At 37.3% G+C, this 261,627-nt stretch overlaps 1 protein-coding gene and 2 long non-coding RNA genes across 4 annotated transcripts; 2 read left to right on the forward strand and 1 right to left on the reverse strand.

Annotated features, from left to right (window-relative positions):
• Window positions 1-7,289: 7,289 nt before the first annotated feature.
• LOC102147650 (uncharacterized) lies at window positions 7,290-20,041 on the forward strand. Of its 2 annotated transcripts, XR_001380778.3 has the most exons (3): window positions 7,300-9,437; window positions 16,098-16,142; window positions 17,351-20,041. It is a non-coding gene; the product is annotated as an uncharacterized lncRNA (long non-coding RNA). The 2 variants fall into 2 exon arrangements; XR_002807889.2 differs by lacking the exon at window positions 16,098-16,142 and having other exon boundaries at window positions 7,290-9,437.
• A 75-nt stretch (window positions 20,042-20,116) lies between these two features.
• On the reverse strand, window positions 20,117-43,699 carry LOC111773457 (uncharacterized). The gene is made up of 3 exons (XR_002807893.2): window positions 43,596-43,699; window positions 23,039-23,113; window positions 20,117-20,469 (listed from the first exon to the last, which is right to left on the reverse strand). It is a non-coding gene; the product is annotated as an uncharacterized lncRNA (long non-coding RNA).
• XPR1 (xenotropic and polytropic retrovirus receptor 1) lies at window positions 42,880-241,479 on the forward strand. The gene is made up of 15 exons (XM_023640652.2): window positions 42,880-43,163; window positions 69,502-69,553; window positions 163,748-163,849; window positions 173,649-173,872; window positions 176,784-176,933; window positions 177,200-177,283; window positions 182,052-182,133; window positions 188,818-189,008; window positions 189,219-189,398; window positions 196,294-196,465; window positions 197,877-198,071; window positions 223,165-223,331; window positions 226,748-226,887; window positions 232,396-232,617; window positions 235,513-241,479. Exons 1-15 carry the CDS (start codon window positions 43,095-43,097, stop codon window positions 235,571-235,573), a joined length of 2,091 nt encoding a protein of 696 aa, XP_023496420.2. The 5' UTR covers window positions 42,880-43,094; the 3' UTR covers window positions 235,574-241,479.
• The last annotated feature ends 20,148 nt before the right edge of the window (window positions 241,480-261,627 follow it).

Raw genomic sequence — 261,627 nt, forward strand, 5'->3', positions numbered from 1 at the left:
AAGACATTACTTTTACCTGTTTCATTGTTTCTTGCCCTCATGAAAAAGGGAACAACTGGTGTGTCTGAGTGCAAATGGCTGCCCTTTGCAGCTGGCAGATCTGGACGGTAAAGAAACTGTAGAGAGGAAAGGGCTCCATGCCCAGTAGTGAATCCTAGGGGATGTAGACAGGAATTTTAATAAAGGATAAGTCTTGAGAGAATGGGGAAAGTGATGTTTTGCTGGTTTTAATTTACGTGCTTGGGCATCAGCCATGCATCATGGAGCCCTCCGCCCCACTTCTCACACTGTTGTCAGTCTAAGCTGAAAAGGCAGAGAAAAGCTCAAAGTTGCCCACCACCCAGCTCTGCACAAATAAATCTGAGGATCCACTAGAAAAAGAGGGATTTCTCCTTCCCCAGGGCGGTCCTCCCGGCTCCTCTTAGTCCTCTCAGCAAAAAGTGCTCCTGGGAGTTGGAGCTGTCAGGAGAGAGGAGATCTATCTTCTGTCATATTTTGAACCTGACCCTCTCAAACTGAGGAAACTAGCCTAGGATCATTTGACCTGCTTGTAGCAAAGCCAGAATTAGAGTCGGCTCTCCTGTCTCTCAAATCAACCAAGCCAGAAACCTGAGCTCTCCTTGATTCTCCTGTCTTCCCCACAAGTCACATCCACTTCATCACTATTAGTTATACTATTCTGACTTAAAAAGAATTCTGAGACTTATCCGCTTCCCCCAATTATCGTTGTTACTTCTTTTGCTCAGATTCTACCTAATCTCTTGGGCAGTTGCAGTAGCTTCATAACTGGTCTCTCTGCCTTGTTTTCTCCCATTGCCACCCATTCTGCACACATCAGCCAGAGTCATGGTTTTCAAGAGCAAAACTGACAACTCATTCCCCTGCCTAAACATTTCCATACCTGCCATTCCTTTTCATGGTAAGGCCCAAACTCCTTAGCTACACACACAAATGTCATCCTTAGCCTGACAGCAGCTACAACAAATTTGACATCAAGCACAATTAATAGTGGCTTTCCCCATAGGATACTTACTATTTTCTTAGCTGAATGTCCTAAGATAGCCAGTCTTACAATTGGTTTGGTGACTCTGTGATGTTTGAAGCCCCCACTGCTTTCTGTCCTTTCTCGTTCATGCTTGGTATGTGGCTTTCATCCTCAGGTTTCTCATTATGGTCACAAGATGGCTATTGCAACTCTAGACATCATGTCCTCATATGAGAACATTCAAATCACAAAGGAAGGGAAGGAGGAAAAAGGGAACACCTCCTGGTACAGAATTCTCTCTCTCTCTCTCTTTTTTTTTTTAATCAGAGATGATACTCTTTCCTCAATGTCCTCCACCAGACTTCTTCTGTTTCTTTAGCCAGAACTAAGTGCCATATCCAGCCATCAACCAAGCATTATTCTCAAAGGTAAAGGGGATTGCTACGATTGGCTTAGGCTAATTGTGATTTGTGTTCTGGCCAAAGTTCTGTTGGCAAGAAGGAGAAATGGCTCATGGGATGGCAACGTACAGTGTATGCCCCAAGCTATAAGGCCCTTGTGAGCTAGCCTCTGCTGACCCCTTTAGCTTCATCTTCTGCCACTCTTCTATATAACAGCCTTTCTCTCCAGCTGTATGGAACCACTCACACTTCCCAGAACAGTCCTCCATGACTTTGCACAATGCTGTTCCCCCTGCCTAGGTTATTCTTCTCCCCTTGATAGTCATGAATTCTCATTCTTCTTGGGAATCTCAAATGAAGTGTTACCAGCTTTTTAAAACCTTTCCTGATCCTCCAAAGCAGGATCAGTCTCCCTTGACCTTACTTGGTCCAGACAGTGCCTCGTACACTGTAGTTGCTCAATAAATATGTGCTGAGAATCTTTGCATCATTCAAGTGTGCTTCTATTTTGAGCTGTCAGATTATTACCACTGCTCACACTTCAACTAAAATCATTACTTTTATCATAGAGCCATGGGATGGTTAACTTGATGTGTAAACTTGATCTGGACATGGGGGTGCCCAGATATTTGGCTAAGCATTATTTCTGTGTGTCTGTGAGGGTGTTTCCAGATGAGCCTAGCATTTGAATCAGTAGGGTGAGTAAAGCAGATTTCCCTCCCCAATGGGGTGGGCCCCATCCAATCCGTTGAGCACCTGAATAGAACAAAAGTTCAGAGGCAGGAAGAATTCGCTGTTGGCCTGACTACTTGAGCTGGGGCATTGGCCTTCTCCCGCACTTGGATTGAGACTTACATCATCAACTCCCCCGGCTCTCGCCTTCAAGTTTGGACTGGAACTACATGCCAGATTTCCTGGGTCTCCAGCTTGCAGACGGCAGATTGTGGGACTTCTCAGCCTCCATAACTGAATGAGCCAATTCCTTATAATAAATCTCTTTCTCTCTCTCTCTCTCTCTCTATTGGTAGATAGATAGATAGATAGATAGATAGATAGATAGATAGATGTCTATGTAGCCACAAAACAAGACTACTCACATCAACAGAATGAGACTTTGGGGGGGTGTGGTATATACACTCAAAAAGAAGATTACTAGGGCCATAAGTTAAAGAACAAAAGAAAAGGGACTGGCTCTGTGGCTGAGTGGTTAAAGTTCTACACACTCCATTTAGGCAACCAGGGTTCATGGGTTCGGATCCCAGGCAGGGACCTACTCCACTCATCAGCCGTGCTGGGGAGGCAGCCCACATATCCCACATACAAACTATAAGAAGACTGGCACAACTGTGAGCTCAGGGCTAAACTTCCTCGAGCGAAAAAAAAAAGAGGAGGATTGGCAACCGATGTTAGTTCAGGGTGAATCTTCCTCACCAAAAAAGAAAAAGAATGAAAGAGAAAAGGAAAGATGGAATGAAGGATGGATGGAAGGAAGGAAGGAAGAAATGGAAGCCTCGAGTTTTAAATAGGACTTCGGAAGTTGTTCAGACTCTTGCTTCCAGGAATCTCTGCCTAATTTCTTTGAAATAAATACGAAGTCTCCTCTTTTCTGCCTAGGCAGAAAACAGATTATAGGCAAAAAACCTATATATTATTGGTTCTGTTTCTCTGGAGAACCCTGACTAATACAAGTCAGCTAACAGATTCCTTAGTATCTAAAAATGTTTCTAAATAGTGGGATCGAGTTGCTGATACAGAATGTGATTTTGAGGGAGCTGAAATACCCTAATTTGATGTTTAGTTTCATAATATTCTATCCAATGGTATCTATGATAAGTAATTTTCTTTTACTTCTGTGTATCTTGCATACCTTTTCTTGCTATCAGACAAATTATTTTATGCATGTTATGTAGAGATAGGGACACTTAGCAATGCTAATTTGTGTTGGGCCTGATACTAGCTGGGGTGTGTATACAGAAAAATTGTTCAAATGCACCAGTGAGATAAAGGGGGAAAGGAGGAGTGAATATGAAGTAGAAAATGATAAAATGTGGCAGTGCAATTTATCCCAGAGCATGGGAATTCAAAATAATTTCAGGTGGTACAGGTACTTGCCTTAAATGACACTAATGTACAATAAGCTTATTCCCTTTTTTTAATAATTCTCTCAATTGTTGTAAATGGTCTATATCCACAAGTTACCAGGCTCAAGAAGTGGCATTCCACCTTCTCTGGAGTTCTGTGCTCTGATCAAGCTGACAGGGGCTTACAGCCATTCCAGCAAAACAGGTGTTGCCAATCTTTGGCATTCTGCTGCCTGACGGGTATTGTCTAGTGAATAAAGAGTAGCACAGAACGGGACTTTGAGAAGGAAACTACTCATATCAACAGAATGAAACTTTGGGAGGCTGTAAATATGCTTGAAAAGAAGAAATCTAGAGCTCTAAGTTAAAGAACGAAAGAAAAGAGGAAAGGAAGGAAAGATGGAACGAAGAAAAGATGAAAGGAACAAAGAAATGGAAGTCTCAAGGGTTAAATAGGACATCTAAAGTTGTTTAGACAGTTGCTTCCAGGAATCTCTGCCTAATTTCTTTGAAATGACTCAAGTTCTTACCTAGGGGCATGTCTGTCCTTGTTCTGACAGAACTTTAAAATATTTACTCTGTACTCAGTCCAGGCGCTTCTTCATTCTTCGTATCCAGCCATCTCCTTTGCAGGCAAGAATCACAGAGGACCAAGGTACCTACCTCACACACACCTGACAGGACCAAAGTTGCGATTCTCTTGTCGCTGTAGCCTGCTACACCACCTTGGCCTGCTTCCACTGTCTTTTGGCTGCCACCATCCTCATGGTCCTTAGTTCTCTTGGAACGTCTGCAGCTGAGGGCTAGGATCCGGGGACTGCCTGGGCAGAAGAGGAAGATTGGGTTACATGCTGTGCTTGCTGTTTAACAAAGGTTTGTCTGGCCATTTTAGCCAAATATCCTTCTTTAAGTTCAGAAAAAGCTTGTGCCTTCTAAAATCTCAGGTTGGAGCTTCTTGAGAGTACCTAGCCATGAAAGCACAGGAATATGGTTGGACTTCCCCTCCTGAGGTCTCCTCTGGGTGTGGCCATGTTCTGCTTGCTCCCTCAGGGCACCCAGTGGCCTCCATTATCTCCATGGACCACTATCAAAACCTGGCCTCAGGAAGGGAGTTAACAAACTCATTCACACAGCTGCTATGGCTAAAAGAGGAACTTCTCTTTGAAGGTCTTAAAACAGAGAGATTAATGACTATTTTTGACGTCTAGGGCTCTCAGCACCAAGGAAAGAGAAGTGTTTTAGAAGATAGGAAAACCTTTTTGGTGTCTCTGATATCATACCCCGGGGGATTCAGCCTCTCAATATGACTCGCTCTTTATCATGCCTGGCAAAACTTGTTTAATATTCAAAATAAGTATGAAGTCTCCTCTTTTCTGAACTAAACTTCATAAGAAGCACAATCAAGCTAACTTTATTGAGCATTTGTTATGTAGCAGGTATCTGCACACTTCAATACATTATTTTCCTCTCAAATTTAGGTAGAATATCATTTAGAGTTGGTTTATCTGAACCAAACAGATATAAATGCAAAGGGCATTTATTGGCTCATGAGACTGGGGAGTCCAGGTATAGAGCTGGCTTCAGACCTGACTGGATTCAAACAATGTTATAAGAACCTCATCTCCCTCCATCTCCTGGATTGGCTCCACCTTCCTCTGTGTGTTGGCTTTGTTCTCAGCTTTCACTCGGGGGCAGGTGGCTGGAGCTGCTCCAGCCAGTCTTCCAATGCCTCTATTCTCAGTAGGAAATAGAATGCTTCCTCCTGAGTGCTCAGATGCACTCTAATGAGATGGGGTCACATGCTCATCTCTGAACTGGTCTTATGGCCAGAGCCTCAGAATCTGTCTGGCCATGTTCTGCATTCTTAGAGTGAGGTAGGTAAGCACCCAATCAGACTAGAGGGCTAGAGAGTAGGGAAGGAGGACTCCCAAGTGGAAATGGGGGAACAGATACTCAGCAGGCACCTAGAAATTTTCAAAACCTCCATGAGTGTTAGTATTCCAGTTTAATAGATGAGGAAACTGAGGCTTGGAAGTTTAAGTAACTTACCCAAGGTCACTGCTACTAATTGACAGAGCAGACACTTGAAGCCCGTTATATTTAACAAGCCATATTTGGTGCTCCATTTATTCAGAGGAAATGTGTCTGCTCTTTAAATAAATAAAAACAAGAATGCATATCTAGAGTAAATGTATTAATATCAAATTTTCCATAATGAAAATCATCCCTCGCTTGTCCTGCAAATTTATCCCAGGGGATAAAACTAGAAGCCCTCTAAGGAGGCATAACTCTCTGTCCAATATGCCATTGGCCAAGTTCTGCTGCCAAGAGGAAGAAAGGGAAGGTGGCTACTTTTAAAAGATATGCGACATGCTTTTGACTTCATCATTAGAATAATTTGAACCAAAAACTCCACTGGCTTCAAGGAAATCAACATGCTAAGTGAATTCTTGGTATAATTTTTACTTTCTTAGACACTTCAGACGGGCCCAGCTGCCTCCTGGGAGGATTCAGAAACAGTCTTCTAGGAGGCATGGTCATTGCTGATTTTGTTCTGAACTCTCAACCACAAGTGGCTATAAAGTCTATTAGTCATGGCCTTATCAGATTGACACAGGGCCACTTACTAACCAAGATAGAGAAAGCCCTGCTATGCACTACGGGATGGAACACTTAGTTTAGAGTTAGCAGAGTCTTGGACCTGGCACCAATTAAGTCTGGAACCTCAGATAAATCACCTAACCTTTCTGGTTCTCACTTTCTTCATTTATAAAATCTTTAAAATGATGATCACATTTTCTTTATATGTTTTTGTGAAATTCAGGTGGTATAATTGTATTTTAAAATTCTCCAGAATATCTGCAAGTCTTTAAACATTTCATAAATATAAAATATTATAATCCTTCCAATCTAAGAATCTGAGAACTCCATGGCTGCCTATTCATATTAACAGCAAAGAGTACCCAGAGGCAGGCAGGTCTAATTCAAATTAGAAACGAAGCCTGCAACTTCAGCAGCTGCTTCTGGACTAGGTGACAACGACCTGCTTAATAAGGAAATAACGGCTTGCTGCAAAACAAAACAAAAGAAAGCAAAACAAAAAACACAAATTTGTTTCACTAGATTGAAATGCAAAAAGAGTGTGATAGAAGTGTGGCATCAAGTTCTGAAGCAAAGTTAGCAGTTACCCAAACTCTGTATGAGCCAACTTTCTCAGCACATGGGACTTCTAGATCTTTTACTGTCATCCAAAAGGTTTCATATGTAGTTCAGGTAAAAGTGCTCACTGTTTGGGCAGGACAGTGGCCAGACCTGCGGCTGAACTCCATCAACATTGGGGACCATCTTCCTTCCAGAGCCTTCCCTGGAACTCTCTGCCTCACTTCAGCAAGGTGCAAAGAACTTAACTCCTTTGCTCATCCTCAGAAGACCATGCTTCACAGACCACGCTTTTGGGCATCTCCTGACCTTCCTTACTTACTAGACACTGACATCATTTGTGTGTTGGGTGGTTTGTTTATAGGATTGGAAGCAGAGTGCCTACTGTTATCTGATCACAGGCAGTAGAGATACCAACTGGAAAGCGCAGTTTCTGCCCTAAAGGAACTTTCCAACTGAGGTTTTCTTGGGCTGCAGAGGTGGTACCTGAGCCAGCTCTTCAGACAAGAGGTGAGAGTGAGGGATATTCTAGGCCAAAAGAACAAGGTGAGCCGAAGAGAGACATGGGAGACCATGATGCATTTGGAACATTTGTGTCCATATCGGTGGACTACAGGATGTGTGTGGCTGAGGAGGTTGGGAGAGGAGACTAGAGAGGTAGGCAGGGGCTGGATCATGAAGAGCTTTGTAAACCATGTTTTAAAATGAACCTTTGGGGCTGGCCCAGGGCGCAGGGGTTAAGTGCGCACATTCCACTTTGGCGGCCCACGGTTCGCAGGTTTGGATCCTGGGTGCGGACATGGCCCCGCTTGGCAAGCCACACTGTGGTAGGCATCCCACATATAAAGTAGAGGAAGATGGGCACGGATCTTAGGTCAGAGCCAATCTTCCTCAGCAAAAAGGGGATTGGTAGCAGATGGTAGCTCAGGGCTAATCTTCCCAAAAATAAAAAAATAAAAAATAAAAAGTAAAAAAATAAAAATAAATAAATAAAATGAACCTTATCATAAGGGCAATGCAGAGGCATTGAAGCATTTTAAGCACAGAACTGATATGATTAGATGTACATTTAAATAATAACAAGCAATATGTATTCCAAGTAAAATACGGAAAATCAGAAAAGCACAAAAAGTATATAATAGATTTATTGAATGTATTGGACATACTATAGCACTAAGAAGAAGTGCCTTTTTTATTCTTTCTCCTGCTGCTCTAGAAAACCCATTCTAGAGTGAAATCCTTAGTTTTCCTGATCCTATTCAGTCACAAGAATGCTCTCTTTGAGTACTGTAAAAGTCCTGTCAAGCCTGGCATTACTCCTTCAATCTTTTATTCATTTTAAAACTTCTCTCACCACTCCAGCTAGCCTTGCTTCAGTCCTGGAAACTTGAAGTGGAGGAGCGCATGGTCAGCTTTTTCTCATCCTTTTCTACCCTCTAGCTGCCGGTTCCTCAGGCCCTTTAGGAAAGATTAGGGGCACGTGGCCTAGACTTGTGTGACTGGTACAGTTGTCATCTGGTGTGGCATTCGCACGTTGAAGATCCTTCTACTAGAAACCCCTGACTATAGTACCCTTCTGCCGGGTCTCTTTACCCTCCTGCTGGTTTCTTGGGTGGCATCCCTCACACCATTCACGGGTGGCTTATGTGTGAGTCTCCTCCATTCCATGGCCCTCCCATCAGGGAAAATGCAGCTCCCTGCCAATGCGTCCTCTCTCTTCATTCTGCTGCAAGGCAGGCCCCTCCAGCCAGCATTTCACATTTAGGCTTTTTTTGGTGAAAGTCAGTCACCAGTCCCACCCCCTTCAAACTCCAGGAGGCACAGGTCAAGATCTCCAAACGGTTTTTGTGAAGCCCCCTCACTTGGTTTAAGGTGAGGGGTGTTTCCGTGGCAGAGCGGGGATGGGGTGGGTTGTGGAACGCATCACCAGGACCACTCTCTATCGAGAAGCCCTTGCTCTGGCTGTTTAAACCTCCCAAAGTATGTTTCCAGCCTGTCTCCCACAGCCCGAAGCTGGGTAATGGGCTGATACTGGCAGAGCCATTTCACAATGTCTTTGCATGCCCTGCATAGCTAGGTGGCCTAGCACTTCCTTCTAGAATGTGCCAACTTGGGGCCAACCATGCTATCTTTGCAGGCTTGAGATAATAAAGGAAGCGATTTTCTGTACAAAATAAAAATCACCTGTAATCCCACAATTCCCCCCTCTTCTGGAAGTGCAGAGAATAAAGATTGGAAGTCTCCTTTCCTCCTCTCATCTTTAACAGTTTGGTGTGTATCTTTTAAAATTGTCTTTTATGCTTATACAAATCCAGAAGATAGAAAGATAGACAGGTGATTTTAAAACATAGTGACAAAATTTTTGACGTTGTTCCCATCTAGAGGTAGAGTTTATGTTCCCTTCCCTTGAGTTGAGCCAGGCTGTGACTGCTTTGACCAATGGAGTACAGTGGAAGTAAAGCTGTGTGACTTCTGAGGCTAGGTCATAAAGGGCCATGAAGCTTCCACCTCAGTCCCTGGAGACACTAGCACTTGAAGCACTGAGCCACCATGGAAGAAGTCTGACTACCTTGAGGCCTAATGTTGAGGAGGCCACACATAGGTCCTCTGGTCAACAGTCCCAGCTGAATCTGTCCTTCGGCATTGCCCCCCAGGCGCCAGACATGCAAGTAAAGAAGCGCCTTAGGAGTGTATCTTCCAACTCCAGCTGTTCCAGTCCCAGCCATTCAAGTCATCCCAGCTCTAAATATCACAGGACAGAGAAAACCCAACCCTGCTATCCTCTGTCTGAATTCCTGACCCACAGAATTTGTGAGTATAATAAAATGGTGGTGGTTTTATGCCACTAAGTTTTGGGGTGCCTTGTTACGCAGTGTTAGGTAACAGGAACAGACAAAGATATTCATGTTTAAAAGTGCATTAAACTGCAAATGGTAAGGATGGAGTAGAAGGGGGCAAGATTAGGGGCAGGAAGAGAAGGTATAAGGCTTTTGCAGTAATCCACATGGGAGAGAAGGACTTAATTAAGGTAGCGGTTGTAGGAAGGAGAGGCAGGACCCAACTGAGAAATATTTAGGCATAATGCTTCTGCCCCCCTGGCCAGCGTCAAGAGGATGAAGCCTAAGAGACAGGAGAAGGCGGCAGAGGGCAGGCACCCTTGTACGTGCCGTGAGTGCACGTCTCCTTTGGTGCATCTTTGGTTTTTCCTCTGTGTGCAGAATGGGCTCTCTTCCCCTAGGCTGTGATTACATGGTTTAGTTCCACAAACGGGGGGCCCTGAATGTTAGGCTACAGATTACATTAATCAATCTATTTTGTTTTATTTTACGTGCTTACTTAAAAGTCTTTTATACTTAGGAAATATATGCAAAGTAATGTACAAATCAGCAGAGCCTTGTCATCTTATTAAGCTGAGCCCTTGTACCCTGTCAGTGAACAAAGAGGCCCCTGGGCGAGCAAGGTCGGTCTCCAGTCTCCGTGGGGTCTACCTTCCTGCGCCAGGGCAGTGAGGCGGGGCGGGAGGGACGGAGTGCACAGAACAGAGAGAGACAAATTGCTCACAGCTGCCTCACTAGCATGTTTCAAGATATACTAGGCACAGACTGTAGAACAATATGTGCAGTATAGTTTATATTCTAAAAAAGATACGCACATGTGAATATGTGCATAGACAAAAGACCAGACGCATACATGCCCAAAATGGTAAGCATATTATCTCTGGGGTATGGAATTACTTCTGTTTTTGTTGGTTGGCTAGTTTGTTGGATTCTTTGTGCTTTTTTTATGTGTCTCCAGCTTCCTGCACATATATTACTTCTGAAAACTCAAAAAAAAACCCAGCTATGTTAAAAATGGTTAAGCCGTCAGAATTTCACCCATCTTGCCCGTGCTTATCAGTGCTATTGTTTCCTGCAAGTTCGACCTTCCGCCAACCTACTAGTCCTCATTTTACTAGGCTAGGAGATCACAAATTCAATAAGAGACTGTCTTAAACACAACATTTGGGGGCGTTCTGATTCTCCCTTTCAGAATTCTTTTCTAAACCCTTCTTTAATACTCATCCCATTCTCCAAGGACTCAGGACAGCCTCTGGGTCCCCTCTGATCCTCTTTACAGTGCTAGTTCTGTGGTCTTTCGTAACCAGGGTCTGTGCTCCCAACTCTCTTCTCTCTCTGGCTTTTCCTGAATCCCCCCCACTCCCCACCCTCCATCCAAGTGCCTGCTTCCCAGGTAGATTTCCGTTATCTGTTAGAAACAGTCAATACATATTAAACTATTCTGAACATTTGAATAGCTAATCGCTTCCTACTCACTGGGTTTTAAAAGAGGTTTCCCAGTTAATGTTACTGTGTCTCTAATTGGTGATAGGAAAGCTTTAGTCAAATACAGATTTTCCTGCTCCCATTAAGTCCGTGCACAAGCAGGTCACAACCTCTTTTAGCCAAGCAGAGAAGGTTTCCTGTAGCCAGGCGCCATCGCCATTACTATCAGATGGAGCAGCGACTAATTCAGTCACATTGATGGATGCCGAGATGGTGCCTGGATTCATCTAGAGTCGGAGCTACAGAGCTAGAGTGCGAGAAACCAATTTCCAATTTCCTCCTGGCCTGAAGTGCTCCAGGTCACCCCTGCTTACAGAGAAAATGACATGAGTCACCACGTCTCCTGAGCCAGCTCATGCAGAGTGCCGTGCACGGCTAAGCTGCCCAACAACAATAGGTGTATGCAGAATGCACACTGTATCACCTCATTAGTTCCAAAGATCTAACTCTGACTTCCCAGAAAAAAGGTTAGGGAAACTGCAAAATGTGGCAGTCACAAAAACCACTTCAATGGGCCTCCCTGTGGCGAGTGGGTAAAGTTCTGTGCATTCTTCTTCCATGGCCCAGGTTCATGGGTTGGGATCCCAGGCGTGGACATACTCCACTCATTGGCCAAGCTGTGGAGGCATCCCACATACAAAGTGCAGAAAGACCGGCACTGATGTTACCTCAGGGCTAATCTTCCTCAAGCAAAACAAACCAAAAAAGGGGGTGGGGTGGGAAGATTGGCATGGATGTTAGCTCACGGCAAATCTTCCTCACCAAAAAAAAAAGCACTTCAAAGCAATACCCAAGAGGGGAAGAAATGCAGACAAGCTTCTGAACTCTAGCAGGTGAGCCAACTCAAAACAAGGCCGTTCCTGCTCATGACAATCCCTTCCCCCAGGGACCTTTAAATGGTTTGGAGGGTTTTCTGTGGCTTCTTTCTGTGGAGTAGAGCCGGGATTTTTGTTTTGTTTTGTTTTGTTTTTCTGCCAAAGTTTCATTCATTAAACAAATATCTTTAAGTACTTATTATGTGCCAAGGATTGTGCCAGGCACTGATGCTTCAAATATGAACATAGATCAGTTCATGCTCTGAAGGATGCTACCATCTATTGGAGGGTGGCAGTGGGGTTTGGCTCAAATGATGAAACAAACAGAAATAAAATAAATTAAGCCCAATAGAGAGTATAGGAGAACAGAGGTAAAGAAGTGCTTAAGTCCTCATGCCAGAAAGGAGGCAGACATGGGAATGGGGGTGGGTGGGTGGGAAGGAAACTGAGAGGCAGGGAGGAACAAAGCACCCTGGAGTGAAGGCTTCACTCCAAGGATAAGTAATTAAGCAAGTGGATAAGTGAGGTGCAAGTGAGGAGGGAGAGAGAAAAGAGATTAGACCATGTTTACCCCTGAAAGACAGTTCCAACTCTACATTTTTTTTGGTATCAGTTTATTTTTCTTTTGTTTCTTGTTTAACTCTAAAATTGAAACTAAGTGGAAACAGTTTGTAACCGTGAATATTGAAATGGTACTACCCTTAATTTCACACAGTTAAGCTCCTTCCAATCTTCATTTCTCTGCTGTGAGCCTTTTCCAGTTACACTTGTCTAGAAGACAGATCAGAGAAATGAAAAAAAAAGTGAAAGTCCATCCTTTTTAAGTAGTTGGTTTATGTTTTATAATCTATTTCTCTAAAGTTTCAGAGGAAGCAACTAATGTATTTGTTTAACTAAGCCTGTTAAAATGATTGGAAAAAGTTGGAAACAAAAACTACATTTCAACTTTATTTCCTCAATTAGCCTAATAATTGAGAGATAACTATAGAATATGCCACTTCCACTCCAAAGTATAACAGGAAAAATGCCAGAGATCTGGCTCTCTAGTCTTGCTCTCTGCATAAAGGGTTCCCAGCTGCTCTACATGCACCTAAAATGTATGATTTTATTTGACAAACTGATTCGACATGTATTCCTTTTAAACTAATTTTTAAAATTATAAGTAATACATGCCTATGGGTTAAAATAAAAGTACAGAAGGGAATGACAGTTACTCCCCAGAAGAAATCACAGTCAACAGCTTTGTGAATCTCCTTTCAACATACATAGGACAACAACAGGATTATGTTGTAGACCGTGGCATCTTCAGAATTTCTATATTGCAGAGCTTAGGAGGGGCAATCCCGCTAAATGGGAAGGCTAGGAGAGAAGCTGTATTTGCATAGCAAGCAGTTAGTATCAGTGTCGATTTAGCATTGTTTGTGGGGGTGGGAGCCCAGGAGATTACGGGAGAACCTAAAGGCTTCTCAGAGCCAGCTGCCAAGCACTGCCATATATATATTTCCATAACTTGCTTTTTTAAATGTAAAAACACATCTTGAACACTTCACCATATAATCAACACATATAGATCTATCACCTTCTTTTATAACAATTACAAAAGATTCCATTGTATTTAACTAGACTATTGATAAACATTTACATTATTTCCAGTTTTCACTAAGCATTTGTGTGTGTGTGTGTATAAAATTTTCTGCTTATAACATTAGAATTTCTATAGAATAGATTCATAGAATGGAAATTTCTAGGACGAAGGATACGTGCACTTAAAATTTTGAGAGAAAACTGTCATTGTTTAATGTGCAGTTAATATACAGTTCAATCTCCAGTTGTTACATGACCCTGCTTCCATTGTGATGGCACGACACTGTCTGATATGATTAATAGAGTGATCATATAATTTAGTGTCCAAGACAGAACAATTTTGAAAGAGGAAATAGATGCTATTAATTATTTTATGGGACCACAAGCATAAACCAGGACCATCCTGGGCAAACTGGGACATTTGGTCACCCTAATAGGTATTAAGATAAACATTATTAAGGAGAATAATATTGCTGAAAATTCAAGACAGCTCTGCAAACAGCTTAAGACATTTTAATTATCCTCCTTTTATCCTTCCCAAACCTGCTTTCATACTCCCACAGTGTTATAGTGAGAGAGTATATGAACCTTCCAGCAAGGAGGAAGAATTCGCTTCCAAATATTTTGCACTATTACACTTTTCATTTGAAAAAGGAAGATTCCCAAGCCAGGAATCATAGTTGGATGTCAAAATATCTCACCTAATAAAAAAATAATATGAAGAGAAGAAAAAGGTGTTTCGGAAAATAGTAATAGGACAATATCACAAAACGTTTGTTTCCTGTAAATGCAGCCTCAGCATTCCCTGATAAGCCCAAAAGCTAGTTAAAACATGAAAAAGAACAAAGCATTGTAGAGGAGAAAGACAAATCCTCTACTCACTCTAGGTCCTTCTGGCTGGCCTACGAAGTAAATTGATGTGAGACAGAATAACAGGAGAAAATCAAACAAAGCTTTATAACATGTGTACATGGGAGAAACCCAGGAAAGCTGAGTAATTCACCAGAATGGCTGAGCTGCCAGCTTAAATATTATCTTCAGCTAAAGGCAAAGGAAGGTGTTGCAGTGTAGTGGTTTGGGACTTCAAAGGAGAGAAAGGCAATTTACACGGAGATGGAAAAGCAAATGTATGGTAAACAGAACTTTGATGAGAATGGTCTTAGCAAGGATCCTCTCCGTCTACCAATACCCAGAGTTACCTATGGTGATGGTCTGTCCTGGGTTATCTTAAAGTTCTTTTAGGCAGTTGTGGCGGGGGTGGGGGGGGGGGGCGGGGGGAGGGGTGTCAAAGTTTCTTTCAGAGTCTTTTGTTCTTGAAAGTAATCAAGGCAAGGCAAAGAGACACATTCTGGGGTGGCTAATTCTATCTCTCACAGCATATTTGCTTTTCTGAGGCCTTTAACTTGAGTTCCAGCAGGCCAAATTTCAGGTAATTTGGATTTGATTTTTACAGCTCAGCCTGAGAATATAAATTCTCTTTGGTGTCCTGGAAAATGGTGGCACGGCTCAGCCTACTTCTTTGGTTCTTTAAGGACAGTCCAAGACCTGGGATATGAGACATATGGCCTTCTGTGAGTGTGGTCTATCACATGTGTCACTTCCCAGTTCCAAGAAGGCTGGGAAAAGACTTCTCTCCCTCCCAGGCAGGATCAATCTACAGTGAAAATCTGTGTAAATTCAGGAGAGGACTGGTTGTTCCAGATGGAGAAGGAGAGCCCGTCGCATGCCTTGTGTGTGTGTTCCTGCCCCTCCAGCAGCGCCCTTCGTTACTCATTAAGGATTCCATTCCTTATTCTGTCTGTTATCCCAGGCTCAAGAAGAAAGCCTTTGACGGGTTAATAAATTGCCCCGCACGCTGAGTCATCTGCCTTGTGTTTCTCACTAAATGAGAGACTTTAACAGATCAGGGCTGAGGTGTTGGGAAGCATGTTTCTAGCTAATGGCAAGCTGTTGAAAATGCCTCAGAGCCTTGCAATCCACCACCTGGAGGCAACTCCACGAGAGGGTATTTTCCAAAACATTCCTCACTTCACCTCTTGTCTATTGGCTGCTAATTCAAAAAGCGAAAGTAATGGCCTAATTTTTTTTTAAAGGCTGAGTTAGTTACAATTACGCAGTGTTTAGTAGGAGCAACTGTTAACCTACTTTTTTTTTTTCCCCAATATATAGCACTATCCCCACTTCCTCACCTAGACTTTGTTTTGACTAAGGCATGTGTTGGCGAAACATTTGAAATTCATTGTTGCTGTGAAATGGATATTTTCCTTTGTCAAAAGCTGAGAGCTGAGATCAATCTGTAGATACTGACAAAGAATGATAGCTAAGACATTGTTTGTCAAAAACAAACAATAATTGCCAAACAGGATGTATGGCAGATCCATTTGTGTAAAAATATGCATAAATATAATATGTGTTAATTTACGATTAGAGGAAATTTGAAAGACTATGTACCACATTATTAGTAGCTGTTACTTCTGGGGGTGGGATTGCCGAGGCTTTTTACTTCCTAAGACATCTGTATGATTTGCCTTTTATACAATAAGCATCTGTTCCTTTTCCGATCCAAAAGAGAAAGTGGGTGCAAAAATAAAGTTACTCAGGAAGACTGAAATGATTTCTTACTCCTACCATCAAACAGCCTGAGCAAACCGAAAGCAAATATAAGGAGCTTAGCAGTGGAGAATGAACAGTTCATGATGTAGAAGGCAGCACGGTTACGTATTAATAAATGTTATACATATTCTTCTCAGGGCAGAGGAAAAGGACAAATGCCAGAGCGACAGAATTTTCTACAGGTATTATTCATTAAAAATAAGCTTGTTTTAAAAATAAACTTGTTTTCTAAACTGTTTAGAGAACTTTTTCAAACTCACAGAGTTATTTTAGAAGAGTACTCATTTTGGTTACATAATCTGAACTCTCAGCTTAGGAGAATGTTCAGCTAGAATATGTCAGATGTTAGTTGGCTGTGCCTGATGGCAAATTACTGATACATAGTTCAGTTATGTCAGATCTAACATCCTGTTTGGTGAGTCACCTCAGTGTGGGGCGGTGGAAAGCACACAGGTTTTGGAGATTCAACTTGGACTCCAGTCTCCCCTCCCCCACTATACTTGCAGTTTGATCTCGAATATGTTACTTAACCCCCTTGAGCCTCAGTTTTCTGAATTAAATGTATGCTGTAACAATAACTACTGCAGAGGGTGGATGTAAAGCTTAAACAAAATCCCCTAAAAATAGACTTTATAACCTGTAAACTGCTCTGGCATACAGCAGGCACCGACTATTGAGTGAGTGAGTGAATGAATGAACGAGGGAATATTGTCCTAGGCTTTAACTGTCCATACCAAAATGAGAGAGAGAGAGAGACTGAGAAAAAGAGAGAGACAGACTCATTCTAGTTCCTTTAGATGTTAAGTTTCTTAAGAATGAAAGTGAGTCACGATTTAGGAAAGGAAAAAAGTAAACAATAGTTGAATGAAGGCTGTAGATTTAAATTGATGCTGCAAAATTCTGAAATTGCCACACACACCCAAATTACACACAGCACCTGTTATCGTTGAAGGCTGTCTCAAATGTCACAGCCTTTTCGAGGTCTTTCCCGATTTCCCAGGCAGAGGGAGGAACTCCCTCTGAGGGAGGGCCTGGCAGGAGAAGATTAGCTGTGCCAATGAGATTCTCTTTCAGAGGAATTAAAACTAACAAAATCAAAAGAATTTGCCACTTGGAGCGAAGAGCCCACTCACACTGTGAGTGCCCTTAATGATAGTGCCCCAAAGTGATGGTTCTATGACCCCGGTCTGCTCTGGCTCCCCTGGCCAGAAAAGCGGTAATGTCAGGCATACACTCAAGGATATTTTAACTTAGTTATCCTACACAAGTACTTTGGGAGGATGTAAGCACCTCAGAGAGATGTTTAAATCCTTGTTCTTTTAGAAATAACTTGATCTGACAGCTTGTTTTCAGCTCGCTACCTATCACTTTTCCTTCCCTTATCCTGCAGCCTTTCCGACTCTACTGTCTGCCACACAGCACTTCTGACCAGCCAAGTACATGCAAGCAACCCTTGAGAGACCTCAGAGCAAAGCGGTTCAGACGTGTGTCTGACGGCCAGGAGAAAGATGGCGGCCAGAGTTCTACATTTGGAAGTTAACAGCAGACCGGTTGATTTAAAATCTGTGAGAACAGAAGAAAATGCCCAATGATTGTGCGGGTAGGAGAACCTAAAACAAACGTGGTGGACAGAAACGCTAAAGCAGCCGGCAGGGTAGGAAGGGGAGTAGGGGGAACTCACAAAAGGGCACCCAAAGAAGGGCCCAGTGTAGAAACCATCAGTAACCTTTTCCCAAGAGGTTTTAGGGGAGAGTGGAGACAGAATTCAGACTGCAGTGAGTTTCAAAGAGAAGTTGGACTGAAGACACATAGAGCAGTGATCATTGATAATCCTTTTAAGGAGATTGGCGGGGAAGGAAAAGCGTCCAGACAGGCTTGGCAGCCTTAATTGCTCCCTCTCCACCCTTGGGCAAGGCTGCATGCCCCCTATAAATGGAGTGTGGACTCTAGGTATGCGGACCTTGAGAAATCTCTTTGCTCTGGCTCCCATCCAATTTCCTGAAACTTTCGGCTCTATCTTCCTATCCCTTCCTTAACCCCCGTCTGTTTTTTCCCTCTCTGCCCAGTATGTTTTGGATTGACACTGTGTTTGACTGTCTCTTTGGTTCTCACCCTTTTTCCTGAGACACTGCCCTCAGTTCCTTTTTTATTCTGTGTCCTGAGGCTCTAGTCCAGCCCCTCCCTATCTGGGCACCTAGACCCCAACTCCTGGCCTCCCTGAGCCTCCTAGTTTGGAGCAGAAGTGGTTCAGAAGCAGAGAGATAGATGCAAGATAGAGGAGGATAGAGTCAAGGAAGGAGGTGTCAGTTGGTTGTACTCTCACAGAGACTGGTCAAAGGGAAAGAACCAGCGGGGTGGGGTGGGGTCGGGGGGTGGGGGTAAATGCAGCAGTGGGGGGTAAATGTAGGAGAGGGGAGGAAAAGCTGCAGGGGCAAGTTTCCTGAGTGAGTGGGATGGGGTTAAGGAGATAAGTGGAGGTCTTGACCAGAGGAGGGAAACCTTCAGCCTCTGAGATAATAGAGAAGGAGAAGACAATGAGGGTGGGTGCAGTTACGCTTGTAGGAGGTAAGGGTTTCGCTGAGAGAGGTGTGGAGGTGGGCAACAGGTTTGAACTTGTGAAGATTTGCATGGTCGCTCAGGGAAAAGGAAGAGTAAACTAAGCAAGGAGCAGGATTTTGAGTTTCACTGTGAGACCAGTGGAAGCTGGAGACCCAGCACTTGTAGTGGTGCCTGTTGTACCGTGTGTCATTTTCTCCAAAAGAGTGTTAGCCCATGCAGACAATCTTTCATGAGCCAGGCTGACCATCAGTCCTGGGGATTAAGGTCAGTATTCCCTGGACCTGCCTTGGTTCCTGCCTAAGGGTCAGATGCACTGTCCTTAGGACTCTGGAGGAATCAATGGAAGAACCTTAATGTCCCTCCAACACATCTCTTGTCTTTATGAAAGGAAGACAATGCTCTGCAGGCAACACAGATGAATTTGACAGGAGAATAGTAAACCATGTGGTTTACTGCATGCTGGTCCTGCCCTAATTGAGCCCTAATGAGACCGAGCCTGCTTAGGGGGATCCCTGCTACAACTGGAAATTCTCATGGCTCTTGCAGCCCATTTTCCAATAGAGACTGAGCATGTGGCCTTCCTTGTCTTTGCCACTCAGAACGGGGAGTAACCTGGGTAAGAACTATGAGTGATTCTGAGGCAGGCTGTGCTCCATGGATGAAGTTTGATCCAGGTGGAGGGTACCACCTGGGCCATTCACAAGCTCCAGCAGGGTCACGATCTTGTCAACCACTTTGCAACTGGGCTCCAGATCCTGGCCCCTGAGCTGGCTGGACAGCGCTGCTCTGGGTATCATTTCCAACAGCCTGGCTGGGCCCTCCGCGATGAACTGTCTGAGGTTGCTCAGGGGCTAAAGGCATAGCTGCTGCTGTTCTCTGTAATGGAGAATCGCTCTGCACAAGAGAGCTCTGCCGGGGAACCCCTCCTCCACCACCAGGAAATGACGTGTTCCCTCAGCTGGGAGAGAAGCCAGCTAGGACTGAAGGGATCTCCCCTCCTTTCCTTGCCAGTCCTACCTTCCTGGGAACGTTCTGGCACCCCTATGGCTACAGGGAGCCAAAGCTCCCTTGTAGCCCAGGCCCTTAAAGTCACAAGGTTCCAAATGCAAACGACAAAAAAATATGAGCCAAACATCCACACATTCCCAAACAAAGTGCTAGACCACCTGTGCAGAGCCTGCTGACCTGGCCATCACCCTTCTCTACCCTGTAGAAGAGTGAAGAGGAAGAAGCTGGCGGAGGACTGACGCAGAGACAGTGCATGGTGTGACGTGCATCCTGCCTCATCCATGTTGGCTGCGGAGTGGGGGTTTCCTCCTCACCAAGAGGAAGGGGCTTCAAGGGAACTCCCAGCCAGTTTGACACCTCCTCATGGCTGGCTAACTAATTTGTGGGGCCCAGTGCAAAATGCAAATGTGGGGCCCCTTGTTCAAAAAGCAAGAAAAAAAAAATGGCATTAAAAGTACCAAATTATTAAAAAAAATAAATAAAAGTGGGCTGTACACTTGCTCCCAGAAACAAATCCTGTTGAAACAGATTTTTGGGCAAAAATCAAGGCCTGGATTCTTTAGGAATTAAGACACCAGGCACCACGGTAGGCGTTTACATGTTATCTTGTTGAACCTTCACGACAATCCTCTTGTTTTTACAGTTGTCCAGGGTCACGCAGGTAGTCAGTGGTAGAGACAGGATGTGGGCCCAGGTTTTACATGCTCCAAAGTCTGGATTCTTTCCATTGTACTTCAGCGTCTCCCGTGCAAGATGGAAAAGGGGAGAATGCTGGCACTTTCTGAGCATGTACTTGTGGCAGCTCTGTGCTTGATGGAGTTGGTCCAGCTCTTTGAAGATGAGCTTCTGCTTCTGAAGGACCCTCTTCCAGGCCCTTCGGATATGCACATGATCTCCACTGTTCACTGCAGCATCTGACCACCAGGCAGAGGAGCTGGAATGCTGGTGGAGAAAGGAACAGAAATGTGTCTCATTCTCTCATGCAGTATTTGTACGGTATTTAATTGAGCCCTCCTCCTTTGCACCCGTGAATTCCCAGGGCAATTGTGCCTGTCTCTCTCTTTCTTTTAACCTCCTCTTTGTCCCGGGCCAGCAAAATTTAATGAAAAGACAACTGAGAGGTTATGTACATGATGAAAGGAAAATAAATTATCTCAGAGCAGCATGCTTTCTGAAATGAGATTTCAATGTATTAAACAAAAAATATCTTGTCTGGCCAATTATGTTGTTTGTCCAAGAATTATTTTATTGCTCCATTCAGCTGTAGGTCTGTGTAATTAACTGCCATCAGATAAAACAAAAAGGGTCATAATTAAGCAGAAGCTGAGCAATGGGGTTCATGATCTTTTCCCAGTAAGGTTATGATCTTGGAATGTGTGTAGATTCACGACCGTATTTGATGCCTTGTTTAAAACATGGTCTGAAAGGCTGGAGCTGCAAGTAACCTTGGCAACAAAGCAAAAAGGGAGGATGGCCTATTGTGGAATCCAGAGATTTTAGAGCTGAAAGTTTCATGGTAGTCATCTAGTCCAGTCACTTTGTTTGACAAATGAAGAAACTGAGGCTCAGAAATGCTAGATGAACTTAGTCTGAAGACACCCAAGTCATTAAGGTGGAGCTGAGCCGGGAATCCAGGGCTGCAAAGCTGGGGCTTTCCTATTACAGCATATTATTTTGCCTATGGTTTATTTTTGGAGGTTATTTTTGTTTACTTGCTTAACTACATTTAAATGCTTTTATTTTCATTTTTTTGTTGTTTTTAAAATTATAAAAGTAATATATGCTTATTGTAAAGAAATTCAAAACAGATGTATATAGAGTAAACAGTGAGCCATCCTTTCACGTCTCTCTCCCAAATACGTTTTCTCTCCAGAGGAAACCTCTGTTAATGGACTAGTGTGTAATCTTCCTGACTTTTTCCCATGCATTTACAGACACCTCTATGATTTCTTTTTTCATCAGTGGAAACATACTATTGATATTGTTTTGAGGTTTGCCTTTTTCCTTTAACACTTTTTTGTATTACACAAAGATACCTACCTGATTCTTTTTAAAACTGAGATAAAATTCACAAAACATAAAATTCTATCATTTTAAAGTATACAATTTGATGGTTTTTAGTGTATTCACCATGTTGTGCAACCATCATCACTATCTAATTTCAGAACGTTCTCAACATCACCCAAAAAGAAGCCCTGTACCTATTAGCAGTTAGTCTCAATTCCCCTGTCCTTCAGCGCCCTGGCCCTCACTAGTCTATTTTCTGTCTCTCCAGATTTGCCTATTCTGAACATTTCATATAATTGGAGTCAGAGAATATGTGGCCTTTTGCGTCTGGCTTCTTTCACTTAGAGTAAGGTTTTCAAGGTTCGTTCATGTTGCAGCATGTGCTCATTCCTTGTTAAGGATGAATAATATTCCATTGCATGGATAGACTACATTTTGTCTGTCCATTCATCAGTTGATGGCCAATGGGGTTGTTTCCACTTTTTGGCTATCATGAATAATGCTACTATGAACATTTTACATGTTTTTGTGTGACTAAACATTTTCAATTCTCTCAGGTTCATTCTTTTGAATTACTGCATAATATTCTATAATTTGAGTTTACCATATAACCATTTCTCCTATTGATGAACATTTATGTTTTATTCACTTTTAATTACAAATAGTGGTGCAATTCTTATCTCTGTACATATTTCTTTGAGAGAGAGCATAGTGTCCACTGTGTCACGCAGAAGAGAGCACTTGGTGTCTGAATCCCTGCACTGCCACTTACTAGTTGCATTAACTTAAGCAAGTTGCTTAGTCTTTCTGCCCCTGTTTTCTTATCTGTAAGATGGGATAAAAGTGGAACTTACCTCCCAGGGTAAATAATTAACATAAATAAAGCAGCTAAGTCTTGACACATGGCATGTGTTCAATGAATGTTGTTAACATTATATGCAAATATTTCTGTAGGTTAGGTTCCTAGAAATAGAATTTTGGGGTCAAAATATTCATTTTTATAATTTTGAAAGATATTGCTAATTGCCCTCCAATTAGGTTATACCACAGGGATAAGAATGTCTATTTTCTCCACACCCTTGCCAATTCTGAAAATTATTAAGCTATTTGAGTTTTTAGTTTTAATTTTGTCTGTCTCACAGATAAGAATGGCATATTGTTGCTGTAATTTGTATTTCCCTAATTACAACTGAGGTTAATAAATATCTTTTGATGTGTTTATTGGCTACCTATATTTCTCCTACTGTGAATTGCCTGTTTATATCTGAGTCACACTTTTCTATTGGTTTGTAGACTCTATGTATGGTTACTAACCTTTTGTCATATATTTTGAAAACGTTTTCTCTTAGTTTGGTTCTTGCCTTCTAATTTTGTTAACGATATCTTTCGTCATATTGAAGTTCTTAATTTTTATGAAGTCTAGTTATCAATATTTCCCTCCGGAAGATCTCCCATAGACACTTAAAAGCTCAACCTGGAAATGATATGGATTACTTCTACTCACCACTCATTGGTCAGCACGGGTCACACGGCTCCAGCTAACCACAGAGGGACCAGGAAGTATAATCCGAGCCCAAGCCTGGAAGATGAAGAGCAGGAAATATTTGATGGGCAGCTTAAATACTGCCACAACGGTTCAAGTCAGAAAGAGACCGACAGAAACAGGGGAAGATCAATGGAGATGTAAGGGAAGTCTTAACTGCCTCCGGGTATTAGGCAAGAAGACTGTGATCAAGTAATACAGAATTAATTCAGCTGAGTTAGGAAGATAGGGCTTCAGGAAGTAAGCCTGGAACAGGATTCCAAGAGGGCCACATTTTCTGAAGAAGCTGATATCGTTCTTAGCCTTCAAAGAGTGAGCATAGGGATAATGTTTTTGCTCATCAGCCATCCGTTTAATCCTGATTTGAGGAGTTTGTATAGATCATCCAAATATTAAGTCACCAAGCCAGAGGGTATTTTGAACGCACTTGGGGAATGGCAGAGCTGTCTGTTCTTGAATAAATGCCTGCCCAACCCCCATCTTCTGTAAGCGCTCTTAGTACGTGCATGTGCACTTCCATGAGAGGAAAATCAATAGATGGAAATTGAGCTATGTCAAGGAATACATGCATTGTCTGATAGCATCTTTCTGCCAGGAATCTAATATATTGATCAAATTTCCCTCGCAGAGCATCTGTGCAATATACAATAGCAAGACAGGCTAATGGTGGGAATGTTGGCTATACATTATTCTGAAATGCTTCCTTTAACCAAAAAATCAAAGCTTGAGATCTCCATGCAGGGCACTGCCTCGCCTGATGAGTGTCCTAATCTTGCAATTTCTAGGAAGGGTCACAAACAACATGCTGTCCTATCTGTTTCTGTGTTTCACCTGCTCCTTACTGAGGGTGAGAAATGATTTTCTCAGTTGGAATACTCCTCTCAAAGACAGGGTTCTGCCTCCTCCTCTCCTTCGCCTCCACATCTTCCTCCCCCTTCTTTGAGGCAAACCAACATTCCCTTTTTTCCCCAGTAACAGCAGCAAAAGCGTGGGTAGCTATTTGGCGGTAGCTCTACACAGCCACAGAAGTTGTACCTTTGCACTGTGCACATGCTAGTTTGATTGTTGTTCATAATTTTTGTTATTGTTGTTGTTGCTGTTACAAGGTTAGGGTGATGATAAGGAGGAGGAGGAAGGGTTCTCTGCCCGGCTCTTTCAGACGTGCTCCTTCCCAGCTCAGAATGATGACACAGAGGCACAAGGGGTGTTGGCTGACACTCTGTTCATCATTGGTGAGCCTGTCTTCAGCTGCTAAAGAGGAAGGACACACAGAAGCAGAGAAGAGCATGTGCCTGTATTTTTAAATAAACTGCCTTGTGATGCAGAAGGCCTATGAAACATTTCAGATATTGAACCCTAGACACATGGAAAATTACTCACATGGTTTTATATTTTTTTTTCCTCTAATGACTCTAGTAATCCAAAGGGAAATTATTCCGGTTAAACGACTCATTTAAAACACGTTTTTTGACTGTCTCTTGGGCATGGAAGAATCTATTCAAAGATAACAATTTATTATTTAACATTTCGACAGGTGCATGGAAGTACAAGTTGATTGAGTCCAAATAAAGAAATGTGCTATTTTTAACAGCATCTAGATGTTCTTGGCAGAACCTAGGCTAGACTATGTTAGAGGAAAGAATAGGTTTATGATCTTTTTCATTCAGCTTTTCAATTAAGATTTGATAATCAACATAATATTTTAAAAGAAAAACCAAGAATTAGCCTTAGAAATTTTTATGAAGATATGATGAAAGGGTTAGCAAAGAAAAAAGAAAGGAAGAAGAAGAACGCAGAAACAAACCGCCCTGGAACTAGAAATAGATGCACCTGAAATAGAGAAATTGTAATAATTCTATTACTTCATTCCTATTATTGCATAGGTTGTTAGAGGAGATTTCATACATTACAATATGCTTTTATTTCCCTATAATAACAGTATTTCTTCCTTTGTAGATGAAAAATACCATTCTGTTGTAACTTTATCATTCAAATGTGCAATAAATCTAATACGGGATTTTTATATTTTCACAATGTTTTCAAGCATTTCAGACATGTTATTTTATTTAAGAAGCATGCATTCTCATCAAATAGGGAGAGCATGAATTATTATCTGTGTTTTTAACGATGAGACAATGACGACTAAGGTCATGTGGCAAAATAATAAGAAGGTTGGAACACACTTCCTCAACATCAAATCTATTACAACGTACTGCCTCTGTAGTCCAAAAACTTACCACATTTTTGGGCACACACTTACTTTCAGTTTCTTGCTTTTTCCTGGGACTGAGTTTGAGCCCATAGAAGTGCTTGAAAAGTTTTGTTTGATGGATAAAATTTTTATCTTTTCTTCTGAGGGAGTGACAAATGAGTGTTTTGTTCCCTTTGTAGTGAAAATAGACATTATGCTGCACTTGGAAGGCCCAAAGCAGGAGAATTGGCCCCAAGTTACCTTATACTACTTTCCAGTACCTTCACTTGGAGTGTCTTATACTGTGGTTAATTCCAGTAAAAATGGAGAAATTAACATAGGTATGTCATGATAATTGGATATAGACTGTCATAAATCCGAAATGAGAGTTTGAGTAATCACACCATTATGTAACAATCCGATTCCTCTCTCTCTTACTTTTCCTACATTACACAGCGTAGCTCTTTGCTATCATGTGTTTTGTGTTTAAGTCTAGTTTTACCAATCAGTAAATAAATTGAAGGTAGGAATTCTCATTTCTTTTGTAACCCAACAGCTAAAATTTTTAATCTTTAGAATCTTCCTGAAACTTTTTTCATTTAAAAATATTCCATGCTCTCTTTTTTGCTGAATACTATACACTTATTTCCTGCCTTCTGTGTTGAATTTATTATATTCCATAAATATCCATGCTTACTCATTCCTTCATTAATTCCTTTGTTTATACATTGTACATCTAGTACAGCTAACGTGCTTTGTACTCGCATAATCTTTACCACATTGTGTTGTAATTATCTGTTTCTCCTAGATTTGAACTATTTGAGAGCAAAGACTGTGTGTTTGTAATCTTTTCGTTTTAGGAAGTACCTGGTACATCATAGGTATACAACGAATGTATTTAGGTGAATGGCCTCTAGTAAAATGCCACATACTTGGCAGGTCATGACTAAATGCTATCTGGTGGTGAAGACAGCTCTGAGTTCTTTTACTTTGTTTTAATCATTCTTCTTATAAATGAAAAGTTTGAAATATTTGAAAGAACAAGACTACCTTTTGAGCAGAGTTTAAAATTGCCTTACCGTGCAAGATCCTGTTTAGATAAACAACCAACCTATTTTGGGGGTGGCTGGATATTGAATGCCCGTGAAGCTAGTAAATATTTTATTAAATGCGTAATTTTTTCAGTAAGTTCATATATGCATGTTATAATGGCAAAAACCTCAGGTGAGGATCAATATATACTAAATTTTAAATCCTGGTAGAATAAACAGAAAGTAATTTTTTAAAAATGGATATTTATTTCTTTGTTCGTTTGAAATTCTGCCTCTGGTTAAACCAAGCAGCCTTTTCAAAATCATTGGAACTGTAATAACATGCCACTAAATGCTTTTGCTTGTTCAATTTTTCATTTGCAAAGGTAATCCGTGCCTTAAAACCTGGAAACCTTTGAAATATGCATCAGGCAGGAGGCTGGCGTGGAGATTGCCTTGAGGTCAGGGCTTTCAGTTCCTCGGTTGCTGAGTCTGAGGTTTCTGCCAAAGGCCACGAAATATCCCTTCATTAACTGGTTCTTGGCGGCAAAGATAATTAAGAACTAGCCATAGACCAGAATGTTGTAAAAGGATAGATGTCTCCTGTGGTGTGAAAATGGGGCCAAAGACGCTGATCCTCTGACAAGAGTTCTGTACAATCACCACCTCGTAGTTGATGGGGATTTGATTTAACAAAACGGTTTGGAATAAAGCGGCTTTGTAATGCTGGTGGTTTCTGACAGATAGCGCCAGCTTTTACGGTGCTGGCATGCGCAGAGCACAGAGGCGTGACTCCACATGTTGGCAATTCCTCTGGTTTACCAAAGCCCTTCCCCAGGGACTCTCATGTCAGGCCAGTTAGGTGCATGTTTTTACAGGTAGTGGATCAGCTGTTTTCCCTGGAAGTCACCCCCTTCTCTTTCCAGTTTTCCCCTTGAGGGTCACTCAAGGGTGACAAGAAGTTTACTGCTCCTTGAAGGCTGAGCCTGCTATTGCTGCGGCTACCAAAACACAGCCTCAAAGAGACAATGATTTGAACCTGACCTGCTGACTGCTGCCTCTAGACTCCCTGGCACCACTCAGTTTGGGGAGGAAAAAAAATATACCTGGTAGCATTCAAGTCTAGAATTGTAATGAAGTTAGCGTGTCCAGATGTATCCTTTTAAAGGGATTAACCCAGCGTTCCAGGAAGCCTTTGGAGGATAATAAATTATTTACTTTTTCCAAAGGAGATAGGAATAGGAAATCTTCAATTGTGCTCATAGAGATTAGAATTTTAGATAGACCTTTTGCAAGTAGGCAAGAGGTAGCTGTTTGTCTTACACAGAACGCATGCACAGCAAATCTTTGTTTTCACCTGGGTCATTCATTAGTGCATGCGTCTGATCAGGCCAGGGTACCCTGAGCACGCCAATTACACTTTGCTGAAGTCTGCTATAAAAAAATTAGATGATGTGGTTAAAGGAAAAATCCAAAACCATCTTGGGCTGGGAAGGAGGGATTTTGAAATGCTAATATTTGCCTTGGAAGATTACATACTGCTGCTAATCCCTTCCATCATGCAAGGCTCTCCTCCTTTAGCTCATCAAACAGACTTGAACCACTTGCCAAAACCTCTCTTCACACCCTTGACACCAGTCAAACCAGACTCCTTGCCATTTCCCGAACACAGTATCAAATAAATATTTATCAAGTGCATGCTATATGCCAGGCACTGTGTTATGTGTTCTATATACATAGAAGCTCTTTAAGGTGATTAGTAACTGAGCATTCCTTTATTTAGTCAAGAAATACTTAATGAGCACCTACTGTATGTCACGTGTTAGCTAAGCAGTGAGGGTATAATGTGAATAAAGCAGACTTGTTCCTTGTCCTCAGAGAACATATAGTCTAGCAGAGGAGACAGATGCTAAATAATAACAATAAGGGCAGGATAGGAAGACCTAAGGACATAGAGCAAGGAGGTCTGACCCTGACGAAGGGACGTTGACCCTGAGACGTGAAGGAGTTGTAGGCATCAGCCAAAGTAAGAGAGTGAGAGGGAATGCTGAGGCTGAGGGAAGGGTCTGAAGGATTGAGAACAAGGTCAGAGCATGGCACAGTAGTGTGGACTGCACAGCCGATGTTCCTGGTTCAAATCCTGGCTTGCCACTTACTTTCCTTGTAACTTTGGACAAGCCACTTAATTTCTGTGCCTCCATATCCTTATCTTTAAATGAGGATAGCAACAGCACCAAGCTTATATGTTTGTTGTCCTGACAAAGGAGTTGCCACACATATGCCCAGCACATAGTAAGCGATATATAAGCGTTAGCTATTTTAACAAGGACGTAAAGGTATTTTGAGTTACTCTCTAGCCTAGCGTTAGCGTGTAAGAAGTACAGAGTAAGAGGTGAGGTTAGGAAAAAGGATAGGCTTGTATTAAGAGTGGCTGGGGTAGGGAGAGGTTTTGTAAACATGTGAAGGACTTTCTTGAGCTGTAGAGCAGTAGGAAGTCATTGAAGGAATTTAGGCAGGGCAGTGACACAATCAACTTGTCTGAGCCAAGCTGGTGGCCATGGAGATAAGCCAAAGTGTGTGGATTGGCAAAATATCTAAAGAGGTAGAATTAACAACACTTGGTTATGGGTTGAAAGTGTGAATGAGGAAGAGGAAAGAACAAAGAAGAACAACCACCTGGACTAGAAAGAAGCCAGGGTACTTCTCATGCCCAAATGACAGGGAGAAATCTAGGACAGCTGTGGGTTCATGTGGGTTAATGGGTTCAGTGGTGAGAGTTGAGGAGAAACGAAGGGTGCTAGAGATTTGGGGAAGCATGGTTTGAAATACAGGTTGTAGAGAATGGGAGAGAGCATTTAATAGGGAAACCAAGGCAGGGTAGAGGACTCTGGTGAATTTGGTGACGTTTAATTTTTAGTGGCAGCCGACTGCTCAGCTGTGAGGTTTTTTCAGCAGTTCTCTGAGGCAGAAGAGACATGAGCAGCCGACAGCCTTAGGATCAGGATAATGAGATGATGAAAATAATGATCCTATCTAACATTTATGAAAGTTTACTAGGTGCCAGATGCTATTTTAAGAGCTTTAACTACATTCTCTCATTTAATTAGATACAGGCAGGTCTTAAAGTTGCATGAAGTGTACTAGACTGTGGCACATTGACTAAATTCAAGTCAGCAAATAAAACTTTAGCTGTTTGGCATGATTGTTTTATATCAACTGTATTTCTCTGGCCTCACAAATCTATGGGAAGAATTAGGGTCACGATAACAGCAATGAAACAATGTTTCTTTGGCTCTGTCCTACTCTGCAAAATTCCTCTCCTCAAATTCTGTATTCGTTTCCTAGGGCTGCTGTAACAAAGTACCACCAACGGAGGCACTTAAAACAACAGAAATTTATTGTCTCACAGTTCTGGATGCTAGAAGTCCAAAATCAAGGTGTCAGCAGGGCCATGTTCCCTCTGAAACCTGTAGAAGAGAATCCTTCCTTGCCTCTTTCTAGTTTCCGGGGTTGTGGTCAATCCTTGGCATTCCTTGGCTTGCAGCAGGAGCCTTCCACTCTCTACTTCTCTCATCACCTGGTGTTGTCTTGGTATGTCTCTGTCTTCGCTTGGAGTTTTCCTTTTCTTATAAGGACACCAGTCACATTGGATTAGAGCCCACCCTAAGGACCATATCTTAACTTGACTACATCTGTAATGACCCTATTTCCAAGAAGGTCACATTCTGAGGTACTGTGGGTTAGTACTCCAACATATCTTTTTGGGGGACACAATTCAACCCATAATAAATTCTTTCCAAGTAGCTCTCAAAGTGCCCAGGAGTGCCCCTCGGGGTCATGAACTATACTCTTTGTTTCCACACACTTTTCTCCTCTCCTGTTTTGGTTTGTTACAGTGATGGCTCTCATGCTGCCACCAAGGTCAATATACTACTGCAAATGCTTCCAAACCTGTAAAGAAACACCAGAGGGACAATGCTCACTGAAAGTGCCAGCGTCTCCTTGATGCCACTGCAGCCTCGTGTCTTCTGCACCTTCTATGATCCAGCTATGGGTTGGTCTACTGTGACCATTCCTAGTCCTCACACATTCCACATTGTGACCTGACCCTCCACCCGTACCCCCCCGATGGTTTGTAGACTGCTCTACCTTATGCTTTGCTTTTGTCCACTCTTCTGCAGGTCCTGCTCCCTAGGCTCAGCTGGGCTGGAGGACAACCACGATGACATACGCTGTTTGGGACTTAATCATCCCTCTCATTGACACTGACCTTGAACCAGAGTCCTTGAACCAAATTTGTGAGCCTTGCTGCTCTTCCCTTGGTCTGATGGTTGTTATGGTGCCCCTTGGTACAAATAAAACCTCTGCTATAGCCAGACATGCCCAAAAATGTCAACAGGAATCCTAGGGTGAATGCAGATTAGCTTCTCAAGCCAAGACTATGGCTTCCTATGGTATATATTTTAATTAATTTTATACAGAAATTTATCCACAGCATGATGCGTATCATCGATACCTGCTAGGTTAGGCTGTCTCCTGGATCTGCTGCTCAAGATTTGAAATATTGTCTTCTGTCCTACTAGAAAGGGCTTTCTCCACACACTTCGCATTTGGTCTACTCTCCTTCTCTTTCCAAGCCCTCTGAATCCAGCGAGATGGTTGATTTCAGTCCACAGCCCCTTGTAGCCAATCATAGCCTCTCATGCACGTAACACAACCATGCCCAGTAATGTTCAGCAATAGTATGTCTTGATTTCTTTTTCCTGTAAGAGGCCCTGTCATTAAAGTAATTATAAATGTTTGTACCTAATCCTCAGTATGACAGTTTTCACTTTCACCACAGTAAGAAAAGGGTTGACTGTAATTACACCTGGGTGTCTTTGATCCTAACCTACCCCTCCAGGTGTGATACCTTTCTTGTCAACCAAACTATCAATCTAAAGTTGGCTAATCAATTAACAAATATTTTCTGAGTGTTCCTTATGCGTCCTGCAGTAGCAGAAAACAGACAAAATGATCTTTTTGGCAGTTATTATTTTAAACTCTTCAAATTCAGATGATTTCAATCATCCATTCAAGAAGTACTGAGCACTAATATGTGTCAGGTACTGTGCCAGGCACTAGGGGATACAGTAGAAGCAAAACAGACATAATCTCTATCTTCTTAGAGTCTACCATCTGTTGGGGGGGGCCCAGACCTTCACAATCTTACAAATAAACATATGTTTACAAATTTTAATAAGAACTGTAAAGGAAGCATATAGGGTGCCAGGTATTATATTATAGAGAGAACCTAAGTTAGATTGGGCATGGATGGTCAATGATGTTTAAGCTGAAGTTTAAAGGATGAGTGAGAAGGGAGGAGAAGAATATCTCATGCAGAAGAATAGCACATGAGGGGTCAGCTCAGTGGTGTTGTCGTTAAGTTTGTGCACTATGCTTAGGTAGCCCAGGGTTCAGGGCATGCACGTACACACTACTTGTCAAGCCATGCTGTGGAGGCATCCCAAATACAAAATAGAGGAGGATTGCCACAGATGTTAGCTCAGTGACAATTTTCCACAGGCAAAAAGAGGAGTATTGGCAACAGATGTTAGCTCAGGGCCAATCTTCCTCACCAAAAATAAAAAAAAGAGAGAGAGAGAATAGCACATGGGAAGGCTCTGAGGTAGAAAAGAGCTTGGTGCCTCAAAGAAACTGAAGAAAGATATGGAGCAAGAGCACAGTGAATTAGGAGGAAGGTGAGAGTAGACGAAGGAGAGAGAGAGCAAGGACAGATGCTGCATGGCCATGGTAAGGATTCTGGATTCTACTATGTGAACCATGGGAAGCAATGAAAGATTTTAAGCAGGAGAAAGACGTGATGGGATTTATGGGGGACACCAGCTAGGAAGCTATTATTACAGTTAAGGTGTGAGAATATAGTGACTGGTGCTATGGACTCAGGAAGAAGTGAACAGATTCAAGAGAAATTTTGGAGATGGAGTCAACAAATTTTTTCTAGGGGAGTATGAAAAGAAAGCATTAGCCAACATAGATCACTGAATTATTTAGGTTTGACATGAAATAATCCAGAAGTTAACCTCCAGTTCAGCACTGAAGTCACCACTGAGAATCTGTCCCAATGTGTTTCAGGGGCTATATCATCGAGTAAGACCCAAACCTCCAGTTCACGTGCAGACAGAAAAATCAACGTACATTTTAGTGCACGCTTTGCCTGGGGCTGTGTGGTCCACTTCAGGATTTCAGGAAGTGAACAGATGAAAGTTGTTTGCTCTTTTATTTTTAAGACTGTCTTCATAGACCAGCTTTCAGAGATATACAGGGAGCAGGAGCAGGAAATGATGAATGTTTTTCTTTTTTCTTTTTTTAAGATTTAAAATTTTTTTTTTCTCCACAAAGCCCCCCAGTACATAGTTGTTTATTCTTCGTTGTGGGCCCTTCTAGTTGTGGCCTGTGGGACGCTGCCCCAGTGTGGTTTGATGAGCGGTGCCATGTCCGCGCCCAGGATTCGAACCAACGAAACACTGGGCCTCTGCAGCGGAGTGCGCGAACTTAACCACTCAGCCACGGGGCCAGCCCCTATGAATGTTTTTCTTAAGTAGGCAGTCTTCTGCTTGATGTCTCCTCCCCCATTCTTTGCTTTTTCCTGGACATTCACTAGCAGGAGATTTTAGGAATTATCTTCAAAATACACCTAGCAATGTACACCCAAATCTACACTCCTTATGTGCTCCCAGTCACGCTGACATACACCACTTTCTACAGACACACCCTTCTCCCTGTCTCCCCAGATGTGATTCTTTTCATGGCCCCCTTCCCCATCCCTTCTACGCAGATCAGGCTCTCGGAAGACAGCTGGAAAGAAGTGAAATGGGATGCACTGGTGGGAAGGACATGCTGGGCTTCCCTAACTGGTTTTTCTTAACATCAATCTGTCACTAAAAAAGAGGAACTCCTTCCCTCAGAATCAGCACAAAACATATCTTTGTTTTAATTGCCAAGTCAGAGGTTTTTGGCAGCTTGTGGAGGTGTCTTGTGAAGAGGGGGATCTTGCCTCAGAGACTGGTACCCTCATATCAGGAACACTAAAGACTTACAAGAGAGGAATACATTTCTGCTCCAACCTCTCACTTTCTCTAACCTCTCAACTATGTTAATTTAAAAAGACAAAACTAATATGCCCAAATGTTGATAGTAGTTTCTCCTGGGTGATGAGATGGGGGTCTATTTTTTCTACTTCTTTTACACTTTTTGGTGTTTTCTAAATTCTCTACAATTAGTGTGTATTAATTTGATGATTAACAAAAAAACCTAAAATTAAAATCAAACATCCTTGAGGTTGGGAATTTTTTGATTGGCTGTATTTGCAACCGAACAGAGTACCAAAAGGCTCTTACGTACCCCAGGAGGACTCTTGGTACATTTGATAACAAGACCCCCAATCTCTGAATCTTCCGACTTGTCACTTTTCTGGATAGTCTATATCACCCCTTGCTTACAAGTCTCTCACTCTAGCTCAAGTTTCCAGCCATCCCCAGTGTTGGGGAAAGAGCCTAGATTCTAACAACATGTTTTTATAACAAGGATGGATCTGCATTGATCCAAAAATTGTCATGCTTATCACTCCTGGGGTGGGGGGGAAGCATATACTTAAGAAGATATTTATATTACTATGTGGAGTCTACTGTGTTAAGTGCTGTTAAGAGTGAATAAAATAGGAATGGTTCCTGTCCCTAAGGAGCTAGCTGCAATTTGGGAAAGGTTATTTCTCCAACTTTATAGATGTAAGTGTTGGCAGAAAACAGCGACTCTTCTTCTTTGATCAAGACATCTGTGGGACTCATAAAAGACAAAGGCATGTCAAAGTGAGCTACATAATGGCCTGCAGCAATTTTTATAGCCTGAATAAAAGGCAAAAGCTCTTTTAAGTAACCAAAACAAATAATCTAAACGATGATTCCGTAATCATTTTGATTCAATAACAAAATAAACAAATCTTGTACTTTTTCATTCTTTGCAGTGTTGTCTGGTTTGTTTTGCTTTTTGGTCAGAGCTTAAGTACAGATAACACAAAGCCACCGTAGCAATTTTAAGCAGGAAGACCTGAATACAAGGAACTAGGTGCTTACAAATTCATTGGAAGGGCTGGAGGAGTGGGCTGCTGGCTGAGAAATCAGAAAAGCCCTAGATGAACTCCTGACTCCAAGGGGATGTTCATTCCTCTTCTAGTTTGGTCACAATACCACTTTTACATCCTATAACATAAAGTCTGACTTATAAAGTTCACCACCTCCAGCAGAGTACCATGAAATACTAGAGAAAAAGGAAAGGGTAAACAAAGGAAATTCCTGACTATATGCATGACAAAGCAAGGAAGAAAACGGGGCAGCTAGTAGAGACCTTATTTCTGCATCTGATCCCAGGGCCATAGTTGATATTTATAACTTTCTTCCACTCCCATCTCATTTTTTTTTTTTTTTTTTTTTTTACCTTCAACCAGCACCTCAGATAGTCCTGCTACTTTATCTGATGGGGAAACCCAAACTTCCATCCTAAGCGGTCTGAACCCTTGGTGATCCTGCCTGTGTTGGGGTGGTATGTCTTTAATTAATTTTTGCTACTGGGCAGAGCAGCACAAGAGGGTGCTCTGGAGGTTCCCCTTAGTTCTAGATCCCCTCCTACTCATCTAGTTCATTTTTAGTGGACACTCTGTTTCCCCTTGAAAATCAGGACCAATCACTCCAGCAATACAGGAACCCCCCTTGTACTTGTTGATTTAACAACATGAAGACCCATATTAGCTAAATGGCTCTCTCAACTTCCCCTTTAATGGAACCATTGTTGAGTCTTCAGGTGCAAGCAATCTTTCTCTGGGTTTTAAGCCTTCTAAATCACCAGAGGCAAGCATTATGAGAAACAGATACAAAAACTTTGTGATTGGCTCTTATATGTAATAAGAGATGGTACTACCCATCCACTCCTTGGTTTCTAGACTCATAACCTCTGGGAGAAGCAGTATCATATATTGGTTATTGGTTAGAGCATTATCTCATTCTATAGCATAGCACTCCAACTACTGAGAGTAGTGTCCCCTCACTGGTACCATAACTGAGTCTTCAATAGGTTATAACACCGTTCTGTAAGGTCATGTGCTTGTAGGTGATGGGATACACGGTGAGACCAGTGAAATCTATAGACATTTGCCCTTCCTCTGACTTCTTTGGTAGAAGAATTATTAAATGGGACACTGTGATGGTAAATAGAGACGTTCACTCACGGTATTTCTGGCAAAAACATCGTTGGCAGAAAAGGCAAATCTGTATCTAGAATAATTACCTACTCTAGTGAGGATAAGTTACTTCCTCTCCTCCCCACTCCTATGATGGAAAGAGATCAAGGTAATCAACCTGCTGCCAGGCATCTAACTGGTCTACCCCCACCCCAAATATGGTATTATGTTAGAGACTCAGTATTGGTCTCTGTTGGCAGGCTAAGCAATCAGCAGTTGTCAGATCAGCCTTGGAGAGGGGAAGGCAATATTTTTGAGCCCCTATGTATCCTTCATCCCTGCCACTATGAGCATTTGATCCACAAGCCCATTGACCAAGACCTAGGGTAGCTGGGGAGAAAGGCAGACTGACATTCATAAAAATCATTCCATGTATCTGATTATTGAGTACTTTCCTGCCAACAGCTATGGGTGAAGTTCTTAATCTCTATGACCCATTCAGGGTTCTTGCCCATAAACAGGGAAATCTGACTCTTGTTAACTTAAGCAGAAATAGATTTTATTGGATAGCTTTGGGTTGCTCACAGTATCAATATGCAGGCTGGTAAACAAATCTAAGAAAAAGGCAGAAGCCAAGGAAAGCTTACAGCCGAGGACAAAGCGAAAGGCAAAAGATCTTGGGTCAAACTTGATGCCTCTCTTTTGCTCACATCCCACATCTAATCCACCAGTAAATTCTGCTCACTCTATCTTCAAAATATACTCAATTTCTAACCACTTTTCATTGCTCCACTACTAGCCTGGTCCAAATCACCATCATTTCTTCCTTGGATTATTATAATACTGTCTTTACCAGTGTTCATATGTTGTGGGCTGACTTGTGTCCCTACCAAAAAGATACATCGAAATTCTAACCCCCAGTACCTGTGAATGTGATCTTATTTGGAAGTAGGTCTTAGCAGATGTAATTGAGTTATGATGAAGTCATACTCAATTATGGTGGGTCCTAATCCAATAAGACTATTGTCCTTATAAGAAGAGAAAACAGATGCAAGGAGGGAGAACAGCCCTGTGAAGATTCAGAGACACACAGGGAGAATGTCATTTGATGATGAGGGCAGAGACTGGAGTTATGCAGCTGCAAGCCAAGGAATGCCAAGAATTGCCAGCCACAATAGAAGCTAGGAGAAAGGCATGGAACAGATTATTTTGATAGAGCATTTGAGAGCACATAAGGCTGCTGAAACCTTGATTTCAGACTTCTGGCCTCCAGAACTGTGAGAGACTAAATTTCTGTTGTTTTCAGCCACTCAGTTTGTGGTAATTTGTTATGATAGCCCTAGGAAACTAATTTACCTTGGTTTTTCTTTTTCTCCTCTGAAGACTACTTTCCACACAGCAAAAATATATATGATTTATCCGATTGATGATGTCACTCAAAAACTACCATTTCCTCAAAAAGATAAACATAGAATTACCATATGATCCAGCAATTCCACTGCTAGATATATGCACCAAAGAATTTAAAGCAGAGACTCAAGCAGATACTTGTAAACCAATGTTCATAGCAGCATTATTTACAGTAGTCAAAAGGTGGAAACAACCCAAATGTCCATCAACAGATGAGTGGAAAAACAAAATGTGGTGTATTTGTTTAGCACTAGCAAATAATATAAATGGTTAGTGATTACCACTAACAAATGGTATGTCTACCACTAACAAGTGGCAACAATGCAATATTATTCAGACTTAAGAAGGAAATGCTGATACATGCTACAACAGGGATGAACCTTGCAAAGATTATATTAAAGGAAATAAACCAAATACAGAAGGACAAATATTGTATGATGCCACATATATAAGGTACCTAGAATAGGCAGAGAGACAATAATTCATAGAGACAGAAAATAGAATAGAGGTTACCAGAGGGTGGGGGGAGGAAGGAATGGAGAGTTATTGTTTAATGAGAATAGAATTTCTATTTGGGATTATGAAAAAGTTCTAGAAATAGATAGCAATGATGGTTGTACAACATTGTGAATGTACTTAATGCCAGTGAATTATACATTTAAATCATGGTTAAAATGGACAATTTTATGTTTTGTATATTTTACCACAAGTTTTATAAATGCACAGAAAAGAAGGATGGTTATTACCACATGTAAAGGAAAACAAAATCCCTAAAACAAAAATTTCCAAAGGCTTCAATTCACTCAGAGCCCAAGTTTTCACCTTGGCCTACAAGGCCCTGGGTGATTTGGCTCCCAACTACCTGGCTGACTTTATATCTCTCCCTGAAACACTTTTTAACCACACTGGCATCCTTGCTGTTCCTCCAACACACTCAGCACATTCTAGTCTTGGGGCCTTTGCACTTGCTGATTCCTCTGCTTTGAATCCTACTCCCCAACGAGACCCCCATTGTCAACCCATATCTACATAGTTCTCTCCCTCCCTTCCTTCACATCTCTGGTTGAAAGTCACCTTATCAGTAAGGCCTTTCCTGACTACCCTATATAAAATCATACAGCAATCTTCTTATCTCTCACTCTGCTCTGTCTTTCTCCATACACTTATCCCCATCTATGTGATTGCATACTAGTTGATTTATTTATTGTCTGCATCCTCCCATTTGACTGAAATCTCCATGAGGTCAAGGACTTTGTTTTGTTCACTGTTCTATCTAGCACAGTGCCTAGAACAGTGCTTGGTAAGTAGTAGCTGCTCAATAAGGATTTGTTGAATGAATGAATGAATGAATGAATATTTAAATACTCTTCTGTAACTTGCAAAATACCCTCCTTGCTCCTTAGAAAACTCAAGGTGTACTTAATCAAAACTGTGTCAAAATAAAGATATTTCTAGAAATTACTGAATTGAACTGTTTGAAACTTCATTTGTAAATGCTCTATGGTAGCTTTTTTTGTTGTTGAGGGGGGTACTTAGTGCCCTGGTGCTGTTGTTCTAAATATTTTTGGGGTATGGAAACTTTTGAGAAATAATGTGGACCCTTTCTCGAGAAAAATATTCAAATGCACAAGGTTTTGCATGTAATTTTACGGAGGTCGTGGACTGTCTGAAGCTCCTCTGTTGAACGCTATTAGGTCTATAAGCCTATCATCTTTCAAAGCTGGCCTGGGCCCCATATAATTCCGAGCCTGGGCTGCACTGGGAACGTGATCTTTTTACTCCTTTGATGCCCTAGCTTATTCAGCTTCAGTGGGAGGTGTAGCTTAAGATTTGATCCCTCTGCAGGTCAGTTCCTCACCCTTCAGCATGATCACCAGTCTCATTTGCTCAAGCAACACTTTGACTTTATATTTATCACACATAATTCTAAGCTTTAGAACAGTTACTTTGTGGTAAGTATAACTGTTCCCCAACTTAGAATTATGTGTGATAAATATAAAGTATTCAGACTCAGCACTTATGAATTTCTAGATAAATTGCTGAGTATGCTATTAAATCCTCACTTGTGGTCATCCTGCAACACGTACACAGAATAAACACAATTTAGGATGCACAAAAGCAAAATGCTGTTCACTGCTAAGCTTTCTGCAGCCCTCCATACTATCGAAGCCACTTTCACTGAGGTTACTAATGACTCTTTAATACTAAGGCCAATGGCCTAGGAGTCACTCTACTCAATTTCTCTGTAACATCTGACATTGTTGGTCACTGCCTCCCTTATGAAACTTTCATCTTTTTATGGCTTCTTTGACACTGTTTTCTCCGAATTATCATGCTGCCCACTCTGGCCACACCCTAGCCTCCTTCCTTGTCCGATCTTCTTTATCAGACTCAAACCAGGATGTTCCCTTGAACTTCTTTCCATTTTGGTGTATGCTCTTTCCCTGGGCAGACTTACCAGGACTTAATTATCACCTAAATGTGAATGGCTCCCCAGTCTTCAGGCTTGCTCTCTCTTTCCAGCGCTCTAGATCTGTATTTCCAATTGAAGTATTGCATTTCTCATAGATTCCTAACTATCGAACACATCCAATAATGCCCCAAACTTGCCTTCCACTTCCATTCCTTATAGCAGCATCATCAACCCAGTCACTAGAGTTAGAGTCACATGTCACACCTCTTTCTGTCCATCACTACGACTGGCCTGGGACATTCCATCAACAGGCAGCATAATGTAGTGGTTAAGAGCAAGGACTCTGGAGCTGGATTGCCAGGGTTCAAACCCAGCCCCACCACTTACTAGGTAGGTGAACTTGAACCAGATTTTTAACAGCTCTGTCTCAGTTTACTCATCTCTAAAATGAGGATAATGCTAATAGCTACCTCCTGTGGTCCTTGTGATGATTAAATAAGTTTGTATTTGTAAAGCACTTGGAACAGTGTCTGGCATGGAGTAAATGTTACATGGGTGATTGCTAATAAACTGGTCTCTAGTTTGCCCCCACTCTATCCATTCTTCACACTGCTAACAGAAGTTTTTGAGGGGCTGCCAATTATTGAGTGGTCAACCAGAGGCCAGTCATTGTGGGAAGTACTTTATATACAGGATCTCATTTAATCCTCACAACAACCTGTTAGGGAGGTGTTATTCCCATTTGAGAGATGAAAAAACCGAGGTGTTAAGCGCTAACGTACTTTGCCCAAGGTCACACAGATTATAAATGCCAGGGCTGGGATTTTATTTCAGGTCTGTCTATTCCCTGCGCTAGTGTTCAAAACCAGGAAGCTATATTATATTGCTTTCCCAAGCCTGAGTTAGTCACTTATTCCTTCAAAGATCCCGCACTGCCTATACTGTCATGATCTATTCCTTCACAATCTTGTTCCCACTTAACTTGACTTCCTGAAACTTCCCTCTATGTAGACTGCCTTTTCCTCCTTCTTCCCTCTCTCTCTCCCTTCTTTCTTTCCCTTATTCCTTCAACATTTATTGAATGTTTGAATGCCAGGCACCATGCTAAATTGGGGAAAACAGGAGAAATGAGCAATTTGTCTTCACAGAGCTCATAGTCTGACACAAATTATTACTGACAATACGTTGAGGGGAGTTCACCAAGGGGATATGGGACCCAGATTGAGGAAAAGAGGGGATAAGGAGAGTTCCCCTGAGGAGGGAACATTTAGCCACCTTAAAGGATACTCAGGTCAGACAACTTCTTGCCATTCTCTAACAATACTGACTTCTTGCCTTTTGCCTCTGAGATTTTTGGGGTGTCTTTCTCCCTGTCAGATCATTGTTTAAGACTGTATTTCAAAACCACTTTCTCTGGGATGCTATCCTTTCCTTCCCAGTCAGTTGGATGTTGGTTTCCTTGTACATGCCTCAGTTACAGCACACATCGCATTGTAGTCTAGCTACTGGTCTATTTGCCTGCCTTTCTGACTGGATTGTGATGTCCTCCAAGGAAAAGACAGAGTCTTATTCATTTTTGAACTGTCCTTCATTTCCCAAGTGGCACGACTGGCATATCATAGTGTTCAATACAGTTTTGTTAAATGAAGAGTTATTTGCCTATTTACAAAAGAAAGTGTAAGGCAAGGGGGCCTTCTGATTCAGAGTAAAACTATTCAGTCCACCATCGTCATTCGCACTACCTAGCACAGAAAGTAGGTGCTCTGCAGAAAGTAGGTGTTCAATAAATACTAAGTATGTGATGGTTCTGTGAGTGAAATATCTGATGCAATGCTAGGAATGAGGAAACATTATTAAATATGCTTTTGGAGATAAATTAAGATTTTCATGTCCAACTGAGTGTCAGGGCTCTGGATCGGCCATGAGAAAAATTAAGAATTGTTGGTTATAGAGTATTGAGGATTTCCTTTCTTCCCTGGGTTGGACCATGGTTCCAGAATCTTGTGTACAGTTAAGGCACCAAGATATGCTTCTGTTGGGAGAAGGATGCCATGGTCTATAGCAGTTGCTGCCCAGAGTCTACCATTCTAGTCCGTATCCGGCTAAAGGCTCAGCTATCACTTTTGCAGCTGTTCCTGGTTCCGTCTTCCTAGGCACACCATGCAGTCATTTCCTCTCTGTGGTTGTTCCTCCTTCCTGGGAGTGTAGCCCTCTCTTTTGCCTCTCTCTTTCTCTTGGCAACATTGACCTCCAGTAGAGGCAGCACAGCGAAATTGTTGTGGTGGCCAGAGGGCTATGGTGCTGAGGTGTGGAGAGTCCTTACTCCTTCTCTTTTTCTTCTTCTTTTTTGACCCTGATTACCCTTTCACTAGAAGTTGAGGCTTTTGTACAACAAAAGTCAGAAAGACTCATAGCCTATGCCTATTTTCCATCATGCCTCATGCCTCTTTTGAGGAAATGATTGCAGAACCCCTACTAGCATGAATTAAGAGGGAGGGAAAGGGGGAAAATACATGGAGGTAAAAAGCCAACAGTAGATACTGATAGCTCAGAATACTGTCCTCATCACAGTAGTCCGCTAATCTCTTTGAGTCTCATCAAAATTGTGAGAATTAAAGGACGAAGTACGTGGAAGGGGTTTAGAATAGTGTTTGGTACATGGACAGTGAGTGCTTACTAAACATGAGCTATTATTATCCAGGGCTCCTCCACTCAGGAAAAGACCCGGGTTTCTGTCCCAACTCAGGTCCTCCAGGACAATCTCTCCTACACTCATAGTGCCAAGCTGTGTGAGTGATCTATTCCCCGTGCTCCTTGAAGACAGTTCTGCCTGGATGCCAGACCCAGTTCTGGTCTCCCTAGGGGTGGGGTTACTATCGTACCTCTAGGGGATTCTCTTTCCTCTTAACATTGATTTCCCTCTCAACCGCACTCCTAATCTCTAGGAAGCTCAGCCACAAGTCAAGGTGGTACCCTCCCGTCCTGGTTTGGGCCCAGGTGTTGTTACTGGTCTTTCTGGTAGCCCATGGGACTAGATAATTACACTAACATTCAGAAGCAGCATGCCAATTTTGGCACTGATGTCTTTAATTAAATTCAACAAGTATTTATTGAGCACCTAGAGCGTGTAAACTACGGTTCCTTTAAATATATTTGGCCCTTAACTATTTAGTCTGTTTCAGTTACTCAACTTGGACTAATCCTGATCCATCCTTAACGGTTTTATGAAGAATAAATATTAAAACGGAAAAATATTGCTACAGTTCTTTGCAAAAATAAATGTCTCGTGTGGATTATTGTTGCTACAGTATTAATATTAATTGCAATAACAACACTGCTGCTTCCCAAGCAGGCGGTAGAGAGCAGCTGTAACGCCAACAGGAGGCAGACGGAAGAGGTCAGGGGAGGTGCCTCCAGCACGTCCGGCCCAGAAGGGGCGGGGCCTTCAGGAATGTACCCCAACCCCACCCCTTACTCCGCCCCTTTCGTCGTGCGGCGTAGGCGGTTACCATGGCGATGACGTCTAGAGGGCGGGGCGGGGCGGGGCTATGGAGAGGAGGAGGAAGATGGCGGGAGGGCGGCTCTGAGGAGACCTCGGCGGCGGCGGAGGAGGAGAGAAGCGCAGCGCCGCGCCGCGCCGGGGCCCATGTGGGGAGGAGTCGGAGTCGCTGTTGCCGCCGCCGCCGCCGCCGCCGCCTGTAACTGCTGGACCCGAGTGGGAGTGAGGGGGAAACGGCAGGATGAAGTTCGCCGAGCACCTCTCCGCGCACATCACTCCCGAGTGGAGGAAGCAATACATCCAGTATGAGGTACCGGCGGCGGCCCGGGTGTGGGAGGACTCGGAGGGGCCGCCGTCTCTCCAGTCCCGACCTCCACCGCCGCCTTCCGCTCCCGCTCCCGCCCCGCGCCCGGGCGGACTTTGCCCCGGTGCCGCGGGGAGCCACTGCGGCATCCCCGCCGCGGCCGGCCCCCTCCGGGCCCCGCTGACCTTCCCCTCCCCCGCAGCCCCGCCGCCGCCGGGGTAACGGATATGCAGGCGGCGGGCCGGGCGGGAGGGCACAGCCCGGCCGGGGCTGGGGAACGGTGCTGGAGGGCGAGCCGCAGGTGGGGGCGTCGGGGTGAGGGCGGCCCGGGGTCGCGGGGGGTCCGCGCCGATGCCCCCTGCCTGAGCGCCCTGACCTCGCGTCCCCACCCTGGGCGAGCGCCCCCTCGCCAAGGTTAGGTCTTGCTTCTCTGCTCACCTCTCGCCGAGGAATCCTCCTCTTCCGAGAGGAGCCCCTCCGGTGATTTCCTTCATTCCACAGAGCCCTTCGGCTTTCCCCCGCTTGCCCAGTGTTGACAAAGGCTTTGTAGCAGGGTTGAAACTTGATTTAAACGTCTATCACATAGGCAGTGGTTACAGGATGCAAACGGATTGGAATCAACTATTCTGTTTTGATAACAAGACGGGGACTTGTCTTTTTACTGATTGCATGAAGTGTACAAAGTAATCCCGTCTTTGGTTTGGGCTGTTCTGTTGTTTTGGAATAGAGTGAAGGGGGAAGAGGAAGGTGGAAAGAAGAGAATTATTAAAATTTTCAGCTTCTCTTTCCTAAAATTTTTGTTAGCTAGGGAGCAAAGTACTATATTGTAAACAACGTACTTTTAAAACATACTTGTGTATTATAGAAGTCATGCCCCCCCCCCCCCCAATTTCTGTGATAACAGCTCCTGGGGGGTATTTAAAAGATAGTGATGAGGAACCTAATATTGATATGGGGGAAAAGTAAAGATAATGAACCCATTTATATATTCAGAAGGCAGGATACCTGAGGGGCTTTAAGCATTGCAGTAGGTTATTCTCAGTAGCTGGCAATTCAGCTCCTGGATAGAGAAAGAAAGACTTATCTATAACCTCCAGGAATTCACATCTGTGTTATGTGCAGGAACAAAGAGTATAAAATCAATATGAACACGAATATGCTGGTTAGATTTTATGAACTAAAATCTTTTAGTTCTCCATTTAATTTCTATTTAAGTTCAGTGATAGGATGTTTAGGCAATAACATGAGTTTATTTATTTATGTAGCATTTGTAATGATTGAAGAAAACAGGGAAAGGGTAGATGGGCTAAACAGAACCTAGCAGATTGTAAAATAAACTCACGTTGTAATATACAGAATTTGATTATTGCCAGAAATGAAAGGCCTAGAATTATTAATGCTTTCTTGTCAATTAATTTTCTTACAGTGTTTTGTGGCTGCATTTTGTGAGAATGAAATAAGAGACTAGCTTTTCAGCCTGTAGAGTTTTTGATTTATTGTTTCTAATAATATTCGGTCAGTTTTAAAACCTTGGCTAGAGTCCAGACGATGGTTTTTATTGAAAGGAAGGTATTGGTCTTTCATCTTTTTAGTAGTAATTTTCAGCACCACTGCCAGTTCTTCATAGAGGCACAGAATACAGCATGCTGAAGCAACATCTTATAGTTGTTATGTGGTATGGAATGCTTGGTTTGGGCAGAAGTAATAGTGGCTGGTTGTATGCTATGATTCATTTTAAGTATTACAGCACTTAATTGTTTCATAGAATTGTATTAATTTGGAATATCTGGGGCTGGAAGGGGAAGCATAAGATTTAGTTTGAAAATGCAATTACCTTTTGATTTGTAACGTCAGCTTTGTGACCATAGTAATCACAGTAATTCTGGGACTCCTCATTCATAGACTCCATTTGGATATTGGTCCTGAATGGTTACTCTAGGTGGTCACAGAGGGACAAAATTCCTGGGCATATGTGTGAGTGCATTATCTTTCCTGGGCCAATTATAAATTATTTTTTGAAGAATTCATTTATTGTGGATAATTGAAATTTTATTCTGCAGGGAGTCCCTACTGTGTGACTCCTGTTTTGGATAAGCTCATTGTTTGGTAGGCAAAATTAAATAAGGGCCACTTTTCTTTGTGAATTGGAGCCCTTGAAGACATTTTTTATAGGGTTGGGATATGTATTGTATATTGTTTCTCAAGAGCTGGTGCTGTTCTTTTAAAAATACTTAAAGAGGCCAGGAATTTTGGCAGCTTAAAAACTTTGGGGAAAAGGGACATCATAAAAGATCTTAGCCTTTGCTAGAGAAAAGAAACTTCTCATAATGCAGTAACACGCAGTTTCTCATGTATGAAGATGATGCTCTTGAAACACTTAGTAGAACACACTTGAATTTGTTTGTCAAGCACTAGTGGTGAAATTTTTGTGTATTGCTCCTGATTTCCAGCCTAGGGTGCTTTCTAGTGCAGTGAACCACTATAACTGTTCAGCTTCTTTCATCTCTGTGTCATTTTGCTATATTAAATTTTATTTGAAATAAGCAGAGCATTAGATAGAAGCTGAAAATTTTGTTTTACATCTGTAATTATATGTATAATGTATACACGGTCACACAGTAAGTGCTAGTTCCTGTATTTGTTAGCCATGAGACCTTGGGGACAATCTTTTTGCCTTTCCAGGGCTCTTTCCTCTTCCATAAAGTAAGAATACAGGGCCAGAGCTTTTCAAGGTCCATTGTAGTTCATACATTTTTGATTTAACTTTTAATGGTTTTTATTCCTTGGATTGCTAAAATTATTAATGTTAGTGACCCATCAGTATCCTAAAAATTATTAGAGTTTCTAATTTAAAAATGAACTGTGGAGTTCATAGACTGAGTCTTCATAGGCAGAATAAAAGAATAAATAAATAAATAAGTAAATGAATAAATAAATAAATAAAGCATAAAAGAATAGAGCAACATGGAGAAACCATATAAAGAAAATCTATTTGATCCACTTGTGAATAGTTTTTACAAAGAACAAACACAAATGAGCAGAGACTATCCAGATGTTGGTCGAGTAATCTATTTGAGTATAAATCTTGGTATATAAAATAGAACATTAATAAATCTTTATAAAAACACTTTTTTAAAATTTAGAATGAGTGATTGTATATTTTAGAGTTCTGTAATTGATTAATCAAAATTAACTTAGACCCGTTGCAACCAAATAGACTAGAATGACCATGTTAATATTTTACAGAATATTAGCAAAAGAAGCAAATATATTTGGTGCCTTAGGCTGCTGACTTGTGTTTTCTTCCCTAGGGTCCTGTGCTGCTTTGGTTTCTCAGGAACCAGGAATGGTTTTTTTCATTGTATATTGTAGTTTCATAAGATACTAAAATAATGAGGTATCCGAATTTCAGGATTTTAAAGTTTAAAGGGAATTTAGAGATTATCTACCTCCTTGTTTTTTCAGGCAGGGAAACTAAGGTTCCAAGGAGGTCAAGTGGCTTGTCCAGAATCATGTGTAGATAGCTAGTCTCTTGAGCAGAGATGTATAAGCATTGGGAGTCACATCACCCTAGCTGTGTGACCCTGAGGAAATCACTTCCTCTTTCTGTGCTTTAGGTTCTTCATCTGTAAAGTGAGACAACTGGACTTAAAGGTTCCTAAGCTCACAGCCCTATATTTTCTATGGACCCATCCAGCTCTAAATTTCCATACTGTTTTTTTTTGGAAGATTATCCCTGAGCTAATATCTGCTGCCAATCCTCCTCTTTTTGCTGAGGAAGACTGGCCCTGAGCTAATGTCTGTGCCCTTCTTCCTCTACTTTATACATGGGACGCCTACCACAGCATGGCTTGTCAAGCGGTGCCATGTCTGCACCCGGGATCTGAACTGGCGAACCCTGGGCCACCAAAGCAGAACGTGTGCACTTAACCGCTGTGCCACTGGGCCGGCCCCGCCATACATTTTTATGGTTTAATTATGTTTGATATATGAAAAGGACAGAACTTAAAGGACTTATTAATAGCGTCCTTTTAAATTAATAGTGTTCTTTTAAAACTTTTGAAGAGAATTAAATCCGTGAATGGAAAGCTGATCCAATGAAGCTGTTTTATTTAACTTAAATGAATAGGAAGTGATAGTCATGGATTGATTTTTTGTTGCAGGATTTGGGAAAGGATAGATTCTGCATAAACTGTGCATCCCTTATTTTCAAGTCTAAGGAAACATTGCTGTAACATTATTGTGATTTTCGTTTATAGAACTCTCCTGTGAGAACACTTGTGTTGCAGGCATCAATTTCCCAAAGGTATTATGTTGATTAGTTAGGGTTAACTTGCCTTGCTGGAACTTGTTTGAAATTTCCAGTTTGGCCACCCGATGGGGCACAAGCCACATTTTTTCTTTCAAGCACTTCTGCAATTGAAAGTACTGTATAGCACATTTAAGATAACACTTGTAAATGATTGTGTCAGTAAGATGCCTGGCATTTACAAATCTTTCTTAAATGAGTGAATGAATGTGGTGTAAGACAGGAAGCTATTACTGTTCTTTATTATCTTTATATAATAAGATGTGTTAGGGTGAGTATCCTGGAAAGATTATGCTTGTCCATGCATCCCTGAAGGTTGGTTTTGGATCAGCTTTTGGTTGAAGGCCCAGATCATAAGAACCTAAGAATCTTATTTGACCTGGGGTCACCGTGGAAAATTAGTCCTGGCTTCAAATCCAGTACTGATTTGGAAAGCGTTTGAGAGACTGACTGAGTTGTGCTGCCTAGGGGTTTCTAGCTCCCAGAGGAGAGTACCCAAAACTCCTATGGAGTAAGAGAAGACAGTATTAGAACTCTTAGTTATGTTCATTTTTATTCATAAGGCAAAGAAGAAATAGAATTTTACTAATATTTGATAAACGGATTGATGCGGTGACCTTGTTTAGGAAGTATTCTGAGGGAAGGAACGAGAAGGATTGTTAATAGTTTCCTCTTGTTTGTTCACTTTCAGCAAATAGCAGTTAATCCAGTTTATGGTTAAATGAATTTATGGATATTATATAATTTTGACTAAACTAATCCTTATAAAATAGATGTGACTTAAAAAAGACTCCTATAAAGAAGCCTCAAAGATTATACCAGTAATGAAGGCACACGTGAACAACAAGAAAATGGCAGGGCTGCTAATTCTACTTCTAGTACTAGCTTTTTGTCAGCCAAACTACAGATACAAACAATGACGCTTTAATAGACTTGACAGGAAGTTTGCCAAAAGATTTCAAAATAATTAAGATAATTCTTTGAAATAAAGTTTTACATCCACTGTCATCCACAGTGAACTTCACCTTAAGTATATATTATGTATTAAGAGTATTCTGCCTTTGTGAGGTCTGTTTTTCAGCTTTTAGCCGTTATAATCTAGTTTCAAAGTTAACTGAATCCTGAAATTTGAAGTACACCTTTGAAATACTGTATTACAAAATGTTAAACTAAGTTTTGTTTTCTGTGTGGTTTGTTTTTTTGTTTTTTGTTTTTTTTGCTGAGAAAGATTCCCCCTGAGCTAATATTTGTGCCAGTCTTCCTCTATTTTGTATGTGGGTCGCTGCCACAGCATGACTGATGAGTGGTGTAGGTCCGCTCCTGGGATCTGAACCTGTGAACCCAGGGCACTAAAGTGGAGTGCGTGAACTTAACTACACCACGGGGCCGGCCCCATAAACTGAGATTTTAAAATGAAGCTTTTCAGTTATATTGTTCTCTAAAAGTATTGTTATTGATGATAATGTCTTAGATTGAAAATATTTTGTACTATTCATAAATGAAAGGTAAAAATTATTTTACCATTGTCTCATCTTTTAAATAAAACTTCTATTTAAAAAAATTTTGTTTTATAGTGTACACAGTTGTAGAAGGATATAATTTATAAATAAGCATACATATATTGGATGTGCATAGTGAACCTTTTTTGTTTTGTTTCTTTTGATAGAGGTGTGACATAAAAGAGTTGGGAAGACTTTGCTCAAGTTGTACAGCTTAACCAAAGCTGGTTTGTGGGAACTGGCTCTTGGGATTGAGAGAGTGTCAGAATTCACTGGGGTTCTTGCCCAGTTCTCTTTGCCTTTGCAGGTCTTCTCCTTACCTCATTAATGCTAAAGAAGCCAAGTAAGCAAAGCTCATCAACAGATGCCTTAAAAGATTGTTCATTCATTCAACAAACATTTATAGGGGTTCTACTATTTGCTGTAGGCTGATAAACTTTTAATTAAATTCTAGCTCTTCATTGTTTTAAAAATAGAAAAAAATAATATTTTTCAGAACATGATTATAAGTTTGGATCACCTGTGTAAATGATATGAAATATTTTTTCCTTAGCTTTTCAAACTTTTGTATTATACATCTTTAAATCTAATTTGTTTATAGGAGGAAATTTAGTTACCTATTTTTTTCCCATCACCAAGCAGGTGTAGTATCTATAGAGGTTGATCAGAAAATCCTTAAAAGGTGTTTATTTATTAGAGGCCAGAGAAAAATATAAATAACTTGCTGTAAGCATAACTTGTGATTTTCACATTCTCTGTAAGAAGAGGGACAATATGTTAAGAAAACATAGTCATCTCTTATTTATTGAGGATGACTCTGCCGTGTTTAGAAAGACCCTAGACCAGGAATAAAGAGATATAAGTCCTTAGACCTGGTTCTGTCACTGGTTATTCGTAAATAATTAGTGAATAAGTGATCTTTTTGAAGATTGAAGGGCTGAAATGTAAGCATACAGGAAAGTGGGAAGTTTTTAGATTACTGTGTGAATTGCTTGTTTAGGCTAAATTGGTAAAGTTGTAATTCACAGAGTAATCCATGTGTTTTGTTTTCTGTATCTTAGAGCACTGGTTCTTATACTTTTTGGTCTCAGGACCACTTGAAACTCTTAGAATCTTTATTGAGGATTTCAGCGTCTCCTGATATATGCTATATGAGAAATTAAAACTGAGACATATTTAAAACACGAGCATATACAAGCACACTTCTACTAGCCGTGAGACATGACATCACATTTCATGTAGCCTCTGGAAAACTCCACTGTGTACTGGTAAAAGAATGAGAGTGAAAAAAGCAAAAGAAGTTACAGTATTATTATGACAGTAGTTTTGACATTTTGGCTTCACTGAAAGGGTTTCTGAGTGTTGCTGTCTTAGAGCATGGGACTCCTTTCAGAAAGGTTGGAGATCGCCTGAGAATAAACTCTAGTCTTAGGAAGTGCATCAGAGGATAAGGGAATCCAATAGGTGAGGATTCTCTAGCGTCTCTCCCACTACAAAGGACGATAGAGAAAAGGAAGTTGGCTTCCCTGAGATTGCCAAGTCTATTCGCTTTTCTTTGAATTGAATTAGTGGAAATGTGGTCAGCTTGTCATTAAGGCAAAAGGAATTAACATTTATTGAGCAGTTAGGAACCAAGTGTCAGCTGCTTTACATATGTTGTCATTTAATCTTCACAACAGTTTTGCAGGATAGGTGATTTATTATCTCCATTTTACTGATGAGGAAACCCAAGTTTAGAGAGATTAAACAGTTTGTTCCTGGCTACACACCTAGTAAGTAGTACAGCCAGAATTTGAAATCAAATCTGTCATACTTTGGAGCTCCTGCTTTTCTATGGGAATTGTAAACAACAATGGTGGTGGTAGCAGTGGCTGTAATGACAGCTGTTATTTTTTGAGTGCTTACTGTATGTCAGGCACTATTGCAAGTACTTTAAAAACGTTTTCTCTTTATAGCAAGCTATTTAGGTAGATTGTTAGCTCTCTTTATAGATTGGGGAGACTGAGTCTTAGAGCTGTTAAGTAACTGGTTATGTTGATACTGCTAATTGTGGATAGCAGAGATGAGATTGTAAGAGCCCCTGCTCTTAATTCCTACATCATACTGCTTTGTGTAAAATAAAAAATAAATTTGTCCATTTATACATGCATACATTTAAGCATGGTCTGACCTGTTCTTGAGCACCTGCTGAAGTAATGGCTGGTCTAGGATTTTTAGTCCTAGGTCTTAGTCTACATGATTTGGAGGTAGTAGAGTGTCGTCTGGAGGTCAGAGTTCACTTCTTTAATTTATATTTTCCTCAAGATTATCAGTGTAACTGTTATTAGGTAGGCAGCTGGTAAATAGAGGACCTTATGAAGATGAGCTATAAGAAAAAGATAATGAGATGTAGTGATAAGGGTAAAAAGAGGAAGCTAAAGAAAAGTAGACATAGCTGTCACTATGCCAGAGTTGTGGGTTTTGGCTTTTCGATCTTAGATCATGGAATGTTAGACCTGTAAGGAATTTCAGAGATTATTTAGCCCAATTCCCTTTTTTTTTGGCTTAAATGGGAAATGAAATCCAGAGAGGTTAAATGATTCAAGATCACATGGCTTGGTTAGTGGCTGAGTTAATACAATCACCCTGATTCATTTTATTGCTTATTATTTTACGTCGTATTCTAGTATGTTAGTAATGTATACAGAGAACAAACTGAATCCAGACTGCCTAGGTTCATATTCCAGCTCCACAGTTTACTAGCTGAGTGACCTCAGGCAAGTCACTTAACCTCTCTGTGCTTCAGTTTCCTCATCTGTAAAATGGGGATAATAATAGTAGTCATAAGACTTTTGTGAGGATTAAATATGAAAAGTGCCTAGAACAATGCCTGGCACATAGTAAGAGCTATATATTTGCTATTAAAATTATTTCTGCTACAGAGCTCAGCAGTATTAGATAATGTTAGGTTAACAGAATCTCTGTAAGGAAAACCGAGCCTCAAACTTTGTCCCTCTGGGCTTGTACGGGTTCACGTTTTCTTGGAAAATGGCTTCATTGGTTTTAGCTGTTACTCCTGTTATCTGTGGTATTTATACTAGTAAATTGTCCTTACCCTTTTAATACAGAGTAAGGAAACTAGATGGGAACAATTATGTAGTTTTAAAATAAATTAATTCTCCCTGGTCACTTGTAACTTGTATTCATTTCAGTTACATATAAACCGTGTCCGTGTATTCTTTTTTTTTTAAATTGGGGGAAAGGCACATGTGTATTCTTAAGTATGTCTAAATAGCTTAAGTGAGTTGCTTGCGTTTTTAGTGGATATCTAATTTTAGTTCTTTTCAATTATCTAATTAAAATTTAATTTTTAATATTAGAATTGGTTTTAGAGTTGAAAAAGAACTTCTCAACCCCTCTCTTTTACAGATAAATAAATTCAGGGCAGAGAGGCCAAGATATGTGGTCAGAGTCTCACAACCAGCTGACTATAATAAGAATATTGGCCCTTGGCTCACTGCTATACCTTGCTAAGGCTTATCACTGCTGTATAAACATTTCTTTGCTTTTAAATTTTAAGAATGAATTTTCTTTGTGCGAGTCAATATGAATTTAAATGTTCTTGTTAATGATTACTTAAATACTCTGCATTGATGCTTTTATCTGAATCTCATCCATTAGATCACATTTAAAATAGTTCTTGTATTTGCCAATTAAAAGACTGAGTAAATTATGAGACTCAAACCTTAAAAATATTATTGTCTACTCAACTACAGAAAATTAGCCATTGTCTAGGTAGAAACCTACCTTAGGTGAGATGACAGGACTGAGGAATTGTGGTAAGGCTTAAGGGGTTAGGTAGAGATGAGAGCAAGACTGAGGAAAGTTGAACAATCATTTGGCCGTTCCTCTGTAACATATATGTCTGTGTTTGAATGGTAACACAGGTTACATGTGTGTTACTTGTACAGGTACAAAGGTGTACCTGTACACCTGTATACCCCCCACACTTATAACACATTACCAAGCCAAAGTCAGGGTATATATGACTAGAGAAAAACCAGAATATGTATTAAACCAATTCATTTAGTATTCGTGAGTATCCCTTCCATTTTTTTTAATAATAAAATAATAATGATGATAACAACAGCTAATGTTTATTGATTGTTTCTGGTGTGTCAGGTATTTTACGTTTAATCCTTACCCTTAAAGTTAGGTTTTGTTATCCCTGTTTTAAGAAGACACTGAGTCTTAGATTAAGTAGGTTGCCTGTGGTCACAAAGTGAGTGGTAAAAACCAGAATTCAAACACAGGTGTGTCTTTATTTCAGAGCCTGGTTTCTTAACATGGTGTTACACTGTCAGGATCATGCATGGAGAAGTAAAGATAAGTGAGTTCCCGCCCTAGAGGAGCTCACATCTTGGGTGGTCTCCTAATCATAGTATACTGTGATTAGGTTACAGAGGAATGGCCAGTTGATTTTGCTCTGGAGATCAAAGGTGTTTATCTTGGAAAGTTTCTCAGAGGTGGTATTTGAACTGGGTAGAGTAGTCCCCCCTTATTCACGGAGGATACATTCCAAGACTCCCAGTGGATGCCTGAAACTGTGGATGGTACCAAATCGTATATATACTACATTTTTTCCTATACATGTATACCTGTGATAAAGTTTAATTTATAAATTAGGCACAGTAAAAGATTAACAACAATAATAATAAAATAGAACAATTATAATAATATGCTGTAATAAAAGTTACCATAGATCTTAGCAACCTAGCATACAATTATTTTTCTTTCCTTATTGTCAAAAACTTTCTCCTTTCGACTTAAAGGAAGCACTTTACGGCTTCTCTTTGGCGTATCTGAATTGCCTGCATCACTACTTTTGTGCTTTGGGGCAATTTTTAAGTAAAATAAGGGTCACTTGAACAAAAGTGCTGCGGTACTGGGACACTCAATCTGATAATTGAGGTGGCTACTAAGTGACTAATGGGCAGGTAGCATATACAGTGTGGATACCCTGGACAAAGGGATGATTCATGTCTTGGGTGAGATGGCGCAAGATTTCTTCATGCTACTCAGAGCAGTGCACAATTTAAAACTTATGAATTCTTTATTTCTGGATTTTCCATTTAGTATTTTCGGACTTTGGTTGACCACAGGTAACTGAAACTATGGAAAGTGAACCCATGGATAACGGGGACTACTGTACTAGAGATTGAGTAGGGTTTGATTGATCACAAGGTGAAGAAGGGAGAGGGCACTGGGGGCCATCTAGGCAGATAGAGTAATATTGACCAAAGGCACAGATAGGTGGAAGCATGCAAGCATATTAATGAAATCTGGTTTAGTAGCTGTGTTGGAGAGCTGATAGGGTTGGAAATGTGGATTGGGAGGGATTAAGGGGTGAAGGGCCTCGAATACCATACTTAGGATTTTAAACGTTTCCTGGGTGTGAACCATCAAGGATTTTAAAGAAGAGATTATAGGGGAGGGATCAGTGCAAAGTGATTTGTATAATTTAGATCTTGGAGGATGCATTGGAGAGAACAAGACCAAAGACAGGAAAACCAAATAGTATAGCCAAAAATAATGAGAACTTGAATTAATACCTTATTTAATCAATTTTAATATGTACTTTTCCCAAATTTTAACATCTAAAATCAGGATATATCTTATAATTAATGGCTGTGTTATAGATAATTGGCAGGCTTTTTTTCTTTCTTAGAAGCACATAAAATAATGATATATATTACTATTACTGGTATCTTAGATTTGATGAAATATGGTAGTAATAATATATAACATTTACTGAATGCCTACTCTGTGTCAGGTGGAATAGTAGATACCTGTCAGTATCCAGCATCTGGCAGTGTCTGGCATATTTAGCAACTTTTTTTTTTTTTTTAAATAACAGAAAGTGACTGAATGGCCATGGGATCTGCCTGAGATGTCATTAAGGGATGAGAAAGAGATTCAGAAGAGCATGGTTGAAGGCAGTGAATGGAGAAAATAAGAAAAGTTCATGTTTGTCACCTATAAGAAAAGTCATGTTTGTCACCTACAGAGTGTGGCTAGAGCTCTGGGAATGAATTACTTTGGTATCAATTTTGAGAAATTTCTTATTCTTTTAGTTTTGTTGAATTTATGCATCTTTTTGATTACACCTTTCTTTTTGAGTAGAATAAGCATATTTGAAATATGAATATTTCAAATTATGCTGCCATTAGATATTTGCTAAAGAGGGCTGCAAAATGTTTTCTCTAGGATTTATTTTCTTAGTATCATGGATTTTCAAAAATTCAGTTCTTGATAGATTGAGAAATCAGGAAATACATTGATTTGGAGACCACCGAAATTGAAATTGTAATAACCCTGTGAGCTTGGGCAAGTCTTTTAGCCTTTCTGTGCCACAGTTTTCTCTTCCTTAAACTGAGGATAATCATAATGCATACTTTAGAGAATCATGTGAAATGATATGAATTAATATTTGGAAAGCACTTAGGACAGTAAGTATAATACTTACTATGTGTGGTAACTTACTACAGTGTCCTAGTTGATTCATTTACTTTTGAGACAAGGGGGGGAGGGGTCAGTGAAACTATAACTAGGAAAAAACAACTTAGATACTGTTCATTTCGATTTTGAACAAATGGAAGATGAAAGAATTTTACCTTTTTAAAAAAGTCTGGTATTTCATAGAACAGAAAGTTTATATTACTACTTGTTGATGGTTGTTGATGATAGTAAAAAAGATTAATTTATAAAGTTTTAAAGGTTTGTTTTTTGATAGAGATGAAAAACTGGGAAGAAAATTGATAACTTTTTCCTTTTTCATTTCACACTTTTGTTGTAGAGCCTTGTTAGAATTTCAGAATTGATTTGTAAGCATACAGTATTAGAGAAGAAAATGTTATAGGGAAAGAAATTATCATCAAATGCAGTATTTTGAAGTTCTCCGTTGACCTTTCTTACTTTCATTTTAGAGACAATATTATTTAAAATGTTTTAGGTAAGGAGCATTTATTAAATCATATTTAACCAACTATAATAACGATGATTTAAAATTTTTAACAATATGATATCAATAATTAATAGTAATTTAATGCATATTTTGTGAAGGTGCCTTGTTAAACACAGAATATCCTATTAAAGTACCATCTCCCTTCCAAATTGTGTAAGTTGCAAACGTACACAATATTTCAGTAGTTAGATGTTTTTATTCTCATTAGTATTTGAAATTAAATAAAAATATCATTGATAAAGATAAAGTAATACTATTAAACATTTTCTAGTGTATGACTTTCTGGTGGGCAGCACAGTGATTTATGTAGGTGCTTCAGTATTTGTGCGTTAAATAACAGAATTTGAATGAATAGCCAGATATAGGGAGTGAAGGAAGGAAGAATTCAATATAATGGTTTAAACTAAAGAAACTAGTACAAAATAGCTACTTTTGGGGTGGTAAACTTATGAAATTAGGTCTTAAATATCCTCATTTCAGGTGTGAAATGTTTATATGTAGAGCTATGTAGCTAAAACTTGAAAAATTGTTGAAAAGATAAGATTCATTAAAATCGAGGTAGTAGTTAAAGAATTAATTCACTAAGGGAAAGTATGTAAGGCAGGAAAATAGAGATGCAAATAGGGGAGATCTTGGAAAGACATTGTCACAGGAGTCAAGGGTCTTAAGGGTAAATGGATTATCAGCAGTGACATACTTTGTAGACAGGTCACTGAGGAGGAGGATTAAGGATAGGCCTTTGGACATGACAAAAGGAGGTCATTGGTGAACTCTGAAGGTAAATTGTCTTTTGCTAACTTTCCTCCAGGTTTTAAGACGTTAGAGTCTGAGAAAACACGTGTATTTTTCATTTGAGAAATTTGGCTGTTAACAAAATGAGGAAAATAAAATAGAACCTTTAGGAAAGAGCAGGATAAAGCAAAAGGTTTTTTGATGCTACGTGAGATCTATTCACATATGAAGGCAGTAGAGAAAGTAGCTTTAATTTTATCTAAATTTTTTGCTTTAATTGCATTTCCCTCGTTTATTGGCAGTGAGACCTTTAAAAAGTTATTTTATTTCTATGAATCTGGTTTTCTTTTGTGTAAAATGTAGATAATATTTGCCTTTCAAGATTGTTGTGAGAATTAGGCATAATAATATATGAAAGTGTCAGCAGGGACCTGACCCAGAGAAGATACTTTTCGATGAAGAATAGCTGTTAATTTCTATCATCATTAAAAATAAGCCATAGGGGGGCTGGCCCCGTGGCCGAGTGGTTAAGTTTGCGCGCTCTGCTGCAGGCGGCCCAGTGTTTCGTTGGTTTGAATCCTGGGCGCGGACATGGCACTGCTCATCAAACCACGCTGAGGCAGCGTCCCACATGCCACAACTAGAAGGACCCACAACGAAGAATATACAACTATGTACCGGGGGGCTTTGGGGAGAAAAAGGAAAAAAAATAAAATCTTTAAAAAAAAAAAATAAGCCATAGGAGTAACTTTTATTCATTTATTCAACAGACATTTATTTTAGGGTGTTGGACTCAATCTTTTAGTATAACAAGACCCTCTTTCAATGTCATGCATTTTCTTGGAAACTAAATGATGGCAGCTGGACTTTTAGAATCCATTGTTTGAGAAATTACATTCTGACAAAATGAATCCACTCTATTTCATAGATTCTAAGATTCACATTCCCCTGTTCCACATTCCAACATCTTTGAAATTGGGATTCATTGTACAGACGTCATAGTTTAATTGGTAGTCTTTTTCTTTCTTTTCTTTTCTTTTTTTTGAAGATTGGCACCTGAGCTAACAAGTGTTGCCAATCTTCTTTTTTTTTTTTCCTTCTTCCCAAAGCCCCGCAGTACATAGTTGTAGATTCTAGTGTGAGTGCCGCTGGTTGTGCTGTGTGGGATGCTGCCTCAGCGTGGCCTGATGAGTGGTGACATGTCTGTGCCTAGGATCCGAGCTGGTGAGACCCTGGGCCGCCACAGCAGAGCGCGTGAACTTAACCACTTGACCTCGGGGCTGGCTCTCTTTTGTTTTTTAATGGTACATAAAATAATGGTGTGTCTTAACAATTGATGGTCTCTTAGACTTGGTGAAATATGGTAGTATTTTATTAAGTACAAATATTTTCATATATTTTGACAAGTAGTAGTATGTTTGTGGGAAACATTATTTAACCTATAGAAAATACCTAATTTATTAAGATTTTGCAGTATTGAAATTGAAGCTGTGAAGTGATCTGAGACCCATGGATTAGAAGCCATTTTTTATAGGCATATAGGAAACAGCATTGCTGAAACTTTGGGTTGCTTTTTGTTTTTTTCAGATAAACTGGCAACTAAGAGCAGGAGTGAGAATTTTATGTTGCAATAACTATTATATATTTGGGCAAAATCTAACATGTTTTACCAAGCCATATAAACCTTATATTTTAAGAGGGGTGGAAGCCAAAAGCACTGAGAACTTTTTTGTGATTGGTAAGTGAAAGAGATTTGAATTTTGTATGGAAATAAAAGATAGTGAAAATTGGGAAAAATAAGAAAGGACTGTGCATTTTGATATTTCATGAAACTGCAAATGCTATAACTCAGTAAAAATAGCAATAACTAACACCTAAAAAAATTAACTAATGTGGTGATTTTGGACTTTTAGGTTTTCCATTACAAAGTCTGTGCAGTTTATGAACATATTGTGAACTTGTGCTAGATGCTGTGGCCTGTAAAAATTGAAGTGAGATTGTTCTCTAATCTCAAAGAATTTACAACTGTTACCACAATAAATGTAAGAATGAACCATACAGATTTAATTAGTTAGAAGAGTGCATTTGTTATAACTTTATTTTATCGTCAGAATAGGATCCTTAGACAAAGAAGATGCTGATTTATTCTTCTGGTCAGTTCTGCTTCAGCTCAGAAATGTGGCTATATGACTTCTCAAGGGCATTCAGTGTAAGTTAAATCACTATGTTGGTGGCTCTGACATAGGGAAATGCAATTTTGCGTGTTATTGGTAAATAAATCACTTATTTGAAGTTGTCGTAGTTTTCCTTTCCATAATTTTATATCTTTATAGGAATACAAATCTTAGCCACTTTGATCAAAACAAGCCAAAGATGTTGGTTATGATCTAATAACGTGCACATTCTATGATATAAAAATACTTTTCAAATTTGGATTCATGTGTTAATTATCTATTGCTGTATAACAAATTACCCCAAAACTTAATGGCTTAAAACAATAATGAACGCTTATTACCTTATACTCTGTGTGTCTGTCAAGAGTTTGGAATCAACTTAACTGGGTAGTTCTGGCTCAGACTGTTTTGTGAGGATGCAGTCAAGATGTCACCTGGGGCTGCAGTCATCTCAAAGTTTGATAGGGGCTGAAGAATCTAATTCTAGGATGGCTCACTCAAATGGTTTGCAAATTTGTGCTCGCTTTTTTCAGGAAGCCTCAGTTCCTCACCACTTGGAGCTCTCCATAGGGCTGCTTATACTTTTTCATGGCTGGTTTCCTCTAAAGTGGGTGATCAAGAGAGCAAGATGAAAACCCAGTGTCTTGTATGACCTAGCCTTGGAAGTAGTACTTTGTCACTTATGCAATATTCTATTGGTTATATAGGTCAGCCCTATTTAGTGTGGAAGGGGATTGCACAAGAGCATTACTACCAGGAGGCAAGAATCATTGGTGGTCATCGCAGAGGCTAGTTACCATCCTTGGTGTAAAAATCTAATGGTTTGGAAAAGTGTTGGAAATAAAAGGGAGAGTATCAGAAAATTGAGAGGCCAAAATTAGAGGTAAATCTTAGAAAATAAGATTTTACTCCAAATAGTGAGCCTATGTGTCTCTTTCTCAAAGAAGCATGGATTATAGAATAAACACTACTTGGGCAAGATACTTTAATAACCTCTCTGAGTCTCAGATCGTCAGTGGTAAAGTGAGAATTATATTTTAAAGAGTTGTGGGCCTCTGTTAACGTAGTGCATTTAAAATTTAAAATACTCAAAACAATATCTGATAGTAGGCATTCAATAAATAACTATTATCACTTTTATTGTTGATCAATATTTATGGGCATCATGTCCTCATGTGTGCTCAACGCAATCTAACCTAGCTTCTACCCTGTCACTGCTGAAACCATTTTTTGATGGTCACGAGTGAGCTCCTGATCCTCAGATCTAATTACCTCTTCTTAGTCTCTTCCTTCTTAATCTCTAAGCAACTTTTTATTTCTCTTTCCTTTAACTTAAGGTTATATTTTATTAATCTTACATGTTGATAGTTTAAGTTATATCCTGTAAAGTAGAAAGTCAGAGTCTAGGGATTCTAATGTTAGCTATTTTTCTTTCATTGTAATTCAGTTGTAGCATTCCGGTTAGATAGATAGACGTGTAGACAGATAGGTAGAATAGGCCATCCAGCTCAAGAAATAGAACAATTATTAGTATAATGAACCCTTCCCTGATTGTTGTTTTATTTAACTCAGATGTTCTCAGTTTTTTAAAAAAATTTAGTTCCAGCTTCATTGAGATGTAATTGATGTATACCATTATGTAAATTTAAAGTGTACAACGTGGTGATTTGATACATTTATACATTGCAAAACGATTGCCACCATAGCTTAGCTAACACCTCTATCTCGTCACAAGTTACTGTTTCTTTTTGTGGTGAGCACATGTAAGATCTATTCTCTTTGCAACTTTCAAGTATATAGTATAGTATTACCATAATCACCATGTTGTGCCTTTGATCCTCGGAATTTGGTAATCTTATAAATGGAAATTCGTACCCTTTGACCAGTATGTCTTCTTTTCTCCCACCCCCCCAAACCCTGGTAACCACCACTCTGTTTCTCTGAGTTTGGCTTTTTTAGATTACACATATAAGTGATATCATACAATATCTGTCTTTCTGTGATTTATTTCACTTAGCGTAATCCCCTCAAGGTTTGTGCAAGTTGTTGCAAATGGCAGGATTTCCTTCTTTCTCGTAGCTGAATAATATTCTATTGTGTGTGTATATATACCCCCCAACTCTCTCCCCCTCCCACTGTTTTCTTTATCCATTTATCTGTTGGTAGACACTTAGGTTGTTTTCATATCTCCGCTATTGTGGATAATGCTGCAGTGAACACGGGAGTGCAGATATCTCTTCCCTGAGCAGTTTTTGATAATTTTTAATCTCTCTTCCTTCTTAAAATGCTCCTTTAATTTTTGTGGCACTGTGTACATCTGAGTTTTTCCTTATTGTCTTCTCTGCTACTTTGTATTCCAAAAGATTCTGTACTTGGCCCACTTCTCACTTTCTGAGAAATTTCATTTACCTAGAGCATAGGCAGTTTCAAATCATCTTTATATAGATGATTTCCAGCTCTTAACTGCTAGCTCTTATCTGTCTTCCAAATTGTAGATCTCTGTTTTCATCTGTCTGCTGACCATCTCAGTTGTCCTGTGGATGACTAAAGTGGTTTGTCAATGCAAACTCCTGTCTTGTCTTTGCCCAAGCTTTTCCAGCTTGGTTAATAGTATCCCTAATCATCTTTCTTTTCACCTCAGCTCAGTATCTTGGAGATCTTTAATTCCCTTAGTTCATGTTTAGTTGTTTGCCTAATCTTTCTATTTTGCTTTTTGGTATCTCCTTTCTTTCCCATATTTCACCTCCTTTTTTTTTTTCCCATTGCCACTACCTTAGTTAGGCCTTCAATATGCTTCTTCTTCTTTTTTTTTTTTTTTTTAGTATTCAACATATTGTATTATAATTTATCTATTTATATGTCTGTCTTCTCCTTGTTTGATTCATCGTTATTTCTCTAGAGCCTGGCATAGAGCATGGAGTAGATATCCTCTAATGTTCATTGAATGAATAAAGCTCATTAACTTCCTTAATGATGATACTAAATAATCTAGAAATATTTATGGTGTGCTTCTTTTATACAAGTTGAAGCAAGGTGGCTAAAACCCTGACTTTACAGTCAAATGGGGAACAAGTGACACAGATAAATAATTAAAACATAAGGTGGAAATATTAAGTGCTATAAGTGGTTTCAAATAGAGTACTTCAAGATTTCAGAGGAGGGAGTGATGACTTCCTTCTGGAGGAATCAGGACAAAGCACAAAAGAGGTTAAATTTGATCTAGACCTTGAAGGATGGTTAAGATTTGGAAATTAGATTTAAAAGATGAGGGCAGGTGTAGAGGATTCTAGGTAGAGGCAATAGTGATAATCAAAGGCAAAGATGGAAGAAATATTGAAGACTCTAAAATGAGCAGGAAGTAATTCATTTTGGCTTGAGGGTCAGGTTGTGAAAATGAAATTGTTCTCTCCAGTTTGGAAGATAAGCCTAGAAAGATAGACTGGGCCATCCTTGGTGCCTTAGAGGCCAGCAGAGGAGTATGGGCTTTATTTTGTGGCCATTGGGAAATCCTTGTAAGTTTTTAAGCAGGAGAATCAGACTGGTGCTCTGGGAAGATTGATACGGCAGCAGTTTGTGAGTGTGTTAGAGATCTGAAAACCTATAGGTTGGTACACCAGTTGAGAGTCCGTTGAAATAGTTCAGCTGAAAGGATAGGAGAGAATGAATGTAAAAGAGGTTGTGGTAGTAGCATTGACTGAACCAGACCGCTGAACTCTGGAGTGGAAAGAGGAGAATGTAAGCATGTTAACAAGACTAGGACAGGGATTTTTATTTTCCTTGTGATGTATCCAGGTACCTAGAAAAGTACCTGGCGTGTAGCAGTTGCACAATAACTATTTGCTGAATGAGTGAGACACTGATAACTGAGATTTTGAATGTGTGTGATTTGGATACTGGCAATGACATTAACAGAAATAAAGAATGTGAGAAGAGCAGTCTTTGGGACGTAAATGAATTGAATTTTAGACATTCTGAGTTTGTATTAGCAGACATGTGGCTGAGGATATAGATTTGGGAGATATCCACAGAAATAGTAAAAGCCATTTCAGTGAATATCATTGTATGTTAGTGTAGAAATTTATAAATGTGAATGTAAGATGACATATTCCAAATTAGTTCTTCCTATTATAAATGTATATGTTTTAAATTTTAATAAATTCACTAATAATTTAATGTAACAACTTTTGCATATTAAATTGCCTTTTGCTGATGGGATACTTTTAAATTCCATGAAAATTTTGAGTCATGCAAATTATTTTAATATACTGTTGGCTTTGGATTGTTAAGTATGTACAGGAGCACATTAGTTTTAAATTTTAATATATTAGACTATAAGAATTTATGTGAGAGATTTATTGACTTTACAGATTATTTCTATGGCCCAAAATAGAGCTAGGTTAGTTTATTTCTGTGTGAGGATAGAATTGGAGATTAATTAGATGGTGATTCTTTGTACAGGACACATGAGAATACTAGATGCCCTCTTCTGAGGTTTATAATTTGATTTACAGAACTGTCCTTAGAATTTTAGTATCAGGAAAACATGACTGATTTCTAGATGATGAGACAGAGAAACCAGGTCAGATGTAGCTGACTTCCACATTATTCACAGACTATCCAGTATTTCTGTGTGAAAAAAATTAAGAAGGGAATGCAAAAAGAGGAAGTAGAAACTGAAAAAGAGATAATTGGAGAATGTTTCTGGGGTGCTGTAAATCAGCACATGATGTATGTATTTTTAAGAATATATCAAAATTTTATTGTTCGAGAGTTCCATTTGGAAAAGTTTTCAGATAAAAAAAGTCTGATGTAAATTTTACCCAATTGTTAAACACTAACAATATTCTTTGCCCTTCCTCTTCAAATGCCTGTGTTATTTTATTGTTTATTAATCCAGTAATTAGATCGCAGCATGCTGACTTTGAGTGGATCTTGAAGCAAACGAGAACATAGGTTCTACATTGTTATTATCACAACGTAGAAAGTGGGAATTTTTCTAGCTCCTGATCTCCTTGGTCTGTGAGATGGTCTGTGAAACCCATCTGTGCTTTGTAAAGGAGATCAGAGATCATCTACTATGGGTTATTAAAAATTAACAACGTAAGAAATTTGTATTGGCAATATTATTGAATATATATGTTAAGTTTGAACTATACCCTATTTTGTACAATAGAGATGTTTCAGAAAGTTTACGTAATATAATTAGGAGATGTTGTTTTAAGCATATGCAAACTGGGATCTGCATATATTTTCTTAGGAGTTTGTAGGTTTCCTATGAGAATTAAAAATATAATGTGTTCATGTCAGCAATCATCTGAAAATGTAAAAGGAGCATATTCTAGATCATCTAGATGACCATCTCATAAACTAGTGATGCCAGCCAAGAGATTACAATCCCTATGTTTATGCTTGTTTGGTAATGTTGGCTCCAGGTACTACTGTACTACTTTGTGAAGAGTTAGTAAGAGCTGAGGCATATCTAATGTGTAAGTGATGTATTCCTGTCCAGTAGACGGCCAAATGATGCCACAGCCCACTGTATGACGTAAGTTTTGTGACAGTTCACATTCTATTAGCTAACATTCTTTGAGCATCTTCTATGTTCTAGGCACTGTTCTAAATACTCTTCATGTATAATCATGAATCATAATTAATATAAGGATCTGTGTTTTAGGAGTTCTCAATTCTCATAACAGACCTGTGAGGTATGTGTGATCAGTATTTCTGTTTTACAGATGAGGGCACTGAAGTACACAAAAGTTAATTTTCCCAAGCTTACACAGCTGATAGTAGAGTTGGTTTTCATACACTTTGTCTGACTCCATAGCTCCTAGCCACTCTGCTATGCTCGTTCATAGTAGAGAGAGGTACTAGGAGAGTTACATCACATCTAACACAGTCTTACTGGCATTCCACACTCAGAAGAGGAGGTGTATTGGCAGTCAGCATTGTAGTCATGTTACCAATTGAGATTTTGTTTCAGCAAACATCTTTTTTCCTGTCATGTTAATGTTGTTGGTTGAACACTAGTGGTTTTTTGTTTGTGTTTGTATTTAATTTATAAGATTTTACTGTTATATGAGTTGTTATAAGCACTAAGAGTTTTGTTGTAGTTTATGTATGTTTCAATATCATTATTACAAAAATAATTTAACACTCAGATTACAGTGTAGAGCTGCTGATATAAAGGATTGCTTTGAATCCTTTGGAAATCAAAGAAATCTTTTGTAATGCATGTGAATACATGTTGATTTCATTTATTATACAAATTCAGAGTTATCTATGATGTATTGGATTTCTTTAAAGTGAGGCAGTATGAATCAAGGACACTCTGAGTTTGTTCTTTTTTGCATTTGGATGTAGTGCTCCCAACCCAGGCAAGTGCTCTGAGTGACTCATATTATAGACAAACAATCCATAGATACTAATATGGACAATTCGTTGTAGGCTCTTTCCCCCTGCTAGTTCCCAATTGGAGCCTATTCTCTTGTTACAGACATAGGATGGTATCCTATTTATGGAGTTCTCTAGAAGCTATTACTGTAAAAACATAGAGGGTCTCTTTTTCAGAGGAAGACTGAAGTAATAAGCAAAAAGAGTTGTCCCTGATTTCACTGAGAGTTGTCTTGATTTAAATCAAATTATGAGTCAGTTTTATAATCAAAATGAAGACTATTATCATTTTTCTCTTTATAAAATTTTAATCATCTTTTAAAAACTTAATTTGGTAGCCTTTCCTTTTGAAAATTTAGTTCATTTTCATTACATGTCAGAGATTCTGGTTAGTGTGCTTTCTCAGTGTGCTTTGTTAATCATCTTTAAAGTAATTTTCTCCAAGAAAGAAACCCTTCTAAATTCAGGAACTGTTTATTGAGCTTCTACTGTGTACAAGCTGCTCAGCTAGTCATTGATGGTTTATTGATAGCATCATTTAATTTGAGTACACATGCCTATTATATTCCAGAATTAGAAAAACTTCATTCAGATATTTGAGTCTCTGACATTACCTGCTCTCATGATTGATTTATTTCCATAAATATTCTCTGGCTGGATTTATTTGTTCCTTTCTTCTTCTACTTCTAGAGGTTTACTCTGCTCTGAGCAGTCTATTCATTTACCTTCTTAAAATACCCTATGGAAGAACTGTAACATAGCCACCACTCTACGCTTGTATAGGACTTGAATATAACATTCCAGTCTGTAAACTGAAATAACGACTTTCTGATGTTTGGTAAGATCTTCTACACTTAACTGGAACTGTAACATAGCCACCACTCTACGCTTGTATAGGACTTGAATATAAAATTCCAGTCTGTAAACTGAAATAACGACTTTCTGATGTTTGGTAAGATCTTCTACACTTAACTGGAACTGTAACATAGCCACCACTCTACGCTTGTATAGGACTTGAATATAACATTCCAGTCTGTAAACTGAAATAACGACTTTCTGATGTTTGATAAGATCTTCTACACTTAACTGGAACTGTAACATAGCCACCACTCTACGCTTGTATAGGACTTGAATATAAAATTCCAGTCTGTAAACTGAAATAAAGACTTTCTGATGTTTGGTAAGATCTTCTACACTTAACTGGAACTGTAACATAGCCACCACTCTACGCTTGTATAGGACTTGAATATAAAATTCCAGTCTGTAAACTGAAATAAAGACTTTCTGATGTTTGGTAAGATCTTCTACACTTAACTGGAACTGTAACATAGCCACCACTCTACGCTTGTATAGGACTTGAATATAAAATTCCAGTCTGTAAACTGAAATAACGACTTTCTGATGTTTGATAAGATCTTCTACACTTAACTGGAACTGTAACATAGCCACCACTCTACGCTTGTATAGGACTTGAATATAAAATTCCAGTCTGTAAACTGAAATAAAGACTTTCTGATGTTTGGTAAGATCTTCTACACTTAACTGGAACTGTAACATAACCACCACTCTACGCTTGTATAGGACTTGAATATAAAATTCCAGTCTGTAAACTGAAATAAAGACTTTCTGATGTTTGGTAAGATCTTCTACACTTAACTGGAACTGTAACATAACCACCACTCTACGCTTGTATAGGACTTGAATATAAAATTCCAGTCTGTAAACTGAAATAAAGACTTTCTGATGTTTGATAAGATCTTCTACACTTAACTGGAACTTCAACTGGAAGTTAGTGGTCTCTGAGACGTCTGAAATTGTAAAGAAAATAGTGAGCCTATATACATTTTTCTTAAAAGAAGTTCCATACCTTGGTCATATTCAGTTAGGGCTTTTGTATATAAATAAATTTAAGAATTAATGGTCAGTAAGCATGAGGCTGAGCTTCAAATGTAATCTTAGAAAAGCTGTGGCCCACTAATAAAGGTTTTCCAAAAAGATTTCTGTTTGCGTATTTTCTATCATGACTTCTGATCCCAAATGTATTTCTTTTTACTGACACCAACAACCCTTTCTCCAACATCAAATGGGTGTCTAACGATTCAGTTCAATTCTGACACTAACTCTCTGGAGTTAGTACAGACTCTGTGGGTTAAGGGCTTAGTCCCGCAAGACTGCCCCTGCTTAAGATGCCAGCTGCAAATGGGGTACCCAGGCTACCCACACTTCTGCCTGGCTGACTACAAATTTGGAGATTCCCACCCCCTCACCCTCAGTTTGATAATTTGCTAGAATGACTCACAGGACTCATGAAAGTGCCATGCTTACCCTTACAGATTTATTGTAAAGAATACAACTTAACAGTCGAATGGAAGAGATGCATAGGTAATGGCGTGGGGACAGGGGTGGTGCAGAGCTTCCATGCCTTCTCCCAGCATGTCAATGTGTTCATTAACCTGGAAGCTTTCTGAACCCTGACGTTTTTTGGAGCTTTTATGGAAGTTTCATTACATAGGCATGATTGATTACATCTTTGGCGCTTGGTGATTGAACTCACTTTTTAGCCACTCTCCTTTCCTCAGAGGTCTGGGAGTGGGGCTGAAAGTTTTAACCCTCTAATCACAGTAATCAGGTGGTTGGGTTTTCCTAGGTCCAACCACCATGCTGAAGCTATCTAGCCCTGCCTCCTGCCCCCCATGAGCCATCTCGTTAGTACTCAAAAGACAGTAAATCCCAAAGGTTTTTGGAGCGTTGTGCCAGGAACCTGAAACAAAGGGCACGTATTTTTTTATTATACCACAACTGTATTACTTTATTGCCTAAAATTCTATTATAGTGAATCTTATTGAATATTTTTGGATTTAAGCATGTGTGACATCAAAATTTTTATATATATACATAATTTTCCTACAAAAATTCTTTAGAAAATATAGGTTAAAATGAACAAAAATGCATTGATTTAAAATTTTTAATTTTCCTCGTTTCATTGGGAATCTTTTTTACTGTATATTGTCAGGCTTGGTTAGACAGGGAACTAACAGTTTGGTCACTAATCTAAAGTGAATGGTAAATTCACTAGGGAAGAATATAATTTACTAGATTGAATACAGAGTGGGTTACCCTGGAGGTTTATTTCTTCTTTTTTGTTTTTTATATGCTTTAATGACTCTCCGCTAGTGGTTCTGGGGAGGGCTAATTTTGTCCCCCAGGAGACATTTGGCAGTGTCTGGAGACGTTTTTGGTGGTCGCAACTTTGGAGAGGGGGGTTGCTGCTAGTATCTAGTGGGTGTCTAGATGCCAGGGATGTTATTAAAAATCCTATTATGCACGGAATAGCCCCTGACAACAAAGAATTATCTGGCCAAATGTCACTTGTACTGAGGTTGAGGAAGGCCGATTTAAGAGTGGCTAATGGTTAGATGGTATTTAAAGCTTTGAAGCTATGGGACTGGATAAAGTCACCTAAGCTTATGACCAGCTCTTCAGCTCTAGAGCCTTATCCACTTAATTGATTCTCCCATTTTGATAGGTGTGGAGAAATGCTTTTCATTCCTATCTCAAAACCGCTTATTGAGAGACCAAACTGCAACCATCCAAATTACCTAAATATGATTGTTAGTTAATTTACTAGTTTGGAAAAAAGCCCCCGAACCTGTACTATCTTTATCGTCCTGAACTCTTGTGGAGGACTTTGCAGACCTCCACTGAGAAGTATTTGTATTCAAGGTGAAAAGAATTCTGGAGATACTCTACTCAGCAGTATGAATGTACTTAACACTACTGAACTGAAATCGTTAAGATGGTGATTTTTATGTTACGTATGTTATCACAATTAAAAAAATGTTTTTCCCAGCATTTCGTATTTTCTTATGGAGTGTTCCATTTTCTTCTTCTAGGACCATTATTCTCAGCTCTATCACTGTTTTCTTTTAGTCAAGAGAGTTTAGGATCTTTCAGGTGATTTTTTATTCTTTTCAAATGGCTTTTAATTTTTAAAGCATACAGATTAGCTTTTGTCCTAAAGATTGGACAGTACTGGATTGACATGAAAGTATAGTATTTGGGTTTTAGCTTTTTAAAAGTTACTTGAAGTATTTCACTAAGTTCTTAATTTAGGTAACCATATGTGGTCATTGTTTGGTTATTGAAAAAGAAGTAATTCAAAAGAAAAGCTTCAAATGCTTTTAGTTTAAAGATTACTCAGGATTTCATGTATTTCTTTTCTTTCTTTTAATAGGCTTTCAAGGATATGCTGTATTCAGCTCAGGACCAGGCACCTTCTGTGGAAGGTAAGATGCATTAACCCCTACATTTAGTTGCATAAAACTTCTTTCTAAGGAAAGATAATTTAAACTGCACAGTATAAAACTAATATAACCAGCCCTATTATATAGATCTTTTTTTTGCTTTTTATAATATATATTATGATTACTTTGTATTTCAATTAAAATTTTTTTTGTTTAGCTCACATTTAGTCTCTGAAGGATCTCTTAATATCCTTAAATCACCTTAGTATTGTGAATCACAGATATTGGTTTAGAGTCAAAGTTCTTATCTGTGTTGTGCCCCGCCCCCCGCCCTGATGTAGTTTAATAACTTTCTCTCCATCCATCCATCCATCCATCCTTCCATCCATCCTTGCTTCCTTCCATCATTCAGTGAATCATTAGTCCATAATTAGTCTGGACATCACAGCTTTTCATTTCTATTTATGCCATGTCTTTAGACTGGGACTAGTAAAACAATGGAGCATATTTACTCTGTGTGTCTGTGTGTTTTATAATCGTGTATGTGTATGCTTGTGCACAGTTTGACAGTCATAAAATGACTGACCTACAGACAGTGGTTCTCTCTCCAATTATCTTTATTGATCCTTTCTTTTCTGTTACCTCAGCTTCTGCTCACCAGCTCATTCTTTATGGGTTTAACCTTTGATAGGTTTGGAGACTTGTAAATTAAAGTTTTAGGAGTTCTTATATCAGTAAATAATTAGGAGCTAATTCAACAACTATTTCTTGAGGAAGCGTAACTTCTGAGGCTTGGTATTCTTTTAAAATTTTGCATCACATTTTTTCAGGAGAGAGGAATGTGAAAAAGTGTATGCCAAAAATATTCTAATGTGTACAGATTAATATCTTTATGATATACCAAACTGGAATTCTATGAAGTCATTCTAGAAACAGTCTTTTGGAGGCTTATTTTTATGGCATATAACAGGTGCTGAAGTTGTTTAATAAAACTACGGATCTATAATGAAAAATCTCATTGTCTTTAATAACATAGAAATGTACATCTTTCATCTCTAACTATTCTGAATTCAAAATGTGCTCTCTTCAAAATCTCAAAATCTTTACCAGGGTATTGGCACTTAGATATTAGTGTTATAATATGTCACTGAATTTGGGTTACAGTATATTTTAATTTTCTAATATATAAATGAAGACACTTAAAGATTTATCAGAATGTTTAGTTCTTTATTGGGTTGTTATCTCTTATTTATTTTTTTTTTTTTAAGATTTTATTTTTTCCTTTTTCTCCCCAAAGCCCCCCGGTACATAGTTGTATATTCTTCGTTGTGGGTCCTTCTAGTTGTGGCATGTGGGACACTGCCTCAGCGTGGTTTGATGAGCAGTGTCATGTCCGCGCCCAGGATTCGAACCAACGAAACACTGGGCCGCTTGCAGCGGAGTGCGCGAACTTAATCACTCGGCCACGGGGCCAGCCCGTTATCTCTTATTTTATGTGTTCTAAAGTGTACCTCCTCAAAATGTTTTAAGAATGTAAGAAAAATGAAATTACATGGAAGTTAAACTGATTCTCTCACCTTGTGTAACTTGCTTTAATGTATTTTTTTTTAGTTTTATTGTCAGATTGACCTACTTTAATTTTTTTTAAGTTTTGCCATCTGATTTGTAACAAACATACTCTGAGATATGTTGTAAGTTATGATGATCTTTATTCCTCCCTCCATGCTAGATCATGTTGCTAGTAATTTTCATATACTTTTAGCAGTTACTAGAGAAAAATTGAATTCTGTGAAAGTATGCTAAAATGACAAATATTTATAGTTAAGAACTTTTCCTTTATCTTATTGCGTAGAAACATTAACTTCTTTGGACCGCGTTAGAAATAGGGAGTATTGTAGGCTGATCTTACAGAGTATGTGCTGCTTTCATACGGGAAATATTCTGCACTTGTTTGTTCTTTCTACTCTCAGATAATCAGACTAGAGCTGTGTAGTTTTTATCTTCTTAAAATGAAATTTTCTCTTTTCAGACACTGGAGAATTGAAGGTCTTGGAAAGTGGTTTAAAGAAACATTGTATGTAGTATTGAGGTTAGAAAAAGTTATTAAAAGGACTATAATTTTGTCTCTCATTTGCTTTGTGATACTACATTAACTTACTATCTTTTATACGGTGTTAAGTTTAAATGATTATTTCTGTCATTCTTTTGTTCTTGCTGTTGAGTTTGTATCTCTAGGCTTTTATTTAGCTGTTAGCTATAAAGTAATGCAACATGAGCAGATATATCAACAAAGTCCAAAATAAGACTTTAAACTTTTAACATTTTTAAAGGGAAGAAAAGTTCAATAGACCTCCATTATTTTTTTGAATATTGTCTTTCTCTCTTTTCTTCACTCTCCTTTCTTCTACATCTGAGGTTTTAGTAGACTTAAAACCTTTGGTGCCAGTGAGAAAGTTTTCTTTTAATCTTAAAACTGTAGCATACCATAAATTGGTGGTTCTCAAATCTGCTGCACATTTAACTCAATTTACCTGTGTTTTGTTTGTTTCTTTTACAAATATTGATACTTGGTCCCCATCTCAGGCTAATTAAAATTGGATCGAGGGGTGGAACCCGGGTATTGGTAGTTTGAGTCTCCCCAGGTGATTCTACTATTAAAGCCAAAGTTGAGAACTCCTGCCATAAATCTTAAAATAATTTTAGGTCAGTATGGTTAATGCTAACTTCTTTTACACAGTAATTAACCAGTGGGTTTATAGGCTTCTTAAGTTCATTGATAGTTTGATTACTCTGTTAGCATATGGGGAGTATTTTTTGTTTGTTTATAGCATCTAGAGGACATTTATTTTTACAATGTTTATTGTATTGAACCGAATCTAAGTAATAGCTGTACTGATTATGTACATATGTTAAATGGTTATAATTTAACATCATTGTTAGAATGTAAGAACATTTTTGCTGGTTTGTTACTTAAGATGAGTTATATTAAAATAAGTAGCTTTCTCATATTTCACACTACTTTAGTTTAAGATGGAGAGTGAAGATTGGTTTATTTGATAAAAGTGTATTAGATAGAAGGCATAGTATATGAAAGTTTTTCTTGATAAGAAGTTTACCACAGACACTATTTTTTATACTGTGAATTATTTTTTTCTAATTTGGTAGGACATTTTGAGATACTGCCTTTACTCTTCATTGATAAAGTGGGCTTTTTTCCCATTTGAAAGTAAACCAATCAAACAAAATAATTTTAGTGTGTTAAGAAATCAAGCAGTGTTTACTTAAAGTTGCTTTTATTACTCAAACAAATAAACATTCAGATTCATGGTTATTTTGCTTCAGTCATCTTTTGAGAGTGAATTTCATGAACTATTTTTACATTGATTCATGAAAAATAGTTTCTATTTTTATTTAAAATAAATTTCTTACGATTGTAACTGGGAAATGCTCATATTCTGAAATAATATATAAGAATATATCAATGCTTATGTAAGATTAAGAATGCTTAAAGACTTATTCAGGCATTCTTTTTTATCACTTTATATCTAATCTCCTTTGATATATATATCATGACCTACTCTGTGTAATCTCTGTTATTTTTGGTAACCATTTACATTTGGGAGTATATGACTGAGAAGATGACTTAAAATTCTGTGTTAAAGCTTATACAATGTGTTGATTTTCAAATAATGGCATAAATAATCACACATTTTACTGTTTATTTTGTTAGCTTTTTCTGCATAAAGACTCGTAGAACAGCATGCATGACAGTAGAATAAGGGTATTAAAATGACTAGAATTGTGGATTTGTTTTTTCATGTGTTGGGGCAGACACACACTTAGAGTCCTTAGAGTCAGTCCTTCAGGGAGTAATGTTTTGAGGAATTTTTGGAAAATGATGCTAAAAACCTGGAATTATGGAATTAATCTACTTTGGTAAATATTCATATCTTTCTTTTGGGGGAACTTCCCCTTTCCCCAGGATACTACTGATACATATAATTTATGTACATATATATTTATGCACTATTCATATAATTTATACACTATATTAATTATTTTAGTTTTTACTCTGAATTAATTTCAAGTAAAGCTTCAAACTTTATTTTGCCATCCTCTTTTTAAAATGTAGTATCTTTTGTTTAGAAACATGAACATTTTCCATCTTATAATGGAAAAATACGAGAATCTGATAGTCAACTTAGGTCACAGAATTAAGAGATCATCGACACTTCTAATTGAAAGGGTCTTTAAAAGATTGTTTTGCCTAACCCTCGTTTTAGATTTGTGCTATCTGAGACCAAGCCAAGGTTGCGTGGCTCAGAAAAGACAATCAGGATTACTAATGCTGTATGTGACAACAAAAGGAGAATTCCAGAGACTAAACTCATATTGAAACATAAAGAGACTTTTTATATTGACTTTGCATTTTTATCCAAATGATATCTTTGGATAAAATTTTTAATTGGACATTTCCTTAGGTATCTGTATTTTATTTTATTTTATTTTTTAAAAGATTTTATTTTTTTTCCTTTTTCTCCCCAAAGCCCCCAGGTACATAGTTGTATATTTTTAGTTGTGGGTCCTTCTAGTTGTGGCATGTGGGACGCCGCCTCAGCGTAGCTCAAGATGAGCAGTGCTATGTCCACGCCCAGAACTCGAACTGATGAAACCCTGGGCGTCCTGCAGCGCAGCGTGCAAGCTTAACCACTCAGCCACGGGACCGGCCCCCTGGTCTTTGTATTTTAAAAAGATTTATGAAGCATGACTTACTTTGAATAATACAGAACTGTTTGACTTGCGTCAGTTAGCTTGTATCTTTCAAGAAATCTCTTTCTACTAATTTTTTTTTATTACTCTATGTAGTTCCCAGAAGTATTGGGGAAGGTTTATAGAATTAGATAAAATATATTAGATAACAGTAGTTACAGAGGTTAGAATAAGGGGAAAATAAAGATAGAACAGTGAGATAAAGCTCCAGTAAATTTAATTTATAGAATAGCTACCTTAAAGATCCTGGACCAGAAAAAGAACATCAGGTACAAATTAAAGAAATCTGAGTAAATCATGAACTTTCGTTAATAATGTATGATTATTGGTTTATTAATTGTGACAAATGTACCATACTCATGTAAGATGTTAATAGGGGAAACTGGGTGAGGGGTATATGGGAACTCTGGACTACCTTTGCAACTTCTCTGTAAATTTAAAACTGTTCTAAAATAAAAAGCTTATTAAAATAAATAGATGCCATAAGGTTATATGCAGTTGTCAGAATCTAATTGTAAATTCAACTGAATTTTCTGGAGTTCAGAAGATAGAGAAGAGCACGATTAATTTCAGAATTCACATAAGGCAAATTTATACCAGTTCCTCAGAAAAAGACCAGCTTTTACTAAACATGAGATTTGAAAGAAATTCTTCCTTTGGACCTTCATGAAGAGTGTTTTGTTTGGTATGGTGAGTAGTATCCCCAAAACAATTTTACAAATAGCGTAACAGTGAGTTTCATAAGGCTACTGCTTACAATCCAAGGGTGTAATGTAAAAATGTATTATAATGACCTACAAGGTCCTAAATATTTCTGGTCTTATGTCTATGACCTCACTTGCTGCCGTTTCCCCCTTGTTCACTCGGCTTCAGTCATATTGCCTTTCTTTCTGTATCTACATCAGGCCAAGCTTGCTTTTAAATAGGACGTTTGCTCTTGCCCTGTGTCAAGAATCATTAGATCGTTCCATGGCTGTGTCCTTCAAGAGGCCATATGAATATCCCATCTTATATAGCCACTCAGTTACTTTATATTACATCATCCTGTTTTATTTATTTCTTTGCTTAGCATTTGTCGCTTTCTGATATCTTGTGTTTTTTCATTGATTTATTAATTCTCTTGAACCAATATAAGTCCTTTTAGACCAGAGATTTTGTCTTTTTTTTTTTTTTTTTTTTTTTTTTTACTGTTTCATACCTGGTATCTAAAATATTTACTGAGCACAGCAGTGTGTAGGAATAAAAACGAATCCTTTCCCTCAGTCTTCCTTGAAGCCAGTGTACTATTTATGGGAAAAAAAAGAGTAAGTTAAGCTTAGCTTGCTTCTTTGTTTTTATTTTGGTCTTTTGATTTTTAATTTTAACTTCTCTTGATCTTTAGATGCAGAATTTTACCTCTGATTAGATTGCTAAGCATATCATTTATTGTTGTTTTATAATGCTGACACTGTAATTTTGTAAGGTATAGTCTGAGGTGACCCATGTAGCATTTCTTTAAAACCAGTGATGATATGAGATCCCTAGTTTAAAGATTTCGTGTTTTTGTGGCATTGTATTGTCTTGATGCCAAGCATAAAGTTTCTCCTGATTGCTGAGAAATTATATTTTATAAGGTATTTAGTGACCATATAGTTTTTGTAAGACATTAAATTACGACTTCCCATGATTTTACATGTTTGGTATGCCTCCTTTCAAAGATACATAAAATAGGCATAGAGTTGAAAAATTATATATGAATTGTTGATTTTTTTCATATATGTCTACTGAGTGGAATATAGAGATTATTTGAATTAAAATGTAAAGACCTATTGACGCTTTGATTGTTTTCCTCTCACATTTTGCCTCCCTTGTTATCTTATAAAGTATTCCTTTTGCTGGGGAGTATACATAGCTAATGTTAATACTGCTCTCTGATTCATTTAGCTTAATACGGCTATCTGACTTTCTGAAATGGAGTGAACAGATACAACTAAGGACATAAGTCACTGGTCACTGACCACAACTAGACTAACCTCTGCTTTCTGCCATTTCTTCTTTAGTTCTCCCACTCCCTTCCCAATCTTGTGAACAGATTTTGTTGGATAATTTTTGCTTCTGTTCCCTCTGCTTATTTAACTTGGTTAGCAGATGTGTTACAGTCTCCCTAAGCTCCTTAGAATTCAGCTCTTAGTGGCGTTGAAGATGAAAGTACGCTTGTAAATTATTCATTCTGATTATACGCTCGAAAGGACAGAGTCCACTTCAGGCATCTTCTTCTACTTCACCTCTGTCCCCAGGTCTTTGTTGTTTTAACAGATGTGAGCTTGCTTTTTAGTTCTAGAGGATAGAAGACTGAATTGCATTTCTAAAATTCATGAAGTAGTTTTTGCATATATAGGATTACTGTCAAATCTATGCATTCATAATACATTACTTTTCTCATGTTATTTATAATCTTCTGTCTCCCCTTCCCCCAGTTTTCCATTTCATTATCCTGTATCACCTCTTTAAAAAATTATTTACGTGACTTTTCTGACCTGGAAATCATGTGATATTTATAATAGGGAGAGCCATATCTAATTTGCTACATTTTCAGCTGGACAGTAGCAGGAGAGTATCTTTTCTCAGTTCCACTTTTCTGTTAGTGTTATTTTGTCTAGTCATGTATTGTGGATTTTTAAAAATCCTTCTGCTTCTGGTGGGTTAATGTTGCATGATAAGACTGTGTACTAGGGACTAGTAGAGAGTTTAACCCCTAAAATGAAATGCTAGATTCATTTGTAGCTGCTGCAACCTTGTTTTGAGAGCCATAAAAAAATGTAGATAGCTAAGAGTGGAAGTTGAGACAAGAGCCAAGGCAACAAGATAATTGTCATCTCTTCAGGAATGAAATATTTTCAGTCCTCCATTAACTTCTTTTAGAAAGGATGGAAAGACCTGATTGGTATTCAAAGCCATGAAATGGAGTTATTTCTGAAGGCTCTGCTTATTTCATGTTTACTCTGGAAAAGGATTGCATCTTCATTTGTATTGTGGGAGTGACAACTTCTAGATAACAAGTATTATTACCTTCAAAATAAACATGTATTCTTTAAAGATGCCACCAACCTCAAACTAGTTCACTAATAGGAAAGATGTGGTTCTGAATAGTAAATAGCATTACTATTCAAGTTGACAAAATATCTACTTCTGTTTCACAGAAAGAGAATTAAATGTAATTTAATGCTCATTGCTAGGATATCAGATGATATAAATAGGTAGTAAAATTATTGATAGAAATAATAACAGCTTTGAGTAGCATACAGGTAGGAACCTAGAAGAAATGAAGAAGAAATATTTTGAACACAATCTTGTAATCCTTTCTTTGTGACACCGAAGAGTATTTAAAATATTTTTGGTGTTTAAAATTTTCCTTCACTTGTAAAAATCAGTAACTTATAGAGGCACTGTAACAATTATTACACAGTGCTATTTATTTTTGTATTGTTAAGTTTGAGAGACGGTCATAAAGTAGAGAAGGGATAATTACAAAATATTAAATCATGAAACAAAAAAGGTCTAGGATTATTGGTATATATTCTACACGGTAGAGGAAAAGATATAATACCAAAAGAGTCAATCTGGTGATTTCAGATAAAATTTCCTAAACTAGCTGTTAGAAAACTGGAACAATTGTTGAAGCTTAAAACTGGCAGAGTTTAAAGTAAGGGAAGTTCCACTTTATGCTCTTTTTTGTTTTCTTTAGGCAGGGTCCCCTTAGGTGTTTAATGAAAGAATGCCAATGAGAAAGGTAGAAAGAACCATAAAAAGTTAGGATCAGAGAGTAGTTTTCCAGCACTGAGTGAGAGTATACATCATTGAATAAAAGAACCAAGAATTCCTGACCTCAAAATGGAGAAGGTACTCTAAAAATCATTTAAATTTACAATAACTTCTAATTATTGAGGCAATCTGAGGAAGGACTAGGTAGTCAATAATTGAAAGAGTAGATAATCCCTTTTATTAGTTTTCTGTGACTGCTGTAACAATTAGCCACAAACTTGGTGGCTTAAAATAAGAGAAATTTATTCTCTCACAGTTCTGGAAGCAAGAATCTGAAATCAAGGTGTTGGCAGGGCTGCATTCCTGGAATTTGGGGAGGAGAATTTGTCTCTTCCAGCTTCTGGTGATTGCTGGCTTCTTTGGCTTGTGGCCACTTCACTTCAATCTCTCCCTTCTCCTCCATTTCTCTATTCATTTTCTGTGTATCTAAGGACATTTTTCGTTGGGTTTAAGGCCACCTAGATAATTGAGAATGGCTTCATCTCAGGATCCAAAATTATATTGCACAGACCCTTTTCCCAAATAAGATAACATCACAGAATCGGAGGATTTGACGTGGATATCTTTGGAGGGGGTGTATTTTAAGCCTACCATATTCCTAAATGTAAATTGAAAAAATGCATTGTAATGTTCTTTGTTCAAATTGTGAACCAGAGCCAGAGGTCCAAATGAAGCATTTGCTTTCACATTCTAATCTACCTGCTTTGAAAGAAGCAGTCAAATGGTGTCGAAGAAAAATTCAGGTATGACACCCAGAAAATGAAAACCTAGCTAGTAGTCAGACTTGACTGTGTAAAATTTAGTAAAGGACAGTTTATCTGCCTCTAACTGGAGTTACCTACAAATTATTCCAAACCATCCCTCTTAAGAATTTCTTTTGTATTTCCAGTATCCTTTCTTAGGGAAACCAAAAAGCAAACCCCTTTCTAGCACACAAAGTAAATGTCCCCTCCTCCACCCCAAATTTTTGTTATGGAAATTTTCAAAAATGTACAAAAGTAGATTGTGTACAGAATCCATTTACCCCCTCACCCAGCTTCAATCATTATCAATACAGTACCTAATCTTGTTTCATCCTCCTTGATTATTTTGAAGCAAATTCCAGAAATTACATCATTTTATCTGTAAATGTTTCTCAAGGATAGTCTCTGCCTCCATTACCAAAATACAGTTATCACACATTAAATGTTAATAGTAATGTCTTCATATTAAATATCAGACAAGGTTTATATTTCTCTAATTACTTTATCCTTTTTAAAAAGATTTATTAGTTTGAAGAAAGTCTCAAATAAGATCCATCATATGGTATGTTGTGATTGATTAATAAGTCTCTTAATTCTCCATTGTTCTATAGTGGCACCACCCAGTATGGTAGCCACTAGCCCCAGGTAGCTATTTAAATTTAAATTAATTAAAATTAAAATGAAATATTCTGATCCTCCATCACACTACCTATATATCAAGTGCTCAGTAGTCACATGAGGTCAGGGGCTACCATATTGGATAGCACAGGATATTTCTCTCATCAAAGAAAGTTCTGTTGGTTAGAGCTGCTCTATATAGGTTTCCTCTCCAACTCTTTTATTTTTCTTGCGTTTTCTATTTTCCTTTTTAAAATCTTATTATCATTATTATTTGGTGGAACAAACTGGCTTGTTTGTTTTTTTTGGTCTCCCAGAGTCTAGATTTACTGATTGTACTTCTATGGTGTACCTTAACGTGGTTTCTGTTCTCTGTATTTCCTGTAAATTTGTAGTAAATCTAGAGGCTTGATCTAATTCAGACTAAATATTATGTATGTATATATTTTCCCAAGAACACTTTATAGGTGCTAGTGTGTACTTCTGTTAGGAGGGCTATATATCATCAGATGTTTCTCTCTTTGTAATGTTACTAGCTATGGAAGATCATTGCCTAGCCCTAGATGCATGAATTCATTAAGGTTTACAAAGTGGTGATATTCTAATGCTGCTGTGTTTTATTAACCAGAATTCTATAAAAAGAAACTTCCTTCATCCATTGGTTAGCCTTAGCTACAGATTGTATAGAAAGGGTAGGGCAGTTGCCTAATTCTTTCCCTTTATTTTCTAATTTTCAAAATAATATTGGTTCTTGACATTTTTAGAGATGACCAGTGACTTTTTTTTTAAGTTTCATAATGAATTAATATATTTAAACACATTTGGTGTGTTTTGGTCCAGTGTAGTTTTGGGTTTTTTTTTGTTTTTTTTTTGGTGAGGAAGATAGGCCCTGAGCTAACATCTGTTGCCAGTCTTCTTTTTGCTTGAGTAAGATTGTTGCTGAGCTAACATCTGTGCCAGTCTTCCTCTATTTTGTATCTGGGACACTGCCACAGCATGGCTTGGTAAGCAGTGTGTAGGTCCACTCCTTGGATCCGAACCTGCAAACCCCGGGCTGTCAAAGCAGAGTGTGTGAACTTAAGCACTATGCTACCAGGCCGGCCCCTGGTCCACTGTAGTTTTTATCCTTATTAATGATTAAATTTTCAACTTTGGCCCAGTGAGAGCCTCTTCAGGTGATTTCCTTAGTCGTTTTAATATGACCCTTGTTGTAGTCGTTGATAGTTTCTTTTCTATCTGATATGATAAAATTTTCCAGACTCATCTTATATGTTTGCGGCCTGTGACCTGAGATCAACCATTTGCCAAGGAGTCTTGGTTCTTCTAGTGATAACCAATGAATCTTAATTCCTTTAGAAGCCACATAATGGGCACTTCTTTCAAAGTGTCATTGCTACTAAGTTATTCATTGTTTTAGGTTTTCTTTTTCAGCTGAAAGAAATACGTAATATAATGGGCACTTCTTTCAAAGTGTCATTGCTACTAAGTTATTCATTGTTTTAGGTTTTCTTTTTCAGCTGAAAGAAATACATAATATATACATAATATATACCCACACATGCATGCACATAGACACATTTATAAATATTATATATATTTTTAAAGATAAAATACCTCATTCTTTAAAGCTTAGATTCTTAGTATACTTAGAACTTGAAAGTGTCTGCTCTAGCTGAAAAGGTGAGCTGTGGTGATTTTTAGGATTGAATAATACTCTTAGGCATGGTAACCACAAGTATAGCTGTTTGAGATTAGAGTGTTGGGCATAGGGAGCCTACCTATACTGATTAAATTTCCATTTTCTTCAGTGAAGGTTGAAAGGTGAAACCTAATTTTCACCTACAAGACTGTGTGCCAATTTCTGTTTCCTGATGAGAAATTGATCACCTATGTGCTTCTTATAAGAGGTGCGCACCGGTGAGGTTGGAAAAGGAAATTGTATTTATATTGGTGTGTTATCACATGCACTTAATTTTGTCTGTATACCCAAGACACATGAATCTTATTTGAAGTTGAAATATCTATGCTTTGAATCAGGGCATTGCAAATCTAGTGTGATTAGAGATATTTAAAAGTTTCTTTTGTTGCACAATTGCTCTGCAATTCCAACATATGTTCTATTAGGCTATTCACAAAGGAATCTGTTGGTTGTTATAATGAGAAAATGAAATAGCTAAATTTGTGCATTCCTTTTACAAAGAATGGAATAAAATAAGGTAATTTATATTGTAAAATTTATTATTTTTATACTCTTATTTTTTTGGTACAGGATCTCTGTCATCTTAATAGAACCATGGGTTGTTAGCTTTTTAAAAGACTACAGCTAGTCTATTATGTAAAGAAATATATGATATGGTCCACTGGTGACGTGATAAATAAATTAGGGTATTTACAGCAGAGAGGGACTTTTAACAATACAAGAATAACACAGTGTATTAGGTAGATATTCTCTGGAGCAGTTTATCCACAGTGAAAGTAGTAGAAGAATGATTAACGGAGGAGTGGGGTTTGAATTGCTTCTTGAAGCATAGTTACAGCTGTAGGAGAGGGCCTTCTAGGCACCGAGGACCAACAGGACAAAACCAACGGGATGCAAGTACATAAGGCATTCAGGGGAGATTCAGTAGAGCACTTTAAGTGAAACAGAGGGTCGTTGCAGGAGAACAGTGAACTGAAAGAATGAGGCCGAATTTCCAAGGAGCTTAAATTTTTTTAAAAGTTGGACTTTATTTGGTAGACAGACCAGTATACCCCAACATTTAGGGCCATTAGTCTAATGTAAATGAGAATTTAGACATCATTATGAGTTCTTCGTTCTGGTTCAGCACTATCCAAAAGTAGGTAGTCTTGGTGCTGTTTTTAACTGATTTCACAATTAGAAGTCCAGAAGAATGCAGGCTTTAGGTGTGGTACCATCTAGTCTTCAGCTCTCTTACTGTTATGATTCTTCTAGTTGTGTCCTTTTCCATGTTGGGGGTCCTCCAATTGTCTGCCAGCAATAAATAGGGCCACATGCTCCCTTCTTCAAGAGTATTGGAAAAAGCAGATTCATAATTTTTAACTAGCTATATGAACCCAGAATATGCACAGAAGGATTCTTTTTTTTTTTTGAGGTGAAATTGACATATTTAAAAATTAACCATGTTAAAGTGTACTGAAATCCAGTAGCATTTAATACATTCACAGTGTTGTGCAACCATCACCTTTATCAAGACACAGAGCATTCTTAAATGGAATTTAGTTAAACTGAAAACAAGATTTATGATAATATTGACATATGTTTTTGCTAGCTAATTTTTCAGTCAGTCTATGTCACTTGTAGAAATATATTTCTTTTTTGATCCTTCCTTGCATTCATATTTAAGATATATAATTTTGGGGAATCAAAAAAATAACTGTCAGGATAGAATTTTTCTTGTTTTGATAGTAATTGGAAAAATAAGCAACAAGGTCAGAAAACCTAAATGGGTTTTTTTGTTCACTTTTGAATAGAATGAAATAGTTTATTTAATAGTGGAATTGTTTTTCAAATAAGAACTATCCATGGTGGCTTTTGGATTTGGGAGGTTCTGCCTTTTAAAAGTGCTTACACAACACTATCCGAAATAGGGCTGTGAAATATAGGAGGCCTCTTTCTCCCTATTCTTATCTGTAGGTTGTGTGTTAGGGAGCTAGAAGGGTGAAGTTTGTGTTCCTAATTTCAGTTTTCTTTTTTTTTTTTTTTTTTTTTTTACCCCAACTCTCCAAAGAATCTGCACTTTTATTTGGAACATCTCAGTAGAAGCAAAGTGTTGATTGTTGTAAACATAAATTCTGGGCATTTGTGTACAATATTTTAGAAAGATTTTAACTTCTATTTTTTACTAAGAAGAGATCTATGGAGTTCTGATTTTGCTTGTGGATATCTTCAATCTCTGTACTAATTTTTTGTCACGGTCTCTTGTTCTCTCTGTGGAGGTGGTGGTGTTGGTGCTGAAGCAGTAACATGAGGAGGATGGCAGTGGTATTTCCAATTAGTGTTTCTTATTTAGGTCTTTTAGAACCCCTAGTGAGAAATTAGAATAAAACAATTAGGTCAGATTAATTTAGAAAAGCTAAGTAGACTATTTAAGGCACTGTATTCAGTCAATATGATACTGTTTTTAGATTCATAAGTTAAAATGCAATTTAATTGGACATATATTACCAGTAGGAATTTTCAGAAGTGATGGATTTAATCACTAGCCAATAGTTTTTACCTGTTGTTCTTGTGGATAGTAGCATCTGACTTTCCCATCATCTGTGATTTACAAGACTGGTTCTAAAGAAGTATCTTTAATTTTCTGCTTTTGTTTTATTTAACAAACACTTAGTGACTCCTATGTGTGTTTGAGGTAATGAAAAAGTTTGGAAATAGTTGTGATGGTTGCACAACATTGTGAATGTACTTAACATCACAGAATTGTACATTTAAAAATGGTTAAAATGGTAAATTTTATGTCATGTTATTTTACCACAATTTAAAAAAAAGAAAGAAAAATCAGTAAATAGATATTTCTGGAATGATTTCTTTGTAATTATAAAATTTTTTAGGGGAGATTTTAATACAGAGTGATTTTTAATGCTATACTCCTTGCATAACTGACTCCTACTTTTAGCCCTAAATATTCAAAAGAAGAGGAAAATGGAATCTGGTTATGACTTTTCTTAAATGTTTTTTATGAATGTATTATTTAAAATATCATGCAATTAAAAATTACAAACTTTCATAAAGATAACAGTTAATTTTCTGTGTTGTAAAATTAAACATTTTGTTTTTATACAAAAAATTCCCCCAAATGAAATGAAGTCTAATTTGCATTTTTAAAAAGATAAGCTTCAAATACCTGTAGTCTTTCAAGCATGTAAAGTGACAAAAAAAGCAGTTTTTCTCTCTTTTTCCTGGTTAATATATATATTTAACACCTTTATTGAGGTATAATTGATATTTAAGAAACTGTATATTTGTACATTTAAAGTGTGCAATTTGATGTTATGGCATTTGTATACAGTGATGAAACCATTGCTATAAACAAGATAGTGAACATAGCCATCACTCCAGAAAGTTCTCTCACACCTTTTCATAATCGCTCTTTCCCACCCCTGCAACTCCTCTTCAGTCAACCACTGATCCACTTTCTTTCACTAACCATCAGTTTGCATTTTCTAGAGTTTATGTAAATGTTTTGTTTATATAGTATGTACTCTTGTTTGTCTGCCTTCTTTGATTCAGGCTAATTATTTTGAGATCCAAAGTGGTTGTTCCATTTTACGTTCCCACTTACAGTGTATGAATATTCTGTATTTTCCGTGTCCTCACCAGTACTTGGTATTGTCAGTCTTTTTGATGTTAGCTGTTTTAATAGGAACAAAGTGGTGTCTCGTGGTTTTAGTTTGCATTTCTCTAATAACTAATGATATTGAACATTTTCCTTGTGCTTATTTGCCATTTGTATATCTTCTTTGGTGAAATGTCTGTTTAAATCTTTTGCCCATTTTTAAAATTAGGTTGTCTGTTTTGTTATTCTTGAGTTTTGAGAGATGTGGGACCTTTATCAGATGTAGACTTTGCAAAGATTTTCTGCCAGTTTGTGGCTTGTCTTTTCATGTTCTTAAAAGTGTCTTCCCAGGAGTGGAAGTTTTAAAATTTTGATGTAGTCCAGTTTATCGATTTGTTCTTTTATGTGTCATGCTTTTGGCCAAATCTAAGAATTTTTTGTTTAATTCATGGTGCTATGGACTGAATGTATTCCCCCCAAATTCATATGTTGAAGCCTAATCCTTAATGTAATGGCATTTAGAGGTAGGGACTTTGGGAGGTATTAGGTCATGAGAGTAGAGCCCTCATGAATGGGGTTAGTGCACTTATAAGAAGAAAGAGAGAGAGCTTGCCTCCTTTCGCTCTGGTCTCTGCCACGTGAAGATACAACAAGAAGACAGCTGAATGCCACCAGAAAGAGGGTCTCATGAGAACCTGACCATGCCAGCACCCTGATCTTGGACTTCCTAGCCTCCAGAACTGTGAGAAATAGATTTCTGTTACTTAAGCCACGGTTTTGTGTTATAGTGGTCTGAACTAAGATGCACGGTCACAAAGATTTTCTTCTGTGTTTTCATCTAAAAGTTTTATAGTTTTAGGTTTTGCATTTAGGTCTACTGTCCATTTTGAATTAATTTTCTGTATATGGTGTGCCATATGAAACAAAATCAGTTTTTTTTTGCATATAGGTATCAATTGGAACATCATTTTTCGAAAAGACTATCCTTTTCTTCACTGCATTGTCTTTGCATATTTGTCAGAAATCAGTTGTCTGTATGTGTTTGGGTGTATTTCTGCATTACTATAGCTTTAATAAGTCTTGAAATCAGGTAGTGTTAGTCCTCCAGCTTTGTCCTTCTTTTCCATAGTATTTTGGGTATTCTAGGTCTTTTGCATTTCCATATTAATTTTACAATAAGGTGTCTGTTTCTACGAAAAAACCTGCTGAGATTTTGATTGAGATTCTGTTAAATCTTTAGATAAATTTGGGGAGAATTGACATCTTAACTACATGATGTCAATTCTTTTTAATCTTCTAACCTGTGAATAAGGTATATCTTTTCATTTACATATTCTTTAATTTTTGGCAACGTTTTGTAGTTTTCATTGTACAGGTTTTTTGTATCTTTAATCAGATTTATCTCTAAGTATTTAACATTTTTTGATGCTATTATAATGGTATTGTCTTTCCATTGTTAGTATAATAGAAGTACAGTGGATTTATTTGATGTATTTTTTTACCTTTATTAAGATTATCTTGTATTTACTATTTTTACCTAAAATGAAAAGAAATAAAATTACCTCATGATAGCTCAGGAGCCTCTGTGGATGTGCTGCCCTCCTACCGTCCTGCGTCCTGTCTGGAGGTGGGAGCCCAGGGAGCAGTGCTACTCTCACCAAGATCAGGAAGGAATATAATTGATTTTTGTATATTGATCTTGTATCCTGCAGCTTTCCTAAAGTTACTTCTTAGTTCTAGTAGCTTCTTTGTTGTTGTTGTTGAGGAAGCTCAGCCTTCATCTGCCAATCCTCCTCTTTTTGCTGAGGAAGACTAGCCCTAAGCTAACATCTGTGCCCATCTTCCTCTACTTTATATGTGGGATGCCTACCACAGTGTGGCCTGATGAGCGGTGCCATGTCCACACCCAGGATCCGAACTGGCGGACCCTGGGCCACCAAAGTAGAACGTACACACTTAACCGCTGCACCACTGGGCTGGCGCCAACTAGTAGCTTTTTTTGTAGATTCTATCAGATTTTCTATACAGACCATCATGTCATCTGCTAATAAAGACAGTTTTTCCTCTACCTTTCCAATCAGATGTCTTTTATTTCTTTTTCTTGCCTGATTACACTGGGCAGAATCTTTAATATAATGTTGGATAGAAGTGGTGAGAATGGACGTCCCCTCTACTCCTTGATTGCTGAGAGTTTTTATCAGGATTAAGTGGTGTTGGACTTTGTCAGAGGCTTTTCCTACATCTATTGAGGTGATCAAATAGTTTTTCTTTCCTTAGTTTGTTAATTTGGTGAGTTAGATTGATTGATTTTCAAATGTTAAATCAACCCTGCATTCCTGGGATAAACCCCATGTATTAGTCTGCTATACCAAAATACTATAAACTGAGTGGATTATAAACAACAAATGTTTATTTCTTATTGTTGTAGAGGCCGGGAAGTCCAAGGTCAATGAGCTGACAGATTTGGTGTCTGTTGAGAGCCCACTTCCTCATTAACAGCCATCTTCTCACTGTAAACCTCACATGGTGGAGGACTTGAAGGATCTCTGTGGAGTCTGTTTTTTTTTTGAAGATTTTATTTTTCCCTTTTTCTCCCCAAAGCTCGCCGGTACATAGTTGTATATTCTTCGTTGTGGGTCCTTCTAGTTGTGGCATGTGGGACACTGCCTCAGCATGGTTTGATGAGCAGTGCCATGTCTGCGCCCAGGATTTGAAGCAACGAAACACTGGGCCGCCTGCAGTGAAGCACACTAACTTAACCACTTGGCCACGGGGCCAGCCCCTGTGGAGTCTGTTTTTTAAGAGCACTAATCCCATTGCTGAGGGCGTAACCCTCAAGACCTAAGCACCTCCCAAAGGCCCCATCTCCTAATACCATCACATTGTACATTAGGATTCATATGAATTTTGAGGGGACACAAATACTCAGTTTGTAGCACTCCACTTTGACGTTGCATACCTTTTTTATATTTTGCTTAATTAGATTCACTAAAATTTCATTAAAATTTTTACATCTATATTCATACAGGATATTTGTCTATAGATGTCTTTTCTGGTAATGTCTTTGTCTTGCTTTGGCATCAAGGTAACGTTGCGCTCATAGAATGAGCTGGGAAAAATTCTTTCCTCTTCACTTTTCTGGAAGGGTTTATATTGAACTGGTATTGTTCCTGCTTAAATGTTTGATAGAATTCAGTAATGAAGTCATCTGGGCCTGAAGCTTTCTCTGTGGGGAGGTTTAAATAGGGGTATTTAGATTATCCATTTCTTCTTCAGTGAACTTTGGTAGTTGATGTCTTTCAAGGTGTTTGTACATTTAGTCTAAAGTGTTGAATTCATGGGCATAAAGTTGCTCAAAATATTCCCTTATTCTTTTACTAGCTTTAGAATCTGTAGCTATATTACCTTGTTCATTCCTGATATTGGCAGCTCGTCTCTTCTTTTTGTTAACTGATCAGTTTGGCTAGAGGTTTATCAATTTTATTGTTCTCCTCAAAGAACTAGCTTCTGCTTTCATTTCTTTTCACTCTCTTTTTTGTTTTCTATTTCATTGATTTCCTCTTTGATCTTCATTATTTCCTTTTTTCTGCTTACCTTGAGTTTATTTGCTTTTCTTTTTCTAGGTTTTAAAAAATTTTTATTTTATTGGGGTCATAATAGTTTATAACATTGTGAAATTTCCGTTGTACATTATTGTTTGTCAGTCACCATATAAATGTGCCCCTTTACTCCTTATGCTCACCTCCTAATCCTCTTCCCCTCTGGTAACCACTAATCTGTTCTCTTTGTCCATGTGTTTGTTTATCGTCTGCATATGAGTGAAATCATATGGTGTTTATCTTTCTCTGTCTGGCTTATTTTGCTTAACATAATACCCTCAAGGTCCATCCATGTTGTTGCAAATGGGACAATTTTGTCTTTTTTATGCCTGAGTACTATTCCATTGTGTGTGTGTGTGTGTGTGTGTGTGTGTGTGTGTATGTGTGTGTGTATACACACAACACATCTTCTTTATGTATTCATCAGTCGATGGGCACTTAGGTTGCTTCCGTGTCATGGCTATTGTGAATAATGCTGCAGTGAACATAGGAGTGCATAAGTCTCTTTGAATTTTGATTTCAAGTTCTTTGGATAAATACCCAGTAGTGGGAAGGCTGGGTTATATGGTATTTCGATTTTTAATATTTTGAGAGATCTCTATACTGTTTTCCATAGTGGCTGCATCAGTTTGCTTTCTTCTAGCAATGTATGAGGGTTCACTTTCCTCCACATCCTCTCCAACATTTGTTATTTTTTGTCTTGGTAATTATAGCTATTCCAGTGGGTGTAAGGTGATGTCTCATTGTAGTTTTGATTTGCATTTCCCTGATGATTAGTGATGTTGAACATCTTTATGTACCTGTTGGCCATCTGTATATCTTCTTTGGAAAAATGTCTGTTCATATCCTCTGACCACTTTGTGATAGGATTGTTTGTTTTTTTGTTGTTGAGTTGTGTGTGTTTTTTATATATTTTGGAGATTAACCCCTTGTTGGATATATGATTTGCAGATATTTTCTCCCAGTTGTTGGGTTGTGTTTTCGTTTTGTTCCTGGTTTCCTTTGCCTTGAAGAAGCTCTTTAGTCTATGTCTCATTTGTTTATTTTCTCTTTTGTTTTGCTTACCTGAGTAGACATGGTATTCGAAAAGATCCTTGTAAGACTGATATCAAAGAGTGTACTGCCTATATGTTCTTCTAGGAGTCTTATGGTTTCACGTCCCACCTTCAAGTCTGTAATCCGTTTTGAGTTGATTTTTGTGTATGGTGCAAGATAATGGTGTACTTTCATTCTTTTGCATGTGGCTGTCCAGTTTTCCCAACACCATTTATTGAAGAGACTTTCCTTTCTCTATTATATGTTCTTAGCTCCTTTGTCAAAGATTAGCTGTTGATGTGTGGTTTTATTTCTGTGATTTCAGTTCTGTCCCATTGATTTGTGTGTCTGTTTTTGTACGAGTACCATGTAGTGTTTTTTTTTGGTGAGGCAGATTAGCCATGAGCTAACATCTGCTGCCAATCCTCCTCTTTTTGCTGAGGAAGACTGGCCCTGAGCTAATGTCTGTGCCGTCTTCCTCTATTTTATATGTGGGATGTCTGCCACAGCATGGCTTGGTAAGGGGCATGTAGGTCAGTGCCTGGGATCGGAACCTGCAAATGCTGGACCACTGAAGCAGAGCACACGACCTTAACCACTATGCCACTGGGCTGGCCCCCCATGCGGTTTTGATGACTATAGCTTTGTAGTATATTTTGAAGTCAGGGATTGTGATGTCTCTAGCTTTGTTCTTTTTTCTCAGGATTGCTTTAGCTGTTTGGGTTCTTTTCTTGCCTCATAGGAATTTTGGGATTCTTTGTTTTATTTCCATGAAGAATGTCATTGGGATTCTGATTAGGTTTCATTGAATCTGTAGATTGCTTTAGGTAGTATGGACAGTTTAACTATCTTTATTCTTCCAGTCCATGTGCATGGAATATCTTTCCATTTCTTTTTGTCATCCTCAATTTCTTTCAATAATGTCTTATAGTTTTCATTGTATAGGTCTTTCGCCTCCTTGATTAAATTTATTCCTAGATATTTTATTTTTTGTTGCGATTGCAAATGGGATTTATTCTTGAGATCTCCTTCTGTTAGTTCATTATTAGAGTATAGAAGTGCAACTGAGTTTTGTAAGTTGATTTTGTACCCTGCCACATTGCTGTAGTTGTTGATTATTTCAAATAGTTTTCTGATGGATTCTTCAGGGTTTTCTATATGTAAAATCATGTCAGCTCAAATACTGAGAGTTTCATTTCTTCATTGCCAATTTGGATATGTTGTATTTCTTTTTTTTGGCCTAATTTCTCTGGCCAAAACCTCCAGTACTATTTTGAATAACAGTGGCAAGAGTGGGCACCCTTGTCTTATTCCTGTTCTCAGAGGGATGGCTTTCAGTTTTCACCTGTTGAGTTTGATGTTGGCTTATGTCATATATGACCTTTATTATATTGAGGTACTTTCTTTCTGTACCCATTTATTGAGAGTTTTTATCATAAAGGGATGTTGGATCTTTTCAGATGCTTTCTTTGCATCTATTGAGATGACCATGTGGTTTTTATTCTTCATTTTGTTAATGTGGTATATCACATTGACTGGTTTGTGGATGTTGAACCAGCCCTGCCTCCCAGGTATAAATCCAGCTTGATCATGGTGTATGATCCCTTTTATGTCTTGCTGTATTTGGTTTGCCAATGTTTTGTTGAGGGTTTTTGCATCTATGTTCATCAGCAATAGTGGCCTATAATTTTCCTTCTTTGTGTTGTCCTTGTCTGGCTTTGGGATCAGGGTGATGTTGGCCTCGTAGAATATGTTAGGAAGTGTTCCATCTTCTTTAACCTTTTGGAATAATTTGAGAAGGATAGGTATTAAATTTTCTTTGAATGTTTGTTAGAATTCTCCAGGGAAGCCATCTGGTCCGGGGCTTTTATTTTTGGGGGAGATTTTGATTACTGTTTCAATCTTTTCACTTGTGATTGGTCTGTTGAAATTCTCTATTTCTTGATTCAGTTTTGGGATGTTGTATGAGTCAAAGTATTTGTCCATTTCTTCTAGATTGTCTAGTTTGTTGGTATATAGTTTTTCATAGTATTCTTTTATAATCCTTTGTATTTCTGTGGTATCCGTTGTAATTTTTCCTCTTTCATTTCTAATTTTATTTATTTGAGCCTTCTCTCTTTTTATCTTAGTGAGTCTGGCTAAAGGTTTGTCAATTTTGTTTATCTTCTCCAAGAACTAGCTCTTAGTTTCATTGATCCTTTCTACTGTTCCTTTTGGTTTCTATTTCTTTTATTTCTACTCTCATTTTTATTATTTCCCTCCTTTTACTGACTTTGGGCTCTTCTTTTTCTGGTTCTATTAGGTGTAGTTTAAGATTACTTATTTGAGATTTTTCTTGTTTGTTTAAGAGGGCCTTTATTGCTATGAATTTTTCTCTTACGACCTCTTTTGCTGCATTCTGTATGAGTTGGTATGGTGTATTTTCATTTTCATTTGTCTCCAGATATATTTTGATTTCTCCTTTAATTTCTTCAGTGATCTATTGGTTCTTCAGTAGCCTGTTGTTTAGTCTTCACATGTTTGTCTCTTTTCCCAGCTTTTTTCTTGTAGTTGATTTCTAGTTTCAAAGCATTATGGTTGGAAAAGAGGCTGGATATGATTTCAGTCTCCTTAGATTTGTTGAGGCTTGCCTTGTTTCCCAACATATGGTCTATCTTTGTGAATGTGCCATGTGCACTTGAGAAGACTGTGTATTCTGCTGTTTTTGGATGGAGTGTTCTATATGTAGCTATTAAGTCCATCTGGTCAAGTTTTTCATTTAATTCCACTGTTTCCTTGTTGACTTCCTTTCTGGATGATCTATCCATTGATGTAATTGAGGTGTTAATGTCCCCTACTACCACTATTTGGTTGCTGTTAATATCTCCTTTTAGGTCTGTTGATAGTTGCTTTATGTACTTTGGTGCTCCTATTTTACATGCATATGTATTTATAATTTATGTCCTTTTGGTGGAGTGTCCTTTTATCATCATATACTGCCCCTCTGTCTCTTGTTGCCTTTTTTATCTTGAAGTCTGCTTTGTCCGATGTAAGTATGGCAACACCTACTTTCTTTTGTTTGCCATTAGCTTGGAGTATCATCTTCCATCCCTTCACTCTGAGCCTGTTTGTCTTTAGTGCTGAGATGTGTTTCCTGGAGACAGCATATTGTTGGGTCTTGTTTTTTAATCCATCAAGCCGCTCTGTGTCTTTTGGTTGGATAATTCAATCTATTTACATTTAGAGTGATTATTAATATATGAGGGCTTAATACTGACTTTTTATCACTTGTTTTCAGTTCTGTATTTCTCTTGTTTCTCGTCCCATGTATTTCCAACTACCAGTTCAGTTTGGTGGTTCTCTATGATGGTTTTCTCAGTTTTCTCTTTATTTATCATTTGTGTCTCTGTTCTGATTTTTTGTGTAGTGGTTACTGTGAAGTTTATATAAAAGATCTAGTAGATGAGATCGTCCCTGTTCTGATAGCCTCTTATTTCCTTAGTCTATGCAGGTTCCATCCCTTTCCTCATCCCCATCTAAGTTATTGTTGTTACAACTTGTTCCATTTTGTGTTGTGAGTTTGTGGTTAAAATGAAGTGATTATAGTTATTTTTGATGTTTTCCTTCCCTTTAATGTTATAATTAAGTGTTATCTAACCTGTTCTGATAGAGAGTTGCAATTTTTTTATTTTGTCTGTGTTTACCTCCTTGCTCAAGGCTTTGTAAACCCTTTCTTTTTTTTTTTCAGGTATGAGGGCCTTGTTGATCATTTCTTGTAGAGGGGGTCTTGTGGTGATGAACTCCCACAGCTTTTGTTTATCGGGGAAAGTTTTTATTTCTCCATCAAATCTGAAGGATATTTTTGCTGGATAGAGTATTCTGAAAGTTTTTGTCCTTCAGAATTTTGAATATATTATTCCACTCTCTCCTAGCCTGTGAGGTTTCTGCTGAGAAATCCACCCAAAGCCTCATAGGGATTCCCTTGTTGGTTATTTTCTTCTGCCGTGCTGCCCTTAATATTTTTTCTTTGTTGTTGATTTTTGCCAGTCTTGCTAATATATACCTTGGAGAAGATCTTTTTGCATTGATGTATTTAGGAATTTTATTAGCTTCTTGTGCTTATAATTCCAGCTCCTTCCCCAGGTTTAAGTTATCTGCTATTATTTCTTTGAACAAGCTCTCTGCTCCATTCTCCATCTTTTCTCCCTCTGGAATACCTGTAATCCTTATGTTGCATTTCCTAATTGAGTTGGATTTTTTTCAGAGAATTTCTTTTTAGTCTTAGTTCTTTCTCCTCCTCTATCTGAAGCATTTCTGTATTTCTATCCTCTAAATTGCCAATTATGTCCTCCATAATATCAGTTCTGTTAGTTAAGGCCTCTAGGTTTTTCTTTATCTCATTCATTGTGTTTTTCATCTCCAACACTTCTGATTTTTCTTTTTATGGTTTCAGTTTCTTTTGTGAAGAATTCCCTCTGTTTGTTAATTTAATTGCTGATTTCATTGAACTGTTAAAAAGCTTGTTGAGTTTTTTTATGATAGCTATTTTGAATTCTCTATCATTTAGATTGTAAATTTCTGTGCCTTCAGGATTGATTTCTGTATGCGTGTTATTTTCTTCTGGTCTGGAGTGTTAATATAGCTCTTCCTACTGTTTGATGGGTAGATTTGTGCCTTCGCATAGTTGTAGTATCTGATTGTGGATTCTACCTGCTGCCACTGGGTGGGCAGGAGCTGTGCATTCTCAGCCTGCTGTGTTCCCTAGCAGCTGTGCCTGTCCTTTGGAAGCTATGCTGACAGGGCCTGTCTGTGTTTGCATGCTCACCACTGCTGCTTTACAAATGTATGCACAGACGCTCTGCTGGGGTTTCCTTGCTCTGGCTGACCCGGCCAAGTTGGGGCGCCAGGCGTGGGGAGGGGCACTCTGTTTTGAGTGCATGATCCCAGAGGCGCTGCCACTCTGCACTCGCTCTCTGCCTTTTGGGGTGCTTGGCTTGGTGAAGACGCCCCTGTGATTGCTTAGCCTCCTTGGTGTGGAACTTTCTCACAGGCTGGGAGGTACCTATGAGAGTGCAGGTGTTCTTGCAGATGGCAGCCCCCTCCTCTCTCTCCTCTCAGAGCCACATATAGTCCCATGCTGTAGGTTGCTGCCTTTGGGGGAGTGAGAGGAGATCCCTTTACCTCTTTCCACTGCCTCCCTGGGGGTTCCAGCACCTCTACCTTCAGATATATGAATATGTGGATCTCTCAGACGTCTGTTGTGTTGTGTGAATGTCATCTGTTGGTTTATGAGTGTCTTTTTCATTGTATCTTGCGGGGAGAGCCTAAGGGAAGAGCTCACTCTGCCATGATGCTAACGTCACTCCTCTTTTTCTAGTTTTTAAGGTGGTAACTTTATTTCCAGTGTTACCCTTTTCTGTTGATTACCCATTCTAATTAGCCTATGTCTTTGTTGAGAATGCTGATAGTAGTATGCTATTCAGAATCAACTTCTTCATGAGTTGGAGAGAATAACTAATATTCTGTAGTATCAGTTCGAATCCAGAAGGCTAAGATGGTGGCCTAAGTATATTAAGATGTAGGCTGATTAAGGAAAATCTCAAGTTGTATATTCAGTACCAGAAAATCAGTTTGGAAAGTATGAGATAAGTGAGACCAACATTAGCACAGTATTGGTAAGAGTGGTCAGTAGAATCCATAGTGCCTGGATACCATGTATGGTTATTTGAATGTAATGTGGCCTCAGAAAATCTAATTTGATCAAAATTTTTATTAATATAAATATAATGTTTAGAAAAAGGAAGGTAATAATCCCACTCTTTAGTGAACATTTTCTAGAATCTCATATTTAATTCTGAGCACCACACTAAAGGGTTTAGACATACTAGAACTCTTGGCCAGAGTAAGCAGATTTGTAACTGGACAAACCATTCCATGATGAGTCTTTGAATCGGATGTTAGAGTGTTTACGGATCTTAGAGACTGCCTTACGTTTCAGTTTAGGAAGCCAAAGCCAGGAACTTTGATTTACTCAGTGTTACCCCCAAAATCAGTGGCAAGTGTTGAAGATTTAGTTTTCTGTTTCTGGAGATCATTTCAGCATTTTTTCCACTGAACCATCTTGTCATCAAAATATGGTCCAGAAGAGGCATTCGAAAGGTCTTGAAATCATCTGTATGAGAAAAGATTAATGATCAACACTAAAATGTTACAGTGAAATTGTTTTAGTCTTAATAGAAGATTGAGCTGTACATATGGTTCGAAGTTGTTGGAGGTAGGTAGTCAGTGAGAGACTGAACTGGACAATCCCTAGTGTGGAATGTTGTAGATGGATTCATATATCAGATAACCTTTGGGCTATATCAGCTGTAGAATTCTTTCTATCTGAGTCTTTTTCTTCTTTTGATAGCTGTCATAGTCACCATTGTGAGCATTCATGCTGCTGCAATTTCCCCCACAACTAAAGTAGTGCTGCCACCCGCTTGGAATTCCCAGGAGTGACTTGTGAAAGACAGGCACTCTTTCCACTTCTTAGGCAGAATTACTTCTTCCTTCCCACATTGGGGTCATTTTCTTCTCCTTTTATCTAGATATTAGGGAGGATCATTGGAAAGTTTTGTTACTTCTAGTTTATAAGAAGAAACAGAATTTTCTCTCTGTTTTGTTTAGAAGATGACTTCTTTTCTTCTAGAGCATTTGTGCTTCTACCCCACCTGTATTTCCCAAGTTGGTGCCTCAATTTCATTGCTCTTTATATATTTGAGTGCTAAAATGAGTCTTTTCTTTGTTTTTTCTTTTAAGATTTTATTTTTCCATTTTTTTTCCTCAAAGCCCCCCGGTACATAGTTGTGTATTTTTAGTTGTGGGTCCTTCTAGTTGTGGCATGTGGGATGCTGCCTCAGCATGGCCTGATGAGCAGTGCCATGTCTGCACCCAGAATTCGAACTGGCGAAACCCTGGGCCACCGAAGCAGAGCACTCGAACTTAAACACTCGGCCACGAGGCCGGCCCCTAAAATGAGTATTTTCTAAGGGTGACATGTCTAATGACATATATGACAAATATAAACTTATACTCGCAGATGTAAGTAATAAGAGATTTTAGAGATTATTTGTCTATGTTTCATAAAGAATGTTCTCTGGTATATTGAATAATTTATGGTTTATGAACAGAAAGTGCTCTGTGGCCAAATAAGTTCGGGAAACATTCAGTAAAACAAAAATAGGATTTTTTACTATTGTTTGTTATTATTATTATTATTAATTCTAGGGAATTTTAAGGCTTTTCCTCTTTACTATTTAGTATACACTGTGAATCTCAAACAGAGGGAGATATAGTATTTAATGTTTCCCAAATTTATTTGACCTTGAAACTTTTTATCTTTTTAAGGACTAAATTTCTGTGAAGCACTTTGGGAAAGCTGACATTGTCCGTTCCCCTTAATTTTGAAGATGAGGTAACTTAGAACTAGAGAGGTGAACCATATTTCCTAGAGTCACTAGTTAGTGATTGAGTAAGAAACCACAGTTCTTCTGATCAATTTCAGTGTTCTTGCAACTACAAGATGATGTACCTTCTTTTTATATTTGACATATTTCTCATTCAGTTACTCTTTTTCCTTACCTCTTACCCACTCTTTTTCCCTCTTTCCTACTTTTTTGCTCACTTGTCAGTCCTCTCTCATTCTGTTACATGATGAAGACATTTGAAATTGGGATTTTATATGGCTTCTAAAATCATTTTTTTCCTCTTAGAATTACGCTTTCATTTGTTGGTTGAAACCTAAATATAGTGTGTGTTTCAAAAGCAGTTTCCATTGTTCAATTTTTAAAATATATTCTCACAACTGTAGATATCTTCAAATGTATGTGAATGATTTTTAGTATTTTCTTTAATTTCTAACAATGCAAAGTAAGACACTAAGGTTACTTTCATTCTGATGTCTAATGTAGGAACTAAAGATGGAAGTTTTGGTTGGTTGCTAAGTTAAGTTGGAATATGAAGTAATTTGAGAGAGTGGGTTGCTTTGAGGAGTTAAGGTCAGAGTCGAAGGTGGACCTAACTGACATGAACGTAGTCTTATTTACAGTAGTTACCTTGGGAGGCTGTTTTTTCTCCTTGCGGTTTTCAGTGAGAAAGCTGAAATCAAATGTACTTTGTTTTACTAAGATAGTGTTACTGGTGTATGTAAAAATATTTTCAATATGAATTATTGAAAACATTTTTATTTTCTTGGTATTCTAAATTTCACTTGTTTAGTTTTAACTTTATAGTGAAATATAAGTAGCTACCTCTCTTTAAGAGACACTTCTAACTTTTTAACTGTGGAACACTGAGTAGGCTCAAATTGTGGTTGTGGTTACTTTTTAATTTAATTCTTTTACTGATTAATATTTGGAGTGCACTGGATGTTGCTCAGTAATAGTTGTTTCTTGGTATCGTTGACCTACAGGCACTGTATGACTTGTTGGTTTGTGTGGGAATTTAAGTAACAGTAAACATGAGTCAATTAATTCAGTGAATGATTTCAAATTCATAGGATATTGGTGAATAGTGAGCCAGTGCTTGGAAGAAAATGAGTAGAGATTGACTTAAATTCTGAGGCACTGTTGTTTTTTTTTTTTAAAGATTTTATTTTTCCTCCTTCTTCCCAAAACCCCCAGTACATAGTTGTGTATTTTCAGTTGTGGATCCTTCTAGTTGTGGCATGTAGGACGCAGCCCCAGCATGGCCTGACGGGGTGGTGCTAGCTTCGCCCCCAGGATCCGAACCAGCGAAACCCTGGGCAGCCGTAGCAGAGCTTGTGAACTTAACCACTCGGCCACGGGACCGGCCCCTGAGGCACTCTTGCTGGTGCTATTAACGGGTTAACAATTATTAATAAAACAGTTTCTTCCATAAGTATAAATAAAAGCTCTCTGTTGATAAATGTAATTACATGAATTTGCAACATTTTGCAGAACTTGTTAATGGATTTTGTTACCTTACAAATTAACTTTTTGTCAGTTGTGCTTTTATACTTTGTTTGTGTTTATATGAAAAGAACTGTACTTTTGGCATGGTTGCTTCAATCCTTGGCTTCTATCCTGATGTCATATAGACTCTGAATGTAGTCAAGACCACAGGGTTATAGAGTAGGAATCCAGATTATTTAATTGTGCAGATGTTTCATAGTGATTGTAAGATTTGGTAAATATTCTATGTAGCACAAATTTTCTGTTACAAGTGATTTCTTAATAGTGTTTTCAAATTAAACCTCGTTTTGTTCTATAGCATTGATTTTATGACAGTTTTTAGTTTCTAAGACTTTTTAATTTTACCTTCTCAGCGTTACAGCACTGCTTATGGTTGCTTTTGTTTGTTTGTTTTTCATAATTAACGGATAAACTTTATCGAATGGCCACTAAGATCAATAGCTTTTTATCATCAGTTCCTATGATTGTAGGTAGATATGACTGAATCTTGCTCCATGCTGCGAGTGATAGGATTCAGTACTTTGTTTTATAAGCAGCCATTCCCTTTCTTCTGCCCTTCTTACTTGCTAATTGAATTCCAGTTTTCTTCAGGTTATGAGCTGCTTTATTTATATAGTTCAGGGGAGGATGAGGCCTTCTCAGTCTCAGGGGATGAATTGCATTTGGTCTAAGCCAGACGTTCTTAAAATGTGGACCTCCTAGGGGGTCTTTGACACTTTTGAAGGGAGTATGTGACATATAAACTATTTTCATGATATGGAATAAGATGTTACTTATTTAAAAAAAAAATCTCATTCTTTCTTGAGTGCATAGTAGAGTTTTCCAGAGGCTACATGACGTGTGATGCCCAACAGATATGAGAAGCCAGACATTAGAGAGATTTACAGAAACGTAAAACTTTGCCATTTTTCCACTGTTCTTTTTCATTTTGGAAAACAGTTATGTTTCATCAATATGTTATTTGCTGTTTATTTTAAGTGGATTTATAAGTATAGTAAACATTGTCAAATTTTATTTCTATTATGGTAAATAGCGATAGGTATTATTCATATAAACTAAGCTTTTTTGGGGGTTTTTAATAATGTTTAAGAGTCTATAAGAGGTCATGAGACTAAAAAGTTTTAAAATTACTGGTCTAAGCCACTGTTTGGTTGAGGAATGAGCTTGTGACTCTTTTGCCAAATAAAACCTGAGGCAAGGGTTTCTGCAGTATAGATTTCTGTGTAGGTTCCTTGTTTTTATAAAAAGAAATACAAGAGAAGAAATAAATCCTTTCCTGCCTAGACATTTGTTGTGTGGTGATATTATGCCTGGAGCTGCTGCAGCCATCTTCTGACTAAACAGCTGGCATGCTGAAGGTGGCTGAGCAGAAAGTCTGAATCCTTGATGATGATGTTGACCTGAAATTAACCAACCCTGGAATTGCCCTACTTCCAGACTTCTTGTTATGTGAGATAATACATTTCTTTCTTGTTTAAGCCATTTTTATTTAGGTCTTATGTTATTTGCAGCTGAAAGCATTTTCTCTGAAACAGTTTCATTCTGACCTAACAAATTCACTAATATTTCTATATATAGTGATGTTTTTACCTGAGATATAGTTCTGTGTCAGAAACTTTTGTTTTCAGAGATAAGAATAGGGATGCTGATCTCTGGACAGACCAATTGCTTTTGCCTTTTTGATTTTCTGCATCCTGCTTCTGTGGTTTTGTTTTTTTGTTTGTTTTTTTTTAAAGATTGGCACCTGAGCTAACATCTGTTGCCAATCTTCTTTTTCTTCTTCTTCTTCTCCGCAAAGCCCCCCAGTACATGGTTGTATGTTCTAGTTGTAGGTCTTTCTGGTTGTGCTATGTGGGCTGCCGCCTCAGCATGGCTTGATGAGCGGTGCCATGTCCACACCCAGGATCTGAACTGGCAAAACCCTGGGCCACTGAAGTGGAGCACAGGAACTTAACCACTTGGCCACAGGGTCAGCCCCAGTTCTGTGGTTTTGGAATGCCCTTTCTCTTGAAATGTAACCAACAAATTCCTACTCCTAGCTAAGTGTTGTGTCCTTCTCTGATCTTTCTTCATTTGCTTCTCATGAAACTTTTTTGCATAATTTTCTTATAGTACTGATCATATCATCATAATTATTTTTTACTTGAAATTTTCTTCTAATAATTCAAGAATTCCTTAAAGGTAGGGCTTTATTTTATTCAACTTTATATTGCTTCGTAATATGGTTTCTGATATATAGCAGATGGACTTGTAGAAAATGTTTGAATGAAATTGCAGGGTACTTTTGGGAAGCTGACTTGGTCACATCTCACTGAACCAATTAGATTAATCTTTAAGTAAAGTGACAAAGCCTGGAGAACTGCAAACTGTTACCTGAATTTTGGATTAGATTATCTCAGAGGAAAATTCTGAGAGAGATACTCCTGTGTATGCCCGTAAACATGTAGAGGATGATAGGAGTGGTCAGCTAAAGGTAGACAGACATTATAGGGAAAGATGTAGGGAGATTTTGGCAGATGTGAGTACCCATAATTTATAAACATAATCAGCATTATGGGAAAAGATAAAGTAATAGTATGGAGAAAATTTGTCGACTAGCAGATGAGAGAGTAGTAGGAGGCATCAAGTGATATAAGTATAAGCAATTTTGTCTAAGAAATAGGAATGAAGAGAGTGAGCCAGTTTTGAGAAAAGTCGAATAATAAATTTGGCTTTGTCTAGCGTGTATATAATAATTGATTGGGTTGAACTTTTGATAGTTCTTTATTTGTTGTTTAAAGTTTAAAATAGTTTAAAGTTTAAAATCTTGTGTTTATTTAAATGTTTATTTGTCTCCCCAAATAGATTGTTAGCTTATTGAGTCTGGTGGCAGTGCAACTTAAACTTCATTATGTCTCCTTTGCTTTGCTTTGAGGATTTAATAAATGTCAACTGATTAATTTTGTTGATCAGCAAAGCACCTGATGTATTTAGAAGACCTTTCACTCATAGTCTAATAATTACCCTTGGCCTCCCAAACTTTTTGTTAAGAATGGAATCTGATTCATGTTAGGCTCAGAAGGTCAGAACATCTTTAAAAAGAGATGTGAGACACTAAGGAGCAAAAGAAGAAATTTATAAGCAGGCTTACCTGTCATCAAACCCTTATGATGAACTTGCTCCACAAATAAGATAATGATGTAGTTTGCAAAGTGAAACAGTACAGTTCTAATTTAGTGTTATAGTTATTACTGTTACTATTACTGTTGCTCCCATTTTCAGATCTCTTGTATACCTTCCAAATATCACTCTGAAGAAGTAATTCTTTTCTTTTCAATAAAGTCTTAGAAGTGAGTATGGAGACACTGGTGGAATGGGTAGTTGTAGGTGTTGATACTGTTTATCACACTTGAGAAAGTTGCCTTCTATTCCTGTTTTACTGAGAGATTTTATTGGCAGTAAATGTTAGCATTTTTCAAATGCTTTTTCTACATCTATTGAGATAATGATATATTTTTTCTTAATTTTGTTAATATGAAACAATCAGTTACATTGGTTTAATCAAATACATTGATTTATTTTTGAATGTTAAACCCAACTTTGTTTTCCTGGGATAAATCCCACTTGGTCATGACATCATTTTATTATATATTGCTGTATTAGATTTGCTAAAATTTGAAGGATTTTTGTGTCTGTTTTCATGAGGCATATTGGTCTATAGCTTTTTTTAGTAGTATTTTTGGTTTTGGGATCCGGTAATGTTGGCCTCATAAAATGAGTTGAGACCTGTTTCCCCATCTTTTATGTTGTAGAAGAGTTTGTATACGAGTGGTATTATGTTTTTCCTTAAATGTTTGGTAAAATTTACCAATGAAACTGTCTAGCCCTGTAGTTTTCTTTATGAAAAGATTTTTCTTTTTTTATTGCAAGTTCAATTTATTGAGTAGGTATTACAGATATATTTCTTCTTGAGTGAGCTTTGTGGATTTTGTCTTTCAAGGAATTTCACTATTGCCTCTAAGTTGTTGAATTTATTTACAAAAGGTGTTCATAATAGTCCCATGATATCTTTTTAATGTTTCCAGGATCTGTAGTTATAGCTCTTTCATTTTGGTATTGGAAATTTGTGTATTATCTTTTTTCCTGATCATCAATAAAGGTTTATCAATTTTATCGATCTCTTTAAAGCACTATGTTTTGGTTTCATTGATTTTCTTTATTGTTTGCTGATTTGTATTTTATTGATTTCTGCTTTTTTCTTCTTCCTTCCTTCTTCCTTCTTTGGGTTGAAATTTTATTCTCTTAATTTCTTAAAGTGTAAGCTTTTTGTCTCTACTAAAAACTTTGTAGTTTTGTTTTACTTCCAGCAGCAGTCCTCTGCACGTGCAAAGTCCAGGTTCTTGGCTTTATGCCAGAGCATCAAATAGCAATTGTGCAAGGCTCACTGGCTGCAGAGGGTCAACTTACCTCTCTAAGGTTCTTCCCTCTCTGGAATTAGGTCCCTTACCTCTAGTTTCTGCTCTTTCAGCAGCTATTTGCTACCTTAAAACAGATGACTTATGTATGTTATTCAGTTTTCTAGTTGTTTAACATGTGGGTGCTAATTGGCCTCCAGCTATTCCTTCCTGCTCAGAGGTGGACCTTCATTAAGTGCATTATTTTTGAGTGTTCAGTAATTTGCTCATCTTCTAGGAGTGTGTATTGGTTTACAAAACCAAGTTATGCCAAACTCACCTAATTTTCTTTTGAAGTTAGAACTTCTAATTGAATAGAATGCCAAAGGCGTAAAATTTCAGGAAAATAATTTTTTAAAATCTATCATGCTATGCTTGTGGACAGGATGGAAAAATGTGAGATGAATGATAATATGGTTCAGGAGATTTGTAGCTGATTGAACAGTGTATATCAAAGAATGTTGACAGCCAAAAAGGAAAGTTTTAGTGTAATATTTTTAATAATGGTTGTGGTTTTTGTTTTTTGTTTTTTGTTTTTTTGCTGAGGAAGATTAGCCCTGAGCTAGCATCTGTTGCCAATCTTCCTCTTTTTTTGCTTCAGGAAGATTAGCCCTGAGCTAACTTCTGTGCCAGTCTTCCTCTACTTTATATGTGGATCACTGCCACAGCATGGCTGACGAGTGGTGTAAGTCTATGCCCAGGCTCTGAACCCACGAACCCAGGCTGCTGAAGCAGAGTGTGTCAAACTTAACCACTATGCCACAGGGCTGGCCCCTGTAGTTATTTTAATGAACATAATTAAGTCATGGTTTAAAATTTGTGTTTCATGAAGCAATTAAAAAAATTTGTTTCTCTTGACAGAAGACACCTACAAAAAGATCTTGATGAGTTAAAACAATGATTTTTACCTGGGTGTGTCCCTCAGAACCACCAGGAAATTGTTAAAAATATACAAATACCTGGATTCCAGTCTGTATGTACTGCATCAGAATCTTTGGGGTGGGGTGGGTCGGGAAACGTATTTTCAGAACAGGATTCTAAAGATTGTGATGGAAACTTGGAGTTGAGAATGATGAGTTACATTTAGTGGCATGCTAGAGTCATTTCACATAAGCTTGTGATGATTGTCTGCATCTCTTCCCATCTCTGTCTTCAGTGTTGGTAGTTTGAAATTGGCTGTGATGGGAGTATTTACATTCCAGAAATTGGCAAATGCTACAAATCAGCCCACCACTTTGGAGAACATTTACCTGTACGCTACTAGTTATCTGTAATAGGATGGGATAGATGTGAAATTTAAAATACCTGTAGGATGGAAGAATTGTAGCATGATTACAGTTAATATAAAAAATACCTGGGGATTTACCTGTTTCTTTGGTATAAGCCAGAAGTAAGATACAGCTTTCAGAAAAAGTTAATGCTCTATAATAAATTGTAGAACAAAAATGGTGATAGTACTACTGTGTGAAGCACTAAGCAGACCATCTTTTTCTGAAGTATTGTAAATGGTGATGTGTTGTGTTTTTAGAAGGATATTGAATTTTTCTAGAAATGAACTGCTAGTATATGAGAATGAGTTTGAAAATTGTCGTAAGGGTAACGATTGAAGAAAAGTTTAGTATACTTAGAGGATACTTCATGGCTCTGATGATGAACAAGAATGAGAATTATTTTATGTGACTAAATAAGGTAAAATTTGGATCAGTGGGTATGGAATGGCAAATTTTGCTTGTTAGAACTTTCAAATAATTAACATTGCCCAAAAGTTAAATGGATTGAGATACAGCGAATTTTGGAATTGGTTGTCAAGTGGCTACTACACAGGGATATTGGAGGGAATTTTTGCATTTGGTAGGAAGCTGGACCAGATCAGTGATTCTTAACCATGGTTGCAGACTAGAGTCACTTGGGGAACATTAAAAAAACAAAAACACCTCAGTGTACAGCCTGCTTCCTAAATTGACTAAATCAGAATCTTGGGACTGGGGCATCTGTATATATTAAAACTCTTCAGCTCATTATAATGTGTGGCCAAGTGTGAGAATCACTGGATTAGATAAACTATAATTTATTTTCCAACTTAGTTTTGCAACGTAATTCTGGCCATTGGATGGTAACACTTTGTTTTTCTGCAACAGATTTTGAATCATCCTCATTTGTAGAAATACTTAGAAGACCTGGGATATATATAGGTACCAAGGAAATGCATAGACATAGATTTATTGAATCTAGGAAGAGAGGTTCTCATTCTGGAAACACTAGTTTGTATAATTGAAACATTTGTATCATAATTTCATAATGATTAGCCATAAAATAATTGATTTAAAGTCCAATCTGTTTAAATCAAAATACATTTAAAAATTATAAAACAGTAAAAAAAAGTGAATATATTTACAGCTTTATTTCCTATGGTTAAAATGTGACGCTGATATTGGCAAAATGTTAATAGTTGAAGCTGGGCATTGGGCATGTTGAGGCTCATATTCTCTCTACTCTATGCTTTATTAATTTGAAATTTCAGTAATAGCTTAAAAAAACCCAAACTAATGCTAGTCTTATTATACGTTGAAAGAGAATGTGTAGCTGGTGTGTCCTGAAAACATATGCAATAGAATTTAATATTTTCCTCTTTTAAAAAATAGGTTCCTATATAATTTTATGTGGTTATAGTCTTTCTAGGAAAAAGAAATTATTAGTACACTATATTGGATCCTTGAGGCCCCTTGGAAGCTCACAGAACTCTATGAAATTCTGTCAATGAGAATATTAATATCTGAAGTAAGAGAGTGTAAATTATATTTGCTAATAATATGCAGAGAGAGAGAGAGAGAGTTTCCCCTATAGCCATAAAAACCCCTGGCGTGCAGAGCTCAGTGTTATTAATAATGTTGTGCTAATTCCTGGCTCTTTCTCATGCGCTATTAGACTGTAGGGATCATGCCTGTAAGTAATGAATTCGTGAATACAACCCCTGCTGCCCTGGGTAGAGGTGCTGTGAGGGGAAGCTTCTTTTTCTTTCCCCTTCCACTGTCCCTGGGTTCCTTCCTTTCTTCCTGCCTGCTTTCATTTCTCCTTCTCTCCTTTGTGCCCACTGCCTCTCTGTCTCCCTTTCTTAGTCTTTTTTTCCCCTTTCACCTGCCGCTTCTCTGTCCTGGTATCTGTGCCTGTCCTTGCCTGTCTGTCTTGCTCCCCCTGACAGTTTTTCTGTGTCTCTCTGACTCACTCTTTCACTCTCCCTGTCTTTCTAATGCTATCTGATTCACCCCTGTCTGATCCTCTGTCGTGTGTCTCCCCTCATTTGTCTGTCTTTTTCTGTCTGTTGGTCTCTCTTTCCCCCCGTCAGTATCTTCCCCATCCTTGACTACTGGTCAGTCTGCTTCTCTCCCTCTTTGCCTTTTGGTCGTTCTCTCTCTCCCTGTCTGTCTGTCTCCCTGTTCATCATTTTGTCTCTCCCTATTTGTCTTTCTGTCTCTCTTTGTGCATCTGTCTCTCCCTGACCATCTGTCTCTGTCTCTTCTTGTCTTTGCCTTTTTTCTTTATTGTTCTCTCTGCTGTGTTCTGTTCTATAAGCTCTCTTTGTTGCTCACTGTTGCTCTCCCATACCTCCTGTCTGTCCCTGACTCCCTTTCTCTCCCTTGCTCATTATCTGTTACTTGTTCGGTCTCTGTTACTAACCTTTCACTCATTCTTTTACAGAATAGAGTCATTTTTGTTGTTTCATCTCCTCCTCCAGCGTTTTATTTCACTGAGTCTTCTGATTACTCTGTATTCTGTTATTCTGTATTCTGATAATTCTTATTATTTGCTTTCTTTTGGATCTCCTTGGCTTTGTTGGGCCTTTGAACTTAGGTCTGGAGGTTGGACAGTTTGAATTGGTGGGAATCCTGTGGTTGAAAGCAAAGGAGTTCCTATCCCCATGGATCTATAGTGGTAAAAGACAAGTAGGTTGTTGTCAGTCTCCTTCTGATGGATCTAGAGGAATCCTTTTGTTTGCTATTCTCTCTGTAGGGAGACTCAATCCATCTGTTTAGTTTTGGGTGGTTAGGGGAGGCGTGGACCACTAATGCTAGGCTGATGTCAATATTCTCTCAGGATTCCATAGTGTTCTGAATGCCAAGGGCCTCCCGAGTTGCCTAGTTTTTCTTCCTCTTCCTGAGCTCCAGTGCTTGTCTACAATTGCTTGTCCAGCCCATGGGGGAGAAGACCACACACCAATTGTCTCTGCAGGGATCTCAGTAGATATCAAGTCCTCAGTTACACTCAATTGCTGGTCAGTCACAGCAGTCATTTGTTTCAGGAAAGTCAAATAGCTTGGAGATAGGACTAGAGTATAAGGAAGGCTGCACTCAGGTTACCCTGTTCCCAGAATCAAATTGGCTAAAATTTTGATTGCTGAAATCATCACCATCCATTCAGCTTCCCCATTCCCCACCTCCCAAGAAGAAAATGGCTTAATAGTGACCATAATAAAAGTTTAGAAAGTTGAGGGGCTGGCTCTGTGGCTGAGTGGTTAAGTTCGCGCGCTCCGCTGCAGGCGGCCCAGTGTTTCGTCGGTTCGAATCCTGGGCGCGGACATGGCACTACTCATCAAACCACGCTGAGGCAGCGTCCCACATACCACAACTAGAAAGACCCACAACGAAGAATATACAACTGTACTGGGGGGCTTCGGGGAAAAAAAGGAAAAAATAAAATCTTTAAAAAAAAAAAAGTTTAGAAAGTTGAAAATATCTTTCTTGAAGATTATTTTTATATTTTCCAAAGATGTGGCCTTGGATCGTTCAACTTACAGATTTTTTTTGATGCTATTCCCTCTTACTTAATATATGTTGATAGTTACCAAATTTTCTCAGTGACAGGCCCCTGTATACATAGTTATGTGTATTTTTTTACTCACAAGAACAACTGAGAGGCAGACTTAGGTTATTTACATGTGAATATTTTGAAAGAGATTTTCTCAAAAATGAACAAAGTAAGTATCACTTCAAGAAAAACTGACAATATCCATTGCCAATAAAAAATTTTGAGTGTTTAACTGAAAATTAGAATTTTGAAAAACTTTTATCTGCCACTGTAAGCTTGATAGCTTCCCAATACTCAACACTTTTTTTTTAAAGATTTTTTAGTTTTAATTTTTCCTCCTTCTCCCCAAAGCCCTCCAGTTCATAGTTGTGTATTTTTTAGTTGTGAGTCCTTCTAGTTGTGGTGTGTAGGATACTGCCTCAGCATGGCCTGATGAATGGTGCCAGGTTCACGCCCAGGATCCCGACCAGTGAAACCCTGGGCTGCTGAAGCAGAGCATGTGAACTTAACCACTCGGCCACAGGGCTGGCCCCTTAACACTTTTCTTTTGAGACCAGCGGTAGTATTAACTGATGCCCTTTTTAAATGTTATATAAGGAAATGTCTCAGCTTCTGAATAATCTGTATAGCTTAGTGAACTAGTATTTTCCAAATGACCAGTGTCTGATATTATAAAATTATGAATGGATACAAGATTCATTCAAAGTATAGGATAGACAAATGAATTTTAATGTTAACAATGTGAAAAAAAAGATACACTTGCAACTAACCTTTAAGAAGCTACCACTTGTTGAGTTTTGGTGTTGTGTCAAAAAAAATATTCACAATGATCTGAAAAGGATATTAAAATAACTATTCTCTTGCTCAAAAACTTTTTGTTGTCTATCAGATAAAACTCATACTTGTTTACTTGGCTTTCAAATGGGTTTGCCCTAAGTTGACTTTTTAGCCATACCTCTCAGTATTCTCCGAAGTTAAACTAGATTACTTGCTGTTCCTTGAAAACTCAACATTTTTTAGTGAGTTGATTTATACTTATGCTGTATCTTCTTCCTAGAAAGAATGCAGCTGTCTTCCTATATCTTCCAATAGAAATTTTGTCTAATTTTATAAATTCATTTAAATGTCACCTTTTCCCTAAAATTTTTAAAAATTTTTTTTAAAGATTGGCACCTGAGCTAACAACTGTTGCCAATCGTTTTTTTCTTTTTCTCCTGCTTCTTCTCCCCAAATCCCCCCCATAGTTGTATATTTTAGCTGTGGGTCCTTCTAGTTGTGGCACGTGGGATGCCATCTCAATGTGGCCTAATGAACGGTGCCGTGTCCGAGCCCAGGATCCAAACCGGTGAAGCCCTGGGCCACCAAAGTGGAGCGTGTGAACTTAACCACTTGGCCACGGGGCTGGCCCCTCCCTAAAATATTCTATAATACCCTTAGTCAGAAGTAATATTTTCCTAATACTCCTAGCAGTTTCTTTTTCCATCATGGCACTCATCAAATTCTAATTTGTATTGTAGTTATCTGTGTATATATCTTATTTAATAGCTTATAAGATATTAAGGAAAGGATAGGTTTGTACATCTTCTTCCCAATATACTCTGCTTGTGTACAGTAGGTGCTCAACAAATACTGATTTTTATGGAGACTATTACTTTATGTTAGTTATGCTAGTATAAAAGGGTCTTTATGTTGCCTTTCTCAGTCTGGTAAATAATTTCAAGGCTTGTGTGGTGTTAGTTCTTTTCTTTTTCTGTTTTTAACCTAAGTCATGAGTTCAACATTATCTGTCTAGGTAAGTGGCTTTGAGTTTTGTCTGTCACATAGCTTACGTTTTAGAGCAATGTTTCCTAACATGATAGGATGTACAACAGATAGGATTATTTTGAGTAGTACACTTAGTAAACAGTTTCTATTTTAGTACTTATATGTTATTTTACTGTATAATAGAAAAAATTAGTACATCATGATTTCACAGAGAGTTACGTAGTTTTTTACAAATATGTTCCAGAAATTGTTAATAGTTTTAATCTGGCTTATCCTCTGTTGGTGTAATGAGACTAAAGAAATTATGGCAAGAAAATAAGTATTTTATGATTATCATATTTCCTTAGCTAAACACGTCAGATACTTTAAAAAGCCTAGTGCATTGATATGAAACAATGCAGACAAGGAAGAAATATTACCTTTGTTTTAAAATGCTTATCATCATCATCATCCTTTTTTTATAGAGCAGGGAAACTGAAGGGACATTATATGTAAGAATGGGAAAAATGGTGTCTTTCTCGCAGTTTTACTCTTTCTCATATTAAGTACTGTGCTCTGTAAAACTCATTGCAACTTTTACTACCTAAGAATCGAATAGGACAGACATGTTTTTTTCAGCTCAGTGACTACAACACTTTCTTCCTGGTGTGTAGTGCATTCAGTGACATACCAGAAATTGTTTCTTAGGTTTTTTTAATTCTTTTTTTTAAAGATGGGCACCTGAGCTAACATTTGTTGCCAGTCTTTTTTTCTTCTTCTTCTTCTTCTCCCCAAAGACCCCTAGTACATAGTTGTATGTTCTAGCTGTGAGTGCCTCTGGTTGTGCTATGTGGGACGCTGCCTCATCATGGCTTGATGAGCCGTGCCATGTCCGTGCCCAGGATCTGAACCAGCGAAACCATGGGCCACTGAAGTGAAGCGCACGAACTTAAACCACTCGGCCACACGGCTGGCCCCTTTTAATTCTTTATTAATGTGATTTAATTATCACATTTTTCTCCATGAGTTACACACAATATTTATACATGGACTACAGGGAAGAGCTTAAACCTATATCAGAAATGAATGTATTTAACTCTGTTTTGCAACTTGATGCACTCCCATGTTCATTCTCTGGCCTTAACAGCAGAACTGGGGTTTTACTCTCACCTCTTAAATGTCATAAAAAATTAAGTCTCCATCAGGTATTACACTTATTACTTTCTATATCAGAGATGCTGTTATTCTTATTTTATCCTGCAAAGGGTTTTTGGCTTAGTTAGATTTAGCTAGTTTGAAGACAATAAATCCAGAATTACAGTATGGTCAAAGGAATTCTTAGTTTAGTCTCAGCTTTGCCTTAAACTCACTATATGACTATCTGTGGGCCTCAGTTGCCTCATCTGTAAAATGACAGGAATGGATTATATGATTGATAAAGTCCATTCCAGCTTCAATATCTTATGTTTTACCTCTTCTACTAGAAGAACTGTGAGCGTTGTAAGTATGCACTTCTAGCCATAAGCCTTGAATCTCTCAATCCATAATAATTACAATGAGGACCCTTATTAAAACAGATAGCTATCTGCTAGCAGTGCAGTGGCAGATACACATGGGGGCATAACTGACTTGGTAACATCTTAGAAATGGCCCATATAAATTAGCCACAATTCAGAGAAAATTATAAGATAAATAGTAATTCTAGCTTGTATAAACTGTTTAGTTATCCCATCTCACTTGGAGTTAGATTCTATAAATATTCTCCTTTGATCAGATAAATACCAGGGTTTAAGAGACTGACAGGTCTGTAAGGGATTTGTTAAGGTTATTGTTTTGTTGTCCTCCCCCATATACCTACCTCTTTCTCCTAAATTTATTTTAGAAATAATTTTCTCTTATCCTTCAGATAATGACTCATCTGCCATAAATATCCCTAAATCAGTCATCCAAAACTAACTGAACAGCAATATCCCCAATAAGCTTTTGCACGAAGGCTACTTCTTAGGTTGCAGTAAGTGGATGGTAGGACTTAACAAGTTTCCTGAATACGTTTTGGATTTCTTCACTACCATTAATGTAATGGTTTTCATTAAAATTTTTAACTATTACTTTCACTATTAGTATTAACTAACTATTATGTGACATTATGGGAGAAAAATGTTTTGGGGAGGTGAAGCCCATTTTGAGACATGCTCTACTTATTTAATAGTGTTTTATAGTTTCCTTTCCTGGTCAGGGGTGATCCGTTAGTTTTTAATTTCTTTACCTTTAGAAAGGCACGTTTTTGCAAGGAACATTTTATTTTGGTGATACCAGTTATAAGGGTAGGAAGCCAATAAAACTGAGGGCTGTAACAAAAAAAGAAGAGTCAGAAAACTAGGAAATTTTTTTTTCTTTTAAATTAAAGAATAGACACACTGAGCAGAAAGTAACGCTGATAAAAATAATCTGGTCTTTACATAAGATCTTGTGTTAGGAAATCTTCCTGGTGTCCTTGCTGATATTTATAAATCTTAAATAATATTTTAATTTTTTTACTCCATGTGCTTTGTGCATTTAAAGTTATTTTCCCTTTGAGGGAAGTTTTTTTAACTGAGAAATTAAATAGTTCTGATGGTTTGAATCAGAATACACAATTAGAATTGTTCTTAGTTCGTTTTTTCTGTTGTGTATAGCAAATGGTTAGTATGTGTGTGTGTGTGCGCACGCGTGCAATATCAAGACAGTGGTAATCAGATGACTTAAAATGTTTTGGTTCTTTATTTTGGATCAGGATAGTATGATGGAATGCGATGACACAGGTAATGTGGCTTAAAAGTTAAGACTTGTTCCATACTAAATGGAATCAACCTATTCCGGTCGCAGCAGTAGTTGTTTTTCTCACTTTTATTATTGAAAAATTTATTTTGTCTGTGTAGGTCTTAGAAATAAAGAAGAGCCCTAGTGAGATATAGTATAGTTTCTAATATGAGTAAAATATAAGTGCTCTAGTAATAAATACTGCATAAGAAATCATTTTCAAATTTTAAGTGTCAGACTATATCTACTTCATTGTACTGTATATAATCTACTGTAATGGTGAGCATAGTAAAGGAGTGTTGATTGATGAGTGAAAAAGGCTGTTAATCCTCTCAGATTGTTCTTAGGACAATGTCCAGTTAAGTTAAATCTCTAGGAAATTGTAAAAAAGGATTTCTTTAATTTCCTGAATATTATTGACCATATTGGTATCAGTAGTGCTAGTTTTGTAACAGATCAACCCAAGATTCAGTGGCTTACCATAATAAAGATTTACTTCTCATCACACAAAGTCCAGTGTGGATGTGTCTGATGAGGACATTCTCCCAGACAAATTTCTTCCAAAAAGTGATTTAAGGATTCCATCTTCTTCCATCATGTATTTCCACCATTTGCAACCTGTGATCTCCAAGGTCACCACAGAAACAGAAAGACAATGTAGGATATTGTGTGGGAGATTTTAATTGCCCGGGCCTAGAAGTGGAGTATATCACTCCATCTGCATTCTGTTGGCCAGAACTCTGTCATGTGGCCCCACCTAATTGCAGAGGAACTCGAAAATATTGTTTATTTGTATGCCAGGCAGAAGAGGAGATACAATTATATTGGTAAGCAGTAACACTCTCTTCCACACTGATGCTTAGTAAACTTGTTTATTTGTCAAAGTTGCAGTATTCAGTAAGCATTTATTGCATGCCATCTTATATGGAATGTAGTTTTCTATAAATGAAGAAATCAAAGAATTTCACAATTTTTGGGGGACAAGAAAATATACACTGAATGACTGAAAAAAGCAGTTTTTTGAAAGGTACAAAACAATATAATATATGTTTGTAGATCAAAAATGATTGGAACGAATTGAGTACAGTTGGGGAAAAGTGAGTTAATACCTGGTTCAAACTAGTTTTAAAGGTGGTATTAAGTGAAAGAGGAGAGCATAGAGCTTTTCAGTTGAGAAGGATGAAATCTAGTGGAATGTTAGCAGGTAGACTTGCAAGAACAGGGATTATGTAAAAGAATCTGAAGGATAAGGTTGGAGGGTACGTTAGTATTCTGTCTGAGGATCAAAATGTTTGGTTTTTAATAAATATTGGTATGTTTTAGCATCTTTCTAACATTTTATTTCTTAGAGATCAATAGAGCCAAAGTGTGGTTTATGAGAAGGTAAGTGCTTCTGACAGAAGAAAGGAGAGGAGACAGTGCTAGGAGATAAGAGAGGAGCTGCTTTGTTATATGGTAATAAAGTTTATTAGATTGTCTTTTTTAAGAAATATTAAAAGGAAAGCAAGGTTAGTTATCTAAACCAAACTAAAGCATAGTGTCTTAGAAAATAAACCTGATTAATGAGGAATGGCAAATATAATTATATAGTGACATAGGATAGAATTTCTGAAGACTTTCAAGTTCCATTGTCTTAAAGCAGTAGGTGATGTGACAGCCCCTTAACCTTTTTGGAAGCTTTCCCTTTTTGGTAGAGGTATAACATAAAAGACTTGAGGAAATAGGCTACAGTAATTATCTATCATCCAATAAAAGAAATTTGAAAGCTGTTGGCATAAAGTAACATTTATAAATTGATGAATTAGAGCAATCTAAGGTATGATTTTGTGTGTGGGACATGAAAATGCATGTTGTAATTTAACATTATTAGATCAGTGATTTTCAAATTGTGGTCCCTGGACTAGTAGTATCAGTATTACCTAGGCATTTGTTAGAAATGTGAATTCTTGGACTTCACCTCAGGTCTGCTGAATCAGGGAGTGGGGCCTGGCCATCTGTGTTTTAAGAAGCTCTTCAGGGGATTCTGATGCATGCTAAAGTTTAAAAACCACAGAGTTAGAATGTTATTGTCCTTTCTTGTACTGGCTAGTAAGTAAAATCCTGTATATATTATTCTATTCAAGAGCTGTGCCCTTATAGAGTATCTTAATCCGTTATACTATCCATATCAGAATGTTTAAAAAGTAGAATTAATCAGGGAGTAAAATCAGACCACGTAGTGGTTAGATGTCATTAGAATTTAGAAGGAAATTCCTCCATTCTGTGCTGACACTGGAGAAATCCAGGTTGTAAGATTTCAGTGTTTTAGGTAAATTTATCTTCCTATTTTTTCTTTTTGGTACCATTTGTTTACATTTGCCAACAAGGCTGAAGGGTGTTGAGTTTAACAGACTGAGAGTAGACTTAGGTAGTTGTTAGTAATTGGTCTGGAATGGCACTTGGGATAGTATCAAAAGTAGGTCTTTGAAAGAGGTGAGGAAAGAACTTGTGCCTGTCTTGGATATGAGCAGGGACTGGAACCATCATTTTGCCATTGGTTATGCGGATCATAGTTTGAAAGACATTGTGCGAACATACATAAAAGACACAGTATTTCTTAGACACAGTATTAGGGCTTACATTTTTGTTATATACAATGAGCATTTAAATAGAAATGTTTAGAGGAGAGAGTTAAACCTTAAATTAGAAGCATTTAAAATGTTACTAATCTAACTTAGTTGGACAAAAATGTAATTTTATTTTGTTTTTAACTGATAATTTATGGTTATTAACCTGAGATGTGACTGTTCTTTTGAAAAATCCTGCCTAAGAAAGCTAAATGCTTGACCATCAGAAGACTGGTCCTAAAATAGAGTTCAGACTGTTTTTCAACTTGACACAGTTCTCTCTCTTGCTTTGCTTTCCTCCTGAAATGATGTTTCCATTTTTGGGATGCGAAGAGCTATGATTATTTATAGACTAGTGTATTTTGGACAGGTGGTGTGTTGACATAGATCAGTAGAATTATCAAATGTCCCCCAAGACTTTTAATGTGAATACATTTCATTTTATCATCCCTTTGTATTTAAAAGAACAAAATAGTTATGTTGGGTGAATGAAGAACATTCTCTTTAATTTTATATTTTAACACAGCAGTCATCCTCTATATATTACGAATTTCCTACAGTTTTGGAATGATAGAGTTGCTAGTAAACCTTATAGCTTTGTCATTGAAAAATTTTAAAGACTGCTTTTGTATCTTTTTAAAGAGCATACAAATTATAGACATCTTCCCCCTCTTTCCCAGTTTATTCATTCCATTTGACAGGACTTTTTCTTTTCAGGAAGATTCTCCTTGAGCTAACATCTGTTGCCAATCTTCCTCTTTTTTTTTTTTTTTTTTTGGCTTGAGGAAGATTAGCCCTGAGCTAACATCTGTGCCACTGTTCCTCTGTTTTGTATACAGGTCGCCACCACAGCATGGCTGACGCGTGGTGTAGGTCCACGCCTAGGATCTGAACCCATGAACCCGGGCCACTGAAGCGGAGCATGTTGAACTTAACCACTATGCTACAGGGTGGGCCCTTTGACAGTAGTTTTTTAGGGAGTCAGACCCTGTAGGAACCTAAAGCATTCATAAATTATCAAAGCTTCCCATATTATATAATTCCAAAATTGTAGTAAAGTTGTAACTGTTGGCAATACTGTGTAACAAAAACTTTACAACTTAAAAAAACTTCTGAAGTTGAGAATGTGCACATATTTTTCAGCTCTAAAACCATTATTATATTAATTATGTAAGTAACCCTAGAGTCAATACTCCAGTTATTATACTAGGGCCATTTTGCCACAAAAGGCACCAAATGGAATTCTTTCAGTTGACCTATATATGATAGCCGTCTTCTCTAGCAAGAGTCCACATAAAAAACCTCTTTTACCTCTTCCTTGCAGTAGCCAGGCACTGCTTTCATTTTGTTACTTCTTGAGAGCCCCTGCCTCTTGAGAACCTACTCCCATCTGCTTGTAGACTGGACAATAGAATATAGTCCCATTCAGAAAGATACTGATAGTGAATAGTCTCTTCCTTTTTCTCCCCTTACCCGTCTTTAGCTCCTTCTGGAGCCTCCTCTTTGTTCTGTATCCATTAAGCCCTCATCATCCAAAGCCATCCTCAGTTTTGTCTGTTCTTCATTATACTGAGTTAACAACTAACTTATTGTAGGATCATGCAGATCCTTCATCTGCTAGGAGAAGTAGTTAGCTTGCCTCTTGAAACATTTGGCTATTTCATGATCTTGCATCACGTGGTTAAAAACCTCTTTCTATCTGGATATTGTGTGACCATTAGTGCTCATCAGTCTTTTCTCTTCTTACAGTATTTCCTCTTTTACCCTTCCTTTTACGAAGTAAGATGGAGAGAAGAAGAGTGGATTCTCTCCTGAACATGTTCACACTTAGTGTAATAAAAAACCAGAATCACATGCCAAATCCTGGAGGTGAGTGAGGGCAGGTGGTCAAAAAAAAAAAGAATAGGCAATGGTTCTTATACAGGAGAAGATTCTTAAGTGTCTAATTCAATGAAGTAAATGTTGTAAGAGAAAAGAACCAAGTGCTGTGAGAGTCAAAAGGTGGCATTCTGCTCTGAGACAAATTTGGGAGGATATCAAAGAATATCTAGAGAAGGTGACATTTAAGCAGGGCCTCAAAGCAGGGCTAACTTATCTATTAGGCACTGTATGTACAGTGCCTAGGGCCTGCAGTTCTCTTAGGAGCCCACAAAAAATGTGTCAATTTTAATTTATTTTAAAATCAGAAGAAAAATGAGTGTAAGAAAAATGAATATATAACAATGAATCTGGCTTGGACTATATTCATTTTTATGCTGATGTAGTTGTAAATATAATTTTCATTATTTTTTAAAATGGAGATGGTGTGTTACCAAGGCAGAAGTGCCTGGGACTCGCAAAAGTCATAATATGACCTGCCTTGAAGGGTAAGTAAGGGTTTGTGGGTGCTAGGGGCTGAGAGGCAAAATCTTTAGTAGGAAATTAATAATTAAATCACAGATTCACTCTGAGAATCTTAAACAAACATGATTTCTCTTACACATGTTGCAACTAGTTGAAGCACAGTGATAACTAGAGAAATAAACAGTACTTGGCTAGAATAAACACTACTTGATATGCTAAACCCCCAAATAAAGATGCCATTATTAGTTAACGAAGTAGTCATTATGTTGAGGTAATATCTACCGTAGTATTTCCTGTGTTATCATCAATTTAATGTCAGCCTTTAAGAAAAAAATTAATAAGATGTACACATCATTGATAACAGAAATGTGGTTAAAATATAGTGGTGTGGAAAGCACATCTTTGATTCTAAGAAACAAACACTGTAGTTTTTTTGTTGTACAAACTCATTGCTATAAAACTCACATCTCAGCATAAAGTGAACCTCCATGGTGGAACAAGGATTGACCATTTCGGACCTTGATTTTTATTCACTAGTATAAACTATAACCTGTGGGTGTAGGATAGTGATAATTATTATTTCTATTTTACAGATAAGAGAGACAAAGAAAGATTGGAGTATCTTTTCCAGGCTCAGACATTTAATAAGAAAGAAGCACGGCCAGGATTTCGACCCAAGTTGTCTTGATTCTGGAGCCTTTGCTCCTAACCATTACAATTCCAAGTTGCTAAATTCAATTTTGGACATGTTGAGTTTAACGTGTTTGTGGGATAACCTATGGCAGATGTTCGGTATAGTGTATAAGTCTGGAAGTCAGTATGTAGTGATATGGGCCAGAGAGAAAGATTTGGGTGTCTTCCTCATATAGGTGGTAGACTTTAGGAGGAAGAACCAACTGTGAAGATTAGTATCTCAGAAACCAAGATGGAGTGAAAGAGTGTCAAGAACTATTAGTGGTCAGTATTGCGAAATGCAGCAGAGGAGTCTCAGAAAATAAGGACTGAAAAGGATCTGTTGCCTTAGCAGCGACAAGGATGTCTTTGGTGACTATGATAAAAGTTAAAGTTTTACTTAATCAGCACTGCCTCTCTGTAGTACAGGAGAAGTTGGAGCATAGGAAGATTAACCTCAGAATGAGACCTTATTTGGAACTAGGGGTTTCGCAGATGTAATTAGTTAAGGATCTTGAGATCTTTGTCTGTAGTGAGCCAGTAATTTAGTTCCCTTAACTACTCGTGAGGGAGATTTTATTGTGGCTTCGTTGAATAATGCCTGTTGAAGTGCAGAAACACACTTAAATTGAGAAATACATCTTGTCAGACAGAATGTGTCTGTTCTGTATTTAATAGTCCAAGTTTGTTTGAAAACTGTGTGATCAAAGAGTGTATTTTTAAATGGTTTTAAAACAGATTTGGTGTTATATTATGGCTCTTTCTAGACATTTAACTTGTTTAGACTTAAGAAAAATTGGTTTCCAATTAACACCAGATTTCATAAGAAAGAAAATATTAGCTAAATAATTAATTGCGTGAAATGACATGTATTCCAAACAGAAACAGGCAACATCTGTTAATTCAATTGAGAGGACAAGATTGAACTTGATTGTTCAGTTTTTTAAATTTTTTTTTGAGGAAGATCAGCCCTGAGCTAACAACTGCCAATCTTCCTCTTTTTGCTGAGGAAGACTGGTCCTGAGCTAACATCCATGCCCATTTTCCTTTATTTTATACGTGGGACACCTACCACAGCATGGCTTTTGCCAAGCAGTGCCATGTCCGTACCCGGGATCCGAACCGGTGAAGCGGAGAAGTGGAACATGTGAACTTAACCGCTGTGCCACTGGGCTGGCCCCTGATTATTTAATTTTTAAATTAAGTAGTGTTTAGAATTTTTATTTCAAGTATCTTTTAAGTTCATTTAGTGACTAATACTGTATCACACCAGAACTTGAAGTATTTGATTTGTGTATGGTCATTAAATATTTTATTGGTTGATAAAATGAAAGCTGGTCAGTTGACATTCTCTTAACTTGAACTCCCTGTTAAAAGCTTCCTTCATCTACAATATAATGATAATTAATTATCTTAACTCGTAATAACTCTGAGGCACTGCAGTTTTAAAAATTAACTTGTAAATAATATAGTAAAGAATAAATTCTGTTCAGAATAGTTTTATTATATGTTCCATTGAATTCTAGTTATTTGAAATTTTGTTTTCTTTTTTAAAGATTGGCACCTGAGGTAACATCTGTTGCCAATCTTCTTCTTTTTTCTTTTTCTTCTTCTCCCCAAAGGTCCCCAGTACATAGTTGTATATTCTAGTTGTGAGTGCCTCTGGCTGTGGTATGTGGGACGCCACCTCAGCATGGCCTGATGAGCGGTGCCATGTCTGCGCCCAGGATCTGAACTGATGAAACCCCGGGCCACCGAAGCAGAACATGCAAACTTAATCACTCGGCCATGGGGCCGGCCCCTGAAATTTTGTAAAGCACATTATAATAAGATATTTCAGAAGATTTTGAAGGTCCTCTAGTTTCAGCTCCCATCCTTTGCATGAATCTCTTTTACGTTATTATTGAGATGGTCACACAGCCTTCTTTTCACACCTCCAGGGATAGGGAGATCATTACTTTTCAAGGTATATGGCAACCACTTGTAGACGAGGAAGAAATTTTCCTCTACCTTTCTAGATTCTTCGGCTAGTCTAAGAATTAGATTGACATGAGACAGAATAACAGGAGAAAATAAAATTTAATAGGTGGAAAAACATATGGTTGGCAAACAAATGTTTGCCATGCCTTGCAAAGACAGTGGGACATGGAGAGGACTTTGATCAAATGGGCCTTGCTAGGTTCCTCCCAGTCTACCACACCTAGTTCACATTATACTATAGTTATCTATGCTGATAGCTCCTTCCTGAAACAGGCCTTCTATCTTAAATTCTTTTAGGCAGTTAGGGGGAAGGTCAAAGTTTATTCCTGAGTCTTTTGTTCTTCAAAATAAGCCAAACAGACACTTTAAAGGGTGGCAAGTTCTAGTCCCCTATACAGTAATATGTGTCTACCACATGCTAGACGCCAGGGATGTGATACAGTAATGAACAAAATAGTCACTTGCCCTGTCTTCATGGAGTCTATAATCCAGCAGCGATTTTGAATAAGTAATTAGAAGTTTGTAAGCACTGTGAAGAAGAAATAACAGATTATAAAAGAATATAAGGGAATTTAACATAATCTCGGAGGGTCAGAGAATATTGCTGTAAGGTATTAATGCTTTAGTGGATGATGCTTGGAGGATGAATTAGCTAGGAAAAAGGTGGGGAAGTTTTTCAAGTTGAGGAAACAGCATGTACCAAGATCTAGAGTTGAGAGCATGGCACATTCAAGGGAACCTGAAATAATTACATTGAGAGGGCTTTCTCCTCATCTCTGCAGGAACCTAGCATGTCTCTTATATATTGAGGAATATTTTGAGGACTGAAGGAACCGGTTCCTTTAAGGATTTGCCGCTTTGGAAGGTCAGCATCAGCAATGGTGAAACACTTCCCTTCAGTGACTTTATAAGAGTCAGACATCAACAAAATAGGGACAGGATGTGAAGAACCTGTGAGACATCGGTGACCTCCCATAAATAACTGGGTTTGGGGTTGGGGTGGGGATTGAAGACCAAAAGGAGATTTGAGGCATTATGCAAATAAGGGCAATAAGTGGTAAACATTGGAGTTATCAGTAATACACCTACAGGTTGATAAGGCTGGAGAAAATTCAGGTTATATATTACCTAATATAGCATTTTCTAAAACAAGTGATTTGACAAACTATCTTCTTCCTCTTTCATTTCCCTCTTTGCTGGGAAATGGTCTCTTGCAATAGTAATGATAGAAATTGATGTTATTTGATTGCTTGACATTTTTGTTTGTTTACACTTATGTTCCCTTTTTTATTGAGGTAACATTGATTTATAACACCATATAAATTTCAGATGTACATCATTATATTTTGATTTCTGTATAGACTATATCATGTTCACCACCCAAAGACTAATTACCGTCTGTCGCCATATACATGTGTCCTTTTACTCCTTTCATCCTCCCCTCTCCCTCTTCCCCTTTGGTAACCATCATTCTAACCTCTATATCTATGTGCTTGTTTCTTGTTGTTGTTTTTATCTTCCACATATGAGTGAAATCATGTGGTATTTGGCTTTCTCCATCTGACTTAGCATAATACCCTCAAAGTCTATCCATGTTGTCACAGGTGACAAGATTTCATCTTTTTAATGGCTGAGTAGTGTTCCAGTGTGTGTGTGTGTGTGTGTGTGTGTGTGTGTATACCACATCTTCTTTATCCATTCATCTGTTGATGGGCATTTAGGTTGTTCCAAGTCTTGGCTATTGTGAATAATGCTGCAATGAACATGGTGCAAATATCTTTTTGAATTAGTGTTTTCATGTTCTTTGGATAAATACCCAGAGGTGGAATAGCTGGATCATATGGTATTTCTATTCTTAGTTTTTTGAGGAATCTCCATACTGTTTTCCATAGTATCTGTACCAGTTTATATTCCCTCCAGCAGTGTATGAGGGATTCCTTTTCTCCACATCCTCTCCAACAGTTATTTCTTGTCTTTTTAATTATAGCCATTCTGATAGACATGAGGTGATATCTCACTGTAGTTTTGATTTGCATTTCTGTAGTAATTAGTGGTGCTGAATGTCTTTTCATGTGCCTTTTGGCCATCTGTATATCTTCTTTGGGAAAATGTCTGTTCATATCATTTGACCATTTTTTAATTGGGTTGTTTGAGGTTTTTTTGGTTGAGTTGTATGAGTTCTTTATTGACATTTTAAATGTTATTTTTTTTTAAGTTAACATGTAGTAAGGTTGACTTTTTTTGGGTGTACAGTTCTGTGAATTTTAACACGTGTAAATCCGTGTAACCATCACTACAATCAGGGTACAGAACAGTTCCATCACCCCAAAAAACTCCTTGCACTATCCCTTTGTAGTCACACTCTCCTCCTACTCGTAACCCCGTCAACCACTGATCTATTTTCCATCAATAGTTTTGTCTTTCTGAGAATGTTATATAAATAGAATAATACAGTATGTAACTCTTTGATACTCGCTCCTTTCAATAGCATAATTCCTTTGAGAGTCATGCAAGTTGTTGCTTGTATCAATAATTCATTCTTTTTCATTGCTGACTAGTATTCCATTATAATGGATATGCTACAGTTTGTTTCCATTCACCTGCTGAAGGAGATTTGAGTTGTTTCCGGTTTTGGGTGATTATGAAAAAAACTTCTTTAAACATTTATGTACAGGTTTTTGTGTGAATGTAAGTTTTTTATTTCTCTTGATACTCAGGAGTGGGATTGCTGTGTCATTTGGTAAGTCTTTGTTTAACTTTCTAAGAAACTGCCAAACTGTTTTCCAGAGTGGCTGTACCATTTTGCCTTCCCATTGGCAACATATGAGTTCTAGTTGTTCTGCATCCTCACTAACACTTGGTATTGCATTTTTCATTTTAGCCATTCTGATAAGTGTGTAAATGATATCTCATTGTAGTTTTATTTTTTAGTGTCTTTATTATAATTTGCACAATATAAAAATTACTCATTTAAAGTCTACAATTTAGTGGTCTCTTAGTATATTCACAGTTGTGCAACTATCACCACAATCTTAAGTTTAGAACATCTTCATCACTGTGGTTTTATTTATTTTTAACTTTTTATTGAGATTATGATAGTTTACAACCTTTTGAAATTTCAGTTGTACGTTATTGTTTGTCAGTCATGTTGTAGGTGCACCACTTCACCCTTCGTGCCCATCTTCCATTCCCCCTTTCCCCTGGTAGCCACTAATCTGTTCTCTTTGTCTACGTGTTTAACTTCCACATATGAGTGGAGTCATACAGAGATTGTTTTTCTCTATCTGGCTTATTTCACTTAACATAATACCCTCAAGATCCATCCATGTTGTTACGAATGAGATGATTTTATCCTTTTTTATGTCTGAGTAGTATTCCATTGTATGTATATATACCATATCTTCTTTATCCAGTCATCAGTTGATGGGCACTTAGGTTGCTTCCGCATCGTGGCTATTGTACATAATGCTGTAGTGAACAGGTGTCCATGGGACTTCTGGAATTGCTGATTTCAAGCTCTTTGGGTAGATACCCAGTAGTGGGATGGTTGGGTCATATGGTATTTCTATTTTTAATTTTTTGAGAAATCTCCATACTGTTTTCCATAGTGGCTGCACCAGTTTGCATTCACTGTGGTTTTATTTTGCATTGCTCTAATGGCTAATGGTGTTGAACATCTTTTCATGTGCTTATTTGCCATTCTTATTTCCTAGTCTTTTGCCCGTTTTTTATTTAGGTTGTCTGTATTCTTACTATTGAGTTTTGAGAGTTCCTCATATATTCTGAATATAAGTCCTTTGTTGGTTTTGTGACTTCCAGATACTTTCTCTCAGTCTATAGCTTGTCTTTCATTCTCTTAACAGTGTCCTTCGTACAACAAAAGTTTTTGATTTTGATGAAGTCCAGTTTATCAGTTTTTTCATTTTGGTGTCATGCCTAAGATCTCTTTGCCTAACCCCCAGTCACAAAGATATTCTCCTTTGTTTTCTTCTAAACGTTTTATAGTTTTTCATTTAGTTCTGTCATCCCTTTTGAGTTAATTTTTGTAAAACGTGTGAGGTTTAGGCCAGTTCATTTTTTTATATATGGATGTCAAATTGTTCTAATGGGATTTTTTGGAAAGACTCTCCTTTCTCTTTTGAATTGCTGTTGCACTTTTGCTTTTTATACTGTTAATATGGTGGATTGTATTGCTTGATTTTCAGATGTTGAACCAGTTTTGCATTCCTGTGATCTATCCCACTTGGTTGTGGTGTAGTATTCTTTCTCTATATTACTGGATTCAATTATCTGATATTTTGTTGAGAATTTTTTACATCTCTATCCATGAGGGATATTGATCTGTCGTTTTCTTTGCTTGTACTGTCTTTGTCTAATTTTGCTATCAGGAGAACACTAATCTCCTAAAAAGAGTTGGGAAGTGTTCCCTCCTCTTCTGTTTTCCACAAGAGATTGTATAGAATTGATGTTACTGCTTTATTAATTCTTTTGTAAAATCCACCATTGAAACCATCTGGGTCAAGAAATTCCTTTTTTGGAAAGTTTTTAGTGATGATTCAATTTCTTTAGTAGTTATAAGACTCTTTAGGTTATCTGTTTCATTTGGGTTGAATTTTAGTAGTTTGTGGTTTTCCAGGAATTGGCCCATTTCATCTGAGTTGTTGAATTTATGTGCATAGAGTTATTTGTACTATTCCTCTATTATCTTTTTAATGTCTGGGGCCTGTTGTTATATTCCTTATGTCATTTTTTTAAGTGTTGGTAATTTGTCTCTTCTCTTCTTTTTTCTCTGTTAGTCTTGTGCTGTTTTGTTTTGTTTTTTTAATCAATTTTATTACTCCTTACAAAGAGCCAGGTTTTAATTTTACTGTCTCTGTGCAGAGTTTTTTGTTTTCAATTTCAGTGATTTCTGTACTTATTTTTTTCTTTCTTCTGATTGCTTTGGGTTTATTTTGTTCATTTTTTAAAGTTTCTTAATGTAGAAGTTTAGATTATTGGTTTGAGACCTTTCTTCTTTTCTTATTAAACATTTCTATACCATAGATTTTCCTCTAAGTACTACTTTGCTGTATCCTTCAAATTTTGATATGTTGCGTTTTCATTTTCATTCACTTCAAAATATTTTCTGATTTCCCTTGATACTTCTTTTAGATCTATGGGTTATCTAGAAGTGTGTTTAATTTCCAAGTGGCTTTGGAGATTTTGCTGTTATTTTTTATTATTGATTTCTAATTCTTTGATGGTTTAGAAGATACTTTGTATAATTTCAGTTATTTTAAATTTACTAAGACTTATTTTGTGACCAGGATATGGTCTGTCTTGGTGAGTGTTCCAAGTGCATTTGGAAAAGAATAAATATGTAGACTTTGATGTTGTTGGGTGGAGTACTATTTAAATGTCAGATCCAATTGGTTGATGTTATTGTTCTGTTCTTCTATAATCTTGCTGATCGTATTTTACCGACTACTGAAAGAGATGTGTTGAAGTCTCCAGCTATAATTGTGGATTTGTCTCTTTATGTCTTCTACCAGATTTGGGAAGTTTTCAACTATTATGTCTTGAAATAATTTTTTTCTGTACTGCATTCTTTTTCCTTTCCTTTTGGGACTCAGGTGACATTGATGTTAGATCTTTTGGGATCCCTCAAGTCACTGAGCTCTTTTACCCTCCCTCTCATTTTATATTTCTCTGTGGTTCAGATTGGGTAATTTCTATCAATCTATCTTTAGGTGTACTGGCTCTTTCCTGTGGCATCTCCATTCTTTTGTTGGACCCCTTCAGTGAGTTTTTATTTTAGTTGTATTTTTCACATCTAAATGTTTCATTTGATTCTTCTTTTTATCTTCTGTTTCTTTGCTGGAGCTTTCTATCTTTACATTCCTTTCAAGAATATTTGCCCTTACTTGATGAAGCATTTTTGTAGTTTTTGTAACATAATTCCAACATGTGTGTCATCTTGGAGTTGGTGTCTGTTGTATTTCCCATGTGTGTTGAAATTTTCCTGGTTATTTGTATGCCAGGTAATTTTGGATTTTATCCTGCACATTTTGAATATTATATTATGAGACCCAGGGTCTTGCTTAAATCCTGTGTAGAACGTTCTTCTATACAGAAGACTGGCTTGTTCAGGTATAGGTACAAGTTCTAACCTCCTGTGGTTTGTGATTTTTATGTTAGCGCCTTTTGCAAAGCCTTTGTTGTGCTGTTCAGATATGTCCTATATGTATTGTCAGCCAATGGCCAATCCGATACCTGGACAATTCTCAGTGTCTGTGTATGTTGTTTAGGTGCAGATCTTCACATATCCAGCTTAGAGGTGATCCCAGGAGTTCATAAACAAGTTTATGGGCGCGCTTTCCCAAACTCTTCTCTCTGTGCATTCTCCTTGGTACTTTCCAGTTCTCTGGAGCACCCCTTTTTGGTCCTCTGGCCAGATAAACCAGGGCTGTATTTACTGCACTCTGCTGAAAAATTCCTGTGACTTTGACTGTGTCTGGGGCCAAGCAGTACAGTGAGAGAGAGAAAAATAGCAACAGGGGGCCTTCCCTCCCTTCGGTATTTTAGGCTCTGCAGGTCCCTTTTGTCCCCACTGTCACTGCCAATGCTACCACAGAATTTCTGGGGGGCTAGGGTGCAAGAGAGAGGTTGAAAGAAAAAGAAAAACAGAGATTTCCCCCACTGAGTGTGAGAGATCCCTTTGCTTCTTTTCAAGTTAGATTTTAGAGGATTTGGGGAGCTTAGTCTGTCTGAACTGTTGCCCACTTTTGGGTTTGGGCTGCGTTAAGTCCAGGCCAGCAGATATTGAAGACGAAAATATTGGTAAACTGACTGTTGGTTTGCTGTTACTCAAATTCTGGTCTTTCCCCCCAGATTGTCTGCTCCCATTTACTTTTCAGAGTCCTCAAATAACTGCTGCATGCATTGTTTAAGGTTTTATAGATGAATTCAATGGGAGAGACTGATGGTGTTTGCTTACTGCATCTTACTCAAAACCAAAACATTCATTGCTTGATTTTTTAATAGGACATTTAAAATACTATCCCCTTCTCCTCTAAGCAAACAAAAAACTGACCTTGCTAGAACTGAGCTATTCTTTAGTAGATTTCCTTAGGTAATCTTCATAAACCTCTGAAAGAGGATCTTTTTTTTTGGATACGGGACATGAGTACAGGAATTACTCAAACATTTGTTGTTTTGTATATAAAATGCCAATTAGAACTGGCTTTAAAATATATTTATTTTGTGCAGCATGATTGAAATCAGCTTTATGATATTTATGGTTCATATTTCAAATTGAAATCTAATAATTCTATTGTTCTTATGACAAATGGTCTTTTATTCTTAATCATTAGTAATTAATATCTACTTGTTTAATATTTGCAACAACTACTTCTTCAATCACAACCTATTTAGTAGATCTGGTCAAGGAGTCTAAGTTTTATATAATTTCATCGTGTGAATCCAAAACTTAGAAATTGATATACTTTTTTTTAAAGAATAGTAATCTTAACAGTTTAGCTTCATGGAGTTATTGTAGTTGCCAATAAACAGCTTTTATCTTAGTTTTTATCTTCACTGGCTATCAGGATATGTACTGGCTTTCAGAAGATATTAAGAGTATGGGGGAGAGGCTGACTTGGCAGCATAGTGGTTGAATTCACGCACTCTGCTTCGGAGGTCCAGGGTTCGCGGGTTCGGATCCTGGGTGTGTACCTACACACTCTTCATTAGGCCATGCTGTGGAAGCATCCCACGTATAAAATAGAGGAAGATTGGCACAGGGACGGTCTTTCTCACCAAAAAAAAAGAGTATAGGGAATAAAAAGGAAACTGATTTTAAGGCACTTATTGTTCAAAGCTCTCATCTACTCATTTGGTAATGTATTGTTTATTTGTACTTTTTAGTCCATACAAGTTCACAGATGAATCTGTTATATAGTTTATAATTTGCCTTGTGTTAGATTTTTAGTATTCTTAAGTAAGTATAGGGATTATTTGTTGCTTCTTTAATACTTTCTATTTTCCACTTGATAGAGATACTTAATAAGTTCTCTGGAATTTAGACAGTGAATTTTAAAAAATAAGTTAATAAGGAAAGCTTTATTACTAATTAAATATATGATACAGAAATATTATTCTGATTTTAATTGAACTTACAAGGCAGAAACATTGAGATAATGCAGATGTCTGTAGAGGGTAAATAGAGTACATGTACACAGACAAAGAGAGACCTTATAGCCATAAGAGACAAGAAGACTGACCAGCCTCTCAGTTGCCATGGCTTTCCAATTCCCGTGAGGCACACCTCTATCACGATTTCTGTGGATGGAGCCCTAGCTTTCCTACCAAAATCCTTGTGGCCGTACAGCACACCTTCTCTTATTTAAAGTGATTAGAATGTGTGTTCTTTGAAATAGAAAGAACATAACAAAAACAAATTTCCACTTAAAGATTTGTAAAGAAAAAGATCCTTGTATAAATTTTAATATTAAAGTTTGGTATAAATTATATCTTTGATAACCTGGTGTGATAGAGCACAGATTTAGAATCAGTCATACCCCAGCTTGAATCACAGTATTACTACCATTTACCAACTATGTGATCTTGAACAAATCGCTGCTGAGTTTTAGTTCCCTTGTCTGTGAAACATTTATATGGTATCCAGTATGGTATGAAACCATTTATATGGTGTCTTGTGAGCTGGCTTATACTAGCTCACAAGAGCCAATTGTTAAATTTATAGAAATCTTATGAGCTGATTGTTAAGCGCAGCCATCATTGAACATTAAATTACATAAACTTGTAATTAAATAAATTATGTTAAAAACAAATGCAATAAATGCTGAAAACTCATCACTTCCTAATTATTTTGCTACATTGTATGATTATATTTGTGTCTATTATATTTGTGTGGTGAAATACTATATAATGCTGTGCTGTTACTCTTCCCAACTCTGTGTTTGGTGCTGTCACATTGGTAGTTTGAAGTCTGTCATGATAGTGTTTATATCCTGGCAATTGGCAAGTACCAGTTGGCTAGAGCTAGATACATTGTTTTGTTGGTTGTCTAGATTTAAGAAAGTAATGGAGAAAATGCCAGTAAAGCAGATTTAAACTTAAAAATTTGTGGCCTGTTATTGTGAGCAGCCCAAGCAATTGAGGAAATATTCTAAACTGTTATCTAATCCAGCAAAGAAGTTGTTCATGTCATTGATGAACAAGTGAGGTTATGACATACATTTCTGTTGTTTCACCTTCTCTTATTTCTTAATGTAAATGAAAATATCAAACAATGTTAAGGTTAGAACTGCACTCATTCATCGGTTGGCTTCTCATGACTTTGGTAAAATCAACAAGAACATTCTGTGAGAATCAATTTGCTCTATGAAATTTACAGTAAAGAGCATTGTATATTTTATTGTAATTTTTTGTTTTTGAGGAAGATTGGCCGTGAGCTAACTACTGCTAATCCTCCTCTTTTTGCTGAGGACGACTGGCCCTGAGCTAACATCCATGTGCCTCTTCCTCTACTTTATACGTGGGACACCTACCACAGCATGGCTTTTTGCCAAGCGGTGCCATGTCCGCACCCGGGATCCAAACCCACGGACCCCGGGCCACCGAGAAGTGGAACACACGAACTTAACCGCTATGCCACCGGGCCAGCCCCACTCTACCTTCTTTATATGTGGGACACCTCCCACAACGTGGCTTGATAAGTGGTGCGTAGGTCCACACTTGGGATCCAAACCGAACTCTGGGCTGCCAAAGCAGAGCGTGTGAACTTAACTGCTACAGTGCTGGGCCGGCCCCATTATTATAATTTTTTAGTTGTGTCCTGTACATCTTTTATATCAGTAAAATTTATAGTAAACACATATACATTTCATACACACACACACTCACATATACACTGAGAGCTGATTGTTAAATGCTTATCAGCACACCACCATGTCTAGCATGGGGCAGGCATTCATTAAATACTGCTTTCTCCTTTTCTTTTCTCCCCTTTGGCCTTTTCAAACAGAATGAAAATATCTGCCGTACTTAGTGTAATCACAATTGGTGAAAGAAAATCTTAACACTGGCTTTAACTTCAAAGCTGTTATATCCTCTAGTATTATCACTGTCATCAGTATTAAGAATGTACCTTAGTTAAAAGGATAAATCAAGGGAGGAGGGAGTATGGTTTTCTTTTAAATTCCATATTCTGGGAGCTTTCAGATCTAAAAGTACAAATGCTTCATTATATTTCAAAAAGGTGCTTAAAGAATACAATGTGTTTTGAATATTGAAAAATAACTATGAATCATAGCACTTATCAACATTTTCTTGAAAATGTTTTCCTAAGAAATGGGAGTAATTTAAGTTTTGGTTTTAGTTTTGAAACTTTTCATTCTTTTTATCCTTTGTTCCCCTTCCAGTGTTAATAAGGAAATGATTTTATAAAAAGCATTTCAGCATTGGGTAAAGTCACAGACTGATTTTCTTTTTCAATCACTCCAAAGATTCGTTATGGATTCTTTGACAACTTTACATTTTCCGTCATTATGATGATTTTTCTTTCCATTTTTAATCTGGCATAAAACATTTTTTAAAGCCCCTATTTGACAGGTGCTTTTTTTCGTACACATTCAGAATATATCATGGGGATCATATTGTTAGTCTTCTCACTTCCCCTACCTTCATCTAGTTTAAATAAGAGAAAAGCAGCTGTATTTCTGTAGTGCATAGCTGATTGCTTTTCAGCTCCCAAAGGAAAGGAACTAATTGCTGAACATAGAGAAGATGAAACATTGAGATAGCTTTCTGTGTGGATTTAATATGTTACTAATCAGGAAAAAGTAAGCCTTTACACGTTTTAATCTTATTATTGCCAAAAGAAGAACGTGGAGTAATGGTGTTTCCTCCTCACGTGTGTTTGAAAATATATACAGGAAGGATTGAATTATGTTGGCATCTTTGTAGAAAACCAATTGACCATAGATTAGATACGTGGGTCTATTTCTGGGCTGTCTATTGTATTCCATAGGGTTTCACTGTCTTCATTACTATAGCTTCATAGTAAGTCTTGAAATCGAATAGTATAAATCTTTCATCATTTTTTTTTTAATTTTCAGAATTGTTTGGCTATTCTAGGTTTTCTGCATTTCCAAATAAATTTTAAAATCTACGTGTCAGGTTTTGAAAAAAAGCCAGCTGGGAGTTTTATTGGGATTGTATTGAGTCTGTAGATCATTTTGGTGAGAATTGACATATTAACAGTGTTGAATATTGTAATCCGTGAACATGATATGTTTCTCTGCTTATTTAGGTCTTCTTTACTTTGTCTTTGCAGCGTTTTTAGTTTTCCATATGGTTTTAGTTTTCTACATTTTTATGTACACATCTTGCACATATTGTGCTAAATTTATCCCTATGTGCTCTCCTAGATGGTCATGTTTTTAAATTTCATTTTATGATCATTGGTTGCTAATATGTAGAAATACAGTTGAATTTTGTGTATTGTCCTTATAATTTGAAACCTAGTTAAATTCATTTATTAGTTACAGCAGTGCTTTTATAGTTACATTATGCTTTTATAATGTACATATACATTATATTGTCTGTGAATTAAAACAGTTTTAATTTTTTTCATTTCTGATCCATATGCCCTATATTTTTTATAATTGTTAACCTATAAGCTACAAGGCATTTCTTATTCATTTATGTGTCTTTTGTTTGATCATTAGTAACCTCCTTAAATTGAGATTATAATGACCAAATTTTCTTGCTATTTGTAAATAGAGGAACTCTTTGGTATAGCTTTTCTTAATAAGGCCAATCATTCAAAACATGCCTTTCAAATTAGTACCTAATAAATAATACTTGGAATGAGTTCATTAGAAAAATGGAAGTTTCTAATATTTACTGCAAACTGAAGCTGTCTCTTTTAAGCTACTTTTACCTGGTACTGTTTAAAAATTTAAGATAGATATTTTATATTAGTAGATTTACTTTGTGAGCATTAACATTAGTTTTATAAGTAAATTGCAATAAAAGGGAAGCCAAACCTGCTTAGATCATTTTAAAATTTTCTGTGTGCTTTATAGTATTATAGTTGTCACGATACATTATTGTTTTATACGTTTCCTGGAAAATTTAATATGGGTAATTTTCAGAGGTAGAATAATTTCAATGAACCAATAGTTCAATTTGTGGTGGCAGACCCTCTTTCCTGTAAAATAGAAAGTGCAGATGGCAGTAATCATTGAAATAAATCTCACCAGCATGTCTACAATTTTAAGTGTGTAACGGATAGTGAGCTCATCCTTCACATAGACTATTGAAAATTGTTTCCCTCAAAGAGGAAGGAGAAAGGAAGAGTTAATGTCTAGGGGAATAAATGTGTCGCCCATAAGTCTGGGGATATGAGCTTGGACTCTTATAAATATAGAAAGCAATGCAATGATAACATCATTTATGACACTTAGTAATGGAAAAAGAGGAAGGAGATAGTATGAATAAGAGTGAAAATAAGATTGAAGTTTCAAGTGAAAGTTGAATGTTTATGGCATTAGTTAACGTTTACTTGCAGACTTGAATGCTAGCCATGGCTGGCAGAAGATGCAATGGGATGGAAAAGAAACTTTGGTTATAAATAAGAACAGAAGAAATATGACAAAATAAAACACAGTAGTTAGCTTAGATGACTAAATTTTAAAAAGGATTATTTATTCTTTTGTTTTTGTGGGATTATATGGCTAAATTTGTTCTCTTTGGCATAGTTTTATTGTAGATGCTAAAATTATTTGGATATAAAGTTTACCATAAAACATTAGACAATATTGGTATCTCCCTATTCTTTATCTTTTCTGAAAGCTTTAGCAATAGAACTTATTACCAAAAGTCATATAAGCTTGATTTTTGGCATATGAAACTGGCCTGATTTTCATCTTCTATACGTAACTATTCCTATCATGTTTCTTTAGAGATTTTTAGGAATTTCCCCATTGTTCAACCATACGCCTTGGTTAAACAACTTGATTGTGGTGAAAAGCCTTGATTGACTATAATTTTAACTGAAGATTAACTTATTTTGATTTAACAGAGGGAGAGTGCTCATCCATAGACTGTCTTTGAAGTGTCTTGATTGTCCAGTAAAATTGAACATTGTTATTTCTTTTTAGAAATATAACAATTCCCAAATTACAGATCTTCTAGCTTGTTACTAGATCATCATAGGCGGTATCAATGTACTTTTCAAGTGTACTCAAAAATATAGAGATAAGGTTATTGATAGTGATCTTAGATAGGCAAAGTGAATCGTAGAACTAAAAAATAATTCTTCAATTTGATATTAAAACATTAAGACTTAGAAGTTGATAGAAGTACCGTATAGTAAAGAAGTATCACGTATCTAAAAGTTGCTTTAAATGATTTTAGAAAACTAAAGCAGAAGATAGTTTAGTTGTACATTATGTAGAAAGAATATGATGTTAGCAGCGGAATCCGAATTTGAAACCTGGCTGCCACCCTGTTGACTTTTCCAAATCACTGTGAGCCTAACTTTGCTCTGTACAAAATGGTAATTGGAGTTCTGACAATTCAAGATTGTTGTGTGCAGTCCTTAGCACAGGGTCTAGCATATTGTAGACCCTCCACAAATCGTAGTTGAAGCTCTTCTGAAAAAAAGTGGAACAATTAGAAAGTACTTGTTAAGGTAGTCATCTTTAAAGAGGCAGTTTTGAAAATGTTAGAACTGCAACTTCAGTTGCATTACTAATAAATAAGCTGTAGAAGACTGGGGCAAAACGGGCTTCTCATTGTCTGAGCTATGGCATTTCTCATTGGCTGGGCTGTGGAGGGTGGGGAGAGAAATCTTCCTTTAGTAGTAAAGTAGTTTACTTCCTTTTGGAGATGCTAGCATACATCTCTTCCTGTTTGGAGTAACTGATGACGTATTATAGGGCATGAGCGCCCCCCCTACAGGCATTACCGACTCTACTTTAGTTAAGGTTTCTTTTCTTAATTTCCACAGTTATCACTTTAATATATATCTGTATAATCAACATATTGTATTTTGGTTGACAGAAGGAAATGTCTTCTACTTTTAGTATCGTCCTAGCACAGTGCTAAGCATGTATTCGTATATGTGGTTGACAAATGAGTATTAAATGTATTTTAAATATCACTTTTATTTCCTCAACTTTCACAACTGATGTTCCTCTTTCCCACCACTGAAAGCTGTCTTCAAACACATCAGGCTTTCTTTAGAGCCTTTGTATTTTCTGTCTTCTTTGTCCTCACATCTTTTGTTTTGTTTTGTTTTTCTTCTTCTCCCCAAAGCTCCCAAGTGCATAGTTGTGTATTCCAGTTGTAGGTCCCTGGCTCTCCTATGTGGGACACTGCCTCAGATGTCCCACATCATGGCTTGATGAGTGGTACTAGGTCCGCACCCAAGATCAGAACTGGAGAAACCCTGGGCCACCTAAGCGGAGCATGCAAACTTAACCACTGAGCCATGGGGCCAGACCCCTGTCCTCACATCTTTGCAAGGCTAACTACTTCTTGTCATTCAGGTCTCAGCTCAGATGCCACTTCTTCAGAGAGATGTTCTTGGACCACCATTCTAAAGGCATTCTCTCTCTACTTGTTGTACTTGAAATATTACCCAGTTTCATTTTTTCCTTAGCCATTATAGCAATCTGGAAGTATGTTAATTTATTTAATTGCCTGTTTATCCTTCCTGTAGAATATGAATTCCGTAAGAGCAGGGCCCTGATTTGTCTTACGCTGTATAGATGACCCCTTGTGGAAAAGTTAATATCATTTTTAAGTTTTTGTGGCCGTGATATTTGAAAAATACATCTCACAAAGAAGAATAGATCCAGATGGAAAAAGTCTGCAGTGCAAACTAATTCAAATTATTTATTTTTAAACCCCATCCACTAATTAATTCAAAGAATTTTCTTTAAAATTGCCAACTAAATTTCTTTGATATATCCACTAATTGCTATTACAAACCAGTAGAATCTGTTCCATCTTTAGTTTTTTCACATGAATTGAAAACCATTCACATTCTTCATTTGGGTGATTCTTTTTTAAATCTATAAAATTGTTTCCAAATTTTTATTGTGCAGACAGGATAATTTTTATTGTGTACTTTTCAGCAACAATTAAAAAATCCAATTTCCAAGTACCCTTTTCCAAAAAGTTGTTTCTGTTAATGCAGATCACATTTGAAAAGCATATACTTTGTTACTTATTATTAAAATGTCATCTTTACTTTGAAAGGACGGATGAAATGTTTTTTAATTTTTTTTTTTTAAAGATGGGCACCTGAGCTAACATCTCTTGCCAATCTTCTGGTTTTTTTTTTCTTCTCCCTCCAGTACATAGTTGTATATTCTAGTTGTAGGTCCTTCTGGCTCTGCTGTGTGGGACGCCACCTCAGCATATGGCTTGATGAACAGTGCTAGGTCCGTGCCCAGGATCCAAACTGGTGAAACCCTGGCCTGCTAAGTGGAACGTGTGAACTTAACCACTTGGCCGTGGGGCTGGCCTCTGTTTTTTAATTTTAATATCTGCTATGTAGCACACTACTGACAGCCACTTATTACAGAAAAGTTCAGTAGATATGGTACTTTTTTTTCTGGTTTTAGGCTTAACAGCTGTTTAAAAGTACTTTGACATGAGGTGACCAGCACATTTTTGTGTTCAATGAAAGATATTATTACAAACTACCATATGGATTTCATTACATTTTTTCCCCACTACTTTTTAAAGGTATTTCTTTATTAAAATAATTAGTGACCTTCAGGAGTTCGTGTAGTACTTTCGGCACTTCTGACCTCAATTTCTTTATTGCAGTAGCTTGCTTAATATTGATACAATGGAATATTTTCAGAAATTCTTTTCTTTCCCTTTTGCTCACCTTAATCCTATAATTCTTTTTATTTTAATTCCAAAGAAGCTGCTTCAGCTACATGTCAATGTTTTCTCATGAAACATTGCTTTTATTAAATAAGATTGCTATTAAGACTGTATCTTCTCTAATACATATTTCCTTAGTGTATTAACAAAAAACTTTCCTTATATATCACTATTAAAATAAAATATGGCAATTTCATAAGCTGAGACCTACGAGAAAATCTGGTTTTTATCTAACCAAGTAGTGAACATTCTTTAATTTATTCCTTCTATTTCTTCAAGGCTTCACGTGTTTCTCAAAACTACATGTTGAAAAATAAATGAGGGTTGTTTTTTTTCTAAAAAATTTTTTATTTTTCCTTTTTCTCCCCAAAGCCCCCTGGTACATAGTTGTATATTTTCAGTTGTGGGTCCTTCTAGTCGTGGCATGTGGGATACCGCCTCAGCATGGCCTGATGAGTAGTGCCATGTCTGCACCCAGGATCCGAACTGGCGAAACCCTGGGCTGCCGAAGCGGAGCGTGCAAATTTAACCACTCAGCCATGGGGCTGGCCCCTAAATGTGTTTGTATTTCCGTGTTCTCTGTGCTTTGTCTTAGCATTTTCTTTTCATGGCAGGAAGAACCAGTTTCTTCAGTGGTATGTGGTTCTTTGTAACTGAAGAAACTGCAAAAGCAGCTTCCATATATTTTTCATTATGCTTTCTAAAAGTTTGTCAAGGTACTTTGAGTATCGTATGACTTCAAGGCATTGTTCACAAATTTATAAAGGTTTATCTCCATGTTTTAGATACTTAGTTGTTAAATGCCCTGTTAATCTTAAGGGTGTCATACTTCAATTAGCTAGAAAGTGCACATTGTTGTTGATGATAATGTAAACTCATATTTCAAATAGCTTTCTGGATATTTTTGCTTTTCATTGGTCAACTTTGTCAGGTCTGGATTAGATCATTACTAATTTTGCTTCGTAATGTGACTGATTATGATCTTGTATTAGGAGTAGAAGTGTTGGCTCCACTCTTTTCATGGTGTTTGCTTGTGCTTACGTTAAGATATTCTATCCATGGTTTTGTTTTATTTTTCTGCAGTACTTTTTCTGGTAATTTAAATTAATTTTTTCAATAGGTAATATATGTAGATGGTACAAAATGCAAAATATACAAAAGTGTGTACAATTTAAGGTAAGTTTTCCTCGTATCCGTTTGCCTAGCTACCCAGTTCTCCACAGAGTAGTCACTGTTACAAGTTTCTTATGTGTTTTTGAGATATTCTCTATACAATTTTTTCTTCTGTTTTACACAATATTTTGGACCTTATTTTTTTCTGCTTACTGTGTTTTGGAGATTATTCTATAAGTACACAAACAGCTCCCTTTAAAAAAATTCAGTATAGTATTCCATTGTAAAAATTTCCTATTTGTTTGGTCTTACTATAATGGACATTTAGGCTGTTTTCAGTCTTTTGATATTATGAACAATGCTATAATGACTCTTTTACATAGTTTTACACCTCTGCAGCTATATCTGTAGTGATAATTTGCTAGAAATGAAAATTGCTAAATTGCCATCCATACAAGTTGTTTATGCTTTTATCAGGAATGCATGCGTGCTTTTTTCCCTTACACCTTTATTAACACATTATACTATCAGACTTTATCTTTGCTCAATAGGTATATAAAAAGTAGATCATTGTGTTTTAATTTGCGTTTTATTTTTGTGAATGAAACTGAGTAATCTTCATATGTTTAATAGCCATGTACGTTTCCTTTTCTCTGAATTGCCTTTTTATATTCACTACCCAGTTTTTTTCTGTTGGATTGTTGATTTTTTAAAATTGATTTCCAGAGAATCTCTTCATATGTTAAGGAAATCAGGTCTTCATTTTATGAGTTGCATATACTTTTTGCCTAGTTTGTGGTTTAGTTTTTGACTTGTGATGATTTTTTTTTTTTTGCCATTCAGAAAATGATTTTTAGGTAGTTCAATTTATAAAACTTTTAAACTTATAAACTTTTGTCTTGATTTCTTTGAGACAATTAGAACCTCGTTATTTTCTTCTGGAACTTCTGTAGTTTCACTTTCTGTGGTTACTCTTTGATCCATTTAGAATTTATTTTGGTGTAAAGTATGAGGAAAAGATTCAACTTAGTTTTCCTTTCCCAGATGGTAACTCACTTTATTTGATTGAAATGCCAAGCAGGAATATTTTTAATCTACTTACCCATTTTGTGAGGGTTAGTTTGACATTTAATAATATAGTCCACAAATCCACTTATTAGGGCACCTATTAACCTCAGCATGGACTTGAATGAATTAGCCAGGGTGTTTTTGTCAAAAGGTCTGTGTTGTAGAATTCCCAGTTCTCTATTAGGATGCCTCATGTATTGAGAATAAACATGACCATTAGACATATGGACCAAATAAGGGCACTAAATGTCTGTCTGCATTTTACATATTAGTTAAGCTTAATTAATTAATTTTTTGAATAAAATATGCAAATAGTTACTCAATTATGTTTTGGCCCACCCCAAGTGATTACTTTGCACAATTTCAATTGTGCCACTTTGGAGACCACTGATGTAGGCTATGACTATTATTAAAGTTCCAAAGAGGGGTGTTTAGCATAAATACTTTTTTTTTGACAGCTACTGTGAATAACTGAATGCTTTATATTAAGTGCTGTAATGAGAATCAGATGGCATTAATGTGACATTGGCCATGTTCCTGTTCCTTCTAGGTTTTTAACATCTGCATCTCTAAAATGAGTTTCATATCTGGTAATACTTCAGGTATTTTGAACTCTAAAATTATTTCATGGTATCAGAATGCTTTGTAGAGAAAGAGCTTTCAAGGATGGGTAGGTTTTAACCAAAGAATGTGCAGTCTAGGGAGAGATTATATGAATATGACTGGAATCCCTAACATACTCAGTATAATATATAAATAGATCCATTGCCTTGGAGCAGTCCTTTGTCGCTCTCACTACTCCTATATTGCTACTGTCTAGGAATAGTGAAGAGAATTAGACCTTGTGCAAACACTCAGCTAGTAAGTGGCGGTAGTAGGATTTGAACCTATGCCATCTGGCTCCAGAGTCATTTTTTACAGCCACAAATCCATCAAATTCTAAATGATCCTTCATTTGCATCAGTTCTAGCCATCTGATCTTACATATCTGTGTTGATTTCAGTGTTCATTGCCAGGTCCTTATGCAAACTGTTTCCCCTATTTGTTTATATCTCTTCTATCTCTCTGACTTCTAGATCCTTCCTAGTCTTCAGAAATCCACATAAAGGGGCCAGCCTCATGACCGAGTGATTAAAGCTCTGCTTGCTGCACTTCGGCAGGCTGGGTTCGCAGGTTAGGATCCCAGCTGTGGACCTACTCCACTCATCAGCCATGCTGTGGAGGCATCCCACGTACAAAATAGAGGAAGATTGGCACAGATGTTAGCTCAGGGCTAATCTTCCTCAAGTGAACAAAAAATCCAGATCAAGTTCCATCTGATAGTCCTTTCAAATATATGCCCCCTTTTCTGAACTGTTAATGTGTTGATAGTATCATGAGTTTTACCATTTCATCATTCTTGTTTTCTTTATGGTGTTAACTTATAGTCTTCAAGGAGGTAACAAACTGTTGAAATTTAAAAGAGAGTAGAAAAAAAAGAAAAAACAAAAACAAAAGACCCCTGAGATAGAGAGAGCTTAACTGACTGTTGTCATGTATATAGCTTTATCATTAATTGACTTGAGTAGAACTTAAATGTTCTGTCTCCTGGTCGACTGTCTTTTTCATCCTTCCCTTCTGCCTCCCAATTTAGTAGGTTACAATTTAATGTTTATCTTATTTAATATCTAGGAAGATTGCATTTGTTGGTACTATAGACATACCCTAATGCTATGAGAGCAATAAGGCAAAAATGATTTTGATTTCCAGAAAATTCTGTATAGGTACATAACAGATGTTTTCTGTACAATTTGGTGCTAGCAGGAAGGATTACAATTAAAATTAGCAAGAATGAGGATAGTTTTGGTAAATCACCTTGCTTTTCTGATACACACAGTGTATTGTGCTGTCATTAAGGAAAGGGACAATGAAGCTGGTGCATAATAAACATGCAGTAGACATTTTTTGGTGTGTTTAATTGTCAAATATAGTTCTAAGTAGGAGATAAACTTTTGTGCTTCTAACCCAGGTTTGAGATATAAACTTAAAGGATATGAAATGTAATTTCAAAAAATGGATTTTAAAGAAATGGTCATTACAGTCAGAATTGAATTGTTGTAAAGTATTTCTAGCATTTTTTTTAAGAAAACCTTTTGGAGAAATTGTAATTTGAAAATAAATTGTGCTTTACATTGCTGGTGGCTTAAAACTGAGAACATATTTATTCTGGAGGGAGGAAGTGATTTCAGGGGTAAAATATAAATAAAAATCATCATTAAGTTTTTGTTGTGTATCCCTAAATTAACATGTTTATATCTTATGCCTTTTATTTCTTATTTTGGAGTGAAAAAATTAAGCAATGAACAATGACCTACAAATTTATTGGCTATTTATGAAGAGTTTTCTTCATAACTCTGTTTAATATAGCTTTTATTTATCATATAAATTTGTTCCCTATATATGGAGGCCAAAAACTCATGGTACTGTATATAGTTTCTAATGCTAAAGCTGCAAGTGTTCAACTCAAAAGAAAAGAAAAAAGCAAATTCTGAAGAACTTTCTCTTTTTCCTTCTTTTCTCTCTCCTTCCATTCCTCATTTGATGAAATTCTTGTTAGAGCCTACAAATGAATGTTTGGATTTAAGAAGGGAGAGGGAAATCTTACTAACTGAGTTCCAAACAGATAATTTCTCTTTGTTACTTTTCAATAATAAAAAAGTTTTTATGTCTTTCTAATAAAGTTTGAAATACGGCATTAGAAAAATTGAATTGCTGACAGTTTAAAAGCAGTATAAGTAGGGGCCGGCCCAGTGGTGCAGCAGTTAAGCTCGCATTTCCCGCTTCTCGGTGGCCCAGGGTTCGCTGGTTCAGATCCCAGGTGTGGACATGGCACCGCTTGGCAAAAGCCATGCTGTGGTAGGCGTCCCACGCATTAAATAGAGGAAGATGGGCACAGATGTTAGCTCAGGGCCAGTCTTCCTCAGCAAAAAGAGGAAGAAGATTGGCAGTAGTTAGCTCAGGGCTGATCTTCCTCAAAAAAAAAAAAAAAAAAAAAAAAGCAGTATAAGTAGAAGAGCTTTAATAATAAGAAAAAACTCCCACCCACTTCCTTCAAAATAAAACCATTTTAATAGGAAATTGAATTTAGATATCATAGGCATGACTGGTTAGAAAATAATTGAAATTTTATTCATTAAAATGGAACTGGGAATTGTAGTTTTCATAAGAGAATAGACTGTTAAAAGATGGATCTATTCAGTCATCTTTATAGTGTAGAAATTAAAAAAATATGTTAACTGGTCATTCTCAGTACATTTCTCTTTTTTAGTCCCCCCTTATCTGTGGTTTTGCTTTCTGTGATTTCAGTTACCGTGGTCAGCCACAGTCTGAAAATACTAAATGGAAAATTCCAGAAATAAAAAATTTGTAAGTTTTAAATTGTGTGCCATTCTTAGTAGCACGATGAAATCTCATGCTGTTCTGCTCTGCCCCACCTGGGATGTGAATCATCCCTTTGTCCAGAGTATCCACGTTGTAGACACTACGCATCCTTTAGTCACTTAGTAGCTGTCTCCTCTGCTGTCGAAGTATTGCAGTACGTGTGGTCAAATAACCCTTATTTTCCTTAATAGTGGCCCCAAAGCTCAAAAGTAGTGATGCTGACAATTCAGATGTGCCCTAAGTGAGAAGAGGCGGTAAAGTGTTTCCCTTAAGTAAGAAGGTGAAAGGTCTTGACTTAATAAGGAAAGAAAAAAAATCGTATGCTGATGTTGCTAAGATGTACGATAACTTGTATTAAGGTATATTGTTATAATTGTTCTATTTTATTATTAGTTATTATTGTTAATCTCTTACCGTGCTTAATTTATAAATTAAACTTTATCCTAGGTATGTACTTATAGGAAAAAACATAGGATACATAGGGTTTGGTACTATATGTGCTTTTAGGCATCCACTGGAAATCTTGGAATGTATCCCCAGTGGAAGAGAAGAGTACTGTATATTTATTTGAAAAAATAATATTTGATGATATTTTTAATATAATAATGTCCACGTGATCATAAGAGAGAGTGAATTAGAAAAATTGGCATATATCTGGCATGGTCATATTTTCCCCCTTCTTTTCCGAAAATTTGGGGATTTAGTTCTTGATAAAATTTGATTTGGATTAATTCCCTACCTTTTTTTTTTTTTTGAGGAAGATTAGCCCTGACTAACATCTGCCACCAATCCTCCTCTTTTTTTTTTTTAAGATTTTATTTTTCCTTCTTCTCCCCAAAGCCCCCCAGTACATAGTTGTATATTTTTAGTTGTGGGTCCTTCTAGTTGTAGCATGTGGGACGCCACCTCAGCGAGGCCTGATGAGCAGTGCCATGTCTGCACCCAGGATCTGAACTGGCGAGCCCACGAACTTAACAGTCGGCCACGGGGCTGGCCCCATTCCTCCTCTTTTTGTTGAGGAAGACTGGCCCTGAGCTAACATCCATGCCCATCTTCCTCTACTTTATATGTGATACACCTGCCACAGCATGGCTTGACAAGTGATGTGTAGGTCCGCACCCAGGATCTGAACCAGTGAACTCTGGGCCACCAAAGCAGAATGTGCAAACTTTACCACTGCACCACTGGGCTGGCCCCAATTCCCCACCTTTTTAATAGTGCTTTTACATACATCAACACATTGAGAACACAGAAACAGGTTATTGTAGGAGTTCAAAGTTTGGGCTCAAGACCTAGGCTGTAATCCTAGTTCTGCCAACTTATTAGCCTTTTGTCCATGGATAAATTTACTAAGTTTTTTAGATTTGTTTTCCCATTTTTAACTGCCCAGTGGTTATAAATGTTAAGAGAGATATCTAGTTTGCCTTAGAACACAGTAAGTTTTCAGTAATTGCTAGCTGCAATTCAATTCTTCCCCCTTCTCATGAAGTCATCAGGGCAGATACTATTACTTTCATTTTACAGATTTAGATTGAAGTTCAGAGAAATTCAAGTGACTTGTTGAAGCTCATACATCTGTTAAATGTTTAGAGGTTGGTACTCAATCACTGTTTTGACTATTCCAAGTCCAGTATGTTGATTTTACTTAACAATATTTAAATCCAGAGGTTGGGAAATTTAAAGAAATTCTTCAAAAACTTTCTGTGAATAAATTACCACTTTGGGAAATCTGTTATTTATCTTGGAAATAATTTTATCACTTTTAATTACTATAATTTTCTTAAGTCTCCCTTTTAAAACTGTAAATATTCCCGTACTCTTCTTTTTTTTTTTTGAGGAAGATTAGCCCTGAGCTAACTGCTGCCAATCCTCCTCTTTTTGCTGAGGAAGACTGGCCCTGAGCTAACATCCATGCCCGTATTCCTCTACTTTATCTGTGGGATGCCTACCACAGCATGGTGGGCCAAGTGGGTACCATGTCCGGCCCTGGGATCTGAACCGGCAAACCCTGAGCCGCCAAAGCGGAACGTTCGCACTTAACCACTGTGCCACCGGGCTGGCTCCCATACTCTTTGACTTTATCTTAATAATCAGATTTATGAACAAAAAATGCAAGGGTAAAATTGTTTATTCTAGCACGGATTAAAATAGCAAAAATTTGAAAAAATAATGTAAATTCCAAATAATATGAAAACAAAAACTCTAGAACATCCACATAAGAGAACATTATAAATCCATTAAAATAATGGTGTTAAAGGATATATACTAACATAGGAAAGTACGCCAAATGTAATATTACATAAAAGGGTATAAACTACGTACATAGATAATGATCCCGATTCCATACAGCACATACACATACATATATATTCATTGGAAGAATATACCGAAATGGTGGCTGAGATTGTTATGAGGTGTAGGAGTACGGGTGATTTTTTTTTAATAATAAGGGCTTATTACTCTTATCACAAGAAACTTTTTTTTTTACATTTCCATTTAAACTTACTTAGTAAAGATTTGGCCTAAAACTAAGGTTTACTATGGAGTTTTATTTAGTATGAGCACTGTGTAAACACTGGAGACTGTATATTATGTCCTGTTCATAGCTTTCTAGGAAAATCTGCTTCACTCATAGAAGCTTCATGTCTGTTTCTGAACTTTATGTGTCAAAAATAAATGGCCAGAGCTGGTGCTTCTGTATGAAGTCCTCAAGCCCCATAATTCTGTTACAACCTTATTTTGGGGGATACCACCTGAGTTTAGATTGGAGACACGACTAAGATTACATTTATACAATTCTTTGTGACTCTGAAAAGGACAAAAGATGAAGAGGATTTTGTACAATGAAAAAATAATCATCAGGTATTTCACTCGGCAGGATTTATACACACTACCCTTTCACAAAGTTACATGAAAAATATTAAATGTGAGCCTGAGGAGTACATAAACTTTGCTACAAGAATTAAAGGCTTCTTATTCCAGTGAATATATTCCACCTATTAGACATTTCAGGCTCCTTCCTTTAGTAACTGGAGCTGTTTCTTAGTGTCCTTAAGGCTCTAAGCTGTTGTTGTCAATAATGATTCTCAGAATTTTGCCCCAATAAAAGAACTTTACTTCCCTTTCTGTGAATAAAAAGTCTATGACTAAAGATTTCAGTAAGTTTAGAAAAAAGCAGTGCTTTTCACTGGCTGACATTCAATAAGTTCAGTCAACTGCAGTCTGCTTGGACTAATTTGTTCCAGGCGTCCTGGAACAGGAAAGAATAGCTGTTGTATCCCCTTCTCTTTACTTCAGAGATTTTAGCATTCTAAAGCAGTAGGTCTTAACTTTCTTTAAGGTGAATAAATCCCTATAAGTATTTTAAGAAAAATGTATATGTCTTTTGGGATATTTAACATTTTACATATAGTTTCAGAAGGAATTCCTTAGTTTATCTGAACTTCTGGGTGAGAGTGCCAGTTTTTGGGGTGTCTTTTGATTTTCTTTGTGTCTTTATTTTTATGTCTTGGGAACCACCTCTTTTTGAATAGTGTTTGTCCTTTTCTAAGGAGGAATTCCTGCCCTGTTGCTTCCTAGAAATATTGTATTAATTAATTATTTATATTTTAATACCTATTTTTCTTAGTTTGATGCTTTTTAAATGTTAAACAAAAGGTCTGATTTTCTTATGAAAGAGTCAGTGAGGTACTAATTTATGTTCAGAGTTAAACACAGAGAATGTGGAGTTGCAACCCTCTACACACACAGCGTGTCCCCCTGTTTTGCAAAGGAGCAAATCATTACTTTGAGATTGACAAAGAAAAGGTAGGATTAAATACCTCTTACTCTCAAATTAAGTGTAATCTTTATTGAAATAATTATGTCCTTTCCTAGTACTTATTAAGTAAAAGTATATGATAACATCAGGCCCCTGGGAAAAATATGGGAGCCCAGAGCTGTACAAAATCTAGTGACCTTGGCATAAGATATAAAAGAGAGCTAAAAGATGTTCAGATGAATTAAGTTTCTAATAGCTGAGTCATCTGAAGAGAATTGCATTTATACAGAGTTTGCTCATTTCTTTTAAGATCTAAATTGCATAATAGAGTTGCCTAAATGTAGAAGTTAAGTCTATAGTGTCTTGACTCCCCTAAACATGTACTGTGAGTCTCCTGGTGACAGATATCCTAAATGTAGGTAGAAATTATTCACCTCCATGGATGTATGGTGTCTTCTACTTTAAGTGTAGAAATGATTATTAGTTGAGTTCTTTCATTGCAAGCACTCGAAGTTACATGATTAAGTAAAACGAGGATTTGTTGAAGGATGTTATTATAGCACATAGAATTGAAAGAACAGAGTAGCTAGATCAACTGGAAAGAAAAAATCAGGTCAACTTTGGTGCTCCCAGGAGTAGAGCCCGTGGACTTACTTTTAGAGCATATCTATCAAATTATCTGTGGTGAAGGTCATCAATATTTGTTGGTTTTTTAAATTCAGTATTCTCTCTTTTAAATAACTATTTTTGGTTTTGAGCTTGTTACTATGTTTATATCTAAGTACTGTTAAATTTTGATAGTTTACTCTTCATTAGCCAGCATATCTCTGCAGATGTCCTTGCAGTAGCCTTTTGCTTCAGTGCTCAGTTTCTTCTTGGATTTGTGTTTTCTTGTAGGTTTTTGTCCTTTGAAGGTGTCTCTTACTAATAAGATGCCTTATTTCTTTCAGCATTTTTAGGTGTTCTGTACTGTGAAGGTTCCTCAGTGTGTCTAGTCTGCTTTGTTTCCAGAAGTGAAAGTCTCAGTCTCTTCACCCTCAACTCAAAATAATCTTGTTAAAAGTGCATCAGATTGTATTACTCCCCTGCTTACAAGTCTCACATAGCCCCTTCATCTGCCCCCTGCCTCTCTCTTCAGTCTCATTCTAGATTACTTTCTCTTTCACTTGGTCTGGTTCAGCAGTACTGGATATTTTCTCGAGTCAGCCATGCTCTCAGTTCTCACATGCTGTTACCTCTTCCTGCCCCACGTCCCTCAGTTTCTTCTTTATATCTCAACTGAAGTGTCTTTCCTCAAGAAGACTTGCCACTTTACACTGGCTTGTTAGTACCTGTTGTCATGCTTCCCCTGGCATCCTGTGCTTTCCTTTTTATTACATGCACTGCTCTTCTAATTACTTGTTGAGTATCTGTTTTCTCTCAAAGGGCAGGGACTGTGTTAACCTCTTGATCACTGTATTCCTAGTCAGTAGCTCAGTGTCTGGCACACAGTAGACATTTAAAAAGTATTTACTGTTGAATATATAACATTGCTATTTAAGACTTGTTTTAGACTGTATTATAAATTAAGTAGCATGGGGAATGGTATTACAATTAAATTTTTGTCTTGACTAGGTTTGAATTGTTTTTTATTTTTTAATTTGTATGCCTTCAAATCATAGACATTTCAAATTAACCTTTTTTATTTTGAAATAGTTTTTTTATTTTTGAGGAAGACTACCCCTGAGCTAACTACTGCCAATCCTCCTCTTTTTGCTGAGGAAGACTGGCCCTGAGCTAACATCCATGCCCATCTTCCTCTGCTTTATATGTGGGACTCCTACCACAGCATGGTGTGCCAAGTGGTGCCATGTGTGCACCCGGGATCTGAACCAGCCAACCCCGGGCTGCTGAAGCGGAACGTGCGCACTTAACCGCTGCGCCACCGGGCCAGCCCCTGAAATAATTTTAAACTTATAGAAAAGTTGCAAGAATAGTACAGAGATTTCGTGTATATTCTTCACCCAGTTTCCTAAATGTTGACAGTTTACTTAACCATAGTGCAATGATCAAAACCAGGAAATTAACATTTTAATACAATATTATTGACTAAACTACAGACCTTATTAGAATTTTATGGGATTTTCTCCTTGTGTCCTTTTCTGTACAAGGATCCACTTCAGGATTCCACGTTGTACTGAGTTGTTTGTCGGTTTAGTCTCCTTCAATCTGTGACAATTCTTTAGTTATGACTTGGATACTTTGATGAATAGTATACGTTGATGAGTTATTTTGTACAATACCTCTAAGTTTATTTTTGTCTGATGTTTTTTCATTAATAGATTCAGGTTATGCCTGTTTGTCAAGAATACCACAGAAGTGATGTGTCCTTCATAGAGCACCATTTCAGGGGGAACATGATGTTGCTATGTCATATTTTATTGGTGCTGTTAACCTGGATTACTTGCCTAGATTAGCGTCCACCCAGTTTCTGCGCTGTAGTTGCTATTTTTCCCTTTGTATTGATAAATACCTTCCTGCTCCTCAAACTTTTGCCCACTGATTTTAGCACCTATGGGTGGATCTTGCCTGCAGCAGCTTAATACTTTGGTGTTTGCCTAATGATGATTTTGTATTTCTCTCATTCCTTCTACATTTTTAAATTAGAATTCTTATGCATGGGAGAACTGTCCTTTCCCCCATATTTTTTGCTTATCAATTATTTATTTATATCAATATGGACCTGTGGATATTTGCTTTATTCTATAGACTGTAATACAGTACTATCATTTTATTTTATTGCTTTGGCCATTAGGATGTGCTTCAGACTGGCTCCTATGTCTTTTTGACATGCCTCCATCCTTTTGTGAGGATTGCTTATTTTCAAGTATCACAGGGTATTCCAGGCTCATCTTGTATTTTCCCTGCTCCAACCCTGGAGTCAACCTCTTTTCATGAGAGCCCTGAGTTCTTTTATTGGAGAATGGTATTTAGAAATCAAGATTTGAGTCCCAGGTGTCCTCACTGTTGTTAGAGTATCATTGCTCCTATACTCTGATAGCAGATATAGCTAGGAAATGTGTGTGTGTGTATGTGTGTGTATTAACCCTTGCACATAGGCATATCTATATTTCTGTATGTGTCTGTCTATCTGCCTATATATTAACAACTCTGAGTTCACATTGATATATCTCATTCCACTCCAACACACAAGGTTCATTGTAACTTTTTCCCTTTTCTAGCTCCCCAAGGCACAGTTCTCTAGTACCCTTTCTCCTATTCTGTGCCTGAAATTTACCTGATACTCCTTGTCCCCAGGGATATAGACTGTTTACAGTCAATAATTTACTGTGTTAAGTATGTTTAGAGTTGTTCCAGTCAGTCATGTCTCTCAGAACAGTTATTTAAGAGGGTAAGTGTCAGAGAACAGGTGAGATAATATGAACATGAATGTTGGGGCTGAGGGAGGAGATCGTTTTGGGATGCTTAAGGAGAAAATGTTCAGGCAGGAGAACAGCTTGTGTTAAGGTCCAAAGATAAGAAAAGTATGGCTGGTTCAAGGAACTGAATATAGTTCAGGATAGCTATAGCGGTCAAGACATGAGTTTCTAGTTTCATACCATTGTGGTTAGAAAAGATGCTTGATGATTTTAGCCATCTTAAGTTTAGTAAGACTTGTTTTGTGGCCTAACGTATGATCTATCCTGGCGAGTGTTCCATGTGTGCTAGAGAAGAATGTATATTCTGCTGCTGTTGGATGGAAGGTCTGTAAATGTCTGTTAGGTCCATCTGGTCTAACTTGTAGTTTTTGTCCCCTGTTTTCTTATTGATAATTCTGTCTGGGTGATCTGTGCATTGTTGAAACTGGATTGTTGAAGTCCACTCCCGTTATTGTATTGCTGTCTATTTCTCCCTTAGATGGGGTGTCCAACCCCTGCTCTCCTCTGGGAGAAGCTGGGAATTGGGAGTTGAAAGTTCCTTCCTGATTGTCTGGCACTTTGCCAGGAGTGGGATTTATGGCAAGAGTATGTCTCAGCCTTTCCCACCTGTTTCGATGTGGGTGAGGTGGGTGATGTGGGGATTTTTTCATTTGTCCAATGTGTAGGAGTCACTCAGCTAGTTTCCGGATTTCTTTCAGAGGGAATTCTCTGTAAGTAGCTGTAGATTCAGTGTATCTGTTGGGAAAAGGTGAATTCAGGGGCCTCCCGTGTTGCCATCTTGGATGGAACCCCTAGTCCATGTGTTGAACTAAGAGAGATTCAGCTGTAAAATATCCTTTAGTTGCCTAGATGGCAAGTTAGTCTATGTGCAATTAAGAGCCCAAACTGATTTTTTGGATCAGAAATTAGTTAATTTTTTTAAAAAGATTTTATTTTTCCTTTTTCTCCCTAAAGCCCTCCGGTACATAGTTGTCTATTTCTTTTTAGTTGTGGGCCCTTCTAGTTGTAACATGTGGGATGCTGCCTCAGCATGGCTTGATGAGCAGTGCTACGTCCGCGACCAGGATCCGAACTGGCAAAACCCTGGGCTCCCGAAGTGGAGCATGCAAACTTAACTACTCGGCCGTGAGGCTGGCCCCTAGTTAATATTTTTTAAATTGAATTGAATATGTTCTTTTTTCCTCAAGGAAATAGACACTTTTCCACCTGTCCAAATCTTCTGTTTAAATATATAAAATCACTAAGCTTTTTTAAAAATTGCATTTTAGTAGTGAGTTGTTTCCTTAATTTCATTGTTTTATATACTTTTCCTTTGTTCTCTCGTCTGTCTCAGTATGATTCTGGGATGTATTTTCTTAATTTTCTGTCAGTCATTGTCTTTATCAGACAAGTAAGTGTCTGCTTTTCTGGTCTAATTTAAAGAATACTGAATGGCCCCAGAATATAGAGGAGGAGAGAAGCATATAAAAATTTAAATACAAAACTGGCTTTTAGGGAATTTGAGCTAAGAATTTAATTTGTTTTTAGTCAGTATGTTGCTATGAAATCAGAATAAAATTTGGGAATATTGGGAAAATTTTTCAACAAAGATGTAGTTTATGGATCTTAAAGAATTAACAGAGTAAAACATACCTTGATTTTTCAATACTTTTTTTGTTACAAACTTGTGTTTCTTAGCTTTTTATATCTGACTGGAATATTGATGATATGTTCATCATAAATGTGTTCTGTCTTTAGCTACATGCCTGCCACTTGAGAGAGAAATGAGATGGTTACATAAGTGTAGTTCTTGGAAAACTTTATTCCTGGAATAAGTAAGCACAGTGGTTATAATTCTTATGGTTCATTCTTTATATTCATCTTTGCTAAAAAAAAAGACTGACAGTTCAGTTAAACTAATCCTGTTCATCTTGGATAATCATCAGATATTGTGTATTTGCTTTGTTTATAGTAACTCCAGTCTTAATAATATATATAACCTGTTGCTTTGCAGAAGTGAAAAAAACTGTGATTAGTAATAGTGCAGCTAAAGGTGGATCTAACTAGATAGATTTGATTAACAAAGTGGCTTTAAATAATGGGCATATACTTTACAGTTATATAAAATAATTAATTAGGCTAACAGAATTAGCAAATGGAAGTCCTTCAGTAAAGAATAGATAATTCTCTTGAAAATATCATCTGTATACAAATTAGTATTTTGTCATGTTGGTTTAATGAAGAACAGTGCTGGGAAAAAGTCCTTTTTTATTGTCCTTTTCGGAAATCCACTTCTAGATCTTTCATGTATACTAATTCCTGAAATTGATTTGCCTGAGTTATTGCCAGCAGTCAAGGGGTCCCCTTTCAAACAGCCTTTCCCTGATTTTATAAAAGAAAGCATTGTCTCTTACTAGTTCTGAGTTTTGTTATGCTGCATTGCCTCTCTGGCCCCCTAATAAAGGACTAGCCTGAAGTACTCAAATAACTTGGTGTAGAAGTTGAGAAAGGGAGTGATTAATGGGGCAAGAAATCCTTTTGAAATCAGATTGTTTTTAATGAAATTGAAGGAAGACTTAATTGTCAGCTTATAAATTATTAAAACTAATTTTTAATGATAGATCAATATGCAGTTTTTGGAAAACACTTGGAAAGAGTTCAAAGAATTAACATTGCTACAATAACCTTTGATTCTGATCTTCTTATTTATGTGACCGAAGTTTCTTAGCACTTACATCTATAAGATGAAAAATAGGGGTAGCAATGCTTCTTAATTGTCTCATTCTACAATATTCATAATCTAGTAAATAATGTAATATTAATCATTCCAGCAAATAATATAATATTTATCATTCTAGCAATACTGTAACATTTATCAATGGATATATGAACTGATTGGGAGAAAAAGCTCTACCCATTTAAATTTGAGATTTATTTTCAAATTCTCAGTAATATTTTACTTTTTATGTTTAATATTTATCAAAGTTTATTGCATATTTGTGTTGTATTGATGTAGTGTGTTCTAATCATTGTAATGATAGCCCAATCTAGAAGAAATTTTAGTATTCAGAGCTTTATGGTTAGGAAAGTTTTTGTATTTAAATTTTAATTTACATACATTTAATGGCTAGGAAGTATGATAGAATGATCAATAAATGATTTTCAAACCTAAAAATATACTAGAATAAATTATGTAATGTAATGTAGAATGGAAATAGAAGTTCAAGAAGAAAACAAAATTATGTAAAATTTCCAACTGTTAAAGAAGAGCTTATTTGTGTATTCGATAATGAATGATGGTATGGTGCTTATCATATTGCTATGACATTTAAATTCCATTAGTTACATTTAAAATAATGTCATTGTTTTAAAGTGCAAATAATTACAATGTACCAGAAATTACATTGATAATAACTATTTAAATATATTCAAAATCTTTTCTCATAAACGTAAAAATATGCAAGATACTTTTTCAAAATTCAGAGATTACAAGAGCAAAAAACATTTTAAAACACTGATATATACCACTTGCTTTCCTATTAGTTATGCCCTTGTTGGAATTATTTATTGCTATTTCATTTATTGGTATTTTTTGCCTAGCAGATGTTAGGTAAATATTCATTGGGGTGATAAATAGTTTCAGTTGTATCAGAGCTAGCTCCAGTGACGTTAATGTCATCTCAATTACATGTCTCTATTGTGAATTAAAATAATTTTTTGTTGTTGTTCTACCAGGACTATTTTAAAAGCACATTTAATTAAAGCTCATATGGTGAAATCTGAAGATAGATCAGAAAATCTTGTTTAGGACCACTTAAGCCTAGTTGGATTCAGAATCATTTTGCAGAAATTAGCAGCTTTAATTATAGGATATGAAATTTGGAGCTAGAGGAAGACTTAGAGATTTCCTAGTGAAATGCCCTCATTTGTCAAAGAGAAAACACAGAGCCAGAGAGTCACTTCCTCAAACTAATACAGGTAGTTGGCAACGGAACCATATCCATTGAGTCACTAAAATCTATTGGTTTTTCCCTCCAGAATCTCTCTTGAATTTCTCTGCTTCTTTCGCTGTCTCTAGTACCCTCATTTAAGTTCAGGCTGTCAGGATCACTCACTTGATATCTACTGTACTACCTCTGATTGGCCTCCCCATATCCTTTCATTTACGAAGCATATCTGATCACAGTCATTCTTCTGCTTCAAATCCTTTAGAGATGTCTCCTTGGTCATAGGAAAAAAAACTAGTCTTTTATTCTGCAAGGCTCTAACTGATCAGGCCCCTGCTTGCCTTTCTAGCCTTAACTGCCATCTCTGTCCCCCCTTGTTCCCTGAATTTCAGTCACACAGGCTTCTTCAGTTTCTCAAATGTACCATGCTCGTTTCTTTCTATGGCATCTTGTTATATGCTATTCCTGCTGCTTGAAGCGCTTCTACTGCTCTACTAAATGCCTACTTATCCTTCAGATTTCATCTCAAGTGATACTTTGATGAAGACTCCCACATCTCCCCTCCCCCCAGGCCTTGCAGACTGGATAGGTCCCATTGCTGTTTTTTCTCGTCTTTACTTTTTATTCTAAACCCATATTACAGTTTGTATATTTGTGTGATTATTTGATTAAAGTCTGTTGCTCCAGATAGAGTATAATCTCTGAGGGCAGAGTTTATGTGTATTTTGCTTATCATTGTATCCCTAGCACCTGCCTCATTGCCTGGTGCATCATAGGAGGGACTCAATATTTGTTGAATGAATGACTCCCAAGTAGTTCTATTTCTACTACACCAATGACTATAGAGTAACATTTTTTATGTTTAAAATCTTCTTTGCCGTATGCTTTATATAATTCACCCATCTGTTGATGAACTAGCATTTGGGAAAAAATAGAATTTCAAGTTATTTATTCCTAATTTGTAAATCACACTTAAAAAAAAAACCAAAACACCTTCTTTTCTTAAAAGCATGAAACCAATAGTGCTAAATATTCTTCCTATATTTGATGGAACCTAGTCACATGTTAATTTTTATTCATCAGCTCTCTGATTTATGAGTACTTTTTGAGAAGCTAAGAAGTCGTAGAAATTATTGCATATGGAATATAACAAAAACGCAGACCACATGGTGGTGATATTAAAGTAAGTGCCTCTCAAACTAGTGTTCCACAGAATAATGTTCCTGAAAATTTTAATAAATACTCACTACCCCCTCCTTTATCTTCCCCCTGCCTTTTCCACCTCCATCCCCAAGAAGGATTGTATTCTTATAGATACGTTGACAAACAACATACTACCTCTCCCTCTCATACTAGTAAAGTATATTATAGTAAAGTTTCTTTTGACTTAAAGCAGAGTTTCTCAACCTTGGCACCACTGACATTTTGGACTGGATAATTCTTTGTTGAGGTGGAGGGGAGAGAGAGGATGATGTTCTGGGCATTGTAGGATGTTTAGCAGCATCCCTGCCCTCTGTCCATGAGACTCCAGTAACACCCTCCCAGTTGCAACAGCCAAAGATGCCTCCAGATATTGTCCCCTGGAAGGCAAAATCGTCCCTAATTGAGAACTATTACCTTAAAGAAATCAGTTTAACTCTATTTATACTATTTCCCAAACTCATTTGAATTCCTTGGAATTCTTCTTCTCTTTCTTCATCCATGTACCTAATGTCCTAGGAAATGCTATTTTAAATTATCATTTAGTAAAAAAACCCTGATTCTACTTTTTCCCCCTGCTATTTTAGACTCCTTAAAACTCTTCAATACTTTCCATTGTATTTAGAATCAAATCCAGGGGCTGGCCCAGTGGCGCAGCAGTTAAGTTCGTATGTTCCACTTCGGTGGCCCGGGGTTCGCCAGTTCGGATCCTGGGTGCAGACATGGCACCGCTTGGCACCCCATGCTGTGGTAGCCATCCCACGTATAAAGTGGAGGAAGATGGGCATGGATGTGAGCTCAGGGCCAGTCTTCCTCAGCAAAAAGAGGAGAATTGGCAGCAAATGTTAGCTCAGGGCTGATCTTCCTCAAAAAAAAAAAAGAATCAAATCCAAACTTAACATGGACCTTTCTGACCTTTCCGTGTGTAAAGGCCTTTGCCTACCTCCCTAACCTTAACTCCTGTCACTACCTTCTGTCAGTCCCGTTGTGGCCTGCTTTCAGATCCTCAGGCACCCCAGTTTCTTTCCTAATTTACTGTTCCTTCTGTGGGGAAGCATTTTGCACTTGCTCTTTCTTATCCATTAGGTTCAGGTTTCAGATTAAATGTCATCTCCCAAGGAAAGATCTTTTCTGATCATCCCTTACCCTGCCAAAGGACAGTCATCATTCCAGTACCTATTCTCTGTCTCAATACCCTGTTTATTGCCTTCACAACACTTTCCAGTTTGTAATTCTTTGTTTGTTTATTTGTGTGGGTTTCTTTTTGCCTTAGTCACTAGCATGCAAATTCTATGAGGGCAGAAGCCACATCTATCTTGTTCATCATTATATCCCCACATTTAACACAGAGCCTAAAATCTGATAGGCACAATAATTATTTGTTGAATAAATAAATGAATAAGTTTTAATTTATCAGTGTTTCTGTTAAAAGGTTAAACTTGGAGTTAAAGTGTATTTTTTATTGAGATATAATTCAGATACTATAAAATTCACCCTTTTAAAGTGTATAATTCAGTGGTTTCTAATATATTTAGAAAGTTTTACCACGATCACCATTATCTTAATTCCACAACATTTTCATCATGCCCCATTCCCCCTTCCCTCAGCCGATGCCAACCACTAATCTACTTTCTGTCTCTATGGATTTACCTGTTCTGGATATTTTATATAAATAGAATTATACAATATGTGGTCTTTAGTGTCTGGCTTCTTTTCCTTTGTGTAATGTTTTCAAGTTTCATTCATGTGGTAGCATGTAATAGTATGCCTCATGGCTGAATAATATTCCATTATATGGATATATGTTTTGTTTATCCATTCATCAGATGATAGACATCTGGATTGTTTCCACTTTGGGGCTATTATCAATAATGCTGCTATGGAAGTTCATGTATAAGTTTTTGTGTAAACATATGTTTTCACTTCTCTTGGGTGTATACCTAGAAGTGGAATTGCTGGATCATATGGTAACTCTATATTTAATTTTTTGAGGAACTGCCAAACTGTTTTCCAGAGTACCTGCACCGTTTTACATTCCCACCAGCAGTAGATGAGGGTTCCAATTTCTCATCTTTGCCAACACTTGTTATTGTCTCTTTTTTTATTATTGCATCCTACTGGGTATAAAGTGGCATTGTGGTTTTGATTTGCATTTCCCTAATGATTGATGATGTTGAAATGTTTTCATGTCCTTATTGGCCATTTGTGTATCTTTTTTTTTTTTTTTTTTTTAAAGATTTTATTTTTTCCTTTTTCTCCCCAAAGCCCCCCGGTACATAGTTGTGTATTCTTCGTTGTGGGTTCTTCTAGTTGTGGCATGTGGGACGCTGCCTCAGCGTGGTCTGACAAGCAGTGCCATGTCCGCGCCCAGGATTCGAACTAACGAAACACTGGGCCGCCTGCTACGGAGTGCGCGAACTTAACCACTCGGCCACGGGGCCAGCCCCCCATTTGTGTATCTTTTGGCAAAATGTCTATTGAGATTCTTTGCCCATTTTTTTAATTGGGTTATTTGTCTTTTTATTATAGAGTTCTAAGAAGTTACTTATATATTCTAGATACTAGACCCTTATCTAATAAATGGTTTGCAGATATTGTCTCCCATTCTATGATTGTCTTTTCACTTTCTTGATATTGCCCTTTTAAACATAGAAGTTTTAAATTTTGATGAAGTCCAATATGTCAGTTTTTTCTTAAATCGTTTGTGCTTTTGGTATCATATCTAAGAAACCATTTCCTCATCTAAGATCATGAAGATTTACGCCTGTTTTCTTTTGAGAGTTTTATCGATTTAGCTTTTACATTTAAATCTTTGGTCCATTTAGACAATTTTTGTATATGGTATGAGGTAGGGTTGCAAATTCATTCTTTTGCACTTGAATATCCTTTTGTTGGAGCTTTTTTAAAAAACTTTATTAAAGCATATAATTTTTACAAGAATTATTAACGTTGTTTCAACATTTACAATTCAAGAAAATAATGTATGGCGCACATACTGTGTATCAGACATTATGTTGGGCATAGGATCTATAAAGATAAACATGATATAATCCCTATCTTCAGTATGTCACAGATCTGGAAATTAAGAAAATTGAAAGTAGTAGTAAAAATCTGAATGGAGCATAAAAGATATTTGAAAGAATTAATAGTGGTTTTAAAGAATTGGTTTTTGAGAGATTGCATGTGAAAGTAAGATGATACTTCTGGTATAAAAAAAAAATATTCCTGAAAAGTGCTGTAAAAAGCACTTGAATGGTGGTTGCTATGCAGTATGAATATTTTCCCTTGATTAGTACTCTTCAAGTCCTTTGCTGTTAGCTTAGTAATTTAGCGGGTGGGTGAGAAAGAAATTGTCTGTCATCCACAAATGTGAGATAAAAAACCACAGTAGAAATGACAAAGAAATCTCTCCCTCATTCTCTCTCTCTTTAGTGTGACTGACTAATTAGTATTGACTTAGAGCAAAGTTCTCTACAGCACTGCTCTGAGTCATTTTCACCAATTCTGGATTTTTTTCACCCCTTTGTCATCCTTTTTTTTCTCTTGATGCTACTCTTGTAATTGTTGATATATCTTGATAAGATTTGCACTTATTTATGCTAGGTTTCTTTGAACTAGGCTTAGTCTTTTGTGATAAATTAATGAATTCAGGACAATTTAAGTCCAACTTATTATTTTGCTAGGGCTGCCATAACAATACCATAGACTAGGTGCCTTAAACAACACGAATTTATGTTCTGACAGTTCTGGAGTCATGAAATGCAAGATCAAGGTGCTGGCTTTTCTGGTGAGGCCCCGCTTCCTGGCTTGCAGAGAGCCTTCTTGCTATTTCTCACATGGCCTTTCCTCAGTGTGCACCTGCACGAGGAGGGGTGGGGAGGGAGGAAGAAGGGTGTTTCTGATGTCTCTTCCTCTTTTTCTTTTTTTTTTAAATTTTTTTCCCTAGTTCTATCGAGAAATAATTGGCATACGTCATTGTTTAAGGTGTACAGCATGACGACTTGATTTATATATATTGTGAACTGATTGCCACAATAGGTTCAGTTAACATCCATCATCTTGTATAGGGACAATAAAAAGAAAAGAAAAAAATTTCTCCTTGTGATGAGAACTCTTAAGATCAATTCTTTCAATAACTTTTCTATATATCGTACAGCAGTGTTAATTATAGTCATCATGTTGTATATTACATACCTAGTACTTATTTGTCTTATAACTGAAAGTTTGTACCTTTTGACCACCTTCCTTATTCCCCCTCTCCCAACCCCCTGCCTCTGGTAACTACAAATTTGGTCTCTTTCTCTATGAGTTGTTTGTTGTTGTTTAGATCCCATGTGTAAGTGAGATCACACAGTATTTTTCTTTCTCTCTCTGACTTATTTCACTTAGCATGATACCTTCAAGGTCCATCCATGTTGTTGTAAATAGTAGGATTTCCTCACTTTTTACATCCATGCTATCGTAAATAGTAGGATTTCCTTGTTTTTTATGGCAGAATAATATTCCATTGTGTATATACTACAATTTCTGTGTTCATTCATCCGTCGATGGACACTTAGGTTGTTTCCATGTCTTGGTTATTGTAAATAATGCTGCTGTGAACATGGGGGTGCAGGCATCTTTTTGAGTTAGTGTTTTCATTTCTTTGGATATATTCCCAGAAGTGGAATTGCTGGATCATATTGTAGTTTTAATATTTTGAGTAATCGCCGTACTGTTTTCCATAGTGGCTGCACCAATTTACATTCCCACCAACAGTGTGGAAGTGTTCCATTTTTTCCACATCCACGCCAGCATTTGTTATCTCTTGTCTCTTTGACCGCCATTCTGACAGGCATGAGGTATTAAGGTAGTCTTCCTCTTCTAATAAGGACACCAGTCCTATTGGAATAAAGCCTCACCCTTAACGACCTCATTTAACCTTCACTCCCTACTCAAAGCCCTATCTCCAAATACAGCCACATCGGGGCTTCGGGATTCAACATAGAAGTTTGGTGGTGGGGGCACAATTCAGTCCATAACACCCATGTAACACATAGTAGTCACTTTGATATTCTTTATTTTGTAATAAGAAAACAGTGAATCTCTATAAAACTTTAGATTGTTACTGGAGGGGTAAAAAAGCTGTACTGTTATGTAGGCTCTCTACACCAGTATTTCCTTACCTATAAAACAAGGAAATTGGGTTAGTTGATTTCTGAACATGGAAATTCTCTGTTTTTCCAATTTAGAGTTACTGATTTCTAACATTATTCAGCACATAGGTTATAGGAAGAATCATATAATAGAAATTGATGTTCTGTAAATCTGCATTCTACCGACTTCTCATAACTGAATTTGAAAGGCTTAATCATTCCATGTACCTCTAAATTCTGATACAGATACTCTTTTCAAATAGCTATGCTGGTTAGGTTTTACTGTGTATAATTTAAAGATTTGGATGTGACATGTTTCTTTTTTTCTTCCAGTCAATAATACCCTTTATTTATACAATGTAATTTATTTATCCATCATGAATACATTTCATTGTGATAGATTCAAACAATACAATAAATGTAGATAGCAAAATGTGAGAATCTCTCATACCTACTTCTCTCTCAAAGGCGATAACCCCAATTAACAAATTTGGCAGGCATCCTTCCAATCTTCTTTCTATGAATGTACATATGAATATTAATTTATGCACATATTTTTTCATAAGTGAGATCATGCTGTACATATTCTGTTTTTTAAACATTTTCCTCAGCAGTGTGTCTGGGTTTTTCATAGATATCAAGATGTATGTATATCATTTCTTAAATGGCTGCATAATGTTATATGATATTATTATAATTTATTTAACTATTCCCCTTTTGTTGGGCATCACTTTGTTTTCCTTATCATTATTAAACATAATGGTGCATGCACATCCTTGCAGATACATCCATTTATGCAGAGATTCCTTTAGAATATATTTCCTTCGTGTGGGATTGAACACACTGAAAATTTTGATAGCTACTGTCTGTCTTCCTAAAAGGAAAATTTACATTCCCACCACGGAAAGTGGGAGTGTTTATTTACCTTCACCATTCCCAAAATAATATCAGTATTTTATAATTGCTTCTAATCTGATGGTTGAAAAATTATATTTCATTATTTTAAAGTAGCATTTATCTGATATCTGGGATGTTGAACATCCCTTTATTTGTTCGTTCTATGAATTGCTCTAATTTGCCCATTTTTCTTGTGGAATATCCTTTTAATATTGATTTGTAAGAATTTCTTTTAAATGTATTTTGCATATGAATCCTTTATTTTAAATGTTGCAAATATGTGTTTCATGTCTGTTGCTTGTCTTTTAACTTTGCTTATAGTGTCTTGTAGAATGCAGAATTTTCTCTTTTTTTTTTTTAACTATTTTTACGTATATATATTTTTAGGAAGATTGGCCCTGAGCTAACATCTGTTGCCAGTCTTCCTCTGTTTTCTTTCTCCCCAAAGCCCCAGTACATAGTTGTAAATCCTAGTTCTATGTCCTTCTAGTTCTTCTATGTGGGATGTCGCCTCAGCATGGCTTGATGAGCAGTGTGTAGGTTCATGCCCATGATCCAAGCCAGCGAACCCTAGGCCCCAAAAGCAGAACACATGTTTACCATTATACCACCAGGCAGGCCCGGATTTTTCATTTTGTGAGAATGTCAGTTATTCCCTTTATGACCTCTGTTTTGTGTTGTGTTTAGGAAGGCCTTCCCCAGGTAGAGTTACTTAAATTTTTTTCTAATATTTTCTAATACTGTTTCTTTAATTCCATTTGGAGTTTTTAAATGGATGGCCAATTGACTCAATCCTATTTCTTATACAGTCCATTCTTTTTTCGCTGATTTGAAGCCCCTTTTATCGTAATCTAAATCTCTATATGTAGATATATTTCTAGACTCTCTATTCTGTTCTTTTTGTCGTGTTTCTTAAAAAGTCCTTTACCAATAGTGTACTTTTCATTACAGTAGATTACTGTGTCTTTTGAAATCTGAGATGACAAGAACATTTTCCTTCATTTATTTTGCATAGCTGTTCTTGCTAGTTTTATCTATAGTTTTTTTCCTCTTTTCTCTCTGTTTGCTGTTACTTAGTGTTACTATAACCTTACTCTACCCTGTTCTGATTTGTGGCTGTTATATGTGAACTAGAAAACTGGATAACAGACTGCTGGTTTTTAGATAAAACATTCTCTAAATTGAGGAAATGAAGAATTCATACAAGCTTGATTCATGGGTAGAATATTCATGCTTTAATACATAAAATTTATTTCATATGCTTTGGTTTCTCAGAGGCTTAAGTTTTTTTGTTTCTAGGTGCTTAGTAATATTTTAAATAGTTGATATTGCTGAATATGGAACCTCTATGTAAATACTAATATATGTTAAAATTATTTTCAAAACAGAATCTATGTTTAAATCACTTTGCTGAACAGCTTTGTTTATTTCTATCACTTTATGTTAATGAAAATTGTCTGTTAATAGATAAACAAAGTAAATATGAGCAAACTCATTTTTTGCTTTTAGGTTTTCTCTCCTAACAATACAATGGAGAATAAAATAAAAAATTTGAAAAGTAGGTAACTAAGTAGAATAATATGTTACTCTTGTTTTAAAACAGCTATAGCTAGATTCTATTATAAGAGCAGCATCTGTTACCATGAGGCATCTTTAACTCAAGGTCAGCTTAAAAAAAAGCTTTGACGGGCTTTATGCTTTGAAAAAATAATTCTTAGTGGCCTTGGGCAGCTATAGCCTATATTGTACCTAAATTGCTGAGCTTACGTCAGGGACTTAAAATGGCCATCCCTTCTTTACTGCAAAATCGATAGAATCCTGCATTATCTGTTCAGTTCTAAAGCATAAGAGATAGGGAAGTAGATATGTATAAATAAAAGTTAAGAATTTGTGTAGTGCTAATTTGTTTTACATTTGTTTTATTCAAATTAAATTAATAGATTTGATATGCTTTTTTAGAACGTCATTTTAAGCTTTTGTTTTTCTTGAAAATATCTTTGGTACTATGAATTTGTGTGTGTGTGTGTATTGCGTATTACTCAGGGAAATATCATTTCACTTTTCTTGGACAGGTGAATTATTTAAGCGTTTCTGGAATTGCACTAAGATTTAGAGCATATAGGGGACATAAAAGACCCTATACTTTGTGTAGACGTTTCAAGCTTAGAGTGCCTCAGAGATCTAGAAATCGGATAGTTCTATATTATGTTTGGCATCTGGAGTCTAGTCATATCTCACTTGGGCAAGAGATGTACCCTTATAGGCTTCGGGGTTCCTGAAGCTACATATATCTGTACTTTTAGGATTCAGTAAATTGATAAGCTTATATGACAGAACTCACAAAGTGGATCCAACCTGCAAAGACATGTATTGATTGGCCCACATAGTGGTTTTTTTAAAGTTGAGGTCATAATAGTTTACAACATTGTGAAATTTCAGTTGTACATTATTGTCAGTCACCATATAAGTGTGCCCCTTCACCCTTTGTGCCCACTTCCCAACTCCCTTCCGCCTAGTAACCACTAAACTATTCTTTTTGTGTCCATGTGTTTATCTTCCACATATGAGTGAAATCATACGGTGTTTGTCTTTCTCTGTCTGGCTTATTTTGCTTAACATAATACCCTCAAGGTCCATCTATGTTGTTGGAAATGGGACGATTTTGTCTTTTTTATGGCTGAGTACTATTGCATTGTATGTATATACACCACATCTTCTTTATCCATTCATCAGTTGATGGGCACTTGGGTTGCTCCCGTGTTTTGGCTTGTGAGTAATGCTGCAGTGAACATGGGAGTGCATAAGTCTCTTTGAATTGCTGGTTTCAAGTTCTTTGGATAAATACCCAGTAGTGGGATAGCTGGGTCATATGGTATTTCTATTTTTAATTTTCTGAGAAATCTCTATACTGTTTTCCAAAGTGGTTGAAACAGTTTACATTCCCACTGGCAGTGTACAAGGGTTCCCTTTTCTCTACAACCTCTCCAACATTTGTTATTTTCTTCTTCTTCTTCTTCTTTTCTTTTTTTTGAGGAAGATTAGGCCTGGCTAACATCTGCCGCCAGTCCTCCTCTTTTGCTGAGGAAGACTGGTCCCGAGCTAACATCTGTGTCCATTTTCCTCTACTTTATATGTGGGACATCCGTGCCTATCTTCCTCTACTTTATATGTGGGACGCCTGACACAGCATGACTTGACAAGTGGTGCATAGTTCTGCACCTGGGATCTGAACTGGCGAAGCTTGGGCCACCAAAGCAGAATGTGCAACCTTAACTGCTGCACCACCGGGCTGGCTCTGACATTTGTTATTTTTTGTCTTGGTAATTATAGCCATTCCAATGGGTGTAAGGTGATATCTTAATGTAGTTTTGATTTACTTTTCCCTGATGATTAGTGATGTTGAACATCTTTTCAACATAGTTTTTTAAAAATATCTAGATTTATGGCTTCTCCTGAAAAATTGTAAGATCTGACAACCTGGGCCTCATATTACCACATGGCAGCAACTAACTAGATGAGCATGTGCTTTCCAGTTTGCCAGAATCCCTACCACTCCTTATCCTGAAGGTGTCAGTTGTCATTTATCACTGCACTTGTGCAATCACCCACTTGCCCAACTCATTTATCTTCCTACCCAGCAATTAAAGGTTTGGAATATCTAATTTATAATCATCAGTCTGTATGTTTTTCTCTGTGTCCGATGCACATAAAGTAAAAATGAGTAGATAGCAATTCAGTACAGTTAGAACAATCAACTCATTTTTTTCCAGAAGTGTATTACATATACATGTCTTCATTTTCTGTTGCATTTTTTTCCTCCCTGAAATATTAAATCTACTCTCTTCCTGAATCCTACTCACTTCACCTCCCAACACCTTGAATCTTCCTTGATCACCTCTGTCTACAGTACTGTCTTCCTCTTCTGAAGTCTTAGAACACTTTTCTCCATCACTGTAAATTTATTATAGTAGAGATTTAGAGAGTCTCATTCAATTAAAAAATGGTTATGTTCCTGTGAAGAGGCCTTTGATTAATGTTTTCTTAATATGGTTCACAGTTCCTTTTTTCAGAGAAATACCTTTATTGTTGTCATTTTGGAGATTAAGAAAGTAGTAATTTAAATTTTATTCCTCTAGTTTTCCTTATTGGCCTTTGGACATTAAATTTATTGTTTTCTTTGCTTTCAGTTACAGATGAGGACACAGTAAAGAGATATTTTGCCAAGTTTGAAGAAAAATTTTTCCAAACCTGTGAAAAAGAACTTGCCAAAATCAACACATTTTATTCAGGTGAGTAGGATTTTGGTACAACACACAAAAGACAATTTCTGCTGCTCAGATAGGAGAAACCCTACCATGTCACGGTTTAAACTGCTGATCATCGTTTTAAAATTGAGGCTTGTTTTCCTTGCTATCCTGCACTTAAAGGATATTTTCTTTAGCTGAGGCAGGACTGCATCTGGTATCTCGATGTTTAAACCTTATGTTTTCATTGCCTAGATTCTCTGGCAGTTGAAAGGATTTCGGGACCTCAAAGTGAAGCAGTACCATGATAGAGCTTCACTGTAGCCCAGTCCAAAGCTTTAAAGAGCCAGAAACTTGGTTTTATCATTTCTCTCAGAGTTGTATTACACAATTGGAGCTTATTAATTATGTCAGTTTTGTTCCTTTCCATTCCATGGAACACTCCTCTCTGTTTCTCTAGAGCGCAGTCTCCAGTGTGGCATCTACGAGATGCTATAAAAAAAAATACCTATTTGTTTATGTCTGACCCTTTTAAATTTTGTTTTTATATATATTTACTCTCCTGCTCCTTTAAACATCTGTTTTTCCATCTCACAGAGCTCAACTTCCTTGACTCCCTCATTCTGTTCCAGTTGATCATGTCTCTCCCAAAACTACTTCCCTCTCCATTAATCATTTTAACCACATTGTCCCTTGTGTTTTTAATCCCTTTACCTTGTATTGCTTCTGCCTGGTGAAACTCCACCTGTGGACCAGTTCAGCCTTTTACCTTCTTCATGACTATCCCCAGGCTGCTTAGGACACCTGGAAAAAAATCACATGGCAGAATAAATTTGAACCACTATAAATTCATTCTTGCATTCTTAACTATGTCCTCAAAGCTGCCTGTGGGTCCTAATCATTGCTCCTTTCCATGCTCCAAAGTGCTTGTCTAAACCCTATGCTATTCTCTTGAATTCTCTGACCCCACCATCTTCCCCATCATGCTCATTATACCTCCTACTTTACAAATAAAAATAAGGCCTTCAACTCCTGTTGGTGTATAATATGCAGATCTATGCCACTTCTCCCCCTAAAATACCTGTAGGCATTCTTACCCTTACTTATCTTCTTCCAATCTTTGTAGAAAAGATATCCCTCTTCAGTCTATGGCAAATCTCTACAACTACTGACTGAATTTAAGCTCCTCAAGACCTTGCTCCAGTAGTTATTTCCTCTAAGAATTGTTGAATAAATGCATTTTTAAGTTCCCTTTTTATTGGTTTAGTCTGCTTAGCAAGTCACTCCCTTCGAATGAAAAATAAACAAACAAAAAGGAATCAAATGTCTTGACTTTATGTCCTCCTTCTCATTTTGTTTATGTCTGGACTTCTTCCTAGGCAAAGGGAACAGTTTATACAGAAGCACAGAGCCATGAAAGGGCATGGCATATATGTGTGTCCTTTTCACTATGTTACAAGCACCTAGAAGGCAGAGACAAAATAGAAATATTATTTGGAACCATGCAGATGGATAGATTTTCAGCATGGGGAAAATGTTCAGAAGGAATTGCAATGTTCAAGGATAAAGGTGATTTCCACAATTAGGAGATTAGGAGGATAAAGAGGAACTAGCAGTGTAGACAGAGAAGGAGAAGACAGCCATGCAGAAGGAGGAAGAGGATACTAAAAGAGGAAGGCATTTCAGTGGAAAGAGTGTTTAGACTGAGAAAAGGCTGTTAGGGATGATCTAAGGCTGTAAATGAAAAAATATATAAGGTCAAGTTTATTGGCATTTTTCTTTTACTATGATTTGTTTTGGAAGGATCTCTGACCCCAACTCTAAATGGATAATTTAGATCATAAAGAATAGATAACGCCTTTTAGTTTACAAGGAAAATATCTACTCTTAATAATAGATACATACTTTTTATATTTTGACTTACAGTAAAAAAATACATAAAAATTATGACCCATTACACATAGACAGATACATGTTTTATATATGTTTATGTGCATCTGTATGTGTGTATATGCAATATATTTAAATAATTAATTTTTTATGAAACTCCTTATCCTTACTACTTGTAATATATTCTGTTTTCTATATTTAATTATTTCTGTTTAATTTGTTAAATACTGATTTATGATCTACTAAATTGCTTTCATGACCCCATATTGAGTTACAACCCTCAATTTAAAAAGTAGTATCTTAGACTTGGTTACTTCTCAAAAATAATTTTAAGCTTTTTACGATTAAAAATTGGGGGGCTGTGATTTAATGACTTCCATTCTCTTTGTGTATTGGCAGGGCCATTAGGGCATGTCTCTTGATGTCATCACAGAGTAGGTACAAATTGATAGTCTCCAGACTGACTTTTTCCTAGGTCAGGAAGTGATGGGTAACATGAAGACATGATTGACAGAAATAGAATTTGGCGCTTGTCCTAAACAGTATCATTTTTCTCCTTATTTAGCTGCCTTCTCCATGGCAGATTGTCTTGTAGACTGCAATCCTCAGACACTAGGGCACATGAAAAACTATAAATAATACAAGAATGAGTTCAGCATATAAACCTACCTCTGCCCACTTACATCTCACAAGCTATTTAATAGTCAGTTAAAAGTGGTCATTTTTTTAAGCGTGTTATGGTCTTGACTAGTACCTTTAAATACCCCAAACAAACAAAGCATAGAATGAATACTACGAAAATGCGGATATTTCTTTTCATACCAATTCTATAACGTACCAATTACACTTTGGATTTTGAACCTTATTCTTTTTTTAGAAGTTGTTTACCATTTAACCTTCCTAGGCCTCCAGGTACTTGGTTGTAAAATGAGCAAATTGGTTCTCAGTCCTTTAGGGTTCCACATGTGAGGAATCAGAAGCTATTTTCAATATTTCAGAAAACCTGATGTAAGTTACTTTACTGCTCTTTATTTTTTATTACATATTTTTGGTTAATAAGATATGGGCATTTATTTAGATTTATAGATTAAAATCTTTCAATATTTGAAGACCCTGGGAGGAGAGGGAACTTTTTTAAAGGAGAGATCCTTTTTGGTGATAGCATTGCTGATTAGCATTGCTAATCGTCTACCTGAAAGTCTCCCAGGCCTCTTCTAGCACTAAAATGGTATCAATCCTGAAGGCTGTCGTGTTAGATACCTTCTTTGTGGTGACCAGTATTATCCTTTTCCAATGGCACTACTAATCTTTTCATGTTACAATTATCTTTCTCTTTTCTTGAACCAGTTTGCTTTCTCTCACCATTCAAAATACTTACCTTTTAAGCAGTGTTTTTATGTGCCTACATAAAAAAAAAACCTTCGAATATATCTGTTACTGTTAATATTTCACAATTAAAACAGGCAAGCCCTTTTTAGTGGTTGGAATGTTTTAAATAGCTAAGTGCTTTTTCTTTTGTTTCTATATAATTTCAGTTCTTTCTGACCTCATTTTTTGGCTTCAGTTACTGTATTAGGAACTCACAACAATGTTATGTGCTTTTCCTTTCTTTTTTTTCCTTTTAAAGATTAGCACCTAGGCTAACATCTGTTGCCACTCTTTTTTCTTTTTTTTTCTTCTCCCCAAAACCCCCCAGTACATAATTGTGTATTCTAGTTGTAGGTCCTTCTGGTTGTGCTACGTGGGACACTGCCTCAGCCTGGCTTGATGAGCAGCACCATGTCTGTGCCCAGGATCTGAACCGGCAAAACCCTGGGCTGCCAAAGCTGAGCGTGTGAACTTAACCCCTTGGCCACGGGGCTGGCCCATGCTTTTCCTTTCTTTACGAGGACGGACAGAAAAGGAAGGAAGGGAGGGAGGGAGGAAGGAAGGAAGAAAGGCAGGTAGGCAGGCAGAAAGGAAGGAAAGAAGAAGGGAAGGAAGGTTAGTTTCAGTGGTGTTATTTATAAGTAGGAAAATTATGGCAATAGAACCAGATTTATTTCTTGGTTGTAAAATATTTTCAGGCATCATAAGACCAATTGGATAATAATTACTCAGAACTATTGCTATTATACAGTCTTGCTATATGTTTATTTTTCTTTATTCTTATTGAATTTGAGACATTGTATGTTGTTATACCACTGTGTGTGTGTGTAGTGAAACAAAAGAACGTTTCACTGAAATACTAAATGTTTGTCTTACAAGTGATTATATGTATCTAGTACTCAAATAGCTAAACTATGACTTAGTGGCTGGTTTTGCTCTTTGCTTATATATGTGTTAAAGTGTGGATTAAATATATGTTTAATTAATTAAGATGATTATAGGTCTGTAGTATTGTTTAAAATTCCCATTGTCGGGGCTGGCCCCGTGGCCGAGTGGTTAAGTTCGTGTGCTCCGCTGCAGGCGGCCCAGTGTTTCGTTGGTTCGAATCCTGGGCGCGGACATGACACTGCTCATCAAACCACGCTGAGGCAGCATCCCACATGCCACAACTAGAAGGACCCACAACGAAGAATATACAACTATGTACCAGAGGGCTTTGGGGAGAAAAAGGAAAAAAAAAAAAAAGAGTTTAAAAAAATAAATAAAATTCCCATTGTCTTAGCATTTCTTCCTATATCATGATTCTCTTGAATTCATTACAACAGAATCAGTTACTTAAGCTATTGAAGGATTAGGAGTAGGTGGGAAGTAGGGAAAATGAATTAAAGCAACTAAGTGGTCTGTCTTGCTTTCTTGGAAAGACATCTGATGAAAGTTAAAATTATAATTATTTATCTACAATCAACAATAAATTTTGCTTTCTTCATTTTGTTAAAAAAAGTGAGAGATTTCTATTAAAAACAAATCATGTGAAACCAACTTCATTTTCTTTCTCTATTCTTTTTTCTTTCCTCTTCCTTCCCTCCTATCTTTTCTTTCTTTCTAAGCCTGACTTGGGGAATGGCCATAGTCCTGGGGTAACAGTTTCAGCATGGCATCTTCACAAAAAAGCAGACTATCATCTAAATTAATACTCTTTTAAACTGTAGGTTGTGACCCAATAAATTGGTCAGGAAATTAAAATACCTGGGGTCATCACAGGCATTTTCTAAAATATGAATAGAATAGATAGTAGAATAGAAAATATCAGAGTACATGTAATGTGTTTATTTATCAATTATCTGTTTTTTTAAGTTTATATACAATATGATAAATGGTATTTTAGAGTTTTGCAAAGTACTATGGAAACCGACATGAAGAAGCATTGACTTTACTTGGAGGAAAAGAGAGGGATTGAGGGAAAAAAAACCCTAAAAGAAGTAAGGTTTAAATTAGGTCTTTGAAAATGCATGGGCATTTGCCATATGCTCTCGGAGGAGTGTGTTTGGGCATAGCGGTGGGGGGGGGGGCCCGGGTTGGAGTGTCGTGTTCCAGGGCAAGGGAAAAACCTATCCAAATGCATAGTGGCATTAAAGTACATGACATTATTTGGGGTGTGAGGAGGATTACAAATAGTTTACTGAGGCTGGAGTTGTAAGAGAATAAGAAATGAGTTGGGATTAGAGAGAAAAGTGGAAGAATAGGATGTTTTATTCACATGTGGAGATTTCAGACTTCAATATTAGAGGTGTAACAATTTCAGGTAATAAGAATTCCAGGATCTTGAAAGTTCTCATCATAAGAAAAAGAATATTTGTAACTGTGTATGGTGATGGATGTTAACTGGAATTATTGTGGTGGTCATTTTGCCTTATATACAAATATTGAATCATTTTGTTATACACCTGAAACTAATGTTATGTCAGTTATACCTCAGTTTAAAAAAAGGAATTCCAGATAAAAGCAGTACCAAAATTGCATGTAATATAACAAGATTAACTATCCTGAATCATCTACAATGGGTCAACATTCTTATAAACTTTGTATTTCAAATAACACTGAAGTCTGTAAGGCATTCCAGTTGATAGCAGTGCTAACACAAGCATTATGAGCAAGGAGGGCACATCCATATCAAGAATGGTTTCATTCTGGAAAGGACACATCTCTGCCCCGTGCATGATAGAAAGTATCCAGTGCACTCAACCTGACTCTAGGTGGCTGAGCTGTGCCAGTGGGGAATGGTTCGATATCTGCGGCTCATTGCTGGTCTTTGCTACCAGGTGAGTAGCTGCATTGTTAGGTGCATAGCTGCACACCAGGTGCTAGAGGCTGTGTTGATTTGCTCTAGTGATGATACCACATCTAGAATAGCAGCTGCCATCAAAGCTGCCATCTTACTAATTTTATGATAATCCACATTCTTCAGGATCCATCCAACTTCTGCACAGACTAAACAGATAAATGGGGATGTGATAGATATCATCCCTGTATCTTTCAAGTCTCTGATGGTGGTACTAACCTCTGAAGTTCCCCTAGGGATGTGTTTTTGCTTCTGGGGTAGTATCTTGATACAGATAAGTGCCAGGAACTTCCACCAGCTCTTCCTACCATAATGGCCCTTACCCTGGCTCAGAATTAATATGGAGATTCTACCAGTGACCTGGTGTTTCTATTCCAATTATGCATTCTAGAACTAGGGAAGTAATCATAGTATGAGTCTACAGAACAACTGGGTCCACTGTGAGTTAAAACTGGTCTAATATTCCATCTATCACCTGAACACTATAAATTTCCATTTGACTGCTGGACCAAATGGCATTTGGAGTCTCCAGAAATTTGCATCAGTTCAGAATATGGTAGGCATAATTCTAAGGTGGCCTCCAAGATCCCCTCCCCATGATGTACACATACCTTCTCTCAATTATTCAATCAAACACTAACCTAGGTGCTGCTGTGAAGGGTTTTTGTGGATGTAATTAAGGTCCTGAATCAGTTCACTTTAAGAAAGAGAGATTATCCCATGTGAACCTGACCTACTCACGGTGAACCCTTAAAAGGGACTGAGTTATTCCTAAGGAGAGAGATTCAAAGCATGAGAGGGCTTTGACATGAGAGTGTCTTCTCTCTTGCTGACTATGAAGATGAAGAGGAGTAAAGGTACTCTCTAGAAGCTAAAAGCAGATCCCAGGTGACAGCCAGCAAGAAAACGAGGACCTCAGTGCTACAGCTGCAAAGAAGTGAATTCTGCTACAACCAAGTGAGCTTGGTTGTGGAACCCAAGCTCCAGATAAGAAAGCAGCCCAGCTGACACCTGGAGTTCAGTCTTATGGACCCTGACGGGACCTCGTAACATCATGCTTGGACTTTTGACCTACAAAACTGTGAGCTAAATAGTGAGTTTTGTTTAGGCCACTAAGTTTGGGGCAATTTGTTCTATAGCAATAGAAAACTAATACAAAAGGCAATAACTAGAAATCCTTGAAAAGTCTGGATATTTCCTTTTCCCCAGTGCACAGTTACTCTAGTAAATGGCCACTAGCCCCTTTGAGGAAGGCTTGGAGGAAGATTTACAGTATAGACTTTTGGCAGTGCAGCAGGAACCATCCAAAAGGGAGCCTGGCATCCCATTCAGCATGAGTCTTTGGGGCCAGCCCTGGTGGCCTAGTGGTTAAACTCGGCACACTCCGCTTCAGCAGCCCAAGGTCAGTTCCCAGGCATGGACCTATACCATTTGTCTGTCAGTGGCCATGCTGTGACGGTGGCTCACATACAAAATAGAGGGAGGAAGACTGGTGATAGATGTTAGGTCAGGGTGAATCTTCCTCAGCAAAAGTAAAGATAAAAGTAAAAAAATAATGACAACCTTGTTTAAAAAAAAAAAGTCTGGGTCTGTGAACTTTCCAGCTTAGGTCTGGAAACTAGGCAAGAGGTCATGACTCTCTATTGTGGTGACTAAAATCAAGTATTTGGTTACCAGACCTGGAGTTTTTTTATATTATATTGATTAAACAGTATTTCAGTAGGTTGTCTGTGTATTTCCTTCCTAAGCATAACCATGATCAATTAACCACAGCCAAAATCTTTGTGGGGTAAAACTTTCTGATTACTGATTTGTCCTGTTGCATTTTATGGTAAATGCACCCACCTTGTCTTTGATGGTTAAGTGCTTCCATCTGACGCTTCTATTCCAGGATCCTGTCATCTCCACTGAAATCAGGGAGCCCATCTCAACGAACATATCTCCCATGGTCATACCTGGCCAACAATGGAGAGCAACCACAGAGCTTTTTGAGGATGCAGGTGCTCTCCTCACTGATGTATTTCTCTACACCTTAGTGAAAGGAGTATTTCCTGGGCCGCCTCAGCAATTGTAGTTGGTGTTGATATTGATGGATGAAATTTACTTGGAAAGAGGAATAGAAACATGATTTGGGTTTTGAATACAATTTGAGGTCGTAGGATATACAAGAAATAATAAATAGATTTCAAATGTAAGAAAAGTAATGTAAATGATTGAGGATGGAGATGAATCTTGGAAGCATCTTCTGGGAGTAATTTCTCTAAAAGAAAGAGCAGTGAAGCATGAAGAAGCAGTTAGTGACAAGATAGTGTAGCAGTATACGAAGCAAGGAAGAGGAGAACTTTGAGAAAGAATTAGCTGTAAATAATACTTTGTTGTTATTGTATGATTACTATCATTGTTATTGAGTGCTAGCAATGTTAGATGTTCTATGCTTCATTTCATTTAATCTTTACAACCACTTTATGAGGTAGTATCTCTATTTTGTATTGGTACTGTCTCAATTTCATCTATGAAAGGCTTACAAGAGTTTCAAAAAAAAATCTTGACTAAAATCATACAGCTAGTTAATGATGAGGCAAGGATTTGAACTGAAATTTGCCTGCGTTTAATGTACTAAATTGTAACCTTGGAAGAAAAGTTACAAGAGCATTATTTTTAAATGTAAGTACAACACAAATAAATAAATAAATAAAGTAAATCCAGCCAGGTACACCAAATATTTTTTTTCTTATGTATAGTTTGCCAGTCTTAGTCTCTTCTTGTAATACGTGTCTTGGAGAATTAATGAGGTGTAGTGAGAAATGCAACTGAATAGAAATCTCGAGCCCAAATTCTAATCCTGTTTCTGCACTAACTAGAGAAGTTTCTGAATAGCTTTTTAAAAAACTTGAGATATTCACATATTATAAAATTCACGGTTTTAAAGTATACAATTCACTGGTTTTCAGTATATTCACATGGTTGTACAACCATCACCACCGTCTAACTCCAGGACGTTTTCATCACCCCAAAAGACTCCATACCCATCAGCAGTCATTCCTCTTTCCTCCTTCCTCCCAGACCCTGGCAGCCACTAATCTACTTTCTGTCTCTATGGCTTTGCCTGTTCTGGACATTTCACATAAATGGAATCATACAATATGTGGCATTTTGAGTCTGGCTTATTTCACTTACCATGATGTCTTCAAGATTCATCTGTGTTGTAGCATGAATCAGTACTTCATACTTTTTTATGGTATATTCCATTGTATGTATATACCACATTTTGTTTCTCTTTGATCAGTTAATGGACATTTTGGTTGTTTCCACTTTTTGACTATTAGAAATATAAATTTGTGTATGTGTACCAGTTTTTGTGTGAACATATGTTTCAGTTCTCTTGGTTATATACCTAAGAGTGGAATTTGTGGATCTTAAGGTAACTCTGTGTTTAACCTTTTGAGAATTACGTTTGTACCATTTTGCATTCTCACTCTTAGTAGCTTTTCAGTTCTATAACATAATCTATAAAAAGAAAGTGTACACTTGAGGTTTTGTAGGGAGGGAAGTGTAGGGTAGAATGAAAAGAGGGTGTTAATACCAAAACATTTTTTCCTATCCAGTTCTAAATATTAGTTGTAACATTCTTTTCCTAGAAATTTTAGGGAAACAAACTAGAATAATTAGTAAAAATTCATAAACAGTGAGAATTTTTACCAGCTTTTTTATCTTGATGATTTGACAATTCTGTTTTATTTCTTACAGAAAAGCTCGCAGAGGCTCAGCGGAGGTTTGCTACACTTCAGAATGAGCTTCAGTCGTCACTGGATGCGCAGAAAGAAAGCACTGGTGTTACTACTCTGCGCCAACGCAGAAAGCCAGTCTTCCACTTGTCCCATGAGGAACGTGTCCAACATAGGAATATTAAAGACCTTAAACTGGCCTTCAGCGAGTTCTACCTCAGTCTTATCCTGCTGCAGAACTATCAGGTACTTAGATTCTTACCCTGGAGAATGGAACCTTTACGTAACTGAGAAATTATACTAAATGGAATTACCTTAAGCTGTACTATTGGGCCAATCCAAAAAGGGAAATCCTTAGTATGTCATTATTCTTTAGGTTCTTATTGGGATTCCAGATGCTCTTATTGGCTAAAAACCATGTTTCAGAGGTGATAAATAGAGTTAGCAAGACTTGTATTTTTGGAGATTAGTTTTCTAAAACTTTTTGTACAATATTCAGGAGTAGCCTTTGACTCAAGGACTAACAGTTTGCTTCCTATTTTTAGAGGCATCTCTGGTAGTGGTGAGTAGAAAAGAGGAATAACATATATCTACCCAACTACTGTTGGCTATGTAAGAGCTTTTATATTCCTCCTAACCTATAACAAAATTTCCACAAAAGCAACTGGACAGTTAACTTTCCTGCAACTAACACTAATAATACAAAAGATACTGACTTTTCAACTTCCCACTAAGAATCCTTGCAATTTTATTATCCAGAGGCTGCAATATAACTGAATCTTTTTTAAAAAATCTTGCAAAAGAAAAGAAATTAGATCACAGCAAATGTGTGTAGATACTGAATGTATTGCTCATATTTTTAAAACCCAATCTGAAAAATTCAACTGCTATATATACTAAATTATGGAAATACAGGGCATTCATTTATTTGTAATTCTTTATAGTTCTTTACATAGTTAAGTCTATAAAGAATTTATTGAAAAACAGATTATTTGTTCAATAATAAACATTTAAATAGGCAAAAGCATCTCCCTAATCTTTTTTCTTTTTAATTTTTTTTTGGTGAGGAAGATTGGCTGTGAGCTAACGTCTGTTGCCAATCTTCCTCTTTTTGCTTGAGGAAGATTGTTGCTGAACTAACTTCTGTGCCAGTCTTCCTCTACTTTGTGTGTGGGACACTGCAACAGCATGGCTTGACGAGCAGTGTGTAGGTCGAGCCTGGGATCCAGAACCCATGAACCCTGGGCCGCTGAAGCAGAGTGTGCGAACCCAACCACTATGCCACTGGGCCAGCCCCAGCATCTCCCTAGTTTTAGGTAGACCTTATGCACTATTCTTTTTCCATTTTATTCTTGTGGTTATTACTTACAATTAGTGGTTAGGATCATCACAGGATGATATACTATGTAAAAACTAAAGGTTATACAACAAAAGTATTACCAAGGGTAGATATTGGAATTTTAAAATAAAAAGTAATTATAGTCTTATATGTGTAGTAATCTAAGTTGTTAATGCATGAACTTATTTCCATCTCTCCTTTTCATAATTTTACTTTTTTCTTTGGTGATTTAATATTTTATCATTCAAGGAAGAACCTAGTTGGAAAATAATTTTAGAATAGAAAAGTAATTATATATGTTATATGCTGGGAAATTCCTTTCCTTTGAAATTTATCCATAGCTTTATAGTTTACTTTTTTAAAGAACAAAAATATTTTTCTTCTGTTTTATAATGCTATAAAACATTAACATTTCATATTTCGTTAATTATGCTTGCCTGTTGCAAGGAAATAACCCCTGTTAAATTTTATTAACTTTCCCAGAAGCTTTTGTTTTTGGTTGTTACAGAAAGCTCCTTGGGAAAACAAAAATAATTGTTAATTATAAAAAGTTCTGATCTATCCTCTGTTCTTTGAGCCTGTCTATTCTGTAAGAATATATTTACTCTGAGAATGAGGAGAAAGGAAAATTGGTTGAAAGATGTCTCCAAGTCATGGTGTATGCACCCCAAGGAGAGTTTAAGATGATCCGTTGAAGTATGAGGAAGAAAATTATAAACCAGCAAGCAAGCAAAGCCTAATTTTGGAGTAATGCTCAGTTTTTTTATTGATGGGAATATCTAATCAGCAAATCTGGGAGACCGCTAATGTAAAGAACCTTGCAAATCCACAGTTTCCTGCTTTTTTGCATGTTGATCAAAGAACAACTGAATTTCAGAATGTAGAAAAGTATAGTACTTTGATATTGTAGAAATGGAGGAAAAGTTTGAGCTCCTACCCATTATCAGCAAAACCCTGTAAGTATGATCACTTTTTTTCTACTGCCTCTTCTTTACACTCCCATCTCCAAACTAAGAATGGATGGAAGCAAAATGAGTTAAGAGACCTGGACAATCTTCCATTTTCCATACTGATGCTTATATGCTTGCACAGTAGAAGGGAAACACATAGCTATGCCAGTCCTTCAGAGAGCAAAGAACTAATAAATTTATTCAGTGCATGATAAATCTAACATATTTTCTGAAAATATTCTTTTGATCAAAGAAGCAAAATGATATAAATTAGCTTTTTTGAGAACATGTATGTAGGAAAACAGAAATAAAATTGTTTTGAGTTTAGGACTTCCGTTAATTTACTTGAAATAGAAATAATAGGGTTCATGTGGCCGACCCTGTGGCCGAGTGGTTAAGTTTGTGTGCTCCGCTTCGGCAGCCCAGTGTTTCGCTGGTTCAGATCCTGGGCACGGACGTGGCACCGCTTATCAGGCCATGTTGAGGTGGTGTCCCTCATGCCGCAACTAGAAGGACCTACAACTAAAATACACAACTATGTATATTTTGGGGGGCTGTGGGGAGAAGAATAAAAGAAAAGATTGGCAACAATCGTTAGCTCAGGTGCCAATCTGAAAAAAAAGAAGAAGAAATAATAGGGTTCATAGTCCAGGATTCTTTGTGTTACTGATAGCATACTACCTTGAAATGAATAAATGAAATAAGAAAGAAGAGTCTTATTCTTTTAGTAGCAAATGCTTTTGTGAAAGCATTGCTATTTTCCTCGGTACTTCATCCAGTCAGCTCTGTCAGTGCTTAGTGCTCACTGTGTTTCATCTTCTTTTATGGTGGTGGAAATTATAGTAGTGTTTCTTATTTCTCTCTGTAGAATCTGAATTTTACAGGGTTTCGAAAAATCCTTAAAAAACATGACAAGATCCTGGAAACATCTCGTGGAGCAGATTGGCGAGTGGCTCATGTAGAAGTGGCCCCATTTTATACATGCAAAAAAATCAACCAGCTCATCTCGGAAACTGAGGTACAGTAATTTCATTTATATGCCACATACTTTCAATAGCATTCATGTGTTATTTTTAATGAAATAGTTCTTCATTTCTATTCTCCTTTTGTAATTAGTTGCTAGCTTTGAGTACATATATTCTTGCTCAGATTTTTTTCTTTTGCCTTACCGTTATACATTCACCAAGAGGTTATCGGAATATCGTATATATAAATGGTTCAGAATTATTTATGCATTAAAGTTTAGTATAACCTGTGTCAAAATTTAATAATGTGTCTTTCTAGGCTGTAGTGACCAATGAACTTGAAGATGGTGATAGACAAAAGGCTATGAAGCGTTTGCGTGTCCCTCCTTTGGGAGCTGCTCAGGTTAGTATTTGCTTTCAGTTGTTTGGTTGGTTGGTTTTGCCTGTTTCATAATCAACACAATCTATTTAGCTGATAAAATATGCTAGTTTCATTAATTAAAAAAAAATGTTTTGGCCAAAGTTTATAAGTAGTTATTACTATTGTTATTTTTCTTTTAAAATACTGGATGATCTAATTTCATAATCTTACTTCATAATGAATTGTAGTATCTTCCCACCTTTCTCGTCTTATCCTGTACTCCTTCTCTTGTTTATTCTTATTGACAAGCTAACTTCTTGGTCTCACCAAATGATTAGGATGAGATATTTACTTGATGATATGAGGGTGGTTCATGTGTGCTGGACTACTACATAACTTCATCCAAACTGTAGTAGTTCTACCTGAAAAAGCATTTATCAGATGATATCTACACTGTAGTAATACCAAAAAACATTTAAGTGACATCATAAAACAGGTCTCAAAGAAAGGATTTAAATCATGGAAAGAAAGTTTGTTCTCTAACCACAATGGAATGGACATCAATAACAGAAGCAGCTTCCTCATTCTAATAAAAGGCATTTATGAAAAACCTAGAACTAGTACCATACTTAACTGTGAAATACTGAATGCTTTCTCTCTGATTAAGGACAAAAAAGGATATGCACTCTTACTGCTTCTATTCAACATTATACTGAGATTATAGCCAGTGTAGTAAGGTAAGAAAAGAAATAAAGGGCCTTCAGATTAAAAAGAAAGTAGTAAGCGGGGCTGGCCCCGTGGCCGAGTGGTTAAGTTCGTGCGCTCCGTTGCAGGTGGCCCAGTGTTTCGTTGGTTCAAATCCTGGGCGCGGACATGGCACTGCTCATCAAACCACGCTGAGGCAGCATCCCACATGCCACAATTAGAAGGACCCACAATGAAGAATATACAACTATGTACTGTGGGGCTTTGGGAATAAAAAAGAAAAATCTTTAAAAAAAAAAAAAGTAAAACTCGTGGGGTTTTTTTTGCTCGTGACATGATGGTCTGTGTAGAAAATCATATGAATCTATAGAATTGTCACTAGAAGTAATAAGTGAGCTTATTAGCAAGGTTCCAGAATACAAGCTCAATATACAAAAGTCAATTGTATTTCTATATACCATCAAGAATAATTGGAAATCAAAATTTTAAAAAACAATGCTGTTTATAATCAAAATATGAAATATTTAGGGATATCTGACAAAAGATGTGCAAGACCTTTATACTGAAAGCTACAAATCATTGCTGAGAGAAATTAAGATATATGAGAGATATAACATATTCATAGATTAGAAAACCCAGTATTTTTAAGATAACATTTCTTTCTAAATTGATCTATACATGTAACACAGTCCAACTCAAAATCTCAACAGAATTTTTTTTTTTATAATCGATAATCACATTTTAAAATTTATATGGAAGGGGCCAGCCTGGTGGCGCAGTGGTTAAGTTCGCACATTCTGTTTCAGCGGCCCGGGGTTCGCCAGTTCGGATCCCTGGTGCGGACATGGCACCGCTTGGCAAGCCACGCTGTGGTAGGTGTCCCACATACAAAATAGAGGAAGATGGACATGGATGTTAGCTCAGGGCCAGTCTTCGTCAGCAAAAAGAGGAGGATTGGCAGCAGATGTTAGCTCAGGGCTAATCTTCAAAAAAAAATTTATATGGAAATACAAAGGACCAAGGATAGCCAGAACAACTTTGGAACAACTAAGTTGAAGAATTAACACATCTGGTATCAAACTTATTATTAAAACTGCCATAACCAAGATAGTGTGGTATTAGTGTCAGGAGAGGCAAATAAGTTAATGGAACAGAATAGAGAGTCCAAAAATAGACCAACAAATATATGGACAACTAATTGTCAATAACAATGCAAAGGCAATTCAGTGGAGAAAGGATAGTCTTTTCAACAAATGGTGCTGGAGCAAATGGCTTCCATATGCAAAAAGAAAAAAAAAGAAGAAACTCCACCCATACTTCACACCATATACAAAAGTTAATTCTAAGTGTATTACACACCTAAATGAAAACCTAAAACTACAAATTTTTGAAGAAAATATAGGAGAAAGTCATGGTGACTTTGGGTTATGCAAAGATTTCTTAGAAATGACACCAAAAACACTTCATCAAAATAAAAACTTCTGCTCTTCAAAAGATAATCTTAAGTGAATGAAAAGAAAAGCAACAGACTGAGAATATATTTACAAAAACATCTGATAAAAGACTTGTATTCAGAATATATAAAGAACTCCAGTACTCAATAAGAAAACAAACAGCTCAACTTAAAAATGGGGGAAAGATCTGAACAGACACTTAATCAATGATGTTTGGGTGGCAAATAAGCATGTGAATAGATTCTCAGTATCATTAGTAAGTAGAGAAATGCAAATTAAAATCACAGTGAGCTAACACACACCTATTAGAATGACTACAATTAAAAAGATTGACATATTAAATATTCGAGGAACAAGAACTCTAACATCTCATATGCTGCTGGTGGAATGTAAAATGATATAACCACTTTGGAAAACAGTTTGGCAGTTTCTTACAAAGTTAAACATTCACCTACCATATGAGCTAGCCATTGTACTCCTAGGTACTCACCCTAAGACAGATGAAAGCATGTGTCTGTGTAAAGACTTGTACACAAATGTTCATAGCAGCTTTACTCATAATGGCCTAAAACTGGAAGCAACCCAAATATCTATCAACAGGTGAATGGAGAAACAATTTATGGTATATCTATACAATGGAATATTACTCAGCAATAAAAAGGAATAAATATTGATATGTGGAACAACATAAGTGCATCTTAAAATAATTAGGCTTGAAAGAAGCCAGCTCAAAAAAGAGTGCATAATGTGTGATTTTGTTTACCTAAGACTCTGGAAAATGTAAGCTAAAACAGGGGCCGGCCTGGTGGCTCAGTGGTTAAGTGCATACATTCCGCTTCCATGGCCCAGGATTCGCTGGTTTGGATCCCGGGTGCAGACATGGCACTGCTTCCAAGCCATGCTATGGTAGGCGTCCTACATATAAAATAGAGGAAGATGGGCACGGATGTTAGCTCAGGGCCAGTCTTCCTCAGAAAAAAGAGGAGGATTGGCAGCAGTTAGCTCAGGCCTAATCTTCCTCAAAAAAGAAAAAGAAGAGAGAGAAAATGTAAGCTAATATATAGTGACAGAAAGCAGATCAGTGATTGCCTGAGGATGAGGTAGGTATGTTAAGAGGAAAAAGATTACAGAAGGGCATGAAAAAATTCTTGGGGTGATAGATATGTTCATTGTCTTGATTATGGTGATAGTTTCATAGGTGTTTAGATGTATGAAAACTTATCAAATTTAACACTTCAAATATGTGTAGTTTATTGTATGTCAATTTAGTCAATAAAACAGTTTAAAAAAAACAGGCATATCATAGTCAAACTGCTTGAAAATAAAAGGTAAGAGAGAAATTTTTAAAGCATCCAGAGAGGAAAAGCATAAATTGTATACTTCAAATATGTGCAGTTTATTGTCTGTTACTTATATTTCAATAAAGCAGTTAAAAATAAGAAAATGAATTTTAAAAGATCAAGATATTTTGGAATGCATATAGAAGTGGTAAAGCAAAGGAAAACATGGAGGTGGTTCTCTCTCGTGAGGAGGAAGGTTTTGGGATCTGGTAGGGATAGGGACTTTAAAGGTAATGGAAGTGTTCTGTTTCTGAAGATGGGCGATAGGTTAGTATGCTTTATTACTTAATTTCTAACAGTCCAAATCGTTATTTCTGTTCTTTTGTATATATGATAAATTGCATAATTTTTAAAACTAAGGAAAATTCTTTTTGAAAAATACAAATGACCATCTTCCTTCTGGATGCTTAGGATGCTAGTCCTAAGCTAACAATACAGATATCTACTACTGATAAATAATTCAGAGGTAGTCTCAGTGCTTTTTTTTGTTTGAAGGTTTTTAGAAAACATTTAAAGTGTCTTAAGTGTAATATCATCTCTAACAATGACAAAAGTTTTTAGTAACATTTATAGCAAATATTTAAATCCATAAGATTCTCTCTCTCCATGTTTTTCATCCCTTTACGTTTAAAATATCAGGCACTTTCCTTTATTTATTTTAGAAAATAGATTTTAAAAATCATTTTCTAAATATAAAATTACATTATAGTAGAGAAAAATATTTTTTAAGCTACAGACCCTGTAGCTTAAGATTCTTAAGCTACTTAACCTACTGTAGCTTGAGATTCTGATACGCCAGTCTCTTGAGAATCTCTAGTGTATACTTAAAAATTCACTTTAAATTACCTCAGTATAATAGTGTAAGTACTATCAGAAAATAAGTGTTCTTATTTTTACCATTTTCTCTAATTATTATTCATAGTACCAATTATGTGAACTCTAATTGAGTAATACTGAGTTAGAAAGTTTAAAGAGATATACATTGTAAAAATGAAATTTCATCTTAAATCTCTCCTGTAAGAAAAACCCAGTGTGTGTATATATATATATATAATTTGATGCCTAAGATTATAATCTTTTTCATTTAGTGACTCAGATTTCTGAAAAAGAATTCGAATAACTGACAACTCTCTTCTAGTATTATAGAATGATGAAGGATGTTATCTGTTCAGATTTATAAAAATTCAGATCATAAAATATTTTTGTTTTTGTGGTAGAATTTTCAGGCTCATACTACTGATTTATTACAGCTTATACTGAATGTATTCAGTATTTTGCCCTATACCCAAAGTGCTGTTTTTCTGTCCACAGCCTGCACCAGCATGGACTACTTTTAGAGTTGGCCTATTTTGTGGAATATTCATTGTACTGAATATTACCCTTGTGCTTGCCGGTAAGTAGTTTAAATTTTGAATTAAATTATTCTTACTAATATGCCTTTGTCGTATTCTGTCCCTCTGTAAGAAATCAAGCTTGCAACTACTAAAGCTACTGAAAGAGATCTGTCAGGGCTAAGTATTTTGTTCTTAGAAATGATGTGTTCAGGAAGAGGGATTTGGTCATTTGTTTTGGTTTGGTTTTCCCTTTGGGTATAGTTATCCTTTAAAATATTGCTAGTTTATGACTTCTTACTCTCCATCATTTTCCGGTTTTTATGTACAACTTCTTCAGACTTTTTCAGAGTTTGGTTATCAAGAACCCCAGCTCCTTTGATTATGGATGAGAGTAAATAAGATATTACAAAATTCATATACTAAAGCTCATTCACTTTGCTTTTTGGAGACTCACATTCTTTCCAGAACCTATTTATAATTACTTTGCATATAATTTTAAGAATGTTGGTTATATAATTTCCTAGTCAATAGCAGTTGTAAGTCAGAAAGAGGTAGGAGGAATTGCTAGAAGCAAGTACACTCCTAACATCAAGAAATAATCTAACAGCAAGGGAGGCATAATCTTACTAAACCTCCCAACAGAATTTGACATACCCCTGAGCAGCATTTGATGTTGTTGATCTCTTCTTGAAATTCTTCCTTCAATTGGTTTTGCTAGGAAATTGCACTCTGCTAGTTTTCCTATTAAACTTCCCTGGCAGTTCTTTCCCAGTCTCCTTTGCCAGCTCTTCTTTTTTTGTGACGTCTAAATGTTGGGGAGTACCACTGGGCTCAATCCTCAAATCTCTGTAGAGAATGTCTACATTCATTTCCTACCCACGCCGTCTTATTCAAGCCTAGATAGATAGCATCTATATGCTAATGACCCCCAAGTATATATACTTTTTCCTCTGAAGGATATCTAATTGGCTACTTGGGTGTCCAATAGGCATCTCAAACTCATATGGATGTATTTTTTTTTTTACCTCCACATATGCTTTCCCTTCCATATGGCCTCACCGTTCGTGAATTTCTCAAGCCAAAAACCTTTAGCATCTGTCTTCCCTGATACCCCATCTTCAATCCATCAGCAAATCCTACTGCTCTGTCTTCAAAATATATCCTGAATCTGACCACCTCCACCAGTGTTACCCTTGTCTAAGCAACCATTTCTTACTTAGTATACTGCAACAGTTTCTGAACTTGTCTCCCTGCAGCCACTCTTGCCTCCTTATAGCCACTAATGTCTTTTTTTTAATATAAGGTAGATCATGTCACTCTCCTCTTCAAAATCAAAATCAAAATTTAAAAAAAAAGGCTTCTCTCACAATAAAATTGAAACTTCTTACTATGGCCTATGAGACCCTACAGGATCTCACTCTTAGGGGTCTTTCTGACCTTGTATCCTAGCGTCCTCTCACATTCAGTTTCTCTTAGTTTTACTGTTTCCATCCACTCTTGTGTTGTTACTCTTCCTTCACTCCCAGCTGTGAGCCCTTGCATTTGCCTAAAAGGCTCTTCCCCAAGATGTCTACCAGGCTTACTCTCTCACTTCTTATAGTCTCTATTCAAATGCCACCTCCTCAGTAAGGCCTCACCTGATCACCCTACACTAACATACCGTGTTCTATCCCTTTAGCCTACATTAGTTTTCATCAGAGTACTTGTAATTATATGACATAATATTGCATATTTATGTTTCTTATCTGTTTTCCCACTGGAATGTAAGGTTCTTGTCTCTCTTGTTCACCATTATATTTCCAGCACATAGATCACTGCCTAGGACATAGTGTGGGTTCAAAAAATATTGGTGAAAATTTGAATGGATGGAAGAGAAGGACAGAGATGAAATCAAATGATATACAGAAAACACACACACAAACAGCAAGAAGACAGACTCAAAGGTTCTTGCAGTAGAGGGCTTTTAATTAAGGTCAAAAATCCTGGTATACCTCAAGAGCCTGTGTACTTATGCTTATAATGATAGCTATCATTAAGTACCCTCTGGGAGATAAATAAGGATAGACAGCTAGCTTTAACTATATTTACCCTTTCTCCCTTATACACACACAAAGATCAAACAGAAGGGTTCTGAGGTGAAAGAACATAATGCACAACGTGAAATGCATAAACCACACACATTAAATAAATCAGACTGTTTCAAAAAAACACAATCTATATTTACAAAAGAAAAAACCTTATTATCATTAATCATTAATAAATTATGCTTAGTGAAGTCTGCAAAGAATACATGACTTAGATGTTAGTGAATAAATATCCATTATATTCTGTTTTGGACTTTGAGTAATCATAATACTGCCTGAACAAGGAAGGTCTATATTACTGTTATCCTTATTCCTGACTGCAAGAACTGTATATTTTTCATTTTTGTATTTCAAGTTCCTAGCAGAGTGCCAGACATATAGCAGATGTTTAGGAAATACGGTACTGAACTCATTTCTCATAAACATTCTTCTTAATTAAGATTGTCAATTGTACATTATGAAATTATAACCTAAGTTGTAATGGCTTTTCGAGAGCATGTGAACTTTACCTATTACAATGTGTTTTCATTTGTATTTCTACAGTTCTCCTTCCCACCAAATACTAAAAATTAACTCTAATAATCATGGTCTACTGTAAGCTCATGATCTAATATTGGTATAATTTATGGTCGTATTTTAATCTAGTTCTGTTTGTTTAGGTGAATGCAGTCTATTTAGATAGAATACATGAAGATACGACCATAAAAAACCTAGCCCAAGATTATCAAGCTAGCTGTTGTGGAAGCAACACTGACTTGGATTCAAAAGGCCTTGCCTTGGTTTCAGTCCCAGCTCCACAGTTTGTCAGTTGTTTTGGTTTTAAGGACATCACTTAACTTTTCTGAAACAATTTTCTCATTTGTTAAATGAGCTTAATACCTTAAATTTACAAGGTTGTTTTAGAATTCCTTCATTAAACAACTAAATTTTATGTGTCTCACAATTATGCTTGATACCCATGAGTCTTAAGATAGAAAAGAGAATCCCTTTCCTTAGGAAGCCTAGTGTTATGTCAGGGAGATTAAGACAATAATAACATAAGATGGAAAGTGTTAGATGTTCTAAGCAAAGGAACAAATGATTACTTTTAAATGAGAGCATTAGGGAAGACTTTATGGAAGAAATGGCGTTTATGCTGGACGTTGATGGAATGAAAGCATTCCAAGAGAAGGAAACAGTTGAGCAGAGATTTAGTTGAATAGGTAGAGGATGGGGCATAGGAGGAGGGAGTGGATTATGAAGGAGAGAAGTGATAAATGCACCTAGGGTGAAGGAGAGTCTTAGATGATAAGAGTGAAAAGATAGCTTGAGATCAGTTCATAGAGATCATCTAAGAACTCTCAGTAAAACATGCTTATAGTCCTGAAGCACTGCACCAATGTCGAGTATACGGTCTATGTGATGGGAGTTGTTTCTTTCTGTGGGAAAAACTAGTTGTTTGTGTGTGGAATTTTTTCTTTTATTTCCAAGATGAGCGTGGTAATAGCATCATCATCATCATTAAAATAAGAAAAAGAAAACTTCATTCTTTTTATGTGAATGAATTGAAAAGAAGTTTTTTAAAATTCAAGGACAAGTGAGGTTTTTTTCTTTTGTGAATATAGACTATGTTTTTTTTGAAACAGTCTGATTTATTTAATGTGTGTGGTTTATGCATTTAGTGTTGTGCATTATGTTCTTTCATCTCAGCACCCTTCTTTGTTTGATCTTTGTGTGTGTACAGGGGAGAAAAGGTAAATATAGTTAAAGCCAGCTGTCTATCCTTATTTATCTCCCAGAGGGTGCTTAAAAGATAACGGTGTGGAGAGTTGAGAGAGAAACACAGCAGTAGTAATGCATGTACAAGCATGATTCTTTTTTACAAACATTCACATAAAAAAAAATAATGTGCATAATTGCTGTAGTTTCTCAAGGGGACGTGACCTGGTGTTTAATAATTTGTCTGAAAATCACATATTCCAGACATTTAGTTTCATGAAGATGAAAAGTTGCCTGTTTAGATTTTTTTAAATTTGTTCTCTTATAGAGTCCTAGTAACTTTTACTTAATTTGATACAGTAACAGTATACCACATTTCACTTTTTGGTTTGACAAAGATAAGAGTGTGACCATTTAAAGTAAATATAGGGGTGTGAAATAGCAGGTACTCATACACTAGTAGTAAGAGTTGGTTATTGTAGAGAAAAATTGGGCAATATATGAAAAATTTTTTAATACAGTCACCTTGATCAAGCAATTTTATTTCTAGAAATTTATCCCACAAACAGTTGTATGTGGGTGCAAAGACACATATGAAAGGAGGAGGGTATTCATTGCCACGTTGTTTATGATAGCAAAATCCTGGAAACCATTCAAATGTCCATCAGTTGGGAACTAAGTAAATAAATATTACTTTTATACAATGGAATACCATGAAGATTTTAAAATGAATGAGTGAAAATGGGTACAACACTGGAGAACCGTTTGGTAATATCTACCAAAACTGAACATATACTATGCTGGGTTGTTTCTGCTCTTTGGCTAATGTGAATTTTGCTGCTATGAACATGTGTGTGCATGGCTTTGTACCTCTTTTCAGTTCTTCTGGATATATACCTAGGAGTGGAATTGCTCAGTTATAATTCTATGTTTAACTTTCTGAGGTACCACCAATTGTTTTCTACAGAGGCTGCACCATTTTCTCTTCCTGTGAGCAATTTCTACGGGTTCCATTTTCTCCACATCCTCACCAACACTTGTGATTTTCCTTTTTGTTCTAATTATAGCCTTCTTAGTGGGTATGAAGTGGTATCTTGTTATGGTTTTGATTTGCATTTCCCTAATGACTAATGATATTGAACATCTTTTCATGTGCTTGTTGGCTGTTTCTGTGTTTTCTTTGGAAAAATGTCTATCCAAGTCCTTTGCCCAATTTTTTCTTTTTTTTGAGGAAGATTAGCCCTGAGCTAACATCTGCTGCCACTCCTCTTTTTTTTTGTTCTTGAAGACTGGCCCTGAACTAACATCCATGCCCATCTTCCTCTACTTTATATGTGGGACACCTGCCACAGCTTGTGGTGCCATGTCCACATCCAGGATCTGAACTGGCGAACCCTGGGCTGCTGAAGTGGAACCTGCGCACTTAACCACTGCACCACTGGGCCAGCCCCCTTTGCACAATTTTTAATTGAGCTGTTTTATTGTTAAGTTACAAGAGTTCTTTATATAGTCTAATAGGAGACCCTTATAAGATATAGGATTTGCAAATATTTTCTCCCATTCTATAGATTGTCTTTTCGTTTCTTGATAATGTCCTTTGACGCACTAAAGTTTTTAATTTTGACGAAGTCCACTGAATCTATTTTTTTCTTTTGTTACTCATGTTTTGGTGTCATGTCTAAGAATACATTGCCAAATCCAAGATCATGAAAAAAGAGTTTTATAATTTTAGCTCTTATATTTAGGTCATTGATCCATTTTGAACTAATTTTTTTGTATGGTATGAGGTAGGGGGTTCAATTTCATCCTTTTGCATGAGGCTATCCAGTTGTCCCAGAACCATTTGTTGAAGAGAATATTCTTTTGCATTGAATAGTCTTGGCCCTCTTGTTGAAAATCGACCAGCCATAGATGTATACAGTTATTTCTGAACTCTCAATTCTGTTCCATTTTTGTCTACGTGTCTATTTTTATGCCAGCACCACACTGTTTTGTTGTAAATTTTGAAACCGTGAAATGTGAGTCCTCTAACTTTGTATCTTCTTTTTCAAAATGTTTTGTCTATCTGAGGCCTCTTGTAATCCACATGAATTTGAGGATCAGCTTTCTATTTCTATTAAAAAAAGACCGTTGGAATTTTTCTGTGGGTTGTATTAAATCTGAAGAACACTTTGAGAAGTATTACCATCTTAACGATATCAAGTCTTCTAATCCATAAACACAGGATTTCTTTCAGCAATGTTTTGTAGTTTTCAATGTACACGTCCGTCACCTCCTTGGTTAAATTTATTCCTAGATGTAGTATTCTTTTGAGTGCTGTTGAAATTAGAATTTTTTTCTTAATTTCATTTCAGGTTGTTCATTGCTAGTATATACAAAGACAACTGAATTTTGTATGTTGATCTTGTATACTCTGCAACTTTGCTGACTTTATTAGCTCTACGAGTTTTTTGAGCATTCTTTGGGATTTCTATTTATTATTTTTGTTTCCTGACTATTGTAATGTATCAGTGGTCTTTCCTTAGGAATCAGGATGTAAAATTATATATAGTTTTTTGTTTATAACCTCCTAATTAATCTTCTTGCTACTTAACTTGTTACGTTGTAGTCTATTCTTCACATAACAGTTAGAGTAGCCCTTTAAAGTTATTAATCTGGTAATTTCACTTAAGTGCGAAAACTTTCATTGGCTTTATACATTTATGCAAAACTAATGGAATAATGGACTAACATGCTAAAAGTAAAATTTTAGGAAAATTGTTGTGGTGGAAATCTGCAGAGTGAAATGAATGGGGAAAGAAACTGCAGGCAATTTTATCAGGCTCTTGAGATAATTTAGGTTTAGATTTTATTTATGAAAAATTCCTCTGCCAGGGCTCTATTATTGAGAATAAAGAGAAAAGACAATTAAAGGAGACATTATGAATTTTCTGACTAACCAATCAATTAATATTCTTTCAGCTATATTTAAACTTGAAACAGATAGAAGTATATGGCCCTTGATAAGAATCTATCGGGGTGGCTTTCTTCTGATTGAATTCCTTTTTCTACTGGGCATCAACACATATGGTTGGAGACAGGCTGGAGTAAATCATGTGCTCATCTTTGAACTTAATCCAAGAAGCAATTTGTCTCATCAACATCTCTTTGAGGTAATCAAAGCAAGACATAAAGTCCCACAAGTATAGTTTGCATTAGCTATATAGCTGGTTTAGTAAGTATTAAAATCCATCTTCTACTTGAAGAGCATTGAGTCAATAAGTAAACATTTTTCTTAGCTTTGTTTAATAAATTGAAGATATTTGTGAGTAATGGTAAAGATAAAAATAACAATTTTCTCTGTCTTTCCCGTCCTTTATCAGATCGCTGGATTCCTTGGGATATTGTGGTGCCTGAGCCTTCTGGCATGCTTCTTTGCTCCAGTTAGTGTCATACCCACATATGTGTATCCACTTGTCCTTTATGGATTTATGGTTTTCTTTCTTATCAATCCCACCAAAACTTTCTATTATAAATCCCGGTTTTGGCTGCTTAAACTGCTGGTAAGTCCAGAAACTTGTGTACCGTTTTTAGAGTGGTATATTGATCATTGGCTTCCTCTAGGATGAAATCAACACTGCTATATTATACAGCTTCAGAAGGCATGGTTCACATTGTAGTCTATGTGATGTCCCAGTTCCAGGGGCAAAGAACATAGCGTGACTGTACCCCTGACAATGCACAATGCAGTGGTCCTGGGAAGAGCACTCATGCATTTTTTCCTCCCAAAATGGAGTATAAAGTGTCCAGGTGTTGAAATGATTTTGCAAGTTAATAATAATTAGTTCATGATTAATTTAATTGCTTCATTATTTAATCAGCTGTGATAACATATAATTTGTTTCCTTTTTTTAAAAGTGGTAAAACTATTATTTTCCTGTTATATTAGTATAAGTAGTCAACCAAACATTTTTATGTAACGAAAGATTGGTTCTCTAAAAGCGGTAGGAATATCTTGCCAGATCACCAAGTTTAGTTTGAGAAACCGACTTTGATTCTGGTTTATAATAAATTCTGTGTCTTCTTCCACTTGACATATTTCTTTGTGCTGTTGTTGAGGAAGATTGGCCCTGAGCTAACATCCATGCCAGTCTTCCTCTATTTTTTAGTATGTGGGCCGTCAGCACACCATGGCCACTAAAAGAGCTGTATAGGTCCGCACCCTGGAACCAAACCTGGGCTGCCAAAGTGGAGGATGCTGAACTTAACCACTAGGCCACCCTGGGCTGGCCCCCATTTTACCTATTTCCTAATGCTCTCAAAGTCATGCAGTCTCAGCATTATGATAGAGAATTTCTTTCGAGAACGGTAGCTGTATTTTTTGTGATATTGTAAAGATAGCTCTGAGAAGGGACTTCTGCTTACTCCTATATAAAACCAGCTCTATTTTGAAAATCAATTGTGAATGCTTTCATATAATTGTTTCCTAAATTATGAATAACAATACAGTGAAAATTAGTAATTAAATTGACCAATCTCTACACAAACTTTCAAAATTCCTATATTTGCTTCACTTGTTTATCATCTTATATAGAGTATACCACTTTGAAAACTGTAGTTTTTATTTTTTTTCCTTTTGTATGCCCCTTAGGGTTAGCAGATTTTTTTTTTGTTCTTAACAATACACTCCCTATATATAGCATTAACTAAATTTTTTAAATCTGAAAACATAAAATATGGCTTTCCTATTAAAAACTGTGTAATAAGCGCTCAACAAGTAAAAAGCAACCTATGTTCCCATATAGATAAGTATTTATAGCAATCAGGAAAAGAAAATGGCCAAATCTCCTTGATTGACTTTTTTTCCAAAGTTGATTGTTATTCGTTTGTATTTCTTATTTCTCCCTGTAGGATTTTTGTCACAAATTGAGAATCTTCCTCTTTTCCTCCAATTTAATTAAATATAAATAAATAAATAAGCAAATCATTTCCTTTAAGTGCAGCTCCTCTGGGCCTAACTTTGGGTTTGAATTTTCTGAGTGTGGAATTTAGATGTACAAGAATATTTTGATAAGTTATAAGCATACCATCACCTTTAATATGTTCTGTCATCTTCTAGAAAACATGCTTTTACAGGAGTTTTTTCAAGACAGAAGAAAAGTTTGAGCCTTTTTTTCTCTCTTGAGATTTATACTAAAAATAAATCATTTCCTTTTAGTATGACGATATTGGATTACCTTTCTTATTTTGAGATTGTCATTTTGTCACTAGATTTTGTGGAGCTTTTAAACAGTTATTTGCATTAAAATTGTAGTATTCGTCTGGTTACAAAGAAGTACCTTTAAGGTTATAAAGATCTATTGTTTCCTGACTCAGTTATTGTGAAATCTCTATAAAGTTCTTTTGAAATGAGGTTTGAAAGTCTCAAAAAACTCAGGTGTTAATATGATTGCATTATTGCAAAAACAGGATAATACAGTTGTGTTCATTGTGTGCTAAGTGAGCATTTCCCCTGTGCATCCTTCTTTATGTAAATAGTAAACTGTGATTCATGCATGACCAGTTACTCTTATTAGCAAAACGTTTCCCTATTGAGTAGATGTTTATCTATGCATCTGCCGTGTGTTAATAAGTGAGGACTTGTTGATGGAATAGGTAGGCAATGATGATAGAATAAGGAATACTAGAATAATAAAATGTACTATCAGAAGCAGTGAAATACAGAGAGAAGCACTGTGGTTTGTTGAATTTTCCTAGTAATTGTAAACAGGAAAAATGTTGTATATAGATCATTTTAATATTAATTGATTTGTCTTATTTTAATTCAAAACTCACTGAAAAAACTTACCCTTAGACTTATTTTTAGTGAGCTAAGAAGAATGTTTCACCCTGTTTGTGTTTCTCTGATAGAGCTTTTTTTTGTTTATTGAGTTCATAATAATTTACATCAATGTGAGATTCCAGGTGTACATTATTTCTTGACTGTCACCACGTAAGTGCTCCCCTTCACCCACTGTGCCCACCCCCGACCCCCCTTCCCCTGGTAACCACTGAATTGTTTTCTTTGTTCATGTATTTGTTCATATTCCACATATGAGTAAAATCATCTGGTGTTTGTCTGTCTCAGTCTGGCTTATTTTGCTTAGCATAATTCCTTCCAGGTCCTTCCATGTTGTTGCAAATGGGATAAATTTGTCTTTTTTTATGACTGAGTAGTATTCCATTGTAGATATATACCACATCTTCTTTATCCAATCATCAGTTGCTGGGCACTTGGATTGTTTCCATGTCTTGGCTGTGATGAATAGTGCTGCAATGAACATAGGGGTGCATATGTTACTTTGGATGGTTGATTTCAAGTTGTTTGGGTAGATACCCAGTAGTGGGATAGCTGGGTCATACGGTAGTTCTATTTTTAGTTTTCTGAGGAATCTCCATACTGTTTTCCATAGTGGCTGCACCAGTTTGAATTCCCACCAGCAGTGTGTGAGGGTTCCCTTCTCTCCACACCCTCTCCAACGTTTGTTATTTTTAGTCTTAGTGATGATAGCCACTTTAACAGGTGTAAGGTGGTATCTTAGTGTAGTTTTGATTTGCATTTCCCTACTGATTAGTGATGTTGAACATCTTTTCATGTGTTTATGGGCCATCTGTATATCTTTTTTGGAAAAATGTCAGTTCATATCCTCTGCCCATTTTTTGATCGGGCTGTTTGTTTTTTTATTGTTCAGTTGTATGAGTTCCTTATATATTATGGAGATTAACTCCTTGTCAGATATATGATTTGCAAATATTTTCTCCCAGTTGGTGGGTTGTCTCTTTGTTTTGATCCTAGTTTCTTTTGCCTTGCAGAAGCTCTTTAGTCTGATAGAGCTTTTTTTAAAACCTCATCCTAAAGTGAAACTACGTTTCCTTCTTTCTTTCTTTTTTTTGGTGAGGAGGATTGTCCCGGAGCTAAGATCTGTCACTAATCTTTCTCTTTTTGCTTGAGGAGGATTGTCCCTGAGCTAACATCTATGCCAATCCTCCTCTATTTTTTTGTATATGGGACGCTGCCACAGCGTGGCTTGATGAGTAGTGTGTAGGTCCTCTCCCGGGATCCAAACCTGCAAACCCTAGGCTGCCAAAGCAGAGCACATGAACTTAACCACTACACTACCAGGCTGGCCCCTACTTCTTTCTTTTTTTGTTTTGCTTTTTAGTGGGAAAAGAACATATGGCACTTGGCTGTAGTGGTAGGCACTGGGTGCCATTTATATCCATATTTAATTTGAATCTGTGGAAGTGATACACGCTATTCCCTTCCTCCCAAAAAAAACTAAAAAAATGTTTATAAGAGATTAGTTTATTTTGATATGCATATTGTATGTCAAATTAGTACAGTTTATTTATGTTCATTAGGTTATATATCCTCTCCCTGGATCTGTATCTGCCCTAGTCAGAAATCCAGTTAGGAAGTGTAAACAGTGCCTCAGATTTTCTAAACAAAAATATCAATTTATTCTTATAGAAGACTACTTAAAGTTTTTAAATTAGAATTCTTTTCTATATAATTTGGAAATTGGTTTTTCCAATATTTTCTTTATTGTATAGTAGCATTTTTACACACATCTCTACTATAAGAATAGATTAGAGAGATGTTTTCATTTAATAATGCACTGTTCTGGACATTTTATATGTATTAATTTTTTTAATCCTTTTAATAACCCATGAGGTTGGCTATTAATCTACATTTTATAAATGAAGAAACCTGGGTTAGAAGTTAAATAAGGTTATACAGCCAGTATGTAATGGAGATGCGATATTAGCCCAGGCAGTCTGGCACCATAGTTTGCGCCCTTAAACACTAACATTTAACAGTTAGACCTGTCAGTCACTTTATCTAAGATATTTAACTTTTATCTAGTGGATCCAACTAATGAAATATAAAAAATCACATTTGGAAAGAATGTAATTATTTACAAGCTTCTCAAAAGTAGAAATTAAAACTTGGTCTCCTTAACTGTTTATCTGCATTAACTTAGAAGATGATGTTAGTGTATATTCTTTGTAATAACTTATTGGTGACTTTTTTGTGTATGTAGGTAAAACATCAGATAGCCATAATTGTCTCTAGCTTTCTTAATACTGTTACTCGATGAATTATTACCATTTTAGTCAAAATCAAAAAAGGTAAAAAGTGAAAGGCCTCAGCCAGAATAAGAAAGGGAGAAGGAGAATTCTCACACGAACAAGAAAGTTCAGATAAATCTGAGATGAAGTTGACTATGTGTAAATGCCAGGGAGTTAGGTATAATCTGTTTATTTCCTCTCCCCTCACCCTACCTCTGACCAAGCTACTAGCTCCCTTCTTTGTATTTCCAGGGCATTTTGTATGTATAGTTGTAATAGAACTTACTACATAGTACTATCGTTATTTCTTTAGATATTTATTTGCCCAACCAAACTGTGGGTCTTTGAGGGTTTTGAGAGTAGAGATTGTTTTATTAATCTTTGTACCTCCACAATGCTTGACGTATAGTAAATACTTAATGTCTTTGTTAAATGCATGAATAACTATAATTATCTTCTTTCCTTCATTAGTTGTATTATACCAACATTTACTACTCCCTCTTTTCTTCCTTTGTTCATCTTCTCTCTTCTGTAAATTTTCCCTTCCCCCCAGTTTTTATTTTTATGCCATTCCCGTCCTTTTCCAGTCCCATCCCTCCAATTCTTTGTTTCTTATTTAATGCATTCTCCTCTTCTTCTGCTCTTATGGAAATTTTCTGTATTAGCTAGGTTTTGAGGCTGGTTGTGGCAGATTGTGAGGCTAATAGCAGTCTGTCTCACATCAGTTAGAAAGAAGAAATTTGCCCTAGGCTACCAGTTTCACAGAAGTCCATGACTAGAAATTGAGTTAGACTTCCTGATCCTTTGGTGTTTTATCCTAAACTATCCTTTTGTTTCTGTCTGTTTGAATCCTTTAAGTCCATTCTGCACCCTAGAGTATCTTAAAATACAATATAAACTGGCACCAAAACCTCTTTGTGCATAGATGACTAACATCTCAACCCCTAACCCTCTCCCCGCAAAAGCCATATCTGGAGCTTATGGTTGCGAACGGTATAGCTTGTGTCTCTGGCTTATTGCACAACTTATTGAAGAATAAGAGAGTGACCAAGAGACCAAGCCATGGACTCAAAATATATCAGCTCTAGAAAATAATGTCTCAAAGCCTCCATTGTGTCCTATACAAACCTGGTCTGACTTCCAAAGCTCCAAAGTAATATCTGTCATAGATAGTTGACACCCAGAATTGATTTGTAATATAGCCGTTTAGCTGCCTGAAATAATAAAAGGAAATATTTAGAGAAAGGGTAGAAAGAACCAGCCAAGCCTGAGAGTAGATAGCTATAGACTCCCAGGCTGAATGTGTCTATGAAGTGAATGTAGCTAGACGGCAAGAGAGCTACAGGTTTAGACTCATTTTCTCAGAACTGCTGCTTTGTCAGAATGCCTTGTTTTAAGAGTCTGTTTTTGCCTGTATAAGGTAGAAAGGGTCTGACAGGATGAGGACTAAAGCTGCCTTCATCCCGTCTTTACTTCAGTCAAGGCCTCTCAAGGCATTCTGTACAATTTGAGTCTATTTCTGGTGATTTGCATTAGTATCCAATCTTTCCTCTCTCTGCAATGCCAGGATTTCCTTTTGCAGTGGTAAACAGACCTCCACAGATAGGTCAGAATGAGTTTGTTGTAGGTCTTCTGTAAAATGGTGATATGAATAGTACCCAGCTTATAGAATTGTTGTAGTTAATGGATTATGAGAAAGGCATTATGGGAAAAATACACACCATGCATTAGTGCTCAATACATTTAGCCTAAATTCATTTATCATTGTTTTCATAACAGTGGGATGTGGGCTGATTTTTCTGGCATAATTTTAAGACAAATACAATGATCACCATGGCATTAGTGAAATGAAAGTGACTTTGGTTAGAGAATAAGGCATGCTTCAGGTGATGTACCATCCTTCCTTTTCTATCCTTTGTAGACAGGAAGAGCTTTGTATTCATTAGCTAAGCTCCTATCCCAGCTAAGGTGGGCGAACATTTCAGGAATTATTATGGCAATTGGTCTCTAGCAAAATTTACCCTAGAGCCTAACGCTAGCTGTCCTCTCAGTGCTTCTACTTTCTGCCACTTTCTGCTTTTCCACTGCAACTCTTCCCGCCTCTCCGCTTTCTAACTGTAGCTGTTCCTGCCCTTTTCCTCCTTTTAGTTTCTTTCTTAGTTATCCATTCAACTCATTCCCTTCACTTCTAATTCTCAACCTAGCCACTGTTGCCAGGTTCCTGTATGATTGGTTCATTGATTTTCATTTTATCAGATAAAGTAATCATGGTGCATGGTCGGACATGAAATAGAGAAATTTAATATGAATTGTTTCTATGTTTTCTGATTTTTTTCTTTCTCCCAGTTTCGAGTATTTACGGCCCCCTTCCATAAGGTAGGCTTTGCTGATTTCTGGCTGGCCGATCAGCTGAACAGCCTGTCAGTGATACTGATGGACCTGGAATATATGATCTGCTTCTACAGTTTTGAGCTCAAATGGGATGAAAGTGAGGGCCTGTTGCCAAATGATTCAGAAGGTAGGGTATGAATGTGAATCCACACTACTAAACTGCCAATGTAAACCAAGAAATATTGGGAATGATAACTGCAAAATTTAAGATCATGGTGAAAACTCATCCAATAATATTATAAAATTAATTAAATGTACTTGGCACTTTTTTAGCAATCTCTTTATCTGGTATAATTTGGCTCATAAATTGTGTGTTAGGATTTTAGCCATCCATTTGCCAAGAGATTTACAACTTTATACTTAAAGAATTCTAAAACTAAAAAAAAAGTTCTAGTGCATTGGTAGTTATATCACAAATGCTTTATTGCCAACAACTGCCATCGTAGGACTGCTTTACAGTGATCAGAAACACTGATTATTCAGTTAGGTCAAGTGCTTTGAGAAAGACATTATAGATTGTTTTTCAGTTCTTATTAGGGACCTTGTTTTTCTTCTGGCTGTTTTTCCCACTCTTAGTTTATGCCAGGAGTTCAAGTTATTAAGGAATTTTCCCTTAATGACAAAGACCAAATTTAGACAAATTATGTAACATCTGATTAACAGAAGTTGAAGAAGTCAGTGCCAACACATTTTCATTGATTGCCAGCAGATCACAACTCTGTTGTAGGTTGATCCCACTATTATACAGTCCCAGAATTTGAAGAAAAATTGATTTACCAACTCCATTCTCTCATTTAAAAATACACGCTCCACTCTTTTTTTTTCTTTTTTCTTTTTGTAAGGAAGATTGGCCCTGAGTAACATCTGGTGCCAGTCTTCCTCTTTTTGCTTGAGGAAAATTGTCACTGAGCTAACATCTATGTCAATCTTCCTCTATTTTATGTGGGATGCTGCCACAGCATGGCTTGACGAGCAGTGCTAGGTCCACACCCAAGATCTGAACCTGCAAACCGTGGGCTGTCAAAGCAGAGCACACAAACTTAACCACTGCGCCACCAGGCCAGCCCCTTCACTCTCTTTTTAAAAAGAAAGAGGAGCAAAAGAGCATGAACAACCTATAGTGGATATATTATAGTGGTTTGGAGTTAATGAAATTGACTGGAGTCACCATTGTATTTGTAGGTTTTCCAAATGTTTCAAGTGACAGAGCTAACCAGGGTTTTTTTCCCCTTTGATTAGAATACTGGTGTTCTAATTTTCTTAGAGTTTCACCACGCTTCAAAGAAAAGTGATTCTAGGACAGTCAGAAATCTGAGAGGGCACATTTTCCTACTAGGTCCCCCCTCTGTATTTTACCTTCTCTCTTTGGCTTACCTACCCCTAAAATGTTTGAGAATATAATAGTTGCAAAGAAGCATGATTCTGAAACCCAGGCTCCTTGCTTTTATGGACTTGCTAGTGGTTACCATATGTGACTAAATGATGTGAACAAATTATTTTTTTAAATTGTAACTTTTTCTTCTTTGAAATCTTCACAGAACCAGAAATTTGCCACAAATATTCATATGGTGTGCGGGCCATTGTTCAGTGCATTCCTGCTTGGCTTCGCTTCATCCAGTGCCTGCGCCGATACCGAGACACAAAAAGGGCCTTTCCTCATTTAGTTAATGCTGGCAAATACTCCACAACTTTCTTCACGGTGACGTTTGCAGCCCTTTACAGCACTCATAAAGGTATTCAGTGATTGACTGTGAAGAGATTTTTCAAAACCCGGGTTTTTACTTCTTGAATCTGTTTCTTACTCTGGTTGCTTTTCTATTTTTTCTGCTCTTTTTACCCGCTGAAGTTCCAGTCCCCTCAGTGATACTAGTTTGTTCTTGAACACACTTTTAGTCTCGTTCCAATATTTACTAATAAGTACCATTAAAAAGAATCAAAGTTGTCCAGAATAGCAAGGATTTGTAGTAATGTTTGAAATCCTGAATTATGTTTAATGGGCTCAATCTGTGGACACCTTGGGTTTTCATTTGGTTTTTTTAGACTTCTTGTTCACTAATGAGGTTGGGAAATGCTAGGTGAAAAAGATTCCCTCTGGCAATCATGTATGCTTTTAATCGCTTTCCTCCACCAAGTAGTAAGGATTGTTTCCAGCCCATTTAACTGCAAATTGAGTTCTCTGATCTCTCTAGTTTCTTATCTCCATGGCAACTAGTTATTACTTGAGACTGCTCTTCTGTTGAGAGGAGAAAAAAGCTTTTAGGTTCTGAGCCACATGCAGTCACTTCTTTTGAATTTTTAACCTTTTCCCAAGAACTGTCAATCAAGGATTTCCCCTCCTTTTACTAAAAAATGCATTCCTTCTTTGTTTACATCAATATCAGCCCACACCTTACAGGCTGCGCTCTCTCCTCTGTGGTGGTAAAGAAATGTTACTAATTGAAATTATTTTTAAATACTTTGGTAAATTTTTTTCAGTGGTTCTTTTTCTTTAATTGAGATGTTGCATTTTAGGAGCGTTAGCTAATGTTCCAGAACTACTACTTATCTAAAGTGTCTCTGATGGTCTTGAAAGATTAGGATGGTGGTTTTTTTGTGAGGCCTGCGTTTGGTCCAACAGAACACTTTATAGCATACTTCCACTTTTGCAGTAGATTCTGAGATTGCCGTAATATTAATAATGCAGCCAATAATTTTACCACTTTGTAGGCACTCTTGTTAAATGATATAATTTAACTAAGTACCTCTGTGAAGGAAACACATCCTCAAAACTCCCATAATTTTAACTCTTGCTGAGGAATGTAGTTATTCAATCCTGGCATGCATCGTGAGTCAGAAGGTTGTTACTAGAGAATTTATAAATGAGGCAGCTGATTTGATACATGACTCAAGAACCCTTTACTTTTCTCCCATTCTGGGTAAAAACAAATACTGTCTTTTGATTGAATATTTTAGGCTGTAACATGTCCTTAACTATAGTGATACCATTCAGTAAGAAGCTGAAAATCTGAATTCCTCAAATCTGCAAGCACTCCACATCCAAACACCTAAAGCCAGAAGCAGCGGTCTGAGTAGTACTGCGGTCATCAGACTTGGTTTTTGCTGATGTACCTCTTCAAAAAATTTGTAAGCTATGTTGTTATTTTCTCAGACATTTTTAAGTTTACATCTGAAATTTTTCATCTTAAGTTTAAATAATTACAAAAAGTGTAGCTTCCAGTGTATTTTAAACATTCACATTTAAGAACAAAACTGCTAAATGTTTGTACTGAATGTATCCAGGTAATCTAAATATAAAAGTATGATACTCATCGTGATTTATATTTTTTAAATGAAGCAATTCTACAATAGTCCAAAATTTTACATCTCTTTCCTACTGAACTTTTTTTAATGTTATATATTTTTATGTTTTAATGACTTTTGTTTGATACCATATATGTAAATTGAAATTAAATTATTAATTTCCTACTACTAGAAGGTGCTAAGAGATTTTTTCTTTGTGTGTTATAATGATCATTACCCTGATTATTATCTATTGTTGATCAAAGTAACAGTACAAATGTATTACAAATTTTAATAGTTTTTACACACAAACGTTTCTTAATGAGTTAAATTTATATTACTTATTACTAATAAGTTAGTAACATAGCTAAGTACACGAGAAAAGTAAGTTTTTTTGTTGCAATGCCACTCAATTTTTTGGACAAATTCTGAGTTTATATGCCCAAAAAATTGCATAGTAGTCTAGCATCAATAATTATTTTTAGGGGCCGGCCCGGTGGCTCAGCGGTTAAGTTCACACATTCCGCTTCGGCAGCCTGGGGTTCACTGGTTGAGATCCCAGGTATGGACCTATGTGCCACTTGTCAAGCCATGCTGTGGCAGGCATCCCACATATAAAAAATAGAGGAAGATTGGCACAGATGTTAGCTCAGGGCCACTCTCCCTCAGCAAAAAGAGGAGGATTGGCGGCATATGTTGGCTCAGGGCTAATCTTCCTAAAAAAAAAAAAACTTTTAGTGATCTATAAAATTTTCTTTGTTGAAAGCAAAGAGTTGAAAATAAACTGAATAAAGTAAAGAATTGAACATATACTGAATGAAAAAAGGATTTGTTAACTAGAAACTGGAGTCATTCACTTTCTCTGTTTCTAGACAGTATACCAAAAAGCTTGAGTAGAACCAATCTATGATACTTAATTTTAGAGGCTCCTTATTTAGCCCACCATTCTCAAAAAACAATTAGGAAAGTAAAAATATTGTTGATTTAAATAGGCATTTGCCAGTGCAGTATTTTTTGATGACATGCTTTTATCTTATCTTTAAGTGTATTTTTGAAAAATATCTTGGAATCACAGATTACTCTCATCCAGTTTATAGGGAATATTTGCTACATACCCTAATTGGATAACTGGTTAGCCAAATCAGAAAAAAATTTGGCTTAAATTAATATATTTATATATACCCCTGTGTAAATACCTCACTTCTTAATTCTAATTCTGACTTAGGTGGATAGGTGAGTATATAGACAGACAGAGGAAGCATGCATTCAATAAGTATTATTGAGACTATTCTGTGTATCAGGTTGTACTAGATAATAAAAATAGAGCAACAAGCAAAACACAATTCTTGCCCTCAAGAATTTATAATCTAGTAGAGGACAAAGACAAGTAAATTGGCATTAGTTGCTTACACAACAATGTGAGTATACTTAAAACTTCTGAACTGTACACTTAGAAATTAATATGGTAAATTTTATGCTATGTGTTTTTTACCACACACACAAAAAAAAGACATTAAAACAGAGGGTAAAGAGAGAAGCGGGTACCAGAACAGCCTACACCACAAGTCACTAACTCAGCCTCTAGGCCTCATGATGGGAAGTGTGGAGAAGACTTCCCAGAGGTGATAGTTAAACCATACCCTGTTGTCTGTATTAAATTAGGAGGATTCCAGTTATCCCATTATATCTTTTGTTCAAGGCCATGTAATTTGTGAGTGTTGGAAGGGTTACTCTTCCCAATTCTGTCCTCTTCAGCTTAGGGCTCCCCCCCCCCCCCCGCCCCCAGACAAAACCACACCTATGAAGCTGAGATAATAGTATCTATTGTGTTTACTTTATAGATTTCTTGTAAGGATTAAATAAGGTAGTGCACATGAAATCGCCTTATAAACTCTTAACTTGCTACACAAATGGAATTTATTATTAAATGAAATATAATTCTCTTTGCTGTTTAGAGCTAGTATGTATGTGTCCTCCTTTATGGGAAAGTCTTTTTAAGAGAAACCCTTATGATTACCTTGGCTGGGTGGGTTGTAGGGGCTAGTATCAATTAGGGATGTGTTTGGCTTTTTGTTCAAGTAACACAGCTGTTTACTCACTGAACTTGATTCACGTGCCCACAGTCAAATTTTTTTTAAAACAAGCATACTTTTAGAGGGACCATTGGTTATATATCTTAATCATATCCCTAAATTTTTTTTTTAAAAAAAACCCACTTTTCGTAGTTGCTACGTATTAAATTTTTATATCACTAAATTTTTTTTACCAAAAAGCCTAAAACAGAGGGAAAAAATTAGAAAGAAAACTCAGAGGAGCCATTGACAGAAAATTGCACATTGAGCAATGATTAGAAGTAGAATTTGATTCCTATTGTTTTCTTGGACAATATGTAAGAGAAAAAAGCATCAGAAAACATAGACTTTAGAAGTAATCATTGAGCCAAAAGAATAAATTCTATATGGTTAATGGAGTAGATCTTTTTCTATTGAATGCTTATGTGCTATTGCAAAGATGAATTTAATTGGGGGAGGGGGGGGACAGTGTAGAAGAGGGTGAGGTAGCCTTGTTCAGACTCAAGAGATCTGAATCTTTTCAGAGACATAGCATACAAGAGTTACCATAGTAACAGCATTATTGGGGGCATTTTCAAGATTGTTCCAAAGGTTATGTCTTATGTTATACTGCATGATTTGTAAAAATGGAGGTGCAAGAGTCAATTCTTTTCCTAGAGTCATTTTTTAAAGGTGAGGGAGGGGGTTTAGGCAGCTCATTTTAGGGAGGCTCTGTGATAATATTGCAGCCAGCCCTCACTTGTAGTAAAAAGGAAAACACATTTTAAACGTTTCAGTGTATTTCATTTTCCATCATTGAGGTTTTAGAAACAAAAGAATTTTGTTAGCAGCCAATTTCTGTATTTTAAGAATTCGCATTTCATTGCAAGGCTAAACTTGAAGCCAATTCCTACAAGTTTTTTGTTGGAATTAGTATTGGAGGAGACAGAAGAGTATTTTAAATGGTTTTTGTGTGTCCTTGAGGTTTCTTGGCTTTGGCAAGGAAAAGCCTGTGGGAGGTACAATAATAGAAAAAGCCATTGTGGTGGTATTTCTAACCCCTTGTTGGGGAGAGAGCACTTCATTAGATTTTCTGTTTTTCATTTATGGTTTCTAACATCCTAAAATATTGATGAATTCTTTTGGACTTAGCTCTTTGCTATTCTCTGAATGTATAGGAGAAAAAGATTTCTTTTAAAAATACTTTATATTTTACTTTAGACTTTTGTGTTAGTATTTGCTAACAAGCATTTGCTACTAGGCTTTTAAAAATACTTGGGAAAAAAGAGAGAGATTCTCTGCTCACTTAAAAGCTGAGTTCATTTGTGTTTGTTTGTTTGGTTGTTTTCCAGCGCCCAGAGCCCTTCTTGTTGAACGTTCTCTAAGGGCTGCTGTGCCCCTAGTGAGGATTCCTCAGCAGTAGTTCAGCGCCTTTAGTGCAAAGAGCCATTTCATTGTTTTGAGTGAGCACACACGGTCCCGAAGTGCTTCCTCTCTGGGCTATGGCCAGTTTGCTACCCTGTTTCTACCCTGAAGAATAGGCTGCTATGCCAGAATTTCCAAATTTTAGTCTTGTTATACTGTATAGTATAATAGAAACACTTAGTTGTTGTTTTTTTTAATTCCCTAGGGAAATTTTGGCTCGTTAACTTTTTTTTAAGACATGCACACAATTTTTTAAAACAACTTATTTGGATAAATGCTTTCATTTATGGCTTACTATTGAAAGTAGTTCAGATCTTTAACTCTTTTGAAATTTGATATATTCTACTTTAATTTCTCTAGCCTAACTAATGCAGACAAAAAAGTAGATTATTTTAGAATTCATCACTTATCAATATTGGTTTAAATCCTGCTGATGTTATAGAGTCAAATGTCTGAGATATTGTTTGCTTCTGATTATTAACTTGACTTTAGCAAATATTTCCTGAGTAGCTTTTATCTATTCGGCATTGTGCTAATTTTAAATGGTGTTGAATCATATGCACCTTGGACACGTTAACTGATTACACTAGTACCCACTCCATAAGAAGGAAATATGTGCAGAATTCTTTAGGGAGAAATGAGAGAACAGGGCAGAGATAGACCAGAAGTGTTACTCTAATGGGTCTCTCAACACACACAAAAAAAATCAAGAAAGGAACTAAGGGTTCCTTACTGACAAAAAGATTTATATTTTTTCCATCAGCTTTTATCCTGCTGAAAGTGATTAGAGACTGTTTAAACTTTTTATTTTTAATGAAATCTCAAAGAAGACTGATACTGCAACTGATGAGATGGTTCCTAGATGAAGTATTTGAATAGATGTTTCAGAAGTACTGGCTTTGATCCTTTTGGTAAAATTTGGGATAATACACATTTTACTCTACTTCTAAAAATATTCAATTTGAAAGAAAAAGTATCAAATGAAGGTTTCTATAAAAAGGCATCACAGTCTTGGACTGTTTCACTCTGAAATTAAGAATTGTTTCAGATGGCTTTTTTTAGATCTGATATGTTATACTAGTGTAGAATATTGGCAGGTTGTGGGAAATGCTGGAAGAAGTTTTGGCATTCCCTCTCTTTCTCTCTATGCATGCCACCTATTATATATACTCTGACTCCCTTCTTTTTAGATCTGTTAATTAACCAAAATATGGAATATATATTATTTCTTATATTTCTAGATGACATTTTTGTGATCTATGTTTCTTTTTTTACTCAACTCTAATTACTGTATCCTGTTATTATAGCTGCTTAAATATGTACTCCAATTATTTCTATTTTTAAAGGTTTATAATTTTAGGTTGTGTTTATGACTTAATTTTTTACGGTTCAATTAAGAAAAAAGTTCCTGGGGCCGGCCCCGTGACCGAGCAGTTAACTTCACACGCTCCGCTTCTGTGGCCCCAGGCTTGGCCAGTTCAGATCCTGGGTATGGACGTGGCACCGCTCATGAAGCCATGCGTCCCACATAGTACAACCACAAGGACCTACAACTAGAATATACAACTATGTACTGGGGGGCTTTGGGGAGAAGAAGAAGAAAAGAAAAAAAAAAGATTGGCAACAGATGTTAGCTCAGGTGCCAATCTTAAGAAAAGAAAAGAAAAAAGTTCCTAACTGTATGTGTATAGTACCTGAAACTTTCTTAAAAGTTGCATAAAATAAGCACTTGAGACATTGTCAACAATTGATAAGATCTTTGTATTTCTTTGTAAAGTGATTGTGGTTGATAGCATTCCATTTAGTTAAATAAATGAAATTGTATCTTTTGCGGGAGAGAAGGCAGAAACATGTAATTTTGTCCATTCCAGGATAGTTGTTATTTAGTTATATTGTTAAAGGAGTGGGAAAAGAGAGAAATCAATCTTTAATAATCACTGAAGAGATCATTTTGCTATTGAGGAGCGAGTGAATGAGGATCTATATGAATAGTAGTAAATTGAAATAAATACAATTTAATAATTGAATTACCTTCTTGATTACAGCTATCACATCTATTTTATTCAACTGACGTTTGTAAAACACTCACAGTGTGTCAGAGACTGTGCTAGATGCTAGGTGTACATAGATGAACATGACATACCGTGTCTTTAAGACATCCTGTTGGAGCTCACGGTTTTTACTAAGGAAGAATAACAAATAACAAGAGAACACGAAAAATGTAATAGTACTGTATTATGTGTATCGTGTAGGGTACTGAGGTGGTTTGAAAGAGGGAGTGGTTAATTCAATGAGAGTTTTGATGAAGAGCCAAGTTTTTGTTTTTTATTGAGTTCATAATAGTTTACATCATTGTGAAATTTCAGTTGCACATTACTTCTTGTCCATCACCATGTACGTGCTCCCCTTCACCCCCTGTACCCACCCCCCACACCCCTTCCGCTGGTAACCACTAAACTGTTCTCTGTGTCCATGTGTTTATCTTCTTCGTATGAGTGAAATCATACAGTGTTTGTCTTTCTCAGTCTGGCTTATTTCGCTTAACATAATACCCTCCGAGCTAAGTTTTTTTTTAATTAACCTTTTTATTTTGAGATAATTGTCAGTTCACTTGTTGTTGTTAGAAATAATACAGAGAAATCCCATATACCCTTCACACAGTTTCTCCAGTGGTAAATTACAGAAATATAGTACAATATCACAACTAGAATATTGACATTGATGCAGTCAAGATACAGAACATTTCCATCATCTCTTGTTGCCTTTTTATATCACACTCTCTTCCTACTAGCCCCACTTTCTCCCTAACCCCTGGCAACCACTGATATGTTCTCCATGTTATAATTTTCCCATTTAAAGAGTGTTATATAAGTGGGATCATACAGTTCTGTAACCTTTTGAGATCTAGTTTTTCACTCAGCATAATTGTCTCAAGATTGATCCAGGTTGTTGCATAAATCAATAGTTTGTTCATTTTTGTTGTTAAGTAGTGTTCCACAGTATGAATATACCATAGTCTAACCGTTCACCCACCGAGTGACGTTTGTATTGTTTCCGCTTTCAGGCTGTTATGAACATAGCTGCTATAAACATTCATGTACAGGTTTTTGGTGAATATAGATTGTCGTTTCTCTGGCTTAAATGCTCAAGAATGCAATTGCTGGGTAGTATAGTAGCTGCATGTTTTTTTGACAAACTGCCAAAGTATTTTTAGAATAACTGTACCATTTTACATTCTCATCAGCAGTGTATGAGTGATCCGGTTTCTCCACATCCTCACCAGCATTTGATGCTGTCACTATTTTTTATTTTAGCTGTTCTGATAGGTGTGTAGTAATATCTCATTGTGATTTTAATCTTTTGGACATCATTTCATATGCTTTTTTGCCATCTGTGTATTCTCTTCAGTGAAATGTCTGTTTGTGTCTTTTGCCCATTTTCTAATTGGATTGTTTTTTATTGAGTTTTTAGAGTTATTTATATATTTTAGATACTAGCCCTTTGTTAGATAATATTTGCTAATATTTTATCCCATTCTTCAGCTTGTCTTTTTTTTTTTAATGATTACTGGGCTTGATTTTTTAACACAGTTTTAGATTTATAGAACAATTGAGCAGATAGAGTTCCATATACCCACCTCACCCTCATCCAACCCCACTCTCACACACAGTTTCCCCTCTTATTAACATCTTGTGTTAGTTTGGTACATTTGTTACAATTAATGAACCAATATTGATAGATTATTATTAACTGTAGTCCACAGTTTCCTTTGTGCTATACAGGTCTGTAGGTTTTGACAAAAACATAATGACCTGTATCCACCATTACAGTTTCATACAGAATACCTAAAAATCCCCTGTGCTTCACCTCTTCATCCCTCTACTTCCTCACCCTAAGAAACCACTGATCTTTTTACTAAGTCTATAGATAGGCTTTTTCCAACATATCACATAGTTGGAACCAGATAGTATGCAGCCTTTTCAGACTGACTTTTTTCACTTAGCAATAGGCATTTAAGCTTCTTCCAATGTCTTTTCATGGCTTGATAGCACACTTCTTTTTGTTACTGAATAATATTCCATTGTATGGATGTACCAGTTTATTTCTCCATTCACCTGCTGAAGCACATCTTAGTTACTTCTAATTTTTGACAATTGTGAATAAAGCTCCCAAAAACATCCATGTGCTGGTTTTTGTAGGGTCCTAACTTTTCAACTCAACTCAGCCTGGGAGTATGATTGCTGGATCATATGGTAAGACTATCTTTAGATTTGTAAGAAAGTGCCAAACTGCCTTCCAAAGTGGCTGTACCATATTGCATTCCTACCAGCAACGAATGAAAGTTCTCATTGCTCTGCATCCTTGTTTGCATTTGACGTTTTCAGTTTTTTGGATTTTAGCCACTCTAATAGGTGTGTAGAGTCATCTCATTGCTTTTTTAACTTGCACTTCCCTAATGACTTACGATGTTGAGTATCTTGTCATATACTTATTTGCCATCTGCGTATCTTCTTTGGTAAGGTGTCTCTTCAGACCTCTTGTCCATTTTCTAATTGGGTTATTTGTTTTATTATTGTTGTCTTAAGAGTTCTTTGTATATTTTTGGACACAAGTTATTAGATAATATTTGCAAATATTTTCCCAGAGTCTGCAGCTTTTCTTTTCATCCTCCTAACATGGCCTTTCACAAAGCAGAAGTTTTTAATTTTGGTGAAATCCAGCTTACTGCTTTTTCCTCTTATAAGTCATGCTTTTGGTTTCAAATCTAAGAACTCTTTGCCTAGCCCTAGATCCTGAAAGTTTTCTGTGTCTTTTTTCTAAGAGTTTTATGTCTTACACTTAAATTTGTGATGTATTTTGAGTTAATTTTTGTATAAGGCGTGAGACAGGTTGAGGTTCATTTTTTTTTTGCCATCGGATGGCCAATTGCTCCAGCATCTTTTGCTGAAAGGGCTGTCTTTCCTCTCTTAAATTGCTTTTGTGCTTTGGCAGAAATCAGTTGAGCTCATTGGTATGGTCTGTTTCTGGGCTCTTTCTATTCGTTTGCATTGATCTATGAATCTATCCCTCTTCCAGTACCACACAATCTTAATTACTCTAGCTACATAGTAAGTCTTAGAATTGGGTAGATTGATTCTTCCTAGTTTATTCTTTTTTTTTGAGGAAGATCAGCTCTCAGCTAACATCTGCTACCAATCCTCCTGTTTTTGCTGAGGAAGACTGGCCCTGAGCTAACATCCATGCCCATCTTCCTCCACTTTATATGTGGGACATCTGCCACAGCATGGCTTGCCAAGTGGTGCCATGTCCGCACACGGGATCCGAACCAGTGAACCCCAGGCTGCCTGAAGCAGAACGTGCGCACTTAACCACTGTGCCACTGGGCCGGCCCCTACTTTATTCTTTTTCAAGACTGTTTTAGCTATTCTAGTTCCTTTGCTTTTCTGTATAAATTTTTGAATAATCTTGTCTATATCTACAAAAAGTCTTGCTGTAGTTTTGGTAAGAATTGTGTTAAACCTGTTTATCAATGTGGGGAGAATTGACATCTTTACTATGTTGTGTCTTCCAGTCCATAAACACGTTAACATTTATTTAGATTTTGTGCATGTGTGTGTGAGGAAGACTGTCCCTGAGCTAACATCTGTGCCAGTCTTCCTCTGTTTTTTATGTGGGACACCACCACAGCATGGCTTGATGAGCAGTGTGTAGGTCCACAGCCAGGAACCGAACCCATGAACCCTAGGCTGCCGAAGTGAAGTGCGCTGAACTTAACCACCAGGCCAGCTCCTATTTAGATCTTCCTTCATTTCTTTCATTAGCATTTTGTATTTTTCAGTGTACAAGTCTTTTACATATTTTTTTGAGTGATCATGAATGATGATATTGTATTTTTAAATTTTGGTATCCATGTGTTCATCAGTAGTATATAGAAATACAATTGACTTTTGTACATTTATCTTCTATCTTGTGACCATGCTGAACTCATTCATTCTAAGTCAGAGTTTTTTGTATATTCCTTGGGATTATCTACATAGACAATCATGTCATCTACAGATAGGGACAGTTTTATTTCTTCCTTTCCAATCTCTGTGCCATTACTTCTCTGTATTTTCTTTCTTTGCCTTATTGCTCTGGCTCAAGCTTCCAGTATTGTGTTGAGTAAGAGTGGTGAGAGCAGGTATCCTTGCCTTGTTTCCAGTCTTGGGGAGAAAGCGTTCAGTTTTTCACCATTAAGTATAATAAATAAAACTTGCTCAGCTAATGCTGTAGGTCTTTTGTTGAAGCTTTATCAAGTTTACAAAGTTCCCTCTATTCCTGTTTTTCTCGGAGTTTATTTTGTCATGGTTGGGTGTTAAATTTTTTTCAAATGCTTTTTCTGGATCATTTGATATGATCCTGTGATTTTTCTTCTAAACTTTAGCTCATTAATATGGTAAATTATATTATCAATTTTTGAATAATGAACCAGCCTTGCATCTCTGGAATAAACCCCACTTGGTCGTGGTATATAATTCTTTTTATATATTGCTAAATTCTATTTCCTAGTATCTTGTTAAGGATTTTTGTGTCTGTATTCATGAGGGATATTGGTCTGTACTTTCCCTTTTTTTTTTTTTTTAACTGTGTTTGGTTTTGGTATAGGTGTAAAACTAACTTCATAAAATGAATTGAGAAGTTTTCTCTCTTCTAATTTACAGAAGAGTTCTTTAAAAGTTTGGTGGAATTCTCCAGTGAAACCATCTGGGCCTGGAAATTTATTTTTGAGTAGTTTTTGAGTTACAAATTCAATTTCCTTAACAGTTATAGGACTCTTCAAATTATTTCAAACTGAGTGAGTTGTGATAGTCTATGTTTTTTGAGGAATTTGGTCCATTTTATCTGTTGTCTAAATTTATGGGTGTAGAGTTTTCTATAGTAATCTTTTATTATCCTTTTGATGTCTTCAAGGTCAGTAGTGATATTCCCTGTTTCATTCCTAATATTGGTAGTTTGTGTCTTCTCTCTTTTCTTTGTCAGTTGTACTAGGTTTGTTGATTTTATTGATCTTTTCGAAGAACCAGCTCTTTGTTTCATTGATTTTTAAAAATTTTTCTTTTCAATTTTATTGATTTCTGTTCTTATCTTTATTATTTCCTTCCTCCTGCTTGCTTTGGATTTATTTTGCTGTCCTTTCTCTAGATTCTTAAGGGGGGAGTTTAGATTATTGATTGGAGACTTTTTCTCTTTTCTGATTTATGCAATTGTGTGTATAATATATGTATAATACTGTGCATTTCCCTCTCAGCACTGCTTTAGCTGTGTCCCACAAACTTTGATGTGTTGTATTTTCATTTTCATTTAGTTCAATGTATTTTTAAATTTCCCTCAGACTTTCTCTTTGATCCATGAAGTATTTAGTAGTATGTTGTTTAGTTTCCAAGTGTTTAGAGATTTTTCTGTGCCCCATCAATGTATATGTTCACTGGGCACTTGAAAAGAATGTGCTATTGTCGGATGGAGTGTTTATTACATCCTCTTGGTTGATGATGTTGTTAAGTTCTATATCCTTGCTTATTTTTTATTTGTTCTATCAGTTGTTGAGGAGGAGAGTTGAAATCTCCAACCATAATTGTGAATTTGTCTATTTCTCCTTTCAATTTTATCAGTTTTTGCTTCACATATTTTACTACACTGTTGTATGATGTATACACTATTAGGATTGCTACATATTCTTGGTAGATTGACTTTTTTATCATTATATAATGCCTCTCTCTGTCTTCAGTAATTTTCTTTGCTCTGAAATCTACTTTATTTGATAGTAATATAGCCACCCTGCTTTCTTTTGATTAATGTTTATATGATATTTTTCCATCCTTTTACTCTCAAGCTACCAATAAATTATATTTGAAAGGAGTTTCTTATAGACAGAATGTAGTTGGATCGTAGTTTTTAATCCCTTCTGCCAGTCTCTTTTAACTGGTATATTTAGACCATTGACATGTAATGTAATTAGTGGTGTGTTAGAACTTAAGTATACCATTTTCTTTTTTGGTTTTCTACTCTCTCTGCTTTTTATTTCTGTTTTTAGTTGAACATTTTTAAAGTTCCATTTTGATTTGTCTATAGCATTTTTGAGTGTCTCTCTTTGTGTAGCTTCTTTAGTGGTGGTTCTAAGTATTACCTTATATATGCATAACTTATCACAGTGTCCTAGAGTCACCATTTTACCAGTTTGAGTGACTTATAGAACCTTACTTCCCTTTACATCTCTTTACCCTCTCACATTTATAAGATATTTCTTGGCTGCTTTCCTGATTTTTTTACTTTGTCTTCAGTTTTTGGAAGTTTAATAATAATGTGTTTTGGCATGGATTTCTTTGAGTTTATTCTCTTTATGCTTTGCTCAACTTCTTGCATCTGTAGGTTTATGTCTCTTATCAAATTTGGGGGAGTTTTCATCTATTTTTTCTTCAAGTACTTTTTCAGCTTCCCCCTTTTCTCTCCTTCTGGACTCTGATGACACAAATGTTAGGTCATTTCTTATGGTCCCATAGGTCCCTGAATCTCTGTGCATGTTTTTAAAATCTATTTTTTCTCTATTGTTCAGATTGGGTAATTTCTATTGTCCTGTTTTCAGTTTGCTGATTCTTTCCTCTGTCTCATCTATTCTGCGACAACAATTTGCTGAAATTTTTATTTCAGTTATTGTATTTTTCAATTCTAATATATCCATTTGGTTTTTCTTTATATCTTCTATTTCTTTTCTGAGACTTTTTATTTCTTTGCTGAGGCTTTCTGATTTTTCATTGTTTTGAGCATTTTATGATTGTCCATTAAAGCATTTTTATCATGACTGCTTTAAAATCTTGTCAAATAATTCCACATCTCTGTCATCTCAGTTTTGGCATCTGTTGGTTGTCTTTTTTTCAGTTAGTTTGAGATCTTCTTGGTTCTTAGTATGACTAGTAATTTTCTGTTGAAACCTGGACATTTTGGGTATTATGTTATGAGACTTTGGAGATATACACAGATACACAACCCTTTAATTATCCTTTGGATTCAGAACATTTCCTGCTTTTGTATGGTAGCACTAGCTGCCAACTAACAGCTTTGACATAATCACCTTCTTTGTCACAAATATGAGTACAATTTGTGTGGTTATTTGGGTATTGTATTTTATCCATTTTTATTAAAATGGGTGAGAGTTATAAAAGATAGTACACACCATTATTAAAAATAAATGTCTCAAATTTAATACAATTAAAACAAAGATGGAAATCATTTGGCATGCAGAAAGCAGCAACTTTTAAGCATAAGTGCAACCCTCATTGAATTTGAAGAGATTAGCCATGTTCTGTTGTAAAGGGTAAAAGCAAAGAATGTCTGTAAAATCTTGGGAATAATGTCATTAAAAGATTGTCCCTAAAAGGTAAGGAAGATATAATAAGGAGGTTTCTTTTCTTTTTTTTTTTTTAGCTCTCAGGAAATAAAATCCTCACATAAAGTGTATATCTGTTACTTGACTTTTTCTTTCTTTCTTTCTTTCTTTTTGATGAGGAGGATTGGCCCTGAGCTAATATCTGTTACCAGTTTTCCCTTTTGCTTGAGGAAGATTGTTGCTGAGCCAACGTCTGTACCAGTTTTCTTCCATTTTGTATGTGGGATGCCGCCACAGCATGGCCTGATGAGCAGTGTGTAGGTCCATGCCCAGGATCGAAAGCAGTGAACCCCAGGCTGCCGAAGCAGAGTGCATGACTTTAACCACTATGCCACTAGGCTGGCCCCTTATTTGACTTTCTCGTGTTCACCTTTATACAGGTTTTCAGGGACAGGTTGTATGTGTAGACTACCCAGAAACCATATCACCTCCCCCAAATTCAATTTGGCAAATTATTAATTGAGTTCCTGCTACACGCAGTGTAGTGCATAGGCCCTGGAAAAATGCAGACTTGGGATCTCTCCCTAAGATGCATTACAATTTGATAGACGACTAGATATACAATTCACTCTACTGTAAAGTTAAATTCTTTTTAAAATGCTGGATAGGGTACAGTCTTACAGGAGAGAGAAAAGAAGTATGTATATATACATTGTAAAAGAATATGAACACAGGGGCTGGCCTGGTGCTGGAGTGGTTAAGTTCATGCTCTCCATTTCTGCAGCCCAGAGTTTTGCTGGTTCGAATCCTGGGCTTGGACACAGCACTTCTCATCAAGCCATGCCGAGGCAGCGTCCCACATAGCACAGCCAGAGGCACTCACAACTAGACTATACAACTATGTACTGGGGGGCTTTGGGGAGAAGAAGAAAAAAACAGAAAGAAGGAAAGAAAAAAGAAGGTTGGTAACAGATGTTAGCTCAGGTGCCAATCTTTAAAAAAGAAAAAGAATATAAGCACAAACAAAATGTTTTATGAAAAGAATCTCATAGGAAGGAGAGATTACCTTCTTTCTAAACTTAGATGTATTATTTTGTCCTTTGCTAACTTTTATTTTTAAATTTTTATGCATCTCAGAAATGTTAACTTGAAAGGGGGTTTTTATAACTCTCATTGCTTTTCTCAAGCCCCTAATTCAGTCCTTCCCTCTTTACTTTTCCAGACCACTTTGTCTCCTGCTACCTTGAGAAAATTGAACCTATCAGGAATCATTTTCCTTCAGCTACCTTCTGCCTACATACTTGACTTAATCCAAACCCATTCTCACCATATTTTTCCCAGTCTTGGGTAACAAGATTTCCCTCCTAATGTACTCTGACCTCATTTCCTCCTTTCTCTTTCAAGATCTTGCTCTGGCAATCACCCCTTTTCTTTCCTAAATATTTAATCTCTTTGTCATTACTAGCTCCTTCCTTCCAGCCTCTATACATGCTCAAGAGTCTCTCACCCTAAGAAGACTTCCCTCATCTCATTAAGCCATCTGGTCTGGTCTCTTTCCCTTTCTCATTCCTGCATCTCAAAGCAGTAGTCTGCCTATCCTCACTGTCTGTATTCCTATAGCCACAATAACTCTATATAATATTTAAACATATTTACAAACCTTGAACTGTATACAAATACAGGATTAGGATTTATATTTTGAAAAGGATAACAGAAGCTATGTAACATTTGGGAGGGCTCTTCTCTCTGGATCTTTGGTGTAAAGGAATACAGGGAGCATAAACTCAACCAAGTTTAGTCAGATGCAGATGGCAAACTTCTATTTCTGATCGTATCCTTGCCCTTTTCACAGAAGGGGCTTGTATTTATTTTGATAGTTTCAAAATGATTTCATTGTCTACATATATATGACTCCCAAATCTGTATCTCAAACTTCTTATTTTTATTTCCAGTTGTTTCGTGGGCGTTTTCCGTCTTAATGTCTCATAGGTACCTCCAAGTCTACATGTTCAAAACTAAACTAATTTTTTCCCTTAAGCTTGCTTCAGGCGCCATGTTTACTATCTCAGTTCATGGCACTATCCCACCCATTCACCCAGATTAAAAACTAGGAGTCATCCTTGACTCTGCTGTTTATTTGTATTTCCACAGTTTGCTAATTCCTGCCAATTTTAGTTCCTAAATATTTCTCAGTTTTTTGCCTGACCTCTCTATACCGCTACTTCCTCTCAGTTCTAGTCCTCATCATTTCTCACTGGGCTCCTACAGCAGCCTTTTCATTAGTACAGTGCTTTCAAACTTGTCTCGCCTATCATCTTTAGTGCTGCGCTATTCAGTAATGTAGCTGCTAGCTGCATGTAGCTGTTGGGCACTCGAAAAGTGCCTAGTCTAAACTGAGATGTGCTGTAAGTTTAAAATACAAATTGGATTTTGAAGACTTAGTGTGAAAAAAAAGAGTGTAAAAGATATCATTAATAATTTTATATTGATTATGCATTAAAATATCATTTTAGATAGGTTAAATAAAATATATTATTAAAATTAATTTTACCTGTTTCTTTTTACCTTTTAAAATATGATTACTAGAAAATGTAATATTACTTATGTAACTCTTCCTCCAGCTTTTTGTGTGGGTGACTCCTTCTCATTATTCAGGCCCCAACTTAGAGACCTTCTCTGCCTGAATACTGTCTAAAGGAATTCTGCCAGTCTCAGTCATATCACTCTGTTCTGTTTTCTTTATGGCGCTTTTCACTGTCTGAAATCATCTTGTTTATTTGTATATCTGGTAATTATCTACCCCCACTAAGTAGTAAGGTTCATTGGGGCAGGAAATTTGCCATTAATGAATAAGGTTCACTACTGTGTGCCTGGTACCTAGAATAATATCTGGCATATAGTAGGTGCTCATTTATTGAATGAATGAATGGATGGTTTCTCTGTTTGACATGACTCTCTCTGCCTCATAAACCTGTTTAACTCGTAATCAAGTCCCTTCATGACTCAGCTCAAGTAGCACCTCCTCCACGAGGCCTTTCCTGGCTCTTCCCCCTTCTGAAAGCCTGGATTATTGATTCCTCCTCTATGCACAGGTCTACCATTGCCCTTACATGCTGTTTTGGTTTACTTTATATCTCTCCTCTTTTACACTTAGCCCCTAATAGTTCTTCAGTACGTCCCCATTCTCTAAAATAGACCTGGTTACCCAGTAGACGTTCAGCGTATGTTTGTTGAATATAGAAGTAAGCAAATTTTTCTTTGGAGTTAATCTTAAGCATTATAACTATATAATAAATAATGCAGCTTATAGTAGACACTCAGTCAACATTTGTCGAATGAATGAGTGAATTCCTGTGTACTGTTTTTCTTTTTTCATTATTATTATTTTATTGAGGTCATAATGGTTTATAACATTGTGAAATTTCAGGTGTACATTGTTACTTATCAGTTTCTGTATAGACTGTACTGTGCTCACCACCAGCAGTCTAGTTTCTATCCATCACCATATATATGTGCCACTTTACCCTTTTGCTCACTCCCCAACTCCCTTCCCCTCTGGTAACCACTGATCTGTTCTTTTTATTATAAAAACAATGTAGCAATATTATAAAGGCTTGTTTAAATCATTTATAAAATCACCACCCTAATAGTAACTATTTTCCTCAGTCCATTTTCTTCCTGTCTTTTTCCTTTTTTGAGATATAATTGACATACATTATATTAATTTCAGGCATACAACCTAATCATTTGTTTGTATATATTGAGAAATGATCCCCACAATAAGCCTAGTTAGCATCCATCACCATGCATAGTAACAGGATTTTTTTTCTTTTGATGAGAACTTTTAAGATTTACTCTCTTAGCAACTTTCAAATATGCGGTACAGTGTTATTAACTATAGTCACCATGCTGTATGTTACATCTCCATGATTGATTTATTTTATGACAGGAAGTTCATACCTTTTGACTCCCTTCACTCGTTTTGCCTTTTCCTCCACCCTCTGCTTCTGGCAACTACCAGTCTGTTCTCTGAATCTATGAGCATGGTTTGTTTTGTTTTGTTTTAGTTTCTGTTTATAAATGAGATCATATGGTGTTTGTCTTTCTCTGATTTATTTCACTTAGCATAATGCTCTCAAGGTCCATCAGTGTTGTTGCAAATGATAAGATTTCACTCTTTTTTATGGCTGAATAATATTCCATTGAATATATATATATAAATCTCTCATTTTATTTATCTATTCGTCCATTGATGGGCACTTCGGTTGTTTCCATATCTTGCCTATTATGGCTAAATAATCTTGGCTAAATAATGCTGCAGTGAATATGCGGGTGCATATGTCTTTTCAACTTAGTGTTTTCGTTATCTTCAAATAAATACTCAGAAGTGGAATTGCTGGATCATATGGTAGATCTTTTTTAAAATGTTTTGAGGAACCTCCATATTGTTTTCTATAATGGGTGTACCAATTTACGTTCTCACCAACAGTATACAAGAGTTCCCTTTTTGCCACATCCCCATCAACACTGGTTACTTCTTTTCTTTTTGGTAGTAGCCTTTCTAACAGGTGTGAGGTCATATCTCATTGTGGTTTTGATTTGCATTTTCCTGATAATTAGTGACGTTGAGCATGTTTTGATGTACTTGTTGGCCATCTCTGTGTCTTCTTTGGAACGATATCTACTCAGATCCTCTGCCCATTTTTTAATCGGATAGTTTGGTATTTGTGATTGAATTGTATGAGTTCTTTTTGTATTTTGCATATTAACTCCTTATCAGATAAACGACTTGCAAATATTTTCTCCCATTCAGTAGGTTGTCTTTTCATTTTGTTGATGGTTTCCTTTGCTGTGCAGAAGCTTTTTAGTTTGATGTAGTCCCATTTGTTTATTTTTGCTTTTGTTGCCTTGACTTTGGGTGTCAAATCCAAAAATTCATCACCAAGACCAATTTCAGGGAGCTTACCGCTCATGTTTTCTTCTAGAAGTTTTACGGTTTCAGGTCTTACATTCAAATCTTTAATCCATTTTGAGTTAATTTTTGTGGATGGTGTAAAATAGTGGTCCAGTTTCATTCTTTTGCATGTTGCTGTCCAGTTTTCCCAACACCACTTATTGAAGAGACTGTCTTTAGCCTATTGTATATTCTTGCTCCTTTATTGTAAATTAATTGACCATATATGTGTCAGTTTATTTCTGGGCTCTCTGTTACGTTCCATTGATCTGTGTGTCTGTTTTCATGCCAGTACCATATGTTTTGATTACTATAGCTTTGTAATATAATTTGAAATCAGGAAGCATGATGCCTCCAGCCTTGTTCTTCTTTCTCAAGATTCCTTTGGCTATTCAGGGTCTTTTGTGGTTCTATACAAATTTTGTAATTGTTTGTTCTAATTCTGTGAAAAATGCCATTGAAATTTTAATAGAGACTGCATTGAATCTGTAGATTGCTTTGGGTAGTATAGACATTTAACAATATTAATTCTTCCAATCCATGAGCATGGAATATCTTTCCACTTATTTGTGTCTTCTTTCTTTCATCAATGTCTTATAGGCTTCAGTGTACAGGTCTTTCACCTCCTTGGTTAAATTTATTCTTGGATATTTTATTCCTTTTAATGTAATTATAAATGGGACTGTTCTCTTAATTTCTTTTTTTGATAGTTCGTTATTAGCATATAGAAATGCAACAGATTTCTGTATATTGATTTTTATATCCTGCAACTCTACTAAATCCATTTATTAGTTCTAACAGTTTTTTGGTGGAGTCTTTAGGGTTTTCTATATATAGTATGTCTTCTGCAAATGACACTTTGAATTCTTCCTTTCCAATTTGGATGCTTTTTATTTCTTTTTCTTGCCTAATTGCTCTGGCTAGGACTTCTGATACGCTGTTGAATAAAAGTGGTAAGAGTGGGTCTCCTTGTCTTGTTCCTGATCTTAGTAGAAAAGCTTTCAGCTTTTCATGGTTGAGTAGGATGTTAGCTATGGGCTTGTCATATATGGCCTGTATTATGTTGAGATTTGTTCCCACTATACCCACTTTGTTGAGAGTTTTTGTCATAAATGGATGGTAAGTTTGGTCACACGCTTTTTCTGCATCTGTTGACATCATCATATGATTTTTATCCTTTATTTTATTATGTGGTGTATCATGTTTGATTTGTTCATGTTAAACCATCCTTGCATCCCTGGAATAAATCCCACTTGATCGTGTTGTATCATTTTAATGTATTGTTGAATTCAGTTTGCTAATATTTTGTTGAGAATTTTTGCTTCTTTTTTCCTGTCTTTTTCTTTTCTTTTTAATTATGCAAGTAAAACTTAGATACGTATCACTGTAAAAGTGAAATTCAAATAATGCAGAAATACGTAAAGTTAAAAGTGAGTCCCCTTAATAATCTTACTTCCCTCGTCAAAGATAGCCACCTCTGTCTTTTCTGTAAACGTGGTTTTATATACAGTATGAGATAATAATATGTGTATAGTTTTTAAATTCTATTTTCTACGTACCTTAGAAATGTTTTTAATGTTACTTCATAGTTTTATGGAACTGTTTTTTCATTTTAGAGTTGTGATAGAGAAACAACACTGTATAGTACAAAAAGTTCTTCGGATAGATTCCTATTTCTAATTTCCTCATTTATCTGTAGGCCTAATAATTTCCATTTTTGTCTCAATCATTTTAAGGTTATGAATTTTCTGTAATTACAGAATTGGAAAGACTTACAGTCTGGATTCAAACACAGACTTTCTAACTTCAAATCCAGTTATCTTTGCACTTAGTGACTGTCTCTCTGAACTTCAGCTTCCTTAACTGTAAAATGAGAATAACTATGTCTGTCTTGGCTGCCCTGAGGATAAATATGATAATCACTTGAGGAAGTGTAATATATGTGACCTCGCATATTAACTAAAACACATTAAAGGTCAGGGAAGTATCCATGTCCATTAATTTTTCAGAAAGCCATATTAATCTCATAATTCAGTGGTTTGATTTTTTGGGGTTGTAGGAATAAAACTAGGATTTGCTAGCCGCCAAACTTATTCATAACTCAGCTTACTGATATAGGTTTGGGCTTTGAAAAGGTGTGCAGTCTGTTTTATTTGTTTTCTTACTTCATTTCAGGTTAAAAACTAGTGAACTATTACCAGAGTAGAAATGTTTTAGTTGAAAAGAAGACTGTTCACTTTCTCTTCACTTTTGTCATTTTTAAAATATCCTCCCTGAAATATGATTTAGGATGATTTCCATGTATAATTTTTCTCATTTCTCTCTTAGTACTTTTCCTAACATGTTATTTTTCTTTGTCCTTCTGACAATGGCTATGGGTACAAAACTCTAAGAAGGTTATTTTTATTTGTTTGAGATTCAGTAGATACCATTACCATAAATATGTCCAGTATGAATTATGTGTCTAACATGGCAGGTGTGTAATAGATAGAAGCTTAGGGTAGAATAGCAATGACTTGATTTTCTGTGATTCTGAACATCACTAACGTGGGCTACCAGAGTTAGCCAAGAGAGAATTAGATGTAATTACTTGCCCAAAGTGATAATATCTTTCCAGTACATCCCCTGAATACCAATGAAGGCAGATGACTTCAGGGAGAAACACTCCTCATTTGGGAAATGGGAAAGATCAAATAAGGGTAATAATTAAAAAGACCAAAATGTAGCATATGTAGACCAAGTGTCTGCTAGTCATCATTTGAAGAAGACCGTAAGATAAAACATTTCTTATTCCAAAATACTCTGTTAAAATAATCGCATATTTGTTTTTTAAGTCAATCAGTCCTCATGTATGTTTCATAGAAATTTATAAGGGCTTAGAAAGGAGGGAGACTCTTGACCCACTGTACCATTTTAAGACTTATATTCTAAGGATAGGACTTGATTTTAAAATCTAGAGAAAAAAAAGAGAATTAGCACATTACCTTTAGTGTCATTATTCATTCCTTTTCGTTTTTTTTTTTTACTTTTCCGCCCACAATCTCCTCTTCTATAATTTGAATTGCATGATTTCTTCAATAATTAGGAAAGAAAATCAACTTTAATAAGACTTGATATTTCCTATACTCGCTTGAGTTTATTTTGTTACCTCCTGCTGAATGTACTATTACTCTGTTCTGATTTGGTTACTCTTACTAGCAAACAAAATGATTGTTTATTGTTGCAAAAACCAAACGTGATAATATATATAAAGCACCTGGCACATAGTAAGCATTCAATAAAAAAAAGTTGCAAATATAAATTTATAGTTAATTGTCTTTATCTCCGTGTTGATCTTGTTTTGAAAATATGAGAAGAGTGTAAATTTTATTAACTTGCTGAATTTGCTTTATTCTTTGCAAACCTTAGTAGATGAGTTATAGGATTTTTTTACTGCAACCATGTTGTTAATTATTGAACAGTGTTACTCAGCTAGACCCTGTATCTGTCTATAGAATGAAATGAATACATCAGAACATCCAACTAACTCCAGATAATAAGTAAATATTTTGTTAGGGCTTTTAAATTGATAACTCAAATGGCACAATGTTTTAGTGTAAATATTCAACCCAATTTGATTTTGATAAAGAAAAGTTTGTGGAAATAATTTAAACCTGAAAATGTGTTTATATTCCAAGCTTGACTGTTCATTGGAATCACTTGTGGACCATTTAAAAAAATATTAGTTTGTCTTCCCTGCCACTGACATTCCAGAAGAAGAGGCTGAATAGTGGTGTGCTGGCAGATATTTAATAAACAAGCTCTTGAGTGGGAGTGGGAATAGGAGGCACTGATTTGCAGTGTTTGCTGATTTCCATCGTATAAATAACTTCCACCATAGCCAAATTCAAGCTACTAAGATAATAACATTGAATGCTGGGAAAAGATGTGTAGTAGCACAGTATTATATAGTATTTCCATCATACAGATACAATAAACATAATCTAAAAGAATAGATAATGGCAAAATTTAGTAGAATAATTAGGAAGTCATGAATTTTGAGATTTTGCTACTTTGGTTTTTAATATAACTAATTGGAAGTTTATGTAATTTAATTTTTAAAAATGACTATGTTTACAACCAGCTTACAAAGTTTCTGAAAATTTAACAATCAGCTCTCATGAGCTGCTTTGAACTGACTAACACAACACTGTAGCTCTGATATATCTGTATTTTTTTAACCTAGTAAGTAATTCTGACGCAAGCAACCAGACCAGTTATTTTCCTAAAATACAGATCTGATTCTAAGGCCCAAGAAAGCATTCCACAGTCAGACTCAGAATGTCTTTTCCAGCCTCATTTCAAATCATCATAAATCCTTACATCTCTATATTTTCACCCACACTAGATTTAGATTATTTGCAGCTTCTCAGACACACCTTGCACTTTCCCACTCCCATGCCTTTTCATTATCTTCCTTCAGCCTTGAATGGCCTTACCTCATGTGCCTGACTTTTGCAACGCTATTTATTTATCCTTCTGGAAATAACTCAAATTCTACTTCCTCTTATTTCCTACTGTTGGAAACATTCCCATTCTCCTTGATGTTCTAATAGTAGTTTGTTTATATTCATTTTTAGCTCAAGTTTATCATCAAGAACAAACTGTTGTTTCACTTACTGGATTATAAATTTATAAAGGGCGCCTTTGACCCATACAGGACCTAACACTTTAATACCTAAAAATGATTAATAAACACGTGTTTATCTTAATAGGAAGGATTGTGGATAGCGTATGATGCATTCTTTACTCTCTGTGCCTTTGGTAAACTAACCAAAATTCAAATTTTTTTTTAATCGTATGTTTTATACCCTTTTTTCCTGATGATTCAGGATCGTATTAGTAGTTACACACCTACATTCTGTACACAGAGAACACAAATAACATCATGATGACTCTCAAACTTACCATAGAAGAATTTCATTAGAGAATATATAAGGGACTTAAGAGTGAAAAAGACTAAATCGTATAACTACATTTGCAAATTATTTTTGTTACTCTGATTTAGTGCACTTTATAGTGTTCTCAACATAAAGGCAAAAGTTACTTTATAGTATTCCCAGCATAAAGTCAAATTAGACCTTTCTATCAATAAACAACCTCTAAAAGGAGCAAAAATATACCATGCTTTGCTTTGTGAGTTGAGAGAAATTTGCTTTTACATATGTCCTTAAGGATGAATTCCTCATCAGTCTGTTGCTTTCTGGCGTTTTATCTAGAATTAAAACTATCTGATTGCCTTCACAATAAGTATTGAAAAAATGTAAGTGTACAAAGGAAATGTTCTTCTAAAGTAAAAACAATCTGAGAATTTCTTGAAGTGAATGCAGCACATTCGTTGTTGGTGTTTCATATATTTTTTTTGATCTTTGACCCTAAGCTGCCACCTGATGGCAAAAATTAAAATGACATCGTTTTGTAATATTCAAAACTTCCATTGCAGTTATTTGGATTTTTACATATTCAGCATAGAGCCTCCAAAACTCCAAATGCACGTTTGTACAGATTTTATGTATTTGATAAATGTTTAATGATTACTTTGGAAGGAGAATCAGATTTATTACTTAACCTTTGTTAGACAATAATCCTACTAGGGAGATTTGTTTAAAATCTTTTCTTATAGAGCTGTATAAAGAGTCTGTTTTTAAAATAGTTTTATTTAATGAAGAATTTTACTTAAATCTAGTGATTTTCTCTTTTCCTTTTTCTTTCTTCAGAACGGGGTCACTCAGACACTGTGGTGTTCTTTTACCTGTGGATCGTGTTTTGCATCATCAGCTCCTGCTATACTCTGATCTGGGATCTAAAGATGGACTGGGGTCTCTTTGATAAGAATGCCGGAGAAAACACCTTCCTCCGGGAAGAGATTGTATACCCTCAAAAAGTATGTACAAAGTGTTTGCGTTTGTTAAACAAAAAAATAACTCAGGTGTTCCACCAGGTAAATCCTATTACAATACATACCCAATCCCAATGTAATATTATAATTAGAAAAAATAATTACCAAAAATATTAATTCATTCAGTAAGCGAAAATGTGTCAAGTGTTTATTATATGCTGGGCACTAAAGAAAATAAAAACAAAGTAAAATTCTTGTTCTCAAAGAGGCCATAAACTATGTTCTAAACAGATAAGTAAACAGATTGTAATACAATGTGTTAAAGACTAGAAAAGAGGAATAAATAACTTATTATAATTTATTATTTGTCTTTGAACATGCAATTCACTTTGTCTCAAATGCCCTCTCTCACCTTTGTACCTTGCAAACTCATCTTCCTTGTTTTTAAAAGTCAGTTTAAGTGTTACTTTCTCTAAGAAGCCTTTCTTTATTTCTCCAGGCATATTTACCCATTTGTCCTAATCCCAAACTTTCATTATAGCAGTTATCACATTGTATTATAATTATCTGGTTCGGTATCCATATCTCTCACTGCCCAACATGGTGCCTGGCATATAGTAGATTTAATGTTTGTGGAATGAATCAATAAACACTTGATGGAATGAACAGTGCTATGAAAGCACAAAGGAAAGGGAGTACCTAACTCTGCTTGGGTGCATTGAAAAGACTTCTCCTTTCATTTATTTCAACCAGTTTTTGTTGAAGTGCCAATTCCATCTGAAAATATATGGATAATTCCTTAGGAAGTATTTTCGGATTTTATCTATATATGAAGAAAAGGACGAGAGAGGCCAAATTTAGAAGTCAGAAGATCAAGAGTATCTTTACTCAGATATTGAAAGAAATTAAACAACAAACTGAAAATCCTGACAAGTGAATTCTAATCCCAGCTCCCTCACTAACTAGCTGTGTAACTTTAGGCAACCAGACTCCAGTGTATTCTCTTCTATAAGGTGTGGGATTATGCTAGATTACCTCTTGGTCCTTTCCCAGTTCTGAAATTCTGTGATGAGGAGGGGAGTATAGATTGGGTCACTAATATTTTATACGTGTCAAAATGTCACTAGTACCTCAAAATTGTACTCTGAAAAGTGTATGAATCTGTAATACTCAATTGGTGAGTATGGCAGGCTGTTTTCAAGTGTGAGGATTGAAGATAAATGATCGGAGAGTGGATTTGAAGAATGATATGTGGGGTGATTTCAGATAAGCAAATGAAAGCAGAAAAGAGGATATCATTGACAATGATCTTCTTTTACAAAAGCAGTAGGATAATCTCAATGTGAAAACGTTGGTTATATGACCAAGATACTAGACCTATCTTTATAAATCTCATTTGAAAAAAAATCAATAATGCTGAGCAAAATTCAGAGAACAGACAGGAACTCAGGTAAATATGGTCCTTTTGTGCTCACCAAATGTATGTGTCTTATTGTTCCTTATACCATTCTTACCTTACTGAGAGATATGATACATTTATTTCTTGTTATGCTGATTGCTTAGATGAGCTGTTTGTATCTTTATATAAATGTTAATCCATTTCTCCTTTCAAATAGTTCTGACTTATTGGTTTCTATGTAATGAAATTAGTGAATAGAATCTTTCAATCAGTTTCTTTATTATTACATATTTTCATGACCCTAGAGATAAGGCATATGCTTTCCTGCATTATAATGTGCAAATTTATAAGAAAAATGTTCTGCTGGATCACCACATTCTGTTCAATTTTAAAAAGGCAAATATTGGAATAAAATTCATTCTACTTGAAGTGGGAAGAAATTATTTGTGGAGTCTAGTGGAACTTCATTTAAAAATTAAGAACACAGCTATATGGGGTCCATCCCCAGGGCCGAGTGGTTAAAGTTCCACTCACTCTGCTTTGGCAGCCCAGGGTTGTGGCTTCAGATCCCTGGTGCAGACCTACTCCAGTCATCAGCCATGCTATGGAGGCATCCCACGTACACAGTGGAGGAAGATTGGCACAGATGTTAGCTCAGGGCAAATCTTCCTCACCAAAAAAAAAAAAGAAGAACACAGCTATGTGAACCTTAAAATCACTTCATAGGGATTAATGATGCATAGTATTGAGCACCACACCCAGGTTCTGGAAGCGTTTTTGTTATCTCTATATTAAATCTTAGCTTTTCTGTGTCTCTTGACCTCAAGTGAAGTGTATTCCTCCCAAAAAACTTTCACATTTTTGATGACATCAGCTCTCATGTCAGTCAACTATGGATCAGCTTAAGACTGACTCTTAAAGACACGTCAAATTGCAGGTCTTCACTGGGGCCTAATAATGAGTTCGCTCAATGTGGATTTATCCAAAAATTGCATTATCACTATATTGGATGGATGGGGAAGGGAACAGGGAGGTATGTTAATGTGTTAATAAAATCTTCATAAAATCTATCATAATCAGTCAATGATAATGTCTAAAATTGATTAATTAGGATATAGCAGTATACGCACATTGTTTAGAAATATGGAGGATAGATACTAGGAGAAATAACTACAAATTTTGAAGATTGTTGTCTCTAGAGAATAGGAAGAGGAGGTGGCAAGGGGACTGCTGTTTTTTTGTTAATAGCCTTTATTATAACATGACTAGTATTCCTTTGTTAAAATTTTTTAAAAATAGAGTAACTGCTATGGCTTAATACATAGCAGTTCTAGTTCCCATAAGATGTCACAACCTTTAAGTACACATATTTAAAGAGCTAATTATTCAGAGATTAATAATAAGCAAATCCATGAATTACAATTCTGGTCTGTTGGCAGTTTGTGTACTTAAGACTTTGGTGTAGCTAAAACTGTTCTCCTAAATACTGCGTACTAGCACCTGGAAGAATTAGTTGAGTGCTGTCTTTCCCATGTGAAAATGGAACTTTCCTTAAATTCAGCCATGTTTGTGAAATCCAAGCTTAATTTCATTTCCTGACATCAAAAAGCAAGGCAAAACTTCCTTCAAATGCAGGTTAAGGCAATTTGAGAATAAAAGTGCAACTAACAGTTAATAAATCTGCTGATCTTTTCTAATATTAAGTATTGAGTCATTAGCATATCAGGTGCATATTAGAATGTAATTTCAGTCAGATCAAGGATCTGATCTAGCTTGTATTTCTGGGGTCTAGAAGAGAGCCTGATATGCAATATAGGAATGAGATATATTTGTTAAATGATTACTAAAACTCAGTAAAACTTCATTTTGAATATTGCATCACTTAAGAAAAAATTAAATTGGTGAAATCTTTCTAAAATATAAAATAAAATGAAAATAAAACTTTTTCCTCTTTAACCTGTGCTTGTTGGTGGGACATGTGTGAGTCTTGTTGCTGTGATAGGTGTGCTTATTTGTGAGAAACAGGATAATAAGTGTACTCAATTTGCTTATTCTTTCTCAGGCCTATTACTACTGTGCCATCATAGAGGATGTGATTCTACGCTTTGCTTGGACTGTCCAAATCTCAATTACCTCCATGACTTTGTTGCCTCATTCTGGGGACATCATTGCTACTGTTTTTGCTCCCCTTGAGGTTTTCCGGTAAGCAAACAACCAAAAAGTTTATTAAAGATTCTTTTTACCTAAAGATGTCCAATATTTATAAATTAGAATTTTTTAAAACTTACAGTTGAAAAGCTTAGATTTTCCAATTTTTCTCAAACTTCTCGTCAGCCTCAGAGTTGGAAAAATCCTACTTGAAGGGCTAAGAGATTAATTCTTAAAAAGTTTAACTAACTACTGATGATGACTCATTATAAGCTTTTTTAGAAGTGGGCTCCATTGGAAGAATCATGAGTGAAAATTGGAAGGTAAAAAGTCTTAGAACAGAAATTAAAATTAAAATCTTTTGAGAATCATTTTTTTGCAATTTGGCAGTCTGGGTTATTCAGCCTAGCCTTCTCAGTGGAAACAATAAAAATCCCAGATCGAATGTTTTTTAAATTTTCCTGAAAACATCAATAATCTGACAACGTAGCCCAAAATCTAAAGTAGCTACCCCAAAATAAGCAGAGCACTAAAGCCTATTTTGCACTGAAGAAATTTGCCATACCTATGGGCTTTGAGATTCAGTTGTGATAGCCAATTCAGATATGTATGTATCTAATAAGATAGCTTGAAATATGTAAAGTAAAAGTTGACGTTGGTAAAAAGTAGAAGTAGACAAATTTACAATTTTAAAGTAAGATTTTAATGTACTTTTCTCAGTAATAACCTAGCAGTTAATTAACCAACTTGACCTAATTGACATATGTAGAGCACTGCATACACCTATGAAATACGCATTCTTTTAAATGCATGTAGAACGTGTAGCAAAATTAACCATATACTGAGCCATAAAGCAAGTCTCAACAAATTTCAGAAGATGAAAATCACAAAAAGAAACTGAAAATTCCCAAATATTTAGAAATTAAGCAGTACATGTCTAAATAACCCATGGGTCAAAGTGGAAATTGCAAAGGAAACTTTAAAATATTTTGAGCAGAATGAAATTGAAAATGTGACAAAAGAAAATATAGAATGCCGCTAAAGCCATACTTAGAGGGAAGTGTATAACCTTAAATGTGTATATTAGAAAAGTATATAGCTCAAGAAATAAGAAAAATTTAAAAACTGCAAATCAAACCCAAAACAAAGTAGAAGGAAGAAAATATAAAGAACAGAAATTAATGGAATAGAAAATAAACATACAATAAAGAAAATTAACAAAGCCAAAGTTAGTTCTTTAAAAAGACTAATAAAATAGATTAAATGTTTAAACATGACTGATCAAGCAAAAAAGGAAAGAAGGCACAAATTACAAATAGCAAAAATCCTAAAGATTTTTTTAAAAGACTGAGGTGATATTTTGAGTAATTTTATACTAATAAATTAAAAAATTTAGATGAAATGGACAAATTCCTCAAAAAGCACAGTTTATCAGAACCATTAAAGAAGAAATAGAAAATCTGATAGGCTTATATCTATTAAAGAAATTAAATCCATATTATATCTTCCCCACAAAGGAAAATGCAGGCCTGGGGAATTCTTCCAAATGTATGAGGTGGAAATACTATCAGTTTTATACAAAACTCTTCCGGGGAAAAGAGGCAATAAAAGAAACACTTCCCAGTTCATTTTGTGCAGTCAGCATGACTTTGATATCTAAACCTACAAGAACATTCCAAGAAAGACTAATCTGTCTTGTGTACAGATGCAAAAATTGTGAACAAAAGATTAGCTAATGAATCCAACAGTATTTCAAAAGGATAATAAATACATCACAACCAAGTTAGGTTCATTCTAGGACTGTGAGATTTAATATTCAAAAATCATTTAACATTTAAAAATCAATCTGTGTAATTCACCATATTAACAGGAAGGAACCCTCAACATATGTAGAAAATGCCATTGTGAAAAGTCAGTAACTGTTCATGAAAAAAATAGAGATTATATACAAAAAACACAAGCGAGATCATATTTAATGATAAAACACTGTAAGCTCTCCCTTGAGATCAGGAATGAGGTAAGTGTGCCTGGTGTTACCACTTCTATTTAACATCATACTGCAAGTATAGCTAGTGTAATGAAGGGAAAAGAGTATCAGGATTGGAAAGGAAAAATAAAACAATAATATTCACCAACGACGTGACTGTCTATGCAAAAAATTCAAAAACTTTGCCAGTAAGTTATTAGAATGAATGTAGCTGTGTCCCTAAATATCGGGTTAATATAAATATAAATTAGTATTCTGAAAAAACAGTCACAAACAACTAGAAAATGACATTTTAAAAAACCACACCATTTTGGGGGCTGGCCCTGTGGCCGAGTGGTTAAGTTTGCGCGCTCCGCTGCAGGCGGCCCAGTGTTTCGTTGGTTCGAATCCTGGGCACAGACATGGCACTGCTCATCAAACCACGCTGAGGCAGCGTCCCACATGCCACAACTAGAAGGACCCACAACGAAGAATATACAACTATGTACCGGGGGCTTTGGGGAGAAAAAGGGAAAAAATAAAATCTTTAAAAAAAAAAAACAAAAAAACCACACCATTTTGAATAGCATCAAAATAGTATATCAAATACCTAGGGATAGATTTAATGAAAGATGTATGCATGTGAAAATTGACAAGCTAGTTCTGTACTTTATATGGAAACAGTAAGGCTCAAGAATAGCCAAGACTATGCTGAAAAGAACAAAGTTAAAGGACTTACGCTCTCAAATATCCAGACTTATATAGCTACAGTAATTAAGACAGTGTCTGGTGGTGGTGAAAAAATAGACAAATCGTCCACTGAAACAGAATAGGAAGTCCAGAAACACATCCACACATGTATTAACATTACCTGATGTGTGATGTATGGCGAAGGTGGCTAAATAACAGTGGAGAAAAAGAAGTTCTTTAATAAATGATAGTGAGTCAACTGGATAGCCATGTGGGAAAAAAATGAATCTCGACTCCTATTGCATACTGTATACAAGATCAATTCCAGGTGGATTGCAGAGCTAAATATGAAAGGTAAATCAATAAGTTCTGTAGAAGATAACATAGGAGGGGGTCATAAAGACAGCTTTGGGCATATGGTAGTGTTATATTTCTTATTTCTGAGTGGTAATTACACATATGATCACTTTATAATAAGCTGCACATGTACGATTTGCACACTTTTACATATCTAATCTTTAATTAAAATGCAGATTATCTTCAAAGAACTGGCAGTTAGATTGACAGCTTTCTTATCAACAGCAATAATTAGTCAGAAGTCATTAAAGTATCTTCAGTGTGCTGAAAGAAAATAACTGCCTACCTAGAACTCTTTACCCAGTGAAAATATGTTTCACAAATGAAGATGGAATAGAGATATTTTCAGACAGATGTGTAGCATTCCTCTGAGTCAGGATATGCACATTTATCAAGATGGCCTGATAAAATCAGATAGGACCTGGAAACAAAGATAAACCTGAAAGATAAAAATTGAATCTAGAAACTGTATGCTTGCTGTCAATGCCCTCTCCAAACCATTTGTCAGCCCTCCTTCACTTCTTCACTTTCCCCAGTGTCTTAAGTCTAGGACCTCAAACTCTCCATCACTCATCCACCCACTTCTTTCTCTTTCATGTATAATGCTTTATAAATTAAAAAAAAAAAAATTCTGGTTAAAAAAAAGCTCAATTACTTTTTTATTCTTATTTTATTTTTTAAAAACATATTTGCTTAGTAGAGTCGGATGGTCTATCACCAATTTAAAACAAGAGCAAAAAGCCTCCTTTGAATCTACTTTCCTGCTCCAACTATTGCCCATTTTTCTGCTCTCTTTTATGGCAGAACTCTTCAAGAGATGTCTATACTTGCTGTCTCCACTCTCTCACTCCTCCCCCATCTCCCTGTAATTCAACTCGTCTTTTTTCCCCAGTACTCAGCCTAAATCACTTTTGTTAATAATCTGTAATAATAATAATAGTAGCAGCAAATATTTATATATTGCCTACTGTGTACCTGCCACTGTTCTAAGCCCTTTGCTTGTATTAACTTATTGAATCCTCACAGCAGTCTTACCAGGCAGCTACTGTCACTGTCTCATTTTACTGATGACACTGAAGCATAGGTTAACTAACTCATCTGAGGTCATTACACCAAGTAAGTGGTAGAGCCATGATTTGAATGTAGTCAGTGTCCTAGAATCTCTGCTCTTACATCATACTTTCTCTGTTGCTGAATCCAGTGGTCAGTTCTGTGTACTTTTACTTTACCTCTCAGCAAAGCACTTTCTTCACTTGATTTCTCAGAAACTACACTCTTCTGTCTCACTAGCTCTTCCTTCTCAATTCCTTTACTGATTCTTCTTCTTCTTCCCAAGTTATAGATGTTGAAGTGCTCCAGGGTTATAATCCTCTGCCCTCTTCTCTTCTCCACTTCTGTTATTCCTAAGCCCATGACTTGAAACACTGTTCAAATGCTGTCTCCAGCCCTAGACTCTCCGTTGAACTTCAGGCTCATTTCCATCTAGCTACTGAATTTTCCCCTGGATATATAATGGCTCTAGCCTAATAGGAACAACCCAGATCTCTAGTATGTGGTGTCACCATTCACTGAGACCAAAAACCTGACACCGCTCTCATCCCATGTCAGTAAGTCCTGTCAGCTCCATCTTCATGAATAAATTCCTAGTCTATCTGCTTCTCATCACCTCTCTTATTACTACCTTAATCCAGGTCTCCATCATCTCTTTCCTGGACTACTTGCAATAGCTTCTCATTGATCTTCTTTCAGGTGTTCTTGTCTCCCTTTGATCAATTCACAGTGCCGCAGATAGAATGATCTTTTTAAGATAAATCACATCATTCTCCTGCCTAGAACTCTCCTTGTTCTCCATCACACTTAAAATCTGAACTCTTTACTATGGCTTATCAGGCCCTCTGTGGATCAGGCCACTCAATTTTCTTCTCCTGCCATTTTAACCTCCCTGTACTACTCCAGCCCCACTGACCTCCTCGCTGCTGTGTCAATACACCAAAGGCCTTTCCAACTTGGGGCCTTTTATACTAGTTATTTCCTCTGCCTAGGACACCTCTCTTCAGAATTTTACATGACTCACTTCCTTGCATCATTCAGGTTTCTGCTAGATGCCGTCTCTTCAGAGAAAGATGCTCTATTCCCTTGCCCTGCTTTAGTTTCTTCAGAGTACTTAGCATTAGGCAGTTGTTTACGTGCTTATTATGTTTCTTGCTACTAAAAATTATACCCCATAAGGGCAGAGGCTTTGTCTCTCTCATTCAGTGCCTTTTCCTGTCTTATTGTAACCACTCAATAAATATTTATTCAATAAAGTAAAAGAGTGACTACTCTGAAAGTGCATTCCATGAGTCTCTTCCCTTTGCCTACTCCATTCTTGTTCCCTTCCCCTCCCCCACCACAATGCCATCCTTTTCTATCTTCTTTTAATATTTTAGCCCTTAATTCCTTGTTTTTGTTTCCATGAGTAGAAACTTGATATACTGGGAGGTTTACAGATTATGGTAATAATGTTCACAATTGTAAGTAATTTGCCTACTTTGCTGCATTTTGCTAAGGCGATTTGTGTGGAACTTCTTTCGCCTGGAGAATGAACATCTGAATAACTGTGGTGAATTCCGTGCTGTGCGGGACATCTCTGTGGCCCCTCTCAATGCAGATGATCAGACACTCCTAGAGCAGATGATGGACCAGGAGGACGGGGTACGAAACCGCCAGAAGAACCGGCCTTGGAAGTACAGCCAGAGCATATCCTTGCGCCGGCCTCGCCTTGCTTCTCAGTATGTATGGCTTCCACTTCAGTGAAATGAATTTCCTTCATGTTTAGCACTAAGTAATATTTAAGCTAAGAAGCTATCAGGTTGAACCAAATGAAATTGCTGGCATTCAACCATTTTTCACCTACAAAAAACAGCAATAACAGCAATTTTATGTGATCCAAGCTATAGAATGTCTTAATGAGCACATTGAGTAAAAAGTCATTAATATATTAATTAATGCATTAATTACTGCCCACTAATTTGACAGTAAAAGTACACTGGGGAAAATTTGTTGGAGAAAAATTTACTTGACTCTTCAGTATGTTTTATATAGAAATAATTTTCAAGCTACAAACTTTAGGAATCTTGGCTCTGCCATTTGCCGTCTATGTAACCTTGGCCAAATTATTAATGTCTCTATATTATCCCTCATCTATAAATTAGGATTAATATGGTCCCTGCTCACAGGGTAGTTAAGTGGATTAAATTTTTATGACTTAGGACCAGTTTCCTCATAGAAAGAGCTCAATAAATATAAGGTATTACTATTTTTATTTTCTTACTAATTACCTATAACAATATTTTTATCAATCATTGACTTTATATGTCCCTAAAAGAAACAATAAATGTAGGATATGTTGTGGCTGCATTTGAAATTTAGAGAGAGTAGATATCACAGTGGATTGGAATGAAGGAAGAAACTTTAAGTCCAGCTTGAGGAGTTTTCTAAAGGATAAGGGAGTGTTTGAATAGGCTTAGAGGCACAGTAAAAACATAAAGATGGAAATGAGAAGCAGAAAGAAAAAGCATGTGACTAGAACTATAGTAGGAAAATTTAGCTGAATAGATGAAGTATGATTGTAAAAGGCTGAAAAGTGCAAGCTTGATCTTGTAGGCAGGAAGGAGTCAGGCAGAATTTTTTCGTAAAAGAATAATGTTATGAAAGTACTACTTTCCTAAGTTTTAATGACACTCTAGGATATATTGGGAAAGGGAAAACTGAAGGCCAGAAGACCAATTGGAAGGCCATTGCAGTATTCTTAAGTATGCGACATTGAGACCTTGGATTAGGATGTTTACAATAGGACTAAAAAGAATGTAACATGTTTTAAAGGAAGTAAAAAATAGGAAGTGGAAATGGTAACCCATTGATATAAGGAAGCAGAGTAGAAATTGCCCAAAGCTTTAGAGAGAATTTGGAAGTTCTCTGAAGAGGAGAAGGTAGAGAAAAGAAAAGCAGAGAGCAAGAAACTGAGTCTAAGGGAGCAAACACAAGCAAGAGGAAAAAGAACAAACAAAAGGGGTAGGAAAGAAATGGTCAGAGAGGTCAGTAGGAAGAACATAAAAACAAAGCATGGTAATATCACAGTCATACGCCGCGTAACAACAGGGATATGTTGCGAGAAATGTGTCGTTAGGCTGTTTTGTCATTGTGCGAACATCACAGGGTAAACTAACACAAACCTAGATAGTATAGTCTACTACACACCTAGGCTATATGGTATTAATCTTGTGGGATCACTGTCATATATGCGGTCTGTCAGTGACCGAAGTGTAGTTATGTGGCACATGATGACAGCAAGGAAGCAGAGTTTGATCAAGCAGGAGGAGGGGGTGCCGGGGCTGGTGGGATGAGCAAGATAAGTGCCACAAAAGGCTGAAGACAGAGCTGTAGGTGGTTGTCTCATTGAGCTCCTAAATTTGAAAGTCTAATCCTTGTTAGTTACCAGCAGAGGGCAATCTAACATACACTATTTCTGCTTCAGAAACAAAGAAGCTCTTTGGCAATAGATTATGATGTTCAATTGCAGGTGTTCAGTGGAAAAACACTAGGATGCTAGATTGCAACCAGAGGAAGGCATTTAGAACAATGGAGAAGGTGATGTGTAACCGAGAGAGTAGGGGGTGTAAAAGAAGAAGATAGGAATTTGAGTACTGGCTTCATGACTCATGCAACCTTTAGCATATCCTTAACCTTTTTGAATGTCAATTTCCACCTCTGTCAAATAGGAATTCTCATACCTAGTTTACCAAGTACTGCTTTCACCTTTTGAGGCTCGTGAGTTGCAGTATATTTTAACATGATCTCATCCTATTTTTCATCCAGTGCAGGAATCTGTTCTATGGCGTCCTGAATAGATGGTTGTCTTATGCCATTGACAGTAGTCAATGATAATGAAGTTTATAACTATACAAGCCACCTGATTTTATTGTTGAGTAGCTATCATGGTAGATAGCTTGTGTTGGACTGAAATAGGCTCCACTGTAACTTCAACCAGTTGATCCTAGTTGGGCTCTCTAACATAGCTTAGTCTCCTCCCTCTTCTACATCATACTTTGTCAGCTGTTGGAAGACAACTGTCATGCCTCTCCTTAGGTCTTATCTTCTGCTGACTAACTCTCCTGGTTTTTCATGTGTACCTCACATGACATTATTTCTGTCTTCCTCATCCTAATTCCTTATATTTGTTTAATGCTACTGATGCTTTTTACATCCGTTTTCTGACTTGATATTCACACTACCTCCATGAGATGAAAGTAGTATTACATGAAATAGGTATTATTATTCCCGCTTTACAGAGGTGAAAATTGGCACTCAAAGAGGTTAAAGAGATACATCCTAAAATCAAGTCAGTACTCAAACTCACATCTTATTCTAGTGTACTACTCTCTCTGTTGCACATGACCTGCCATTGTTCTTGTTATCTTCCTCTGGTTGCAGTCTAGTTTCTTAGTGTTTTTCCAATAATACCTGAAATTGATTATGAAACTCCAAGAATAGTCCATCTGGTACAGTATATAGTGCCTGTTTAGGATGTATTTTTAATGGTGGTAAGATTGGAAATGTACCTAATACTGTGATGTGTTTATATTTTAGTAGTGGACTAAGTGCTTTTTCCCCCTTATTACCACTAGATCCAAGGCTCGTGACACTAAGGTATTGATAGAAGACACAGATGATGAAGCTAACACTTGAATCCTCTGACGTCTAGATTAACATCCCTGGTTTTCCTACTCTACAATCCTTTCCTCGACCAACGCCACCTCTAGTACCTTTCCAGCTGAAAACAGGAGAAGACACATAACACATTTTCCGAGCTCTTCCAGATCGGATCCTATGGACTCCAAACAAGCTCACTGTGTTTCTTTTCTTTTCTTCTGGTTTAATTTTCATTTTCTATTTTTAAAACAAATATTTACTTCATTTTGCCAATCAGAGGACATTTTAAGGAACAAAAACATAGTATCTTATGGATTGTTTACAATCATAATGACACAGATACCTATCAGGATGAAGAACAGGCATTGCGAGGACCCTCTGATGGGACGGTACCGAGATACTTCGGCTTCCGCTCGGCCCGGTTTTGACTGGTTGAAACCGGACATTGATTTTTAAATTTTTTGTCAGTTTATGTGGAGAATTTTTTCCTTTCCTTCATACCCAGCGCAAAAGCACTGGCCGCACTTGCAGGGAAAGTGCAACTTAGAGCAGTACCTTCATTCACGAAGCTACTTTTTAATTTGATGTAACTTTTCTTATTTTGGGGAGGGTTGCTGGGTGGGTGGGATATATGATGTATTTGTTACATATAGTTTTCTCATTATTTATGAAACTTAACCATAAAAGAATGATATAACTCCTGTGCAATGAAGGTGATAACAGTGAAAGAAGACAGGGGAAACTATTGTTGGACAGCATTTATGAGGGTTTAGTCCACAATACCTCTTTCATGAGACAACTTGCACCAGTTTGACTTTTTCTTTTCTTTCTTTTTAATTTTAAGCCAAAGTTTTATTACAGATTTTTTAAGTTGCTGCTGCTTTAGAATCCTGAGCATGTCTCTCATAGCAGAGTATCCACACACTTCCACACAACCAGTTGAAATTTACTTAAGAGGTCTGATGCCTTTTTTTTTTTTAAGAACAGATATAGAATACATTTGCCCATGTTCCAGCCATAACAACTGAAGTTATGCCTTATCAAGCTTCAGCATGTAGGGTAATTGAAGTAATAACCTTTACTTATTCTGAATTAGAAGACAGAGCTATTTCAGAGACCCTCTCCACCCCCATTGGATAATTTTTCTTCTGGGCTCACTTACTTTAGCCAGAATTTGCTCAAATTAAAAGTCTGTCTTGGGGAAACCATATTTTTGAGAGCAAAGAACAAATTATCCTTCCTCTTCCACTTTACACTGATTAAAACAGACCTTGGCAGCCATTTCTCCCAGCAGTTTTAAAGGTTGAACATTGGATTTCATGCCCTCCTATGATAGAAAACCTGCTTTTAAGATCTTTTGGGTCTAAACATGGTCATACACAAAAAGTGTATTTCTTAGACATTTCAGACTATCATGGTCTGTACAATGCCCATTTTCACTTCTTTGTCTGTTTCTTTCCTGTGGTTCTGTCATCCACATAAGCCCAAAAACCATAAGGGATTTTACTTCCTTGAATGTGGTTGACATTAAATTTAGCATTTCATTATCTAACAAAATTAATATAAATACTAGTAAAAAGTAAAGTTTTAAGCCTCCCTTTCCCCCAAATGCAGATGAAGATTCCAGAGTCAGCATCAGTGGATTCATGCAAGTAAATTGCTGTTGTTGTTCAGCTTAACTTTAGACAGAGGAACAAATGAGTGAAAGGGCAGCTATCATCACTTACTTAGTCTTAGAAACATGTGGTTACTGCCCCTTAATATACCCCTTTTGTCATCAGCTCTTCTCCTGTGTATCACAAGTCTTTACTCATCCCTGTCATAATTCCAGTAGATTATATTAAAGTTACTGTTACTACCAAAATTCTATCAGTTAACTGATAGTTTCTTTTTAAAGGAGTTTCTTCTATCTTTATTTTGACAAGCTTCCAAAATGTATTCCCTTTCTGAATTGAGGTGTTTTTTTTTCCTAAAAAGTCATACAACTTTGTGGCTTTTATTGCTTTTTTGTGTTTTGCCAAGTATGTTCCTTGGCCCAAAACTGAAGAGAAAAAGTTTAATTACTTTTTTTTTTTAGTTTAAATAAATTGAATCATTTACAATAATCAGCGGTAACAATTTAGTGACCCTTAATAGATTAAAGGTTGCATTATTTATATTGGGGATTTTTTTTAAAAAAACTATTCTGTTTTTGTACTTTAAAACTATGGGGGAATATCACTGGTCTGTCAAGAAATAGCATTAATCATTACTGAGTTATATAAATAAGTCCAGTGGACCAGTCATTTTTTTGTACAAATAAAATTGGTGATACTAATTGTGTATGCAGAGCAATCTGAATTGTCAACTTCATTCTCTATTAGTAAACCTATATAATGACACACATAAAATCTTACAGTTGACTCCTAGTATTTGAACTCCCCAGTGTTTTTACGTTAGTGTATCCTGTGGCCAATTTAGTCTTTCTTCTACTGTTATGATTCCAGATGTTATTCACTATTATTTCATAGATTATACAGTGGTAGAATGTATTCCTTTCCTGTGTTTGTCCTATTAGCATAGTCCATTCAAGAGTAAGGCTTATGTAACTTTCAGCTTACCACTACAGATGTTCAAATATGTATTGAAACACACGGCTTTATCTTCTTCCTAAAGCTGTAAAGAGAGACGAAGAGGGCTTTTCCTCATCAAGAGGAAATAGTCTGGGAGACAGAGTGTACATTTAAATTTTTTCCTCCAAAAAAGGCAATGTACATTTTTCTCTCCTAAATTTTATATGCCCTGGCTACCCTACCTATGATTTTGTTGGAGACTCCACTACACTGAAACTCTTAATAGAACTCTTAGGAAATGAACATCACAGTCGTTTTAAAGGAGTAACAGTCTAACTAAAGGTAAAACTTATCTGATTTTAGCTTTATCTAGTTGTATTTTGTTTGAGAATCACTCAGTTTATAATGTCAGTTAAAATGCTCCCCAAAGGAATGAAAAGAAAGTATAAATAAAAGAATAAAGTTCATTTTTCATTTTATGATAGATAGTATAGAAAGCATTGATGTGTGTAGAAAAATTAGAAGACAAAAGTGGCTTATTTTCTGTGCACAAATATGTGCCTGTATGTAAGGCTACCTATACCGTTAAAATGGAATAGTTGATAATTTCATACCATACAGAGAGACAATAAAGTGATCAAAGATTAAGTCATCATTGATCAGGTCATAATGGTTATTTTTGGAGTTGAGAAGAAGTTGAAAACCTACGTGCAACTGTCTTTTCCAGCATCTGCCAGTTTTCTCCTTAAGAAAGCTGCTAACTTCAGATTCAGAAGCAGTGATATGAGAAGAGAACGTCAGTCACCCCCGCAGTAACCTATGTAGACCCTTAAAGAAGGAAAATAGAGCCCAGCCCCTGGGATCCGTGACTTCCTGATATTCTCAACATAAGAGTTCTAATATTTTAACTGAGATTTTACTAGAAGTAACTTGTTGATATATTGTCTCCTTCCACCATGGTTTGACCCAAGTACAGTCATGATAACTGAAGAAAGCAGTTCATTATTTCTTAACAGGTGAATTAAGGCAAGTTAAGAACAGAAAAATGTAACCTCTTATTGAGTCATACAGATATCAGATTAACAGACATTTAGTTGAAGAGAAATAAAATAGCTGTGGAAATAGCAGAGAAGAGCAAGAGGATGTTGGACCTTGGCAGTGGAAGCCAGGGCACTTAGGAAAGTATGTGAACTTGATGGCGTGGAGGTGATGCCTACTGTCTCTCCTTTCAGTGGAGTATGTTGCTGGTAGAGACCTGCCTTTATTTTCCTATCATTTCTCTCCATTACTTTCCTTACGCAGGAAAATTGCAATTTTCTAAGCAATGACTAGAAAAATTTCTTAGTGTAAGGAAAATAATTTAGAGAATAACCCTGTCCGTGGCATTATTTTATTCAAAAACTTAGGACTCTCTGAAGTGATTGTACTTTATTTGGTAAAAAAAATTTTGGATTATTATTGCTTTCTTTAATAGTTTTCATGAAATTTGCCTAACTCTCAAAAAATAAAGACTTTTTACTATATAACATATTTAGATGTTTTAAATTGATAGCCTCTCAGATTTAAAAAATAATCATGTTGTACCTATGGCTTTCTCAACTACAAAATCGCCATAATTTTCTCAAATCATTTTAAAAGCCAGTATCATTATAGATAAAATCTATAGTTACTAGGGTAAGACAATATAAGTTCTGGTAGAACTTTGGGAAAAAAGTAAAGAATAAATCAAATTTGTCAGCTTAGTTCATTTTCTTTTTATGGTGCATGTAAACTTTATTTCTAATGATGATTAGCCGAAGCCTGGAGAGTTAAAATGAGATTTTAAAATGAGATAAATTACTAAAACATGTGCATTTCTGCATTTCAGGTATTAGTCTTGTTAGTAAATTTTAAAAGCTGACTTTCTGCATTGTATATTCAGTCTATACAATGTCAGAGCACCATGGTCATTGGGACAGAGTTATTTTAGAGCATAAGAAATTTGTGGTGGTCAGTGCTACAAACCAATAGATTAACCAGCATTAAACCACACTCTACTCACCAAATATGAAAAAGTAAAAGCATCTCATTAGATTTGGAAGTGCTTAGTTTAAGCGATATGAGAAGTTTGCCTGGTGGAGAGGAGCCTACTGATTGGTGTGGCTCATAATGCCGTTCTTATATGAACTGGCAAGAGGCTGATATTGAGTTGCCCCTTAAAAACAACCTTCCAAAATGTATTTGCTTACTTACCGTGGAAGAGGAAGTGAGAGGGACAAGATGGAGAGTTTCCCCGAAGTGAAGAGATTCATTATACTAATTTTCATCTAAAGTATGTTTCCTTGTAGCAGACCTTTGGTTAATTTTATTATTAAATCAAAGCCACCTTCAGTTTTTTTTATGGTGCCATCAACCTAAGGAGGACAATCAAATAACCAACTGTTTGCCTTGGATTCAGTGTGTCTGCTAAGTACACAGTCTCATCTTGTATACCAGTTACTTGACTAAACTTCTACCATGTTACCTTAGTTCTTCTATGCCCTTTCCTCTGTACAACCACAAATCAGAGGGAAGACTTACCACCAGAAGGATGTGGACTTCTAAGAAAGAGCAAGGATTCCATCTCACTCTCCCTTTGTCATCACTCTGAAGTCCCTACCCACACTTCCCTGATTGTCCTGTAGCAACACCAGCATGGTGGGAATAGGGAGAAAGATTGTGGGGTATCCCAAAAGAGTAATTGATCATGACATTGTTATTCATTTGAAATGTAAGGTAAAATTGAGAGCCACTCACGTGCAAAAAGAGCAGAACTCTTAAGCTTTATCACATTGTGAAAATTAATTTCTTGCTATTACCTGGATTAGCACAGAAGCTTGTATCAATGAAGAGTATTTAGGAGGGGAATAGGGTGTAAAATGTATCTGTCTTTTCAAACCCTCTCCCTCTACTCATGTTTCCTTCAGCCCCTACCACATTGTGTTGGTCAAATGATACTATTCTATGAAACCCTGAGCTATGGTTGTCAAAGTAACTATGGAATGTGATTAGTCCCCTGTGGGTGCTTCTTTCCCTCTATTTTCTCCCTTGCTTTCTTTCTTATTCTCTCCACTCTGGTAAATGGAAAAGGTGACGTCAAAGAATTGATGCTTGCTTGGACTCATGTTGTATCTGTGACTATGCTATTAGCTGTCTCCTTTTTCCTTCTTACATGGGTAGAATTCTTATGAAGTGTGGAGTTCCCTCCTTGATAAGTAGGTTAAATGCACAATGTGGTACTGTTTTATAGTTTCTAGATGGTTGTATAAAGCAAAAAGTTAATGTGGTTATGTGTTTTTAAAAGACAATAAGTGATTGGTTACAAAACTCTGTCCTTTTTTCATTATTACAAGCTCTCTCTGTTTTCCAACAGTTTGCTGACTCTTTTGTTGCTGGCGGACGGTTTGTGTGACTGTGTGTTTTTCTCTCTGAGTTTCCTGGCTTCCTGAACATGGTTCCTCTTAGGACTAACTTGTATAAGGGGTTAGGGCAAACATTTCAAGGGTGAACGTTTTTTAACTCTTTTGCTAGATTAAAAAATTATCTTGGGCCAGCCCTGTGGCTGAGTGGTTAAGTTTGCACACTCCACTTCGGCGGCCCAGGGTTTCGTCAGTTCGGATCCTGGGCATCGGCATGAGCGGTGGCTCATCAGGCCGTGCTGAGGTGAGGTGGCGTCCCACGTAGCACAACTAGGAGGACCCACAACTAGAATATGCAGCTATGTATTGGGGGGATTTGGGGAGAAGAAGGAAAAAAAGAAAAGATTGGCAACAGTTGTTAGCTTAGGTGCCAGTCTTTAAAAAAAAATTATCTTAAATGGCCTTTTTTTCTTTAGGTAATGTATGAAGTGTGGCTCGCAAGCAATGGGATTGATGCAACAGGTCATTTTTTCTTTTTTTTGCTCACAAAAAGAATCTCAAATATTAGATAAAATGATATGTTAAGTTGTAGTTTGGAGAGCTGGACACCTGTTACCACTACATATCCATGCCCTCTGTGGAAAATAGAACTTTCTGTAGAATTCCTAGATTAGTTATTACTCCTTATATCTGTCTAGAAAAAATTATAAAATTAACTGACCCTAAGATGAATATACTCAAAATGTAAAGAGAAAAATACTCTATTGACTAAAGCATAAAAGCTTTTTCATTTTATTTCAATACTGCAAGCTCTGTTGTTACTATATTTCTGTGTAAGCTGAACCAGAATGTGATAATATGAGTTTCCAGGCTAAAGTCAAGATAAACTGTGAATATATATGAATCACTAGATACTCAATACCCCTTTCTAAAATCTGATAATAATACACACTCAACATTTGTATGCCTGTAGTATTTTTACATTTTTCAAACACATAGCATCTCAGAAATGTGGGTTAACAAGTCATCTCAATTTGCAGATGAAGACAGAACAGGTGAGTCTGCAACCCCAGAGGATTCGAGGAGGCCACTGTCTTTTATCTGTCTTAGACTTATCCAGAATCCTTGGACTTTGTTTAGTGACATATATCTGTCTATGGACAATTTTGATTAGATCTTTTTTCCAAGTTTATGAGAATAATTATCAATTTTATACCTTCTGATTCACTTCTTTTTCTACTTTCCCACCTTTCCCTTAGGAGAACCGAGTTCTTGAATTTTTAAAAAACTGATTTAGGGGCCATCCTGGTGGTGTAGTGGTTAAGTTTGTGCTTTGGTGGCCCAGGGTTTGCAGGTTTGGATCCCAGGTGCAGACTTACACACTGCTCATCAAGCCATGCTGTGGCATCATCCCACATACAAAATAGAGGAAGATTACCACAAATGTTAGCTCAGGGACAGTCTTTCTCACACACACACACAAAATTTATTTAGTATGTGTTTCTTGAGCTCCTATCATGTGCTAGGCATTCCTTTAAGACTTAGTTGAAATTGGTTCCATTATCATTATAGTTTTCTGGAGATAAGAAGGGATCGGTGATAAAATTATTTCTAAACTACTTATCTGAAACCACTGCCAAAAAAGCCAGACGGCCCTGTTACTAGGTATCAGCACCCCAGTGTGAGCTGAATTTTCTATCTTAAGGATTCCTTCACCCCTTCCTAGGCAGATGTCAGAGCCTATTTTTCTGGTTGTTTAATTCATCCTTTAAAAATTAACAGTATTAGATCTGTCAAGATTTGTTTCTTCAGAGTTTTCAGTTGCCAAAAACCTGTCCTTTTAATCCATCTTAGAATTCACTTCTTTAGGGGTGTCTTATCTGAATGGATGTACTACTTTTTTTTTTTAACAACTAGGAGCAGCTTCCCACACAGGAAACAAGTTTAAATGGTATCATTAAATAACACATTAGCATGAAAGTTCAACCAAGGGGCCGGTCTGGTGGCGCAGCAGTTAAGTGCACACATTCGGCTTCCACGGCCGGGGGTTCACCCGTTTGAATCCCGGGTGCAAACATGGCACCGCTTGTCAAGCCATGCTGTGGTAGGCATCCCACATATAAAGTGGAGGAAGATGGGCATGGATGTTAGCTCAGGGCCAGTCTTCCTCAGCAAAAAGAGGAGGATTGGCAGCAGATGTTAGCTCAGGGCTAATCTGCCTCAAAAAAAAAAAAAGGTAAACCAATGTTTACCTTTGTAAAATGAGGTCTTTCCCCTAATTTTAGTAAACTTTATATTGACTGCATACCTGGATGAGAATGAGGATGAGTTCTAGAACATTCTGCCTTGTCCAACTAAGGCAGCTCTATGGCTTCTTTTCTGCATATGTGAATAGAATACCCAAAGTCAATGTATGATTTTTGGCAGTAGGTTTACTATGCTACTCACTTTGTAATGGTAAGTTTCTCCTGTAAGGAGAAAATCATGTAATGCAAGAGAAATAGGCAAGTAACAGAAGAGAACCAAGAGGTAGTATATTAATAATACTAACTCCCAAATCCTTTGCCACTTTACTAAATTTCAGAATTACTATATTATATGTTACGTGGTTGAAATAAACAAATTTGCTTATTTGTGGTTTCTCAAACACTGCTCCTGACTAGATGAGCCAATAAAATTAAAAACCTTAGTTAAGCAGGGCTTCTGTGTCCCTTCTATTAAGGAAATATTAAAGATAGTTTAGAAACAGTCTGCCAAAGATTATTCCCATCAACTGTTCGATTTAGGCACTTTTTCTGCCCTTCATCAATTGTTTAGAAAACTCTTAGCCCTTCGCCGGCAGCTCCAGGTAAAAGACTTCCTGAGTAGAGTGTGTGCCCTGCTGCCAGCCATCGTGACTGTCCTTGAGGACACGCTCTGGTTTCCTTCTGTGGCAACTCCCAGTCTTGACCAGTCTGGAACTCTGGTAGTAATACCATTCAGGAGAGAGGAGGCATTCATCTTCCAAACGTGCTTTGTTGTCACCAGGAGGTCACACCAAATCATATTTACTAAAATATTTCCAACGCCTAGTAAATAGTAGGGGTTTAATAAGTATTTGTTAAACCGAAAGGTAACTTCTGGAGCCTATCAGTAGATGAGCTGCTGAGAAAATTTAGAAGATAAGCGGCTTTTTTGATGGACTGCTACAGAGGCTGTGCCTCTTACGAATGTTGCTCACTGGCACATAGGGCAGTCTCCTCACTGTGATCCTTGTGCGAGATCAGGCTCTGTGAAACGTGATTCTGATGCCCCTTGCCGATAATTAGCAGATTCTGCTTCATCCTGTGGACCTGCTAGTCTCTGCTGCAGAGAATAAACCAGGTTCCTCAAGAGCAGAGTAGTCATGGCTGACCCTCATTGCCCACTACAGACAAGGCGCATCTCACATCGGTGTTACATCGTATGGTGTTAGCACCATTTTTGGAGGAGAAAACCAAAGTGTTAAGTGACTGACCCTGGACACTGCAGGAATTACTGTACCTGGGAATGGGACTCACGTCTGACTGGCTCTATAGCCCACGTTCTCTCTCCCTTAAAGAAAAAAAAACAGGGAAAAAAAGGGGGGCGGGGGCTTTCCTGCTAGACAGCCAAAACAAGGAAATAGCTTGTGAATTACTGCTCCTTTTGAAAGCTATACCTGGTCAGATCAGAATATAACCATTTTAAAGAAAAGCAAAGAACACCCTCCTCCCTCCCACAAAGCACACACAGACACACACACACACACGCACACAAACAGGTTCCTGAGCAAGCTGGGTCCTGCTGACTGCTGCTTTCTGGGAATTTGTCCTCTGCCCCTCCAGGGAAGACAACTCTTTGGATTTTTGTGTGTGTGTGTAAGGAAAATTGTCCCTGAGCTAACATCTCTGGCAGTCCTCCTCTATTTTGTATATGGGATGCCACCACAGCGTGACTTGAGCAATGTGAGTGTTAGCACCTGGGATCCGAACTGCGAACCCTGGGCGCTGAAGTGAGGTGCACAAACTTAACCTCTATGCCACCAGACTGGCCCAGGGTTTTTCTTCTTTTCTTTTCTTTTTTAAGTAAGTACTAACAACAAATACTGCTCTCTAACTGACTGCTTCTCACAGGAGTCCTCTCCCTTGAGCCAGCCACCTTCCTTCCCTCTCCTTCCACTTGTTGAAAGTTTTATCGGTGGTGAATTGGGATGGTATACTGGAGGAAGCCATGCAATTGCAGTCAGGCATTTGAGATGTAGGGAGGAGACAGTAGCTATAGGGGAATGAGATTGGATGGCTATTTCTAAGTGCCATTGATGCCTCCAAGGATAATGAACAGCTGAGGGCAAGTACCAGGCAATTGAAAGCCAGATGTGGAACCAGAGGGCCTCTTTGTTTGCATACAAAGAAGCTCTCATCTCCTACAGTGGGAGGGAAGAGAAAGTGAAGACTAAGCCCGGGGCTTAATAGAGTAGCAGAACTTCAAAGACAGTTAATTACCCAACTAAGGCAGGTCTGTTATGCAAGGTCAGGGCCCTGATTGGGAAAACCTGACACCTCAGATGCAACATCTGGCTGGATCCCCCCACCCCCGGCACTGATTTTGACTCCCCAAACCCTTTGGAATAGTCTGATCTTACAGGCATACCTCCCCGTAATCCTCACTAGCACTCCCCATCCTCATTCCATGATGGGAGCCATAGAAGAGGCCTCTCTTGTGCGAGACAACATGTGTACCCCTCAGGATCCTCCATGACAGCCGGGGACATGCTGGGCCTGCTAGGGCAGGATAGGGACTATACACTAAAGGAGCCGTGAGAAACAGCATGTACTGATAGGAGCTGGAGGAGATCCTGAGGCTGCTTGGAGGCCAGGACACAAAGTTGAATAGAGGAGAAATTTTGACTTGGAAGTGCTCCCCAAGATAGAAACTTTAACTCCCTAGCAAGCGTTCCAGGAGTTGGTGCAAATTTGCTACTAGCATGGCTCCTAGAAACACGGGGAAAAAAACAGCCTATGTTAGGCAAAGTTAAAATTCCCTAATCGCCATAGCAAACAGTGAAGGAAGGGGCTAAAAGGCTCAGGGAAGAAGGCATGCTGGGTACCCTATGGCTGGAAGGCCAAGAGGATATACTATGGACAAAGATTATAAGGAATGCGCTGGTCAGAGGTACACCAGCACCACTAAAAGTTCAGAAGTGGCTCTCTTCTCTGAAGACACCATTACAGAACTGTGTTGGCTGAGAGCAATGGGGATGACAGGACTCTGAAACAATAGAGGCCAGGTAGCAGCACAAAACCATCCAAAGCCAGGCCGTCACAATTACTATAATGACTGACAAGGTCAGTGGCAGCCAAGAAGGTCAGGACTACAGAGAGTAATAAGAATGATTACTAAAACAGCGTATCTAGAGACAAAATAGATGGGCAGTTACCCAACTTGAACTACTCAGTTTATGCTAACAGAAGAAATCAAAGATGGATGACCAGGAGGCTGAGGACAGTTAGCCCAATAAAAAGTCTCAATCTTGCCCAATTTTTGAACCTGAGCCAATTTTCAGACCCAGAGCTATTGACAGAAGAGGTGGCTGGTTCCGCAGGAGGAAAGATACCGCAGTATCGAGTGTAACCAATGATTCCCTAGATCTTCCTCACAGGGACCTGTGGCTATTTACTCAGGTAACTACGCACTAGGGAGAAGAGAATACCCAGAGATTTTGAAGACTGTTGGACATTGGGCCTGAGTTGTCATTGATGCCCAAAGACTTGAATCATCATGGCTGCCATGCTAGAGTGGGTCCTATAATCAGTGTAATCCTGACTGATGTCCAATTTACAGAGATCCCCAGCTTCCATGGACCCACCCACTGGTCAATTACCCAGTCTTCAAATATATAATTGGGATGACCTATTTGGCAGTTGGCCCAACCCCCATATTGTGTCCTTGGTCTGCAAAATAAGAGCTATTATATTGGAAAAGGCCAAGGGGAAGTCTCTCAAATTAACCCTCCCCCCCAGGCGTAAATAAATAAACGTGAAGTCTTATAGTGGGAAAAGAGGGAAATACAGATTACTGCCACCTCTATCCCTCTCCTCCTCCTCTCCATCCTTGGTTTGTTTAAAGAATCAGTCCCCTGAAGAAACTGGATCGTTTAGGAAGGGTCACTGTAGACCACCACAAGCTCAACCAAGTATAGCCCCAGTCGCAGGCACAGTGCCAGATATGGTATCTTTATCAGACCAGATCAATGCCACCTCAAGTATATGGTATATAGCCATTGATTTGGTGAAGGCATTCTTTGCTCTTCCAATCAAAACAGAGGATCAGGGGCCAGCTCCTAGGCCGAGTGGTTAAGTTCACGCGCTCTGCTTCAGTGGTCTGGGGTTTCACCAGTTTGGATCCTGGGCACGAACATGGCACCGCTTGTCAGGCCATGCTGAGGCGGTGTCCCACATAGCAGAGGCAGAAGGACCTACTACTAGAATATACAACTATGTACTGGGGGGCTTCAGGGAGAAGAAGGACAAAAAGGGAAGATTGGCAACAGATGTTAGCTCAGGTGCCAATCTTTAAAAAAAAACAAACAGAGGATCAGAAACAATTCACATTTCCAAGGAAATGACAATATGCATTAATAGTTTTGCTCCAAGGCATGTTAAGTCTAAGGATATCTGGACCAATTAGACATCCACAGAACATCACATCGATCCGTTATATGAATGACATTATATTGATTAGGTCAGTTAAGCCGGAGAACTTTGTAAGACGTGTGTTCCAGGGGATTGGAGCTATGCCCTGAGAAAATTCAGGAGCCTGCCATATCTGTACCATTTTCAGGAGTCCAGTAATCAGGTCCAGTAACCACGACATTTTCTCCAAAGTAAAAGACAAATTATTGCATCTTGTACCTCCTACCATGAAGAAGGAAACATAGCGCCTGGTAAGCCTCGTCAAGTTCTTGAGTCAGCATGTTCCACTCCTAGAGAGCCTGCTCTGACTCCTGTATCAGATAACATGAAAGGCTGCCAACTTTGAGTGAGTCCCAGAGCAGAAAAGGGCTCTGCGGCCAGCCCAGGCTGCCATGCAGGCAATCTTGCTGCTTGGGCCATATGATCTGACAGACCCTATGGGGCTAGAGGTATCAGTGGTGGGGAAAGATATCAAAGATACCATGTGGAGTTTTTGGCAAGTTCCAATGAGAGAATCACAGAGCCCTCCAGGGCTCTGCAGCAAGACCATGCCATCTGCAGAGAAGAATCATGTGCCTTTGAAAAACAACCCCTAACCTGCTAATGGGCCCTGGTAGAGAAAGAATGTCTAACCATGGGTCACCAAGTAACCTTGTGGCTAGAAACTGCCCGTCAAATGCTGGATCCTATCAGACCCAATGCGTCAGACTGGCCCAGCAACAATCCATCAAAAGGTGAAAGTGGACCTCCAGGACTGAGCATAAGGCAGATCGGAGGGCACAAGCAGGCTGCGTGAGCAGGTAACCCAGGCCACCCCCGGCAATTACTACAATTGCCCGAGAGCTCCTCCCTCAGGGCACACCCATGGCTGTATGGGGGATCCTATAAGACCAACTGAAAGAAGAGGAAGAAGCCTGAGCTTGTTTCACAGGTGGGTCAGCTGCACATGTAGGTGCAAGCTGAAATTGGACAGCAGCTGCACTGCAGCCTCACACAGGGGTGGCCTTGAAAGACAATAGTGAAGGAAAATCCTCCCAGTGGTCAGAGCTTTGTGCACTTGGTCATCCACTTGGTGTAGAAAAGAGAAATGACCCAAGGTTAGAATATATAATGGCAAATCGCCTTACCAGCTGAAGATTAAGTATAAGGAGTCTAAGGTAGAGGTATGTAAATGGACTTATGGAAATGAGCATGAAGTGGGGAAACCTTTGTATCACCTGTTAACATCCCCAGAGAGCATCCACCACTGATGAAGAACTAAACAACCAAGTAGACAGATGACTCAGCCCACTGACCTGAGCCAGCCTCTGTCATTGGCCACTCTAGCATTGGCACAATGGAGACATGAACAAAAGGGCTGTGGGGGCAGAGATGGAGGCTGTTCATGGGCCAATGGCATGGACTCTCACTTACCGAAGGTAATTTGGTTACTGCTGCCACCAAAGTCATCCACCTGCAACAGAAACCAACACTGAGTCTCCAATATGGCACCATATTGATTGACCTTCCTCAAGAGAAAAACCAGCCACTTGGTAGTAAGTTGATTACATTAGGCCCTTTCCATCCTGGAAAGTTTGTTCTTTATTCTCAGAGGAATAGATACATATTCAGGTTATGGGTTTGCCTTTCCTGACCACAGAGTCTCAACCAGCACCCCCATCTGAGGGCTTACAGAGTGTTTGATCCACTGGCATGGGATTCCACATAATATTGCCTCAGACCAGAAGACCAACTTTACAGCATAAGAGGTGTGAGAGTGAGCTCATGACCATGGGATTCACTTTATTGTAGCATGTAATTCACCACCTAGAAGCTGCCAGCCTGAAAAAGCATGGCAATGGTATACTGAATACATAGCTAAGGTGCCATATCAGAGGAACTTCTCTGTGAATATGGGTGTCATCCTCCAGGATTCAGTACGCACTTCGAATCAAAAATTTGTATGTAGTACTGTGCCCCGAAAGGAAGGACACAAGGGTCTGAGTACACTAGAGTGGAAGCAGGAGTAGCCCCACTTACCATCACACTCATTAATCCACTTTCTGCTTTAACTCTGTCCCCTTAACTCTGAGCTCGGCAGGATTGGAAGTCCTGGGCTCATTGAATTATGAGCTAGGACACTTTGGGCTTCTTATGTCCAGGCACCAACAGGCAAGAAGAAGAGTCACATTTTTGGCAGCGAAATTGACCCTGATCATCAGGAAGAGGAAGGGCTGCTATTATACCATGGGGCCAGGGAGGAATACGTTTGGCACCCAAGTGTAGAAAACATGTTTGTGTTTCAATGAACGCTACGCATCGTTTATAGCATACTCTTCCAGATTATAGATTCTAGGCCTGTTCCTTGTCTTCAAGCTATTTTGCAACTCTTTGTAAGTTGTAGGTAATGATATGTAAATTCTGCCTTGTCTGGTAGTGATTTTAATTGGCTTCCTTCTCACTGTGGAAAAAAATTTTGTCTCTACTGGCAATTCATCCCAACATTCCTTTACGCCATACATATCTTTTGACTTTCTTGGACTTTTGTATATATACACATACCTCATTCGTCTTTATATCTATTTGAAAGTCATGATTTTATATTTTTTCTGCAGAGAAAATGATCTTTTAACACAAGTGTCTTGGGCACCCTTGGTACTTCCTTGCCCAATTGTGACTGTAAATGGAGAAATGCAGAAATTTCAGCCCAAGAAGGACCTGGTGACTAGATCTCAGGCCCCTTGGGACTGATGTCTGCGTCATACCATCAGACTAGGCTCTGAAGACAGAAGTGCTGGTAACTGATGATGAGAGGCATCTAGAATGGTTAAGTATCGATTGTGGCTCAGAGACCAACTGCACCAGAGGAGGCTGGCTCATGCTACTAACCTCCCTCTTAGGAGTTTCCCCTCAGGAAGAGAGGCTCGCCAGAATACTGGAGCAACTGCCATCTGAACATGTGTGGAAAATGAGCCAAATGGCATAAAGGGTGAACTACGGTGGACGCAGAAGTGCACTGCCCAAATCTCTCTGCAAGGAAGGACTTACTTCACAGGTATGGGGGCACAGAGGGGGCGCTGCTGTGAGCAGTGTCTCCAGCTGACGACTCCTTCAGTCTGCCTCAATGGCAGAGAGCTCCCTTGCCCAAAACCATGCCCTTCCCGGGGCAATCCACATCGAGACACTAGACAAATCCACATAGAGTGACTGTACTTTATACCAGGTGTATCAAGGCCCAGCCATCTTATCCCACGCATGACAACTCTGAGGGGCAGTATTCCATGCTGAGTTGGCCAAGGTTTTGTCAGGCCTTCTTCATTGCAGTTCAGCTTCTCCCTCCACCCCATCCTGCTTCTCCCCCTTAATTTCACAGTTGTAGATCTCTAATAACCTTTGTACATCCCAAACTCGCTCTCAGTGCCTTCTGCTGAAGAACCCACCCTCTGGCGCCAGTACCCTTGCTTCTAATCCATCTTCCCTCTGCAATCCAGAACTTTGTTTTTAAACACACGTCCAACCATGTCATTCCATCAGCAACTCAAAATCATCAGTGACTTCTCAGACCAGGGTATTTTTCCCCGCGGTATGCCAGGAGATATGAGAAGCCAAAATTTTACTCTCTTCTATCATTTTAAATGTTACCTACAATCTGTCCTATATATTGAAGGACATAAGACCCTTCGGAATCTGACCCCTGTCTGCTAGTTCGCTCTATTCCCTCATCTCTATCCGTCCTCAGAATGGAACCCCCACAAAGGCATATCTTTCTGCCTCCATGGCTGAGGAGGATTCTCCAGAGAATTCTCCCCTCCTGCCCTTCACCTGCCCAGGCAGTGCCAGCAAGTGCTACTTCTTCACTCACTCCTTCAAGAAGACTAAGAGGCGCCCATTCTTATATTCTGCCACACCCCCATTGGAGCCCTCCTTATCTTTATTTGGTCACTTGTCAATCTCTACCCACTGCCCCGAATCCTCCCCTCCACTCTAGACTGTTCTCAAGGGCAAGGATACTATTTTTCTATCCTCAGCCTGGTGTACACTAAGAAATATTAGATGAATAAATGAATTGAATAAATTTGTCAAAAGATAACTGTTTGTATATGAATGTAAATAGCAGCTTTGTTCATAAATGCCAACAACTGGAAACAGCCAAATGTCCATCACCAGGAGAATGGATAAACCAATTGGGCATGTCGTCTAGTCTACTAGGGCGACCAGAACAAAATACCACACACAGGGTGGCTTATGCAACAGAAATTTGTTTCTCATTGTTCTGGAGGCTGGGAGCTCAAGATCAAGGTGTCAGCAGATTTGGTTTCTCCGCAGGCCTCTCTCCTTGCCTTGCAGATGGCTGCCTTCTTGCTGTGTCCTCACATGGTCCTTTCTCTGTGGACGCATCAAAAGATAATTTTTTAAAAAGGGCATGATCATGCCTCTCATTAGCTATAAAATGAACACATCAGAGATTTTATTTGTCATTAATTAATGAGAGAACCAGCAAAATGTTACAAACTGTTCAAAAGAGAATCCAAAATGCAGACAAGTATATAGACATCTGGAATGCTGAGAAAAATTTACAAATAAATGCAAAATCAGCAAAGCTGGTGAATATTCATGAGGAAATTCCACCAAATACAATTGGCATTTCTATGGGCAAAAGTCATTTGCGTTACTATCAGCTTTTCTACAACTTATAGAAGTGTAAAATAGCTCAGATAACCTGGAAAGATGCACAATAATATTTTTGATCCATTTCAAAGTCTTTCCTGTTTTCCCCCACACTTTAAGTAATGGCTAACTCCTTCACCATAAATTAGGCATTTATTTATCAGGTCATTTGATATAATTTAGAACACACGCACACACTGAAATGCTTTGTTCTCAATACCCTGTAGGAAAATCCTGTACAGTTTTAGCCAGTTAGCTAAAGCCAGCAGCCTGGTTTAGGTCCTGGGGCAGACAGAATCTGCCTCAGTTCTCCTCGTTTCCTCTAAATCTTCACAGAACTGGCCTAACTCTTAGCAAGAGATATTATTAGCAATATTGATATTAGCAAGAGAAAGAGTTTTTGTGAGTTAGATGCTCCATACTGAAGAATTAGAAAAAGCTAACCACTTTATTTGGTGACACGTAGGGATCTACCAACCATGATTTTCACCGCTGCTCTCCTAGGGGGCAGAGACAAGCCTCCAGGGCCCAGGGCCCAAGGCTGCTGCCAAAGTGGAGCTGGAAGCTGGGGGAGAGGCTTAAGGGGGAAAAGGGGAGTGGGAGACTAGAGAGGCAATTCTGGATGAGCAGAATCTTGGAGGGAAAACAGCCATGAACCATACAGAGTACCTTTCCAGATGTGGCTGCTTATGACGGGGTGACATGGAGCTCAACGGGGCAGGACTTTGCACATATAAAATCACAGTTTTCAAGTGCTTAAAAATGCTCAGAACTGGCACTTCCAGAAGGCTTTCTAAGAAGTTGTATATTGGACAATCTAGAAGAAATGGATAAATTCATAGACTCATACAACCTCCTAAAACTGAATCAAGAAGAAATAGAGAATCTGAATAGGCCAATCACAAGGAAAAAGATTGAAACGGTAGTCAAAAACATCCCAAAAAATAGAAGTCCAGGACCAGATGGCTTCCGTGGAGAATTCTACCAAACATTCAAAGAAGATTTAATACCTATCCTTCTCAAACTATTCCAAAAAATTGAAGAAAACAGACCTCTTCCTAACACATTTTATGAGGCCAACATCACCCTGATCCCAAAGCTAGACAAGGACAACACAAAGAGGGAAAATTACAGGCCAATATCCCTGATGAACGTAGATGCAAAAATCCTCAACAAAATATTGCCAAACCGAATATGGCAATACATTAAAAGGATCATACACCATGATCAAGTCGGTTTTATACCTGGGAGGCACGGCTGGTTCAACATCCACAAATCAATCAATGTGATACACCACATCAACAAAATGAGGACTAAAAACCATATGGTCATCTCAATGAGATGAGATGCAGAGAAAGCGTTTGACAAGATCCAACATCCATTTATGATAAAAACTCTCAATAAATGGGTACAGAAGGAAAGTACCTCAACATAATAAAGGCCATGTATGACAAGCCCACAGCCAACATCATATTCAACAGGGGAAAACTGAAAGCCATCCCTCTGAGAACAGGAACAAGACAAGGGTGCCCACTCTCGCCAGTCTTATTCAACATAGTACTGGAGGTTTCGGCCAGAGCAATCAGGCAAGAAAAAGAAATAAAAGGTGTCCAAATTGGCAAGGAAGAAGTGAAACTCTCGCTGTTTGCAGATGATGTGATTTTATATATAGAAAACCCTAAAGAATCCATCAGAAGACTATTAGAAATAATCAACAACTACAGCAAAGTGGCAGGGTACAAAATCAACTTACAAAACTCAGTTGCATTTCTACACTCTAATAATGAACTAACAGAAAGAGATCTCAAGAATATAATCTCATTTGCAATTGCAAGAAAAAGAGTAAAATATCTAGGAATAAATTTAACCAAGGAGGTGAAAGACCCATACAATGAAAACTGTAAGACGTGACTGAAAGAAATCAAGTAAGACATAAAGGAATGGAAAGATATTCCATGCACATGGATTGGAAGAATAAACATAGTTAAAATGTCCATACTACCTAAAGCAATCTAGAGATTCATTGTAATCCAAATCAGAATCCCAGTGACATTTTTCACGGATGTAGAACAAAAAATCCTAAAATTCATGTGGGGCAATAAATCACCCCAAATAGCTGAAGCAATTCTGAGGAAAAACAACAAAGCTGGAGGCATCATAATCCCTGACTTCAAAATATGATACAAAGCTGCAGTAATCAAAACAGCATGATACTGGTACAAAAACAGGCACACAGATCAATGGAACAGAATTGAAAGCCGAGAAATAAAAACACACATCTATGAACTGCTAATCCTCAACAAAGGAGCTTAGAACATACAATGGAGAAAGGAAAGACTCTTTAATAAATGATGTTGGGGAAACTGGACAGCCACATGCAAAAGAATGAAAGTAGACCATTATCTTACACCATACTTGAAAATTAACTCAAAATGGATTACAGACTTGAAGATAGACAGGAAACCATAAAACTCCTAGGAGAAAATATAGGCAGTACACTCTGACATCAGTCTTAGAAGTATCTTTTCAAATATCACGTCTACTTGGACAAAGGAAACAAAAGAAAAAATAAGCAAACGGGATTTCATCAGACTAAAGAACTTCTGCAAAGCAAAGGAAACCAGGAACAAAACCAAAAGACAACCCACCAATTGGGAGAAAATATTTGCAAATCGTATATCCTACAAAGAGTTAATCTTCAAAATATGTAAAGAAGCAACTCAATAACAAAAAAACAAACAATCCGATCAAAAAATGGACAGAGGATATGAACAGTCATTTTTCCAAAGAAGACATACAGATGGTCAACAGGTACATGAAAAGATGTTCAACATCACTAATCATCAGGGAAATGCAAATCAAAACTACAATGAGACATCACCTTACACCTGTTAGAATAGCTATAATTACCAAGACCAAAGACAACAAATGTTGGAGAGGATGTGGAGAAAAGGGAACCCTCATACACTGCTGGTGGGAATGCAAACTGATGCAGCCACTATGGAAAACAGTATGGAGATTTCTTAAAAAATTAAAAATAGAAATACCATATGACCCAGCTATCCCACTACTGGGTATTTATCCAAAGAACTTGAAATCAACTATTCAAAGAGATTTATGCACCCCTATGTTCACTGCAGCATTATTCACAATAGCTAAGACATGGAAGCAACCCAAGTGCCCATCACTGATGATTGGATAAAGAAGATATGGTATATTCATATAAATAAAGGAATACTACTCAGTTATAAAAAGACAAAATCATCCCATTTGCAACAAGGTGGGTGGACCTTGAGGGTATTATGTTAAGTGAAATAAGCCAGACAGAGAAAGACAAACACTATGATTTCACTCATACGTGGAAGACAAACAAATGCATGGACAAAGAGAACAGGTTACCAGAGGGGAAAGGGGTTGAGGGGTGAGCATAAAGGGTAAAGGGGCACATATATATGGTGACTGACAAATAATAATGTACAAGTGAAATCTCACAATGTTATAGACTATTATGACCTCAATAAAATAAAGTTAAATTAAATTAAAAAAAAATAAAGTTGTATAGAATCCACTTTGGCCTGATCCCTGAGCCCACTGGCCTGCTGGGGACTCTGAGGGCTCTGCTCTCCTCAGCTCAGTCAAGGTGGCGCTCCACACTCTGTCTCAGCCTGCTGGGACCCGGTGGAGACCCTTCCCCAGCGTGCTCTGTAGGGGCCACTGTGTCACAGCCGCTTCACACATTAACTGCACGCTTCTGCATACAACCCCATATCCCCCAGAGGCTCCTTGGGGCGGCTTCCTCCCTTGGAGCACCCCTACCTCCCTGGATCCCGGCTACCCGTTTGCTCTCCACCACAGCACTTTTAAACTGGTGTGCAACCCAACCTCCTTACCTTTTCATTACCAGCTGATCCGTTTATTATTTCCATGGACCTGAAGTTTGTAAAGATTTTGTCCAACAAGCCAACCATATTTATTGCATAATAATCCTTGTCCCCATGACAACTGATGTTGTCACACTGAGTTGATACAATACCAGTCAAAAGCAAAGACACTTCTCATGGTAAATGTATACTTTTCATTAGACTTCTTTAAATATTGGAAATAGCTTATGCTCCCCGCCCCTTTAGGTGTCTGGAGCCCCCAGGTTGGGAACTTCTGTTTCGAGGGCTAATGTTGAGTGAATGCCAACCAACTCCCCCTAGTTCTCCCTTTTCACAGATGGGCAAACTGAGGCTGTTGGTTTCAAAGTGAATTGACTTAATCAAATTGACAAAGAATCAGAGTGGAAACTGCGATTTTTAAGTCTCCCCATTTTTGGTCTCTAAATCCTCATAGCACTAGAATTTCCAGAAAAATAAAACTGGGATCGGCTGCCACTTGCCCCCCTGAGGGAGGCTTTTCTGGCCCTTTCTGTGGCATCTTAGAATTTGTGGTACAGGAGCTGCTGGCTCCCCGCCGCTGGGTGGAGGGGCCTTGGCTACCAGGCAAGAAGGAACCTGAGGGGTTATCTGGTCCATGTTGTCCCAAACTGTGTTTCCTAGGATGTTAACGGCTATTTTGAGGGAAGTGACTTCTGCGGTCAATTACCCTTGAGAAAGGCAGGAGCGAAGGTAGCCTGGGTTAGTTTAATTTAGTCTAGTTTTCCTTCGGGACTTCCCTGAGCCGTTGAAATGCCTTTGGGCCTGATGACCTGCCGGGAGGATGAGATGGCACATACTGTCGCCCAGACTTGTTGGACTGAACTCTCTTTTTCATAGGACACTTATTAACACCTCGTGGGACCCTGGGGTTCTGAGGAACTTAGTTTGGGACCTGTTAGTCCAGTCCACCATTTTTAGATGAGGAAACGGAACTCCACCAGCACTTGGTCCCACCAGTAGATGTGGCCCAGCTAGAATGGAAACGGGCTTGTCAGAGTCTAATCCTGGACTTTTCAAATTTGGGTCTTTCCCCCCATACCTCATCCACCACGTACCTTAATTTAATCCAAGAAAAAATTTTTCAATGGACCGCGGAAGTGGAGGGAATTCTGCTCAGAGAGAGGCTGCTTCTGAGGCTCATTTGTGTCCTCAGCTAAACCTCCCAGGCTGGCGGGGGCAGGATGAGGCATTGCACAGCCTGGGGGCTAGAAAGGGCTTTGCTCTGGAGGCCCCAGATAATCCTAGGTCTAGAGGGCCAGGCTGCAGCAGAGAAGTTCCAACGGCAGCTTCCACACGGGCAAAGCCCCCCCCACCCTCCCGGGCCCTGCAGACTAGCTACTCTGGCAGGCGCCCCTGCGAGCCCACATCTGTGGCCTGGGCCAGTTGGAGATGACCTGGCTGCAGCTGCTGGTGAGGGCTCCCAGATGTCTGTCCCCACCAAGGTGGGGACGACATCTTCAGGAGGAAGAAAGGACCCTGTGGCTTGAGGAGCAGCACCCCCAGCCAGCAGTGAACGGTTGGCAGGGCTCTGTGCTGACTCCCCTCTTGCTTGAGGCATGTTCAAGGGGCTGCCAAGAGCAGACAAACAGGCACTGGGCTCCCTGTCAAGAGCAGCCTGAGGCACCTAGTCCAGAGAAAGGACACAAAAAAGATAGAAAAATGAAGAGGGGGCTTTCCAGTGCAATAGCACTGCCTTCTATGCAGCTGAGACGTTCTGTCTTTCCCCTCGGCCCAAAGCAGCTTCTGAGCCCTGGGAGACCCTTCCCCACCCAACACCCTGGAGCCACTCTGATTGGCCAGGTTAGACCTCCACTGGCAAAGCCAGACCTCCCTCCCTCCCCACCGGCCCCCGAGAGTGTGGGAGGCGCACAGTGAGCAGCTGTCCTCCATGCCGAGGCGACTACCCCCTTGTTTTCTTTGGAGCATTAGCCAGGGGGTGGGGGTGGGGGATCTGATTTGAGAGGGAAGCAACCATGGGGTCTGCCCATCTGAGAGCACACTGGTGGGGCCACGTGTGAGGCTCTCTCCAGAAGGCTAGTCCCTGCCGTAACACAGCCAGAAATGTGGTTCCCAGGCCTGGAGTGGACCTGGGGCTGGTCACTCACCTTGTAACTTGTAACAGCCTTGTAACTGTGGACATGTTCCTAGACCTCCTTGGGTCTTAGCTTCTTCCTCCGCAAAATCTGACATGGGAGATGATTTCAAGACTGCGCAGGGCCGCTCTAACACACAGGCTGGGATCCGCCTTTCACAACAGGAGGGTAAGGCAGACGGCAGCGCTTAACTCCTGTCCCTGTGGACGTGGGAGGGTGCCCCCAACCCAAGACCCCCAGTCATCAGTCCTGAATGAAAACCTCCTTAGAGAGTTTCTTCAGCAAGTAAAATGCATTTCCATTCATTACCCTCCTCTCACTTGATCAAGCTCATACCCAGACCTGAGCTTTTCCTGCGGCCAAACCAGTCCTCAGACAATCCGCGACCTCTTGGAGGCTGTGGTGTAAGGAAACAGAGGGGAGGGGGCAGGGGGCAGCTTTCTGAGCATAGGTGCCTTTGGTTGTCGCAGGTGTGGAGGGGAATATCCGGGCTGATCCAGGGCTTACTTCAGGTCCCGCTAACAGAGAAGGGCGAGGTGACAGGGGAGTAGATGGGCCGTATGAACAAAACAGCCTCTCTTAATAGAGACTGGTTGGTCACACCACCCCTTGACAAGATCCCTGTCTAGTCACAAACATGCTTCAGAGGCAGATCACAAGCCTTTGAATCCTGAGACCACCACCTACCAGCTGGGGAAACTTAGGCAAAGTAGTTAGCCTCTCTGAGCCTCGGTTTACTCATTTATAAAACGGGGATGATAATATAAACTCTTAGGGTTGCCTTGTGAATTAGACTAAGTAACGTATGCAAAGTCAGCTGATTCCAAACCTAGGCCTCAACCTCCGCAAAGAGCTTGTGGACGCATCGAAGAGACAAATAAACCCGCCCAGAAGGTGCTGCAGACAGTGAGTGGTGTTGGGACACAGGGAAGGGGTATTTACTCTGGCTGGGGGTGATCGTGAGGGCCCCCCAGGTGGGGAAGGAGGGACCTTCGAGGTGGGAACTACAGACATGTTCATGGAACATGAATCCAGGGTGATGTGAGTGGAGCGTGGGGTGTATACAGGATGTGGGGGGAGATGAGACCAGAGAAGCTGGAGAAGGGGGATTGAGGAGCTTTCACGCTGTGAGCCAAAGTCGTGGACCACACTTCACTGGTCACGAGGACTACAAGCCGGGAAGGCACGACCAGATTTCGGTTTGAGAAAGATCACCGGGCAGCTGTAAGGAGAAGGGATGGGAGCAGGGAGCCCAGGCAGGAGGTGGGTTCAGTTCTGTGATGGGAATCCTGTTGCTCTGGACTGAGGCAGCGGAGACGGGACAGGGGGTGGCTCCGAGAGATGGGAACGGGCAGCATCGCTGTCTTGGAGGGTGAGGGAGGGGGAATCCCTCAAGCTGCTGGCTTGGGTGGTTGCTGATGCAGGTCTCTGGGATAGGGTTCAGAGAAGGTCAAGTTGAAGTGTCTGAACAGGTGGAGGTGTCCTGCACCCAGTTACGTAGCACTCAGTAGGAACTTTATAAATATCTGTTGCATAAATATGGTTGGGGTCCAGGTCTGGAGCTCAGCAGAGAGGCAGCCTCATGAGGGTGCAGAGTGGGGCTCTTTAGCACATAGCGGTGGAGGGCATGGATGTCTTGGGTTTAGATGATGTCCCTTAGGGAGTCTGCACAATGTAAGAGGGAGGGGTAGAGCTCTGGGTCACAGACCAGGAGCAGGAAGAGGAACCAAGAAGGAGCAGGTAGAGATGAGCAAGGAACCAGGAAAGAGAGAAGTCGTGGAAGCTGAGAGAAGAGACAGAGCCAAGAGGGGCTGAGTGACAAAGAGTGAGGGGCCCAAATCCTGCAGCCCCAGCCCTGGCACCTGGGGACAGGGAGCGATCCCTGTACGGCTGCAAAGACATTCACTGTTTTTATATAAAGGAAACACTCATTCAGATCCAGAATGAGCAACATTGCCCCTTTTTAACATTGTTTTATAACCTCCACAGAATTTGCATTCATTTTAACCACATGACTGCACATGCAGGCCCTGGCGTTAGCTGGGAGATTTCACAGAAACTCAGGAACTCGGTCGAGAAAAGTGGTTCCGTGTGGCCCTTGGAGGCAGGCAGTGGTTCAATGTGGCCCCCACCACTTACTCGCCCTGGGTCTGAATCCTGACTCTGCCACCTACTGTAGTGTGGATTACTTGACCTTTCTATGCCTCAGTTCTTCATCTAGAAACGGGAGTTCTTACTGAAGAGCAGTATTGGGAAAATTCCCCGAAATGAAGCGTGTAAAGCACTTGGCATAGTCTTGGCATATTAGCATTCAAGAAACCTTAGCTATAATAATAATAACAATTATTATTAATCCATTCGACAAATATTTATTGAATGCCTACTGTGTGCTAGGCAATACTCTAGGGCAGAGCTGTCCACTAGAAATAGAATGCAAGCCACATATGTAATTTCAAATTACATATAATAGCCACACTCTAAAAATGTGTAATAAATTAAACATAGTCATCACATGACAAATATAATAATGTTTTATATTTAACCCAATATATCCAAAATACTATCATTTCAGCATGTAGTTAATATAAACAATTATTGGTGAGATTTTCACATTCTTGTCTTGTACTAACACTTTGGAACCCAGTGTGTGGCCATCATATTGTACAGTCTTGTTCTAGAGGCTGGAGATACAATGATAAATACGAACAGACTCCTTGCCCTCATGAAGCTTACATTTTGGAAGGAGAGATGGACAATGAGGAGGAAAATAAGTTACTGAATAAAATAATTATTGACTATAATATCTACT

The sequence above is a fragment of the Equus caballus genome, chromosome 5, assembly GCF_041296265.1.
Source record: "Equus caballus isolate H_3958 breed thoroughbred chromosome 5, TB-T2T, whole genome shotgun sequence".
NCBI classification, from domain to species: domain Eukaryota; kingdom Metazoa; phylum Chordata; class Mammalia; order Perissodactyla; family Equidae; genus Equus; species Equus caballus.

Excerpts from the sequence above, each read along its gene's own strand:
- XPR1 (XM_023640652.2), top strand. The coding sequence starts at position 43,095 with ATGAAGTTCGCCGAGCACCTCTCCGCGCACATCACTCCCGAGTGGAGG. Across the intron at positions 182,134-188,817 it reads TATTACCCTTGTGCTTGCCG|CTATATTTAAACTTGAAACA; the intron begins GTAAGTAGTTTA and ends ATATTCTTTCAG. Across the intron at positions 223,332-226,747 it reads AGATTGTATACCCTCAAAAA|GCCTATTACTACTGTGCCAT; the intron begins GTATGTACAAAG and ends ATTCTTTCTCAG.